Source organism: Rattus norvegicus, chromosome 1, assembly GCF_036323735.1.
Source record: "Rattus norvegicus strain BN/NHsdMcwi chromosome 1, GRCr8, whole genome shotgun sequence".
NCBI lineage: Eukaryota > Metazoa > Chordata > Mammalia > Rodentia > Muridae > Rattus > Rattus norvegicus.
The window spans coordinates 120,307,892-120,596,249 of NC_086019.1; the positions used below are offsets into that span (position 1 = coordinate 120,307,892).

At 36.8% G+C, this 288,358-nt stretch overlaps 2 protein-coding genes, 2 non-coding genes and 1 pseudogene across 5 annotated transcripts; all 5 read right to left on the reverse strand.

Moving 5' to 3' along the window:
- Positions 1-2,536: 2,536 nt before the first annotated feature.
- Snord64 (small nucleolar RNA, C/D box 64) lies at positions 2,537-2,603 on the reverse strand. Its single transcript, XR_005500206.1, has one exon. It is a non-coding gene; the product is annotated as a small nucleolar RNA SNORD64 (small nucleolar RNA).
- A 4,330-nt stretch (positions 2,604-6,933) lies between these two features.
- Snord107 (small nucleolar RNA, C/D box 107) lies at positions 6,934-7,005 on the reverse strand. Its single transcript, XR_005500217.1, has one exon. It is a non-coding gene; the product is annotated as a small nucleolar RNA SNORD107 (small nucleolar RNA).
- Positions 7,006-8,954: 1,949 nt separating this feature from the next.
- Positions 8,955-31,028, reverse strand: Snrpn (small nuclear ribonucleoprotein polypeptide N). Its single transcript, NM_031117.2, has 10 exons — positions 30,819-31,028; positions 25,758-25,853; positions 22,090-22,238; positions 14,442-14,585; positions 13,325-13,476; positions 12,705-12,816; positions 11,733-11,885; positions 10,683-10,821; positions 9,218-9,343; positions 8,955-9,118 (listed from the first exon to the last, which is right to left on the reverse strand). The coding sequence occupies exons 4-10, from the start codon at positions 14,442-14,444 to the stop codon at positions 9,081-9,083; spliced, it is 723 nt and encodes a 240-aa protein (NP_112379.1). The 5' UTR covers positions 14,445-14,585; positions 22,090-22,238; positions 25,758-25,853; positions 30,819-31,028; the 3' UTR covers positions 8,955-9,080.
- Snurf (SNRPN upstream open reading frame) lies at positions 8,955-31,262 on the reverse strand. 2 transcript variants are annotated; one of them, NM_001270712.1, is made up of 11 exons: positions 31,164-31,262; positions 25,758-25,853; positions 22,090-22,238; positions 15,899-16,033; positions 14,442-14,585; positions 13,325-13,476; positions 12,705-12,816; positions 11,733-11,885; positions 10,683-10,821; positions 9,218-9,343; positions 8,955-9,118 (listed from the first exon to the last, which is right to left on the reverse strand). In NM_001270712.1, the coding sequence occupies exons 1-3, from the start codon at positions 31,175-31,177 to the stop codon at positions 22,133-22,135; spliced, it is 216 nt and encodes a 71-aa protein (NP_001257641.1). In that variant the 5' UTR covers positions 31,178-31,262; the 3' UTR covers positions 8,955-9,118; positions 9,218-9,343; positions 10,683-10,821; positions 11,733-11,885; positions 12,705-12,816; positions 13,325-13,476; positions 14,442-14,585; positions 15,899-16,033; positions 22,090-22,132. The 2 variants fall into 2 exon arrangements, with proteins under 2 accessions (NP_001257641.1, NP_570094.1); NM_130738.2 differs by lacking the exon at positions 15,899-16,033.
- Rhog-ps3 (ras homolog family member G, pseudogene 3) lies at positions 22,201-164,322 on the reverse strand (annotated as a pseudogene).
- Positions 164,323-288,358: the final 124,036 nt, after the last annotated feature.

Below are 288,358 nucleotides of genomic sequence, written 5' to 3' on the forward strand. Positions count from 1 at the left end.
ACACACAATGAGAATTACATAGAAGTTAAGTCTTATTTACCAACAAAAGTAACCTTGTCTTTTTGTACAGAACACATTTGATCCAGAAATATTATCAGTCAAATGTTTTAACACACCTATCTATAAACACAATATGCTAACAAAGTCACTGCATACAGTTGAAACATTATATTGAGGCTTAGTAGAACATATTTTACCACTCAAAAGCATTCATCATAAATTTTAAATAAAATATATTTAGAACATATTATCAGAAATTCTGTCTATGGGCAAAAGTAGCTGTGGAATGGAACAAAGGCCAAGTAAATCTCATCATGTAAACTAAATACCATGTTTTGATACTTCTGTTATTAAAAGACTCATTAAACAAAAAGAGTAATGCCATGTGGATACAGTAGTTGAAGGTAGCTTTGTTTCTACAATGATAGAAATCTTTTTTTTCCAGTTGTCAATATTTTTTCAGTTGTCAAATGTTGCTGGGTCATATTTAAAAAAAAAAAACTACAGGCAGAAAGGAGCTGAGTGTTAGACTGATAAATTGGGCATGACTAAATTAGCAAATCCAGAGTATGATTCAGCAATTCCAATTTAAAAAGTTTTCCCCTGCCTAGCAGTTCTTCCCCTATGCTCCCATCCCCACTAAGCTGTTCTCAATTAACCAATAACAGGAAAAATTGCTGTACCATAATACTTAAGAATTCATATACTATACTCTGTTGAAAACCAAAGTTCTAATCTATTCTCAGTATCCAATTCTAATTTAAATTAAGATTTTTTGTGATAAAAATATATTTGTATATAAAACAAGTGTGCAAATATAAGGTATGACCAGAAATTTGCATTTAAATGTTGTTATTTCTTTTAGATACGCATTAGTATATTAAGGTTGTGATGTGTTAACATTAGGTTCATCAACAAAATATTTAAGAACCTTTCATTGGAATAAAATCAGTTAATAGTTGTCACATATATCATCTTTTTCAAATGGTATAATCATAAATTCTCTTAATTTGCCATGAAACAATAATCTAGAAATTCCTGAATAAGCATTTTAGTAATTTAATTTATTGATCTAAAAATTTTATTATCTTCAAATATCCTGCAAAACATAATCCATCACTTTTCTTCACATGATTAAATAAACATGGCTCACTATTGGATATGTAGATCTATGATTCTCTGTATAACTGCAGATATCATAACACGATGTTTGTAATTCTACCATGCCAAAAAGTCTTCTCATATATATATATATATATATATATATATATATATATATATTAACATAATATTCTCTGACAAAAAATAACCATGAGTGTTATTATAAAGCACACTGTACAAAACTGCATAGTAGCAATGATAAAAGAAACCTGTTCCTTGAAAGGAAAGCCACATTAAGCAATAAGAGTATAATCTATACTACAGGGATTCTACTTTTATTTATTTTATTTCTTACTATCAAGAAAATGCCAAACCATAACACTGGAATTACTTCACCAATGTACTTAAAAATAATGACTCAATGACTCAAACATGAAAGTAACACTGACCTGTCTTCCATTAAAAAAAAATCACTTTAACAAGTGTATTATAGAAATTTCCCTTGTAATTAGTTATTTTATAAGAGCATTCAATGGAAAACACCTTAACAGAACACTGGTCAAAATCTTATTGATTTTACTAATTAACCAAAAAGTAAAATCAATAAAATTATCTTTCTAATTTGACTCTGAACTATATAAGATCTTATAATCATTTTACATATTATTCTAATAAGTTATTGTATATTTCAACTGAACTTATACCAATAAATTACCAGAACCTGTAGGTTTAGAGTTGTTTTAAAATCATATAGGAAACTAAATCTACCTGTTTTTTATTCATGTAGATATGCAAGTATTCAGAAGTAACTATGAAGGAATAGGATACTTAATAAATCACCACAGCAGTAGCTAATATACAATGCTCAGGGAACCTCACACTTCAGAAACAAAAATCAAACTGGTATGCAGATGATTTTCCATCCTAATACTGCCCAAGCAAGAGTTCAAACTTAGGAATAGTAAGTTATCTCACTGAAAAAAAATTAAACAATATTTACCACATATTTCTCATATCAGTATTGGCAATTACACAGCCACCACTCCATCAATGCTTTATGATAGTAAAGAAAGATTATCCTCTCTAATTGTCCTCAGCATGTGGGAAAATCATAAAATTCCTACCTTCAACAAAAAAAGGTCAATGCATATATTAGTAACAATACAGTCAAAATGACTAGGAACATGCTCAGGGAACTATCACACAGGGTACTTATTGGATAACTGGGAAGTACACTAGCTTCTGAGTTCTAATATAGAAAAGAAGGTGAAACTTATTGTATTAGAAACACAAAGGCACTTTACACATAACATGAAACACATTTAAAACTTGCTATATGTAAAGATCTACAGCTCCAGTCTCCTTGAGAAAATCTTGTATCATATTTTAAGAACTTAAGTTTTGTTACATAAGTCCTTAAACTGACACTTTGGCTAGACTTCAGAGTAATTATTTTGAGCGTCATTTCATTATGCTCAGTAAACACAGCTCATCATTAATCCAGCCAAGGTCCTCCGCCTCAAGGTATGTTTAAAAGCTGAAAAGAATGAACATGGTGTATGGTCACCTGTTATTGGTACAGTAGTTTGAGGGGCCTGTGATAGAAAAAAAAAAACCCTCAAGATTTAGGGCAGTACTTCTATGTCAGAGCTATTGATTCACATAAAATTCTGGGCCCAAATACAGCCTAAAATAATATCTCCTGGACTGGTTACGTATGCAGTTAGTTGTCCTGTTAGGTATACAGGGAACACTAGTGAATAAGTGAATGAATGGAATAGGTATGTGGTGAGCCTATAAAATGATCACTTACAACACCAAGACAGAAATATTGTAAACTGGATGCCAGTATGGATGAGTTACATGATGAGAACCAGTATCAAAATGCATACAAACAAACCAAACCAAAAAAAAAAAAAATCAACACGTGCCTGGTCACTTTGACACTAAGGAGAAAACAATACTCAATGACCTAGGTTTCAATCTTCAGCATAAAAATATTGTCAATGAAGATTAAAACAGACACAGAGGGAACACCCATTCAGAGCCTGCCCCACATGTGGCCCATACATATACAGCCATCCAATTAGACAAGATGGATGAAGCAAAGAAGTGCAGGCCGACAGGAGCCGGATGTAGATCGCTCCTGAGAGACACAGCCAGAATACAGCAAACACAGAGGCAAATGCCAACAGCAAACCACTGAACTGAGAATAGGACCCCCGTTGAAGGAATCAGAGAAAGAACTGGAAGAGCTTGAAGGGGCTCGAGACCCCATATGTACAACAATGCCAAGCAACCAGAGCTTCCAGGGACTAAGCCACTACCTAAAGACTATACATGGACTGACCCTGGACTCTGACCTCATAGGTAGCAATGAATATCCTAGTAAGAGCACCAGTGGAAGGGGAAGCGCTGGGTCCTGCTAAGACTGAACCCCCAGTGAACTAGATTGTTGGGGAGAAGGCAACAATGGGGGGGAGGATGGGGAGGGGAACACCCATAAAGAAGGGGGGGGTTGGGGATTTAGCTCAGTGGTAGAGCGCTTGCCTAGGAAGCGCAAGGCCCTGGGTTAGGTCCCCAGCTCCAAAAAAAAAAAAAAAAGAACCAAAAAAAAAAAAAGAAGGGGAGGGGGAGGGATTAGGGGGATATTTGCCCGGAAACCGGGAAAGGAAATAACACTGGAAATGTATATAAGAAATACTCAAGTTAATAAAAAAAAATATTGACAATGTAACAAAGCAAACACTCTACTCTGCAATTTTTCCCACCTTGAAAGTGATTCATTGTCCACCCTTATGTGTAACTGAATGTTTTGATGATCTTGTTCTAGGACAGACAGGCAAAGCTACAAACAGAAACCCTATCTGAGAAAAAAAAAAAAAACAAACAAACCTAAAAGAAAATCATCAAATATGACTGAGTTCACGAACTAGATGATTTTTCCACTGCTAGTACACTGAAACCATTGTCTGATGCAAGGTGACTGTAATTTAATGACTTGACCCTTTGTATTCTTCTCTAGGATAAGCTCTCTTTGGAATGACAACAGCATTTCTGTTTCTGACGTGGTGGTTTGGTAGTGAAGGTGACCAAACTCATTTGATTATCCCAAGGTTGGCATATATTCAAGAAACAAAAATCCTGGATCTGAGCCAAATAGCAACATGTGGCTTTTTCACTCCAATATCCTTCAGTGCATATTATTGAGTAGCTAAGCACTGATGAAGTATTTAAAGAAAAGAGTTTATTTATGTACAATTAAATGCTAAAAATGACTGAGCTTACTAATGCATATCAAGTAATGGTAAAATTCTAGACCTTTTGCAATTGTTTCCCAGGAAATGACAGAATATTAAGTTTCTAGAGGGAAGTTATCAATATTGTCCCTGTAATTAGAATACTCTACCAGTTTAGACAGAAAAATGATGAGTTCTCTTAATCCAAAAACCAATCTAAAGTAAGGTCTAATGTAAAGATTTCTTTTAGCAACGTTCCATGCCTTAGGAAAAGAATTCATTGTTATAAAACAGTGGAAAATGGATGCAGATGCTTAAGCAAGTTACACAGCAGACCATAAGCAAATAATGAAAATTGCTACACTAAACACTGATTTTCAATGTAGTATAATGCTATACAAAAATGTACTAATATCCACTCACAATTTCCAAAGTGATTAATCATTCCTTTTATTCTAATCAACTAAAGACTAATTGGCTGTTGTGTTAATGCTTCTGAAATTTGCGTTTAAATAATTGCTCATATACATTTCAAATAGATAGTACTTATATGAATTCTCTTGACACTTGTACTAAGTAATTAAGTGTATGACTAAAACAATGTATGCCTGAGCATAAGTTTCATATTACAATTGTCAAGTATAAGGGCATTCCTAAAATTCGCTGATAAAAAATCTTTACAAATGTTATTAAAAGGCAATGTATCTGATCACCTAACAGCTGTGATAGGATCATAACCTAATTAAGGTTTTTATGTCTAGTACTTGATTTATTCTGGAGTTCATAGATTCCTAAATTTTCTTTCTTTTGGTAGTTTGCTATAGTCTCATTATATGGCTTTGGCTGGCCTAGAGCTCATTATGTACATGTTTAACTAAAACTTTTAACAATCTTTTGTTGGCCTTTTGAGTGCAGTATCATAGGTTGTGTTCTAACATACCCAGATCAATGTAGAACTTCTAATTTCAACTATTATTTGAAATAATTATATGTAAAGCAATGTCACAAATATATCACATAAGTAGAAAAAGAGTATATTTCTTCTGAGTGGGTGAAGGTTGGCCTTCTCTGTCTTCAAAAGTGAGAGCTAGAAATTTGGAATAGTAGACAAGGTGAAAGCTAGGTGGGTATAGTAAGTTGTAGGCAATCCTAGCATTAGAGGGGATGTTGATATCAAGACATAAGGCTAACTAGGAAGCCAGACACAGACACCCAGCTCAATCTATTAAGTGGAGAATGATAAAACGTGATACCTTTGTGACCTTCAAAAGAATTCATGTACATTCATTTATACCACTACAATATGCACATGCATATATATAACACACACAAATGCATATATATGAAAAAAGAAAACCTTTTGGGGAATTATCAACACACCATCATTAACAGATATGGAGAGTGATGATTCCAATAAACTACAAAAATGACCTGAAACTTGAACATTTTCAAGATTTCAGAAGGGAAAGCCAAGTGCAGAAGTGATGTAAACAGCAAGCAAATCCACTCTTGAAACAAGGAGCTAAAGAAGAAATTTTAACTGTTATTTTTAAACCACAGATATCCCAAAAGCAAGAATCCATTACTCTACTTTTACTGTAACTGTTCTACAGATAAACATACATTTAATCCCAAGAACCGTTCTCCTTTTTGCTTCTTTACCTTAATTTCTTTACCTAAATTTCTTAAATTTACCTTAGCATGTGGCTCTATAACACTGTCTCATTGCTAATCTTATGGATTCTTGGGCAATAGAAGATGAATCCTAGTTCCCCCCTTTCTCTTTAAAGTAAAAAAGTACCACATTTCATCCTGCAGAAGACTCTTCATTCTAATAAAATTGATGGCATTTATGTTTTACATTTTTACAAAAGATAACTAAAATATTCCTACCAATACAATGTTAATGCCAATAATGTCAAGGTAAAAAAAAATCACAGCATAGACAGGAAATTATTTAAGAACTGTAAGAATGGCCAGCTAAATAATCAATGAGAATATAGGCACAGCTAACAATTAGTCATGAGTTTTTAGTATTCTATACTAGAATGTAAATAATACCTAACTTATTTTTTAAATAAAAAATTCTCACATAGTTAAGAACTGCTACACTCTAAAAGAACAGGTTCTTGACATACTCACCACATTCCATAATATACATACTCCATAAATATTACCCTTTTCTTCTGATTGATATAACTTACAAATATAGAAAGGTGCTTTTGATTCTTTTCATGAGTTGGAAATTCCATTTTATAGTTATCCATGTCAGCTGGTGCCTATGCCTTTTGTGATCCAAGGACATTTCATTTTTGCTTTCAACAAATATAAAAGGCAAAAAGACAAAATATTTATATAAAAGATATTAGATAAAGTAGAAAACTGTGCACTACATCTTCCCATTCTGAGGATGGAATGTTGTCATTTCAAATATGACTATTTGCTTTCCTTTAGTAATTGGGCCTGGAAAATATCAATCTCCTCATCACAGCACCCCATGTGCTGTTATTAGAAGTATGTACCAATATGCCCACCTAAGAAAATATTCTATTGTGAACAGTAAGCAATATAATATAGTGAGGCACATTGACTAGATTTCAGAGTCACTCTAAGCTCAATTTTTGAAATCATTGTGTTCAGACAAGGTCCCATGTCATCATAAATCTAGTCAAGGTCTCTGTAAAATGTTCTTCTTTTAAACAAAAGATTACATTACCTTTAAATTGCAGCTATTTGGATTTACAGCTTTATTATAATAGTACAGGATGGTAGTCATGGTAGCTAAGGCCATAAAACTTCACGACATTCATTAAAAATTTCTTTCTTCAGTCATAATCTAAATTGACAGCAGGACATCATGTTAGTCTAAAATAATATGAACAGATATAATTTATTTCAGAATTGGATACTGTTCTACAAAAAGCATGCTTTAATAGATTTTATAAAATTCACATACTGAAATGACATGTACAAAGAAAAATGAACAGTTTCTCTGAAAGGTAATAAAAGAACTAAGAAGCAATTTCAAATCTTTAACTCTATGAACCTGTTTAAATCAGTAGATAAGAGAAGCAAGTCTGTAAAATTAGACAAGTATTTCATTGAATATTATATAACTTTTCTAATTCCCTTTCACCCCCAATACCTTATTGTATATTAATAGCATATAGGAAACCAGTTTCAAATACATTAATACACAATCTGTCCAAAATTAGATTATAATTAAGGACTAAAATTTATAAAATGTGTATTTTTCAAGTAATCCTCAAAATTCTGATGTTGGGACAGTGTTTCATTTATCACACCCCGTTCTATAGAACTCACTTGAAACTGTACCATTAATCTCTTTGCCTCCATTTCCAAGATGCACCAATGCAGCACCAGTGCAACTGGTTTATACTTAATCAAACACCTTCATACATGCTGGGCATAAATAGCTGACATATGTCTAGGATGAAGTAGAGCATAACAGAAATTTATGAAATACTAGAACATAGCATATTGAAGCAGAAGGATGAGATTGACGTAATCTTCATCCACAAGAGAAATTTGAGGTGTACCTAGATTATGAGACCTTGTATTAAATTTCCCTTAAATGGAGACCATAGGATGTCTAAGTGGTTAAGAGATTTTTATGTGTTTAAGTTCTTCCATGGACATTTATAGATTGTCATGTTGATGCATAATTATAACCTATAAAATTCTTAAGAAACTATGTTTGTAATAGTCTAGAATACATAGTCCAGAATGGTAAATACACTAGCAAAATAATGTTTATCTTAAAACTCACCTCTGGCTTGCAGAAAAGGAAGGGTCACCTTTAGTTCAGAAATAAGACCATAGATTTTCTTCAAATGTGAAGTCAACCATTCACACCTAAATCTCAGAGCTTCCTGTTTATGAATCTCCAGAACATGGGGAGGGTTAAATAGCAACTCCTCCTAGACATGACAGAAGCTATGCAATACCATCAACAGACATACTAACATGGATACTGGAAATTTCACAAGGCCTCGTATAGATGAATTGCCACTGACTTCTGAGAATGAGCCTTCTTCAGGGAAAACATTTATAATTTAATACTAAGAAATGAGCCTAAACAAATGTACATACAAAAAACATAATAGAACGTGTACATGGTAAACATCTGTATTTGTGTATTCGTGCGTGCATGTACAGATATGAAACAAATGTGTATGTGCCTGTATGGGTGTATGTATGTTTGTCAACTTAATTGTAGAGCATGGTTGGAGGATTGGAAAATACCTTGTATTTCATGTTTTAATTCATGAGCTATGACACACCCGTGTCATAATTGATGTGACTTTAAATATTTGATTAAATATCTCTACACAGTGTTAACTGTGACATCTTTAAGTGACCAGAATGCCTTGTACATCTTAGTAAATCATTCCTGATTTTACTTATCTGTAAGGTCAGAAATCACGAAAACATTTCAACCATCTTATCCTTAGAAACTACCTTGAGAAACTTTATGTCGGTTTTTACTTAATATAAACTTAGTTTAGTAACCTTTAACAATAATTTCACCACCAAATCACAATAAGTTTCACTCTAACTTTAACAAAATCAGCAGACAAAGAAAAACCTCAATTCAATTGCGCTATGTATTTATTATCTATAGTTAATGCAGTAAGAGGGGTCAAAAGCTTGCAGGCGACACAATTTCACAAGAAGCATTGTAGGGAAAGAGAAGGGCTGAGATTTATCAACTGTATCTTAGGGTCTTGGTGGACGCATTCCTGGGGGAGGTGGGCCTAGAAAGAAAAAATTTAAAAAAAATTCCATTAATGTTAAAGGTATATTAATACTGCAGGACCTGGATGTCATTCCCAAGTTATAATATAACCACTAACCTCTAATTCCTGGAGGAGGGGGTCTCATTCCTGGAGGGGGCATGCCTATAGGTGTCCCTCGAGCAGGGGGAAGTCCAATTGGTGGGCCCATGGGTGGTCTCATTCCAGGTGGAGGAGCCATAATGCCTTAAAATTTGACAGAAATAAGTAAACACTTCATGTCAGCTCAGTAAATCTGTTACAATTTAGCACAAAACCGGGGTTAAAGAAATGAGCCAACAATGGTAATGAGAAATGAAGTATCTCATACTATAAACCAGAGTTCCACATTACACACTTAAAAATATGTAGACCAAGCATCACCCCTATGATCTACAAGGTGACATGGCTGAAAGAAGCACTGGTGTGATAGTGTCAAGGCTTGTGGGAGTAAGGGTTATCTGACTGAGTTTACATTCCTCTCCTATAGATGGAACCAAGCACAAACAGCTCCTTAGATGGCCAGAAATCTGAGACTAGATTGGCCACAAACCTAGGGAACAACAAAATATTATTGGTCTGCTTAAGGAATGCAGCACTAATGACATTCTGCATTATCTAGATCAGTGAGTTGTGAAACCATCATCAGAGAAGCTTGCTCCAATAGATGGAAACAAATACAGAGACCCACATGCAGAAAATGTGCACAGAAAATGACCTCCTTCAGAACTCTGCCCTAAGTCCTCATGGAACCCTACTGAAGAGGAGGAAAGAGATTATAAGAGTTAAGGATAAATGATACCAAGGAAAGAGGGCTGTCTAGCAAGAAGACTGGTAACATTTAGTATTATACCAAGCTTGTACTTGTCTAAGTAACATGGGGTGCCTGTACTGAAAGCTCTCCTATCAAAACACTTAAAGAGAAGTCCATGCCTATCAGTAGATGACAAAACTATATCTAAAGTATATTTGGAGTTTATCTCATAATCGTTTGAACACCTATTTTATCTTCTGCATTTCCTGTTTTGCTTTTATTGGTTTACTATGTGTGAGAGGGAATATATCTTAGTATACGTTTGCTTTTTTTTGGGGGGGGTCTTTATCTCATGTTTTATGATTGTTTTGGCCTATTCTGCTTTGCATTCTCTTTGATAGTAAAGAACGTGAATGGGGAAAACAGAAGGAAAAACCATCAAAATATATTTAGAAAAAATATTTTCACCAGGCAGTGGTGGTACACCCCTTTAATATCAGCACTCAGGCAGCAGACACAGACAGATTTACAAGAGTTTAAAGCCAAGCCTGGATAGTCAGGGCTACACAGAAAACCTGCCTCCATTAAAAAAAAAAAAAACCACCTGTTTTCAATTAATAATAATTTAATAAATAATTAAAATAGTCCCCAAATCACGAGTTAATAAATTCTCAGCAAGGCAATGCAATGATGCCTTATCTCATTTCAATCACAGTACTTAAGATTGTATTTCCTCAAGATTATAGAATCACTTAGAAACAAAATCATTGTTATTTATCATAAAGCCCTTACCTGGAGGTGGGGTTGCTCTGCCTACAGGTGGAGGTGGAGTTCCCCGTCCTGGCGGGTACTGGGTTGGGGCTCCTGCAATGCTAGCAGTAGCAGCAACAGCAGCAGCTGCAACAGTGCCTCTTCCCTGTGGGGTCATGACCTATGACGTTATGCCAAGAAGACAAATGGTGTTAGTCTTTTTCCAAAAAAGAAAATTAATACTAAATATGTTCTACTAAAAACATTATTGCTGAGTCTTGTACTTATCTTACTCTATTTCTTTTAAGCTAATGAACAATAAATCCAGAATCTTATGCATAATAAGCAAATATTCCTGCTGAGCTGCTGAGCCCACAGCCTGGAACTTTTGTTTTATGGGTTTATGTTTGCTGGTAGGTTGTTTCTTTTGTTGTTTGTTCTTTCCTCCAGACAATAGACACTGTGTCTAATATTCCTGACTATGCTAGATTTCCTTGAGATCTATCTCCCTCAGCCTTCAGAATGTTGACCACAAAGTCATGCACTACTACATCCAGTTTTATTCTCAGTTTTTGAATCTTAGCACGTTTAAATTTTCTAAGTGTGTGATTTTAATCTGGCATATATGACTGAATCTTTAATTGCATCAAGTCTTTTTTTTAATCTTAGCAACTATTAGTCTCTTCCATTTACACACTTGAGTATTAGATCTTTCTAGAACATGTACAACATAAACAGTATAATGATAGCTTTATGTTTCCACATTTCATCATTCCCATGCTCTATTTATATTTTCTCTTGGCTCCAGCTGTATATGTAGCAGAGGATGGCCTTGTTGGGCACCAGTGGGCGGAGAAGCCCTTGTTCCTGCCAAGGCTAGACACCCCACCCAGTGCAAAGGAATGTTGGGGAGTGGGGAAGGGGGTTGGTTGGGAAGAGGGAACATCTTCATAGAAAAAGGGGAGGGGAATGGTATAGGGGCATCTGGCCAGGAAATCGGGAAAGGGAATAGCATGTGAAATGTAAATAAAAAATATCCGGTAGAAAAATATTTCCTCATTAATAGAAAACCTTTCTTTTTTTGATTCATACCTGCTGGGATGGGCCTCCAACTCCTCGGACAGGGCCTGCTAATCCAGCAGGAGCTTGGGGAATAGGTACACCTGCTGGTACTCCTCTGCCAGCTGCTCTTCCAACACCAGGGCCACCTGCAGCACCAGCAAGTGGCACACGAGCAATGCCAGTCTAAAATGAAAATGTATAGCTTACCCAACAGAGTGAATTTGCTCAAAACTAATTTTATTGAAAGGTGAAATCTTAACAGTCCACATCTCCAATCACTTTATGATTAGAATAAGTGATGGTATAATACAACAAATTCTCTTCCTCAGCACCCTTCAGATTTTATATACCGACTGAGATCCTATAATCTTGCATAAACATAAATGAACCCCTTCTTCCCAATAAGAATTCATTTATACTTCTGTCCTTCACGGATCTTGTATTCACATTACCTTCTAATAGAAATAGCATGTTGTTACCAGAGTACAAACACTGCTTTGGTCAAATCAAAATACCTCCCCTTCCTTACTACACTAGAAAAAAGTAAAGTATACAAGTTTAAGGCTAAACATCAGTGTTCTTCCAAAAAGATATATGCAAATGTAAGTGGGTATCCAGTTTGTCCAATGATTGGTAAACTATATTATATGTTTGTTAATTATTGACAATTGCCCCTGAAACCTTGTGAGAACAGAATAGCATTAAGAAAAAAAATGAAGTCAATTCCTTACCACACCTTAGGTAGTATCCAGTATACAAGTAAAGAGGTGGAGTATCCAGTATACAAGTAAAGAGGTGGAATCATAAATAAATCCTTAATTCGTAAAGACACAGCTCAATCAATACTTTTATTAAGTACTAGGTATATTGTAGTATTCTTCTACTGTATACTGAGAAGATATTCAAATAACAAAGTATCCCACACATTATAGATCAACCATTTGAATATAAATTAAAAATGAAAGTCAAATACATGCAAGTCCTCTCCTATATCTTCCTTACATCTTTAGGAGGTGGACCCTCCACTGTCATGGAAACCAAGTTCTCTCCACGTAGCAAGACCAGACCCAAAACCCGTTTTTCTTCACGTTCTGGCTGTTTTGCATTCTTTGGCCTATAAATCAGAAGTAAATAAACATTAGTTAATTCATTAAGGTTTCATTTAAAACTCAATGCAACAATTCACATGTAAACAATGTTTTATTTGGCTATTTACTCTGAGGACTTAGTCATATAAAAATAGTAAAATTATTTTCCTTTGAATGCTTGCTAGATATTATAAAATATGCAAAATGATGTTCTTTTGCAAAATTTAGATACAGATTTCATGATGACTTATTCAAGTAGGCATAATTGAATCCTCAATTATAATAAAATTATAAGTGTACTAAAACCTATAACCAAATAATATTGACAAGAGATTTTTATTTTTGCCAGCATGATATGCATTTGATGCAATGTAATGATTTGACTGAATCCTGAAATAGGGCTAAGAGGTCAGATAGGAAAATTGACTCATTAAAGTGACTACATTCACTATAGTTACTCTATGTCATATTACTTCAGCTCAAATCTTCCCTCTAACTTCTCTCTCCCACATCCATGACCTAAAACAGCCTTACTTGATCTTCCTGAACTCATCACAATCACAGAGGATCAAATTCATATGCTTGTCAAAAGCCTTAAAGGTGCCAATGAAGATTCTTCCATCTTGCAGGATACATCTCATTCTATAGTCAATATGCTGGAGCATCTTGCTACTCTTACCCACAGTCTGCCAATTATAAAGGAATATCAATGGTAAGTGCATCTATATCCCATTTTTCCAACAGTAACTTATTCATTACCTACACTTGTATTAATGCTTCTCCAATAGTTTGTTTCATATGTTCTCTAATTACTAAAATATCAAATTGAATTAGGATCACTATAAATCTCTCTTCACTTCTCAGAACCTATTATCTCATCTAACACGGTTAAGAGAATTTAATACTAAATTGGGGACCTTCCAACCTAGTTACTCCTCAAGAGTTGCTATTTCAATGGTCAACCGGTCCTTCCACATTGTTACCTAAATTTCTAACAGAGCACCTCTTCCTCTGAATTATTTTTGTAAACAAAATATTTCCTCATTAAAAACTATGAATGCCAACTCAATGAACTAAAATTAGCACCCCAAAAGGCACACAGATCAATCAGGCCCACATCACTATTATTAAAATATTTTAAATTTGTAATCCATTACAAGACTGATGTGATGACCATGAGCCCCTATTCTTCTTGCCTCCACATCAAAATGCTGGTTTTAGGCATGGGTCATAATATTTAAATCTAAGAGTAGCTATCATCTTTTCTTTTTTAGTCTGAGGCCTTGACATTCAGAATCACATTAATCTATAGAACAATCTCTCTTTATCCAACAGTTCTTTCCCAGTAGACTGTGCTTGTGATCTGCAATTTGATGTAAGAGTCATCTATCTACAAGTTGGTCCCTTAAAAGATTTAGTCATTGAAAAAAAAAAAACCTGTAAGTCGTCCATTCCTTGGTACTCTTCCCGAAGATGTTTTTTGATCACCCTATACATGATCTTAATTGTTAAGCACTGAGCATTCATCGTTATGGATTGTTATTTCTAAAATTCTTTACTAAAAATCCTCCAAACATTGAGAAACTATGACGGCTATCAAAAAAGGTTTGGATATCAGCTCTCCAAACCTTTGCTTAAATGTACAACTTACCATGATTGCTGTTCCACAATAGCAGTTGTCAACACTAAAATTTCAAGATCCTTAATACTTGGAGAAGGGCAATAAATAAAGGTTTGATGCAGGCTATTAACACAGTGTAAGCTTGACCAAAGTTTCACAATCAGTGGATAGGTCCTGCAGAGGAAAACATAATACACTGTACTTCAATTCATGGCTTAAAATATTCAAACATTGTAACTTCGTAAATATACATGTTCTCTCTCGTGTCCAGTGATAATCTGTTTCAGTCCTCCATTTTAACAGTACTGTTACCACCAGATCTATGAAACCCACTGGACATGAGTATTGGGAAGATTCCTGGGTATATTTCTGGATGCATTTATAGGACAGATAGCAATGCTACCTTCCTTTCTGGCTAACATGAGATCACAGTTTATATTTTAAGCTCTAGAAATCCACGTGTCTAGGGAGCTTACAGATTTAACCTACAATTTTAATTTAACATGTTTTGCCTGCACACATATCTTTATATTATGCATGTGCCTGGTGCTTACGGTAAGAAGAAGGTATCAAACCCCTTAGAACTTAGAAGCTACAGCTAGATATGAGCCTCCATGAGTGCTGGAAACCAAAAGAGAGTCTTCTGCAGAACCCACTGAGACATCTCAAAACATTGCCAGGATTTTATATAAGTGCTTATAAAATTTGATCCTCTTGCTTGAAATGAAAGCACTTATACTGACCACCTTCCCATTAAATATTTATTTTTATAATAGTAAAAAAATTTAAAATACTATATATTTCCAAAACACCCACTTTTTTCACTTCCCAAAATTTATTACTATCTCATTTACTTCTTAGTTCAAAATGAACTTTTGCCCCCTCTTAAAACTATGATAGGTAGGTAGCCTTCCTCCACTAACCAATGAGTTTCATTGAACAACACAAGCTATAGCTGAAAATTGACAGATGGTTACAATAAAATATACATACATAATGCTGAGGAAGAATTCATTGGCTGTCTGCCAACAGTTTTACAGAAAGTTTGAGAACTTTTAAGTACTAAAAAAGTAAATACAACAAAGGACTAGGAATATTGCCTTTTGTTAAAGACTGCATGTTAAAGCATAAAATTTTCTCAAATATTTGATTATATTTATTTCAGCCTAGCATAGAATTTTCAATGCTTTTCCTGTGTGTTAGGATTACAAAGGCACTCTGCCCACACATTTAATCAGAAGTTAATCAGAAGTTTAAATGAGAATCTGAAGATGTGATAGTACAAATTCTTGATTTCTAGAGGAAAGGGTTTGCAAAGCCCAATCTGGCCTTAAATATACTCTCTATTTTACTTCCTTTCTCATACTGCTCTATTAAAATTCCAGCCTTGAAGAATATGTAATCTTTACATAATCCTTTGTAAATTGACTACAAGAAAAGTAAAGAAGTACTCATTTAAATTAAAGTCATGTCCTGCCTTGTCTTACCTTGTATCCCTATGACTCTGGATAGGTAAGACAAAGCCTTTCCACACACCACAAAAACCTTGTATAGTTTTATGCCTATGAGAACTTGGGAGAAGCAAGGCAGGATAGGATGATGCCTAGAAATTCAATGCTAGCCTGGAATACATAGGAAAACTTCAGGATATCGCCAAACAATACAAACAGAAAAGCTGCCACATAATATAGTTACATATATCAAGACCAGAATGCTTCATATTATGTTTTGGGGAATATGGAGAATATTTGTATGTACACAATCATCACATTTAAAATTTGTCACATTTTGCCTGGAGGTGAAGCATTGGGAGGATCTCTTAGGAGTTCTAGGCCACCTTGGTCTACAGAGCAAGTTTCAGGGCAGCCAAGGTTATACAGAAAAATCCTGTCTCAACAACAAATAAATAAGAAAAAGAAATCTGCCTGTCTGTCCTTGAATTGCTAGGATTAAAGGCATTTGCTACTATGCACAGCTATGTCAAACTAGCAAAAGTACCTTTCTTACTCTATGTTTATGTAGCCCTTATTCTATGATAAATACTCTTAATTCTTCCTATAACCTTCTCTTTCTATCTTCTCAAGTGTCACAAGTAATTCAACTAATAAATCTGTTTTCACAAACAAAGGCTAGCAAGCAGTCCTTCAATGTGACAATTATCTCTTTGGCGTTTTGTTTTGTTTTGTTCTTAAGACAGGGTTTCTCTACATACTCCCGACTGTTTTAAAACACAAAGAAGTCAACCAGGCTGGCCTCAGAGATCTGAGTGCCTCTGACTTCCTTGTGCTGCCATTAATGGAAAGCATCACATCAAGCTCAATGTGACCTTGCTATTTCCTATCATGAACCAGCCATTGTTATTCAAATGAAGTCAAACTCATGCATGTGTGTGAAAGGAATATCTTTAATCTAAATTAAAGTTATTAAAAAATTATTAGCTGGACAGAGGTGGCACACACCATATTCTTAGCACTCAGGTGGCAGACATATTTGAATTTAAGACCATCCTCGTCTTCCAAAATGCATTCAAAGAGATGGTGAAGAAAAGAAATTTACTCAATGTGGTGACATTGGAGAATCAATAAAACAGACCCAGCACTCTGAAATCTGTCTGTTTTTGGGATAAAGACATGGCATTTTATGATAAGTGAATAATTAAGATAAGGCACACGATATGCAGACCAAAGAAGAGGTGGTCTATTTGATAATTTTCTTAGTTCTAATTCTACAAGTTGGTCCAAACAAATCCTTGCTTTAAGAGAATGGACTGGTTTTTAGACAATGACTGATCCTGTTTTAGGTTACAACTTTTTTTTCACGGCTAATTATCTTCATATGGGAGATGGTCGTGCTCATTTCTTCTGTTTTCAGAATCCAGGAACTGGGTGAGTGGCTTATTTTTGTCCTTTTAATGTTCCTTGAGTAATTCATATGATTGCCTAAATGGCACACAAGTATCTCAGAAAAGGACAGAGACAAAAATAAAGAGATGACAGAAACTTACATTAAATGTCTCATCACCCCAAATGAAAAGCAAATTCTCTTTAACAAAACCATTTTCTAGATATTTGTTATAATAATGTACACATTTTTAACAAATTGGTTAATTTGAATTTGTTGCTTTAAAAAAAAATCTTCAGATCTGTTAGCACATTTTACCTGTGTTTCAGATATGATTTTCTTTGTTTTCTTAAAATATAGTTTTTTATTGAGGGAAAAAACAATTTTACAATGAAAGCTAATCTAAATAGAGAAAATCTCAAAGCAACCTCAATACATGAGAACCAATACAGGGCTGCCCAGTGTCTCCATTCTTATTTCATAAATTAAGATAGTAAAACAGAAATAAGGAGGAAACAAAGGAGAAATAGACAAAGACAAAAAAAATAATGATAACTTTATAAATGTAATGCTGTAGACTATACTCCAATGTTCCCAGCAAAAACCATTTCTAGATAACTTTTAGGAGCCAAAGCCAATATATAAATGACTTTAGCCCTCTGTGCCATTAACAACCACACTAAGAAATCTGGAAAGCTGATTGAAAATTGCCTCAAAAGTAAAAGAGATAGCTACCTAACCATCAGCTGGAGAGATTCACAGCAACCAAATAGTGACTCACAACCATCTGGAGTGTGTTCTGATGCTCTGTTCTGATGTACCTGAAGACAGGTACAATGTAGTCAAATAATATAAATAAACCTCAAGAAAGAAAGAAAGAAAAAAAGGAAGAAAGAAAAAGACAGGGGGTGGGGAGGAGAGGACAGGACAGGAAGGAGAATGAAAGACCCTACAATAATCTGAACCATGTTGTAGTTGGTTCATAACATACAACATTATATATATGCTCAGAGGCTAGTGACAACATCTGATATACATTCCAGTTCCAGGATACCCAACCACCTTTTCTGGTATGTGAGCACTAAATACATATAGTATGAATTCAAACATGCAGGTAAAACACTCACATACATTTAAAAACAGAGAGCAACATAGTTATTAATAGGCTTTAGATATCAACCCAGTTCTCAAAAGAAACATAAATAGCTATAAAAACTTTTAAAGTGTTTAGCAGTGCTGAAAAGATGGCTCAGAAGTTAACAGCTTTGGATGCTCTTCCAGAGGTCCTGAGTTCAATTCCCAGCAATCCCATGATAGCTCACAACTATCAATGAGAGCTGGTGTCCTCTTTTGACCTGCATGTATATACATTTGCATATGCATATACACACATATATAAGTGCAGACAGAACACTTTATACATAGTAAATATTTAAAGGTGGGGGGTAGCAATCAGGGAAATGAAAATTAAAACCACCTGGAATACATTATGTTTCTGTCACAATTGCTAAAGGAACAGAACTGACAAACACTATGTAGGGAAGGTTTATTCAGTACTGTCAGACTACATGCTACAGAAGACATACAAAATAGGATTGAATTTCCTTTTAAAACTATATACAGAACTGAAACGATAGCTTAGTGGGTAAGAACACTGACTGATCTCCCAAAGGTCCTGAGTCCAATTCCCAGCAACTACTTGGTGACTCACAACCATCTGTAATGGGATCATATGCCCTCTTCTGGTCTGTCTGAAAACAGCTACAGTATACTCACATAAAATAAATAACTATCTCTAAAACTCTATACAAGTCTATAAATCTTACTGACCTAGTTACTCCACTCTAGGACATATATATGTATACTGTACCCTACTACACCCATTGTTTAACCATGTTCATTTCTCGTGATTTCTATTCAGCTGTAAAGAAAATAAAATCATGAAATGCACAGGGAAATAGAATTGCAAAGAATTGCAAAACATAAGTAGCACTCTGGTAATGCAGAAAATAAATCAAACAAATAATGCATTTCACAAATCTAAATAGTTTCTCTACAGAAAAGGACAGTTAATGGAATGCACAGATAGATCTCAGATTTGGAGAATACCTTTGCTTGTTATATCTGGCAGAAGAAAACTATCTAGAATATATAAAGAACTCCAGAGACGTTAAATCGGTAAAATAAATGGTTTGAAGAGATTTCTCAGTAGTCTTAAAGGACATTTTGGGGTCACAGCACCCAAATGATGGCTCACAACATTCTATCACTACAGTCTTAAAGAAATCTCATCACCAAACTTTCAAAACATATACATTATGTGAAAGAAAATTTATTTGTAGTTCCATGCTTTCCAAACCCATAATGTATAAAACAAAATAAACACTGTCAGGTATGAAATATCTCCCTTGAGGTGGGTGGTACAGTGTGGTGTAGACTACACCCTCCATTGTATAATATGTACTGATGTAAACTATTATATTAGTGTATATTATACATTTTACATTTCCAACCAGAACCTGATAACAAGAACCTATTCCTTAAAATAGCCACATAATTTATTTGCATAGAGCAAAAATATCTAACTGAATTTTTCCAGAAGCTTCCTAACTGATGGCTAGGTTTCAGTGTCAGAAGGTGCTTTACAGAATGCTGGAAGAACTCCATTCTATCTTGTTGAGAGCCCTGTGACCTACAATAACAATCACCCTGTTAGGATTTGACCATTGGTGTAAGGATGGCATGGATGTTATAGCAGTAGCCAACAGCTTTCTAATTTAACTATATATTTTAATAGTTTAGTTCTTTTATTAGCTTTTTGAGACAACAGTCTCTCTATATATCACTGACTGGTCTGAATATCATAATTTGGGCTGGCTGGCCTGTGATTTCCATAAATCTACATGCCTCTGCCTCCTGATTGGTGATATTAAAGGCCACCGTGCCCAGCTTAATTGATACAATTTTAAAAACTGAAAACAGGAAGAGATTTGGCTCTATTTTATGAGATGTTACTATGATTTTGCAAAGGACCCTAATTCAGTTCCCCCTAAAACAAAGGAGCTTATCCCTGTCTACACCTCCCCTTCCAGGGGATTGTGATACCCTCTCAGGCCACTGAAGATTCCTGTAAAAATACATAATGTTTATTTTTAATTACTGTTTTTCTTATGTATACTGTATACTATACCCTGTACTATCTTCAGACACACCAGAAGAAGGCATCAGATGTCATTATAGATGGTTGTGAGCCACCATGTGGTTACTGGGAATTGAACTCAGGACCTCTGGAAGAGTAGTCAGTGCTCTTAACCACTGCTCTCCAGTCCCATGTTTATTTTTTTTTAAGTAATAAAATAGATGAAGTTAAGGCATGCTATACCTGGTACTCAAACATGGCTAAGAACCAGTAGCTGAGAAAAATACAGGCACTACAGTGGAAGCTACTACTATTACTGTTAAACTGACATAAAACGACTGCCCTCGAAAACCATTACACCCATATATTAGTTCATTTCTCACCTTGTATCAGAAGCTTCCCTCTGCAATGGATGGTGCTTTATAGAGACTTGCAATTGACCAAAGTGCAGAAAGTGAAGTGGAAGGCTCAATCATAAATTATATCACTCCACTACCACCCATGTCAAAAAGTCATCACAGAATGGATAGAAAAGTCATGAACTGGCATTAGAGAACTTCTGGGAAATAATGTCTTCTTGAATGGTAAAATTAGTATACTTATGAGCTATCATAATTATAAGTAAACATGCATTTGATACCTGCCCAAAACTTAGCCAATCAACAGTCCAACATGGATGGATGGCTTATGAGACTTTCTCCTTACATTAAATTACAGCCAGGCAAGGTCATATAATGAGATCCTGCCTGAATAAATACATTAAGCCTGTAAAAAAAATAAGCCTAGTATGGTAGTATACACATATAATTTAAATTTTTAAGTCATTGAAGCAGAAAAACAGGCCTTCTTGGTCAAAGTGAAAAACAGAGTCTCATTTTGCAGTACTTTGTACCTCACTAAATGAACTCAAACTGCTGCTGCTGCTGCTGAGAACACGTTGGGAACGAGTGACACCTATATCCAGAGCCCAGTATTTTTAAATGACAAGTAAACACGTTAACTTTATTTCACACTATGTCCAAGAAATCCTTGGACTGTGTGAGTACTGTATGCCCATCGTAGATAGACATACAGTTGAAACATAATATTTCTAAATTAAATAAATTGGCTTAAAAGAAAATGATCTGCAAAAGAAAATGCATTTCATTGTAAGAGAGAATCTAAATAAAGGAAATTTAAATCAATTAAGATTGCAACATCATTAGACGATATTTTATTACATGATATACTGATTCAAGAGAAATAATCACGGTGAAATTCTTTCTCTAGAATTTTATGACTACTGCATCATAGTTAAAATGACCATTTCAGTATATTCATAAATTGAACACTTTCTTGAGAGTAATAAAAGCTAATAAAATACTGTGTAAAATATTAAGAGGAATAAAGAATCTCACAAGAATTATATAAATTCTCTAATAAATGAATGTTTTATAGGATAGAAAAAACCAAGCAATGAAAAAGAATATTAAATTTTCTTAATGAATTCTAAAATAAGATATAGAAACATGACATGAGGGCAGATACATTAAGATCTTAATTATATTAATTTCAGTGTTATTTAATATGCAGATTTTACAAAATTTCTGTATGTCTCATGTTGGGTTATATATTTTTTAATACCTAATTGTATCACTTAAGTTCCAGATACCTTATTCTTTTTTTTTTACTTTTGTTTATTTTGGAATTAATTCTAACCTGTTTTTGTTGACTTCCACCACCTTGAAGTTCCAATACTGCTTTAACCACCTCTTGGTGTCTCAGCTAAGAACGCCTGTCTCAGTTCTGCCTGGAAATCCACCACAGGAATTTGCTGTTGCTGAGAACGCCTTGGGTACAAGTGACACCTACAGCAAGAGCACAATATTTTTAAATAGTGAAAGGCATCTGTCTACGTAGATAGCAATAAGCAGGAAAATATAGGCATCTTTACTCTAAAAGAGACTCCTTTAAAAAGTCTAACATAGTTTAAAATATTTTCATTTAGGTATGAACATATCATTCAACAATTAACTTGGTATAGGGATTTCTGCCAACAAGAATGAATAAATAACTACTAGATATTTGTTCAGTATGGTGATATATCCTACTACTTAAAAAGCCAAGAGTCCTCATATAGAAGGTACCAAAAGTACTCATTTCTCAATTAAATTATGTAAAACAATAATTTCAAACATGTGATGGGCAAGGGATTTGTTTAAATGGTTTACAAATTATTAATGAGGATATTTCTCCCAGAAATTACCTAAACCATTTACACCCAAGAGGAAGAAAAGCAAATGGAAAATTTGACCATTTCCCCTACTCATTTTTCTTTCTCCATCCTACCATGTAGTACGAATATATAATGTAGATATTTGAGAACAATTTTTGTCTTCCTTGATATTAAAGTGCTAAGCTCAGTCATATATATCTGTAATTCCAATATGAAGAAAGGATAGACAAATAGCCTGGCACAAGTTCATGGCAATTTAAGTTTACTATATAGAGTTACAAACTATATTAAACTAGACAATAAGACCCTATCTACTGGGGGCTCGTAGCTATTAATACCAGCATGTAGGAGGCAGATTCAGGCAGATCTCTATGAGTTCAAGGATAGAGATTATTTTTATCTTATATATAGTGCTAGTTTCAAGACAGAGCTTTATGGAGAAACCCTGTCAGGAACACCCCACCCGCAAGGAAAAGAGGAGAAAAAAAATAAAAAGATCAAAAAAGAAAAAAAAAAGCTGTATCAAAAAAGCATTATCAAAATGAGCAGGCATTAAATGGCATAAATTACTAATCCCAGCACCTAGAATGTAGAAACAATAAAATTAGTAAAAGGCTAGCTACTACTGCCACAAGAACCTTTTTTTCTTTTATAAAATTTACTTATTTTATATATGTTAGTACAATGTCGCTCTCTTTAGATACACCAGAAGAGGGTATCAGATCCCATTATAGATGGGAGCCTCATATGTTTGCTTCACATTGAGCTCTGGACCTTTGGTAGAGCTGTCAATGCTCTTAACCACTGAACCATCTCTCCAGTTCATGAACCTTTTTACAAGGTGTCTGTGTATACATAAGTGCACACACACACACACACACACACACACACACACACACACACCGAGAGAGAGAGAGAGAGAGAGAGAGAGAGAGAGAGAGAGAGAGAGAGAATTATAATAAAATAATGATGTATAGACAGCTGGTTTGCAGTTAACAAGTGTTGCTCTTAGGAAGAATGTTCAATTCCTAATATCCACCAAGTAGCTTAAAACCTTCTGGGAAATGTTAACTCAAGTCCCAAGAGACCCAAATGCCCTCTTCTGGTCTTGAATAGTAGGTAAGTATGTGGTGCAGACATATATGCAGGAAAACCATAAATATATATAAAATAAAATAAACCTTTCAAAAAATATGTCCATATATCTGATACCTTAAAACAGCTAAGCTCAGTGCAACAAGAGATTTTGAGTCATGTATGTCATTGCTCTATACAATAAAATTTTAGCAAAACACAAGAGCCATTTCCTATCACATAACTAAGTATTCAGAAGGCAGAGGTAATTGGATTGCCATAAATTTGAAGTCAATCTGGGTCTACAGAGTGAACTGTAAGAGCCAGCGCCACCTGGTGAAACCTCCAAGAGACAGTAAATAAAATCAGAGGGGAGAAATGAACAAAAATGCAAAAAGATTTGTATTCTAGTAGCACATAACCTATAGTTGTGAAAAAGCCAAAGCAAAATTGCTGTGATTTCAAGTTCAAGTCCCATCCATCTAATACCCAGCTCTTCAAAACAAACAACAACAAAGAAAAAAAAAAACAACAAAGAAAACCTGAGGGATCCTTCCCCATTAGCAAGATGGTTATTGAAAGTTTACATACTATATAAAGCTTCTGGGAGTCAAGATTTTATTTTCTCCTATTTTTAGAAATCATTCTTAGCCAGTTATAGTGGTACTTGCCTTTAATAGCAGAAGCAGAAGGCTATCAGTGAGTCTGAGTCCAGCCTGGTCTATATAGTAAGTTCTAGGATAGACAGAGCTATATAGTAAAACCCTGTACCAAAAAATCATTTTAATCATGTCCTTTAATTAATTTTATTTTGCAGATTGATTTGAAAAGGAACACACACACACACCCCTATCTATAATATTTTGCCATCTTTAGTCTATTCAACTATTTTAATCCTGTGTGGCACAAACTGTTCCCTATTGTCTACAATTTTGGGGTGAAAAGTCCTTTAGTATAAAGGATGTGAAATGAATAGCAATATATGGCTGTACTGTCTGCCCCCAAATGCAAAAACAAATGCCACGTTGTTGAATAAGAAATAACTATTCTTATAGCACTCAAATACTACATTCTATAAAATAAAATCAATATAGAGATACACCAACGTGAGAAGGTAATAAAGGTATACTGAGAAACAAAACCTCATTTCTCCCCTTATATACCCTCAAAAACACAAATGTGAATGCCATTAATAAGTCCTGAAAGGAGAACAATTTGAGATTATCTCTATGGAAAAAAGAAGAATGAGCTGATAATAGTTGAGACTCAATAAATTCAGAGTTTATACATCAATGATCAGTATATTTTAGAGTTATTTAAGATAAAGATCAGGATTCATTTGTGTGTGCATATGTATATTGAAAGAATTGATGAAAATACTTATAAAATTTTAGCTAAGATATATGATACAATGAATCTAAATATAGTTTGTCATGGTAGTGCACACATGTAATACCAGCACTTCGGATGTGGAGAAGGTTCAAGAGTCAAGAGCATACTTTGGTTTGTGACACAATCAGGTCAGTATAGATTTCCATCTCAAAATAATAAGCTTCCTTACAAAGAACAAATGTGTGCATTAATGTCTCACCAGTGCAGAAAAAGCATTTATTATGAATGGGAAATGAATAGCATAACTTAGATATTCATACTATAAATATGTAATTCTAATGGTACAAATCCCTTACACATTAAAAAAACAAAAATAGAACACTTCCATTAAGTGTATGTATGAAGCTCTAAGTTTAATTCAAACATCACAAAAAATGGGAAAGGTGAAGGAAGCAACATTCGTGTGATTGAAATGTCAGGAAAAAGTCACCATGTTATACTGAATGCAAATGTAAGGAACCAGGTGTGTTGGTGCATGGTTTTAATTCCTGCACTCCTAAGGTGGAGGCAGGTAAATATCACTTCAACCAGGCATGGCTAAAATGGTAAAAGCTAACTGATGTTAAAACAATACAACTAAGGATTTAGTTATTTTGTTACATCTTCCCTATTAGGTCAATTAATTCAATTAATGTCATTCTAATCTCTTTTCTGTTATTTGCTTCTTAACTCAGAAGTCACATACTCTTGGTTGCTCAGTGAGGCTGTCCTTCTACGTTTGACCTGGACCTCAATCTCTGGCACGTGCTGTTCAGTAGTTCTTCTCAAGTGTAAACGATCCCTGAATGAGAAAAACAATAACAAATGCATTAGCTTATAAAAATTATTTAAATGAATTATGAGAATTAGGAATGGTACTCAGAGCTCTTGCCTAGGAAGCAGGAAGTCCTGGGCTCCATTCTCAGATCTGTATAAATTAGAGGTTGTAGTACATACCATTAATCTCAGCCCTGATGAGATATAGGCAGGGTACCCTAAATTAAAATTTTAAGGATACTCTGCTACCTACCAAATTGGGAATCATACGAGGCTAAAAGAGTCCTTATATTGAAACATAAGTATAGAATTGAAAAATGGTTCAGTAGGTGATGCATTACCAGCTGTAAATACTAACCAGACAACTGTAGAGTGATCCCTGGACCCTTGAACATGTAGGTGGAGGGAACCTACTCCACAGAATTATGTTTACTTCTATGTCTGTCATACATGCATGTTTCCTCTTACTACCACAAACACACAGTAAAGACAAAATAAAAGCTTGAAGGAAGAAATAAGGGCTTCACTTAGAATCTTTTTTCTTTAGTATAGTGGATATTAAAAGGCATTTGTAATCTAATTAAAAATGAAAAATTATGACAAATTGTGCCTTAATTTCTAGTATTTTAAGGTAAAAGCAGGAACAAAGGCAAAAAATAGGCAGATTCTGCTATGTTCAAATCCAGTCTGTTCTACAAATACAAGTTCTAAATCAGTCAGTGATCAAAATAAGATACAATTAAAATATTAGAGTATTTTATGCTTAAAACATATTAGGATCTGGAGCTAGAGAGGTGGCTCAGCAGTTAAGGGCAATTGTCTGTCCTGAGTTCAATTCCCAGGAATCAGAAGGTGACTCATAGTCTCCTGTGTATACTGCAGTCTGATGCAGTCTTCTGGTATGCAGGTATACATGTAAATAGAGCATGTTAATAGAGCATACATATTAAACATTTAAAAATATTAGAATCTGTGATTTAAGAATAATTTAGTTAGGGAAGAGCATTACATTAGAAAAATCTGGATCAAGATCAGAAAATGAAGTAAAATTATTTCCAACTATATTCTCAAAAATATTTATGTAGATGTAACATACACATACCTGAATATACATATAAAATATACACCAATTCTCTACCAAAAAAAGGCAAGATCACTCCAAACTATTTTGGAAAATATTTTTAGATTGTAATTCATATATGTAGAAGACTAATGAAAGCATAAAATCAAATTGGAAAATTATTAACTAAACATATCCATATGCACATGTAGCTACCTTGAAGATTAACAAAGAAATAAGAGGGCTGCTTAAACAAAAATGCTATAAACAGGCTGGGAAAATGTACCACCATGTTAAGATCTGGGAACACCTCACAAAATGGCCGTTCTTTCAAACTGAAGATAGAGTAAGAAGGGCCTCTGGGTAGCCATGTTAGGAACTGCAGAAACCATTCATAATACTGAAATTACAAAAACCAATGCAGAAAAGACATATGAAAGGTCTTTGGCAAGTCAGATTATCAAAAGCAGAATCTAAATGCCAATTTTCTACCTATCTGTAAAACTAGATTTATTAGCAGTTAACAGTTGTTTATAGAATCTTACCTGTTCTAAAAATACCTGACCTGTGTGTGTGTGTGTGTTTGTGTGTGTGTGTGTGTGTGTGTGTGTGTATACACACGTAGGCACTTACTTATAAATCCCTTTCAGCAAAAATGCTCTCTAAAACCTGAAGGATGTATATCAGCTCATACCACACAGCAAGTTCAAGGTCAAAATTGGCTCTGTGCCAAGGCCTGCTTCAAAATCCCAAATTCCAGGTTTGCTAACCCAAGGACTAGCAATCATAGATTTGCTAAGTTGAAATGGGGAGACTTATTTCAAGACTAGTTTGAGCTACACAGTTTTATTAACAAAATCTTGCCTGAAAACAGCAAGGAATCACTCATAAATTCTCTTACAAGTCATTAGACAAGTAACATTGAGTATAGTAATAAATATAGCAGATTAACTTCAAAAACTGCATTTTAAGTGCAAGTTTTAAAAATGAAGATACATTCATGAAGAGGAAGGAATAAAGGCTATCTAAATGGTAATATTTAGTAGAATGGAATAGTGACCAAATTCAGTCACTTTAATGTAAAGGTCTGTAAACAGACCAAGTAAAATAACACATTTAATAACAATAAAGTTCCCTTAATTAAAATTTGTTCCTCTAAAGTGAAGAATACTCACCATGTTCCCACTCAGAATGTGCTATAGCAATAATCACAAGAGCAAGACGTCAGATGAGACAGCATTTTGAAACTAGCCTGAGTTACACTGAGATCCTTCCTTAAAACACTAACAAAATATTATTTGAAACATCATGTTACTAGAGTCTAAAGACTAAATTATATTATACACAGTAGTTTAAAGGTATGTTTTTGAAATCCGGCAACTGCAATGTGAAGATTACAAGTTTAAGGTTAACCTAGTCTAGATCAGACTGTCATGTCAGAAAGACACAATCTTCCGAAGCAAAATTTTCTAGAATTTGCCATTTTTTTACGATGACAACCATAAACACTACCTACCCGTAGTGAAGAAAAACAAGATTTCTTTTTAAAAGTCAAGCACAAAAAAAAAAAATTCATGAAAAAATTTCAAAGTATAAAATCCACCCAGATGTGTCACACCTGTGGTTTCAAGGACTGGAAAAGGGAAGAAGTGAAAGTGAAGTGGATCATCAACTCTAGTGACAGCGGGATACATACCATATCTAACATTAAGATGAATTACGTCAGAATCCAGTTTTACATTTTTAAGTGTGTTTGATAAAGAAATATAACATGCTGTCATTTTGTTCATTATGCTTTCAAATTTAGTTTCTATTTCAAAACTGTAAAAAAAATAAACACTATTCATTCTTAGAGCATGCACTACCCTGTTTTTAATTTGCCTTCCCTTTAAGAAATTACAATCTATATTTTTAGCTGCTACAGGGAGTTTAATTTTTTTAAGATAAGCATTAAAATATAAATATAAATTTCCTACCTGATAGGTAATGCTATGTTAAGCATCACCAATAATATTAGGTCCAGACCTGGCTATATTGTTCTAAATTCTCGCCCATCTATTCTACTACTAAAAACCACAGGTTCAGGTTGTACATACCTCTAAGCTCTATATCCCTTATCTCGCCACCCCATCTTCCAATAAATTCCCCCCTCCCACACATACCTTCCATTATAAAAGGTCATGGAAGATAGGACTAAATCTGTGAAAAGGAGCCTGCGCCAACAAGTCTCCATTTTCTGCCCACTCCCTACTGCGACACTGCAGGAAAGGAGATAGGCAGCTATAGCACCAGGTTAAGGAAATGGTTCTCATCCCCTTGATGCTGATACTGCACAATCCCTCTGCTAATTCCCTTCTTTTAGAGGTAGGTGTCACCTCTAATGCATCTGTTTCCTGTAGGGAACAAACCAGTCTTCCATAGTCTTAATTCTGAAGGTCCTTAAGAGAGGGTGTGGCTGAATTTCCAACACTGCAGAACTGACAAGTGCTGGTCCCTCCTTCGATTTGTTGCATAATGGGGAGGGGTCTACTGCCCCCCCCATACACCATGCAGCGCCTGCGCACTTCAGTACCTCTGCAGCAGCGGCCATCTTTACAGATCCTCACAAAGGCGTTTGACATAAGACATGACCCCTTGATAATACCAAGAAGACATTAAATGGTAAAATTCAGGAAGCCATGAAAAATAAAATAAAAAAGACACATTGTCTTATTACCTCTACTCCGTGCGTGGGTAAAAGCAAGGACTGCATAGATTTCATATACTACCCCACCGCTGGGAGAGGTGGGTTGACAGTGACAAAATAAACAAGAAAATGGAACACTGAGGCTTTCAGCCCTATCTTGCAAGCAGTAGACAATTCTACAAAAGGAAACAACACGACACAATACAAGAAAGGATAGCAAGGAAGAAAATCCTTAAACTGAGGACAGGCCATACCACGGGTTCTGTTCTCATCAACTTGCCACCTCCCACAATACTGGTACATTCCACATATCTACCTCTCCAGACCCCACCCTGGAACAGCCCTGAAGCTGACTGCCACTGCACTGCAGAGCTAAAAGACACACCCTACTGCGTCGGTTCTACCAGACTTTTTACAGTAATTAAACCTATCCACTCTCAGAGCTCCAAGAACCCAAACCACTGTGATTCAGAAACACTCTGGCCACCTGCAACCTGGACATAATACCATCATTTCTCTGAGTTGCAAGTATCCTCTTGCCGCACAGCCGCATGACCTTGAAGTGGTTACCGAGGTATCAGAGTAAATCACCCACTAGCCTCAGGCGGAGATCTCCTTCCGCCAAAACAGCCGTGCCACCACTACAAGGCTCTGACAACAGCTTTGAAGCCAAATGAAGCGACTGAGCTCCCACAACACCACCCACTCAGCCAAAAGGCCGCAACCGCAGAGCTCCCTAACCATGAGCACAGAGGCCGCGGCAATACAGACCAGGGAAACAGCTTCCATCCCCCTCACCCCTTGCACATAGGCCATCGCAACAGAGTTCCCACCCATCCCACCTCCCGCGGAAGCCTACAGGTTGCGGCAACAGAGTCCACAAGCCCTATAGCCAGGCTGCGCCAGTGGAGTTCCCATCCCCCACGTAGCCCACAGGCTGCGACAACGGAGTTCCCATCCCCCAGAGCACACAGGTGGCGGCAACAGAGTTCACATGCCCCATATCCAGGCCGGCCGCGGCATCTGATTTCTCATGCCTGGCAGCCCATAGGCTGCAGCAACAGTGCTCCCACCCCACTCCCCCAGAGCATACAGGCTGCGGCAGCAGTGTTCCCACGCCCCATCCCAACAGGCTGCAGCAACAGAGCTCCCACCCCCCCCCCACTCCTGCGGCCCACAAGCTGCGGCAACAGAGCTCCGGCATCCTGAAGCCCAAAGGCCATTCAGTAACCGTTCCAAAATACCTGAATCTACAGGTCGCGGCAATACAGCTCGAACATCCAAAGATTCCACCGGCCGATACAAAAGAGCTCTCGGATCCCGGAGCCCAGAGGCTGCGGCAACATAGCTCCTACATCCTGGATTTCACAATCAACAACCTCAGACCACCATAATAAAGGCAACGTGTTACACGCAGATGCCGCACTAATATACCCAAGGAGTCGGTCAGACGGCTCCAAAGGATTTCTCTCTGATTCTAAAGAATAAAAGTATCTGGATCATCGAAAACCCCAAAACCCCAAATCTAGAATATTTTGATCAAATAGGGAGCACTTCCAATACTAGAAGAAGCCAAGTGCCCAGCTGACCTTCCTCGCTCCATTGCGTTGCAAAATCTCTCCTCAGAACCAACCGTCTGGCATCTCCAGCACCCTCTACTCTCTGCGCTAGACTTGCCGCAATGGCTCAGGTTTTTCGTGCTGCTCCCTACGCATGCGTCCAAGGCAAGGGCTGCACATGCGCACATTTTTGCCGCAATGCAGGGGTCCATGTCACTCTCTGACTGCAATGTCCTGTCAAAAGTCAGCTATCTGATCTTCAGAGTTCCTACTAAGGAAATTTGAGCAAGTATTTAAAAAAAAAAATAATAGCTGTCAATCTGGGCTAATGGATACAATTACCTATTTCTGAATATATTTTTAAAAAATTAAAAATAGTTCCCAAGAAGTTGTAAGCATCACTGATCTAAACATGATTTTCAAATACAAAGATTTTTCTATATGGGAGGGGGAGATTTTAAAATACACAGATTTTTCTATATGGGAAGGGAAAAAAAAGGTTTGATCTCCAATATTAAAAAAAAATGTGGTTTCTAAGCTATATCATGCTTCATACTGTGCCAAAAATAATGATTTTCGAAAGAAAAAAGCATATTAAACATGAGACCCAGCCAAATTGTCAGATGCTTAAATTTCTGTACAGAAGTTTATCCTGACTCCTAATTCTACATTTATTTGATGTAGTGATATTTGTATTTTCTTTCTCTGCATTAGAACATATTATTAGGAAGACAAATATTTCTCCCAAATCATGGTGCAATTAAATTTTAATAGAAATTACATTCCATTAGGAAGCTTCAGCTTCTTTTGTTGTTGGTTTTGGAGAGAGTTTATCTGTGTAGTTCTGGCTCTCCAAGAATTTTCATTTTTAACAAACTGGTGATGAACTCAAGATGAACCTACCTCTGCCCAGTTCTGTAATTAAAGGGGTAAACCAACAACAACTGAGCTCTATATAATATATATAAATATATTTATGATATATATATTATATATACTTATAAAATATATGTCTCATATATATGAGAAATTCCCTGCCTACTAACTTTTCTTACATTTAAACTGTTATCAATAATGAATAACTGGTGGGGGTGGAAAATAGACACAATTTACTAACAAATATATGACCTCATAGTAATGCAACCTAGTAATTCCAGGTCTAAGGAAGCTTCTGTAGCAGGATTTTTGCATACTCAAGGCCAACTTGGGTTCAATGTGTGACACTGTCTCAAAAAAACATTATTTAGATTGTGAATACATATACATGCATTTGTTTCTGTAACTTTTGACTTATTAATTTCCTGTTTGCCCACATAAATGCACTGTTGAGATCTTAACCTCAATATGCAGGAATTTGTAGATCAGGAAAACAAAATGACAAGTACAGAAAACTAAGGAAGCTAAATTTGCATACGGTTTAGCATACCTTTACAGCTTCTTATTGACTGAGTCCAAGAACTGTTAATTAGGTATTCTAACGGGTGTTGAGGTTCTCGACTTCCATCCTCCCCCCTACAGAGCTGTCACCAGTTCCCAAACATCCTATATTCAAATTCAATGAAGATACCATCTGTACATTAACCTGGAATTTTGAAAACAGGTGAAGAAATGTATTACCTATAAATAAGAAATAGATGTTGTTGTCAGTCCTCAAGGAAATGCAAATGCAAATCACGGTGGGAGACTACTTAGGGACAAAATAAAAAGACAATAGAGTAGGGCTAGGAATGTAGGAATGTAGATCAGATCTCTTGGGGGTGAATTTTGTTGTTGCTTTTCTGAGGCTTGCTCTTAATCTGCCCCAGGTGTGCATGGAAATTCCTCTGCAGCACTAGCTGGCTTAAAACTCTGAATAAGTTTTCTACCCTGACATTACAACTGTGAATCACCATGCCAGGTTTTGTCCTTTTGTTTTTTGGTTTTTTTTTTCTTTTGTTTTTTGGCAGGATGGAGCAGTTGCAGTGGGGGTGGAGGAGGGCACTGTGTTGTTTTCCCAAGTTGGGGACATTTTGAAACAGGATCTTTCCTGGTTGGGTAGGAAACTACCTTGTAGGAATTATGTGGTGCTAGAAATCAGACCAAGGCTACACTTTGCAAGTCTGGGTTTCATAATAAAATATTCCTGTTGTTTTTGACACTGTTTTATTTTTGTTGTAGTTGTTGGTTTGTTTTGTTTGGTTTTTTATTTATTTATTTATTTTTGTATCTTAGTCTCACTATGTCCTTCTCACTGACCTGGAACTTGATAATGTAGACTAGGCTGCCTCAAAACCACTACTGTGCTTCCTAATACATCCAGTTTATAAAACCAGTTGATAGTATGTAGACTTCGTAGGAACTGAAAATACAACAGCTGTCTTGACAACTAGTGAATATGTTACATTGAATTTATTAAAATTAGTGAATTGGTATTGCTTAATATATGGCATATTAGATTAGAAGCAGCATAGTTCAAAAAATAAGTGGCAATCAGCATCATTATAGTTAAAATTTTATTAAAACCATTAATAGTAATATACTGAAATAAATGAAATGTATAAATCACTGAAATGCTTGAATTGGATTGAATTTATATGGCTTAAAATATGTACATTTGTCCCATACAAATTAGGGATTTGTTTTCCTGAAATTAAAAGCAAACAAGCAGTCCCTACTTTTCGAAATTGTTATCTAACATGCATCAAATTCATGCAATCAATTCATGAAAGACTCAAGAAGAAAAAAGCATAAGTAAACAAGAATGGACTCTGCTTCCCAAGTGCTATTATTTAAGGTCTGTGCCACCATGCCTGTTTCTTCCGTTTCCTTACTGAAATCCATAAACTGATCTTCCCTGCCTCCATAAATTTTATTTGTTTTAGCTTTAAAATAATTTTTTAAAAATTCTGCTGTATTATTTCTTCATGGTCTCCTCACCTTTTCAAAACATTTTTTAAACTTACTTTTGACATCAATACTCTCATGTAATTTCATGTAATTTCAGCCACAATTTTTTTGGATGATAGGTGTCGCTGTTGTTACAGTGTCAAAAGATTTCCCAAATGACAAAGAGGTTTTTCTTTCTTTCTTTTTCTTTTTTTTTCTTTTTGTTTTTCGTTTTTTTTTTTTTGTTTTTACTGTTTTGAGATTATAATAGAAAATTACCATTTAGCTTTCCATTTCCTCCTTCTAAGACCTCCTGTGTACTCCCTGCTCTCTTTCAAATTCAAGACCTGTTTTTCTTTAAATGTTGTTTTGAAATTCAAGGATCCTAATTGTGGAGCTCTTTTGTCTCCTTCCTAGAGTGAAGTTTGATGACCTGATACAGCATTTTCCTGTTAGTTAAAAAGGGATTTTTACCCAGATAACATTTTCTGTGGTGGGTCTGTCTCTCTGTCTCTGTCTGTCTCTGTCTCTCTGTCTCTGTCTCTGTCTCTCTCTCTCTAACACACACACACAAACACACACACACACACACACACACACGCACACGCACGCACATTTACTTTATTACTTTATAAGTGTGTGCATTAGGGGATGAGGGGCATGCCTGGTGTTCTCAGAGGCTAGATGAGAGTGTCAAATGCTCTGAAACTGGAGTTATAGACAATTGACCTTCCATGCATGTGGGTGCTGTAAATTGAACCTACATTATCTGAAAAAAAAATTGTCACTATTTTTAAGCACTCAACCACTACCCCAGGCTTTCCACCCCCTTTTTTTTAGTTGAACAAATTGGTTTCTAACAATATACTCTGATCATATATTGTTCCCTTCCCCCAATTCCTTTCAGATTCTCCCTTACTTCATGCCATTCTACTCTCTCTCTCTCTCTCTCTCTCTCTCTCTCTCTCTCCCCCCCCCAGTCAAAAGTAAAATCATAAAAATATCAAGATCATAATCAAAGTATCCAAGCAAAGACCAGTCAGACAAACAAATGTCCAAATAAAACAATATGAGAAAAATCATCCATAAAACTACCAACAATTATGTTTTCTGTTACCCACCTATTCCTAGCCATGGGGCCTAGCCTGAACTGTTAAGATATACACAGACTACCCAGGTTCAAGCCTGATGGGCTTTCAGTGCTTAGACAGTGTAATGCACAGTGGCTCCCACCTATAACCCGGAAGCTATTTGCAAGTGGCATCCACTTGCAAAGGGAAATAGGTTTCTCCTTTGCCAATAATGCCTATGGTCACTTTTTTGTACTGTAGACTTTCTGCTTTTTCACATCCTATTTTTCTTTCCTTGTACATAATCAGTGAAAATGAAGAAAGTAAGTTAGTCGTGATAAAATGTTCTACAGTTTAAAATGTTAATATGAATAAAGAAAATAATTATGATTCATTATACAGCCAGGGACCTTAAAGTTAGCCAGGATAGGAAACTAAGATAATTAGTGAAAGTTCTGCCTCAGAATTGCTTTTGTCTGAGATTTATTGTTTGTGTTGTGGCTCCTGCAGTTGCTGAACTGCTGTTTTGTTGTTGCTATTATGAGACTGGCAGTTACTATGTAGCTCAGGCTTGTCTGGAGTTTAGTATATAGACCAAGATGACCTTTAGAGATTCACCCATCCTTACAAATGATGGGATTAAAGGTGTGTACTACCAGGCTCCCAAGGTGAGGACTTTGAGATATCCACCCATGGAATGAGAGAATGAATTAAAGTTTGGCAGGTGATTATATGTGGATATGTTTATTCTGAGTGCTGTGGAAATGAAGAAAATATATGTTATAGAATGTATTTCTCTTTGATACATGTGAGAACATGGTCAAAAGATGATGTATGGGGGACAATGTCTTGGGAAAATCTGAGAGAAGCTCTAGATAAAAAGACTGGCCCAAGTGGACAAATTGCCCCAGGAAAATGTTACCATAAAGCCAAATGCTGTACTAGTGAACTTCTGAAAGATTTTAAAGGCCAGACAGCAACTTACAGAAAATATGAGTGCTAAATAATTCACATGCTAAAGATTAACTTTAAGGCTGGGTGTGGCAATATGTGCCTTTAATCCCAGGTACTAAGACCAGAGGCTGATACTTATGATTTTTTAGCATAGCCTGGTCTATGTAGTGTGTTCCAGGTCAGCAAGGACTTCATAATGAGATCCTTTAAAGGTGTTGCTGTTGTTGCTGTTGTTGTTGTTGTTGTTGTTGTTGTTGTTGTTTTTGTTGTTGTTGTTAATTTTTAAAAGTCATGCATGGTGGATCTCTTCATGTTTGAGGCCAGCCTGATCTACTGAGTTCCAAGAAAGCCATGGCTATTAAACAGAGAAAGTCTATGTCAAAAACAAAAACAGAATCATCAAACTTCTTTTTAGCCAGGCCCTGGTGTCTCATGCCTTTAATCCCAGCACTTAGGACGCAGATACCATTGCACTCTGAGTTTCAGGCCAGCATGGTCTACAGAGAAAGTCTGTCTCTGGAAAAAAAAATAGAAAAACAAAAAGAAAAACAAAAGCAAAATACGCCCTACCAACATTTTAAAATGATTAAGTTTATCTTATGGGTAAACAATTATCTCCCACAGAGTGTTGTGTACCTTTCTCTCCTGAACCAAGATAAACTGGGGGAGATATTATTTTCCCAGCCCTATGATTTTCAGCCATCTGTGTGTAGTTTGTTCTATGGAACAGCAGGGTCATGCTACTACTTTGGAGCATATGAACATGAGAAATCTGGAACTTGCTTCATTAGCTATGCCTACTATATGAAGTCCAGGGACAGTAAGATGGTAGATGATGTGATTGGAGCCCAGCCCTATGCTTCTACTGCCAAGTGCCTGAACATTAGCTCCCTGATCTTCAGCATCCTCATGCTCATTATCTGCATCATAATTTTCTCAACCACCTCTGTGGTAGTCTTTCTGTCGTTTTCACAAAGAATGCCACATTCTGGATTCTAGCTGCCCTGTGTTCCACAGTCCACATCTGGCCTTTCCCCGAGGCTAAGGCCTTGACCCTTTATGCTATGTGTATGCAAATGTTACCTTCGCATATCTGTCCACAGTGGATTCAATAAAGTGCACTTGGTGGCAAAAAAGAAAAAGAAAAAGAAAAGCACTAGAATGTTTTAAGTGCAGCTTAATAGGGCATAGTAGTAGGAGCAGGGAAGACAGTGGTACTAAGTGTGACTTGAACATTGGAGACCTGGATCAAGGGGTTTCAGAGAATAATACATGCTATAGAGGTTGTTCATGTGATAATTTGGGCTGGTGGCTGATTTCTTCCTTTCTACTCTCCCTCACATGGACACACACACACACACACACACACACACACACACACTCCCTGGCCCTACCCTATGTTGAAGTATAATGGATAAACAACTTAGAACATGCAAAATGGAACGTCCTTTGGTATAGGACAATTTCAGAACAACCTAATATTTTGCTTGTGTTGCTTGGTGGTTGGTGGCCAGTATTACATAGATTTCTTTTGAAAAAGAGTAAGCTGAACAAGGAAAAGAAATATAAAATATTTGGTTTGAGGAGAAAAGGAGCATCAGAAAATAGTTTAAAGAAGAGGCTAAAGCAAAATGGAACAAAAAGAGATTGATGACCTCCGGGCAAGGCCCTGCCCAGCTAAACTTCCAACTTGTGAAATGGAATTTAAAAACAGCTTTGGTTCAGATGTGGCAGTACATAACTTTTACCCCAGAACTCAGAAGACAGAGATTGGTGGACTTCTAAGTTCAAGGTCAGAATGTCCTGGAGATCAAGATGTAGGATAGCCAAACTTAGACAATAAGGAAAGTATAAAAAATGGAAAGTTGGTGAAGATGTAATTAAAGTAGGGAGCCACATTCTGGACCAGAAATCAGCAGTACTTCAATGCTTTGGTTAAATACAGGGTTCCAGAAATTAGTAAGACTCCAGACCTTAGCATAGCTTGTTGAAAATATCATCCATGCTATAAAACTCAGCAAGTAGACAGCACCTGCCAACACTAAAGCAAGTCATAATCTATCAAAACCTGTATAGTTCTGGTAAAGTCTCATAATGTACTAACCTTGCTTTTAGATTCTGTAGTTCTACTCCTGGCTAGATTTCCTTGTTAACTGAAGTCTGACAACTCTGAACACAGTTTCTATGCTTAAAAGCTTACACTGAGGAAGGCTCAGAGCTACATTGGGATCTTGAATTCCCCATGTAGTTGCTTGCTAGCTAATAAAGATTTTCTACCAGTTTAAACCCATGTACAAGCAGTCTTCTCTGGTGAAAACCCCACAACATTTCTGGAGGTCCCACCAAACTCTCAGAGATCAGTCCTCAAGACACTGGGGGTCTCAGAATCACTTGGAGCAAGGAAAAGTCTTTTGGTCAAGGGAATTCTAGGAGGTGCAGAGACTGAGATGTTCCAGCTCCATGGGGCTCTGCTTGATCAAATACTGCCTAATTCCTTAGAGGTGTCTAATACTTCTAAATTAGTACGTCATAGGGTCTGTTACCTCTAGATGTAAGTCTGGTCAGGGCACCTTCTGGTTGGACAGACAGGAAAGTTCAGACAGGAATGAGGATCTGGTGCGCAGGATCCATATAAACATTACTAGATCATTCTATCTGCTCAGGTGTATGAATGTGTGGTAGTCACTCCCGGTTGTCCTTTTATGTCTGTGTGTTTTTGACAGTTCTTTTTCACCCTATTAACCAGTGGCTCCCTTTGGTGTAAAAAACCTCTGGCATAAAATCTTTGTCTTATATTGAATCCTTTTGCAACACCCCCACCCCCACATGTTGCCCAGAGAAACCTAAAAAAAAAAAAAAAAAAAAGCTCTATTTGTCTACTCCTCGAGCAGGAGCACTCAATTATTTAGTTGCTTGAATCCTGCTCACAGGGTTGGCCCCTGTATGGAGGAGGGGAAAAGCCAGGTATTTCATCCAGGGCCCCTTGTCCTCTAAACAGAATGCACACAGGATAGGGAAAATAGTTTCCCCAGATGAGCATTCCCTCTACACCAGTCATTATGCTCTAATCAGCCACAGAGAAGGGAAAAATTACTGGGGGCTAAGTTTGAAGGAAAACAGAAAGTTCCACCCCTTTTCTCTTTTATGATTGTTGTCACTCTTAATCAGTGATCCATAAAACGCAGCACTTTCTAAAGAAAAGGAACCAAGCTGCCCCTGGGATGGGCAGCCAGACAACACAGCCTAGACAAAAGGGACTTTCCCTTATATACCAGCCTGGCTAAGGAGACTTTATCTAAATCTCAGTGGTACTTTTTAGAAAGACAGCTGAAAAACAGGACACCCAATTGTCCTAGATTCTATAAAAATGTTATAAAATATAAAAAAATGAATTAGCAGACCCCAGTTGTTGGAAGTAGCTCAAAGGGTGTATAACAACAGACACAATAAAATTGGGACAAAACCTTTGGCAAGAACTGAAATGTACTGTCGCTTTTTCTGAGGAGACTCAGTTAGACTTATAGATAACAAGAAAAGTTTTGGTGTCTCATTCTCTGTTTGATAAAAACATCCCCTCCCAAGGACTTGACCAACACCAAGCTCTTAGAATGGTCCAACTAATCAGGTTTTTCTCCCTCCATTCAGAGAGAACAATACATACTGTCTCTGGAATCAAAAGGGAAAATTGCAGTTCATATTGCTTGGATCAAAGAATCAGGCATCCTGATACCTTGCTAGTCACCGAGAAATATACTTTTCCTGCCTGTGAAGAAATGTAAGACACCTGATTGTCATGAAATGGATTATTTCAAACACACACACACATACACACACACACATGAGCACACACAATGATGCATGCTGTCTTGGACCTGAAAGATGTGTTTTTCAACTCTCATTGACAGAGGTAAGTCAAATCATCTTTGATTATAAAAGGAACTTACCTAGACCAGGTTGCTCGAGGATTTAAAGTCATTAAATACAGACTTTCTGGCCTTCCATCAGAGGTTTCCTGGAAAATAGATCACTGAGGGGATTGCTGCAAGAGTTACAGATCTCATAGTACATAAAGTAGGCTAAGAAAGCCCAGCGTTTTTATAGAACACAATTTATTTTTGGCTACCAGCTTAAGAGAGTAAAAAGGAGCTTGTCTCAATGTAGCATTGATGCCATTCTTCAGATCCCAACTCCAAACACTAAGAGACTAGTTTGAGAGTTTGAGATTTGAGAGCCAGGTACAGCCTCTGAATTGCTGCCTCCAAGTACCAGAGTTTAAGGAAATAGCAAGGCATTATACATTATATATTATACATTAGCACAGTGGAACAGAGCACTAAGCCTCGAATTTGAACTGAGAATAAAGAAAAGACAAAAGGATTTTAATTCAAACTTTGGGGCTTGGAAATACCTTGTATATAACCTTGAAAGGATTGGACCCTGTAGCCACAGGAGGGCCCCACCTGTCTAAGAGCTGTGAAAACTCCAGCAATTTTAATAAAAGAAAACAACGAAGTTCTGAGTAAAGCTCTTACACTCACAGCACCCTCCTGTGAAAAATATCAGAATGTTGGCTGTCAAATGACTGTGAGACTCAGTACTAGGCTCATCCTTGAGTCTGGTTTGAGAAACACCCCATTATCAATCCCAATATCGTCTTTCCTTATGACTAACCCATATGTCCTCATTCATGACTCTCACAAGATAAAAGGCAAAACTGTTATAGTTACTTCAACTGAAATGATTTGGGCTCAAGTTAAGCAACTCATGTGGAGTTCACAAAACTTTCTGAGTTGCTCACACCAAGGTATCTTAAATAGAGAGTGAACCGCTAACATAGGATGTCTCAGTCAGATTCTAGTTCATACTCAAGTGGATTCAAAACAAAAAGCTCTTATGCAGGAAGGGGTCCAAATGATAGACCAACATTCCCATAAACTCTGGAAAATACTGACTTCATCAAGATCCAGCTTACTGAGGAAAGACAAAAGTGTTTGCTACATTTTATAGATACCTTTTCTTAATGGGTAGAACTATTCCTTATCTGGACTGAAACTGCTCAAATAGTAGCTAAGAAGCTCCTCCAGGAACTAATCTCATTATTTAGCGTCCGTCTAGTAATGGGCTTTTATAGTCTAAACTTCTTGATTAATAGCTAGGTCTTAGACATAGAATGAAAATTCTATTTTCCATATAGGCCTCAGAGTTCTGGCCAGATTTAAGAAAAAGAAAAAAGATGTTAAAAGAAACATTAATAAACCACTCATTGGAGACCACCAAAGGATGGATAGGCCTCCTTTTGTTTTGCTTCTGCCCACTGTACCCATATACAGAGAAATTTACCCTTCTATGAAATTACGTTGGGAGATCTTCACTACTGCTTCCTATGCTCAGAGACCAGCAATTGGCAGAACTCTCTAACCATTAATTTCTTAAGTCACTACAGGCAGACTGGAGAGATGGCTCAGTAGTTAAGAGCACTGACTGTTCTTTCAGAGGTTCTGAGTTCAATTCCCAGCAACCACATGGTGGCTCACAACCATCTGTAAGCCAACACCTTCTTCTGATATGTGTGAAGACAGCAACAGTATACTTATATAAACAAAGTAAATGTAAAAACCAAACAAACAAACAAACAACAACAACAACAACAACAACAACAAAAAACAGTCACTACAGGTACTACAGCCATTAATAAAGACTTTGTCTATCAGAGAGAGCCAGCTTACCTCTGAGAATCTGCCATCAGTTTCCCCCTGTCCAGTCTAGTAATATTGACTGTGTCATTTAGGTAGCCAAAGATGCAAAGAAATCAACTTTAAAAGATTCCTTACAGTGTTTCTCTCCATTCCTATTATTGTGAAAATAGCTGTCATTAAACATTGATCCACCTTACCCAAGTCAAGGAAACAGAAGCCACAGATGCTACTGCCAAATAAACTGTTTCTAGACTACAGACTCATTGAAAATAAGGTCTCACTGGTCTTCAGGTGTTTTCATTCTCTGCTCCTCTACCTCCTCTTGAAACATATGTTTTGTATGAATAGAGATTTGGAACATGGGAATTTCCATTACAAAAATTGGATTTATAAAATTGACCCTTCCTAAAGAAACTTCTTTAAATGATTCTGTTTTTGGAAAACAGAAAACAAACAACATGGAATCAGACAATATGCCACAGAAAGGGTCACTGGGAATGGAGTTAAACATTCCTACCCAATAAATAAGTGAGGAGTGCTGGTTATGCTGAGATACCCTGCCCCTGTACTACATGAATGTGAGAACTAACCAGATTTGAGTCTATTGACCAATGAAAGTCAGTGTGACTAGAGACAGCCTAAAGTAATGTTAAAGGACTTATAAGTAACAAGAAACTTGTGTAATATATAAAACCTTTTAGTCTAGGCACTTCCCTTCTTCTGATTACTGCTATTCTGCTTTTGGGTTAATTCATATGGACAACCACAGTATTACTGAGCTTCTGATACTAACTACTCTGTGTATACGTACTAATGGTTTGACTAAATAAATTCATTAGCCAGCATCTAGGAGTATTAAAATTTTAGTTTTTGAATTAAAACAATAGTTAAAAATCCCCTGTCAGAGGTAATTCTACAAAATTGGACAAACTTAGAAATCTCAAGAGATAAAAGAAAGATTAGATGAACAGTGGAACTCTGCATTTTACACTAAAAGAAAATGAGTCTTGACTTGTTCACTAAGACCAGTGAGTAATATAACAGAGATTCAGACCTTAATTGGCCCCCAGAACATAGCACAACTGATTTCATGAAGAAAGTAACAATCAGTGTGTAAACTCAGCATGTAGACAGCACCTGCCAGAATGAAAGCAAAGACATAATTCATTAAATTTGTATAGTTTTGGCAAAGTCTCAAAATGCATTAACTTTGCTTTCTAGCTTTTGTAGTTCATGCCTCTGGCTAAATGTTTTTGTTAATTGAAATATGTCAACCCAGATCATGCTTTTTTTCTGCTTAAAATTCACCACAGGAAATATTCAGGTTAACACTGGGTTCTCCAAATCTCAGTATAGTCCATAGCTGACTAACAAAGACTTTTACTGGGTTCAACCCATCCCTAAGTAGCTTCTCCTGGTGAATACTGCTCAACAGGCCATGTGGTTCTGGCTTTAGAGTCAAGGATATTGGAAAGATCTTAGAAAAACATTCTTCACACCTATGCAAAGCCACTGAGGTCATGAATGTGTCTGGAGAGTATGTGCATATAGGCCTAAAGTGGATATTTTTTGAAGCTGTGAAGCCTTGATTGCCTTAGAGACCTTAAAAATTTTAACATGCCAGAGCCAAGAGATACCTGCCAAGAAAAGGTGCTCACAGGCTGTGAAAACAGCCAAACAGAGAAGAGCATGTATCTGTCAACAAAGCTAAAAGAGTTGCAGATATGAAAAGCACATTGGCATTGAACATGGAGATGCAGAGTTTGGAGTTTGCCTACCTTCTTTTCAGCCTTGTTTTGGTCCAATATTTCTTCATAATGCTTACTTTCCTCCCTTTTGGAATAGTAATGTATATCATGTGGCATTGTATATGGGAAGTGTTTAATCTGCTTTTTTATGCTAATGAGATGGTGTGCTTGTTTATTTTTACATATAAAATTAAATTAAATCTTAATGGAATATTTGAAACTATGGGATTCTGACATCCTTAATACTTTTCAGTGTTGATCTCACACTTCAATCGAAAGTATTAAATGTAAAAGTATTGGTTCCATTTCAAAAATTTTTGAAAATTCTATTCTGACTTGATGTCAATTTTTTTTAATTTTTAAAGTGATTCCCCCTTTATTTATTTATTTATTTATTTATTTATTTACATTTCAAATGTTGCTCCCCTTCCCATTCCCCCTTCCACAAGGGGGGATGATAGAGGGGTGAGGCAGGAATGGGTAATCTGCTTTTCTTTCTTTCTTTTTTTTTTTGGAGACAGGAGGTTTTATTGATGCTGATGGGGGTAGGAAAGGCCCCCAGGAGCATGGGGCCTGAGTCATTCAGCAGGTGCATCAATCCTGGGCACATGGGGCAGGTTAGGGCACATTTTTCTTCTGAGGATTCTGTGGCTCCTCCCTTGGGAGAAGGAGAGAACATTTTTGAGAGCCTACTTCAAGAACTAAGACAGAGAGAGGTTAGAGCCCCTATCTTGAGGAGGCATCACATCAGGCAGCAACAACTTTGTGGAAAGCTGGATGAACTGCTCAGTAGCAGGAAATGGAGGGGAGCACTGGGTTAGCCTCTTAGAAAGATCAACCTGGTTAAGGTGAACTCATGGAATACTTGGTATTCCCAAGCAGAGTAGGGTGGGGCCCAAAGCCCCTTTCCCTGTGTACCTCCTTAAGGAATAAAAGGCATTCAGGGAGTTCCCAGCAGAGGGTGCCAGAATTAGTCCTTAAGGCACAGCTGGGGGCAGACAAGGTGCCAAGGCACAAATGGTGGAGGGACAAGGGATAGCCCCCAAGCTGAGGCCCAGGGTGACAAGAGGATGCAGGACTGCCCATGCTTTATTGGTGTTGGGTTGAGCACTGCCCGGACATCCTCAGCAAACACCTCCTGCTGCAATGCTGAGCACTGGAGGTAGCGCACAGCATGAATCTGCTTGGCCAGTGCCTGTCCCTGCTGTGGTGTGATGGGTGCTTGGCCCTGCTCCTTGAGGCGCCGTAGGGTATCAGACTGGGCTGTCAGGTCCTTCTTGGTGCCAACCAGGAGGGTGGGCACATCAGGCAATTGGTGACACACCTCTGGGTGCCATTTGTGCCTCACGTTCTCATAGGAGGGTGGACTGGCGATGGAGAAACAGATGAAGAAGATGTTGGACTGAGGATAGGAAAGGGTGTGGTCAAACTCCTTCTGGCCGGCAGTGTCTCACAGGTTTAGGTTTATGGTGTGCCCATCAACCGCACTGTGGGCGCTGTAATTGTTGAACACAGTGGGGATGTATTCCTTGGGGAAGGTATTAGTTGTATAGCAGATGAGAAGGCACATCTTTCCTATGGCCCCATCGCCCACCACCACACACTTGATGCTCTGCATTGTGTGGTAAAGTCACTACCTTGGAGGCAGTGTCTCCTCCCTCTTCTGGACTCCACTGGAATTAGTGACCTGGTGCCCTCCTTGTGGAGGAGAGCCGGGGGCAGCTATGGGCTCCATAATCTGCTTTTCTAACTCTGATTTTACAGGGCCTTTCGGTTAAGAGATTGCTATGAGTCTCAAAGGAAATTTTGAACTTTTAAATATTGTTTGATAAACAATGTGAAATCTTGAAGTTGTATAGAATGCAGTTTTGTATTATGACATGGTTCTGATCCTGCGGGGACTAAGGAGTTTAATGTGTTGGTTTGAATGAAATGACCTCCTAGGGTCACAGGGAGTGGCACTATTAGAAGGTGTGACCCTGTTAGAGTATGTCTGGCTCTCTTAGAGGACTTGTGTCCCTGGCAGTGGGCTTTGATGTTTCATAAGCTCAGGCCATGCCTAGTGTCACTTTTTTCCTGTCGCCTGCCAATCTGGATATAAAACTCTCAGCTACCTTTCCAGCACTATGTTTCTCTAGGTGTCGCCATGCTTCCTGCCATGTGGATAACAGACTAAATCTATGAAGCTAACCCTCATTAACTGCTTTCCTTTATAAGAGTTGCCATGGTCTTGGTGTCCATCCCCTGTAATAGAAAACCAATTAACATACATATACATGAACAACCAAATACTATTCAGCTGCAAAAAAAAATGACATTTATAGGTTAATATATAAAAAGGGAAATTAAAATATGGGGTGAGTAATAATCCCCCAAAAGACAAATGTTTTATATAATGTATAAAACATATATATACATATATTATCATACATTTAAATAGTGTGTTTATATGTGTATGCATGTGGTATGTGGTATGTGGTATGTGGTGTGTGTGTGTGTGTGTGTGTGTGTGTGTGTGTGTGTGTAGGCTTCAGTGAAAATTTAAAAACTAGAAAGGCAAACTTATGAAACCAGAGAATGATATGACTTCCGTGGTAATGGACTGGCAGGGTTATTAATATGAAAATGGCCAACATACCCAAAGCAACTAACAAATTCTATATACTCGTTAGTAATATCCTTCACAAAAATTGGAAAATAGTAATCAGAATCTCAAGCAGAAACACAAAGGACTTACTATAGCAAAAAAAAAATCCTGAATAATATATGAGCAGGAAGTATCTACCATCCTATATTTCAAGTTATACTACAGAGCTTAGGTTAAAAAAATGGTACTGACATAAGACACCTATCAATGGAATAAAATTGAGGATTCACATATAAGCTCACACTAACACAACCATGTTATTGTTTAAAAATATGAAAAAAATCAATAAATGATGCTCAGGGTCATATACAAGGATGAGTCTGGATTCTTACCTCTAACCCTACACAGACTTAACTGCAAATGAAATGAGGACTGCAACTTAAGACCCAGTGTCCTGAATCTGATACAGTAGAACGTATGTGATGTACTTGAACTCACTGACACAGGAATTGACATTCTTAACAGATGCTGGGGACAACATACAATGACAGGTACTGCCAGCAGTAGGCTGGAATGGAAACATCTCAGAAGCCCATGGCAGCTCCCTGTAAAGTAGGGTGGTGTCTGGGACCATGAGAAGCAGGAGACACATCCCTCCAGGGGACCTGCCATCTGAAATAAGAGGCTGCCTGCAGTAGGCCAGGATGGAGACATCTCAGTAGCCCGCAGCAGCTCTTTGTATAAACTGGTTGTTCCCATTTCTCCTAACCTTAGCCCTGGACAACGGTTATATAGATTTCATTTGTGTGTGACTGCCTTTCAGTTGGCCTTGGTGTGCATAATTATTCTATTATATCTGACTTTCCTACTTCTTTCTCCTTTTGCTCTGGTGAATTCTGTGAAACTAGATGTTCCTTGCTGTTATGATTCTTAAACAATTGGAAATTGAGGTTTAGAGGCACAGCATTACACAGCCCTAATGGCCCAGGTACATGCTGTGTGTTCTTATCTTGGAAACAATGTAATAACTGCACAATAGTAGTTCCAGATTAATGCTTGACTTTCAAAGAAAATTTAAAGAAATTATTATAAAATGAATTAGAGCCAACATTGGGACCTTAAGAAAGGAAAAATTTAATGAAGTTAGGAAATAAGTTTTATATAACACTTGAGAGTGGTTCCTGAATAAGAATGTGTAGAATATATAAAATTATATACTAGTAAAACTAAGTCAAAATGCTGGGACTCTTATGAGAGTCATTGTGTGCAAGGAACAGAAAGCTAGCAGAATCACTGAGTTAAGGGTTAACTTGATTCTTTCTGGCCACTGTCTGGCAGCTTTGCTCGTGTCATTTATCATTAGAGCTTCACAGAAAAAATGCAAGTAGCTGACTTCGTAGCTTTGAGTTCTGAAGTATAATAAGTTAAAAGTTAAAGTTTAAATGATTATAAGTTTGTAATTATTATTATTTTGGCCTCAGGCCTGGGAATAGGGGAAGCTTGGAACTTTGGGGAACAATTGTAATCCTTAGTTCTTTGTGGGATGTGGTTATTCTTCTGAATTTGATTTGGCAATGATTATACAGTGTCTTTTTTCTACCTGCTTTTGGATTATAAATAAAAGACTGGGGCAAGAGAAAGGCTAGCAAGCTTGAGAAGAATATGTGAAGAATGAATGAGAGAGAACATGTGAAGAGTGAATGAGAGCGAGCATGTGGGAGCGAACATGAGAGAATGAGAAGAGAATGTGAAGAGTAAGTAAAGATAGAATGTGAGGTGTGTATGAAGATTGTGCATGTGAGTGAAATTAGAGTGCATGTGGTGTGTGTGAGATATGTGTGAGGTGTGTATCAACAGTGTGTATGAGAATGAAAGGGTAATGAACAGAGGTGTGCATAAGTGTTGCAGTTTGAGAAAAGAAAAATGCAATAAAAAATTCAGAGTGCTCAAGAGAATGCAGAATGTGTGTAGCCTCAAGCTGTGAGAGACAGAGAGAGAGAGAGAGAGAGAGAGAGAGAGAGAGAGAGAGAGTGAGTTTAAGCCTTGAAATTTCCTGTCAGTTTGTACCCAAATGTAGTCTGTGTATATTTATTATACACCTTCCAGATATCCCTGCTTCCAGTTGAGAACTCTGATCCTGTTTTGAGGCTGGACCCTGGCAAACAGAAAGCTCTACAAGTAATAAATGTAACTTCATAAAGCTGAAAAGTTTTTGTACAGCAAAGGACACCATCATTAAATTGAAGGAATAGCATTTAGTTTGGAAAAAAATCTCTTTCACGTATATGTTTAATAGAGAAATTTTGGAATATACAAATTATTTCTAAAATGTAATATTATGAAAAGCAATCTACTTCAAGAGGGTCTTGAGTATATAAGTATATACATATATTCACTCAGTAACAACTAATCGTGAAAGAGGCCATTGATTTGAATGAGTTCATGGAGGTAGGAAAATTAGAGGGATTGGAAGGAGGGAAGAAAATAGAGAAATATAAGTTATAATCTCAAAAATATAGAATTTTCAAAATGGGCCAGCAAACAAAATATAAAATTCTGAAAAGAGGAAACACAAATGGCTGAGAAGTATTATAAATACATTCAACATGTTTACTTCTCATGAATGAAAATTAAAAACATTTAGAGATATAATCTTATACCAATGAGAATAGCTAAGATAAATATACAAATTAAACCAATGCTGTCACAGAAACATGGAAAGAGGAACTCTGGTAGGAGTGCAAACTGATATAAGTACTATGGAAATCAGTGTTTAGGTTATGAAATAAACTAAGAATATGTTTACCACATTATCTAACTATAGCATTCTTGGTCACATACCAAAAAGAACCCATATCAAACTACTAGCATACCTGCACATCCATATTCACTGGTTTTATATTTACAGTACCTGTGAAATGAAAATAGCTTAGATGTCTATCATTCAAGTAATAGATAATAAACATTTATTATAAATTTACATAATATAAACTCATTATTAAACTCATGAGAAATTGAAAATATGAAATTCATGGGTAAACAACAGAGCTAAAAACAATTATTCTGAAGTAGGTAACAGAGACCCAGAAAAATAAAGAAAAGCTTTGTATATTTTATCTTATTTGTAGGTGTATGTTTTTAATTTTCTGAGATGTATGTTTCATTTTGAAAATCCATCAGTACTGTAATTAGTAAAGGGAAATGGAATTAAATAGAGGAATGATATTGCAATGTAGTTGGGCCATCTTTGGTAATGCTCGGCACCAAATTCTCTATACCCTTAACTCTAACGTTTTAATGGCAGAATTTTTATAATAGTGGTGCCTGGCCAGGATCTTACTCCATAGAATAGGCTGGCTTCACAGATTTCCCTCTGTTTCTCTTTTCTACCACTGAGAATAAGTTTACACACTGAGAAAGAAATGAGGGAAATGACATTCTTCAAAACAGTCCCAAATAACATAAAATACCTCGGTGTGAATCTAACATAGCAAGTGAAAGATCTGTATGAAAAGAATTTCAAGTCTCTGAAGAAAGAAATTGAAGATCTCAGAAGATAGAAAGACCTTCCATAATCATGGATTGGCAGGATTGATATAGTAAAAATGGCCATCTTTCCAAAAGCAATCTACAGATTCAATGCAATCCCCATCAAAATCCCATCTCAATTCTTTATAGAGTTAGAAAGATCAATTTACAAATTCATTTGGAATAACAAAAAACCCAGGACAGCAAAAACTATCCTCAAAAATAAAAGAACTTGTGGAGGAATCACCATCCCTGACATCAAGTAGTATTACAGAGCAATAGTGATTAAAAAAAAAAAACTGTATGATATTGGTACAGAGACAAGCAGGTAGATCAATGGAATAGAATTGAAAATCCAGAAATAAACCCACACACCTGTGGTCACTTCATCTTTGATAAAGGGGCTAAAGCCATCAGTGGAAAAGAGGTAGAATTTTAGATAAATGGTGCTGATTCACCTGAAAGTCAGCATGTAGAAGAATGCAAATCAATCCATTCTTATCTCCCTGTACAAAGCTTAAGTCCAAGTGGATCAAGGACCACCACATAAAACCAGATACATTGAAACTAATAGAAGAAAAAGTGCGGAAGAATCCTGAACACTTGAGCACTGGGGAAAATTTCCTGAACAAAACACCAATGGCTTATGCTCAAGGATCTCAAATGGGACTTAATAAAACAGCAAACCTTCTGTAAGGCAAAGGACACTGTCATTAGGACAAAATGGCAACCAATAGATTGAGAAAAGAACTTTGCCAGTCCTACATCTGATAGACGGTTAATATCATATGTGTGTGTGTGTGTGTGTGTGTGTGTGTGTGTGTGTGTGTGTGTGAGTGTCTGTGTGTGTGTATATATATATATATATATATATATATATATATATATATATATATATCAAGAAGTTAGACTCCAGAGAGTCAAATAACCCTATTAAAAATGGACCTCAGCACTACACAAAGAATTCTGAGCTAAGGAATATTGAATGGCTGAGAAGTACCTAAAGAAATGTTCAACATCCTTAGTCATCAGGGAAATGCAAATCAAAGCAACCTTGAGATTCCACATCACACCAGTCAGAATGGATAAGATCAAAAACTCAAGTCACAACAGATGCTTTCTAAGATGTGGAGAAAGAGTAACACTACTCCATTGTTGGTGGGATTTCAAGCTGGTACGACCACTCTGGAAATTAGTCTGGAGGTTCCTCAGAAAATTGGACATTGGACTACTTGAGGACCCAGCTATACCACTCCTGGTCATATACCCAAATGATGCTCTAACATATAACAGAGACACATGCTCCACTGTGTTCATACCAGCCTTATTTATAATAGCCAGAAGCTAGAAAGAACCCAGATGCCATTTAACAGAGGAGCGGATACAGAAAATGTGGTACATCTACATAATGGAATATTACTCAGCTATCAAAAACAATGACTTCATGAAATTCATAGGCAATGAATGGAACTAGAAAATATCATCCTGCGTGAGGTAACCCAATAACAAAAATACACACATGTCATTTACTCACTGATTAGTAATATTAGCCCAAATCTCAAATTACCCAAAATACAATCCACAGACCACATGAAGCTCAAGGATGACCAAAGTGAAGATGCTTCAGTCTTTATTAAAATGGGGAACAAAAATATTCATAGAAGGAGATAGGGAGACAAAATATGGAGCAGAGTCTGAAGGAATGGCAATTCAGAGCCTGTCTCACCTGGGAAACCAGCCTATGTACACACACACACACACACACACACACACACACACACATACACACACACACACACAGAGGGGGGGAGAGAGAGAGAGAGAGAGAGAGAGAGAGAGAGAGAGAGAGAGAGAAAGAGAGAGAGAGAGAGCGCCAACAATCCTATACAATGTTGCTGAGGCCAAGAAGTGCATGCTGACAGGAGCCTGATATAGTTGTCTCTTGAGAGACTCAGCCAGGGCATGACAAATACAGAAGTGAATGCTAGCAGCAAACCATTGAACTGAGAACAGGGTCCCATTTGGAGGAGTTAGAGAAAGGACTGAAAAAGCTGAAGGTGTTTACAACCCCATAAGAAAAACAATACCAACCAACCAGAGCTCCCAGGGACTAAACCACTACACAAAGAGTACAAATGAACAGACCCATTTCTCCAGCTGCATATGTCACAGAGGATGGCCTTGTTGGTCATCCATAGGAGGAGAAGCCCTTGTTTCTGAGGCTAGATCACCCTATGGAGGGGAATGTCAGGGCTGGGTGGCAGGAATGTGGGTGTTTAGGGATGAGGAAAACCCTTATAGAAGGAGGGGGATGAAAAATGGGATACGAGACTTATGGACAGGAAACAGCAAGGGGGAATAACAGTTGAAATTTAAATAATAAATATCCAATTAAAAAACTGCAAAGGATCATGTTATTTTCTATTTACCTGCAATTACACACAAACCATATAAATATATATATATATATGTACATGCATATATATTATATATACAAATACACACATAATACACATATACATTCATGTGTATCCATACATATAAAGAAAAATAATTTGTACTGACTTTACAGGAAGAAATAAGAGTGATGGGTGGTGGCACAGAGAAGCTAGGACAATACACAGCACAACTGATACCCATTTTGATCTGATTCTCTAGATTCAGGAATTTAGATGCATCATTCCTTTGCTTCACAAGTGTGAGATTTCTATTAAGATCCTCATGTTTTATCAGAGCACAGGGTTCCACTATTGTCTCCAAACCCAATGATTCAAAGGAAGAAGCCACTAGTCCTTAAGCATGAGAAGATCTGATGCCTTAAGAGAGTGACTTAGCAAATGAGTGGATCATGATTATAAATAGTAAATCTTAGATTATATACTACACTGCAGAGAGTGTGTGTGTAAAAGAGAGAAATGGAAGTGAGGGAGGGGATGAAAGGAAGAGCAAGAGAAAGAATGGGGAGAGAGGAAGAGAGATTACAAATTGGAATGAAAGTGTTAAAGAGATTACAGGGTTCAAAAGGGCTTCACTGAAGGCAGAGAACCTGCCATAGATGATGTAAGCAGAAGCCCAACATGGGGATCAGAAAGAAGCTGTATAAACTTCAATGAAGACATAAAGCTTCTCCAAGGTGTAAAGGTACCCAATTTAAATTTGGACAGTCAGTTTTAAGCGAGTTATATGTAACAGTCAGTAGAAACTATTAAGTTTGGAGTTCAGGGAACAGAAGTAGGCTAGTTAGTTGTTTGATTTAACTCAAACTATGGTCATCTGTGCAGAGGGAACCTCAATTGAGAAAATGACTCATCAGATTTACCTGTAGGCAAGTCTGTGGTAGTATTTTCTTGATGGATGATTTATGTGGGAGGATTCAGGCCACTTTTTTTTTTTTTTGCCTTCCCTAGGCATTTCTACCTACATTCTCTTAGAAAGCAGGTTGAGAAGCTATGATGAGGAAGTCAATAACCAGAGTTTCTCTGCACTAGGTCCTGCTTTCAACTTCCTATCTTGAGTGTATCAAAGATGAACCATAATGAGAAAGTACAAACCCAATAAACTCTTTCCTCCCCAAGTTGTTTTTTGTCAGTGTGTTATCAAAACAACAGTAAGCTAACTAATAATATGGCATAAATCCTTCGTTGTGGCAAATTTCCTGGTGATTGTTTGTGGTGAGTCACTTTGTGATCGATGAGTGTGCTTGCCATACCACAATCCTGGGTTACTCCTGCTAGAGTCGTAGATGCTCAGGTATGAGGGTAGTTTTGGTGTTTTCAGACCTGAATTTTCAGATCTTTGTAGTATGCCTTTCATGTGCTCTTGATTTACCTTTATAAATCTGATGCTGGTGTGTGTGTGTGTGTGTGTGTGTGTGTGTGTGTGTGTGTGTGTGTGTGTGTGTGTTTGTGTGTGTGTGTGTGTGTGAATAAGAAGACACGAATGAGAAAGAAAATAAAGGAGGGTCATGTGGGAGGTTTCAGAGGGAGAATTGGTGAGAGAAATAATTATAATCGCCAAAATATAAGAGAAAAATAAATTTTATAAGGAGAGTTTCTAAGACAGAGGTCAACAAGATGCCTTAACAGGGAAGACTGGCTCCATAGACCTGACACACTGAATTCACTCCCCAAAACACGTATGAACATAGACTGGAAGAATGAAATTCACAAAGTTACTCTATGGCCTCTACATATGTACAGAAGCATACAAACATCCATTCACACACAAACTGCAAACGTACATATACAATAATAAGAACAATAATATTAAAATTCAGAGAGTGTTTCTAGTAAATCTAATCACCAAAACATACATGAAATTGAAAGAGAAGAATATGTTTTTGCAAAGTTACTCCCTGGCATCTACATGTTTGCAAAAGTATGTACACCATTCGTCTACACACAAACTCCACATATACATATGCAATAATAATAATAGTGAAATTCAAACAGTGTTTCAAAAGGAATAAATATTGATTAATTTTCTGAATGAATATTGGATTTTATGAATTTGGTTGTTTTATATCACTTGTTTTAAAAGCATTAATGATTATTTCTATTAATAAAGAGTACAGGATCAGGGGAGATAGATCATTCAATGAAGTTCTTTCCTGACAAGCATGCAGACCTTGAGTTTGATTCCACAGAACCCATGAGAAATAGGTGGAGACAACATGTACCTGTAATTCCAGAAATGAAAAGGAGAGACACCAGGATCTTGGAATTTACTGGCTAGTCTAGCCAAATTAGCAAGTTCTGAGTTCAGTGAAAGAATCTGGCTCAAAACTAGATGGTATAAGTAGGAATGGGCAGAAAGTCAGGGAGAGGGAGAAACAAGGAGAGGAAGAGGGAAATGAAGAAGGAGAGAGATTAGAAATTAAGAGCACTTGCTGCTTCACCAAACAATTAGAATTCAGACCCCAGCTTATACATCTCATACCAAGTGGTTCACGTACATTTATACCTTCTGTTCTGGGTCCAAAGACTTCCTTATGGTCACTCTGAGCATGATAGACATGTCTACATGGACACAAACATGAATAAAATAAAGTAAAATATATAGATTAAATGCTTAACTTTGGGCCAAGCCTATGTAACTTGAACAGTTCATTTTGAACTGAATGATATTGAAACCACAAACACTTGACCTTCAGTTCATAAATATATGTATACACATAGCAGTTCTATGTTGTTGAATAATCCCATTACATAACAGAGATCATGCTGGGATAGGCCTGGAAGACACAAAAATGTAAAAGAAAAGTTGCAAAAGGGATCATTATTCTATGTGTCCTTTGAATTAACAATACCTAGGTCTTCCTAAATTACTCTTAATCAGAGGTCTGTGGAAGACTCATGATTCTATCATAGCTGGTTATACTCTGTATGCAGGATCATGCAGAAGTGAACAACTGAAGCACTGGTTACTCCTTCTAGGGATTCTGGAAGGAGAGTTGGATAGAAATTGTAAATTTCCACTGCTTTGTTGTTTCAGTGTATGCATGGTATTTACAAGTGACAAAGTGTGTATGTGGCGGCGGGGAAGCCTAGGAGAACTTGTGGAAATAAACTATTCTTCTCTTTGAGGGAATTATTTTAATTTCTCAAAATTGACAAAAACTAGGATAACAACTGAGCCAACACAGAGTCCCAGAATTAGATTATAAATGAAGCACAAATAACTGAGCACTGACAATGTACCTGATTAAGAAAAAATAATTAATAGCTCCAAAAAAAAAAAAAAAAACAGGTTAGTGGAGGTGGTAGACTAAATAGGGGTCCTGCAAATAGAGGCTAATGAAGAAAACTGTGTATCTTAGTCAGAGTTTCTATTTCTGTAGTAAACATGACCAAAAGCAAGTCAGGGAGAAAAGGGTTGGTTTTGCTTACAATTCCACATCAGGGCTTCATCAAAGGAAGTCATGGCAGGAACTACAGCAGGGCAGAAGTCTGGAGGCAGGAGCTGATGAGTAGAGTGTATCAGAGTTCTCATAACATGTTTACTCCTCATTGCTTTCTCAGTCCACTTTCATATGAAATCCAGGACCACATTCCAGTGAAATCAACATTCGAGATAGGCCGGACCTTCTCACATCAATCACTAATTAAGAAAATTGCTTTGTAGCCTTGCCCACAGCCAGATCTTATGAGGAATTTGCCCAATTTGTATTTCTTTCTCTCAGATGATTTTAATCTGTGTTAAGTTTACATCAAGTTAGCCAGCATAATGCTGAAATGTGTGTTGTATCTCTCCACAGAAGAGAAACTTATGTCAATTTCAAGAACGGGAAGCAAAACCTATGGAGAAAATTATTGTGAGAGAACACATTCATAATGTTTCCCTTAATTAGTAAAATATTCTGTGGTTAAGAAGCTCCAAGGGGAATAGCTATCTGTTTAAAACAGCAGTTTATAATCTTAAAACTCATGAAAGGTAGTTCCTTGTGTTCCTTGAAAGTCATATATACTGTGAAAAGGAAATATGACCTAAGTCTTTGTAATTGGAAACCAGTGAGATTGCTCAGAGGTTAACATGCTCCAAAATCTAACTACGTAAATCTGCATGGTAAAAATAAAGAACTGAGTTTTCCCAAGACCAGGTATGTCCTCTCTCCTCTCCTCTCCTCTCCTCTCCTCTCCTCTCCTCTCCTCTCCTCTCCTCTCCTCTCCTCTCCTCTCCTCTCCTCTCCTCTCCTCTCCCCTCCCCTCCCCTCCCCTCCCCTCCCCTCCCCTCTCCTCTCCTCTCCTCTTCTTTTTTCCTCTTAAGCTCTCTCTATTATTTATTAGTTGCATTTCCATTGCTGTGAACCAAAAAAGCAACTTATTAGAAAAGTATTTATTATGGGCTTGTGATTCCAGATAAGATCTGTGAAGGAGAAGAGGTAGCAGGAAGCAGGTGCCTTATGCTGCTGCTTATAAAATTCACTTCAAACGATAGGCAGGAAGCAGAGAGTGCTAACTTAAAATGACATGAGTTTTGTGAAAGGTCAGAAACTATCCAATGGAATATACTTTGTTCAACAGTGCGCACATTCCCTAATCTTCCCCAAATAACCATCAAATCAGGGTCAAATATTTCAATACTTGAGATTAATAGGGGACATCTTATTCAAACTACCAGTTTCCACTTTTTGGCTCTCATAGTCACAAAATCTCATCATAATGGAAAATATGGTCGATTCAACGTCAAAATTCTTTGTAAGTTCGGTGGTGTTGGTGCACAAATTTAATCACAGTACTTAAGATTCAGAAACAGGCAGATATCTGTGTTTGATGCCTGCCTGATCTGTAGCACATGTTCTAGGGCAGCCAGAACTACATAAGAAAAGTCTGTTTTGAAAAACATACTAGCTTACAGACTCCATCTATGTCCTGGAGCTAAAGCTGAGCCACAGCTCTCCGTACACAAATTCTGAAAGAGAGAGCTGGTCTCCCAATTAATCCATAATAATTCTATGCATCTGTGTATAATAGCTGATCGCATAAAAGAATTGTACTGACCAGAAATATAAACATTCAATGAAGATTGATAATGTTGCACAATAATTAAGAAATATGAATAAAAATACTTTTTCAGTTTGGTATTTTCATCTTTCCTTTTTAGTACTGCTAATAAAATTGAGTGGTGTAACAATCAACTTGATATACAAAACAGGCATGTAGCAAACACCCTCCTTTTTAGAATAGGGATTGAAGAGTAAGTAGATATATGTTTTATCCTTATAGGTATACTGGATCTCTGTATCATAGTCTCTATCTTAGCATGTATATAACAGACTGTATAGTATGGTAATAGAATTTTCCAGTTTTCAGAACACATTTTTTTGAAAGAGGAAGATACAAATAACTCTTATTTTTAGGACACACTCCAGTGCTGAGATTAAAGACATGTAGTACTACATCTGCCTGGATGCTCAATATTTTCTTTTCTTCTGTTTTTTAAAGGATATTTTTGTAACTATGGCTGTCTTGGAAGTCGCTCTGTAGACATTAATGTCCTTAAGCTCAGAGGTCTGTCTGACTCTCATATGCTGAGATTAAAAGCTTGTGCCACCACTGCCTGGCAGGGTAGATGATCAACTCTTAATTTCTGTCTAAATTAAGGAGAGAGGAAGTCACACTTTGTTACTTATGTAAGAATGCACACAAAGGTTTGCTGTCATCAAAGCTCACATCCTAGATGCTAGGGCTCTAGCTGTGACTAACATGTGGAAAATTAATTATGTGTGACAATTTAGAAGCCTCTGACATTTCTTCATTAGAAAATGTGATCCTGAGGATAATTTTGGGGCTTTTGGATTATCAGACACGTAATGAGAAAAAATTAACCACTCAATCCATGCTATTTTTTCTTCTTTAAACAGTGTTTCTGGGATCGAAGGTTTTGGTTGCTTACTATAGGTTAAGTAGAAATGCAGTGACTTTGTGAATGTCTAAATTAGTGAGATGAGCATTGTGAACATGGATTTAACTCTATTCCTAAAGGAATGAAAACTAAAAAGACACATGCATCCAACTGCCAATGTATATGGGACAGGAAGAAAGTTAAAGATAAGGAACAAATGTGGAGTGGCTCTTTGAGATACGAATCTTCAGTAATTGATGGAACAATGTTTATAGAATCTATTTCAACAACGATCTACATATCTATCTATGTATCTGTCTTTCTGTCGGTCTATCTATTATTTTCATTGTACATACACAGAAGTAGGGGCAAGTTTCTGATACTTGTGAATTGTGCAAGCAATCATTTTAAGTCTACCTGGTTGTTACACGTGTACTAAGGACTGAATCCTGTGCTTATCTCTACTCATTTAAAGCAGGTACACTTTTGAGAAGCTTCACCACCAAACTGTCATAGATATATTCAATATTTCTCCTTGTCTTTTGCCTACCCTTCTCTCCATATAATAATAAAACTTGGGTCAAAGGAGAGTAAAGGGAAGAAAATTGAAATTGATGATAAGGGAACATGGGGAAAGATTTTCCTAAATTTATTTTCAAAGTGACCCTTGGAAATTGTAACGATTTACATACAATTGGCCCAGGGAGTGGCACTATTAGGAGGTGTGGCCTTGTTGGAGGAAGTGTGTTCTCCTAGCTGCCTGAGGATTCTCAGACTGTTCCTGGCTTCTTTCCGATGAAGATGTACAACTCAGCTCCCACTGCAGCAAGCCTGCCTGAATGCTGCCATGTTCCCGCCTTGACTGAATTACTGAAGCTGTAAGCCAGCCCAAACTAAATGCTGTCCTTTATAACACTTGCCCTGGTCATGGTGTCTGTTCACAGCAATAAGACCCTAATTAAGACCACAGTATTCATACACTCAAAGGTAAACCTGAGAATGATAGAATATAGCCATTTTGCTTTAGCAAAAGAGAAATAGTAAGTGATTTTTTTTTAATCTCGTCATAAAGTGAAGAACACGTGGTCTTCTGAGACAAGAGAAAGGCTTTGTGTTTACATTCCAGCACTAACAGGGGATTTAAAATTCTAAAGAAACTCTTTCATTTCTTTCCTCATCTAAAAGACAACTACATTTGTAAAAACCAAAGCAGACATTTTCTCTTTCCAAATTCATTTTCACATAAATGTTTTCTTTTTCTGATTATTTCATATAAATCTAATATTTTGACATCATTCCATGCTTCTCTCTTCACTCTCCTACTCCTCCAATACTGTCTACTCACCTCTAATCACTTCTATAATTATTGTTACGCATACACACACAAACACACACACAGAGAGAGAGAGAGAGAGAGACAGAGACAGAGACAGACACAGAGACAGAGAGAGAGAGAGAGAGAGAGAGAGAGAGAGAGAGAGAGAGAGAGAGAGAGGAAATGATATAAAGTCTCAAATAGTAGTAGAAAGATGGCATAGGAAGTGCAGGTGCTTGCCTCTAAAATCTGCTTCTAAAATCTTGCTTCTGTGATCTGAGTTTAATACCCAGATGCCACATAGTAGGAGGAGATGATCAGGTGTTTCAACGTATTTCTAAACTCCATTCATTCTTTATTTCAAGCATGCTACACATCAACACAGAGATATGAAAAATGAATAAACAAATGTGAGAAAAATTTAAAACATAGCTCAAATGAGGAAAAACAGTAATAATCATTGGTACTCAAAGAAGAAATGATTCCATCTTGTTACTTATTCAGGCAGTATTTAAATCCTTTAGACAAGTGAGTAATATATAAAAATTGCTTAGTAAAACAACATATAATACAATAATACATGCAGAATATTTAACTTTTAAGGTAGCAATAACTGTTGATGGTAATATAACTGACTGCTTTTTCAGTGTCAATACAGGATTTTTCCCATTTATCAACTTATTTATTCACTTTACACCCAGATTACTATCACCCTTCACAGTGTCCCCTCACATAGCCCTTCCCCTTATCTCCCTCTTGCATCTTTCTTTCCCCTCTGAGAAGGGGCAGGCTCCCCTGGATACCAACACTCCCTGGTATATCAAGCCTCTGCAAGACTAGGCACAAATAAGGTACTGAGGCCAAATAAGGCATCCCAGATAGAGGAACAGGATTCACAGTCAGGCAACAAAGTCAGGAACAGCTCATGCTTCAGTTGTTGGGTGGCTCACAATACATGATTTTTAAAAATAATACAAAAGTCCTCTGTGAGTATGTCATGTGTATCTGTTCTAATGGCTGGCTGGAAGTTACATCCTTCAAGCATCCATTACACAAAAGTGTAAGCCTGCATATCACAGAAGACTGCATAGATATGGACATGATCACACAAAATTTAAAGATTTTTTTCCTTTTCTTTTTCTTTTTCTTTTTTTTTTTTTGGTTTTTCAGGACAATGTGTTTTATTGCTGTGAAGTGAGACCACTACCACCACAACTCTTATAAGGGAAAACATTTAATTAAGGCAGGAATACAGCTTCACAGGTTTAGTTCATTATGGTCATGGTGGGAAACTTGGCAGCATGCAGGCAGATATGTTGATAGAAATTGAGCTGACATTTCTACATCTTGATCTGCAGGCAGCAGAAGGAGACTCTGTGGAACTTGATCATAGGAGACTTCAATGCCTGTTCCCACAGTGACACACTTCTTCAAAGAAAACCACACCTTCTAATAATGCCACTCTCTGTGGGCCAATCATGTATTCAATCCATTACACAGGATTTTTTCCTGTAGCCTTGACTGTCCTGCATCTACTTCTGTAGACCAAACTGGCCTTGAACTCATAGAGATCCTCCTGTTTTGTCTCCTGAGAGATGACATTAAAGGCATGCACTACTACTGGCAGACATTTTGTAGTATATTAAATCATGGAAAAGATTATCACTTTAAAATGATAATAATGAAAATTAATACCATTTAAGGGTGATCAGTTTCACGACTGCACAAAAGAACATATTGTTGAGGCAGAATATGGTGGATAGGAATGGCTCTCATAGACTCATGTATTTGAATGCTTGTTCCATAGTGAATTGCATTATTAGTAGGTATGACCTTGTTGAACTGGGTATGACCTCGTTGAAGTTTATGTGTTACCATGAGGGCAGGCTTTCAGGACTCAGCCACTTTACTTCCTCCTGCTTGTGTATCACAGTATTGAATCCACAGCTCCTTCTCACTTCCATATCTGCCTGCATGCCACCATACTTTTTGCCATGACAATAATGGTGTAAATGTATGAACAGTAAACAAGCTCCAATTAAATATTTCTTTTTTAAGTGTTGTCATAGTCATCGTGTCCCTTTACTACCAAGAACAGCAGAAACAGTAGACTGGATCCAGCTGGAGGCTAGACACCCCATCTAAGAGAAAAGTTGTAACTAGGGTTGTGGGGTATTCTGTGACAGATCTGAGCATGTTTTGTGGAGGATTGTGGAAGGACTTCGGAGATTTGGGATACAAAAACCTTTGAGCATTAAGAATTCAAAGGGAAGTTCTTGAGGAGCTTGAAAGACAAGAATGTTAAAGGCAGTGTGGAAGAGTGTAACACAACAGTTTGCCATTTTGAACTGAGACTCTGTCATTCTGGTCAACTGAGGATAAAAGAATCAACCATGACTAAGGAGAGACCGGCAACTCTGAAGTGAAACACTTGTCTTACTGGGGCAATTGATATTGGTTAGCTGCAACTAAGAAATTATATGTGATCGATGAAGAAGAGAACAGCATCATTTCCTGAAATCACAGAGAACCTGTATTTCAGAGATCGTCAAGTTGCACCACGTCTCGTCAGCTGGACTTGGTAACCTGTAGAAACACCCTGGGAGTACTGGTTCTGAAGACATGAAACAAGACTTGGAGACACGGAGAGAACCTGTGACTTGGCACTCTCAGACACCAGGAGATTGGTAAAGGTGAATATTCAGTCACGCTTGAAGCGTAGGACCGAAGGGATCATGCATAGAAGTTTGACATGAGGAAGAAAGCCTAGAAAGACATTGGTGAAAGTGCAGCTCAGTGCCAGCAAAGGATGCCTGCAGTTTTGGAACTACCTGTATGTACCATGGGAAAACCACTAAGAACAGTAGCAACTGCGGAATGGATTCAGCTCAAGCCTAGGAGATAAAGTATGTGCTACAGAGGGCAGAGTTGTAGAATTGACACAGGCTTATTGGATGAGTTCAGAAGATCCTCAGTAGATACCAAACACAGGGTGGTTGCGAGTTGATTTTGCTTTGATTTGATTGTGACTATGCCTTGATTTCCATTTTTTAAAGTGAGAAAGTATCTTACTGGAGCCCACAACTGAGATTTTAAATTTTAAAAGACTTTGGATTTTAAAAGGGATTTTTAAAAGTCACTGAAATTTTAATGTGGTCAAATTGATAAAGCACGTTAAAGCTTGAATTTGTGGGACTTCTAAAATTATTTATTTTTTTTTAATATGAGATCTTAGGGATGAAAAAAATGAATAATAATGGCTTGATAGCAATGTGCTTGTGAGTCAAGTGAACAAGGGGTTAGTTGTACCTCCTGGTTTTGTGTATCAATTTGACACAAAATCATTATAAGAGAATCATTCTCAGTGGAGTAAGTGACTCCATGGGACTTAGCTAAAAGATATTTCCTTAATTAGTAATTAGTGAGGAAGGGCCAAGAATATTCTGATTAGTACCTTCCCAGAGGGTTTTATAGGCAAGCAGGCTGAGCTAGTTGGAAACAGTCCTCCTCCACGGCCCTGTATCAGCTCTGCTTCCAACTTCTCGCTTTGTAGCAACTTCCTTCAGTGATGAAGAGCAATGTGGAAGTGTAAGTTAAATTTAACCCCTTTCTCTCCAGTTTGCATGTTGGCCATGGCGTTTTTGTTGTAGCAATAGAAAGCCTAAGATACAGAGATAAAAATTTATGAAGGAGGTCCAATTAGAATAACACTGGCATATAGGGAAATCTCTACGTTCAAGTTTCCTTATGGGCTTTGTTTTTATATTACCTTCCATTTTCAGATTGGACTCTTGTTCAAAGACCATGCATATAAGTAGAGAATACATAGTAGCTATGAAAACACAGAATAAGTTGTAAGCAGTTTAATACACTTAAGTACGTTTATAAATAATGTTTTCCTTCAAAAGATAGGAAGATTCACAACAATATGTAAACTAGGTGATAATAATAATGATGACGATAAAGGTAATTATGATTTTACTGAGAAAAATCTTTAAATCAGGATAGTGCAAGCCATCAACACTGATTGATAATTAAATGATCCTTCAAAACACAGAAAAAACTCTCAAAACGAAGAACCTAGGTCTGTTCACATTAAAGTAAAAATGCAATTATGTATATACAAAATGTTTTTTTTTTTCATCCAGTCTATGTCATGTCCACAATTATGTGATGATTTGTTTATGGATGACTGACCATGAGTGTGATAGTTTGCATATATTTGGCCCAGGAAGTGGCACCATTTGTAGATGTGGCCTTGTTGGAGTCAGTGAGTCACTGTGGGCATGGACTTTAAGCCTAGCTGCCTGGAAGTGAGTATTCTGCTAGCAGCCTTCAGATGAAGATGTAGAACTCTCTTTTCCTCCGTTCCTCCTGGACTATGCCTGCCTGGACACTGCCATGTTCCTGCCTTGTTGATAATGACCTGAACTTCTAAACCTGTAAGCCAGTCCCAATTAAATGCTGTCCTTATAAGATTTGCCTTGGTCATGGTGTCTGTTTACAGCAGTAAAACCATAACTAAGACAAATACCCTATAAAATATCCAAGTTTCTGTGTTTAACAGTATCTGTTCTTGTTTCAAAGAGTATGGATATGGGTCCCAATACCAAGACTATGGTTTACAACAATTGGTAACTCTCATTACAGGGATTAAACAACCTCTCCTGAATTCAATGGGCACTAGTCCTGCATGTAGTATATGAACATATGTGTAGTCAAGAAAATTATATATATAAAACAAAAAATATAAATCTAAAAATAATTTAGAAAAAAGTATTTGGGTTAAATATTCTGTGTGCTAATTTTTGAACAGTAGATATCTTTTGTCCTTTGTCTAATACACAATGGGAGTATTTCCTACCCATGTTTGATAAATGCTCTTCAGGATCCATTGCCATGAATGTGCAGTTTAATATTCTTGTTCAACTTTTAATGGTGGAGTTCTACTTAATTTTTACAGTTGTATGGTTATTATAATAATTGTGTTCAGATAGAAATATGAGTACAAACATATATATTTGAAATAAACTCAACATTTCAAAAAAGCAAAATCATAGCACTCAGAAATATACATAATTATATCTGGCATATATAATTATAATAGATATAAAGACAATATCTATGAAAAGACAGCAGCAGAAATCTAATGTAAGTAATGCATTGTCTTTCCAATAGCAGCAATCATAGTCACAAGGGAGAATTTCCTTGAAAATTTCATTCCCCTTCTTCCTTTCTGTCAGCATTATATTAGGCTTGTTTTAAAGAGATAGGATAGTTAATATGAATAAAAGTATACAAGTTTCTTGAACATGATAGATCAAATAATTGGAGTAGCACTATTTAATGATTTGTCTATGAGTTTCTTTTCTTTCTCCAAGATTGTCACTGTTCTAGCACTTTCATCCCAAACTGTAATTTGAGGTAAAATAAAAATACTTAACATATACATGGCTATAGGAATTAGTTTGAACTACATAATCTACCATGAGTTGACATTGAGGATAGATTTGCAAGATTTAGGATTAACTTGTTTTTTCAAAGCTTACATTGGCAAAGAAGACTTTAATAAGATGCCTTCAGACCATCTCAGACTACGGCATCCATATTTAAATTGGCAATGTGTTTCCTCTCCAGCTAGTGAAGACTAGTGCCTCAGAATGCTTGAACTACTTACTAAATGGCCCTTTGCAACTTAAAAAAATGGTGAACTGCTAATTAAAAATTTGTATTGCACTTTTCTATGAAAAGGAGAAATGAGTCCAAAACACTGAGTGCAACGGAGGGCAAAGTTTATCGAATAATTGTGACAGGGTATATTAAGTCAGGATATATAACTGCCACCTCAATACTTGTTTGAAAATGAAGTGTGGAAAATTCTTTGTTGTACAAAATATTTAACCCCAAGCCTAGGGTTTCTACCTAGCCTTTGGTAATTGAGTTACCCCCTATCCTGAAACACACACACACACACACACACACACACACACACACACACACACCACTCACAGCCTTTATATTTACAATAAGACATAATCAGCACAAGAGCTGGGCAGATACCTAGCCCCCATGATATTAGAATCTACTTTCCTATGATAATCCTGAATTTATATTGTTTTATCTGGGTGGTTCTTAGCTCTTACTAGGCAGACCTCTTGACCATGATCTGTTGACTACTAATCCATGGCCACTTCTCCTTCTTTCTCTACTGCACCTTCATTCCTGTTTTGAATGCTAGAGCTGGATCAATTACCTCAGGCAAAATTGGTCACTATCTAGAAAAAAAACCTGGTTACAATTGCTAATGTTTCTGAGCTTGAGAAAATTGTATGCCCAGAGGAACATGGGGCCATGTTATTTTCTGATGACTCCTCTGCAGCCAAGTCCAGTCTGTGAACCAGGATTGTGATGTACTTTTTGTTGACAGTATTTCCAAGAGGAGTACAACACTGCAATGGGACTTTAGTGAAGGTGTGTGTGTGTGGGGGGGTACTGAAAAGAAGAGGAAGTACTTAGTTATTCATCTTTAAAGTTGGTTGTCAACATTCTGTGGAAACAAACACCTTCCCAACTTTTCTGTGTTCTAAACCCAATCGGGAGAAACATCTAGGAGTAAGATTCTAAAATAATTTTAACAGCTAAATGTAATATCTACCATAAAGAACCCTGTCAAGATGTAGTCATGGGGGGCTGGAGAGATGGCTCAGCAGTTAAGAGCACTGACTGCTCTTCCAGAGGTCCTGAGTTCAATTCCCAGCAATCACATGGTGGCTCACAACCATCTGGGATCTGATGTACTCTTCTCGTGTGTCTGACAGCTATGGTGTACTCATATAAAAATAAATAAATCTTTAAAAAAATAAATAGTCATGGGTGGAAGAATAATGTGATATATAAAATACAACACCTTAATTTTCAATGAAACTTACTTGTTTTGATATTTTGATATAAGTTTAGGACTTTAATAATTTCTGAACGAACTCTGCAATATTAGCATCACTTCAAGGCTGTTCCTTGCAAATTGCTGAAACACTGTGTCAAAAAAGAAAAAGATTCAAAAGTAAAGTGACATTCCTCCATCATTAGTAGCAGTGCAAACTTTTATATCACTTTGGAAATCAACTTTGCAGTTTCTCAGAAAACTGGGGATAGTTATACCTCAAGAATCAGCTGTATACATAGGCATATACCTAGAAAATGCTCCAACATCCCACAAAGACCCTTACTCAACTCTGCTCATAGCAGCTTTATTCATACTAGCCAGAACGAGAAACAACCTCGATGTCCCTCAGTGGGATGGTGGGCTGTGAAAAGTAGCCTTATTCCTATTGAAGATAGGTCAAATCCCAAGGCACCCTAAGGACAGTGGGAGCATTTCCAGTCGCCCAGGAGATCAGGCCCCACTCATGGAGCTACAACCTCCAAAGACCCCTGTGAAAAAGTTTGAGACAGATAAGTCACATAGGGCAATACCGCAAGGCCTTCTTCCACAGGTGAGGATGTGACCACAGTCATGTAGGCTCAAGACAGATCAGTCACATAGATGCAGGATCATGCCCCCAAATAGGTAGATGAAGTATTCCCAAGCTCTCAGGCCAAAACAATAGACATTACCTGCTGCCAGACCCTGACCCATCCTGAAACTGAACTTAAGAATCCTATCCACAAGGATTAAAAGCTTGCATACTCCATAGTCTGAGAGCTTCGGTCATAAGAGCTGGAACATCAATGCTTGGGGAAGGTATGTTCTTCCAAAACTGCACCAGAAACTCCCGTGCACCACTTGCCTGCTAGTCACTCCCCAGCTGCCTTAACTGGCCTGAGCAACTGAAGCTGCAGAGGCAAAAATGGAGGCAGAGCAGAACCAGCAGCAGGGCAGCAGAAACAGTCTCCCCACCAAACTTGTCTCAGTTCTCTCCCCTTCCTCTGAACCTATGCACCTAGCTGGACTAGAAATCTTCATGGAAAGCCCCCAGCATTAAGGCCAATATCCCTCAACTGAAGATTGGATAAAGAAAATGTGTAACATATACAAAATGGAATACTAGCCACCTACTAAAAACAAAGATATCATGAATTTTGCAGGCAAATGAATGGAATTTGACATTATCATCCTGAGTGTGGTAACCCAGTCCCAAAAGGGCATGAATGATAAGTACTCACTTAATGTGGATATTAGCCATTAAATACAGAGCCCATGTTACACTGCATAGACCCAAAGAAGCTAAACAAGAAGGAAGTCCCAAACAAGGAAGCTTGAGTCTCACTTAGAAGGGGGGATAAAGTAATCAGAAAAGGCAAATTCAGAGAGGGAATTTAGAATCAGCAAGAATCGGGAGGGTAATGGGGTTTTACAATCAGGTGTTGGGAAGGTCAGGAGAGATGCCTAGATGGCCATGAAAATTAATGGAAATCTGCAACTGACCGATATGAAGAGGTAGACGTGGGATGAGTGAGGTGCCCAAGAATCAATGGGGATGACCTTTGCTGTGACTCACAACACTGAAGAGACCAGGCAATGACCCCAGTGGAGCAACAGAGACACCATCCCACCCATAAAACATTCAACCCAAAAATTTTCTGATCTACAAGAAATGTAGGCATGGGGGATGAAGCAAAGACTGAGGGAATGGCCAATCAAAAATAGGGGCCAACTTGTGACCAATCCCATGGGCAAGCACCAATCCCTGACACTATTAATAATACTCTGTAATGCTTGCAGACAGGAGAATGTCCAGTGAGAGGCTCCACCAAGCACCTGTCTCAAACAAGTACAGAAACCCACAGCCAAAGAATGTGTGCACCTTGGGGACCCTTATGGAAGAATTGGAGGAAGGATTGCGATCCCTGAAAGGGATAAGAACTCAGAAGGAAGATTAAGAGGTCAACTAACCTGAATCCTTGCGGCTCTTTGAGTCTGAACAATCAACCATTACATATACCAGGTGGACCTAGGCCTCATCACACATATTCAGCAGATGTGCAGCTTGGTTGTCATGTGGTTCCCACACAACTGGATCCTTGGCTGAATCCAAAGCTGTTTCCTGTATGTAGGATATATTCTTCTAGTTGGACTGACTTTTCTGCCCTCAGTGGGAAAGAAAGCAGCTAGCCTTTCAGAGACTTGAAATGCGAGGGTGGTGGAATATCTTGGCAGCCCCACCTGCACAGAGGAGGAGAGGAAGAATTGGGGAAGTGTTGTTGGAGGGGTACTGACTTGGGAGGGGGACAGTGAGCAGAATGTAAAGGGAAGAAGTAAAATATAAAATTAATTTCAAAAGTTAAAAATGATTTTCACATATATATGTTCTAGTTAGAATAAATATATGAGTCAAGAAACTAATAACATCATGGGTCTGTATTTCAGGGGAGGGGAGTGTTTAAAAAACAGTGGTATAAATATTAAGGGAAACTAGTGACAGACTTAATGTCTTAGTTAGGGTTTTACTTCAGTGAACAGAAAACATGACCAAGGCAACTCTTATAAGGATGACTGTTAAGACAGAGATGCAGCTCCCAGACAGGGTCAAGTAAGTACTGGTGACAGGTGCAAGTCGGGGCTGGAATGTCACCCTTGAGAAGAAAATGTTTTTCTTTCTTGGCCTGAAACTATTTTCTGCTGTATCCTGTTTCTGTGGAAGTGGTTCTCATGGTCTTTTGGTAATGGCGAGTATATTTTGACAATAAGAAGAGGCGTGATTTGTTATGAGAATATTTTGAGAAGAAACCTTTGTACATTCATATTTCTTTGTTTAGCCTTGCCTCAGTTGTTCCTGGTATCATGGGAATAATGATCTTATGGTATCTTACCAAAATGGAAATTGTGGTAATGCATATTCATATCTATATAAGGATTAATAAAGCTTGCAACTGCATGCCATCGGTTCTGCCCTTGCTCTGTGTCCTGGTGCTTTGCGACCACACCTAGGGCCCCGAACAGAATAGACCTTGACAGATGACATTCAATTGGGGCTGCCTTCCAGCTTCAGAGGTTCAGCCAATTATCTTCAAGGTGGAAGCATGGCAGTGTCTAGGCAGACATGGGGCTGCAAGAGTTGAGAGTTCACTCTATTCTGAATGGAGCTAGTAGAAGATTAGATTCCATATAGCTAAGATGTGGTTATTAAAGCACACACACACAGTGACACACTTACTCCAACAAAGCTATATCTCCTTATGGTGCAAACCCTGGGCCAAACATATATAAACGGTCACACTGAATTAAATAGTGATGGTAGTGGAAGCTGAGATTTGAGGAGTGAATATGAGGAGGATAAATATCCCGAAAGTCATCTTGAAAAAGGCATATGGAAGCAAACTTGTGTAAGAGAGGCTTCCCTGCACAAATATACATATAAACATTTTTCAAATAGGATGAACTTATAATAAGAATGATTTCTCCACTGGACACTATAGTCTAACAAGTCCATAGTCCAGTGCCTGTATTGCATTGTCTTCTTTGAATTTACTATTCAGAGACTTCCCATACAGTTCAGTCCATTACAACCCTTCTTGGTTACCATACAGAATTTGAAAGTAAGACCCTATTGCTGAAGTCAACACATGGTTAAGTCAAAGAGCAGAGATAAATTTATGTAGCTATAAGCTTGATTCTGCTGTGGATCTTAGTGGATAGCTTTCTTAGTACCAGAAAGCTACAGGTATGGAGTAGGCTACTGCTGGAGAAATATAATCACTGCTTTTGTCAAGCTTGGAAATACTTCCTGCCAATGAATTCTAACTGATAAAATGATGAACTGCCTATCATGAGAATAGCCAACATTTTTAATTGGATTGTGTCCCAAAATGAAACCTATATTTGGCACTGCACCTAAACAGGGCCTTCATACTACTTTTAGATCTACCCCTATTACTGTGCTAAGTCATCTTAATTTAAATCAACCCATAATAACTAATAATTATACCTATAAATCAGTATACCCATGAAAAATATTCAGAGACTAGAAAATCACACATACACATGTATAAATGAGTAGGCATAGTTTATTGTTTAAATGAGAAGGCAGTGATTGTTGTTTTTATTATATAAGTTAATATATGCAATTGTCATATTCCTCACATATAGTATTTTCTGTGTAAAACTATGTGGCATAATAATAATGATATACAGAAAATAGTTGATAGATTCCATAAACCTATGTGGATGGTTCTTTCAATGGATTCATGATCATTAAATAATTAAAACAATGCATAGAGAAAAAGTACCATCATGATATACAGCAATGTCTCTTGTGAGCTTACCTGGGGGAAGGATAAGAGCAAAGGCAATGCAAATAATGTATCATGATTGCAAATTGCTAGCACCAATATACTATGTAAATGCTATGATGTTTCCCTTGACCCTTTGTGGGAATTCCTAATAGAGCTCACATTGTTGAAATGCATAAAATCATATGGAATACAAGTAATATTGGAATTAACAAATTTGTTGTACTGCAGTATCTTTATGTGGCATTAAACATTGTCTTAATCCTCTGACAGTGCTCTGCAATAGTAAATATAAGTGGTATAAAAGTTTTTAACAACTCTAAAATAGAACAATTATGATCTTAGGTGTTATATAAATTTCAGTTTAATCTATGAGTTATATTCTTACTAGAGATCAGTCTTAGAAAGTAAATGTTCCAAATTTGAATTTTATAAACAATGCTTTATTAACCACTTGTGATATATGGGTGATTTTGGAAGCAGGCTTATAGTATGAAAAATAATTTCTCTAAGGAAAATAAAACTGTGAGAGATCTAAGGTTGAAAAAGTAAGAGGACTACTTCGAAAAGCAGTCCTGTTTCTAAATAAAAATTAAATTTCCAAGAATATCTATGAGCTTGTGAGATTCAGGAAATCTTATGAGAATATTTGCAATACTTATTCCATCCTCATGTGTTTTCTAAAAAAATTAAAAAGTATTATTTTATATTTGGCCATTGACACCCCTATGAATCTTTGACCTTGACTGTTTTATAAGTCTTGTCAAAAATATGATCAAGAATTCCTAGTGAAACTTTATGACTGAAAAGGATGATTGTTTAGAATTCCAGGGATGGGCAGAAGTTGGAAGACTTCTGATCACACACCTGTTTGCAATTATTCGTGGACAATGTTTATTTCCCTAAATACCCTCTCTGATTTTGCAACCAAAATATTTTAGAGCTGTTTTGAAACAAGAATTTCTTATTTCAGTTCATATATGAAGTCAATGAAAGAAGTTCCACACTGAAACCTGATGATTTCCCAGGCAGTGGGAAACCTATGTTTTACCTTTTTTTTTTTTTAACATACGTATGATACCTAATTCCATTTCTTTGTGGTGAACTTGATGCTTTTCTCTAAAAAAAATAACATTCAGTAAGAATGAATAGAGAATCATTACAAAAATCCAAGGGCAGAAAGTGACCAAAACTTTAGTCAAATTAAACAAAAAATATATTGCAAAACCTGAAGGTATCATAAAGAAGTGAAAAGCATTAACCCTAACCTGCAAGAATTAAGAATTGTGGCTTAAGGCATATATATATCTATATATCTATGTCTATCTATCTATCTATCTATCTATCTATCTATCTATCTATCTCTATCTATCTATCTATCTATCTATTTATATATCTATCTATCTATCTATATATCATATGTATAAAGTTGTAAGAGAGGAACACTTTAGAATAAACACTTTAGAATCAGGATTGTTTTTATTCTAAAAAAAACCCATTAGCTACCAATGTTTAATAAATAATTGAGAGCAAAAATCTTTAACATGGAAAGGAAGCTAGATAGATGTTATTTAATTGTGAGAGGTTGAAGGCTTTTTAATGTAACCATCTTATAAGGAGGCTTCAGTGCTTGCTTAACAAGGAACTGATTTGTCCAGTATGAGGTGAGAAAAAAAACCTTGGGAGAAATAAACTATTCTCATGGGGAATTCTCAGGCATACATACATTCAGAGGCAAACAGGATCCACCTTTTGGGCTGAATGCTTTTATATCATACAAGCATCTCCACATAGTACACAGCAGGTTTTCTGTCCTTACTGGAAAGAAGTATATTTCTTAGCGGTGATCTGAGAGTACTAATGGACATAACTGTGGGAAGAATCTGCATCTAGGGCCGTGAAGATTACTGCGACCTCCTTGGATTCTGAGGAAAATAACATGGTCATTCTCACATGGAAAGAATTTTTTTAAGTGATATGTCACTAATCTTTTAATTAATGATTTTATTCGTTTACATTTCAAATGATATCACCTTTACCTGTTATCCCTCCACAATGCCTCGTCCCATTCCTCCCTCTCTCCATCCCATTTGACTCTGTGAGTGTGCTTCTCCACCCATTTATCCACTCCTGCCTCACCACTCTAGCATTATCCTGTGGTGGGGCATCAAGCCTTTACAGTAACATGGGCCTCCCCTCCTGTTGATGTCAGATAAGGCCACCCTCTGCTATAAGTTAAGACATAGAGATACAGCTCCGAGGCAGGGTCAAGTAAGGACTGGTGACAGGTGCAAGTAGGGGCTGGAATGCCGCCCTTGAGAAGAAAATATTTTTCTCACTTGGCCTTAAACTATGTTCTGCTGTGTCCGGTTTCTGAGAAAGCGGCTCTCACGCTCTCTTGGTAATGGCGTGATACATTGATAACACTTTGATAATAAGAAGAGACGTGATTTGTTATGAGAATATTTTGAGGAGAAACCTTTGTTTATTCGTATTTCTTTGTTTAGTCTTGCCTCAGTTGTTCCTGATATCATGAGAATAATGATCTTATGTTATCTTGCCAAAATGGAAATTGTGGTAATGCATATTCATATCTATGTAAGGATTAATAAAGCTTGCAACTGCCTGCAGTTGCTTCTGCCTTTGCTCTGCAACACCTGTGTCCTGGTGGTTTGCAACCATACCCAGAGCACCCAATGCACTAGATGTTGACAAATAGCAACCGAATAGGGACCCTGATGGTGATTTAGGACGGCTGGATAAGGTAAGTATAATTTATTACAGGGAAATGGGACAAGGTAAATCTCCTTATCTTGCTATGCTTAAGCATCTTTTAAAAGTGCAGGAAATTAATATCTCTCAGTATGATTTAGAAATGTGTTTAGAGACAGCAAGAGAATATAATCCTTGGTTCCCTGACGAGATTTCCATAGATTCTGATATCTGGGTTAAAGTTAAAGTTAACATGGAAAAGGCTGTCAGGCAGGGAAAAGGGTTCCAATTCATTTCTGGTCTATTTGGGCTGCTATTTTTACTGTGTTCAAGGCCATGAATAGAGAAAGGGTGATAAGCAATATAGAACAAGAAGCTACAGCTTCATTAGGACAAAAGCGAAGTTAAAAGTTTCACCATCTACACCACTACCTAAACCAGTGTTTTTTCTACATTGTTTCGTGAGGATGACATGTTAACGATAAGATTCAAATGTTGGTGATGGTGAATTACCTGCTTTTTCTTTTCCTATAATTAGGCCAGCACTGGTTCAAGGTGCGGGCCAACCAGCTTATTATGAAGGAATTTCTGTTAATGATATTGGTCGGTTGAAAAAAGCAGTAACTTTATATGAACCACATATTAAGTTTTTATCTGTACTAAAATTAACATTGGAAAGAACAGTGGTAGAAGAGGAAGCTAGAGGATAACTGCTGAAAATGCTTGCTTTTGAAAATGCTAATGAGGACTATAAGATAGCATTATTACCTATAAAGGAGATTGGAAATTAATGCTTATATAAAGACATGCAAGTATATCTTTTTTGAAAATGGAAAAATACATTTTTGACACGTATTGATTCAGATAGAGTTATTAAATTATATATTTTAAATACTTTTAAATATTATACAGGCATTTTAGCTCAAGATGAGTTGCCTTTAGAATGGATATATACTAAACATAAATTTACTAAAACATTAACAACTTATGAGGAACAAATTACTTTAATTATTCAACAAGGCAGACAAAGACTTGTTACACTGTCGGGATATGATTGTGCTGATATTGTTTTTCCACTAAGTAAAGATAAAGTTGAATATTTAAGGTGGATGTCTGAAGTTTTTCAATTAGCCATGATTTCTTACATTGGAAATACTGAATTTCATTTTCCCCATAGTACATTGTGGGATTGCTTTAGAAAACAAAAATTTGTGATAAATACACTAATTTCTGTTGGTCCATTGCATCTGCCCTTACTGTGTTTACTGATGACTCTAAAACCAAGAGTGCTTATTGGACCAAAGATAAATTTTGGGTACAAGAATTTTCTTTTGGGTCAGTACAACAATATGAATTATTAGCGGTAATTAATGTACTGCAGGATTTTACTCATGGTGTAAATATTATAGCTGATTCAGCTTATGTTGTAGGAGTAGTACAGAATATTGTGACTGCTGTTGTTTCTACATCTAAGCCTATATTAAATATGTTATTTTCACATATTAAAGGACTAATGTTATTATGAAACTCTAGAATATTTATTATAAATATTAGATCACATTCAAAACTGCAAAAATTTAACATTTGGCTATCATATGGTAGATCAATTAGTGGCATTTGCTACCCTAGAAGAACATAGTCATAATTATGCAGGATATTTACATATTAAATATAATATTCCCTATTCTCAAGTCAAATAAATTATTGCTAATTGTCCTATTTTAAGCCTTTACATTCAAGATGTATTCCGTCTGGCACTAATCCCAGGGGAATGCAATATAATAAATTGTGGCAAATGGATGTAACCCATTTTTCTGAGTTTGATTGCCTTTCATAAACACATGTAAGCATAGATTTTCAAAATTTGTATGGGGAACGCCATTGCCTGGAGAATGCACTGCTCATGTTTTATAGCATCTATTGGAAACTTTGGCTGTTATGGGACTACCCTCTAATATTAAAACTGATAATGGACCAACATATATTTCTTATAAATTAGAGCAGTTTTGTCAACAATATCCTATTGTACATATTACTGGTATAGAATACAATTCACAAGGACAAGTTTTTGTTGAAAGAGTTTACCAAACCCTGAAACAACAATTTATAAAATTAAAAAGGAGGAAAAGAGATGACGTTACACAGCCAGAATGGAGTTTACAGACTAATCCCAGTGCAGTATTGGCACGAGCATAATTTGTTATTAATTTTCTTAATTTACCACAAGGTGAAGTTTTATCAAGTGCAGATAGACATTTGACATTTTATTGAACTTCCCCCTGAAGGCATTGAACAGCCAGTATGGATAAAACTGTCCAAGATGCTGAATGGCAGGAAGAGACATTACTGTATTTAGGTAGGGGATAGAGTTTTGTCTATTTATTGTCTATTTATTTGTCTATATATTGTCTCCCATATATTTATTTGGGAGACAATTCTGGTTACCCGGGAGATGTATCCAAGCACAGACTGATAAAAACTGTGCCCTACTCCACAGGAATACAATTAAACCAGCTTTATTTTCTCCTGATGGAAGTCTTTCAGAGATAAGGAGGTGTCCTTCATTACTGAAGCCATGACGACAAAGAAGGATACGTGCAGTGACAACCTCATTACCTACGTGGGGTCAGGTGAAGCGTTTAACCACTGAAGGACAAAACATGTCTTGTATGGGAAAGTCCTTTACTGCTAAGCATTTACTTTTAGCAATGTGTGCTTTACTCACAGTATCTTCTGCTGAGGCCAATGTAAGTTATTGGGCTTGTATTCCTAATCCACCTTTATTTGAACCTGTTACTTTTGGTGGGGGGACAGATGTGGTATTATACACCACTCCAAACATTTTATCATCTCCTTGGAATAATTTTACTTATTTGAATAAGCATGATAGATCTTTGTATAATTTTTACTTATGCTGGCTGAATGATTCCTGTATGTTTAGGACAGAGACCATGACTTCAAATGGGCTATCACAGTTGGCTATTACAAGGAATAAATGTTACAGTCTCCAGGACTCCCTTGCAGTGATTGACTTGCTTGGTCTATAAACAAAAATTGGAATAGCATAACATTTGTTCGTGAGTCAGTATATCTTATTTGTGATCAATTTACTTATATAGGCTTAAAATATCGCCCATTCATTTGTAAAAATTGCCTTGGCACGTTTGGAAAAATTATTCAAGATAAATGGATAAATTTGGGTCCTCATGGTCAATTTATTAATACATGTTCAGAATGGACTGTTACCACTTGTGATTTGTCTAATGTTACCAGGACGAGCAGAGAGGAGAATAATACCTTAATGGATATTTGCTGATGGAATGAGGAGATGGCGGCCTTGCTGATAATGGACTGGCCTCTATGGAAGATCCTACTGCGTTTCAAACTCATTTGTGGAAAACTGCTGCTGCATTAAAAGAAGTTGTGCTTGATAATGGAAGCTTTTCTGGGACTGCTCAAATGGCCTTTCAATATAATTTTACCACACTGAAGAAAGAAAAAGTTACTACTTGTATTCCTATGCCATATTTGTTTTCAATAGGTAGATTTAATTTTACTAATGGATTTGCTTTTATTAAGCAAGCATTTGTATTCATGTATTAATTCCTCTATTCAGTTTAATATGAATCAAGATTCTATTAGAATTATTCAAGAAAAATTATATGTATGGATGCCTGTTTATTTGGGACGTCATTGGTCTCAAGATCCTCATAATCATGTGATTATTGAATTTTTTAATAATCTACTGAAGAGAAGTAAAAGAATAATTGGAGTCATTGTAGCTACTATTCTAAGCGTTTCCAGCATAGCATTAAAAACATCTATTCAGACAAAGCATTTTTTTGAAGATTGACATAAAGATTCACATGAGTTATGAATAGAACAATCTAAAATTGATACTAGATTTTAACATCAAGTAGAAGTTTTAAAGCAAACAGTAGAATGGTTGGGTCAAAAGCTGTTATCTATTGAAAAATATGTGGATTTAAGATGTGATTGGAATTGTACTAATTTTTGCGTTATATATGTATAATGATGCAGAACATGATTGGAAGTTAGTTCAAGTCTATTTAGAAGGTAATGATAGTACTACAAAAGTAATTAATGCCTTGAAATATGATGTTCAAACGTTTTTTAGTAAACAGCTAGAAGATACTACCCCTGAAGTAATAGCTAAATATTCGGCTGATCAATTGACAGGATCAGATCCCAAGGCTTGGTTTCAAAGTATTTTCCATAGCTTGGGAGGGGCTAGTTTCATCATAATATTATGTACATTATGTATTGTTGCTTTATTTTTACATGATTAAACCCCTACAAGGACATTTAGTAATGCTATGGAAAGTGTTACTTTTAAAACAAAAGAAGAAAGAAGGAAATGTTAAGACATAGAGATACAGCTCCCAGGCAGGGTCAAGTAAGGAATGGTGACAGGTGCAAGTAGGGGCTGGAATGCCGCCCTTGAGAAAAAAATATTTTCCTCACTTGGCCTTAAACTATGTTATGCTTTGGTCTGTTTCTGTGGAAGTGGTTCTCATTCTCTCTTGGTAATGGTGAATATATTTTGATAATCAGAAGAGGGGTGATTTGTTATGTGAATAATTTGAGAAGAAACCTTTGTTTAGTAGTATTTGTTTAGTCTTGCCTCGGTTGTTGCTGATATCTTGGGAATAACAATCTTGCCAAAATGGAAATTGTAGTAATGCATATTCATATCTATATAAGGATTAATAAAGTTTGCAACTGCGTGCAGTTGCTTCTGCTTTTGCTTTGCAGCCTCTGTGCCCTGGTGGTTTGCAACTGTACTCAGGGCCCCCAACACACATGTATCTAAACCCCTGGATAACTCCAGGTATACTCCTTCGTTGGTGGTTTCGTCTCTGGTAGCTCTGGGTGCTCTGTTTCGTTGATATTGTTCTTCCTACAGTGTTTCAATCCCCTTCAGCTCGTTAAGTTCTTCTCATAGCTCTTCCATTGGGGATCTAAGGCTCAGTCTGATGATTGGCTGTATCTGCATCTATTTTGGTTATGTGCTGGTAGAACTACTAAGGGAACAGCCATACCATGCTCCTGTCTATAAGTGCTTCTTGGCATCAGCAGTAGTGTTAGGATTTGGTATTTGCAGACTGAATGGATCCCTACATAAGGCAGTCTCTGGATGACCTTTCCTTAAGTTTCTGTTCCATTTTTTTGCTCCTGTCCTTCCTTTAGGCAGGAACATTATTGGATTAAAAATTTTGAGATGGATGTGTGGTACCATCCCTTAACTAGGGGTTTTGCCTATTTACTGGAGGTGGTATCTATATGTTCTATCTCCCCTTTGTTGGGTATTTCTGCTACGATCCCGGGACCCTCTTGCTTCCCTGGGTTCTGGTAAATTTTACTGGCTACACCCAGTCCAGCATTACCCACTGCTAGTTATTTCTATTTAGTGTCCTGCCCTTTTGTACTTCTCTTCTATCCCTTCCAATACCTAATCCTGTCCCATTGTTTTCCCTCTCCCTCTCCCCTTCCTTCCAGGTCCCTCCCTTCCTCTGTCTCCTGTGATTATTTTGTTACCTTTTCTATGTATTATTGAAACATCCACATTTTTGTCTTCCTTCTTCTTAACCCAGGTGCTGCTCAAATTTGTGACCATAAACAAGTGATTAAATAATGTAAATATGGTACGTTTACACAATGAAATATAACCCACTTGTAGAAATAATGAAATCATACAACCCCTGCTTAAATGGATCAAACTAAAAAAAAGTCATCCTGAGTGAGAAAAGTCATGGTGAGTGAGGTACTCAGAACGCCAAAGAGAAATATAGTATGTGACAACTTAAAACTGCTTATTAGGCTTTAAACCTTACAAATGCACATAAGAATCCTTAAATCCTCAGAGGTAAGATATAGAGTGAGAAACCAGAAAGGACTGAAGTTTTTCCTAAGTAAGTAAAAATATAATTAAATCTGGATGCTTTTGGGGTTATGTTGTTGTGCAATGGGATTATTAAATGGAGAAATGGGCTGGGGATTTAGCTCAGTGGTAGAGCGCTTACCTAGGAAGCACAAGGCCCTGGGTTCGGTCCCCAGCTCCGAAAAAAAGAACCAAAAAAAAAAAAAAAAAAAAAAAAGAAGCATGGACAAATGGAGAAATGGAAGAAGGTAGGCTAAGGGTCAGCAGAATCTATGGACCTTCTGAAGAATGCTATAGAAAAATACCTCAGTAGAAGCTCCTTAATATATAATATGTAAATGAATATTCTTAAAATGCATCACCAAATAATGGGGAGAGTACAACCTAATTGAATTCTCTCACAACCAACCCCCGCCTCCCCCAGGGCCATGTATGAGTTATATCTAACTGAGTTTTGATGACTGAGACTTCACAGAAACTCTCAAACCACTTACATTCCTGTCCCCATTATTGGTTGCTTTATATAAACTGATGGCCAATTCATAATCATGAGACAACACTTACCTACCTCGTGAACACGAAGATGTTAAGTTGGTGACTGACTGGAGTATTCACCATTCTAGATAGTGTTCATAGATTGGAAAATTTATTCATACTTCCCGAGGAGAATAGTAAAGATGAACTTAGCTGAAATTTTTCAATTTACAATTGTGGTCTCTCTATAGTGCACATGGGTGCAATATTGGTATAAATGTGATGAGAGTCAGTAAAAATTATTTGATTGGATTCAATGCCCAGTACATGAGGCACATTTATGACATTGCTCATGTGCCCAAGAAAAGGGAAGTAAGTAGACTGTGGACCGAAGGACATACCAATCACCAGATATCCTGCAAAAGCAATGTAGCAATTTAAAGAATCCTAATGGCATTCTGTTATTCTCTTTTATACATATATTTCTCAGCCATGATCAGAGAAATTACTATCTGTTATAGAAGGGTACAAAGACAGAGACACATACATGAACAATGTATAGAGAACTAGAGATATTTAACAACTCAGTCATAAATGATAATTCTTTATCAATACTCTCCCTTCACCTCTCATGAATCTTTGTGTTGGGAGAAATCTCAGAGCCAGTGGGGATGAAAAGAATGTAGCCAAGGAAACAATGTCCTCCAAATGTAACAGACCTGACAGATGAATTTATATAGATCATGAAAACGTGCATATGGTTTGTATAGAGTAAAGTGAATTGGCTTCCACTACTGAGACAAAGAATTAAACATGATCACCCATCTCTAACCAAGAAGCTATGTCCAATAAACAAATGTTTGTAGTGGAGAAATTAGTTTAATACAGTAGAGACTCACTGGTTATAGAAACCACATTCATGGATGGTTTTATTCAAAGTAGTAGACAGCCAAATCATATGAACTCAATGGTATTGTGGCAATAATTTTTGATTCATAATACTTTGTCTCTCAACATAAAAACAAATATCGTTGAACAGAAGAGAGTGTGGGAAAGAGCCTCAGTTTGCCCTGGTGGATTTCATGGTAAGATCATGTTGGATACACACCCTACACATTGTTTGCTAGACATAGAGAACTCAACCATGAGCAATCCAGGAAAGCTGGTGGTTACCTTTCATAATGCTAGGAAACACTAGTCAGGATACATAGAGGAAAAAAAAAAACAACGGTTTTCTCACCATTAATAAGCCTTATATGCTCTAATAATGACCTGCCTGGTAAAGTGCACTAACATTGCACTTGTGCAAAGAATATTTTGTGCTAAACTAACCACATTATTAATTAGAATGCATGTCACTTTCACAGGAGAGAATTCAGGTATGGTACTACAAACTTCATCAACAAACTTGACTAGGGAATGTAAAGACCCTAGCAGAGAACACACTAACATTGTTTTTTCCAATGTCCATTTTGTCAAGTCCCCTTTTAAATATTTCTGTTATGTCCATAGGTATGTGTTGCTGATTAGTTCAGTAGATAATTATCTTATTAGTAATGGTATTGCTTGCAGAAAGATAAATAACTCTGTGTTGGTTTGCATATGTTTCGCCCAGGGAGTGGCAGTTAGAGGGTGTGGCCTTGTTGGAGGAAGTGTGTCACTGTAGAGTTGAGCTTGGAGACCAGCCCCTAGCTACCTCAGGATGCCCAGTTTGTTCCTGGCTTGATTCCTTCCTTCTGGTGAAGATGTAGAATTTAGCAATTCCTATACCATGCCTGCCTGGATGCTGATATTCTGCTATGCTCCCGCCTGAACCTCTGAACCTGTAAGCCAACCCCAGCTAAATGTTGTTCTGTATAAAACTTACATTGGTCATGATGCTTGTTCACAGCAATAAGACCCTAAGACAAACTACAAAAGCACCATGAATAAGCAATCATCAGTACTCAGACACTGTTGGGAATTCTGAAGTTCCCCATACTAGGTTAAAGCTCAAGGGCTGGAAGAAATGCTATGGAATATCTCTATAAATGGCCTGGCTCTTGTAAACATGGCCTCCTACAGTTAGAGTTACATGTGTGCCCCTCATGAGATTAAACACACATTCAAATAAGGAAGAAGGAGGGCTTCTCAATATTCCAACCCTACCTGCACACATTCTTATTGACATAGATGGGTACTAGGGTAGCAAGTGTCCTGTTTCCTTATATATGTGGTCACTGGTAAGGATAAACAGAATGTGTTTCAGAATAAGAAAAGAAGATGCAACAATCTCAGAGCCAGCATCATGCTAAATGGAGAGAAACTCAAAATATTTTCATTAAAATCAGAAACAAGGTGAGGAAGTTTATTCTTCCTGTATTATTCAGTTCAGTATCAGGAGACTACTTTGAATATGATATGATTTTATATATAAGAGATCCTAATTATGGCAGCAAAAATCTGATAATGCTGATAATTATTTTCAGCAAAGTAGCAGTATAAACAAATTAATAAAAATTCATGTCCTGAAATAAATATTTTGAGGAACAAATCATAGAAACAGTATCTTTTATAAAATATATATTATATAACATTACATAAAACGTTGTTATACATAATGCACAAGTGGCTGTTATATAAAAAATTACACATGTACATATGTAATCACCAATAATATCCTTCACACAAATTAAAAAACAGCATTGTAAAATTATGTGGAATCAAAAAATACAACCTGTAGAATAAACCTGAATAATAATGTTCCACAGTTATAGGCATGGCAGATTTCAAATTATAATATAACCCAGGTGAATTAACAAAACTGTAATGAATGGTGTCACTCTGTTATTTCTGTATTAATTAACATTTCTTTAGGAGTAACAATCTTAACAAACCCTCAGACTGCTGTTGGCTTCGATCAACATAGGCTTGCACTTTAGAAATACTTTAAAAATCTTAAACCCAAACAATACTTTGAAATAAAAAAAAACAAAATATAATGAGTAAAAGAATAGGACATGACTCTGAGGAAGTCTGTGTCTCAAAGCCTGTTATTAGTCTGTAATGTTACCTCTGTACATATCTTAGAGCAATCAGCTTAGTGTTTTTATGGCATGCTTGAGTGTGTTAACAAGTGGGTCTCTTATTCTTGTGTTCATTCCTTTTCCTTCTGTTGGGTAACCTTATCCACCCTCAGTATAATGTTATTATATTTAATTTTGTTAATGTTTGGTTGTTATCTCTTGAGTGTTCTTTTCCTAGTGAGAGGCAGAAAGGGAACATATCTGGAGTAAAAGAGAGATGAGGTGAATCTGGGAAGATTGAAAATAAGGAAAACTGTGATAATGATATAAATAAAAAAATTAAGAATGGATATGGAAAAACTGGGACAAAATCAATTTTCACTAAAAAATAAAGCATTTTATGGTGAAAAGCAAAATACAATTCTACTCCCAGCATCTTTAAAAGCTGGGAAAATGTGCAGGCCTGTGGGATCTCTTACCCTTCCTTCTCACTTGTACGTGAGAGAATGACCTCAGATGAAAGACCATACTGGATTATCCTGCTAAATTGTGCTCCTTTGTATTGAATAAGTGACATGGCAGGTCCTCACCAGGCATTTTCTAACCCTAGGTCTGAAGCACTCCAGCAGAAGCTTGCACAGGGCACAGACCAGGACTACAGCTCTCAGAGACAAAACTGTCCACCAGGAGCACTGAGTGTGCAAAGATTGACAACACCTCCTGCATCTCAGTCCTCATAACCATAGCAATCTTGGGCTGCATTTGAAAGACCTTTAGATGTCACATGGAACATGTCTCATGTTTAACCTTTTAAGAACTTGTCCATCATCAACCAACCACCCCGAATGAGGCACGTCTACATTCATCTTGAAGAGATTTTTACCATCTTGCCTGCCATTCTGCTATGTTTGCAAGGCCAGCAGCAGGCTGGAGGTATATGTTGCAAAATCTGCAGCAATTGAATGCTGACCTATTTGCCTGCTGTATCTGGTTTTTAGTTAGAAGTTTTGATTGTGTTATGCATTTGGTTTTCTTCATTTATGTTTGAAGTTTTGTTATATATTTGTTAACTTGTTTTTTTTTAATCTGCTACATTTCTAAGGCTATGTACATTGAAATCATTGACTCTCCACTTTAGGTTGTTGTTGAATAAATTAATTTTTGCCTATAAATAAAAATGTGACCTCTAACCCTTCACTCACAAAAAAAAAAGACCAGAAAATATACAAACAAACATATACCCTTCTGGACTTAACTGATGGAGGATAGATAAACTCTCCCCCAAAGTCCCCAAAACAAAAACAAACCTGCATTCTATTTTCTATATAAGATTCATCCATATCAGGGTGTCAAACCAAAGTATAGATTACATATCTAAAGAAATTTGTTTCCAATCGAACATTTTATTATTGAATCTGGGCAAGATTTAAAAATAAAATATATTAAAATATAGCTCATACATAAAGGCATGGAAGTATTGTCACAACATTCAAACTAGATCACAGATGAAAACGGTTTATTTTTCTGTACCAGTCTATACACTGTTGTGAGTAGGTCTGTAAGTGTTTGTGTGGGTGTGGGTGTGTATGTATATATGTGGAAGATACACCATGTTTCCACATGTTTGCAGTTCACACACCTGAATTCTGCTCACTTCTCTTTCTTTAAGCAATTTTGGAAACCCCTTTCTTTTATTTTAACTATCATTAACATCAAAACCCAGTCTTACCTAATGCTCTTACCATTCAGAAACTATGTGCTTTCCCTCTGATGATAATCTGTATGTTAACTCGCAAGTGTTTTTATCCCTTCATATCTTTCAGTCTATGGAAGATACCAAGATACCACTTTAACTTCATTATAGATGTCATTTTTATGCAAAATCCATATAACTACTTAAATGTTCTTTCTTTCCTGATGGCCACTACTCCCACACACCAATAATCCACATTACTGTCAGCTCTTTGAAATGCTAATATTAACCCTGTAAGAGAACTGAGCTAAAGTGACAAGGCAGTTTGACTACTCAAGGGGAGGGGCACTGCAGCAAACACAACACAAGACAGGACAAAGGAAGCCAGGTCCTGATCTGATAGCTTTTCTGATCTGACTGTTCAAAGAATTGAGATCTATAGAATAATATTCTATCACAACAAATTTGCAATATATAGTGTGAAAAAAATCATGTCTATGAAACAAATTATGGGGATATGAGGGAGCTGACCTTGTTTGCTGCATTGCCTTGCTGACCATTCCTAGGGTGGATGCGACAGGCTTCTTTGGCTGCCTCTTCTCTGAGCAGGACCTGCTGCACTGACTTGACTAATCACACTCCCAACCCCCAGTCTGTGCTAGTGAGCTGGCATAACCCTGCATCACGCATGCGTGCATGGTTGCCAGGCTGCAGAGATTCAAAATCTTCTCTAAAGCTAATGTACAAGGCAGTCAGCCATGAGATTTAAGCTGTCCTATTGCTAATATGACAGAGGAGGGTCTTCATAAACCCCCATATAAATTGGTCAGGGATAAATTCAAGATGCTTTCTGGGCAATGGTGACTACAGGTTACTGAATTATATTCACCATTAGATCTGTATAGAAAGGAAAGAGTGACTAGGAAAAATGTAATAAAATTAGGAAATTCACAAAAGCACTAGATACTTGTAATATCAGAAGAAATCACTAAGGAATAAAATGGGCTACTTCAACAACATTCTGCATTAGTCAGGTTTTCCTTGATCAGGTGAATTTTTTAAATTTCCTAGGTGTTCATGTAAATAAAGCACTTACAATTAACATAATATTTGCTGTATAATAAAATCAATGGTTTGTCATTCAATGATAATTTTTTCTTCTGTTTTAAAAATTGTTGCTATGAGATACTTCCTCGTTTTTTTTTTTCAGATAAGGTCTTGTTAGATTTAGCTGGACTGGAAACAAAGTTGTATACCAAGCTGGTGTTTAACTCACAAATTTATGAGCTTCTAACTTGTAAGTGCTACAAGTAGGCTCATATGCCACCACAGTTAACTAGATTTTATTCATGTTATTTATTTGTGTGGTGTTTGTATATATATATATGTATTTCTCTATCACTGAGACTCTGGCACTCTGTTCTCAAAGCCTGACCCTGTGTGTCTGTGTGTATCTGTGTGTGTGTGTGTGTGTGTTTGTGCATATATGTAGGGGCTTGTAGGTATATATTGCCAGATATGCAGATATATGTAGATTTGAGACTCCGGAGATGAGTTCTGGGATATAATTTTTCAGAACAGTATTAGTTTGTACAATCAGAAGCATCAGTCAGGCTTTTCTGTGAAACTTTAAGTCTTGGTGATTTTGATCCATAATGAATATGCAAAAGGAGTACAAAAATGTATAAAGGCTCCTAATTTTAAACATTCAATTATTTTCCAATAAATATAAATATGGTATTGACTTAGTAATATTGTTTTCTGCAAGACAATGTCTACACAGGAAAGGGAAATGCATAAGGAATTACTAAATGTGGTTTAATTTGGACAGTCTGCATTGTGTTCTATAAAGTCATGGAAGGAAAACATTTGCAAAAATAAAAAGCTGACTTTGAATGCATATGGAAATACTCAGCTTCCTATCCCATAGCAGTAGTTCCATAACGTATCTCTGCATGGCTAAATTTGCTTCAATAAAGTACTGAGCAGCTAAGCATGGCAATATATCAATTCATGCCTTACTGAAAGAAAGGGTTGACCACCTTTAAACAGTCTGTGCTACTGCAGTTCAGTCCCTCTGAACCTTCTGCCAATGCTGAAGGAGTTTAATGCTGAAAAGAATGTTTTGCAAGATCCTTGAATTTTAAAGATAACTTGCAATACTGATTCCTATAAGGAAAAAAGCCTGTGAAATTACAATCCTGTAGTGGATTTATTTTAAAATTGTCAGAGGATACCTGATATCAAGTACTCAATAAGTTATATTGATTTATTACTTATAAAGACAATACTTGCATTAATAGCTTGCGTTTTCTGGCTAGTAAGATGCTGCATAGAATAAACTGGATTTAAACATACAGTCTTCCATCTTTATCTGCCACCTAGCAGGTCAAATATAATGGTTTTGATGTAAAGGATATCCTGTTTTCTGTATTTTATACAATAAACATAAATTTCAATCTCTCCTGAGAGACACATACAGAGCATGTCAAATGCAGAGGTGAATGCTAGCAGCAGACCACTGAACATAGAACAGGATTCCCATTGGGTGAATGAGAGGAAGGATTGAAAGAGCTGTAGGGGCTTGCAACCCCATAAGAACATCAGTGCCAATCAACCAGAGCTTCCAAGGACTAAACCACTACTCAAAGACTATATATAGACTGACCCAGGGCACCAACTGCATATGTAGCAGAGAATAGTCTTGTTGGGGCACCAGTGGAAGGGTAAATCCTTGGTCCTGCCAAGGTTGGACCCCTAGTACAGAGCAATGTCTGAAGGGGGTGTTTAGGGGGATAGATGTGGGAGAGACACCCTAATGGGGAGGGGCAGGGGAGAGGGGACTTATGGACAGGAAAATGGGAAAGGGAATAACATTTGAAATGTAAATAAAGAAATATATCTAATGAAAAAAAGAATAATATAGGGTTTTCTAAACAAGAATATAAATTCAAAATTTTTTGCATCTATACATATACTGCCTGTCAAATTGTTATTAGGTCACTAAAAATATATAAAAATTCCTGTGTTATAAAATAAATAATGTTTTTATCATACAAGTACATAGTAATTGAGGATATATGTGTAAAAAGATCAACCTATGGACATTGGGTTTTAGAGTTCTTGGAACGTAGAGTTCTTCACTAACCAATGTGTTAGTCAAAAGGCCCAAGCTAAGGATCCTCAACCTGATCCTGTACAGGAGGACAGATGTGTCTACCTCAATTAAAGTAATTAAACTAAGCCTGCTGAAGGATAAGAGAGGATTGCCTCTCATGTGATTCTACATATCACCAAGTTGACATAAATAAAGAATAACCATCTCAATAGTATCTAAGAATAAAAACTTGTTTGAGCTCTATGCTGTTCTACAGATAATTACCATGTTTTCATAATATGTGATTGGATCCTAATTCTAGCATTGAGACTGTTATTTGGGAAATTTATGAAATGTCCTTTTACTGTTTATAGTATCTATGAAATGAAGATGATTTGTACAGGCCCAATTCGATGGTACATAACATGCAGTTTTTTTCTTAACATGTAGTTAGAAGAATAGTAAAAGTGAGGGATTAGTCGACCTTAAAATTAATCCACAGTATATAGGATACACTATCTGGGAATATAACTAATACTGTACTTGCTTTTTTTGTCATTTATCTTGACAGATGTATATTTTGTATCTGTTCAGTTTTCAAAACCCCTCCTTCCACAGTATAGAATTCTAATTTACATGTGTTAATCATTTTACTCATGTGTCTTTAGCTTTTCATTGTCTCTGATTAGTGGAGTCCTCATTTTCTCCTCCTCCTCCTTTTCTTTCTTTGTCTCCTCCTCCTTTTCTTCCTCTGTCTCCTCCTCCTTTACTCTTTTATTTACATATTGCTTTTGTTCATACCCTTGTTAATTTTTGGAACTTGTGAGACAGTGTCACATTCTACAGAGAAGGTTGGTCTCAAATTTGAAGTAAACATTTTGGTCCTACCTCTTGAATGATATGATTAAAATTTTACATCATTATATCTTTAATGCTTTTAATTTCATATGTAACTGTGAATTTGACTTTGATCATTAATTACTTTTAGAATTTTTTTTTGTGAAAAAGACGGTCATGTTGGCACATGCTCTTATATCTAACGACTTAGAGGTATAGTCAGAGTCTGCCCTGAGTTTACTTACAGCCAGTATTACATTTTAGAATTTGTTTGTAACAACAACAAACATGTATTAATAAAAAAATTGTAGTAGCAAAAGATTATTTCTTCCCTTTCTGTTTCTTGAGTTGTAAGAAGCAGGTTGCTGAATAAGTAGCTTATATCTCAAACCAAAGAGCTGAAGCAGAGAGAGCTAATTAAAATATCTTGAGTTTTTTAAAAGATAGAAAACCATTCCTAGGGATATCTTTGTTCAGTAATAATTGGGAGTCAAATATGTGAAAATTAGAAACCAACAGTGGACATATCACTCAAACTACTGCATTCTACTCCTTGTTACCACAGTCTCAAAAACAATTGATAATGAAAATGTATACTACACAAATTTAAAAGATTCCATTAATTTTCACAGCATGAACATTGTTTAAAAGCTTAAAGTGTCTTCTTAGCCTCAAGTCAATACTTTCAATGTTCCCCCAGTAAAATCAAAAGCAAGTTACATATTTCTAGCATACAATGACATAAAATACATATTACTTTTCCTCTGAAATGAACTCGGGCTGTCCTGAGAAATGCTTAGGATGAGCTCGAGCATCATATTTTTCTGATCCACATCCAGGGTCCTGTTGTTCCTCATGTGTAAAATATAACTGCATTTGTGATGAAGCCAAATTCAAATCTGTTTATGTTAGGCAACTATGATACCAAACGTTCAATATCAAGCATATAAGTTCTGGGTAATTGCAAGCTGCACAGCATTTCCATTTCCAAGTCTTGCACAATCCAAAGAAAAGTGGGGTTCTTTAAAAGTATACTTTCTTATCTCAAGGGAGAAGAAGCATGCAACAATGCAAACAGAGCACAATGGTGTTAATAAGTTAACATCCTAATAATGGTGATCGATTTAATATTTTCTGGTATTTTCAAATGGTCTCGGTAACTTCTCCAACTGGGTCCTTTGCTGCATATGTACAGCTGCTCTTCTAGGTTCTGGCTCTCTCCACACCATGGATACTACTGAAATTGCTGGGAATCCTATGCTACTTGCATCCTCCAAAAAGTGGGTTACCTTTCAGCCACTGGGCTGCACTTTAACCTGTAGACTCATCTGGCATGTTTCAGGAGACCCATCCCTCCTACACAGTGACAAGCCTTAACTGCTGACAATGATGTCTCGATGCCTTCATAACAGTACCACTAGGTTGAATCTAGTTTCTAGTGAGTAACAGAGATATGAGTTCATCATTTTTGGAACACACTTTCTGCATGTTGAACTTGAGGCATGACTTTCCAGAATATTCACGTCTAAGATGCTGGTCTCTTATTTATCACAACTGATTGATTGTTTAGACTCAGGTGGCCAGGATTGATTACTCATCCAAACTATGGTTCCCTCACTTTTTTGGCTCTGGTATTGAAATTTCCTCCAGTACATTCAAGAAGCAGGGAAATTGGGGAGGTTTCTGGCTAAAAGACTGAATGTAAAATACAATGTATTCCTCTTAATTTCTTTTTTATATTCAGTGTGATGAAAGAGAAATAAGGAGAGAAAGAGAGGGGTGAGGAGAGATATTAAACAAGATAAATCTCAAGGATAAGTAGATTTTGAAAATGTTAGTCATAGAGGAAATAAATCATTTGAGAAGACATTTCTCACAAGGCATCCAAAACATGATGAAGAGAAAGTAAAATCAAGAACGAAAAACATATGAAATCTGATGGCAATAGAGTTTTTGCTTTTATTAACTGATGGTTTCCTCGCCAAGTCTTGATAACGTGTAACTTTTTATGCTAACCTATAGTGTTCGGTTGACACATCCTTATGTAATCTCTCTCTCTCTCTCTCTCTCTCTCTCTCTCTGCCTCTGTATAACAGAATGGAAGGAGTGTGGATCATGGTGAGAGGAGAGATATTGTGGAGAGTTGTGTGGAATTGATGGAGGTAAATGAGTTGCAACGAATGAGAGAAGAATAAACAAAGGAATAATGATAGAAAATCTTAAATGTAAGACAAAAAATTGAATATAACTAATACTGAAGAACAAGAATTAAAAGTTTGTCTTAAGGCCACACTTTATGTAAGTATACGTGAAAGGAAAAAGACACTTTAGGAATATAATTATGATGGCTTGAGAGATGCTCAGTCATTAAGAGCACTTACTGCGCTTCGAGAAGTCCTGAGTTTAAATCCCAGCAACAAGCTGATGGCTCACAAACATCTGTAATGGGATCTGATAGACTCTCTGGTATGTCTGAAGACAACTACAGTGAACTGATATATAAATAAATGTTTTTTTAAAAAGAAATAGTGTTCTGTTTATCCTAGGAAAGGCCAATCTCCTCAGCTCTTTCAAAGAAGAGTTTAACATCAACCAACAAGGTAAGGGTTCTACTTAAGTGGTGGTTTACTCTGCTACACCCATCTTGTAGGACCTCAAAAACTGTTTGTAAATACATAAGGGTCTTAATTATGAATTCTAGATCAATATCACCAATGCTCCCTGTCACAGAATGTCATATTAAAAGCACCCAAACACATGTTCAGGGTTTTTATTGTGCTTATAGCACATTTTGGCAATTTCCATAAGGGTCAGGAGGTTAATATTTTAATAACAGCATTTCTGGGATACTCTGAAGGAAATACACACGGGGAGAGAACTACTTGATGAAAAGTATGGCTAAGTTATCTATTTTGTGCAGGATGTCTTAAGATTATCTATATCTATCTTGACTCTGCTATTTTACCTTGACTGGCTGGCTGTTGCTAATGAGGGTGGATTTCTGTAGGATGTTTGCTCAGGTGGACTTTGTGATCTTCTTCCTAGAGTTGGAGTTTAGCCCCTAATCTCTCAGAAAATGGGGTTTCTTCAAAAACAGATTTGATTGGGCTTTCAACAGGTTGATGATTTTGATTAGAAATCATTTTAAGAGTGGTTAAAGTGTGGCTAATTGAAGGAGGAAATACTTTATTCCACGTGCAAAACAAATCTATGGTAAAATACTCCAGTCCTCATGCAGACTTCTGAGCAATACCCACATGCAGATGCAAACAGGAACTACCTGTTAACTCAACTGGTTCTGATCATTCAGAACAAACTTCCTTGCCATCCTCCAACCCAGAGATTTTTTCTCTGCCCTAATTAAAAATAGCACATTTCCCTGGTCAGTTCAGAAGTGGTAATTACCATCACTGAAGGAGGTACCTGCAATTACTGGTGCTAAAAGTACAGCACCATCCTTGGTGGTTGAAGAAGTTAAATGTGGCAATTCTCATAGTGAAGGGTTTTTTTTAAATGAGCAGCTTCAACATTTCAACTAATAAAGTCACTGTTTTAATATAAATTTTAATGTATGAGGAAGAAAATGCACCTATGCAGAATGAAGTATACATATCATATACACAATGGTCTAATAAATCAATTTAACTTTTTTTATAATTTCACTTTTAAATCTGTGTTTTGAATGTGCTCATGGCAAATAGTTCTCTCCATCCATTTTTAAAGTCAGTCACCCTCAGAGGATTCTCATTAATTTTGAATTCTCATTTATCTATTATGTTAAGTTGTATATAATGTGATATGCTACCGAACAGTGTCCTCCATTATTCTTCCTGTATCTCTGAAGGATAACATACCTCCTATGGCCCCTGTACCAATCAGGTATAGGATATGACTTTGAGATGACTGTTAAATCCTTTAAGAACAGCACAGTCATTTCATATTCTTGGGTCCCTCTGCTTTGTCCTAAGAACTTTTGTAAATGTTTCCATCAATCTTTCTGTTCTGTCAAAATCTTTATGACACTGTGAGTACAGAGGTAATCACTACTTCAAGTATCACTTGGCTTGTGGCTTAAAGGGTAAGAATGAAATTGGTGTCTGAGATCTAGAAAGGCCAAATAGAGTTTTTCCCCTGAGAATATATGTTTAATGGCAATTTAATTTGCTGTAGGCTCATTGATTTACTTGTAACATATAATTTACCCTATCAAAAATCTGCACATCCTGCCAAGGCTGGACCCTCCACTGTAAGGTGATGTCAGTGCCTGGAGATTGGAAAGGTGTAGTTGGAGTATGAAACAATCTTATATAAGAATTTGGAAGGGCACGGGATATGGGGCTCATCGATGTGAAAAAAGAAAAGTGAATAACATTTGAAATGTAAATAAAAATATCCTATTAAAACATTGCCGATGAGACTTAGAGCTTTATAATTTCTCATCCTTGACTTATGAACTCGATGTTACTAAAATTTATTGGCAAAGTTGTATTCATTATGTGGCTGGCCACTTTTATGATGGTTAAAGCACAAAATTGTGTGTATTTACACACACACACACACACACACACACACACACATATCCCCCAACAGAGAGTGAAATTGCTCAATGTCTTCCTCTGAAATATGTCTCAAATGTTTTAGGTGCCTTATTATCTCTGGTCTCTTTCTGCATACTAATCCTTACATTGTTCTCTGTATCTCTAATTTCCATGCATTTACCCCAATATCACTCTTGTATACCAATAAAAATCTCTTCCTCCTATGACCCATAATTGATCATTCAAATGCTTGATTCATTGAAAGGAAAGTTCAATGTTCCTACTAATCTGGAATATGCATATTCAAAGCATATTATGATTTTATCTTTCACGAATAAGTATGGCCATGATCAATGAAATAAATGACCACACATGGTAGAAAGGTTGAGGAGTAGTAAGAATCCTTATCCTCTACTAGTGGAAATATACAGTTGTATTTCCTTTTGGAAATCAGTGTGATTTTGCCTTTGAACCCTGGGAATATTACACTGCAGATTAAAAAGAAAAGACCCTATATCCTGTATAGAGGCACTTACTTCCCATTCATGGCTGCTATATTCAAATCAGTAAGAAAGAGGATACAGCCTAGCTGTCCAGAAATGGGGAAATGGTTAATGAAAATATGGTACAATACAAAATGGATTATTACTCAGCTGTTAAAAAGCAATAGTACTCATAGTTAAGGAAGGAGAAAAAAACTCACGAGTTACCAGTACCTCAAAACACTTATCAGACTATGCCTAAAGCCTTGATTGTTCTACACACACTGATGATGCCCCTTTTCCAGAAAAGGACCCTACATTTCTGTTGAACATAGAGAAGAAAAGCAGGTACCTGACTAAAGATTTTACATACTGAATAGTGTTTGTGGTACTGAAAAGAATTCTGCATGGTACCTGAGGGGGTATTTAAACCAATTCAACTGTATATTATTTAATCTACCCCTGTCAGCTGCTTACATCATACATTGCTACAATAGTTCCACTTCCCTGGGAAAAAGCTACTACTACATGATGAACTAAGATCTACTCACTGAGACAGAAAACATTTCTGTCCTTGTTCCCATGGCAAAATACCTTAGAATACTGCGAATAGCTTGTACCATTGCCTACTTACAATGTGTATCAATAAATGTATTTCTAATAACATTGTTATACTCATAGTGACATGTATTACTGCACCTTCATCATAGAAGCTAGCATATACTTTAAATGGGGCCAGATACAGAGACCCATATCTGGATAGTGTGCAGCGTGAAAGACCTTTGGACCCTTCTGTCCATAAATCAATATTGCCATCCAAGCTCCTCCTTTATGATTGAGCAAACCTTGTAGAAGTCATTGTAAAAAGATACTAAGGCCAGTGATGCTGGGAGGAATGCCAGCAAGGCAACAATACATTTCAGACATAGTAGGGCTGATGCACATATGAACACATACAGAAAGTAACAACATGCACAGGATCTGCTTAGGTCAGTCCATACACTGAGAGCAGGAATGGCATGTGATTTTCCACTCTTCAACAAGTAGCTATCTTCATTTGACAAATTCTCCAAATGGAAAAATTAGGGTATCTCAGTAGTACCTTACTGAGTACGGAATCCACATGCTAGATGAGTTCTTACTCCGTGCCACAGACAGACAAAATATGTGACTCAATATTTTTTGAGTTATTGCTTTTTGATTCATAATGTATTGTATTTTTTAAACATACTGGCAATTTATCATGTAGTATGAATTCCAGTTTGTATTTTAATTTGTGTGTATGTGTGGGCATATTTCTCTCTGTATCTTTGTGCTTCTTGTGAGTTCTTTTTTATTACATTTGTTGTTGGTTTGTTTTATTGTGGTAAGTTTTTTTTATTTGCTTGTATGCTTTCTAAGGAGAGAGAGATCGAGAACATGAGGGTTGGTTGATTTGGGATGTGGCAAGATTGATTTAGGGGCATATAGGGTAAGACAAATGAGAATATATTGTATGAAAAATGCTATTTTCAAAAATTAGTGATTAAAAACAAATATAGATGTCATGTTCTTTCATCTTAAGACATTAAAATTAAATTTACCTATTGATGTAGATTGCATTCTTTTCATTGGTCAGAGGAAAGTATATGGAAATCAATTCTCTACTTTTGCATGAAGCTTCCTTTATGGACCTGTGGTGTTTTCTAGATTTTTGGCCAAGGGAATGGCACTATTAGAAGGTATGGCCCTACTTGAGTAGGGATGGACTTGGAATAGGTGTGTCACTGTGGGTGTAGGCTTTAAAACCTTTATCCTAGTTGCCTGGAAACCAGTATACTGCTAGCAAGCTTCAGATGAAAATGTAGAACTCTCAGCACCTGCTGCACTATGGTTGCCTGGACAATGCCATGTTCTAGCCTTGATGATAATAGACTGATCCTCTGAACCTGAAGCAAGCTCCAGTTACAGGTTGTCCTTATGGGAGTTTCCTTGGTGATGGTGTCTGTTCACTGCAGTAAAATCCTAAGGCATAATTTGTTCTGCCGAACTGGGGTTTTGCTGTGATAGAACTAATGATTTTGTTGGGAAAAATGTGGATTCGGGGAACTTTGAAATTGGAAAGTGGTAGACAGTTTAAATGGGGCTTAATGAGGAGGCATCTTGGAATGATTATGGAAGACTTTCTTGCTGAGAATAATTTCAACTGTGCGATCATGGCCCACGAGTTGTCAGAGAAGAATTTCAGTATATGGCATAGAAATTGTTTTGTGGTATTTTGGGGCAGAATGTGGATGCTTTTTGCCCTGTCTGAAGAATCTACCTGAGGTTAAAGTAAAGAGATTCATATTAATTAAATTGACAATGGAAGTCTCAAAAAGAAAAGAGAGACTGTGTTCTCAAGTTCAGCCTCATGAAGGGTGTTTTGAACAAGGGATGCAAATTTAGAGAGGAAAAAAATCAAAATATATGGTTTTAGCATTAAAGGGGCATCAGAAAATAAAATGGAACTGGATTCTATGTTCAACAATAATAAATTGAACTAAGAGAGTGGTGACCTTGGGGCAAGATCCGCCCCACCGCCCCCAGCAAATTTAGGTCCAGGCTTGGGAGAACATGCCTTAAATCCCATCAGATAAAGCCAAACAGATCACTAAATTCTAGGCCAGTCTGGAACAAAACAGGTTCTAGCTGAAGAAAAGGTTAAATCCAGACAAGTTGGTATAAGCCTTTAATTCCTGCATTGCAGGGGACAGAGCCATACAGATCTCTATGTTTAAGGTAAAGATACAGAGCAAGATCTAAGACAGCCAAGCTTAAGCAGTGAAGGAGATGCAAAGGAGGAAGCTATTGACAATGTAATAGAACACAAGGGCAAAGTCCAGCTCCTGCCAGCTGCAGAACTCAGCAGCTTTGGCCATGAAACACTGGCTTTATAGGCAAGAGGATAAGGGAACTTCTGGGACAATAGTTGATGGTTAGCTGGAGCGAAGACCTTACTGTTGATTAAGAAGACAAAGCATCACTGAGTTCAAAACTTCTAGCAACTATTTTCTGAGAGCATAAAGAAACTGCGTTCCAGAAATAGCCATGTCCGTCCCTCATGCTGTAACTGTACTTGATAATGTGTAAGAGTCACCGAAGTGGTACTTGTTTTGAAGACAAGAGAGGTCATGAAGAACATGTAAGTTTCAGCACTGTGAGAGGCCATGGAAGGCCATTGGTGAAGGTGCAGCCTCACTTGCAATTGTTAACCCAGGACTGCAGGGGTCATGTAAATGGTTTTGGCTTGGCACCATGAAGAGAGCCTATGAGAGTCTATAGGTGAATCCTAGTTGCAGTAGAAGACAGCAGGGTTTTGTAGATGAAAGTACCATGAGATGGCCACCATGAAAAGCAGCAGGAGTGGAGTAGAGGCATCTGAAGCCTAAAAGACAAGGTATGTGCTACAATGGACAGAGCTGGAGAAGTGAACCAAACCCTTGGAGTAGCCCAGAAGATTATGAGTGGATCTTAGATATAGAAACAAGAAGCTGTTACATTGAACATGATTGGAAACCCCAAAATGTTTCAGATGCCAGAGCCATGGATTATCTGCTGAGGAAAGGAAAGGAAAGGAAAGGGAAGGAAAGGAAAGGAAAGGAAAGGAAAAGAAAGGAAAGGAAAGGAAAGGAAAGGAAAGGGAGAAGAATCAACCCAGGAAGTTTGTTGCGGTAAACAAAGATGCAAAAGGATTTGCAAATCTGAAATACTTTGGCATCCGCCATGGACATGCAAAATTAGGAGTTTGCCTTATTGGTTTCCTGTCTTGCTTTGGGGATTACAGTTAAGTGATTGCATGACTCTCAGAAGAGACTTTGAAATTTGGACTTTTAACACTATTGAAACTGCTATAGACTACAGAGTGTTTTACAGTGAAGCAGGCACGGAAACAAAGGTCATCAAGAGACTGCCCAACCTTGCAGCCACCAAATTCAGTCACTATTGGTCATGCCAAGAAGTGCTTGCTAACATGATCCTGCTCTGGATGACTTTTGAGAGCCTCTTCCAGACCCTTACAGATGCAGATGCGATGCTTGAAGCCAATCATTGGACTGAGCATGAAGATACCAATGGAGTAGTTAGAGAAAGGACTGAAGCAGCCAAAGGGGTTTGCAACTTCATAGGAAGAACAATAATATCAACCAACCAGAGCACCATAGCTCCCAGGGACTAAACAACCAGACAAAGTGAACAAATAGACGGAAGCATGGCTCCAGCTTAATATGTAGCAGAGGATAGCCTTGTATGGTATCAATAGGAGGAGAAGCCCTGGATCCTGTGAAGACTTGTTTCCTCAGTACTGGGGAATGCCAGGCTGTTGAGGTGGGAGTGAATTAGTTGGAGTGAGAGCACCTTCACTGAAGAAGGAGGAGGCAAGAGAAGGGAAAGGAGGGGGGAGGAGATATCATTTGACGTGTAAATATGTAAAATATCCAGTAAAATAAATCAACTAATAAAAAACTAAAAATAAATTTGGACACAATTTATTTCACATTATGTTATGTTTAGGTATGGTCCCCACAGACTCATTCATATGTGTGAACAAGCCCCTGGGGGCCAGGGAGTAGAATGTGATGGTTTGGTTTGTCTATGTTTGGAACACGGAGAGGCACTATAAGAAGGTGTGGTCCTGTTGGAAATGGTGTGTCCCTGTGGGTGTGGACCTTAACTTCCTCATCCTAGTTGCCTGTAAACTAATATTACGCTAGAAGCCTTCAGATGAAGATGTAGAAATATCAGCTCCTCCTGCACTATACCTGCCTGGATGCTGCCATGTTCCTGCCTTAGTGATTATTGACTGAACTTCTGAACCTATAAGCCAGGCCCAACTTTATGTTGCCCTTTTAAGAGTTGCCTTGATCACATCAGGCACTAAGACTGGAACACTAAGAGAGGAACCTTGGTTATTTGTTTTGAAAAGTTAATTTCCTCTTCTCTACCCTCTCACTTGTTCCTCAAATTTACTTTTCACTGAATCACTAGGGATTTGTTTCAGGAAGTGTAACACACAGGGAATGCATGCTACTTTTTTTTTCTTTTTTCTTTTTTTCGGAGCTGGGGACTGAACCCAGGGCCTTGCGCTTGCTAGGCAAGCGCTCTACCACTGAGCTAAATCCCCAATATGCATGCTACTTTTATCTACACCTGTATATCTTAGTGGTTTTGAAAATCTTAATAATCATAAGATTTGTTTTGTACTGTCCTTTCGCTCAGTCCTATAACATGAAGGGATTGCAATTATTTATCTTATGTCTCAAATAAATATTTTTTCCTTAGTCTAATTCTCCCCTGACTTAATATCTTTTCTTTTGTTGTTTTTGGGTAAAGAGTCCAAAGCTGCAGTTTTATATTGACTAGTGTAATCAAGGGGCCTCACACACTGGTTCATCCCTGTCTACGTGGAATTACAAATAAGAATTAACATTGTAACTTCCATCTACTCTTTATTGGTTTCAAAAGTCATGTTTTAAAGTAATTAAAATAATGAAATCCACAGGTAAATAAATGGAACTAGTAACCATTATACTGAATGATGAAACACAGTTCCTAAAAGATAAATATGATATGTATTTGCTTATATGTGGAAAATAGCTACTAAGTCAATGATAAACAAACTCAAATGTGCAAAACCAGATTGGCTGTAGAGTAAGGGACATATAGGAGTGACCGATAGGTCTCCTGACGAAATTGAAATTAAATCAATTGATATGGATGGTCATAATGGGGAATGGAAGTGGAATAACAAGTAGTGAATTTGAAGAAGTGATTAGAGGAGTAAAAATGGGTATAGAGAGATAAAATTAAGGGCCTTTTGAGGATTAGCATGGAAATAAACAGTAGACCCTTCATTAAATATATGCATATATGAATCCAATTTAAATGACAGTGCCAAATAATATGAAAGTCAGAGCTACAATTGAAAAATTCTGTTACTAAATGTGATTTCCATTAAAAAAAAAGGCTTACACAAACAAAACTCATGAAAGAATGAGAAGTTGAGCTCATATCTACGTAGAGCCCACCTCTACCTTCTACCCATGCTCTATGATCTTTGGCTTAAGAATGTACTCTACACACTACTGAATAAAAAATACACACCAAGTAAGCCACAAGTATTGATCTATAATTGTATATCCTGTCTGCATGATATGGTACTGGAATGGTGAAACAAAGCATGTGTCAGTAGCCAATAAATACCTAATTTGAATTAAGAGCCATTTCTTGAGTTAGGAACAAGTACAGAGACATACAATGTTACACATTGTACAGAGTAAAAGTTCTTGGGATGCTCTGCCCTAAAGTTAATGACCCCAGCAAATCCATCCTTTCAGTGATGAGGTAACCCTGAAGAAGAAGAGGTAAAACATGTGTAATAGCCAGAGCACATGGGGAACTACAAGATAACAAGGCTATCTAAAACAATATAATATGAAGTCATACGAACTCTTAGAGTGTCTCCACTTGGTCCTCTGCATAAATACTATGTCTTCCATTTAAGCATTACTGTTGAGTGTTTGAGTGAGTGTGTCTCTTCCTCTTGTGCTTTTCTATCTTGGACTCTTTTTCTTCTGCTCATTTGCTCTGTCCATTTCAATTTAATTTGCATTTGCTTTATCTTACTACAATTTAGTATTTTCATTTTAATTTATTTGTAAACCTTAGACAATTTTATAACAATAGCTTTGCATGTGGGAAGGGACTGGAACTAGTGGAGGGAGAACAACTGTAATTAGATTATATCAATTTTTCATAAAATTATCTAACATTAAGTCCTTTTCCCTCAAATAATTTTAATACTCATGCTCTTTTTTTCCCAATAAGAATGTGAGTGCGTGGAGATTTTCTCCATTCTTATAATTCTAGCACATGATCCAGTAGGTCACACAGACTTCAGATGTTGCCAGTTTTGTCTACACAGTAACTGATGAAACAGACAAACACACAAACAATCCAATCCAAAATAAAAACTAACAATTTTTATCCAGAAATAAGTAAAAGAAACAAACAAAATATTTATTGGTAGATTTAGGATGCAAGTTAAGGAATATAGAAAGAACATCTTCGAAAACATTATGAAGACACTTTACTTGAGGTTGTAATGGAAGTAAGTGCAATTATTAATAAATCAAAGAAACTCACTTTGAATGATTAAATTGCCGTATAATGACTTCATCTTAGTTATTGATGGTATTCACCACATCAAAATTAACTAATAATTTTAAAAATTTTAAATCTATTTTGATATCCAGTATTGAAATATACTGTGATAATATTTTCATTATTATACTCAAAATGTAAGTACAAGCAAATTGGGAATTGTAGGGAGCCGTATTTGATTTGGGCCTGACCACTTTGTAACTGTATAACTCAAGGTGGCTATGTGACTCTGGGCTGTATGGACACAGATGCTCACCCCTAAGATGGCTGCTGTAAGATTATGAGATTGTTGGACAAAAGCGTCTCCCAGGAAGATTCAGGGAACAATCACAGGATGTTTCAGCCTGAGCAAAGCTAGTGTCCTGCCCTGTGCAGATTCCAGAGAAGGGCTCAACCTTTTCAAAGAATATGTCCCTGGAAGACTGTTGCCTCTTTGTATAAGGAGGATATCTTGCAGTTTAGTGATTTGCCTTATATCCTTGGGCACTTCTCAGTACTCCCCCACCCTAAGCTTCCATTCCTGCCTCAGAGCTTTAAATGCTGTACATTCCTCTCAGTAAACGAGACATTGACAACAGAACTTTGCTTGGTCTCCTTCTTTTCTCCCCCCATTGACCCTTAGGTAGCGCCTCTTCGGGACCATGAATAACTGGACCTGCTGGGCGAGTCAGGGAATGGTAAACTGATATGTTCTTAGAGTGTCATAATATGAATTTAGACTTAACAGAATAAAGAAATTTGATACATATAGGCACATATTTTTTGATTTATACATACATATTACTAGAAAAGAAAAAGAGATCTGCACCCAGAGCTGGAGTTTTCCACAACACTCAGACCCAAAACCTTCCTTCAGAGATCTGGTCTGCCATTGGTCACCCTCATAAGCTTAGAGCCCACATGAGTGACACAACTTTCTCTCCATTGAATAATCTGCTGAGAGTACACCATGTTGGGAGCTGTAGGGTGTCATAGGTTAGGATCCATCTAGTCTACATCTGTGCCCAGAGATGGGGATGTCCCACTGCTCTCAGAAACAAAACCTGTCCTGAGAGAACTGGTCACCAAGGAGAACTCTTACTCTTAAGATGACAGGCTGATTGGCTCTCAGGCTCACAGGCTGACATCCCCACAGAATGGACAAATTCCAGTCAGAGACAGCAAGACCACTTAAAATCAGAGATAACCAGATGGCAAGAGGGAAGGACAAGAAACAAAGCAACAGAAACCAAGACTACTTGGCAACATCAGAACCCAGTTCTCCCACAACAGCAAATACTGTATATCCCAACACACCAGAAAAGCAAGAATTGGATTTCAAATCACGTCTCATAATGATGATAGAGCACTTTAAGGATGGCATAAATAAATCCCTAAAGAAATACAGGACAACACAGGAAAAGAAGTAGAGGCTCTTAAAGAGAAAACACCAAAATTCCTTAAATAATTATAGGAAAACACAACCAAACAGGTGAAGGTATTAAAAAGCCTGTTCCCATAGTGACACACTTCTTCAAACCAAGTCACACTTTCTAACACTGCAATTCTCTGTGGGCCAATCATGCATTGAAAACACTACACAGGATTGTTACATGTACCCTTGGCAGTCCGGCATCTACTTCTGACAGCAAACTGGCCCTTAGCTCATAAAGGTCCTCCTGCTTTGTCTCCTGAGAGCTGACATTAAAGGCATGTACTACCACTGTCAAACACTTTTTATTTTATGAAGGCACAGAAAAGATTATCACTTTAAAATGCTAATAATGAAAATGTATACCATTTAAGAGTGATCAGTTTCAGGGCTGCAGAAAGGAATATCTTGTGGAGGCAGAGTATGGTGGATAGGAATGGCTCTCATAGATTCATATATTTGAAAGCTTGTTCTGTAGAGAATTGCATTATTAGTAGGTATGACCTTGTTGGAGTGAATATGGCCTTGTTGAAGTTAATATGTTACTGTGGGGTAAGTTTAAGGACTAAGCCACCTCACTTTCTCATGCTTGTGTATCATGTTGTTGAACTCACAGCTTCTTCTCACTTCCATATCTGCCTGCATGCCAACATTCTTTCTGCCATGTCAATAATGGTGTAAATGTATGAACAGTAAACCAGGCCAAATTCAACATTTTCTTTTATATGTGTTTCCATAGTCACTGTGTCTCTTTACCAACAAGAACATCAGGAATATCGGAGTGAATCTAGCTGGAGGTTCAAAACCCCAACTAAGAGAGAAGTTGTTACCAGGATTTTAGGGTATTCTGTGACAGCACTAACCATTTTTTGAGGAAGATTGTGGAAGATCTTTGGAGATTTGATATTCAAAAGCCTTTGAGTTTTCAGACCTCAATGAGAAGTTTTGGGAAGCTTGAAAGACAAGAATGTCACTGGCAGCATGGAAGAGAGAGTCTAGCTTGTGAACTTTCAGAGTGAGAATTTAAAGATTCCATTACAACAGTTTGCCATTTTGATCTGAGTCTATCATTTTCTTCAGCTGATGATAAAGCATCAGCCAGGATTAATGAGAGCCAAGCAACACTGAATTGAAACTGTTGTATCACTCAGGCAATTTATTTTGGTTAGTTGCAGCTAAGAAATTATCGGTGATTGATGAAGAGGGGAACAGCATCATTTCCTGAAAGCACAGAGAAACTGTGATGCAGTGGTCACCAAATTTGCACCATGTCTTGTCAGCTGGACTTTGTAACCTGTAGAGACACCCTGGAAGTACTGGTTCTGAAGACATGAAACAAGACTTGGAGACATGTAGAGCACCTGTAACTTGACACTGTGAGACACTAGGAGATTGGTAAAAGTGAATACTCAGTCACACTGAAGGCTAGGATTGACATGGTCATGCAAAGAAGGTTGACATGAAGAAGAAACCCTATGAGACATTGGTGAAAGTGTAGCTCAGTGCCAACAAAGGATGCCTGCAGTTTTGAAACTACCTGAATATACCATGGGAAAGCCAGTAAGAAAAGTAGCAACCGTGGAAAGAATCCATCTCAGTTCTAGCAGATAAAGTATGTGCTACACAGAACAGAGTTGTAGAAGTGACACGGGTCTATTGGATGATTTCAGAAGATCCTCAGCAGATACCAGTCACTGGGTTGTTCCAATCTGATTTTGCTATGATTTGACTGTGACTATGCCCCGATTTTTACATTTTGAAGTAAGAAAGTATCTTACTGGAGCCCACAACTGAGATTTTTAATTTTAAAAGGCTTTTGATTTTAAAACAGATTTTTAAATGGTACTGATATTTTAATGTGTTTGAATGTATAGAGCATATTAAAGCTCAAATTTGTGGGACATCTAAAATTATTTATGTTTTTTTAATGTGAGATCTTAGGGATGAATGAGAAAGGAATAATTGTGACTTAATAGAGATGTACTTGTGGTTTAAGTAAACAAATGGATAGTTGTACAACCTGTCTTTGTGTATCAATTTGAGACAAAATCATCAAAGGAGAAGCAGTTTAAGTGGAAAGAATGCCTCCCTGAGAGGTAGCTATAAGTTATTTCCACAATAAGTGATTAGTGAGGAATGACCAAGAATATTCTGATTGGTACCCACCAGAGACGGTTTTTGTGGGTTTTATAGGCAAGCAGGCTAAATGGTTGGAAGCAGTCCTCCTCCATGGCCTGGCATCTGCCCTGCTTCCTACTTTTTACTCTGTAGTGTCTTCCTTTGGTGATGAAGAGCAGTGTGGAAGTGTAAGCTAAATAATGCCCTTTCTCTCCCATTTGAGTTTGGCCAGGCCATTTTTTTTGTAGCAATAGGAACCCGAAGACATAAAGATGAAAACTGATGGAGGACGTCCAAGTAGAGTAACAATGGCATATAGAAAAAATCTCTACGTTCAAGTTTCCCTGTGGGCTTTGGTATTATATTACTTTCCACTTTCAGATTAGACTCTTGTTCAAAGACTTTGCATATACATAGAGAATGTATAGTATCTATAAAATTACAAAAAAAGATGTGAAGAGTTTAATACCCTTAAGTATGTCAATAAATAACGTGTTCCCTAAAGGGGTAGGAAGATTCAACAAAAAGATGTTAACCAGCTGATAAGAATAATCATGATGGTAAAGGTAATGATGATTTTACTGAGAAAAGCTTTAAATCAGGATGATGCTAACCATCAGTTCTGATTGATAAATCAAGAATCCTTTAAAACGGAGGTAAAACCCTGTCAAAGCAGATGGAACTAGTTCTTATCACATTAAATTAAAAAGGCAATTACATGTACACAAAAATGTTTCCTTCATCAAGTTGATGTCTTGTCCACAATTATGTGATAATTCTTTTCTGGATGATTGACCATTAGCATGGTAATGTGCATTTACTTGTCCAAGTGAATGGCACTATTTGGAGGTGTGGCCTTGTTGGGGTAGGTGAGTCACTGTGAGCATGGGCTTTAAGCCTATCTGCCTGGAAGTGAATATTCTGCTAGCAGGCTTTGGATGAAGGTGAAGACCTCTCAGTTCCCCCTTTCCTCCTGCATTATGCCCGCCTGAACACTGCCATGTTCCTTCCTTGACGAGTATGGACTAAACCTCTAAATCTGTAAGCCAGCTCCAATCAAATGCTGTCCTTATAAGGGTTGTTTTGGTCATGGTGTCTGTTTACAGCAGATAAAACCTAACTAAGACAAATATACTATAAAAGACCCATGTTTCAGTGGTTAAAAGCATTTGGGTTTTTCTGTTTGTTTGTTTGTTTGTTTCTCAAAGAGTATGGATTTCGGTCCCAGTACTCAGATTATGGTTTACAACAGTTTGTAACTTTAATTACAGGGATTATACAACTTCTCCTGAATTCAATGGGCCCTAGTCCCACATGTAATACAAAAACATGTATAGCTAAGACAATTATATATATATATATATATATATATATATATATATATATATAATAAACCATATACATTTGGAAATAATTTAGAAATTATTGTTTGGATGAAAAATTCGGTTTGTTTATTTCTTTACCAGTAGATATCTTGTCTTTCTCTAACACACAATGAGAGTATTCCCTACCTGTGTTTGATAAATGCTCTCCAGGATCCATTTCCGTGAAGGTGCAGTTTAATTATCTTGTTCTGCATTTAAGGGTAGAGTTCTAATTAATTTTTATAGTTTTATAGTTATTATAATAACTGTTAACTGTGGAGATGTATATATATATATATATATGCATATCATGACAAACATATAAATAAACTCAATATTTTAAAAAAGAAAAATCATAGGACTCAGAAACATGCATAATTATATACAGCAATATAAGTATATCTATAACAAAACAGCACCATAAATCTAATCTTCGCAATATATTGTATTTCTGATGGTAGCAATCATAGTCACAAGGTTGGGTTTCCTTGTAAATTTCATTCCCCTTCTCCGTTTTTTCTGTCAGAATTATTTTAGGCTTTTTTTAATGAGATAGGATAGTTAATATGAATAAAAGTGTAAGAGTTTATTGAACATGATAGGTCAAATAATCAGAGTAGCAATATTTACTGATTTGTGTAAGAATTTCTTTTCTTTCTCCAAAATTTTCAAATATTGTTCAAGCACTTTCATCCTAAACTGTAAATTTGAGACAAAATAAAAATACTTTACAAATACATGGATTTAAGAATTAGTTTGGGACTATATAATCTACCAGTAGTTAACACTGAGGATATATTTGCAAGGTTCAGGATTAACTTGTCTCTTGAAAGCTTACATTGGTAAATAACACTTTAATAAGATGCCTTCAGGCCATGTCAGAATACTGCATCTATATTTCAATTATCACTGTCTTCCTGCTCCAGCTAGTGAAGACTAGTGACCTTGAATGCTGTAAGTATTTACTAAATGGCCCATTGAAATGGACAAATATATTGATTTGTTAATTATACATTTGTATCATACTTTTCTATGAAAAGGAGAAGTAAATGCAGAACACTGAGTTCAATGGATATGACAAAGTTTAAGGAATAATTGTTGCATAAGTGTCAGAGAAATTATAAAGTAATAGAATATATTAAGTCAGGATATAAAGCTGCCACTACAGGACTTGTTTGAAAATGAAGTGGGGAAATTTCTTTGTTGTAGAAATTATTGAAACCGCAGCCCAGGGTTTCTACCCAAACTTTGGTAACTGAGTTAGCTTCGTACCCCTGGAAAATTACCCACAACTCACACATAGTCTTTATTTTTTCAATAAGTCTTAATTAGCACAAGGGATAGGCAGATATTTCACCCCATCATATTAGATTCCACTTTCCTATTGATAACCCTGAATATGCACTGTTTTATCTGGGTGCTTCTTAGCTTAGGCAGCTCTCATGACCATGCTCTCTTGACTCTTAACCCATGGCTGATTCTCACTTCTCCTCTCCTGCACCTTCACTCCTGTTTTTAATGCTAGAGCTGAATTGCGTCCCTCAGGCAAAATTGGAAAGACAAGGAGAAGAATTGGGGAAAGCATGTATACTCAGGAATTCCTTCTTATCATAAAGGTATGATACTAAATACGTACATTCACATATTTGTGACTTTCCACAATGTCAGAATGTATTGAATGGCAACAAATTTAATGGTTGTTATCTGTTTTTTTAAGGGATTTTTCTGAATAGACCCAATTTCACTCAATAACAGGCAAATTACATAGACAAATACTTTGCCTTAGACTTTATTTATTTTTTTAAGATTATGTATTATTGTTTTCTATATGTATGTCTGTGAAGCACTTATGCACAGAGCCTGAAGATATCAGAAGAATTCTTCAGATTATCTGGGAAATTTTTAAACAGTCACGTGTATTCTGGGAATTGAATAGATGTATTAGGTAAGATCACTCAGTGATCTTAAATACTGAGTCTTCACTGAGGGCACAAGACAGGTTTTTACATTGTCTATCTTAATTACTAGTATTAACCTTCTGCCTCCGTGTGGTCTGCTTTGATCAAAATAAACTCTTTAAAACTTTTATCACCTTCAGATTGTAGTGGAAACAAAATATCTGTGTCAAGAAGTGGAGGGTTGAGTACAATATGCTAGAGATGGATGATATTTAAACTTAGATTGGAGAAGTAATTTCATCATCTGATGAAACAAATATGTAAAAGTGACTACATGGACCATGCCAAACAAGTCTTAGCTCTAGGTGAAAATTATTGACAATATGAAGAAAAACTTCGTATAAAGACAGAAATGTCAAAATGAATTACCAATAATTTTCACACAATATAGTGAGGAATACTAAATCTTTTTCCTTGTCCATAAGCTGTGTTATAATTTAAAGAGAATATAAATGTATGTTACAGTAAATAAATTTAGATTCTGAGTTATTAGCCCAAATTATGTAGAGACATTTCCTTTCCCAGGCTCCACTATTCCATTCCTGTCTCTTATGTTCGTCTAATACTTGAAACATGACATGATACTTTCACATCTCTTGAACACCAGTTTCATAATTTCCAGTGACAAGGAATGTTCAAGTAAAAGATTATTGGCCTCTAATTTGAACTTTTTATGTGATATTGGGAATCAGAGAATATTATTCATTGCTGGAAAAAGAAGATTTAACGGAAAGTGAAGCTATTACTTAAAAAATAGTGCTTTAAATTATTGAAATAAGAGAGGTGTTTACTTATAAATAGTTTAACAAACTTTTCCAAGGCTCTGGAGTTTTATCCACACAAAAATAGAAAAAAAGAAAAAAAAAACAAACAAAACCAACCAAACAAACAAAATCATATATCCTGATAATGACATACTTTCAATCCTTAGTCAAATTTCATTTAGGATTATTAACTTTTTTAATGATATCTTTACTTTCTACATAATATCATTTTTAATGAAATAATTTTTCAGTGAACAAAGTACCCACCGGCCTCTACACAAATGTATGTTTCTTATCCTTCCCTGTTTTAAAGAGCAAAAGTCTCTTTTGTACTTAGTAATTTTCCATCCACTGCTACTTTACTATAAACAAAGTTTTAGCCACAAACAAAAATCCCAGTAACTTAAGATGTCCTCCCATTCAACAACTATGGTCATATTCCACAAGAATATTGTGTAATTTAAAAAAAATAAGACACAGATACTCAAAATAAATGAGACTACACTCGTGTGTGTGTGTGTGTGTGTGTGTGTGTGTGTCTGTGTGTGTGTGTGTGTATAATTGTATGAAAAATAGCATGATAATTTATGAAGAACTATGTGGTAATTATGTAGTAACAAGTAACTAATGTAAAATTTTGTATCTCACTTTTTTGTCAGACACATAATGGTAGAAATAGTACAGAATGCTAGAATTAAAGGCAAAAATTAGTTTCAGACATCCATATTGTATTTAAGGAATGATATCTAAATTGATTTTTTTTAAAAAAATACTAACTTTCATACCAATAGAAAATGCAAATATATTCTTTGATTTAAAAAAGCCAAATTGAAATATTAGACAGCTTTTGCAATCAGAGACTTAATGCTAAACTTTTTGTTTCCTTATGTATGAAAGCAGAACTTTTGAAGGACAGGCATGTAAAAGTATATTTAAAGAATGTAGCCCCCGTTGAAGGAATCAGAGAAAGAACTGGAAGAGCTTGAAGGAGCTCGAGACCCCATATGTACAACAATGCCAAGCAACCAGAGCTTCCAGGGACTAAGCCACTACCTAAAGACTATACATGGACTGACGCTGGACTCTGACCTCATAGTTAGCAATGAATATCCTAGTAAGAGCACCAGTGGAAGGGGAAGCCCTGGGTCCTGCTAAGACTGAACCCCCAGTGAACTAGACTATGGGGGGAGGGGGACAAGAGGGGGAGGGTTGGGAGGGGAACACCCATAAGGAAGGGGAGGGGGGAGGGGGATGTTTGCCCGGAAACCGGGAAAGGGAATAACACTTGAAATGTATATAAGAAATACTCAAGTTAATAATAAAAAAAATAAAATAAAATAAAATGAAAAAAAAGAAAAAAAAAGAATGTAGCCCTAATATAAAGAGATGTGTTTTTAAAAATCTGTATCATTGTAAATTCATTATTTAAAAAACAGTTCCTAAAGTTGGAAGTGAAGCAGGTGACAGAGCCTGAGACTGGTCACCCTCTACAAAAAGAAAAGCAGGCCAGAGTTGTAAATGTTTTTCAGCTTGAGAAAATTGTATGCTGAGATGAACATTGCGCTATCTTATTTCCTAATGTTTCCTCTGCAGTCAAGTCCAGTCTGTGACCCAGGATTGTGAGGTTCTTTTTGTTGCCAGTATTGCCAAGAGGAGTTCAACACTGCAATGGGCTTTTAGTGAAGGTGGGCAGGGATTTGCAAAGGATAGTATATACTCAGTTACTCATCTCTAATGTTGGTTGTTGACATTCTGTGTAAATAAACACCCTTCCAATTTTGCTGTGTTCTAAATTCATGCCTCAAAATCATTTGGGAGTAAGATTCTAAAATAATTTTAACACCTAAAATAATATCTACCATAAAAACACTGTCAAGAATTAGTCATGGGTGGAGGAATAATGTATATGAAATATAACACAACAATTTTCAATGAAGCTTACTTGTTTTGATATTTTAAGTTTAGGAGTTTGATAATATCTATGACTTTAACTGTTGCAATGTTGGCACCACTTCAAGGCTATTCTCTGCAAATTGCTGAAACAATGTGTTAATAAAAAGATTCAAAAGTGCAAGTGACACTCCCCTGTCACTGGTTGGAGTGTAAACTTTTATATCATGTTGGAAATTATTTTGGCAGTTGTTCAGAAACCTGGGGATAACTCTACCTCAAGAATCAGCTACATACCCAGTGATATGCCTAGAAAATGCTCCAACATTCCACAGAGACACTTGCTCAACTCTGTTCACAGCAGCTTTATTCACACTAGCCAGAAACTAGAAACATCCTAGATGTCCCTCTGTTGAATGGTGGGCTGTGAAACGTAGCCAGATTACTGTTCAATATCCGTCAGATCCCCAGGGACCATAAGAGACAGTGGGAACATTCCCAGTCTCCCAGGAGATAAGGACCCTTTCATATAGCTACAGCCCCCACATCCCCTTGCAGACAATTTTGAGACACAACAGTCACATAAGGCAATGCCCTAACCCCTCATCCACAGGTACGGATGGGACAACACACAGTCACGTAGGCTCAAGACAGATCAGTCACATAGATGCAGGATCATGGCCCCAAATATGTAGATGCTGTATTCCCAAGCTCTCAGGTCAAAGCAATAGAAATTACCTGCTCTCAGACCCTGACCCACCCTGCAATATATTTAAGATTCCTATCCAGAAGGATTAAAGGTGTGCAGGAATTACTCCATAGTCTGAGTGCTTTCATAGGAGCTATAACACTGTCATGCAGGGAAGAGATCGTTCCCTAAAATTGCACCAGAAGATTCAGTGTACCCCTTGCCACCTACTCACACTCAGACTGACTTAGCTGGCTTGAGCAACTAGTGACAGACTAAGTGTCTTATTTAGGGTTTGACTTCTGTGAATAGAAAACTTGACCATGTCAATTCTGATAAGGATGACATTGAAATGGGGCTGGCTTACAGGTTCATAGATTTAGTCGTTTATCTTCAATGTAGGAGCATGTTAGTGTCCGGGCAGACATGGGGAGGCAAGAGTTGAAAGTTACATCTCTATTATGAAGGCAGCCAGCAGAAGATTGTAAGCCAGATACCTAAGACGAAGAGTATTAAAGCCCACACCAACAGTGACACACCTACTCCAACATTTCCTGACAGTGTCACTATGTAACCCAAGCATATACAATCACTCTGAATTAAGTGGTCATGGTAGTGCAAGGTGAGATTTGAGGAGTGAATAAGAGAAAGGATAAATATCCCTAAAGATATTTTGAAAAAGGTGTACGGAAGCAAACATCTGTAAGAGAGGCTTCACTGCATAAATGTACATATAAATATTTAAATAGGGTTAACTTGTAGTGAGACAATGATTTCTCCACTTGACACTATAACCTAACAAATACATACTTCAGTCCCAGTATTGAGTTGTCTAATTTGACTTTACTTTCCAGAGATTTCCCATTCAGTTCAGGCAATTACAAACCTTTTTGGTTTCCAGACAGAATTTGAAAGTAAGACTCCATTGCTGAAGTCAAAACATGGTTCAGTCAAAAAACAGATAAAATTTTACCTAGTATTGATTGATCTATAAGCTTGATTCTACTGTGAATCTTAGTGGATAGCTTTCTTAGTACTAGAATGTATGAAGCAGGCTACTGCAAGAGAAATGTAATCAGCACTTTGTTGAAGCTTAGAAACACTTCATTCCAATGGAATCCCTCTGATACAATGATATACTGCCTATCAGGAGATTAACCAACATTTTAAATTCGAATTGTGTCCCAAAATGAAATCTATAATCAGCACTGTCTTAAGGAGTAGGATCCTGCACCTAAACATGGCCTTCATACTACTGGCACATCTACCACTATTACTATACTAAGTCATCTTCATTTAAATCAACCCATAATAACTTATAATCATTCCTATATATTAGTGTACCCATGAAAAATATTCAGAGAATAGAAAATCATGCATAAACATGTATAAAGGAGTAGGCGTAGTTTATTATTTAAATGGGAAGGCAGTGATTCTTGTTTATATTATATAAGTTAATGTATGTAATTTTCGTATTTAGTATATGTAGTTGTTTCTGTGTCAAACTTTGTGGTATAATAATGATATCATCTATTAAGTTGATAGATTCCATAAACCTACGTGGATGGGCCTTTCCATGAATTTATGATCATTTAATAATTAAAACAATGAATACAGAAGAAAATACCATCATGATATACATAAATATCATTTGTGAGCTTATGGGGGAAGTATAAAAGCAAAGGCAATGTGAATAATGCATCATGATTGTAAATTGCTAGCGCCAATATACCATGTAAATTCTATAATGTTTCCCTTGACCCTTTGTGAGCATTCCTAATAGAGTTCATAGGCACATCCAGATCATGTCCAAGACAGAGGTTAATGCTAACAGCAAACCACACTACTGAGAATAGGACCCACTTGGGGCTGAAGGGGCTTGCAACCCTATAAGAACAACAATGCCAACAAATCAGAGCTTCCAATGACTAAACCACTATGGAAAGACTATACGTGGACTGACTCTGGGCTCCAACTGCGTATGTAGGAGAGAATAAACTTGTTGGGGCACCAGGGGAAGAGGAAGCCTTTGATTCTGTGAAGGATGGAATCCAAGTGCAGGGGATATGGGGTGCCAGTAAGGGGGATGGATGGACAGAATACCCGTATGTGGGAGGGGAAGGGATTGGGGTTTATGGAGGAGAAACCGGGAAAGGGAATAACATTTGAAATGTAAGTAAAGAAATACCTCTAATTAAAAATTAAAAAAGAAAGCAAGTAGTATTGGAATTAATCAATTTGTTGTACTGCAATATTTTTTATGTGGCAGTAAATATTCTCTTAATCCCCTGAGAGTGCTGTGCAATAGTAAATATATGTAGAAACAAATTTTTTAACAACTCTAAAATAAGAAAATTTTGATCTTAGGTGCTATGTATGTTTCAGTTTAATCTATGAGTTACATCCTAACTACAGAGTAATCTTAGGAACTAAATTCGCCAAATTTGAATTTTATGAAAGGTGCTTTATCATCCGCTTGTGATATGTGGGTGATTGTGGAGGCAGGTTTATACTATGGAGAATCATTTTTCTAAGGAAAATTAAACTGAGACAAAACTAAGGATGAAAAAGAAGAGGACAACTTCAAAAATCAGTCCTGTAGCTAAATAAAAATTAAGTTTCCATAAATGTTTATACGCTTGTGAGATTCAGAAAAACTTTTGCAATGCTCATTTCCTGTGTTTTCTAAATATTTAAGAAGTATTATTTTGAATAAGTAGGGAGAGAGTGGGCAGCCTTGTGTAGTCCCTGATTTTAGTAGGGGGAGAATGGGGAGGGGAACACCCAGATAGAAGGGGAGGGGGAGGGGTTACGGGGATGTTGGCCTAGAATCCTGGAAAGGGAATTACAATTGAAATGTAAATAAGAAATACCAGTAAATAGGTATATAGATGTATAGATGGCGTATATAGGAAGTTGTAAGAGAGGAAATAAATATTTTAGAATCAGCATTATTTTTATTCTATAAAAGAAAACATGAGTTACCAATGTTGAACCCCCAGTGAACTAGACTGTTGGGGGGAGAGCGGCAATGGGGGGAGGGTGGGGAGGGGAACACCCATATGGAAGGGGATTGGGGAGGGGGATGTTTGCCCGGAAACCGGGAAAGGGAATAACACTCGAAATGTATATAAGAAATACTCAAGTTAATAAAAAAATAAATAAATAAAGTTACTGGTATGCCAAAAAAAAAAAAAAAAAAAAAAAAAAAGAAAGAAAGAAAACTGCACAGCAAAAATCTTTAACATGGAAAGGCAAACAATGCAAATAAATTGTAAATGTGAGATAGAGGTTGAAGCCTTTCTAATGTAATCATCATATAAGGAGGCTTCAGTTGTTGCTTTAACATGGAAATGATTTGTCCAGTATGCAGGTGAGGAATAAACCTTGGGAGAAATAAACTATCCTCTTGAGGAACTCTGATGCAGACATTCATTCAGAGGCAAACAAAATCCACTTTTTGGGCTGAATGTTTTTATATCATACAGTGAATCTACACACAGTACAGAGCCAATTTTCTGGCCGTACTGAAAACAAGTCTATTTCTTAGCAGTTATCTGAGAGTAGTAACAGACATAACTGTGAGAATCTGCATCTCCGGCTGGCTGTCAAGAGCACTGCCACATGCTTGAATTCTGAGGAAAATAACATGGTCATTCTCACATGGAAATAATGTTTTTTAAAGTGATTTGTCACCATTATTTAATTAATGATTTTGTTTACATTTCAAATGATATCACCTTTACTTTTTATCCATTCACAATGCCCCAACTAATTAACCCCTCTCTCCATCCCATTTGACTCTGTGAGAGTAGTTCTCCACCCATTTATCCACTCCTGCCTCACCGCCCTAACACCATCCTATGTTGGGGCATCAAGCCTTCAGAGTACCAAGGCCCTTCCCTCCTGTTGATGTCAGATGAGGCCACCCTCTGCCACATATGTATCTAGAGCCCTGCAAAACTCCAGTTATCCTGCTTGGTTGGTGGTTTAGTCTCTGGTAGCTCTGGGTGTTCTGTTTAGTTGATATTGTTCTTGCTATGCTGCTTCAGTCCCCTTTAGCTCCTTTGGTCCTTCTAGGAGCTTTTCCATTGGGGTGTTTAAGGCTCAGTCTGATGATTGGCTGTATCTACATCTATTTTGGTTATGTGCTGGTAGAACACCTCAGGGAAAAACCATACCATGTTCCTGTCTACAAGTGCTTCTGGGCATCAGCAGTAGTATTGGGGTTTGATATCTGTGGACAGAATGGATCCCTACATAGCACAGTCTATGGATGACCTTTCCTTCACTTTCTGTTCCATTTTTTGTCCCTGTCTTTCATTTTGGCAGGAACATTTCTGGATTAAAAATTTTGAGATAGGTGTGTAGTCCCATCCCTCAACTTGGGGTTCTGCCTATTTACTGCAGGTGGTATCTACAGATTCTATCTCCCCTTTGTTTGGTATTTCTGCTATTGTCATCCCTCTTGGGTCCCAGGAGCCTCTTGCTTCCCTGGGTTCTGGGAATTTTAGTGACTACCACCAGTTCCTCATTCCTCACTTCTAGTTACTTTTATTCAGTGACCTGACCATCTGTACTTTACTTCTATCAGTTCCAAAACCTAATCCTGTTGTATCTTTTTCCTTCTCCCTCCTCCCTTCCTTTCAGTTCCCTCCCTTCCTCTATCTCCTGTGATTATTTTGTTCCCTTTTCAATGTAGTATTGAAACATCCACATTTTTGTCTTCCTTCCTCTTAACCCAGGTATTGCTCAACTTTGTGACCATAAACAAGTGATTAAATAATGAAAATATGGTACGTTTACACAATGAAATGTAACTCGCTTGTAGAATAATGGAATCATGCAACCCCTGCTTAAGTGGTTCGAACTAAAAAAAGTCATCCTGAGTGAGAAAAGTCATGGTGAGTGAGGTACTCAGAACGCCGAAGAGAAATATAGTATGTGGCAATTTAAAACTGCTTGTTAGGCTTTAAATCTTACAAATGCACATAAGAATCCTTAAATCCTCAGAGGTAAGATATAGAGTGAGAAACTAGAAAGGACTGAAGTTTTTCCTAAGTAAGTAAAAATATAATTAAATCTGGATGCTTTTGGGCTTATGTTGTTGTGGAATGGGATTATTAAATTGAGAAATGGAAGAAGGTAGACTAAGGGAGAGCAGAATCTATGGACTTTCTGAAGAATGTTATAGAAAAATACCTCAGTAGAAGCTCCTTAATATATTATATGCAAATGAATATTCTTAAAATGCATCACCAAATAATTGGGAGAGTACAATCATATTGCCTTCTCCCACAACCAATCCACCCCCGTCCCCAGTGTCACGTATGAGTTATATCTAACTGAGTTTTAATGACTGAGACTTCACAGAAACTCTCAAACAACTTACATTACTGCCCACACTATTGTCCACTTTACATAAACTGATGGCAAAGTCATATTGATGAGATAACACTTACCTACCTCCTGAACATGAAGATGTTAAGCTCATGACCGGATGGAGTATTCACTCTTCTTCAAAGTGTTCATGAATTGGAAAGTTTATTCATAATTCCTGAGGAGAATAGTAAAGAAGTACTTAGCTGAAATCCTTCAATTTACAATGGTGGGCTCCGTACAGTTTACGTGTTTCAGTATTGGTACAAATGCAATAAGCGTTAGTAACAATTATTGGTTGGATTCAATGCTCAGTCCATGAGGTTCATTCATGACATTGCTCATGTGCCCAAGAAAAGAGAAGTAAGTAAATTGTGGACCAAGGGACATACCCAACACCAGTTTTTTCTGGAAAAGCAATGTAGCGATTTAATGAATCCTAATGATGTTCTGTTATTCCCTTTAATAAGTATATTGCTCAACCATGGTCACAGAAGCTACTATTTGTTATAGATGTTATAGATGGGAATAAACACAGAGACACATATCTTAACAATGTGTAAAGAGTAAGAGAGATTCGATACCTCAGTCATAAATGAAAATAATCTTCATCAATATTCTCCTTTCACCTCTCATGAATATTTGTGTTGGGAGAAATCTCAGAGCCAGTGCGAATGGAAAGAAAGTAAACAAGGAAACACTGTCTTCCAAATTTAAGAGACCTGACAGATGAAACCATATAGATCATGAAAACATGCATATGGTTTGCATACAATAAATTGAAATGCCTCCCTACTGAGACAAAGAATTAAACATGACCTCCCATCTCCATCCAAGAAGTTATGTCCAATATACAAGTGCTCCTGAAGGAGAAATTAGTTTAATGTGGTGGAGACTCTCTGATTATAGACACCACATTCATGGAAGATTTTCTTCAAAGCAGTACACAGTCAAATCATATGAACTTAATGGTATTTTGACAATAATTTTTGATTCATAATGCTTTGTCTCTAGACATCAAAACAGATATCATTGAACAGAAAAGAATGTAGGAAAGAGCCTCAGTTAGTCTCAACTGATTTCATGGTAAGATCATGTGTTAATGACACTATATACTTTGTTTCCTGGACATAGAGAACTCAACCTTGAACCATCCAAGAAAGCTATCCCTGGTGGTTATCATTCATAATGATAAAAAACACTAAAAAAATAAAACAGAGAAAAAGACAATGATTTTCTCATCCATTAATTAGCCTTATATGTTATAATAATGATCTGCCTGGTACAGTTCATGAACATTGAAATTGTGAAAAAACATTTTGTGCTTAGCTAACCACATTATTAGTTAGAATGGATGTCACGTCCACAGGAGAGAATTCAGGAGTGGTAGTACAAACTTTGTCAAAAAACTTGGCTAGGGAATTTAAAGACCTTAGCAGAGAACACACTAACATTGTTTTTTCCAATGTCCATTTTGTCAAGTCCCCTTTTAAATATTTCTGTTATGTCTGTAGGTATGTGTTGACGATTATTTCAGTAGATAATTATCTTAATACTAATGGTATTCTTTGCACAAAAATAAATAACTCTGTGATGGTTTGGGAACATTTCGCCCAGGGAGTGGCACTGTTAGAAGGGGTGGCCTTGTTAGAGGAAGTGTGTCACTATTTAGGTGGGCTTGGAGACCATCCCCCTAGCAACTTGTGGATGCTCAGTTTGTTCCTGGTTTCCTTTAGTTGAAGATGTAGTACTCAGCACCCCCTATACCATGCCAGCCTGGATGCTGCTATCTGCTATGCTCGTGCATGAACCTCAGAACCAGTAAGCCAACCCCAATTAAATGTTGTTCTTTATAAAACTTACACTGCTCATGGTGTCTGTTCACAGCAATAAGCCCCTTATACAGACTACAAAAAGCACTGTGAATAAGCAACTGAAAGTACTCAGACACAGTTGGGAATTCTAAAGTTCCCCATACTAGGTTAAAGCTCATGGACTGGAAGAAATGCTGTGGAATATCTCTATAAGTGGCCTTGTTACTGAAAACATGGCCTCCTGCAATTATGGTTACATGTGTGTCCTTCACAAGATTATGCACACATGCAAATAAGGAAGAAGGAGGGTGTCTCCATATTCCAACCCCACCTGCACACATTCTTATCGATATAGATGGCTTCTAGTTTAGCATGTGTTCTGTTTCCTTATAAATGTGGTCACTATTAAGAATAAACAGAACATATTTCAGAATAATAAAACAAGATACAACAAACTCAGAGCCAGCATGATGCTGAAAGGAGAGAAACTCAAAAATTTTCATTAAAATCAGAAACCCAACAAGGAAGTTTTTTCTTCTTGTCTTATTCAGTACAGTATTAGGAGATCACTTGAATAGGGTATGCTTTTATGTATAAAAGTTACTAAATGTGACAGCAGAAACTTGATAATTATTTTCAACATTGTAGCAGTATGATCCAGTTAGTACAAAATCATGTCCTGAAATAAATATTTTGAGGAACAAATCATAGGAACAATATCTTTTATAAAATATATATTATATAACATTACATATAACATTGTTATAGGTAATGCATGACAGACAAAATAGTATGTATGTATATGTATAAACACCAATCATATCCTTCACAGAAATTAAAAAAGAGCGTGGTAAAATTATGTGGAATCAAAAAAGACTCCCTTTATAATAAACCTGAATAATAAACAATATTTCATAGGTATCAGCATCGCAGATTTCAAATTATACTATAACACAGGGGAAGTAGCAAAACGGTAACGATTGGTGCCACTCTGTTATTTCTGTCTTCATTAACACCTCTTTAGGAGCAACAAACTTAGCAAACCCTCACACTGCTGTTGGCTTGGATCAACATAGGCTTGTTATTTAGAAACACTTTAAAAACCTTAAACCCAAAAAACATTTTTCAAATAAAAAAACAAAATACCACGAGTTAAAGGAAAGTATATTCCTTTGAGGACCACTATGTCTTAAAGACTCTTATTAGTCTGCACTGGTACCTCAGTACACTCAGCTTACTGTTTTAATGGCATTCTTGAGTGCGTTAACAACTGGGAATCTGATTCTTGTTTCTGCTCCTTTTCCTTCTGTTTTATTGCTTTGTCCACCCCCAATATTATGTTCTTTGTTTATCTTATTATATTTTTTTTGGAGACAGAAAGGGAAGAGATCTGGAAGCAAAGAAAGGTGAGGTGAAACTGGGAAGAGTTAAAAAAAAGGAAAACTGTGGTCACGATTTAAATAGAAAAATTAAGAATGGAAATGAAAAACTAGGACAATAAATTTTCCTTAAAAATACACCATTTTATAATGAAAACCAAAAACAATTGCAAAAAGACAAGAAAATAAACAAACAAACAGAAACAAAAGAAAAGACATGCTTTTGTGGGTTTAACTGATGGAGCATGGATAAAATCCCCCCCCACAAACTCCCCAAAAAAACACATCTGCATTTTTTTGCTTATTTATAAAATTCATCCAAATCAAGGAATAAAATCAAAGTATAGATCATATATCTAAAGGTATTTCTTTCCAATCCAACTCTTTATTCTTGAATCTGGGAAAAATTTAAAAATAAAAACATATTAACAAATGCCACATACTAAACACGGACGTATTGTCATAACATTCAAATTAGATCACCTATGAGATCACAGAAGAAAACGGTTTAGTATTTTGTAGTACTCTATACACTGTATGTAAGTATGTGTGTAAGTGAATGGCTGTGGGTGTGTATGTATATATGTGGAAGATACATCACATTTCCACATGTTTGCAGTTCACACACCTGTACTCTGCTAACTACTATTTCTTAACACAATTTTGCAAACCCCTTTCATGTATTATAACTACCATAACATAAAAACTAATTCTTATCTGATGCTCTAACCATTCAGAAACTAAGAGATGCAAATCATCCAGGATCTGCTGTGTGCTTTCCCTCTGAAGATAATCTGTATGTTAACTCTCAAGTGTTTTAATTCCTTCATATCTTTCAGTCTGTGAGAGATACCAAGATACCATTTTAACTTCACTATGGATATTATTCTATGCAACATACATATACCAAATTAAATGTTCTTTTTCTTTCCTGACTGCCATTACTCCCACACACCAATAATCCACATTATTGTCAGCTATTTGAAATGCTAGTATTCGCCCTGTAAGAGAAGTGAGCTAAATTGAAAAGGCAGTTTGCCTGCTCAAGGGGAGGGGCACTGCAGCAAACACAACACAAGACAGGAAATAGGAAGGCAGGTCCTGATCTGATAGCTTTCTGATCTGACTGTTCAAAGTCAAAGAAATGAGTTCTATAGAAAAATCTTCTATCAAAACAAATTTGCCATATTTAGTGTGAAAAAAGTCATGTCTATGAAACAAATTATGGGGATATGAGGGAGCTGACCTTGTTTGCTGCATTGCCTTGCGGACCATTCTTAGGGTGGATGAGACAGGAGACACTGGCTGCCTCTTCTCTGAGCAGTTCCTGCTGCACTGACTTGTCTAATCACACTCCCAACCCCCAGTCTGTGCTAGTGAGCTAGCATAACCCTGCATCACGCATGCGTGCACGGTCGCCAGGCTGCAGAGATCAAAATCTTTTCTAAAGCTAATGTCAAGGCAGGCAGCCATGAGCTTTAAGCTGTCCTATTGCTAATATGACACAGGAGGCTTCATAAACCCCTGCATAAATTGGTCAGGGATAAATTCAAGGTGATTTCTGGCAATGGTGACTACATGATACTGAATTATATTCACATTTAGATCTGTATACAAAGCAAAGAAAGAGTGACTAGGAAAATGTAATAAAATTACGGAATGTACAAAAACACCAGATGCTTATAATATCAGGAGAAATCACTAGGGAATAAAATATGCTACTTTAACAACATTCTGTATTAGTCAGGTTTTACTTGATCAGGAGGATTTTTAAAATATCCTATGTGTTCATGTAAATGAATCACTTAAAATTAACATAATATCTGTTATATCATAAAAAGCATTGGTTTGTCATTCAGTGATTTTTTTTCTGTTTTAAAAATTATTGCTGTGAGATATTTAATTGTTTTTTTGATAGGGTCTTACTTCTTAGATTTAGCTCGACTGAAAATAAATTTGAAGACCAGGCTGGTATTTAACTGAGAAACTTATGATCTTCTAACTTGTAAGTGCTACAAGTAATCTCATATGCCACTACAATTTTTTAGATTTTATTAATGTTATTTATTTGTGTGGTGTTTGTGTATATATATATATATATATCATACATATACATACATATATATGAATATATGTATGTATTTCTCTATAACTGAGACTTTGTCTGTTATAAAAGCCTGACCCCGTATGTCTGTCTGTCTTTCTGTCTCTTCTCTCTCTCTCTCTGTCTCTTTGTCTGTCTCTCTCTGTCTCTGTCTCTCTGTCTCTGTCTCTCTCTCCATCTCTCTCTTTGTGTTTGTGTGTGTGTTTGTGTGTATATATATATATGTAGAGGTATGTAGTTATGTATCTCGAGATCTTCACATATATATATATACTTGAGGCTCCTAACATGAGTTCTGGGATATAATTTTTCAGAATAGTATTAGATTTTACAAACAGAAGCATCAGTCAGGCTCCTCTCTGAAACTTTAAGCCTTGGTGATTTTGATGCAAAATGAATATGCAAAGGGAGTACAAATGAAAATGTAGACAGATTCCTAATTTTACAAATTCAAGTATTTTCCAATAAATATAAATATGATATTGACTCAGTAATATTCTTTTCTGCAAGAGAATGTCTACAAGGGAAAGGGAAATGCATAAGGAGCTACTAAATGTGATTTGAATTTGGACAGTCTGCATTTTGGTCTATAGAGTCATGGAAGGAAAACATTTGTAAAAATGAAAAGCTGACTTTGAATGAATATGGAAATACTCAGCTTCTTATCCCATAGTAGTAGTTCTATAAGGTATGTCTGCGTGGCTAAATTTGCTTCAATACAGGACTGAGCAGTTAATCATGTCAATATATCACTTCATGACTTACCAAAAGCAAGGGGTGACCACCCTTAAACAGGCTGTGCTACTGCATTTCAGTCCCTCTGAACCTTCTGCCAATGCTGAAGGAGTTTAAAGCTTGCTGAAAAGAAAGTTCTGCAAGATCCTTGAGTTTTAAAGTTACCTTGCAAATACTGATTCATATTAGGAAAAAAGCCTATGAAATTACAATCCTGTAGTGGATTTTTATTATACTTGTCCGAGGATACCCGGTATCAAGTACACAATAACTTATATTGATTTATTATCCATAAATACAATATTTGTATCAATAGATTTTTTTCTGGCTAGTAATAATCTGCGTAGAATGAATTCGATTTAAACCTACAGTGTTCCATATTTATCTGCCACCTAGCATGTTAAATACAACGGGTTTGATATAAAGGATTTCCTGCCTTCCAGATTTTATACAATAAACACCAATGTCAATCTCTCCTGTGAGACACATACAGAGCATGTCAAATGCAGGGGTGAATTCTAGCAGCAAACCACTGAACATTAAACAGGACCTCCTTTGGAGGAATGTGAGGAAGGACTGAAAGAGCTGAAGAGGCTTGCAACCCCATAAGAATATCAATGCCAATCATCGAGAGCTTCCAGGGAAAAAACCACTACCCAAAGACTATACATGGAGTGACCCAGCACTCTACCTGCATATGTAGTCGAGAATAGCAAAAGTGGAAAGGGGAGCCCTTGGTCTTGCCAAGTTTGAACTCTTGGTACAGAGCAATGTCTGAAGGGGGAGGTTATGGGGATAGATGTGGGGAGAACACCAATAATGGGGAGGGGAAGGGTATAGGGAACTTATGTACAGGAAACTGAGAAAGGGAATAACATTTGAAATGTAAATAAAGAAATATATCTAGTGAAAAGAGAATAATATTGGGTTTTCTAAACAAGAAAATGCATCCAATAATTTTCCGTCTATACATATACTGTGTGTCAAAGTGTGATTAGGTCACTAAAAATATGTAAAGAAATTCCTTTGTTTTAAAATGATGTTTTTATCATATAAGGACCTAGTAATTGAGGATATACATGTAAATAGATCAATCTATGGACACTGGGTTGCAGTGTTCTTGGAATGTAGAGTTCTTCACTAGCCAATGTGTTAGTGAAAAGTCCCGCGCTAAGGTCCTCAACTTGAACCCAAGGACAGGTTCACCTATGTCAATTAAATTAATTACATTAACCCTGCTGAAGGATGAGTGAGGCTTGCCTCTCACATGGTTCTACATATCACCAAGTTGGCAGATAGAATTGCCATTTCAATAGTATCTAAGAATAAAAACCTGTATGAGATCTAAACTATGCTATGAAATTCTACAGATAATAACCATGCTTTCATAATATGTGCTTGGATCCTAATTCTGGCATTGAGACTGTTGCTTGGGAAGTTTTCGAAATGTCTGTTTACTGTTTATAGTGTCTGTGAAATGAAGAAGATTTGTACAGGTCCACTTCAATGGATACTTAACATGCAGTTTTCCTAACATGCAGTTAGAAGAGTAGTAAAAGTGTTGGATTAGTAGAACTTAAAATTAATATAAGGTATATAAGATACACTATCTGTGAATATAATGAATTCTGTACTTTCTGTTGTTGTCATTTGAATTGTCAGATGTATATTTTGTATCTGCTTAGTTTTCAAAACCCCTCCTTCCACAGCATAGATTTCTAATTTCGAAGTGTTATTCATTTTACTCATGTTTCTCTAATTAGTGGATTCCTCATTTTTCCTCCTCCTCCTCTTCCTCCTTTTTCTCCTCCTCCTTTTCTCTTTTACTTAATTTTGACTGATGTTCAAACCCTTTTAATTTTTGGAACTTGTGAGACAATTTTGCATTCTGTAGAGTAGGTTGGCCTAAAATTTCATTTGAAATTTGAATTTGACTGTGGTCATTAATTACTTTTAGATTTTTTTTTTTTTTGGGAAAAGACCACTAATGTTGGCACATGCCCTTATATCTAACAACATAGAGGTGTAGCCAGAGTGTACACTGAGTTTACTTACAGCCAGTATTACATTTTAGAATTTTTTTGTAACAACCCCAAAAATATGTTAATAAAATTAAAATTGTGGTTGTAAAAGATTATTTCTTCTCTTTGGTATCTTGAGTGGTAAGCCGCAGGTTGCTGAATAGACAGCTTATATCTAAAACCACAGAGCAGAAGCAGAGAGAGCTAATTAAAATATCTTGAGTTTTTTAAAAGATAGAAAACCATTCCTAGGGATATCTTTGTCCAGTAATAATTGGGAGTCAAATATGTGAAAATTAGAAACCAACAGTGGACATATCATTCAAACTACTGCATTCTACTCCCTGTTACCACAGTCTCACAAACAATTCATAATAAAAATGTATAGTATACAAATTTAAAAGACTCCATTAATTTTCACAGCATGAACATTGTTTAAAAGCTTAAAGTGTCTTCTGAGACTCAAGTCAATACTTTCAATGCTCCCTCAGTAAGGTCAAAAGCAAGTCACATATTTCTAGCATACATTAAATAAAATACACATTACTTTTCCTCTGAAATGAACTCAGGCTATCCTGAGAAATGCTTAGGATGACCTCAAGCATCATATTTTTCTGCTCCACATCCAGGGTGCTGTTGTTCCTCGTGTGTAAAATATAACCGCATTTGTGATAAATTCAAATTCAAATCTGTTTATGTTAGGCAAGTATACTACCAAACATTGATACCAAGCATATATGTCTGTGAATTTTCAAGCTGCACAGCATTTCCATTTCCAAGTCTTTCACAATCCAAGTTCATCATAAGACTGCAAGTATCATTTGGAAAAAGGTTCCTTTAAAAGTATACTTTCTTACCTCAAGAGAGAAGAAAACGATGATATAAACAGAGAAAAATCAAACCATAATGGTGTTAATGAATTAACATCTTAATAATGGTGATCCATTTAATATTTTCTGGTATTATTGAAGGTCTGGGTAACTTCTCTAGCTCTGCCCTTTGCTGCATATGTGCAGCTGCTCTTCTAGGTTATGGCTCTCTCCACACCATGAATGCTACTGAAATTACTGGTCATCCTATGCTACTTGCATCCACCAAAATGTGGGATGCCTTTCACCAACTGGGCTGCACTTTTACCTGTAGACTCATCTAGCATGTTTCAGGAGACTCATCCCTCCTAGAGAGTGACAAGCCTTAGCTGCTCACTCTCATGTCTTGAAGCCTTCATAACAGTGCCCCTAGGTTGAATCTAGTTCCAAGTGAGTAACAGAGTTATAGTTTATCATTTTTGCAACACAATTTCTGCATGCTGAACCTGAGGCATGACTTTCCAGAATATTCACGTCTATGATGCTAGTCTCTTTTTTATCACAACTGATTGATTGTTTAGACTCACGTGGCCAGGACTTATTATTCATCCAAAGTATGGTTTCTTCACTTTGTTTGCTCTGGTATTGAAATTTCTTCTTTGGAATTTCCTACAGTACATTCAAGAAACAGGGAAATTGTGGAGGATTCTGGCTAAAAGACTGAGTGTTAAATACAGTGTGCTCCTCTTAATTTCTTTTTTTATTTAGTGTGATGAAACAGAAATAAGGAGAGAAAGAGAGGGGAGGAGGAGAGATATTAAACAAGATAAACCTCAAGGATAAGTAGATTTTGAAAATGTTAGCCAATAGAGGATATAAATCATTTGAGAAGACATTTCTCACAAGGCATCCAAAACATGATGAAGAGAAAGTAAATTCAAGAACGAGACACGTATGAAATCTGATGGCAGCAGAAATTCTGCTTTTATTTACTAATGTTTGTTAGTATGCTGAATAAAAATACTATTCAATAAAATCTCAGAATTTTCAAATTGCTTGTCACCAGGTATACAGTATGGTCATGAAAAAATAAAACAAAAGAAAACAAAGCAAATACTTCATGCTGTTGTTCTGGACAGAGAAAGATGGTCAAATGAATTGAATTATGATTGCCTTGGAATCACAGTACATCAAATTCAGTGCATTACTAATGGGACATCTATTGAATCCTCTCCTCAGCCAACCAGTGGTATTCTTCTGCAGAAGAAATTCACCTGCATCATGAATTCCAGAATATACAGTAAATGAGTATATATTAATAAAACATCGGTCTCTTATTTATTATCCTTTTGAATAGTATTATTTCTTTAAAACACAGCATGCCACCTGTTACCCATGTTCCTCTTTACAAGAATTCTGAAACACCAGACATTTTATTCACCATTATAAAACTCCTCATGAGTGAAACCTATATACCTTGTATGTATGAGGTTAAAAGGATTCTTTCCCTAGAATATAAGCAAGGATTGTTTGTCAGAAAATATTGCCAAAAACAATCCCCATCAAAATTCCTACTCAATTCTTCATAGAATTAGCAAGAAGAGTTTGCAAGTTCAATTGGAATAACACATAACCCAGGATAGTGAAAATTATCCTTAACAATAAAAAAAAGAACTTCTTTTGGAAATCACCATCCCTCACCTCAGGCAGTATTACAGAGTAATACTGATAATAACTGTATGATACTGGTATAGAGACAGGCAGGTAGTTCGATGGAATAGTATTGAAGACTCAGAAATGAACCCACTCACCTATGTTCACATGATCTTTGATAAAGGAGCTAAAACCATCCAGTGTACAAAAGATAGCATTTTCATAAAAATTGTGCTGGTTCAAAGGAAGTCCCCATGTAGAAGAATGCAAATTGTTGCAGTCATATCACACTGTACAAAGCTTAAGTCCAAGTGGATTAAGGACGTCCACATCAAACCGGATACACTCAATCTAATTGAAGAGAAAGTGGATAAGATCCTCGGACATACAGGCACCAGGGAAATTTTCCTGAACCAAATACCAATGGCTTTTGTCTAAGATCAAGAATGGAAAAATGGGACCTCGTAAAACTGCAAAGCTTCTGTAAAGCAAAGGACACTGTCATTAGGACGAAATGGCAACCAACACATTGGGAATAGTTCTTTACCAATCCTACCTCTGATAGAGGGTTAATATTCAAATTATACAAAGAACTCAAGAAGCTAGACACCAGAGCACCAAATAATCCTATTAAAATGAGGTACAGAGATAAACAAAGAATTCTCAATTGAGGAGTATAAATTGATGAGAAGTACTTAAAGAAATGCTCAAAGTCTTAGTAATCAGGAAACAGCAAATCAAAACAACCCTGAGATTCCACCTCACACCAGTCAAAATAGCTAAGATCAAAATCTCAGATGACAACAGATGCTGGCAGGGATGTGGAGAATCGGGAATACTCCTCTATTGTTTGTGGATTGCTACTGGTATAAGTACACTTGAAATCAGTCTGCAGCTTACTCAGAAAATGGGACATTGCACTACCTGAGGACCCAGCTATACCTTTCTTGGGGATATATTCAAAAGATACCCCAACATGTAACAAAGACACATGCTCCACTATGTTCATAGAAGAGTTATTTTTAATAGTCAGAAGCTGGAAATAAGACAGATGCACTTCAACAGAAGAATGGATACAGAAAATGTGGTACATCTACAAAATGGAGTTCTACTCCACTACGAAAACCAATGACGTCATAATGTTCATAGGCAAATGGATAGAACTAGAAAATATCGTCCTGAGTGAGGTAACCCAATCACAAAACTTAGTACATGTTATGCATTCACTGATCAGTGGATATTAGCCTAAAAGCTTGAACTACCCAAGTTACAATCCACAAACCAAATGAATCTAAAGAAGGAAGACCAAAGTGTGGTTTTTTCAGTTCTTCTTAAAATTGGGAACAAATATATATATAGGAGGAGATAGAGAGATAAAGTTTGGCTATTCAGAACCTGCCACACCTGGGGATCCATTCCACATACATAAAGCTATCAAACGCAGACAATATTGTGAATGCCAAGAATTGCATGCTGAAAGGAGCCTGACATAGCTGTTTCCTGTGATGCTCTGCCAGAGCTTGCCAAATTCAGAGGCAAATGCTCACAGCCAACCATTGAACTGAGATTAGGGTCTGCATTGTAGGGATTGGAGAAAGGATTGAAGGAGCTGAAGGGGTTTTCAATCCCATATCAACCCAGCAGAACTCCAGGGCCTAAACCATCATCCAAAATGTACACATCGAAAAACCCCATAGGTCCAGCTGCATATGTAGCTGGGATGGACTTGTAGGGCACCAATGGGTGTAAAAGTCCTTCATCCTGCCACAGGTGGACACTCAGTATCTGAGAATGTCAGGGTGTGGAGGTGTGAATGGGTGAGTTGTTTGGTCACCAAACACCTTCTTAGAAGGTGGAAGGGCAAGAGGATATGGCTTAGATGGGTTATGAATGGGAATGTGGGAAATGGACAAATATTTGAATTGTAAATAAAAGTATCCAAAAAAAAGCTGCAAGGTGAAAAAAGTATTTTATTGTTTGCTGCAGTATATTAGTGTTTGAATAGTTTTCTATGGAGCACATGTCTAAAGAGGATAGGAGAGTGAGTCTTCATCTCCACTTGCATCACAGATCATCACAAGCAGACATATAGATTATGTTAATTGAACAGAGTTTATCTGTATGAGTAGTTAATAGTTTTAACAGTTGACAAATCCTTTGGAAAGAAGGGAGGTATTTTAATAAAAATGGGAAAAAGTAATATTAAAGTGGCCTGTTTAAAACGTGAGGTAAAAATTTGGAATGCTGCTATCATATTCAGAGCATTTTGCTGACTAAGGTATTGTGTTCACAGGTTGAGGATTGACTGCAAGAACCTATAGAGATATGTAATATTTCTACCTAGATAAAAGTACTTTATTTATCACATGACAAGAGTTTATGTATGTCCTACAATTTTTGGTTCCATGAGGAAATTACAGAAATTGAAAAGAATGACATAGTATTCGTACATAAATGTAAGAATGAATTACAGAATATTTCTCAACATTTTTCAACATCCCATGTTATGAGGACTAGGACTTAGTCCTTTCCAATGGACCTACCAGTTGCCTGGCTCTTAAGACTTGTTATAGATCTCAGAATCCTCTGTCATTAATTCAGTGAAATGGAATTTTTAATCAATTTTACATTTAATTTTATTTTACTATGATGAGTTAGGGCAAAACTTGTGTTTGACTATCGAATTCATGAAAAATATTAGGGTTGTTTATTGGAAAGTGGAGATATGTTTGAAAAGAGAAGATCTTCTTTCGGAAAGACCTGAAAAACTTGAATTATTGGAATGACACTGTAAAACACAAGTAGACCATTTTACAAACATGTACAATGCTCTGGAGACAGATCCCTGAAAACATAAGGGGAAACAGTCCTATCAGAAAGAAGAACAAGCAGGTACAACAACATAAAACACTTGTATGTCCAAGAAATGATATTAATTCCTTCCTCAGTCACTATTTATCTAGTGTACAGAATCTTTCATTTACAACATCTGTGTACTTTCACACATGATTAGATTTTAATTAGAACCACTTTTCCATAAGCATATCTATGTCTGCATATCTCTTTGTGTTTTTCATCCCTCATCTTTTCAAGACGATGTCTTATCACTCACATCTTTCTTGACCTACTCTTCCTCAGTACTTAATCGTTTTCCCTCCACTGGTCCTTCACTGCTTCTTCAGGTATAAATGAATTGTCAAGATCCTATGATATACTCTGATACAACAAACATGTCTTCACAAGAAGACTATGTTGAAGTTTCTTTTGACATCAAAACAAACCGCTTTACTGACAGCATAAATAGAGTAATGATTGTTACAAAATAGAAAAAAGGTTCATAAGGTATTGGAGACCACCCGCCCCCATACCCTGTAATTGACATAGTATTTGATGACAAAGTACGTAGCACTGAAACAAATATTTCTCATATAGCGTTGTCTTGTACTTCTGCGCTTAATAATATATTGGAAGATGTATTAACAAACTTCAGAATTTAAAGCATGTCCTGTTTTGACGTCCACATTCCATTTAAAGAATCGCATCTAAATTTAGGTTTAATAAAAAAAAGCCTAAGAATTTGCTGACAATTCCATGAAAAATTTTTCATTTCAAAGCTATGTTTACTGAATCGTGACTTCTCTCATCCCTGAATTAATGCTGAATTCTTCACTTTCTTATTAAAGAAGCAAATATTTTGACCGCATTTCAAGATAAAAAAAGAAAAAAAGGGAGACTTGTATTATAAGTAATAATGGCAAAGTCATGATTCAATCAACGAAATCCTGAATGTGACAAAAAGAAAAGCAAAGCACCTTCACGTGTTCTAAAACCACAGGAATTTAATGAAGTGGGTGTCAGTTCTGAACTTTACTCCAGGGGAAGTTGAAAACGGAAAGGAACTCTGGTCCTTGTAGTTTCACCATATTTTCTCTTGCCAGAGTCCAGAACCTGACTTGGAAGGGCAACAGTCTATGGAGTGCTTTTTTGACTTATTTCCTGTAGACAGTCTACTCACTGGATCAGTTTGCTGGAATAGGATATTAGTTAGTGTTGATGGTACTGGAAAGAAAAGTACTTTCTCAGCTTTAATATGGTTTTATACCAGCCAATATCGTCTAGACAGCATCTTTTATGAATTACTGTGCTTCTAAATTCACTTTTCACAATAGCTTAGGAATGAGATTTAAAACTAATTGTTAACAAGGAAACATACCATCCATCCTAATGTATGCTTTCAATTACTTCTCCAGAAGAAATTAAATCGCTGATGGTTTTCTCGCCTAGTCTTGATAACCGGTTTTATTTCTAAGCTTATGATAATTTTTATGCTAACCTACAATGTTCAGTTGACACATCCTTATGTAAACTCTCTCTCTCTCTCTCTCTCTCTCTCTCTCCCTCTCTCTCTCCCTCTCCCTCTCTCTCTCTTTCTCTCTCTTTCTCTCTGCCTCTGTATAACAGAATGGAAGAAGTGTGGATCATGGTGAGAGGAGAGATATTGCGGAGAGTTGTGTGGAATTGGAGGAGGTAAATGTGTTGTAATGAATGAGAGAAGAATAAACGGAAGAATAATGATAGAAAATCTTAACAGGCAGGAAATAGAAATTGAATATAACTAATACTGAAGAACAAGAATTAAAATTTTGGCTTAAGGCCACAGTCTATGTGTGTATACATGAAAGGAAAAAAACGAATTAGGATTAGAATTATGGGGGCTGGAGAAATGGCTCAGTCGTTAAGAGCACTTACTGCGCTTTGAGAAGTCCTGAGTTTAAATCACAGCAGCAAGCTGATGGCTCACAAACATCTGTAATGGGATCTGATAGACTCTCTGGTGTGTCTGAAGACAACTACAGTGAACTTATTATATATAAATAAATGTTTTTAAAAAAGAAATAGTGTTCTGTTTATCCTAGGAAAGGCCAATCTCCTCAGCTCTTTCAAAGAAGAGTATAACATCAACCAACAAGGTAAGGGGTTCTATTTAAGTGGTGGTTTACTCTGCTACACCCATGTTTTAGGACCTCAAAAACTGTTTGTAAATACATAAGGGTCTTAATTATGAATTCTAGATCAATATCACCAATGGTCCATGTCACAGAATGTCAATTAAAAGCACCCAACCACATGTTCAATGTTTTTATTGTGTTTATAGCAAATTTTGGAAATTTCCATAAGGCTCAGCAGCTTAATATTTTAACAACAGCATTTCTGGTATAGTCTGCAGGAACTGCACAGGGGGAGAGAACTACCCGATGAACAGAATGGTTAAGTTATCTATTTTCTGCAGGATGTCTTAAGACATCTATATGTATCACGATTCTGCTGTTTTACCTTAGTGGCTGGCTGTTGCTAATGAGGATGGATTTCTGTAGGATGTTTGCTTAGGTGAACTTTGTGATCTTCTTCCTAGAATTGGAGTTTAGCCCCTAGTCTCTCAGAAAATGGGCTTTCGTCAAAAACAGATTTGATTGGGCTTTCAACAGGTTGATGATTTTGATTAGAAATCATTTTATGAGTGGTTAAAGAGTGGTTAATTTAAGGAGGAATACTTTTATTCCACATGCAAAACAAATTTATGGTAAATTTGTCCAGTCCTCATGCAGACTTCTGAGTACTACACACATGCAGATGCAAACAGGAACTACCTGTTAACTCAAGTACTTCTGATCATTCAGAACAAACTTCCTTGCCATCCTCCTCCACAGAGATTTTTGCTCTCCCCTAATTGAAAATAGCACATCTCCTGGGTCAGTCCAGAAGTGGTAATTACCATCACTGAAGGAGGTACCTGCAATTACTGGTGCCAGAAGTACAGCCCCATCCATGGTGGCTGAAGAAGTTAAACATGGCAATTCTCACAGTGAAGGGGTATTTTAAAGAATGACCAGCTTCGGGGTTGGGGATTTAGCTCAGTGGTAGAGCGCTTGCCTAGCTAGCACAAGGCCCTGGGTTCGGTCACCAGCTCCGAAATAAAAGAAAAAAAAAAGAATGACCAGGTTCAATATTTTAACTAATAAAGCCATCATTTTAATATAAACTTTAATAAAACTGAAATGAAAATTATGTGGAAGAAAATGCACCTATACAGAATGAAGTATACATATCATATACATAATGGTCTAATAAATCAATTTCCATTTTTTTATAATTTCACTTTTAATTCTGTGTTTTGAATGTGCTCATGGCAAATATTTCATCCATTTTTAAAGTCAGTCAGCCTCATAGCATTCACGTTGATTTTGAATTCCCATTAATCTTTTATGTTAATTTGCACATAATGTAATATGCTACTGAACAGTGTCCTGCAGTATTAGTGTTCTAACTCTGAAGTAGAGCATACCTCAGATGGCCCCTGTAACAGTCAAATATAGGATATTGCTTTGAGATGACTGTTAAATGCTTTAAAGACAGCACTGTCATTTCATATTCTTGGGTCCCTCTGCTTTGTACTCAGAACTTTTGCAAATGTTTACATCAATCTTTTTGTTCTGTCCAAAGATTTATGACACTATGAGCATAGAGGTAATCACTACTTCAAGCATCATGTGGCTTGTGGCTTTAAGGGAAAGAATGAAATTGATGTCTGAGATCTAGGAGGGCCAAATAGAGTTTTTCTCCTGAGATTATATGTTTAATGGCAATTTAATTTGCTGTTGGCTCGTTGATTTCCCTGTAACATATAATTTACCCTCTCAGAAATCTGCACATCTTGCCAAGGCTGGACCCATCCAGTGTAGGCAAATGTCAGTGCCGGGAGATGGGAAGGGGGTAGTTGGATTGTGAAACAACCTTATATAAAAAGGTGGAAGGGCAGGGGATATGGGTCTTATGGTTTGGAAAGCAGGAGAGTGAATAACATTTGAAATGAAAATAAAACTATCCAATTAAAAAAATCGCCCATGAAACTTAGAACTTTATAATTTTCCCTACCTTACTTATGAACTAGATGTTTCTAAAATTAATTGGCCAAGTTGTATTCATTATGTGACTGTGCTCTTTTATGATGGTTAAAGCACAAAATTGTGTGTATTTACACACAAAATACACACACTCACTCACACAAATGTACACATAAACACACACACACACACACACACACACACACATACACAAACACACACACACCAACACAGAGTGAAATTGGTTAAGGTCGTCCTCTGAAGTATGACTTAAAGGTTTTAGGTGACTTATTTCCTGTGGTTACTTTCTGTATATTAATCCTTACATCGTTCTCTGTATCTCTAATTTCTATGCATTTACCCTCATATCCCTTTTTTGTACAAATAAAAATCTCTTCCTCTTATGACCCATAATTGACCATTCAAATGCTTGAGTTATTAAAAGAACAGTTCAACGTTCCTACTAATCAGGAATATGTATATTCAAACCCTACTATGATTTTATCATTCACAAATAAGAATGGCCAAAATCAATGAAATAAATGACCGCACTTTGTAGAAAGTGTGAAGAGTAATAAGAATCATTATACACTAATAGTGGCAATATACAGTTGTATTTCCTTTTGGAAATCAGTGTGATTTGGCCTTTGAACCCTGGGAATATTACACCGCAGATTAAAAAGAAAAGACCCTATATTCTGTATAGAGGAACTTACTTCTCATTGATGGCTGCTATATTCAATTCAGTAAGAAAGAGGATACAGCCTAGCTGTCCAGAAATGGGGAAATGGTTAATGAAAATATGGTACAATACAAAATGGATTATTACTCAGCTGATAAAAAGCAATAGTACTCATAGTTAAGGAAGGAGAAAAAAAACTCATCCTGAGTTACCAGTACCTCAAAACACATATCAGACTATGCCTAAGGCCTTGATCATTCTATACACACTGAGGATGGCCCTTTTCCGGAAAAGGACCCTACATTTCTGTTGAACATAGAGAAGAAAAGCAGGTACCTAACTAAAGCTTTTACATACTGAATAGTGTTTGTGGTACTGAAAAGAATTCTGCCTGGCACCTGAGGGGGCATTTAAACCAACTCAACTGTATATTATTTAATCTACCCTGTCAGCTGCTTACATCATACATTGCTACAATAGTTCCACTTCCCTGGAAAAAAGCTACTACTACATGATGAACTAAGATCTACTCACTGAGACAGAAAACATTTCTGTCCTTGTTCCCATGGCAAAATACCTTAGAATATTGCGAATAGCTTGTACCATTGCCTACTTACAATGTGTATCAATAAATGTATTTCTAATAACATTGTTATACTCATAGTGACATGTATTACTGCACCTTCATCATAGAAGCTAACATACACTTTAAATGGGGCCAGATACAGAGACCCATATCTGGATAGTATGCAGTGTGAAAGACCTTGGGCCATTCTGTCCATAAATCAATATTGCCATCCAAGCTCCTCCTTCATGATTGAGCAAACCTTGTAGAAGCCATTGTAAAAAGATACTAAGGCCAGTGATGCTGGGAGGAATGCCAGCAAGGCAACATACATTTCAGACATAGTAGGGCTGATGCACATATGAACACATACAGAAAGTAACAACATGCACAGGATCTGCATAGGTCAGTCCATACACTGAGAGCAGGAATGGCATGTGATTCCCCACTCTTCAACAAGTAGCTATTTCATATACATTTACAAATAATTTAGAAAATATTGTTTGGATGAAAAATTCTGTTTGTTTGTTTCTTCACCGGTAGATATCTTGTCTTTCTCTAACACACAATGAAAGTATTCCCTATCTGTGTTTGATAAATGCTCTCCAGGATCCATTTCCATGAATGTGCAGTTTAATATTATTGTTCTGCATTTAAGGGTAGAGTTTTAATTAATTTTTATAGTTGTATAGTTATTATAATAACTGTTACCTGTGGGTATATATATATATATATATATACATACATATATATATATCATGACAAACATATAATTAAACTCAATATTTCAAAAAATTAAAATCATAGGACTCAGAAATATACAAAATTATATACAGCAATATAAGCATATCTATTAAAAGACAGCACCAAAAATCTAATCTTGGCAATATACTGTCCTTTTGATGGCAGCAATCATAGGCACAAGGGAAAGTTTCCTTGAAAATTTCATTCCCCTTCTCAGTTTTTTTCTGTCAGAATTATTTTAGTCTTCTTTTAAGGAGATAGGATAGTTAATATGAATAAAAGTATAAGAGTTTCTTGAACTTGATAGGTCAAATAATCAGAGTAGCAATATTTACTAATTTGTGTATGAATATCTTTTCTTTCTCCAAAATTCTCAAATATTGTTCGAGCACTTTCATCTTAAACTGTAAATTTGAGACAAATAAAAATACTTAATAAATACATAGCTTGAAGAATTAGTTTGGGACTATATAATCTACCAGTAGTTAACACTGAGGATATATTTGCAAGGTTCAGGATTAACTTGTCTCTTGAAAGCTTACATTGGTAAATAACACTTTAATGAGATGCCTTCAGACCATGTCAGAATACTGCATCTATATTTCAAATATCACTGTCTTCCTGCTCCAGCTAGTGAAGACTAGTGTCCTTGAATGCTCTAAGTATTTACTAAATGGCCCATTGAAATGGATAAATATATTGATTTGTTAATTATACATTTGTATCATACTTTTCTATGAAAAGGAGAAGTAAATGCAAAACACTGAGTTCAATGGATATGACAAAGATCAGGAAAAAATGTGGCATTACTGTCAGAGAAATCTTAAAGTAGTAGGCCATATTAAATCAGGATATAAAGCTGCCACCTCAGCACTTGATTGAAAATGAAGTGGGGAAATTTCTTTGTTGTAGAAATTATTGAAACCCCAGCCCAGGGTTTCTACCCAACCTTTGGTAACAGAGTTAGTTCCCTACCCCCAAAAAATACCCACAATTCACACACAGTATTTATTTTTACAATAAGCCGTAATTAGCACAAGGGTTGGGCAGATATCTATCCCTATCATATTAGAATCTACTTTCCTATTGATAACCCTGAATATGTTTTATCTGGGTGGTTCTTAGCTCTTACTAGGCTGCTCTCATGACCATGCTCTCTTGACTCTTTACCCATGGGTGCTCCTCCCTTATCCTCTCCTGCAACTTCACTCCTGTTTTCAATGCTAGAGGTCAATTATTTCCTTAGGCAAAATTGGAAAGACAAGGAGAAGAATAGGGGAAGGCATGTATACTCAGGAATTCCTTTTTATCATAAATATATGATACTAAATATGTACATTCACATATTTGTGACTTTCCACAATGTAAGAATTTATTGAATGGCAACAAATTTAATGGTTGTTTTCAGGTTTTTTAAGGGATTTTTCTGAATAGACCCAAGTTCACTCAATAACAGGCAAATTACATAGACAAATACTTTGCCTTAGATTATATTTATTTTTTTAAGATTATGTATTATTGTTTTCTATATGTATGTCTGTGAAGCACTTATGCACAGAGCCTGAAGATATCAGAATAATTCTTCAGATTGTCTGGTACATTTTTTAAACAGTCACGTGTGTTCTTGGAATTGAATAGATATATTAAGTAAGATCACTCAGTGCACTTAAATACTGAGTCTTCACTGAGGACACAAGACAGGTTTTTACATTGTCAGTCTTAATTACTAATATTATCCTTCCTTCTCAGTGTGGTATGTTTTGATCAAGATAAACACTTTAAAACCTTTATGTCCTTCAGAGTATAGTGGAAATTAATTATCTGTGTCAAAAATGGAGGGTTGAGTACAGTATGCTATAGATATGATATTTAATCTTAGAGTGGAGAAGTAATTCCATCATCTGATGAAACAAATGTATAAACCGTGGCTACATGGAACATGCCAAACAAGTCTTAACTCTAGGTGAAAATCACTCTAGGTGTTCTAAATCATGCCTAAAAATCATCTAGGAGTAAGATTCTACAATAATTTTAACAGATAAAGATGATATCTACCACAAAGAGAACTGTTAAGAATTAGTCATGGGTGGAGGAATAATGTGGTATATAAAATATAACACAAAAATTTCAATGAAGCTTTCTTATTTTGATATTTTAAGTTTAGGAATTTAATAATTTCTATGACTTTAACAGTTGCAATGTTGGCACCACTTCAAGGCTATTCTCTGCAAATTGCTGAAACAATGTGTTAATAAAAAGATTCAAAAGTGCAAGTGACACTCCTCTGTCTCCACTGGTAGGAGTGTAAACTTTTATATCATGATGGAAATTATGTTGGCAGTTGTTCAGAAACTTGGGGATAACTCTACCTCAAAAATCAGCTACATACCCAGTGATATGCCTAGAAAATGCTCCAACATTCCACAGAGACACTTGCTCAACTCTGTTCACAGCAGCTTTATTCACACTAGCTAGAAACTAGAAACATCCTAGATGTCCGTCTGTTGGGTGGTGGGCTGTGAAACGTAGCCAGATTACTGTTCAATATCCGTCAGATCCCCAGGGACCATAAGAGACAGTTGGAACATTCCCAGTCTCGCAGAAGATCAGGACACTTTCATGTAGCTACAGCCCCCACACCCCCTTGCAGACAATTTTGAGACACATCAGTCACATAAGGCAATGCCCTAACCCCTTATCCACAGGTGCGGATGGGACCACAGTCATGTAGGCTCAAGACAGATCAGTCACATAGATGCAGGATCATGGCCCCAAATATGTAGATGCTGTATTCCCAAGCTCTCAGGTCAAAGCAATAGAAATTACCTGCTCTTAGACCCTGACCCACCCTGCAATATATTTAAGATTCCTATCCAGAAGGATTAAAGGTGTGCAGGAATTACTCCATAGTCTGAGAGCTTTCATAGGAGCTGTAACACTGTCATGCAGGGAAGAGATCGTTCCCTAAAATTGCACCAGAAGATTCAGTGTACCCCTTGCCACCTACTCACACTCAGACTGACTTAGCTGGCTTGAGCAACCGAAGCTGCAGCGGCAAAACTGGAGGGCGAGCAGCAGCAGCAGCATGGCAGCAGAAGCAACCTCCCACGACTTGTCTGAGTTTTCTCCACTTCCTCTGAACCTGTGTATCTAGCTGGACCAGAGATATCTGTGGAAAGGCTCAAGCATGAAGGCCAATATCGCTCAAATAAAGAATGGATAAAGAAAATGTGTAACATATACAAAATGGAATATTAGCCATCTACTAAAAACAAAGACATCATGAATTTTGTAATCAAATGAATGGAATTTGACAATATCAGGCTCAGTGAGGTAACCCAGGCCCAAATTGACAGGAATGAGAAATACTCTCTTAGAAGTGGATATTAGCAATTAAATACATATTCCATGTTACAAACCATAGACCCAAAGAAACTAAACAAGAATGAAGGCCCAAACAGGAAGCTTGAATCTCACTTAGATAGGGGGTAAAATAAATAGAAAAGGCAAATTCAGGGAGGGAACCAAAAATCAGGGTAAATGGGAATGGGATTCAGGACCAGATGTTGGGAAGGTCAGGAGAAGACCATGAAAATGAATGGAAATCTGCAACTGACAGGTAGGAGGAGGTACACATGGAATGAGTGATTTCCCAAGATTCAACACGGGTGACATTAGATGTGAGTCACAACACCGATGAAACCAGGAAAAGACCCCAGTAGAGCAATAGAGAAAAAAACAAACCTACAAAATTTTCAACCCCAAATTTATCTGATCTATAAGAAAAGAAGGTACTGGGAAGGAAACAATAATAGGGCCAACTTGTGACCAATCCCATGGGCAAGCACCAGTCACTAACACTATTAATTATACTCTGTAATACTTGCAGACAGGACAATGTCCTGTGAGAGACTCCACCAAGCAGCTGTCTCAGACAAGTACAGTAACCCACAGCCAAAGACTGGATGGAGCTTAGGGAGTCTTATGAAAGAATAGGAGGAAGGATTTCAAGCACTGACAGGATAAGAACTAAAGTCAAAGATGAATAGTGTCAACTATTCTGCACCCTTGCTTTTGTTGGAGTCTAAACTAAAAACTATAACATAAACCATGTGGACCTAGGCCTCATTGCACATTGCAGCTTGGTTGTCATGAGGGTCCCAAAAAAATGGATTCTGGGAGAGATCCAAAGCTCTCTCCTCTGTGTCAGACATGTTCTTCTACTTGGACTGCCTTTTGTACCTTCAGTGGGAGAGGAAGCACCTATCTTTGCTGAGACTTGAATTGCCTTGGTGGCAGGATGCCTAAGCAGCCCCCTCTTGCTGAAATATTTATTCAAGTTTGAACAAATATGTAAGTCAGGAAACTAATACTATGTGTCTCTGTTTCATGGGAGGTGAGTGTTTACAAACCATGTTCTATAAAATATTAAGGGAAACTAGTGACAGACTAAGTGTCTTACTTAGGGTTTTACTTCTGTGAATAGAAATCTTGACCAAGCCAATTCTTAAAAGGATGACATTGAAATGGGGCTGGCTTACAGGTTCATAGATTTAGTCGTTTATCTTCAATGTAGGAGCATGTTAGTGTCTGGGCAGACATGGGGAGGCAAGAGTTGAAAGTTACATCTCTATTATGAAGGCAGCCAGCAGAAGATTGTAAGCCAGATAGCTAAGACGAAGAGTATTAAAGCCCACACCAACAGTGACACACCTACTCCAACATTTCCTGACAGTGTCACTATGTAACCTAAGCATATACAATCACTCTGAATTAAGTGGTCATGGTAGTGCAAGCTGAGATTTGAGGAGTGAATAAGACAAAGGATAAATATCCCTAAAGATATTTTGAAAAAGGTGTACGGAAGCAAACATCTGTAAGAGAGGCTTCACTGCATAAATGTACATATAAATATTTAAATAGGGTTAACTTGTAGTGAGACAATGATTTCTCCACTTGACACTATAACCTAACAAATACATACTTCAGTCCCAGTATTGAGTTGTCTAATTTGACTTTACTTTCCAGAGATTTCCCATTCAGTTCAGGCAATTACAAACCTTTTTGGTTTCCAGACAGAATTTGAAAGTAAGACTCTATTGCTGAAGTCAAAACATGGTTCAGTCAAAAAACAGATAAAATTTTACCTAGTATCGATTGATCTATAAGCTTGATTCTACTGTGAATCTTAGTGGATAGCTTTCTTAGTACTAGAATGTATGAAGCAGGCTACTGCAAGAGAAATGTAATCAGCACTTTGTTGAAGCTTAGAAACACTTCATTCCAATGGAATCCCTCTGATACAATGATATACTGCCTATCAGGAGATTAACCAACATTTTAAATCCGAATTGTGTCCCAAAATGAAATCTATAATCAGCACTGTCTTAAGGAGTAGGATCCTGCACCTAAACATGGCCTTCATACTACTGGCACATCTACCACTATTACTATACTAAGTCATCTTCATTTAAATCAACCCATAATAACTTATAATCATTCCTATATATTAGTGTACCCATGAAAAATATTCAGAGAATAGAAAATCATGCATAAACATGTATAAAGGAGTAGGCATAGTTTATTATTTAAATGGGAAGGCAGTGATTCTTGTTCATATTATATAAGTTAATGTATGTAATTTTCGTATTTAGTATATGTAGTTGTTTCTGTGTCAAACTTTGTGGTATAATAATGATATCATCTATTAAGTTGATAGATTCCATAAACCTACGTGGATGGGCCTTTCCATGAATTTATGATCATTTAATAATTAAAACAATGAATACAGAAGAAAATACCATCATGATATACATAAATATCATTTGTGAGCTTATGGGGGAAGTATAAAAGCAAAGGCAATGTGAATAATGCATCATGATTGTAAATTGCTAGCGCCAATATACCATGTAAATTCTATAATGTTTCCCTTGACCCTTTGTGAGCATTCCTAATAGAGTTCATAGGCACATCCAGATCATGTCCAAGACAGAGGTTAATGCTAACAGCAAACCACACTACTGAGAATAGGACCCACTTGGGACTGAAGGGGCTTGCAACCCTATAAGAACAACAATGCCAACAAATCAGAGCTTCCAATGACTAAACCACTATGGAAAGACTATACGTGGACTGACTCTGGGCTCCAACTGCGTATGTAGGAGAGAATAAACTTGTTGGGGCACCAGGGGAAGAGGAAGCCTTTGATTCTGTGAAGGATGGAATCCAAGTGCAGGGGATATGGGGTGCCAGTAAGGGGGATGGATGGACAGAATACCCGTATGTGGGAGGGGAAGGGATTGGGGTTTATGGAGGAGAAACCGGGAAAGGGAATAACATTTGAAATGTAAGTAAAGAAATACCTCTAATTAAAAATTAAAAAAGAAAGCAAGTAGTATTGGAATTAATCAATTTGTTGTACTGCAATATTTTTTATGTGGCAGTAAATATTCTCTTAATCCCCTGAGAGTGCTGTGCAATAGTAAATATATGTAGAAACAAATTTTTTAACAACTCTAAAATAAGAAAATTTTGATCTTAGGTGCTATGTATGTTTCAGTTTAATCTATGAGTTACATCCTAACTACAGAGTAATCTTAGGAACTAAATTCGCCAAATTTGAATTTTATGAAAGGTGCTTTATCATCCGCTTGTGATATGTGGGTGATTGTGGAGGCAGGTTTATACTATGGAGAATCATTTTTCTAAGGAAAATTAAACTGAGACAAAACTAAGGATGAAAAAGAAGAGGACAACTTCAAAAATCAGTCCTGTAGCTAAATAAAAAATTAGTTTCCATAAATGTTTATACGCTTGTGAGATTCAGAAAAACTTTTGCAATGCTCATTTCCTGTGTTTTCTAAATATTTTAGAAGTATTATTTTGAATAAGTAGGGAGAGAGTGGGCAGCCTTGTGTAGTCCCTGATTTTAGTAGGGGGAGAATGGGGAGGGGAACACCCAGATAGAAGGGGAGAGGGAGGGGTTACGGGGATGTTGGCCTAGAATCCTGGAAAGGGAATTACAATTGAAATGTAAATAAGAAATACCAGTAAATAGGTATATAGATGTATAGATGGCGTATGTATGAAGTTGTAAGAGAGGAAATAAATACTTTAGAATCAGCATTATTTTTATTCTAAAAGAAAACATGAGTTACCAATGTTGAACCCCCAGTGAACTAGAGTGTTGGGGGGAGGGCGGCAATGGGGGGAGGGTGGGGAGGGAACACCCATATGGAAGGGGATGGGGGAGGGGGATGTTTGCCCGGAAACCGGGAAAGGGAATAACACTCGAAAAGTATATAAGAAATACTCAAGTTAATAAAAAAAAAATAAATAAATAAAGTTACTGGTATGCCAAAAAAAAAAAAAAAAAGAAAGAAAACTGCACAGCAAAAATCTTTAACATGGAAAGGCAAACAATGCAGATAAATTTAAAATGTGAGATAGAGGTTGAAGCCTTTCTAATGTAATCATCATATAAGGAGGCTTCAGTTGTTGCTTTAACGTGGACCTGATTTGTCCAGTATGCAGGTGAGGAATAAACCTTGGGAGAAATAAACTATCCTCTTGAGGAACTCTGATGCAGACATTCATTCAGAGGCAAAGAAAATCCACTTTCCGGGCTGAATGTTTTTATATCATACAGTGAATCTACACACAGTACAGAGCCAATTTTCTGGCCGTACTGAAAACAAGTCTATTTCTTAGCAGTTATCTGAGAGTAGTAACAGACATAACTGTGAGAATCTACATCTCCGGCTGGCTGTCAAGAGCACTGCCACAAGCTTGGATTCTGAGGAAAATAACATGGTTATTCTCACATGGAAATAATGTTTTTTAAAGTGATTTGTCACCATTATTTAATTAATGATTTTGTTTACATTTCAAATGATATCACCTTTACCTTTTATCCATTCACAATGCCCCAACTAATTAACCCCTCTCTCCATCCCATTTGACTCTGTGAGAGTAGTTCTCCACCCATTTATCCACTCCTGCCTCACCGCCCTAACATCATCCTATGTTGGGGCATCAAGCCTTCAGAGTACCAAGGCCCTTCCCTCCTGCTGATGTCAGATGAGGCCACCCTCTGCCACATATGTATCTAGACCCCTGCAAAACTCCAGTTATCCTGCTTGGTTGGTGGTTTAGTCTCTGGTAGCTCTGGGTGTTCTGTTTAGTTGATATTGTTCTTGCTATGCTGCTTCAGTCCCCTTTAGCTCCTTTGGTCCTTCTAGGAGCTTTTCCATTGGGGTGTTTAAGGCTCAGTCTGATGATTGGCTGTATCTACATCTATTTTGGTTATGTGCTGGTAGAACACCTCAGGGAAAAACCATACCATGTTCCTGTCTACAAGTGCTTCTGGGCATCAGCAGTAGTATTGGGGTTTGATATCTGTGGACAGAATGGATCCCTACATAGCACAGTCTATGGATGACCTTTCCTTCACTTTCTTTTCGATTTTTTGTCCCTGTCTTTCATTTTGGCAGGAACATTTCTGGATTAAAAATTTTGAGATAGGTTTGTAGTCCCATCCCTCAACTAGGGATTCTGCCTATTTACTGCAGGTGGTATCTACAGGTTCTATCTCCCCTTTGTTGGGTATTTCTGCTATTGTCATCCCTCTTGGGTCCCAGGAGCCTCTTGCTTCCCTGGGTTCTGGGAATTTTAGTGACTACCACCAGTTCCTCATTCCTCACTTCTAGTTACTTTTATTCAGTGTCCTGATATTCTGTACTTCACTTCTAACCACTCCAATACCTAATCTGGTTGCATCTATTTCCCTCTCCCTCCTCCCTTCCTTTCAGTTCCCTCCCTTCCTCTATCTCCTGTGATTATTTTGTTCCCTTTTCAATGTAGTATTGAAACATCCACATTTTTGTCTTCCTTCCTCTTATCCCAGATATTGCTCAACTTTGTGACCATAAACAAGTGATTAAATAATGAAAATATGGTACGTTTACATGATGAAATGTAACTCACTTGTAAAATAATGGAATCATGCAACCCCTGCTTAAGTGGTTCGAACTAAAAAAAGTCATCCTGAGTGAGAAAAGTCACGGTGAGTGAGGTACTCAGAACGCCGAAGAGAAATATAGTATGTGGCAATTTAAAACTGCTTGTTAGGCTTTAAATCTTACAAATGCACATAAGAATCCTTAAATCCTCAGAGGTAAGTTATAGAGTGAGAAACTAGAAAGGACTGAAGTTTTTCCTAAGTAAGTAAAAATATAATTAAATCTGGATGCTTTTGGGCTTATGTTGTTGTGGAATGGGATTATTAAATTGAGAAATGAAAGAAGGTAGACTAAGGGACAGCAGAATCTATGGACTTTCTGAAGAATGCTAGAGAAAAATACCTCAGTAGAAGCTCCTTAATATATTATATGCAAATGAATATTCTTAAAATGCATCACCAAATAATTGGGAGAGTACAACCATATTGCCTTCTCCCACAACCAATCCAACCCCGTCCCCAGTGTCACGTATGAGTTATATCTAACTGAGTTTTAATGACTGAGACTTCACAGAAACTCTCAAACAACTTACATTACTGCCCACACTATTGTCCACTTTACATAAACTGATGGCAAAGTCATATTGATGAGATAACACTTACCTACCTCCTGAACATGAAGATGTTAAGCTCATGACCGGATGGAGTATTCACTCTTCTTGAAAGTGTTCATGAATTGGCAAGTTTATTCATACTTCCTGAGGAGAATAGTAAAGAAGAACTTAGCTGAAATCCTTCAATTTACAATGGTGGGCTCCGTACAGTGTACGTGTTTCAATATTGGTACAAATGCAATAAGCGTTAGTAACAATTATTGGTTGGATTCAATGCTCAGTCCATGAGGTTCATTCATGACATTGCTCATGTGCCCAAGAAAAGAGAAGTAAGTAAATTGTGGACCAAGGGACATACCCAACACCAGTTTTTTCTGGAAAAGCAATGTAGCGATTTAATGAATCCTAATGATGTTCTGTTATTCCCTTTAATAAGTATATTGCTCAACCATGGTCACAGAAGCTACTATTTGTTATAGATGTTATAGATGGGAACAAACAGAGAGACACATATCTGAACAATGTGTAAAGAGTAAGAGAGATTCGATACCTCAGTCATAAATGAAAATAATCTTCATCAATATTCTCCTTTCACCTCTCATGAATATTTGTGTTGGGAGAAATCTCAGAGCCAGTGCGAATGGAAAGAAAGTGAACAAGGAAACACTGTCTTCCAAATTTAAGAGACCTGACAGATGAAACCATATAGATCATGAAAACATGCATATGGTTTGCATACAATAAATTGAAATGCATCCCTACTGAGACAAAGAATTAAACATGACCTCCCATCTCCATCCAAGAAGGTATGTCCAATATACAAGTGCTCCTGAAGGAGAAATTAGTTTAATGTGGTGGAGACTCTCTGATTATAGACACCACATTCATGGAAGATTTTCTTCAAAGCAGTACACAGTCAAATCATATGAACTTAATGGTATTTTGACAATAATTTTTGATTCATAATGCTTTGTCTCTAGACATCAAAACAGATATCATTGAACAGAAAAGAATGTAGGAAAGAGCCTCAGTTAGTCTCACCTGATTTCATGGTAAGATCATGTGTTAATGACACTATATACTTTGTTTCCTGGACATAGAGAACTCAACCTTGAACCATCCAAGAAAGCTATCCCTGGTGGTTATCATTCATAATGATAAAAAACAATAAAAAAAAACAGAAAAAAAGACAATGATTTTCTCATCCATTAATTAGCCTTATATGTTATAATAATGATTTGCCTGGTACAATTCACGAACATTGAAATTGTGAAAAGAACATTTTGTGCTTAGCTAACCACATTATTAGTTAGAATGGATGTCACTTCCACAGGAGAGAATTCAGGAGTGGTAGTACAAAGTTTGTCAAAAAACTTGGCTAGGGAATTTAAAGACCTTAGCAGAGAACACACTAACATTGTTTTTTCCAATGTCCATTTTGTCAAGTCCCCTTTTAAATATTTCTGTTATGTCTGTAGGTATGTGTTGATGATTATTTCAGTAGATAATTATCTTAATACTAATGGTATTCTTTGCACAAAAATAAATAACTCTGTGATGGTTTGGGAACATTTCGCCCAGGGAGTGGCACTGTTAGAAGGGGTGGCCTTGTTAGAGGAAGTGTGTCACTGTTTAGGTGGTCTTGGAAACCATCCCCCTAGCAACTTGTGGATGCTCAGTTTGTTCCTGGTTTCCTTTAGTTGAAGATGTAGAACTCAGCACCCCCTATACCATGCCAGCCTGGATGCTGCTATCTGCTATGCTCGTGCATGAACCTCAGAACCAGTAAGCCAACCCCAATTAAATGTTGTTCTTTATAAAACTTACACTGCTCATGGTGTCTGTTCACAGCAATAAGCCCCTTATACAGACTACAAAAAGCACTGTGAATAAGCAACTGAAAGTACTCAGACACAGTTGGGAATTCTAAAGTTCCCCATACTAGGTTAAAGCTCATGGACTGGAAGAAATGCTGTGGAATATCTCTATAAGTGGCCTTGTTACTGTAAACATGGCCTCCTGATTTTATGGTTACATGTGTGTCCTTCACAAGATTATGCACACATGCAGATAAGGAAGAAGGAGGGTGTCTCCATATTCCAACCCCACCTGCACACATTCTTATTGATATAGATGGGTTCTCGTTTAGCAAGTGTTCTGTTTCCTTAGAAATGTGGTCACTATTAAAAATAAACAGAACATATTTCAGAATAATAAAACAAGATACAACAATCTCAGAGCCAGCATGATCCTGAAAGGAGAGAAACTCAAAATATTTTCATTAAAATCAGAAACCCAACAAGGAAGTTTTTTCTTCTTGTCTTATTCAGTACAGTATTAGGAGATTACTTGAATAGGGTATGCTTTTATGTATAAAAGTTACTAAATATGACAGCAGAAACTTGATAATTTTTTTCAAGATTGTAGCAGTATGAACCAGTTAGTACAAAATCATGTCCTGAAATAAATATTTTGAGGAACAAATCATAGGAACAATATCTTTTATAAAATATATATTATATAACATTACATATAACATTGTTATAGGTAATACATGACATATAAAATATTACATATGCATATGTATAAACACCAATCATATCCTTCACAGAAATTAAAAAACAGTGTTGTAATATTATGTGGAATCAAAAAAGACTCCCTTTAGAATAAACCTGAATAATAAAAAAATGATCCATAGGTATCAGCATGACAGATTTCAATTTACACTATAACACAGGGGAAGTAGCATAACGGTAACGATTGGTGCCACTCTGTTATTTCTGTCTTCATTAACACCTCTTTAGGAGCAACAAACTTAGCAAACCCTCACACTGCTGTTGGCTTGGATCAACATAGGCTTGTTATTTAGAAACACTTTAAAAACCTTAAACCCAAAAAACATTTTTCAAATAAAAAAACAAAATACCACGAGTTAAAGGAAAGTATGTTTCTCTGAGGACCACTATGTCTTAAAGACTCTTATTAGTCTGCACTTTTACCTCGGTACACTCAGCTTACTGTTTTAATGGCATTCTTGAGTGCGTTAACAACTGGGAATCTGATTCTTGTTTCTGCTCCTTTTCCTTCTGTTTTATTGCTTTGTCCACCCCCAATATTATGTTCTTTGTTTATCTTATTATATTTTTTTTGGAGACAGAAAGGGAAGAGATCTGGAAGCAAAGAAAGGGGAGGTGAAACTGGGAAGAGTTAAAAAAAAGGAGAACTGTGGTCACGATTTAAACAGAAAAATTAAGAATGGAAATGAAAAACTAGGACAATAAATTTTCCTTAAAAATACACCATTTTATAATGAAAACCAAAAGCAATTGCAAAAAGACAAGAAAACATACAAACAAACAGAAACAAAAGAAAAGACATGCTTTTGTGGGTTTAACTGATGGAGCATGGAAAAAATCCCCCCCCAATCTCCCCAAAAAAAACACATCTGCATTTTTTTGCTTATTTATAAAATTCATCCAAATCAAGGAATAAAATCAAAGTATAGATTATATATCTAAAGATATTTCTTTCCAATCCAACACTTTATTCTTGAATCTGGGCAAAATTTAAAAATAAAAACATATTAACAAATGCCACATACTAAACACGGACTTATTGTCATAACATTCAAATTAGATCACCTATGAGATCACAGAAGAAAACGGTTTAGTACTTTGTAGTACTCTATACACTGTATGTAAGTATGTGTGTGAGTGATTGGCTGTGGGTGTGTATGTATATATGTGGAAGATACATCACATTTCCACATGTTTGCAGTTCACACACCTGTACTCTGCTAACTACTATTTCTTAACACAATTTTGCAAACCCCTTTCATGTATTATAACTACCATAACATAAAAACTAATTCTTATCTGATGCTCTAACCATTCAGAAACTAAGAGATGCAAGTCATCCAGGATCTGCTGTGTGCTTTCCCTCTGAAGATAATCTGTATGTTAACTCTCAAGTGTTTTAATTCCTTCATATCTTTCAGTCTGTGAGAGATACCAAGATACCATTTTAACTTCACTATGGATATTATTCTATGCAACATACATATACCAAATTAAATGTTCTTTTTCTTTCCTGACTGCCATTACTCCCACACACCAATAATCCACATTATTGTCAGCTATTTGAAATGCTAGTATTCACCCTGTAAGAGAAGTGAGCTAAATTGAAAAGGCAGTTTGCCTGCTCAAGGGGAGGGGCACTGCAGCAAACACAACACAAGACAGAAATAGGAAGGCAGGTCCTGATCTGATAGCTTTCTGATCTGACTGTTCAAAGTCAAAGAAATGAGTTCTATAGAAAAATCTTCTATCAAAACAAATTTGCCATATTTAGTGTGAAAAAAGTCATGTCTATGAAACAAATTATGGGGATATGAGGGAGCTGACCTTGTTTGCTGCATTGCCTTGCGGACCATTCTTAGGGTGGATGAGACAGGAGACACTGGCTGCCTCTTCTCTGAGCAGGTCCTGCTGCACTGACTTGTCTAATCACACTCCCAACCCCCAGTCTGTGCTAGTGAGCTAGCATAACCCTGCATCACGCATGCGTGCACGGTCGCCAGGCTGCAGAGATCAAAATCTTTTCTAAAGCTAATGTCAAGGCAGGCAGCCATGAGCTTTAAGCTGTCCTATTGCTAATATGACACAGGAGGCTTCATAAACCCCTGCATAAATTGGTCAGGGATAAATTCAAGGTGATTTCTGGCAATGGTGACTACATGATACTGAATTATATTCACATTTAGATCTGTATACAAAGGAAAGAAAGAGTGACTAGGAAAATGTAATAAAATTACGGAATGTACAAAAACACTAGATGCTTATAATATCAGGAGAAATCACTAGGGAATAAAATATGCTACTTTAACAACATTCTGTATTAGTCAGGTTTTACTTGATCAGGTGGATTTTTAAAATATCCTATGTGTTCATGTAAATGAATCACTTAAAATTAACATAATATCTGTTATATCATAAAAAGCATTGGTTTGTCATTCAGTGATTTTTTTTCTGTTTTAAAAATTATTGCTGTGAGATACTTAATTGTTTGTTTTTTAGATAGGGTCTTACTTCTTAGATTTAGCTCGACTGAAAATAAATTTGAAGACCAGGCTGGTATTTAACTGAGAAACTTAGGATCTTATAACTTGAAAGTGCTACAAGTAATCTCATATGCCACTACAATTATTTAGATTTTATTAATGTTATTTATTTGTGTGGTGTTTGTGTATATATATATATATCATACATATATACATATGTATATGAATATATGTATGTATTTCTCTATAACTGAGACGTTGTCTGTTATAAAAGCCTGACCCCGTATGTCTGTCTGTCTGTCTGTCTCTTCTCTCTCTCTCTCTGTCTCTTTGTCTGTCTCTCTCTGTCTCTGTCTCTCTGTCTCTCTCTCTATCTCTTTCTCTCTTTGTGTTTGTGTGTGTGTGTGTGTGTATGTAGAGGTATGTAGTTATGTATCTCGAGATCTTCAGATATATATATATATATATATATATATATATATATATATATATATATACTTGAGGCTCCTAACATGAGTTCTGTGATATAATTTTTCAGAATAGTATTAGATTTTACAAACAGAAGCATCAGTCAGGCTCTTCTGTGAAACTTTATGCCTTGGTGATTTTGATCCAAAATGAATATGCAAAGGGAGTACAAACGAAAATGTAGACAGACTCCTAATTTTAAAAATTCAAGTATTTTCCAATAAATATAAATATGATATTGACTTAGTAATATTCTTTTCTTCAAGACAATGTCTACAAGGGAAAGGGAAATGCATAAGGAACTACTAAATGTGATTTGAATTTGGACAGTCTGCATTGTGGTCTATAGAGTCGTGGAAGGAAAACATTTGTAAAAATGAAAAGCTGACTTTGATTGAATATGGAAATACTCAGCTTCTTATCCCATAGTAGTAGTTCTATAAGGTATGTCTGAGTGGCTAAATTTGCTTCAATACAGGACTGAGCAGATAATTATGTCAATATATCACTTCATGACTTACCAAAAGCAAGGGGTGACCACCCTTAAACAGGCTGTGCTATTGCAGTTCAATCCCTCTGAACCTTCTGCCAGTGCTGAAGGAGTTTAAAGCTTGCTGAAAAGAAAGTTCTGCAAGATCCTCGAGTTTTAAAGTTACCTTGCAAATACTGATTCATATTAGGAAAAAAGCCTATGAAATTACAATCCTGTAGTGGATTTTTATTTTGCTTGTCAGAGGATACCCGGTATCAAGTACACAATAACTTATATTGATTTATTATCCATAAATACAATATTTGTATCAATAGATTTTTTTCTGGCTAGTAATAATCTGCATAGAATGAATTCGATTTAAACCTACAGTGTTCCATATTTATCTGCCACCGAGAAAGTTAAATACAATGGGTTTTAGTATAAAGGATTTCCTGCCTTCCAGATTTCATACAATACACACCAATGTCAATCTCTCCTGTGAGTCACATACAGAGCATGTCAAATGCAGGGGTGAATGCAAGCAGCAAACCACTGAACATTAAACAGGACCTCCTTTGGAGGAATGTGAGGAAGGATTGAAAGAGCTGAAGGGGCTTGCAATCCCATAAGAATACCAATGCCAATCATCCAGAGCTTCCAGGGAAAAAACCACTACCCAAAGACTATACATGGAGTGACCCAGCACTCTACCTGCATATGTAGTCGAGAATAGCACCAGTGGAAAGGGGAGCCCTTGGTCTTGCCAAGTTTGAACTCTTGGTACAGAGCAATGTCTGAAGGGGGAGGTTATGGGGATAGATGTGGGGAGAACACCAATAATGGGGAGGGGAAGGGTATAGGGAACTTATGTACAGGAAACTGAGAAAGGGAATAACATTTGAAATGTAAATAAAGAAATATATCTAGCGAAAAAGAGAATAATATTGGGTTTTCTAAACAAGAAAATGCATCCAATAATTTTCCGTCTATACATATACTGCATGTCAAAGTGTGATTAGGTAACTAAAATATGTAAAGAAATTCCTTTGTTTTAAAATAGTGTTTTTATCATATAAGGACCTAGTAATTGAGGATATACATGTAAAAAGATCAATCTATGGACACTGGGTTGCAGAGTTCTTGGACCGTAGAGTTCTTCACTAGCCAATGTGTTAGTGAAACGTCCCGCGCTAAGGGTCCTCAACCTGAACCCAAGGACAGGTTCACCTATGTCAATTAAATTAATTAAATTAACCCTGCTGAAGGATGAGTGAGGCTTGCCTCTCACATGGTTCTACATATCACCAAGTTGGCAGATAGAATTGCCATTTCAATAGTATCTAAGTATAAAATCCTGTATGAGATCTAAACTATGCTATGAAATTCTACAGATAATAACCATGCTTTCATAATATGTGGTTGGATCCTAATTCTGGCTTTGAGACTGTTGCTTGAGAAGTTTTCGAAATGTCTGTTTACTGTTTATAGTGTCTGTGAAATGAAGAAGATTTGTACAGGTCCACTTCAATGGATACTTAACATGCAGTTTTCCTAACATGCAGTTAGAAGAGTAGTAAAAGTGTTGGATTAGTAGAACTTAAAATTAATATAAGGTATATAAGATACACTATCTGTGAATATAATGAATTCTGTACTTTCTGTTGTTGTCATTTGAATTGTCAGATGTATATTTTGTATCTGCTTAGTTTTCAAAACCCCTCCTTCCACAGCATAGATTTCTAATTTCGAAGTGTTATTCATTTTACTCATGTTTCTCTAATTAGTGGATTCCTCATTTTTCCTCCTCCTCCTCTTCCTCCTTTTTCTCCTCCTCCTTTTCTCTTTTACTTAATTTTGACTGATGTTCAAACCCTTTTAATTTTTGGAACTTGTGAGACAATTTTGCATTCTGTAGAGTAGGTTGGCCTAAAATTTCATTTGAAATTTGAATTTGACTGTGGTCATTAATTACTTTTAGATTTTTTTTTTTGGGAAAAGACCACTAATGTTGGCACATGCCCTTATATCTAACAACATAGAGGTGTAGCCAGAGAGTGTACACTGAGTTTACTTACAGCCAGTATTACATTTTAGAATTTTTTTGTAACAACCCCAAAAATATATTAATAAAATTAAAATTGTGGTTGTAAAAGATTATTTCTTCTCTTTGGTATCTTGAGTGGTAAGCCGCAGGTTGCTGAATAGACAGCTTATATCAAAAACCACGGAGCAGAAGCAGAGAGAGCTAATTAAAATATCTTGAGTTTTTTAAAAGATAGAAAACCATTCCTAGGGATATCTTTGTCCAGTAATAATTGGGAGTCAAATATGTGAAAATTAGAAACCAACAGTGGACATATCATTCAAACTACTGCATTCTACTCCCTGTTACCACAGTCTCACAAACAATTCATAATAAAAATGTATAGTATACAAATTTAAAAGACTCCATTAATTTTCACAGCATGAACATTGTTTAAAAGCTTAAAGTGTCTTCTGAGACTCAAGTCAATACTTTCAATGCTCCCTCAGTAAAGTCAAAAGCAAGTCACATATTTCTAGCATACATTAAATAAAATACACATTACTTTTCCTCTGAAATGAACTCAGGCTGTCCTGAGAAATGCTTAGGATGACCTCAAGCATCATATTTTTCTGCTCCACATCCAGGGTGCTGTTGTTCCTCGTGTGTAAAATATAACCGCATGTGATAAATTCAAATTCAAATCTGTTTATGTTAGGCAAGTATACTACCAAACATTGATACCAAGCATATATGTCTGTGAATTTTCAAGCTGCACAGCATTTCCATTTCCAAGTCTTTCACAATCCAAGTTCATCATAAGACTGCAAGTATCATTTGGAAAAAGGTTCCTTTAAAAGTATACTTTCTTACCTCAAGAGAGAAGAAAACGATGATATAAACAGAGAAAAATCAAACCATAATGGTGTTAATGAATTAACATCTTAATAATGGTGATCCATTTAATATTTTCTGGTATTATTGAAGGTCTGGGTAACTTCTCTAGCTCTGCCCTTTGCTGCATATGTGCAGCTGTTCTTCTAGGTTATGGCTCTCTCCACACCATGAATGCTACTGAAATTACTGGTCATCCTATGCTACTTGCATCCACCAAAATGTGGGATGCCTTTCACCAACTGGGCTGCACTTTTACCTGTAGACTCATCTAGCATGTTTCAGGAGACTCATCCCTCCTAGAGAGTGACAAGCCTTAGCTGCTCACTCTCATGTCTTGAAGCCTTCATAACAGTGCCCCTAGGTTGAATCTAGTTCCAAGTGAGTAACAGAGTTATAGTTCATCATTTTTGCAATACAATTTCTGCATGCTGAACCTGAGGCATGACTTTCCAGAATATTCACGTCTATGATGCTAGTCTCTTTTTTATCACAACTGATTGATTGTTTAGACTCAGGTGGCCAGGACTTATTATTCATCCAAAGTATGGTTTCTTCACTTTGTTTGCTCTGGTATTGAAATTTCTTCTTTGAAATTTCCTACAGTACATTCAAGAAACAGGGAAATTGTGGAGGATTCTGGCTAAAAGACTGAGTGTTAAATACAGTGTGCTCCTATTAATTTCTTTTTTTTTATTTAGTGTGATGAAACAGAAATAAGGAGAGAAAGAGAGGGGAGGAGGAGAGATATTAAACAAAAAAACCTCAAGGATAAGTAGATTTTGAAAATGTTAGCCAATAGAGGATATAAATCATTTGAGAAGACATTTCTCACAAGGCATCCAAAACACGATGAAGAGAAAGTAAATTCAAGAACGAGACACGTATGAAATCTGATGGCAGCAGAAATTCTGCTTTTATTTACTAATGTTTGTTAGCATGCTGGATAAAAATACTATTCAATAAAATCTCAGAATTTTCACATTGCTTGTCACCAGGTATACAGTATGGTCATGAAAAAATAAAACAAAAGAAAACAAAGCAAATACTTCATGCTGTTGTTCTGGACAGAGAAAGATGGTCAAACGAAATGAATTATGAAATGCCTTGGAATCACAGTACATCAAATTCAGTGCATTACTAATGGGACATCTATTGAATCCTCTCCTCAGCCAACCAGTGGTATTCTTCTGCAGAAGAAATTCAACCTGCATCATGAATTCCAGAATATACAGTAAATGAGTATATATTAATAAAACATCAGTCTCTTATTTATAATCCTTTTGAATAGTATTATTTCTTTAAAACACAGTATGATACCTGTTCCCCATGTTCCTCTTTACAAGAATTCTGAAACTCCAGACATTTTATTCACCATTAGAAAACTCCTCATGAGTGAAACCTATATACCTTGTATGTATGAAGTTAAAAGGATTCTTTCCCTAGAATATAAGCAAGGATTGTTTGTCAGGAAATATTGCCAAAAACAATCCCCATCAAAATTCCTACTCAATTCTTCATAGAATTAGCAAGAAGAGTTTGCAAGTTCAATTGGAATAACACATAACCCAGGATAGTGAAAATTATCCTTAACAATAAAAAAAAAAAGAACTTCTTTTGGAAATCACCATCCCTCACCTCAGGCAGTATTACAGAGTAATACTGATAGTAACTGTATGATACTGGTATAGAGACAGGCAGGTAGTTCGATGGAATAGTATTGAAGACTCAGAAATGAACCCACTCACCTGTGTTCACATGATCTTTGACAAAGGAGCTAAAACCATCCAGTGTACAAAAGATAGCATTTTCATCAAACTTGTGCTGGTTCAAAGGAAGTCCCCATGTAGAAGAATGCAAATTGTTGCAGTCATATCACACTGTACAAAGCTTAAGTCCAAGTAGATTAAGTACCTCCACATCAAACCGGATACACTCAATGTAATTGAAGAGAAAGTAGATAAGATCCTCGGACATACAGGCACCAGGGAAATTTTCCTGAACCAAATACCAATGGCTTTTGTCTAAGATCAAGAATGGAAAAATGGGACCTCGTAAAACTGCAAAGCTTCTGTAAAACAAAGGACACTGTCATTAGGACGAGATGGCAACCAACACATTGGGAATAGTTCTTTACCAATCCTACATCTGATAGAGGGTTAATATTCAAATTATGAAAAGAACTCAAGAAGCTAGACTCCAGAGCACCAAATAATCCTATTAAAATGGGGTACAGAGATAAACAAAGAATTCTCAATTGAGGAGTATAGAATTGATGAGAAGTACATAAAGAAATGCTCAAAGTCCTTAGTAATCAGGGAACAGCAAATCAAAACAACCCTGAGATTCCACCTCACACCAGTCAAAATAGCTAAGATCAAAATCTCAGATGACAACAGATGCTGGCAGGGATGTGGAGAATCGGGAATACTCCTCCATTGTTTGTGGATTGCTACTGGTATAAGTACACTTGAAATCAGTCTGCAGCTTACTCAGAAAATTGGACATTGCACTACCTGAGGACCCAGCTATACCTTTCTTGGGGATATATTCAAAAGATACCCCAACATGGAACAAAGACACATGCTCCACTATGTTCATAGAAGAGTTATTTTTAATAGTTAGAAGCTGGAAATAAGACAGATGCACTTCAACAGAAGAATGGATACAGAAAATGTGGTACATCTACAAAATGGAGTTCTACTCCAATACGAAAACCAATGACGTCATAATGTTCATAGGCAAATGGATAGAACTAGAAAATATCGTCCTACGTGAGGTAACCCAATCACAAAACTTAGTACATGTTATGCATTCACTGATCAGTGGATATTAGCCTAAAAGCTTGAAGTACCCAAGATACAATCCACAAACCAAATGAATCTAAAGAAGGAAGACCGAAGTGTGGTTGTTTCAGTTCTTCTTAAAATTGGGAACAAATATATATATATATATATATATATATATATATATATATATATATATATATATATGGAGATAGGGAGATAAAGTTTGGCTATTCAGAACCTGCCACACATGGGGATCCATTCCACATACATAAAGCTATCAAATGCAGACAATATTGTGAATGCCAAGAATTGCATGCTGAAAGGAGCCTGACATAACTGTTTCCTGTGATGCTCTGCCAGAGCTTGCCAAATTCAGAGGAAAATGCTCACAGCCAACCATTGAACTGAGATTGGGGTCTGCATTGTAGGGATTGGAGAAAGGATTGAAGGAGCTGAAGGGGTTTTCAATCCTATATCAACCCAGCAGAACTCCAGGGCCTAAACCATCATCCAAAATGTACACATCGAAAAACCCCATAGGTCCAGCTGCATATGTAGCTGGGATGGACTTGTAGGGCAACAATGGGTGTAAAAGTCCTTCATCCTGCCACAGGTGGACACTCAGTATCTGAGAATGTCAGGGTGTGGAGGTGTGAATGGGTGAGTTGTTTGGTCACCGAACACCTTCTTAGAACGTGGAAGGGCAAGAAGATATGGCTTAGATGGGTTATGAATGGGAATGTGGGAAATGGACTAATATTTGAATTGTAAATAAAAGTATCCAAAAAAAAGCTGCAAGGTGAAAAAAGTATTTTATTGTTTGCTGCAGTATATTAGTGTTTGAATAGTTTTCTATGGAGCACATGTCTAAAGAGGATAGGAGAGTGAGTCTTCATCTCCACTTGCATCACAGATCATCACAAGCAGACATATAGATTATGTTAATTGAACAGAGTTTATCTGTATGAGTAGTTAATAGTTTTAACAGTTGACAAATCCTTTGGAAAGAAGGGAGGTATTTTAATAAAAATGGGAAAAAGTAATATTAAAGTGGCCTGTTTAAAACGTGAGGTAAAAATTTGGAATGCTGCTATCATATTCAGAGCATTTTGCTGACTAAGGTATTGTGTTCACAGGTTGAGGATTGACTGCAAGAACCTATAGAGATATGTAATATTTCTACCTAGATAAAAGTACTTTATTTATCACATGACAAGAGTTTATGTATGTCCTACAATTTTTGGTTCCATGAGGAAATTACAGAAATTGAAAAGAATGACATAGTATTCGTACATAAATGTAAGAATGAATTACAGAATATTTCTCAACATTTTTCAACATCCCATGTTATGAGGACTAGGACTTAGTCCTTTCCAATGGACCTACCAGTTGCCTGGCTCTTAAGACTTGTTATAGATCTCAGAATCCTCTGTCATTAATTCAGTGAAATGGAATTTTTAATCAATTTTACATTTAATTTTATTTTACTATGATGAGTTAGGGCAAAACTTGTGTTTGACTATCGAATTCATGAAAAATATTAGGGTTGTTTATTGGAAAGTGGAGATATGTTTGAAAAGAGAAGATCTTCTTTCGGAAAGACCTGAAAAACTTGAATTATTGGAATGACACTGTAAAACACAAGTAGACCATTTTACAAACATGTACAATGCTCTGGAGACAGATCCCTGAAAACATAAGGGGAAACAGTCCTATCAGAAAGAAGAACAAGCAGGTACAACAACATAAAACACTTGTATGTCCAAGAAATGATATTAATTCCTTCCTCAGTCACTATTTATCTAGTGTACAGAATCTTTCATTTACAACATCTGTGTACTTTCACACATGATTAGATTTTAATTAGAACCACTTTTCCATAAGCATATCTATGTCTGCATATCTCTTTGTGTTTTTCATCCCTCATCTTTTCAAGACGATGTCTTATCACTCACATCTTTCTTGACCTACTCTTCCTCAGTACTTAATCGTTTTCCCTCCACTGGTCCTTCACTGCTTCTTCAGGTATAAATGAATTGTCAAGATCCTATGATATACTCTGATACAACAAACATGTCTTCACAAGAAGACTATGTTGAAGTTTCTTTTGACATCAAAACAAACCGCTTTACTGACAGCATAAATAGAGTAATGATTGTTACAAAATAGAAAAAAGGTTCGTAAGGTATTGGAGACCACCCGTCCCCATACCCTGTAATTGACATAGTATTTGATGACAAAGTACGTAGCACAGAAACAAATATTTCTCATATAGCGTTGTCTTGTACTTCTGCGCTTAATAATATATTGGAAGATGTATTAACGAACTTCAGAATTTAAAGCATGTCCTGTTTTGACGTCACATTCCATTTAAAGTATCACATCTAAATTTAGGTTTAATAAAAAAAAGCCTAAGAATTTGCTGACAATTCCATGAAAAATTTTTCATTTCAAAGCTATGTTTACTGAATCGTGACTTCTCTCATCCCTGAATTAATGCTGAATTCTTCACTTTCTTATTAAAGAAGCAAATATTTTGACCGCATTTCAAGATAAAAAAAGAAAAAAAGGGAGACTTGTATTATAAGTAATAATGGCAAAGTCATGATTCAATCAACGAAATCCTGAATGTGACAAAAAGAAAAGCAAAGCACCTTCACGTGTTCTAAAACCACAGGAATTTAATGAAGTGGGTGTCAGTTCTAAACTTTACTCCAGGGGAAGTTGAAAACGGAAAGGAACTCTGGTCCTTGTAGTTTCACCATATTTTCTCTTGCCAGAGTCCAGAACCTGACTTGGAAGGGCAACAGTCTATGGAGTGCTTTTTTGACTTATTTCCTGTAGACAGTCTACTCACTGGATCAGTTTGCTGGAATAGGATATTAGTTAGTGTTGATGGTACTGGAAAGAAAAGGACTTTCTCAGCTTTAATATGGTTTTATACCAGCCAATATCGTCTAGACAGCATCTTTTATGAATTACTGTGCTTCTAAATTCACTTTTCACAATAGCTTAGGAATGAGATTTAAAACTAATTGTTAACAAGGAAACATACCATCCATCCTAATGTACGCTTTCAATTACTTCTCCAGAAGAAATTAAATCGCTGATGGTTTTCTCGCCCAGTCTTGATAACCGGTTTTATTTCTAAGCTTATGATAATTTTTATGCTAACCTACAATGTTCAGTTGACACATCCTTATGTATACTCACTCTCTCTCTCTCTCTCTCTCTCTCTCTCTCTCTCCCTCGCTCTCTCTTTCTCTCTGCCTCTGTATAACAGAATGGAAGAAGTGTGGATCATGGTGAGAGGAGAGATATTGCAGAGAGTTGTGTGGAATTGGAGGAGGGAAATGAGTTGTAATGAATGAGAGAAGAATAAACGGAAAAATAATGATAGAAAATCTTAAAAGGCAGGAAATAGAAATTGAATATAACTAATACTGAAGAACAAGAATTAAAATTTTGGCTTAAGGCCACAGTCTATGTGTGTATACATGAAAGGAAAAAAACGAATTAGGATTAGAATTATGGGGGCTGGAGAAATGGCTCAGTCGTTAAAAGCACTTACTGCGCTTTGAGAAGTCCTGAGTTTAAATCACAGCAACAAGCTGATGGCTCACAAACATCTGTAATGGGATCTGATAGAATCTCTGATGTGTCTGAAGACAACTACAGTGAACTTATTATATATAAATAAATGTTTTTAAAAAAGAAATAGTGTTCTGTTTATCCTAGGAAAGGCCAATCTCCTCAGCTCTTTCAAAGAAGAGTATAACATCAACCAACAAGGTAAGGGGTTCTATTTAAGTGGTGGTTTACTCTGCTACACCCATGTTTTAGGACCTCAAAAACTGTTTGTAAATACATAAGGGTCTTAATTATGAATTCTAGATCAATATCACCAATGGTCCATGTCACAGAATGTCAATTAAAAGCACCCAACCACATGTTCAATGTTTTTATTGTGTTTATAGCAAATTTTGGAAATTTCCATAAGGCTCAGCAGCTTAATATTTTAACAACAGCATTTCTGGTATAGTCTGCAGGAACTGCACAGGGGGAGAGAACTACCCGATGAACAGAATGGTTAAGTTATCTATTTTCTGCAGGATGTCTTAAGACATCTATATGTATCACGATTCTGCTGTTTTACCTTAGTGGCTGGCTGTTGCTAATGAGGATGGATTTCTGTAGGATGTTTGCTTAGGTGAACTTTGTGATCTTCTTCTTTGTGAATTGGAGTTTAGCCCCTAGTCTCTCAGGAAATGGGGTTTCATCAAAAAAAGATTTGATTGGGCTTTCAACAGGTTGATGATTTTGATTAGAAATCATTTTATGAGTGGTTAAAGAGTGGTTAATTTAAGGAGGAATACTTTTATTCCACATGCAAAACAAATTTATGGTAAATTTGTCCAGTCCTCATGCAGACTTCTGAGTACTACATACATGCAGGTGCAAACAGGAACTACCTGTTAACTCAAGTACTTCTGATCATTCAGAATGAACTTCCTTGCCATCCTCCTCCACAGAGATTTTTGCTCTCCCCTAATTGAAAATAGCACATCTCCTGGGTCAGTCCAGAAGTGGTAATTACCATCACTGAAGGAGGTACCTGCAATTACTGGTGCCAGAAGTACAGCCCCATCCATGGTGGCTGAAGAAGTTAACATGGCAATTCTCACAGTGAAGGGGTATTTTAAAGAATGACCAGCTTCGGGGTTGGGGATTTAGCTCAGTGGTAGAGCGCTTGCCTAGCTAGCACAAGGCCTTGGGTTCGGTCCCCAGCTCCGAAATAAAAGAAAAAAAAAGAATGACCAGGTTCAACATTTTAACTAATAAAGCCATCATTTTAATATAAACTTTAATAAAACTAAAATGAAAATTATGTGGAAGAAAATGCACCTATACAGAATGAAGTATACATATCATATACATAATGGTCGAATAAATCAATTTCCCTTTTTTTATAATTTCACTTTTAATTCTGTGTTTTGAATGTGCTCATGGCAAATATTTCATCCATTTTTAAAGTCAGTCAGCCTCACAGGATTCACGTTGATTTTGAATTCCCATTAATCATTTAAGTTAATTTGCACATAATGTAATATGCTACTGAACAGTGTCCTGCAGTATTAGTGTTCTAACTCTGAAGGAGAGCATACCTCAGATGGCCCCTGTAACAGTCAAATATAGGATATTGCTTTGAGATGACTGTTAAATGCTTTAAAGACAGCACTGTCATTTCATATTCTTGGGTCCCTCTGCTTTGTACTCAGAACTTTTGTAAATGTTTACATCAATCTTTTCGTTCTGTCCAAAGATTTATGACACTATGAGCACAGAGGTAATCACTACTTCAAGCATCACGTGGCTTGTGGCTTTAAGGGAATGAATGAAATTGGTGTCTGAGATATAGGAGGGCCAAATAGAGTTTTTCTCCTGAGATTATATGTTTAATGGCAATTTAATTTGCTGTCGGCTCGTTGATTTCTCTGTAACATATAATTTACCCTCTCAGAAATCTGCACATCTTGCCAAGGCTGGACCCATCCAGTGTAGGCAAATGTCTGTGCCGGGAGATGGGAAGGGGGTAGTTGGATTGTGAAACAACCTTATATAAAAAGGTGGAAGGGCAGGGGATATGGGTCTTATGGTTTGGAAAGCAGGAGAGTGAATAACATTTGAAATGAAAATAAAACTATCCAATTAAAAAAATCGCCCATGAAACTTAGAACTTTATAATTTTCCCTACCTTACTTATGAACTAGATGTTTCTAAAATTAATTGGCCAAGTTGTATTCATTATGTGACTGTGCTCTTTTATGACAGTTAAAGCACAAAATTGTGTGTATTTACACACAAAGTACACACACTCACTCACAAAAATGTACACATACAAACACACACACACACACACAAACACACACACACCAACACAGAGTGAAATTGGTTAAGGTCTTCCTCTGAAGTATGTCTTAAAGGTTTTAGGTGCCTTATTTCCTGTGGTTTCTTTCTGTATATTAATCCTTACATCGTTCTCTGTATCTCTAATTTCTATGCATTTACCCTAATATCCCTTTTTTATACAAATAAAAATCTCTTCCTCTTATGACCCATAATTGACCATTCAAATGCTTGAGTTATTAAAAGAACAGTTCAACGTTCCTACTAATCAGGAATATGTATATTCAAACCATATTATGATTTTATCATTCACAAACAAGAATGGCCAAAATCAATGAAATAAATGACCGCACATTGTAGAAAGTGTGAAGAGTAATAAGAATCATTATACACTAATAGTGGCAATATACAGTTGTATTTCCTTTTGGAAATCAGTGTGATTTTGCCTTTTAACCCTGGGAATATTACACTGCAGATTAAAAAGAAAAGACCCTATATTCTGTATAGAGGAACTTACTTCCCATTGATGGCTGCTATATTCAAATCAGAAAGAAAGAGGATACAGCCTAGCTGTCCAGAAATGGGGAAATGGTTAATGAAAATATGGTACAATACAAAATGGATTATTACTCAGCTGATAAAAAGCAATAGTACTCATAGTTAAGGAAGGAGAAAAAAAACTCATCCTGAGTTACCAGTACCTCAAAACACATATCAGACTATGCCTAAGGCCTTGATCATTCTATACACACTGAGGATGCCCCTTTTCCGGAAAAGGACCCTACATTTCTGTTGAACATAGAGAAGAAAAGCACGTACCTAACTAAAGCTTTTACATACTGAATAGTGTTTGTGGTACTGAAAAGAATTCTGCCTGGCACCTGAGGGGGCATTTAAACCAACTCAACTGTATATTATTTAATCTACCCTGTCAGCTGCTTACATCATACATTGCTACAATAGTTCCAATTCCCTGGGAAAAAGCTACTACTACATGATGAACTAAGATCTACTCACTGAGATAGAAAACATTTTTGTCCTTTTTCCCATGGCAAAATACCTTAGAATATTGCGAATAGCTTGTACCATTGCCTACTTACAATGTGTATCAATAAATGTATTTCTAATAACATTGTTATACTCATAGTGACATGTATTACTGCACCTTCATCATAGAAGCTAACATACACTTTAAATGGGGCCAGATACAGAGACCCATATCTGGATAGTGTGCAGTGTGAAAGACCTTGGGCCGTTCTGTCCATAAATCAATATTGCCATCCAAGCTCCTCCTTCATGATTGAGCAAACCTTGTAGAAGTCATTGTAAAAAGATACTAAGGCCAGTGATGCCGGGAGGAATGCCAGCAAGGAAACATACATTTCAGACATAGTAGGGCTGATGCACATATGAACACATACAGAAAGTAACAACATGCACAGGATCTGCATAGGTCAGTCCATACACTGAGAGCAGGAATGGCATGTGATTTCCCACTCTTCAACAAGTAGCTATTTCATATACATTTACAAATAATTTAGAAAATATTGTTTGGATGAAAAATTTTGATTGTTTGTTTCTTCACCAGTAGATATCTTGTCTTTCTCTAACACACAATGAAAGTATTCCCTATCTGTGTTTGATAAATGCTCTCCAGGATCCATTTCCATGAATGTGCAGTTTATTATTATTGTTCTGCATTTAAGGGTAGAGTTTTAATTAATTTTTATAGTTGTATAGTTATTATAATAACTGTTACCTGTGTGTATATATATATATATATACATACATATATATATATCATGACAAACATATAATTAAACTCAATATTTCAAAAAATTAAAATCATAGGACTCAGAAATATACAAAATTATATACAGCAATATAAGCATATCTATTAAAAGACAGCACCAAAAATCTAATCTTGGCAATATACTGTCCTTTTGATGGCAGCAATCATAGGCACAAGGGAAAGTTTCCTTGAAAATTTCATTCCCCTTCTCAGTTTTTTTCTGTCAGAATTATTTTAGTCTTCTTTTAAGGAGATAGGATAGTTAATATGAATAAAAGTATAAGAGTTTCTTGAACTTGATAGGTCAAATAATCAGAGTAGCAATATTTACTAATTTGTGTATGAATATCTTTTCTTTCTCCAAAATTCTCAAATATTGTTCGAGCACTTTCATCTTAAACTGTAAATTTGAGACAAATAAAAATACTTAATAAATACATAGCTTGAAGAATTAGTTTGGGACTATATAATCTACCAGTAGTTAACACTGAGGATATATTTGCAAGGTTCAGGATTAACTTGTCTCTTGAAAGCTTACATTGGTAAATAACACTTTAATGAGATGCCTTCAGACCATGTCAGAATACTGCATCTATATTTCAAATATCACTGTCTTCCTGCTCCAGCTAGTGAAGACTAGTGTCCTTGAATGCTCTAAGTATTTACTAAATGGCCCATTGAAATGGATAAATATATTGATTTGTTAATTATACATTTGTATCATACTTTTCTATGAAAAGGAGAAGTAAATGCAAAACACTGAGTTCAATGGATATGACAAAGATCAGGAAAAAATGTGGCATTACTGTCAGAGAAATCATAAAGTAGTAGGCCATATTAAATCAGGATATAAAGCTGCCACCTCAGCACTTGATTGAAAATGAAGTGGGGAAATTTCTTTGTTGTAGAAATTATTGAAACCCCAGCCCAGGGTTTCTACCCAACCTTTGGTAACAGAGTTAGTTCCCTACCCCCAAAAAATACCCACAATTCACACACAGTATTTATTTTTACAATAAGCCGTAATTAGCACAAGGGTTGGGCAGATATCTATCCCTATCATATTAGAATCTACTTTCCTATTGATAACCCTGAATATGTTTTATCTGGGTGGTTCTTAGCTCTTACTAGGCTGCTCTCATGACCATGCTCTCTTGACTCTTTACCCATGGGTGCTCCTCCCTTATCCTCTCCTGCAACTTCACTCCTGTTTTCAATGCTAGAGGTCAATTATTTCCTTAGGCAAAATTGGAAAGACAAGGAGAAGAATAGGGGAAGGCATGTATACTCAGGAATTCCTTTTTATCATAAATATATGATACTAAATATGTACATTCACATATTTGTGACTTTCCACAATGTAAGAATTTATTGAATGGCAACAAATTTAATGGTTGTTATCTGTTTTTTTAAGGGATTTTTCTGAATAGACCCAATTTCACTCAATAACAGGCAAATTACATAGACAAATACTTTGCCTTAGACTTTATTTATTTTTTTAAGATTATGTATTATTGTTTTCTATATGTATGTCTGTGAAGCACTTATGCACAGAGCCTGAAGATATCAGAATAATTCTTCAGATTGTCTGGTACATTTTTTAAACAGTCACGTGTGTTCTTGGAATTGAATAGATATATTAAGTAAGATCACTCAGTGCACTTAAATACTGAGTCTTCACTGAGGACACAAGACAGGTTTTTACATTGTCAGTCTTAATTACTAATATTATCCTTCCTTCTCAGTGTGGTATGTTTTGATCAAGATAAACACTTTAAAACCTTTATGTCCTTCAGAGTATAGTGGAAATTAATTATCTGTGTCAAAAATGGAGGGTTGAGTACAGTATGCTATAGATATGATATTTAATCTTAGAGTGGAGAAGTAATTCCATCATCTGATGAAACAAATGTATAAACCGTGGCTACATGGAACATGCCAAACAAGTCTTAACTCTAGGTGAAAATTACTGACAATATAAAGAAAAACTTCTTATAAAGATAGAAATATCAGAATCAATTTGTGAAAAGTTTCACACAATACAGTGAGGAATTTTAAATCTTTTTCCTTGTCCATAATCTGTCTTATAACTTAAAGAGAATATAAATGTAAGAAATGTAAGACCCCCGGAGTGGGGAGACCCTCACTCAAGTCTCGAGATGATGTGATCCTCCAAGAACTCACTTGACACCATCCTTGCTGTAATAAACATGAGGTTTATTGATAGGAACCAGTGCACTGGGGTCGAGACTCCATGGAGGGGGAGTGGAGTTCGACCCCCAGTAACTAAGACAAGGGGAATTTAAAGGAAGAAACCTCAACCCCAGCGGGTAGGGAGGGCATCATTGGAAAATGTCAAGAATACCAGTGAAAAATCACAAGGAGGAGCTTCCTGTTTCTCAAGATTGTTTACTTTATGGTCCATCAGTTCGTGGGAGAAGCTTCAGGCTTCTCAAGATTGTTCTCTAAGGGCCTTATCTTAAGTCCTTTTATCTAATTCCTGGGAGAGCAGGCTCAAGAAATGTGACTTTTACCTACAGGTAGAGGGCAGGGTCTGGAATTTGAGGTATTTGGGGCTTTTTTAAACTTCTGACTTCTTAGCTGCATTTTTTTATTCTTTCATTCCCTACTTCTTCTAGTGGCTAGTTCTAATCATAGAACTAATTTTTTGTATCTTTATAATATTGGCTTTCTTGTCCTCCTAAAGCATGATACTGTTGGCATAACATCAAAATCTGAACAGTACTCACTCTTTCTCTAATGAAGGTAATTAGTTTCTTTAACACACATGGACCTATAATCAGAAGCAGAAGCAAAACTAAGAAGGGTTCCATAAGGGAAGATATCAGAATAGTCCCTCAAGTATATCTACTAAACCAGCTTTCGAACCATCCCTGATGCGCTTCTCTGTCTCTCTGTCTTTTGTCTAACCTTTCTCTAAGTTTATTCATGGAGTCTTTAATTACTCCTGAATGGTCTACATAGAAGCAACATTCTTTCAGTGTAGCACACAGACTCCTTCTTTAAGGAATATCAGGTCTAATCTTCTACTATTCTGAAGGACTACCTCTGAGAGGGAGGTTAGGTATTCTTGGAGGTCAGCTAAAAAGTCTTTTTCACTTTTTTTTATATCTGAGTCAATGGAAGTTTTGAATTCTCCATAATCCTTGTGTTGCAGGGCAATATCAGATGTCCTTGTAGTTGCCCTTGCACCTAAGATAGCCCTAAGTAATTCTCAACTCTCTTTTGTGTCTTACTAATTCTTTAGCATCAGGATTCCAATCTGGACACTATCTGAACCTATACACCAAGGTCATGACTGTCTTTTAGAACTTCTAAACTTATACAGATTGTGATCCCTGAGGCACAGTCCCAAGAAATGTTAGGAGTACTAACATATGCAATGTTACATCATTTGCAATAGAAATCAAGCCTATCCCCACACCTATCCCGATGGAACCCAGGGCAAACATGAAATTCTTGTTTCTAAAGTACACTCCTCAAGTGAGCATTATAGCAACCTCACAGTCACGTCTCTGATGTATCCACTTATCTGATGTGCAAGTCTAGGGAGCTTTTTGAAGATCTGAGTGTCCCTCTAGGTCCCAGCTCTCAGCCCCAACAGCTAGTATGCTGCTGGTGAGGGCTGAGACTTGATGGCTGTCAGGGTGGTCAGCAGCACCAGGTACAGTCCTTTCAGGTGAGACTCGAATGTCTGGGCTCTGTATCGTTGTATGTAACTGCAGTCTCTGACCTGGAACTGATGAGATGTCTCGGGGGTCCCCAGGGCATAGGCTGCTGCCAGCTGTGAGCAGATTTCTTTCTGTATCACCTGTAAGTCTTGCAGCCTGACATACAAATCATTATTACTATGACATGTTGGTTCAGTAACATCATCTAATACAGTCAGAGGAGCTGAGGCCTCATATAAGACTCAAAGGGGGTTAGGCTGAATCTGAAGGGATATTTCTTGCTCTGAAGAGAGCAAGAGGGAAGGAGTGCCACCCAGTCTGCGCCAGTCTCCATGGTCAATTTGGTCAGGGTCTCTTTTAGAGTTTTATTTATTTCCTCTACCTGTCCTGAACTTTGAGGTCTGTAAATACAACGTAATTTCCAATCAACCTCTAAATACTTGGCCACACCCTGGCTTACCTTGGCAACGAAAGTAGGGCCATTGTCTGACCTGATTACCTTGGGCACTCCAGACCTGGGGAAGATTTCTTCCAGTATCTTCTTCATGACTGCCGAGGCTGTCTCTTGCTTGGTGAGGAAAGCTTCTATCTATTCCTGGAAAGGTATCTACAAGCACTAGGAGATACTTGTGATCATATTTTTTCTGCTTTTATCTCAGTGAAGTTCACTTCGACTTTTCAATAACTCTCAAGGTCTCTTTTCCCTGTTTGCTTGCTAAGCATTCACTTACTGACATACCTTATATTTTTTTTACTGCCTCTCTGGCTAGAATCTTAAAGTCTATTACATACACCTTAAGTATTTGGACAAGCTTCTTATCTAAGTGAGTCCATTTCAGTATTTGGCAAAGTGAGATTTTTGTTTGTTCTCTGAGGAATATAGTTTTCCCTCAAGTGTGCTATTGTCTTTTTTTTCATTTAAGCAATTTGGGCCTTTTCTTCTGTTGTACATTCTAAGTGAGGCCATCCCTTAGTCCAATACCAGTTCCCAGGGGCTGTCTATTGCAGGCCTGTAACCAGGATAGGTTCCTGCATAGCCATTTCCCGAGCCACTTTATCTGCTTTGTTACTGCCCCATGCCACTGAATCTCTTCCTTCCTGATGTCCTGGGCAATGAATAATACTCACAGTTGCTGGCTTCATCAGGGCATCCAAGAGATGGCAAAGACATCTGCTGCGCTGATGTGCTGGGGTTTGGGGTTCAGCCATTCCAGATGACATTGTATTGTCCACCACAGCAGCACCCAGTTATCTCTGACCTTCATGAAGAGAACTGCTCCCGTGTGTGGACAAGGTAGCCTCGGCTTTCAGCAGGGGTCAATCAGCCAGTTGCAGTGGTCTTTCCTCCACCCATGGGCTTCTGCCAGTGCTTGACACTCATGTTGCAGTGGCTCCAGGTCAGGATTGGGCAAAAGGTGACCAGATTGTCCCCAACCAGTGGAGAATCTAGTCCATGGCAGCTGACTAGTGGTCCCATCTTTTGGTACGTTCTATTCAAAGGCAAAACATGAGCCACTTTATCACAGTTTAAGTCCTGGACTGGGTGATAATTTTCAGTGCCCGGCTAGCAGGAACGGTGTGTTCCAGGCAGAACCGCACTAAGCCACACATCTCCAGCATCAGGTACTGGTGTACTGAGACAGGTCTTAAGCTCCACATACACAGTCTGAAGATATGCATACACATGGCCTCACCCAGCCATTTCAGCCCACGCAAGCCATTTTGGAGAGCAAATTTCTCATGAGCAAGGGATAGGGCAGCCAGCAGAAGATTGTAAGCCAGATAGCTAAGATGAAGAGTATTAAAGCCCACACCAACAGTGACACACCTACTCCAACATTTCCTGATAGTGTCACTACATAAGCCAAGCATATACAATCACACTGAATTAAATGGTCATGGTAGTGCAAGCTGAGATTTGAAAAGTGAATATGAGAAAGGGATATGTTCCCTAACGATATTTTAAAAAAGGTGTACAGAAGCAAACATCTGTAAGAGAGGCTTCACTGCACAAATATACATATAAATATTATCCAAATAGTGTTAACTTGTAGTAAGACAATGATTTCTCCACTGGACACTATAACCTAAAAAATACATAGTTCAGTCCCATTATTGAATTGTCTAATTTGAATTTACTTTCCAGAAATTTCCCATTCAGTTCAGGCAATTGCAAACATTCTTAGTTTCCAGACAGAATTTGAAAGTAAGACCCTATTGCTGAAGTCAAAACATGGTTCAGTCAAAAAACAGATAAAATTTTATCTAGTATTGATTGATCTATAAGCTTGATTCTACTGTGTATCTTAGTGGATAGCTTTCTTAGTACTAGAATATATGAAGCAGGCTACTGCAAGAGAAATGTAATCAGCACTTTGTTCAAGCTTAGAAACACTTCATTCCAATGGGTTCCATCTGATACAATGATATACTGCCTACCAGGAGATTAACCAACATTTTAAATTCGAATTGTGTTCCAAAATGAAATCTATAATCAGCACTGTCTTAAGGAGTAGGATCCTGCACCTAAACATGGCCTTCATGCAACTGGCACACTTACCAGTATTACTATGCTAAGTCATCTTCATTTAAATCAACCCATAATAACTTATAATCATACCTATGTATTAGTGTACCCATGAAAAATATTCAGAGAATAGAAAATCATGCATAAACATGTATAAAGGAGTAGGCATAGTTTATTATTTAAATGGGAAGGCAGTGATTCTTGTTTATATTATATAAGTTAATGTATGCAATTTTTGTATTTAGCATATGTAATAGTTTCTGGGTAAAACTTTGTGGCATAATAATGATATACACTCATAGATGATAGATTCCATAAACCTACATGGACGGGCCTTTCCATTAATTCATGATCATTACATAATTAAAACAATGCACACAGAGGAAAATACAATCATGATATACATAAATATCATTTGTGAGCTTATGGGGGAAGGATAACAGCAAAGGCAATGCGAATAATGCATCATGATTGCAAATTTCTAGCACCAATATACTATGTAAATTCTATAATGTTAACCTTGACTCTTTGTGAGCATTCCTAATAGAGTTCATAGGCACATCCAGATCATGTCCAAGACAGAGGTTAATGCTAACAGCAAACCACACTACTGAGAATAGGACCCACTTGGGGCTGAAGGGGCTTGCAACCCTATAAGAACAACAATGCCAACAAACCAGAGTTTCCAGTGACTAAACCACTACGGAAAGACTATACATGGACTGACTCTGGGCTCCAACTGCATATGTAGGAAAGAATAAACTTGTTGGGGCACCAGGGGAAGAGGAAGCCCTTGATTCTGCGAAGGATGGACTCCAAGTGCAGGGGATATGGGGTGCCAGTAAGGGGCATGGATGGGCGGAATACCCGTATGGGGGAGGGGAAGGGATTGGGGTTTATGGAGAAGAAACCGGGAAAGGGAATAACATTTGAAATGTAAGTAAAGAAATACCTCTAATAAAAAATTAAAAAAGAAAGCAAGTAGTATTGGAATTAATCAATTTGTTGTACTGCAGTATTTTTTTATGTGGTAGTAAATATTCTCTTAATCCCCTGAGAGTTCTGTGCAATAGTAAATATAGGTAGAATCAATTTTTTTAACAACTCTAACATAAGAAAATATTGATCTTAGGTGTTATGTAAATTTCAGTTTAACCTATGAGTTTTATCCTTACTAGAGAGCAATCTTAGGAACTAAATTCTCCAAATTTGAATATTATAAAAAATGCTTTATCATCCACTTGTGATAAAATTAAGTTTCCGTAAATGTTTATAAGCTTGTGGTATTCAGAAAAACTCTTGCAATACTTATTTCATGTGTTTCCTAAACATTTAAGAAGTATTATTTTGAATAAGTAGGGAGAGAGTGGGCAGCCTTGTCTAGTCCCTGATTTTAGTAGGGGAAGAATGGGGAGGGGAACACCCAGATAGAAGGGGAGGGGGAGGGGTTACTGGGATCTTGGCCTGGAATCCTGGAAAGAGAATAACAACTGAAATGTAAATAAGAAATACCAGTATTTAGATATATAGATGTATAGATGACATATATAGGAAGTTGTAAGAAGGAAATAAATACTTTAGAATCAGCATTATTTTTATTCTATAAAAGAAAACATGAGTTACCAATGTTGAACCCCCAGTGAACTAGACTGTTGGGGGGAGGGCGGCAATGGGGGGAGGGTGGGGAGGGAACACCCATATGGAAGGGGATGGGGGAGGGGCATGTTTGCCCAGAAACCGGGAAAGGGAATAACACTCGAAATGTATATAAGAAATACTCAAGTTAATAAAAAAAATAAATAAATAAAGTTACTGGTATGCCAAAAAAAAAAAAAAAAAAAAAGAAAAGAAAACTGCACAGCAAAAATCTTTAACATGGAAAGGCAAACAATGCAGATAAATTGTAAATGTGAGATAGAGGTTGAAGCCTTTCTAATGTAATCATCATATAAGGAGGCTTCAGTTGTTGCTTTAACATGGAAATGATTTGTCCAGTATGCAGGTGAGGAATAAACCTTGGGAGAAATAAACTCTCCTCTTGAGGAACTCTGATGCAGACATTCATTCAGAGGCAAACAAAATCCACTTTTTGGGCTGAATGTTTTTATATCATACAGTGAATCTACACACAGTACAGAGCCAATTTTCTGGCCGTACTGAAAACAAGTCTATTTCTTAGCAGTTATCTGAGAGTAGTAACAGACATAACTGTGAGAATCTGCATCTCCGGCTGGCTGTCAAGAGCACTGCCACATGCTTGGATTCTGAGGAAAATAACATGGTCATTCTCACATGGAAATAATGTTTTTTAAAGTGATTTGTCACCGTTATTTAATTAATGATTTTGTTTACATTTCAAATGATATCACCTTTACTTTTTATCCATTCACAATGCCCCAACTAATTAACCCCTCTCTCCATACCATTTGACTCTGTGAGAGTAGTTCTCTACCCATTTATCCACTCCTGCCTCACCACCCTAACATCATCCTATGTTGGGGCATCAAGCCTTCAGAGTACCAAGGCCCTTCCCTCCTGTTGATGTCAGATGAGGCCACCCTCTGCCACATATGTATCTAGACCCCTGCAAAACTCCAGTTATCCTGCTTGGTTGGTGGTTAAGTCTCTGGTAGCTCTGGGTGTTCTGTTTAGTTGATATTGTTCTTGCTATGCTGCTTCAATCCCCTTTAGCTCCTTTGGTCTTTCTAGGAGCTTTTCCATTGGGGTGTTTAAGGCTCAGTCTGATGAATGGCTGTATCTACATCTATTTTGGTTATGTGCTGGTAGAACACCTCAGGGAAAAACCATACCATGTTCCTGTCTACAAGTGCTTCTGGGCATCAGCAGTAGTATTGGGGTTTGATATCTGTGGACAGAATGGATCCCTACATAGCACAGTCTATGGATGACCTTTCCTTCACTTTCTGTTCCATTTTTTGTCCCTGTCTTTCACTTTGGCAGGAACATTTCTGGATTAAAAATTTTGAGATAGGTTTGTAGTCCCATCCCTCAACTAGGGATTGTGCCGATTTACTGCAGGTGGTATCTACAGATTCTATCTCCCTTTTGTTGGGTATTTCTGCTATTGTCATCCCTCTTGGGTCCCAGGAGCCTCTTGCTTCCCTGGGTTCTGGGAATTTTAGTGACTACCACCAGTTCCTCATTCCCCACTGCTAGTTACATTTATTCAGTGTCCTGATATTCTGTACTTCACTTCTAACCACTCCAATACCTAATCTGGTTGCATCTATTTCCCTCTCCCTCCTCCCTTCCTTTCAGTTCCCTCCCTTCCTCTATCTCCTGTGATTATTTTGTTCCCTTTTCAATGTAGTATTGAAACATCCACATTTTTGTGCTCCTTCTTCTTAACCCAGGTATTGCTCAACTTTGTGACCATAATCAAGTGATTAAATAATGAAAATGTGGTACGTTTACACAATGAAATGTAACTCACGTGTAGAAATAATATAATCATACAACACCTGCTTAAGCGGATCGAACTAGAAAAAGTCATCCTGAGTGAGAAAAGTCATGGTGAGTGGCATACTCAGAACGCTAAAGAGAAATATCTTATGAGACAACTTAAAACTTCTTGTTAGTCTTTAAACCTTACAAATGCACATGAGAATCCTTAAATCCTCAGAGGTAAGATATAGAGTGAGGAACTAGAAAGACTGAAGTTTTTCTTTAGTAAGTAAAAATATAATTAAATCTGGATGCTTTTGGGCTTATGTTGTTGTGCAGTGGGATTATTAAATGGAGAAATGGAAGAAGGTAGACTAAGGGTCAGCAGAATCTGTGGACCTTCTGAAGAATGCTAGAGAAAAATACCTCAGTAGAAACTCCTTAATATATAATATGTAAATGAATATTCTTAAAATGCATCACCAAATAATGGCGAGAGTACAACTTAGTTGACTTCTCTCACAACCAACATCCCCCCCAGTGCCATGTATGGGTTATATCGAACTAGTTTTAATGACTGAGACTTCACAGAAACTCACAAACAACTTACATTACTGCCCACATTATTGGCCACTTTACATAAACTGACGGCAAAGTCATATTGATGAGATAACACTTACCTAGCTCCTGAACATGAAGTCGTTAAGCTCATTACTGGCTGGAGTGCTCACTGTTCTTGATAGTGTTCATGGATTGGAAAGTTTATTCATAATTCCTGAGGAGAATAGTAAAGATGAACTTAGCTGACATCCTTCAATTTACAGTGGTGGGCTCTGTACAGTGTACATGTTTCAATGTTGGTAAAAATGTAATAAGTGTTAGTAACAATTATTGGTTGGATTCAATTCCCAGTCCATGAGGTTCATTCATGACATTGCTCATGTGCCCAAGAAAAGGGAAGTAAGTAACCTGTGGACCAAGGGACATACCCAACACCAGTTTCTCTGGAAAAGCAATGTAGCGATTTAATGAATCCTAATGACGTTCTGTTATTCCCTTTAATAAGTATATTGCTCAACTATGGTCACAGAAGCTACTATTTGTTATAGATGGGAACAAAGGCAGAGACACAAATCTGAACAATGTGTAAAGGGTAAGAGAGATTCGATACCTCAGTCATAAATGAAAATAATCTTTATTAATATTCTCCCTTTACCTCTCATGTATCCTTGTGTTGGGAGAAATCTCAGAGCCATTGCGAATGGAAAGAAAATAAACAAGGAAACTCTGTTTTCCAAATTTAAGAGACCTGACAGATGAAATCATATAGATCATGAAAACATGCATATGGTTTGCATACAATAAATTGAAATGGGGGTTGGGGATTTAGCTCAGTGGTAGAGCGCTTGCCTAGGAAGCGCAAGGCCCTGGGTTAGATCCCCAGCTCCAAAAAAAAAAAAAAAAGAACCAAAAAAAAATTGAAATGGCTCCCTACTGAGACAAAGAATTTAACATGACCTCCCATCTCCATCCAAGAAGGTATGTCCAATATAGAAATGCTCCTAAAGGAGAAATTATTTTAATGCGGTGGAGACTCTCTGATTATAGACACCACATTCATGGAATGTTTTCTTCAAAGCAGTAGATAGCCAAATCATATGAAATCAATGGTATTTTGACAATAATTTTTGATTCATAATGCTTTGTCTCTAGACATCAAAACACATATCATTGAACAGAAGAGAATGTAGCAAAGAGCCTCAGTTATTTTCACCTGATTTCATGGTAAGATCATGTTTTAATGTCACTATACACTTTGTTTCCTGGACATAGAGAACTCAACCTTGAGCTATCCAGGAAAGCTATCCCTGGTGGTTATCATTCATAATGATAAAAAACAATAAAAAAATAAAACATAGAAAAAAAGACAATGATTTTCTCATCCATTAATAAGTCTTATATGTTATAATAATGATCTGCCTGGTACAATGCACGAACATTGAAATTGTGAAAAGAAGATTTTGTGCTTAACTAACCACATTATTTGTTAGATGGATGTCACTTCCACAGGAGAGAGTTCTGGAGTTGTAGTACACTCTTTGTAAAAAAAACTTGGCTAGGGAATTTAAAGACCTTAGCAGAGAACACACTGACATTGTTTTTCCAATGTCCATTTTGTCAAGTCCCCTTTTAAATATTTCTGTTATGTCCGTAGATATGTGTTGCTGATTAATTCAGTAGATAATTATCTTAATACTAATGGTATTGTTTGCACAAAAATAAATAACTCTGTGATGGTGTGGGAACGTTTCACCCAGGGAGTGGCTTTGTTGGAAGGGGTGGCCTTGTTAGAGGAAGTGTGTCACTGCTTAGGTGGGCTTCGAGACCATCCCCCTAGCAACTTGTGGATGCTCAGTTTGTTCCTGGTTTCCTTTAGTTGAAGATGTAGAACTCAGCCCCCCCATACCAGGCCAGCCTGGATGCTGCTATTCTGCTATGCTCCTGCATGAACCTCAGAACCAGTAAGCCAGCCCCAATTAAATGTTGTTCTTTATAAAACTTACATTGCTCATGGTGTCTGTTCACAGCAATAAGCCCCTTATACAGACTACAGAAAGCACTGTGAATAAGCAACTGAAAGTACCCAGACACAGTTGGGAATTCTAAAGTTCCCCATACTAGGTTAAAGCTCATGGACTGGAAGAAATGCTGTGGAATATCTCTATAAGTGGCCTTGTTACTGTAAACATGGCCTCCTGCAGTTATGGTTACATGTGTGTCCTTCACAAGATTATGCACACATGCAAATAAAGAAGAAGGAGGGCGTCTCCATATTCCAACCCCACCTGCACACATTCTTATTGATATAGATGGGTTCTAGTTTAGCAAGTGTTCTGTTTCCTTAGAAATGTGGTCACTATTAAGAATAAACAGAACATATTTCAGAATTATAAAACAAGATACAACAAACCCAGAGCCAGCATCATGTTGAAAGGAGAGAAACTCAAAATATTTTCATTAAAATCAGAAACCCAACAAGGAAGTTTTTTCTTCTTGTCTTATTCAGTACAGTATTAGGAGATCACTTGAATAGTGTATGCTTTTATGTATAAAAGTTACTAAATGTGACAGCAGAAACCTGATATTTATTTTCAGCATCGTTGTAGTATAAACCAGTTAGTACAAAATCATGTCCTGAAATAAATATTTTGAGGAACAAATCATAGGAACAATATCTTTTATAAAATATATATTATATAACATTACATATAACATTGTTATAGGTAATGCATGACAGACAAAATAGTATGTATGTATATGTATAAACACCAATCATATCCTTCACAGAAATTAAAAAAGAGCGTGGTAAAATTATGTGGAATCAAAAAAGACTCCCTTTAGAATAAACCTGAATAATAAACAATATTTCGTAGGTATCAGCATCGCAGATTTCAAATTATACTATAACACAGGGGAAGTAGCAAAACGGTAACGATTGGTGCCACTCTGTTATTTCTGTCTTCATTAACACCTCTTTAGGAGCAACAAACTTAGCAAACCCTCACACTGCTGTTTGCTTGGATCAACATAGGCTTGTGTTTTAGAAACACTTTAAAAACTAAACCCAAAAAACATTTTTCGAATAAAAAACAAAATACCACGAGTTAAAGAAAAGTATATTCCTCTGGGGACCACTATGTCTTAAAGACTCTTATTAGTCTGCACTTTTACCTCGGTACACTCAGCTTACTGTTTTAATGGCATTCTTGAGTGCGTTAACAACTGGGAATCTGATTCTTGTTTCTGCTCCTTTTCCTTCTGTTTTATTGCTTTGTCCATCCCCAATATTATGTTCTTTGTTTATCTTATTATATTTTATTTTGGAGACAGGAAGGGAACAGATCTGGAAGAAAAGAGAAGTGAGGTGAAACTAAGAAGAGTTAAAAAAAAGGAAATATAGAAAAATTAAGAATGGAAATGAAAAACTAGGACAACAAATTTTCCTTAAAAAATACACCATTTTATAATGAAAATCAAAAACAATTGCAAAAAGACAACAAAACATACAAACAAATAGAAACAAAAGAAAAGACTTGCTTTTGTGAATTAAACTGATGGAGCAGGTATAAAATCCCCCCCCAACCTCACAAAAAACAAAAACACATATGCATTCTATTTTGCATATTTTATAAAATTCATCCAAATGAAAGAATCAAATCAAAGTATAGATTACATATCTAAAGATATTTCTTTCCAATCCAACACTTTATTCTTGAATCTGGGAAAAATTTAAAAATAAAAACATATTAACAAATGCCACATACATAAAGACACGGAAGTATTGTCATAACATTCAAACTAGATCACCTATGAGATCACAGAAGAAAACGGTTTAGTATTCTGTAGTACTCTATACACTGTATGTAAGTATGTGTGTAAGTGAATGGCTGTGGGTGTGTATGTATATATGTGGAAGATACACCACATTTCCACATGTTTGCAGTTCACACACCTGAACGCTGTTAACTAATATTTCTTAACACAATTTTGCAAAGCCCTTTCATGTATTATAATTATCATAACATAAAAACTCATTCTTATTTGATGCTCTAACAATTCAGAAATTAAGAGGTGCAAACCATCCAGGATCTGCTGTGTGCTTTCCCTCTGAAGATAATCTGTATGTTAACTCTCAAGTGTTTTTATCCCTTCATATCTTTCAGTCTATGGCAGATACCAAGATATTATTTTAACCTCACTATGGATATTATTTTATGCAACATACCTATACCAAATTAAATGTTCTTTTTCTTTCCTGACTGCCATTACTCCCACACACCAATAATCCACATTATTGTCAGCTATTTGAAATGCTAATATTCACCCTGTACAAGAAGTGAGCTAAACTGACAAGGCAGTTTGCTTGCTCAACGGGAGGGGCACTGCAGCAAACACTGCACAAGACAGGACAAAGGAAGGCAGGTCCTGATCTGATAGCTTTCTGATCTTACTGTTCAGAGTCAAAGAATTGAGATTTGTAGACAAATTTTTATCCCAACAAATTTGCATTATTTAGTGTGAAAAAAGTCATGTCTATGAAACATATAATGGGGATATGAGGGAGCTGACCTTGTTTGCTGCATTGCTTTGCGGACCATTTTTAGGGTGGATGAGACAGGCATCTTTGGCTGCCTCTTCTCTGAGCAGGACCTGCTGCACTGACTTGACTAATCACACTCCCAACCCCCAGTCTGTGTTAGTGAGCTAGCATAACCCTGCATCACGCATGCGTGCATGGTCGCCAGGCTGCAGAGATTCAAAATCTTCTATAAAGCTAATGTACAAGGCAGGCAGCCATGAGCTTTAAGCTGTTCTATTGCTAATATGACAGAGGAGGGTCTTCATAAACCCCTGTATATATTGGTCAGGGATAAATTCAAGGTGATTTCTGGGCAATGGTGATCACATGTTATTGAATTATATTCACATTTATATCTGTATACAAGGGAAAGAAAGAGTGACTAGGAAAATGTAATAAAATTAGGGAATGTACAAAAGCACTAGATACTTGCAATATCAGGAGATATCACTAGGGTATAAAATATGCTACTTTAGCAACATTCTGGATTCGTCAGGTTTTACTTGATCAGGTAGATTTTTAAAAATTTCCTATGTGTTCATGTAAATGAAGTACTTACCATTAATGTAATATTTGCTGTATAATAAAAGCATTGGTTTGTCATTCAGTGATGATTTTTCCTTCTGTTTTAAAAACTGTTGCTATGAGATACTTAGTTGTTTGATTTTTAGATAGTCTCTTACTTGTTACATTTAGCTGGACTGGGAACAAACATGTCGACCAGACTGTCTTTTAACTCAGAAATTTATGAGCCTCTAAGTTTTAAGTGCTACAAGTAAACTCATATGGTACCATAGTTAGCTAGATTTTATTAATGTTATTTATGTGGGGTGTGTGTGTGCGTATGCATGTGTGTGTGTGAACATGTGCCTGTGTGTGTGCGTGTGCGTGTGTGTGTATGTATATATATATATATTTTTTTCTATGTCTCTGTCACTGAGACTCTGTCTCTTCTTTCTTGTAACTGACCCTAAGTGTCTGTGTGTATGTCTCTGTGTGCATGTGTTGTGTGTGTGTGTTTATGTTTGTGTGTGTGTGTGCGTGTGTTTTTGTGCATATATGTAGAGTTATGCAGGTATATATCTCGAGATCTGAAGATATATGTAGATTTGAGACTCCTGACAAGAGTTCTGGGATATAACTTTTAGAACAGTATTAGTTTGTACAAAGAGAAGCATCACTCAGGCTCTTATGTGTAACTTTAAGCTTTGGTGATTTTGATCCCTGAAAAACATGCAAAAGAAGTACAAACAAAAATGTAGAAAGGCTCCTAATTTTAACCACTCAATTATTTCCCAATAAATATAAATATGATATTGACTTAGTAATATTCGTTTCTGCATGACAATGTCTACACCGGAAAGGGAAATGCATAAGGATTTACTAAATGTGATTTGATTGGACAGTCTGCATTGTGCTTTATAAAGTCATGGAAGGAAAACATTTGCAAATATAAAAAGCTGACTTTGAATTCATATGGAAATACTCAGCTTCCTATACCATAGCAGTAGTTCCATAAGGTATCTCTGTGTGGATAAATTTGCTTCAATATAGGACTGAGTAGATAAGCATGTCAATATATCAATTCATGTCTTACTGAAAGAAAGGGGTGACCATCCTTAAACAGGCTGTGCTACCTCAGGTCAGTCCCTCTGAACCTTCTGCCAATGCTGAAGTTGTTTAAAGCTTGCTGAAAAGAAAGTTCTGTAAGATCCTTGAATTTTAAAGATACCTTGAACATACTGATTCCTATTTGGAAAAAAGCCTGTGAAATTACAATCCTGTAGTGGATTTTTATTAAACTTGTAAGAGGATACCTGGTATCAAGTACTCAGTAAATTATATTGATTTATTATTTATAAAGACAGTATTTTCATCAATAGCTTTTATTTTTTTCCTGACTAGTAAGATGCTGCATAAAATAAACTGGATTTAAACGTACAGTGTTCCACCTTTTTTTTTTTTTTTTTTGTAGCTGAGGACCGAACCCAGGGCCTTGTGCTTGCTAGGCAAGCACTCTACCATTGAGCTAAATCCCCAACCCACAGTCTTCCATCTTTATCTGCCACCTAGTAGGTCAAATATAACAGTTTTGATATAAAGGATATCCTGTCTTCCAGGTTTTATATAATAAACACAAATGTCAATCTCTTCTGAGAGACACATCCAGAGCATGTCCAATACAGAGGTCAATACTAGCACCAAACCCCTGAACTGAAAACAGGACCTCCTTTGGGGGAATGAGAGGAAGGGTTGATAGAGCTAAAGGGGCTTTCAACCCCATAAGAATATCAATGCCAACCAACCAGAGCTTCCATGGACTAATCCACTACCCAAAGACTATACATGGACTGACCCTGGGCTCCAACTTCAGGTATAGCAGAGAATAGCTTTGTTGGGGCACCAATGGAAGGGGAATCCCTTGGTCCTGCCAAGGTTGGACCTCCAGTATAGGGCAATGTTGGAAGGGGGCGGTGAGGGGGTATATTAGCGGGGTATATAAGCAGGTGGGTGAGTGGAGAGGGGACTTATGGACAGGAAAACGGGAAAGGGAATAACATTTGAAATGTAAAGAAAGAAATATTTTCCAAGAAAATAAGAATAATATACCAGTTTTTAAACAAGAAATTGAATCCAAAATTTTTTGCAGGTATACATACACTGTGTGTCAAAGTATGATTAGGACCCTAAAAATACCTAAAGAAATTACTGTGTTTTAAAATAAATAGTATTTTTTTATCATTCAGGTACTTAGTAAATGTGGCTATACATGTAAAAAGATCAGTCTATGGACACTGGGTGGTAGAGTTCTTGGATTGTAGAGTTCTTCACTAAACAATTTGTTAGTGACGAGGCCAGTACTAAGGATCCTCAACCTGATGCTACACACAGAGACAGGTTTCCTACCTCAATTAAATTAATTAACTTAACCTTGCTCAAGGATGACAGATGCTTGCCTCTCAGGTGATTCTAGATATCATCAAGTTGACAGAGTGAACGAATAACCATCTCAACAGTATCAAAAAATAAAACCTTGTATGAAATCTAAATGATGCTATGATATTCTATGGATAATAACTGTGCTTTCATAATATGTGGTTGGATCCTAATACTAGCATTGAGACTCTTATTTGGGAAATTTATGAAACATCTTTGTACTGCTAATAACTGTAAAGATGAGGACTTGTACAGGCTCAATTCACTGGATACTTAACATGCAGTTAGAAGAGTAATAGCTGTGTGGGATTAATAGACCTTATAATTAATGCACAGGATATAGGATACAATATCTGGGAACATAAGAATTCTTTACTTATACTTTTTGTCATTTGTCTTGACGAATGTACATTTTGTATATGCTCAGTTTTCAAGACCCCTCCTTCCACAGCATAGAATTCTAATTTCCATGTATTAATCATTTTATGTATGTTTCTTGAGCTTTTCATTGTCTCTGATTAGTGGAGCCCTCCTTTTCTCCTCCTCCTCCTTTTCCTCCTCTGTCTCCTCCTTAATTTCTCTTTTACTTAATTTTTGATTTTGTTAATACACTTTTTAACTTTTGGAACTTGTGAGATAATTTTGCATTCTGTAGAGGAGGTTGGCCTAAAATTTCATTTGAAATTGTGAATTTGACTTTGGTCTTTAATTACTTTAAAAAAATTTTTTTTGTGAAAATACTTCATGTTGTCACATGCCCTTATATCTAACAACTTAGAGGAATAGGCAGAGAGTTCATACTGAGTTTACTTACAGCCAGTATAACATTTTAGAATTTTTTTCTAACAAAACAGACATATATTAATAAAAGTAAAATTGAAGTAGCAAAGGATTACTTCTTCTATTTCTGTATCTTGAGTAGTAAGCAGCAACTTGCTGTATAGACAGCTTATAACTCAAACCACAGAAAGGAAGCAGAGAGAGCTAATTAAAATATCTTGAGTTTTTTTTAAAGATAGAAATCTATTCCTAGGGATATCTTTGTCCAGTAATAATTGGTAGTCAAATATGTGAAAATTAGAAAGCAACAGTGGAAATATCATTAAATTACTTCTTTCTACTCCTTGTCACCACAGTTTCACAAATTATTCATAATTAAAATGTATACTATACAAATTTAAAGGACTGCATTAATTTTCATAGAATGAACATTGTTTAGAAGTTTAAAGTGTCTTCTGACCCTCAAGTCAATACTTTCAATGTTGTCCTTGTATAATCAAAAGCAATGTACATATTTCTAGCATACAATAACATAAAATACATATTACGTTTCCTCTGATATGAACTCAGGCTGTCCTGAAAAATGCTTAGGAGGACTTTGAGCTTCATATTTTTCTGCTCTACATCCAAGACGCTGTTGCTCCTTGTGTGTAAAATATAACTGCATTTGTGACAAAGGTCAAATTCAAATCTGTTTATGTTAGGCATTACACTACCAAATGTTGAATATCAAGCATAAATGTCCAGGAATTTGCAAGCTGCACAGCATTTCCATTTCTAGTCGTTCACAATCCAAATTCTCTATAAAACTCCAAAGTCTCATTTTGAAAAGGGGCTCCTTTAAAAGTATACTTTCTTACCTCAAGGGTGAAGAAGCAAGCAACAATGTGACTAGAGCAAAATCAAACCGCAGTGGTGTTAATAAAGTAACATCCTAATTATGGTGATCCATTTACTATTTTCTGTAAATTTTAAAGGGTCTGTATAATTTCTCTAGCTCTGCCCTTTGCTGCATATGTGCAAATGCTCTTGTAGGCTATGGCCTTCTCCACACCATGGATGCTACTGAAATTGCTGGTTATCCTATGCTACTTGCATCTTCCAAAAAGTGGGTTACCTTTCAGCAACTGTGATCGACTTTAACCTGCAGAATCATTTAGCATATTTCAGGAGACCCACATCTTCTACACAGTGACAAGTCTCAGATGCTGACCATGATGTCTCAATGCCCTCATAAACAGTGCCACTAGGTTGAATCTAGTTCCTAGTGAGTAACAGGAACTAGATTTTTGAAACACAATCCTGCATTCTGACCCTGAGGCATGATTCTCCAGAAAATTCATGTCTATGCTGGTCTCTTATTTATCACAACTGATTGACTTTTTAGACTCAGATGACCAGGATTTATGACCCATCCAAGGTAGGGTTTTCTTCACTTTGTTGGCTCTGGTATTCAAATTTCTGCATTGAAATTTCCTCCAGTACATTCAACAAACAGGGAAATTTTGGTTGATTCTGGCTAAAAGGCTGAATATAAAATACAATGTGCCCCTCTCAATTTTTTTGTTTTATATTGATTGTGATGAAACAGAAATAAGGAGAGAGAAGAGAGAGAGAGAGAGAGAGAGAGAGAGAGACAGAGACAGAGACAGAGAGGAGAGAAGAGATTGGAGAGAGGAGAGAGGAGAGAGGAGAGAGGAGAGATATTAAACAAGACAAGGATCATTAGATTTTGAAAATGTTAGCCAATAGAGGAAATAAATCATTTGAGAAAACATTTCTTACATTTCATCCAAAATTTGATGAGAAGAAATTTGAAGAGAAAGTAGAATCAAGAGACACCTATGAAATCTGATGGCAATATAATTTTTGCTTTTATTAACTAATATTTTAGCATGTTGTATGAATATTCTATGCAAAATAATCTCAGAATTTTCACACATCTCCTCACCAGATATACAGTATGGTCATGAAAAAATAAAGTAGAAGAAAACAAAGCAAAACTATAAATCCTTTGTGCTGTTTTTCTAGACACAGCAAGATGGTCAAATGCATTGAATCATACTTGCCTTGGAATCACAGCTCATCAAAGTCAGTGCATTAATAATTGGACATGTATTGAATCCTCTGCTCAACCAACCAATAGAATTATTCTACAAAAGAAATCCAACCTGCATCATGAAATCCAGAATATACACTAAATGAGTATATATTAATAAAACACAAATCTCTAATTTATGATCCTTTTCAACAGTATTTTATTTCCTTAAAACCCAGTATCATACCTGTTCCCTATGTACCTCTTTACAAGAATTCAGAAACACCAGTCATGTTATATAGCATTATAAAACTCCTCATGAGTGAAACTTATATACTTCATATGTATGGGATTAAAAGAATTTTTTTACTAGAATGTAAGCAAGGATTGTTTGTCAGGGAATATTGCCAAAAGCAATCCCCATCAAAATTCGAGCTCAATTCTTCATTGATTTAGAAAGAGCAATTTGCAAGTCCATTTGAAATAACAAATATGCCAGAATAGTAAAAAATATCCTTAACAATAAAAGCACTTCTTGCTGAAATCCCTGTCCCCAACCTCAGGCAGTATTGCAGAGTAATACTGATAAATACTGTATATTACTGGTATAGAGACAGGTAGGTAATTCAATGGAATAGTATTGAAGACTCAGAAATGAACTCACTCACTTATTTTCACTTGATCTTTGACAAAGGAGCTTAAACCATCCAGTGGATAAATGATAGCATTTTCACCAAATTTTCCTGATTCAATAGGAGGTCCTCATGTAGGAGAATGTACATTTTTGCATTCTTATAACACTATCCAAACCTTAAGCCCATGTGGGTCAAGGACCTCCATATCAAACCACATACACTCAAACTAATAGAAGAAAAAGTGGTTAAGATCCTTGAACATATTGGCACTGGGGAAATTTTCCTAAACAAAACACCAATAGCTTATGCGCTAACATCAAGGAATGCAAAAATGGGACCTCATAAAATTGCATAGCTTCTGTAAGGCAAAGGACACTGTCATTAGGAGAAAATGGCTACCAAAAGATTGGGAAAAGATCTTTACAAATCCTACATCTGACAGAGGGCTAATATCCAAAATATACAAAGAACTAAAGAAGATAGACTCCAGAAAGCCAAATAATCGTCTGAAAAACAGGGAACAGAAGACAATAGAGGAAAATGCATAGTGCCATCTGGGCCCCCTGTGCAGAGGTACCCTGGAGAATGAGGGGCAGGCCCTTCTTGTTGCTGCCCTCACAGAGAGCTGAAACCTAGCCCTGAGGAGTGAGTTCAGGCCCGAGACCAGAGGTAAGAGCAACTTTTCTGTTCCAAGTCACCTGCCTGGTGGACTCAGGACACACAAAGGCAAAATTCCTCTGAGACCAGATACTTCCAGTTTCTAGCTGGCACCTGAACCTCACTGATTCTTGCCCACAGCAACCTCCTCTCAAACCCCATGGGTGAGAGAGCACATCACCCAATAGTGTGGACACTCCTGAGACTCCAGGGCAGGACAGACTACCACTCCTGCCCACATTTGCCCACCTCCACGGCCCACGAGGAAACTATATATGGCCTCTGGGAACTGGAAGATAGGGGCACTCAAGCTGCAGGAGCCCTGTTGTCCAGACTGTGCCCAGATGTGAAGGGACCTGGTCAAACAGTTCCCTGCACCAAAATTCTATGGGAGGGAGAGTTAGACCTTCAGAGGGGCAGACATGCCTGGGAAACCAGAGGAAACTACTCTCTGCCCACATTTCTGATTCTAGAGGAAACCACCTAGTGTCATCATGGCCCCCTGTGCACAGGGACCCAGAAGTAGGGGAAGGCCCTTCTGGTTGCCACCCTCAGGGAGAGCTGAAACTGAGCCCTGAGGAGAAATTTCAGGCCTGAGACCAGAGGTAAAACCAACTTTTCTGCTCCTAGTTACCTGCCTGGTGAACACAGGACACCCACCCACAGGAACAACAGAAAGCCAATAGACAGGAAGACTACACACCTGAAAGAACAACACTCTATTCCCATAACTGGCTGAAAGAAAACAGGAAAACAGGTCTACAGCACTCCTGACACACAGGCCTATAGTATGTTCATGTCACTGCTAGAAATAGCAGAACAAGGTAAAGCCAGGGACAACCTGATGTTGAGAGGCAAGAACAAGAAACCAAGCAACAGAAACCAAGACTATATCGCATCATTGGAGCCCAATTCTCTCGCCAAAGCAAACACTGAATATCCACAAGAAAAGCAAGATCTAGATTTAAAACCACATTTGATCAAGATGATGGAGGACTTCAAGAAAGACATAAAGAATTCCCTTAGAAAAATGCAGGAAAACACAAGTGAACAAGTAGAAGCCCTTAGAGAGAAAACACAAAAATCCCTGAAAGAATTCCAGGAAAACACAATCAAGCGGGTGAAGGAATTGAAAATGGAAATAGAAACAATAAAGAAAGCACATAGGGAGACAATCCTGGATATAGAAAACCAAAGGAAGAGACAAGGAACCAGAGATACAAGCACCACCAACAGAATACAAGAGGTAGAAGAGAGAATCTCACGAGCAGAAGATTCCATAGAAATCATCGACACAACTGTCAAAGATAATGTAAAATGGAAAAAGCTACTGGCCCAAAACATACAGGAAATCCAGGACACAATGAGAAGATCAAACCTAAGCATAATAGGTATAGAAGAGAGAGAAGACTCCCACCTCAAAACACCAGTTAATATCACAAAACAATAGAAGAAAACTTCCCTAACCTAAAGAAAGAGATGCCCATAAACATACAAGAAGCCTACAGAACTCCAAATAGATTGGACCAGAAAAGAAACTCTTCCCATCACATAATAGCCAAAACACCACATGCACAAAAAAAGAAAGAATACTAAAAGCAGTAAGGGAAAAAGGTCAAGTAACATATAAAGACAGACCTATAAGAATTACACCAGACTTCACACCAGAGACTATGAAAGCCAGAAGATCCTGGACAGATGTCATACAGACCCTAAGAGAACACAAATGCCAGCCCAGGTTACTGTATCCAGCAAAACTCTCATTAACATAGATGGAGAAACCAAGATATTCCATGACAAAACCAAATTTACACAATATCTTTCTGCAAATCCAGCCCTACAAAGGTTAATAATTGGTAAAGTCCAATACAAGGAGGCAAGCTACACCCTAGAAAAAAACAAGAATCTAATCATTTAGTACCAAATAAAAGAGAAGAGAAGCACACAAACATAATCTCACGTCCAAATACGAAGGAAGCAACAAACACTATTCCAAAATATCTCTCAACATCAATGGCCTCAACTCCCCAATAAAAAGACGTAGATTAACAAACTGGAAACGCAGTCTGCTGCCTACAGGAAACACACCTCAGAGACAAAGAAAGAAACTACCTCAGAGTAAAAGGCTGGAAAACAGCTTTCAAAGCAAATGGTCCAAAGAAGCAAAGTGTAGTAGCCATTCTAATATCGAATAAAATTGATTGTCAACCAAAAGTCATCAAAAAAGATAAGGAAGGACATTTTATATCCATCAAAGGAAAAATTCCATTTTTAATTCCTTCAGCTGTTTGATTGTGTTTCCTGTCATTCTTTCAGGGATTTTTATGTTTCCTTTCTAAAGGCTTCTGCTTGTTTATTGTTTTTTTCTTGAATTTCTCTAAGGGAGTTCTTTATGTCTTTCTTAAAGTCCTCTATCATCATGATCAAATGTGATTTTAAATCTAGATCTTGCTTTTCTGCTTTGTTTGGATATTCAGTGTTTGCTTTGGTGGGATAATTGGGCTCCAGTGATGCCATGACGTCTTGGTTTCTGTTGCTTGGTTTCCTGTGCTTGCTTGCTGCCATCACATTGTCTCTGGTGTTACCTCGCTCTGCTATTTCTGACAGTGGTTAGACTGTCCTATAGGCCTGTGTGTCATTAGTGCTGTAGACCTGTTCTTCCTCAGTCAGTTATGGGAACAGAGTGTTTTGCTTTCAGGCGTGTAGCTGTTCCTGTCCACTGGTGTTCAGGTGCTCCTGTGGGCATGTGTCCCAAGTCCACCAGGCAGGTCACCTGGAGCAGAAAAGGTGGTCTTACCTCTGGTCTCAGGCCCAGAGTCGCTCCTCAGAGCTGGGTGTCAGCTCTCCCTGAGGGCACAGGGGGCCCAGAAGGCACCAGGCGCTTTCCCCCAGAGTCAGAAGTGTGGGCAGAGAGTAGTCTCTTCTGGCTTCCCAGGCTCCTCTGCCCCTCTGAAAGTCTAGCTCTCCCTCCCACGGGATTTGAGTGCAGGACCGGGTCCCTTGAGATCCAGATGGTATCTGGACCTCAGCATTGAGTGCCCCCATCTTCCTGTTCCCAGAGGCCCCATACAGCACCCCCTTGGGACAGGAATGTGGGCAAGGGGGGTAGCACTGGCGGTTCCACCAGCCCTGCAGTCTCAGGAGTGCCCACCTGTCTCAGCGCGGAGCTCTCTCTCCCAAGAGACCTGGTAGTAGGGAGCTGTGGGCTGGGATCAGAGAGGCTCGTACTCCAGCTAGAAACCAGAAGTGCCCAGTCCCGTAGGAACCCTGCCACTGTATGTCCTGAATCCAACAGAGAGGGCACCCAGAGCAGAAAAGCTGGTCCCACTTCTGGTCTCAGGCCTGGAGTCCCTCTTCAGAGCTGGGTGTCAGCTCTCCATGAGGGTTGCAACCAGAAGCACTTTTTGACTCATAATGTACTGTATCTTTAAACATACTGGTAATTTTTCATGTAGTATGAATTCCAGTTTGTATTTTAATTTGTGGGTATGTGTGGGCATATGTCTCTCTTTATCTTTGTGCTTCTTGTGAATTTTTTTCATTCCTTTTGTTGTTGATTTTGTTTTGTTTTGGTTAGTTTTTTTTTTTATTTGCCTATTTGCTTTCTAAGGAGAGAAAGATTGAGAACATGAGTATTAGGTGGTTCAGAACGGGGCAAGATGTAAAAAAATTCTTTTTTAAAATTAGTGATTAAAAAACAAAGATACATGCCATGTTCATTCATCTTAAGACATTAAAATTTAATTAACCTACTAATGTAGATTGCATTCTTTTCATTGGTCAGAGGAAAACATGTGGAAGTCAATTCTCTACTTTTGCATGATGCTTCTTGTATGGAACTGTGGTGGTTTCTATATGTTTGGCCAAAGGAATGGCACTATTAGAAGATATGGCACTGTTGAAGTAGGAATGGACTTGGAGTAGGTATGTCACTGTGGATGTGGGCTTTAAAACTTTCATTTTATTTGCCTGGAAAGCAGTATACTGCTAGGAAGCTTTAGATTAAGATGTAGACCTCCAGCACCTGCTGTATCATGGCTGTACAGACACTGCCATGTTCTAGCCTCGATGATAATAGACTGATCCTCTGAACCTGAAGCCAGCACCAATTACACATTGTTTTATAAGAGTTGCCTTGGTCATGGTGATGGTTCACAGCAGTAAAATGCTAATTAAGACAGAATCTGGGTTCTTCTCCCTTTTCCTCTCCTGTACCTTCATGCCTGTTTTCAATGCTAAACCTGAATTACTTTCCTCAGGCAAATTCGGAAAGACAGGGAGAAGTGGCGAAGGCATGTATACCCAGGAATTCCTTTTTAAATTGAAGATATGATACTAAATATATACATTCACATATTTATGACTTTCCACAGTGTCAGAATTTATTGAATGGCAACAAACTTAATGTTTGTCATCAGTTTTTTTAAGAGATTTTTCTAAGTAGACCCAATTTCACTCAATAACTGGTAAATTACATAGACAAATACTTTGCCTTGGATTTTATTAATTTTTTAAGATTATGTATTTTTGTTTGTCTATATGTAGGTCTGAGAAGTACTTATGCACAGAGCCTGAAGATATCAGAAGAATTCTTCAGATTATCTAGGAAAACTTTAAACAGTCATGTCTATTCTGGGAATTGAATAGATATATTAAGTAAGATCACTCAGTGCTTTTAAATACTGAGTCATAATTGAGGGCACAAGACAGGTTTTTACATTGTCAGTCTTAATTACTAGTATTATACTTCCATCTCAGTGTGGTCTGTTTTGACCAAGATAAACACTTTAAAACCTTTATCACCTGCAGAGTGTAGTGGACACTAAATATCTGTGTCAAGAAGTGGAGGGTTGAGTACAATATGCTAGAGATATATGATATTTAATCTTAGATTAGAGAAGTAATTTCATCATCTGATGAAACAAATGTATAAAAGTGGCTACATGAACCATGCCAAACAAGTCTTAGCTCTAGGTAAAAATTATTGACAGTATAAAGAAAAACTTTGTATAAAAACAGATATGTCAAAATGAATTATCAACAATTTTCACATAATATAGTGTGGAAGTCTAAACCTCTTTCCTGTCCACAAGCTGTTTTATAATTTATAGAGATTGTAAATGTAAGTTACAATAAATAAATATAGATTCTCAGCTATTAGCCCAAGGTACATAGAGTGGGACATTTCCTTTCCCAGGCTCCATAATTCCATCTCTGTCTCTTACGTTTGTCTAATAATTGAAACTTAGCATGATACTTTCACATCTCTAGAACACCAGTTTCATAATTTCCAGTGACAGGGAATGTTCAAGTAAAAAATTATTGACCTCTAATTTCAATTTTTTATGTGATATTGGGAAAAAGAGAATATTATCCATTGTTGGAAAAAGAAGATTTAAGTGGAAAGTGAAGTTATTACTTAGAAAATAATGTCTCAAATTATTGGAATAAGAGTGGTGCTTACTAGTAGATAGCTTAGCAAACTTGTCCAAAGCTCTGGACTTTTATCCATGCAAGTATGGAAACAAGAAAAATAAGATAATCAAACAAAATTATATATTCTGTTTTGGACATACTTTCAATACTTAGTCAAATTTCATTTGGGATTATTAACATTTTTATGATATCTGTCCTTTTTCACATAAAATCATATTTAACAAAATAATTTTTCAGTGAACAAAGCACCCAACGGCCTCTACACAAATGTATGTTTCTTATCCCTCCCTGTTTAAAAAAAAATGTCTCTCTCATACTTAATAATTTTCCATCCATTGTTACTTTATTATAAACAAAGTTTTAGCTATAAACAAAATCCCAATAACCTATGATGTCCTCACATACAACATCTATGGGCAGTTTTCAGAAAAGTATTGTGTAATTTTTTTAAAAAATATAAGACACAGATGCTCAAAGGAAATGCGACTACACTCACATGTGTGTGTGTGTTTGTGTGTTTGTATGAAAAATACCATGATACTTTAAGAAGAACTATGTGGTAATTATGTAGTAACAAATACCTTATGTAAAATTGGTCTCTCACTTTTTGCTAGACAAATAATGGTAGAAATAGTACAGAATGCTAGAACTAAAAGCAAAAATTTGTTTCAGACGTCCATACTGTATTTAAGGAATAATATCTAAATTAATTTTTTTTTAAAATTACCTTTCTCACCAATAGAGAAAATGAAAATACATTTTTTGATTAAAAAAAGGCAAACTGACATATTAGACAGCTTTTACAATCAGAGAATTAATGCTGAACTTTTTCTTTCCTTGTGTATGAAAACAGAACTTTTGTAGGACAGGGATCTAAAAGTATATTTAAAGAATGCAACCTTAATATAAAGAGATGTATCTTAAAAAACCCGTATCACTGTCAATTCATTATTTAGAAAATTAGTTCCTAAACTTGGAAGTGAAGCAACAAACATCACTAGATCCAGAGAACTGGAGCTGGTCACCATCTACAAAAGAAAAATAGGCTAGAGTTACAAATGTTTTCAGCTTGAGGAAGTTGTATGCTGAGATGAACATTGTGCCATGTTATTTTCTGATTCCTCTTCTGCAGCCAAGTCCAGTCTGTGAACAAGGATTGTGATGTACTTTTTTTGCCAGTATTGCCAAGAGGAGTACAACACTGTAATGGGATTTTAGTGAAGTTGGGGAGGTACTGAAAAGGAGAGTATATACTCAGTTACTCATCTTTAATGTTGGTTGTCAACATTCCGTTTAAACACCTTTCCAATTTGTCTGTTTTCTAAGCCCATGCCTCAAACTCATCTAGGAGTCAGATTCAAAAGCTAAAGATAATATGTACCATAAAGAACCCTGTCAAGAATTAGTCATGTGTGGCAAAATAATGTATATAAAATATAACACCACAATTTTCAATGAAAATAGTTTTGATATTTTAAGTTTTGGACTTTAATATGTTCTATGACTTTAACATTTGCAATGTTGGCACCACTTCAATGCTATTCTCTGCAAATTGCTGAAACACTGATTCAAACAAGAAAAAGGTTCAAAATTACTAATGACACTCCTCTGTCACTGGTGGGAGTACAAATTTTTATATCACATTGGAAATTAATTTGGCAGTTTTTTCAGAAAACTGGGGATAGGTCTACCTCAAGAATCAGCTGTAAACCTAGTCATATGCCTAGAAAATGCTCCAACATTCCACAGAGCCTCTTGATCAACTCTGCTCATAGTAGCTTTATTCATACTAGCCAGAAACTAGAAACAACCTAGATGTCCCTCCGTTGGGTGGTGGGCTGAAAAAGGTAGCCTTATTACTGTTCAAGATAGGTCCAATTCCCAGGGACCATAAGAGACAGCAGGAACATTTCCAGTCTCCCTGGAGATCAGATCCCTCTCATGTAGCTACAACCCCCACATCCTCCTGCAGAGAAGTTTGAAACAGATAAGTCACATAGGGAAATGCCTCAAGACCCTCATCCACAGGTGAGGATGTGACCACAGTTTATGTAGGCTTAAGACAGATCACATAGACGCAGGATCATGCCCCCAAATATGAACATGAAATATTCCCAAGCTCTCAGACCCTGACTCATACCGGAAGTATATTTAAGAATCCTATCCAGAAGGATTAAAGGTGTGCAGGAATTAATCCAAAGCCTGAGAGCTTTCATAAGATCACTGTAACACTGTCATTTGGGGAAGAGATTTTTCTCCTGAAATTGCACCAGGACCTACCGTGTACCCCTGGCCAGCTAGTCACTTTCCATCTGGCTTAGGTGGCCTGAGCAACCACAGCTGCAGGGGCAGATGGAGGCAGAACAGCACCAGCAATGGGGCAGCAGAAGTCCCCCCCCCAACTTTCCTGAGTTTTCTCTCCTTCCTCTGAACCTGTGTACCTAGCTGAACCAGAGATCTCTGTGGAAAACCTCAAGCATGAAGGCCAATATTTCTCTACTGAAGAATGGATAAAGAAAACGTGTAACATATACAGAATGGAATACTAGCCATCTATTAAAAACAAAGACATCATGAATTTTGCAGGCAGATGATTGGAATTTGACAATATCAGGCTGAGTGAGGTAACCTAGTCCTAAATGGACAGGAATGATAAGTACTCACTTATAAATGGATATTAGTCATTAAATACAGATTCCATGTTATGCTCCATAAAGCCAAAGAACCTAAACAAGAAAGAAGGCCCAAACAAGGAACCTTGAATGTCATTTAAAAGAGGGGATAAAATAATCAGAAAAGCAAATTCAAAGAGGGAACTGAGAATGAGGGTAAATGGGGAGGGGAATGCAGGTTCAGAATCAGACATTGGGAAGTTCAAGAGAGATGCCTAGATGGCCATGAAAATGAATGGAAATCTGCAACTGACAGGTAGGAGGAGATAGACTTGGGATGAGTGTGGTACCCAAGAATCAACTGTGATGACCTTAGCTGTGACTCACAACACCAATGAGACCAGGAAATGACCCCAGTGGAGCAGTAAAGACACCAAGAAACCTAAAAAAATTTCAACCCCAAATTTATCTTATCTACAAGAAATGTAGGCACTGGGAAGGAAGCAAAGACATAGAGAAGGGCCAATCAATAAGAAGGCCAACTTGTGACCAATCCCATGGGCAAGCACCAGTCACTAACACTATTAATTTTACTCTGTAATGCTTGCAGACAGGACCATGTCCTGTGACAGGCTCCACCAAGCAGCTGTCTCAGACAAATACAGTAACCCAGAGCCAAAGAATGGATGGAGCTTAGGGACTCTTATGGAAGAATGGGAGGAAGGATTTATAGCACTGACGAGAAAAGAACTAAAAAGGAAGATGAATAGGGTCAACTAATCTGGAACCTTTCTTCTCTTGGAGTCTGAACCACCAACCATAACATAACCATGTGGACCTAGGCCTCATTGCACATATGCAGCAGATGGGCAGCTTGGTTGTCAGGTGAGAATCAAAAAACTGGATACTGGGAGAGATACAAAGCTCTTTCCTCTGTGTAGGACATGCTCTTCTACTTGGACTTTCTTTTCTTCCCTCAGTGGAAGAGGAAGCACCTATCTTTCCTGAGACTTAAATTGCCAGGGTGGCAGGATGCCTAAGCAGCCCACACTTGCTCAAAGGAAGAGAGGAAGAATAGGGTGAGGGCTGTGGGAGGGGTGGTGACTATGGATGGGGGACAGTGAGCAGAATGATAGGGGAAGAAATAAAATATAAATTAAATTTTAAGAAGTTAAAAAATGAAAAAAATAAAAAAGGAAGTTAAAAATGAATTTCACATATATATGTTCTAGTTATAATAAATATATAAGTCAGGAAATAATAACATGGGTCTGTATGTCATGGGAGGGGAGTGTTTAAAAAACAATGTTATAAATATTAAAGGAAACTAGTGACAGACTAAGTGTCTTAGTTATGGTTTTACTTCTGTGAACAGAAAACCAAACCAAGGCAACTCTTGTAAGGATGATATTGAATTGGGGCAGGCTTACAAGTTCATAGATCTAGTCGATTTTCTTCGTTGTAGGAGCATGGCAGTGTCTAGCCAGACATGGGGCTGCAAGAGTTGCAAGTTCCATCTCTATTCTGAAGGGAGCCAGCAGAAGATTGTAACCCAGATATCTAAGATGAGGGTATTAAAGTCCACACCCACAGTGACACACCTACTCCAACAAAGTTACATTATCTGATAGTGTCATGCCCTAAGTCAACCATATACAAACAATCACACTGAATTAAATGGCAATGGTAGTAGAAACTGAGATTTGAAGAGGGAATATTAGGAAGGATAATTATCCCTAAAGTTATTTTGAAAATGGCATATGGAAGCAAACATTTATAAGAGGAGGTTAACTGTACAAATATACATACACATATTTTTCAAATAGGATTATCTAGTAGTAAGAAAATGATTTCTTCACTGGACACTGTAGCCTAACAAATACATAGTGCAGAGCCAATACTGGGTTGTCTACTTTGAAGTTACTTTTCAGAGACTTTCCATACAGTTCAGACCATTACAGCAACTCCTATACCATGCCTGCCTGGATGGTGCTATTCTGCTATGCTCCCACCTGAACCTCTGAACCAGTAACCCATCCCCAATTAAATGTTCTTCTTTATAAAACTTACATTGGTCATGGTGTCTGTTCACAGCAATAAGACCCTAAGACAAATTACAAAAATAACTACGAATAAGCAACTGTCAGTACTCATACCCAGTTGGGAATACTAAAATTCTCCATACTAGGTCAAAGCTCAAGACCTGGAAGAAATTCTACTTAATATCTCTATAAATGGCCTGGCTACTGTAAACATGGCCTCCTATAATTAGGGTTACATGTGTGCCCCTCACAAGATTAAGCACAAGTTCAAGTAAGGAAGAAGGAGGGCTTCTCAATATTCCAACCCTACCTGTACACATTCTTATTGACATAGGTGTGTACTAGGGTGGCAGTGTTCTGGTTCCTTTGAAATGTGGTCACTGGTAAGGATAAACAGAACATATTTCAGAAAAATAAAACAAGATACAAGAAACTCAGAACCAGCATCATGCTGAGTGGAAAGAAACTCAAAGATATTTTCATTAAAATCAGAAAAAAGACAAGAAAGTTGATTCTTTCTGTCTTATTCAGTACAGTATTAGGAGAATAATTTGAATAGGATATGATTTTATGTATATAATTTCCTAAATGTGCCAGCAGAAACATGATAATGCTGATAATTATTTTCAGCAAAGTAGCAGTATAAACAAATCAATACAGGATCATGTCCTGAAATAAATATTTTGAGGAACAAATCATAGGAACAAAAAATTTATAAAACATATATTATATAACATCACATATAACATTGTTATATATAATGCATAACAGCATGTTATATAAAATATTACATGTGTATATGTGTAATCACCAATCATTATCCTTCACACAAATTAAAAAAACAGTTTTGTAAAATTACATGGAATCAAAAAAAGACTCCCTGTAGAATAAAACTGAACAATAAACAAGGTTTCGTAGGTATCGGCATGGCAGATTTCAAATTGTACTATAACATAGGTAAAGTAACAAAAACTATAATGAATGGTGCTACTCTGTTATTTCTGTATTAATTAACACCTCTGTAAGAGCAACAGCCTTAGTAAACCCTCAGCTGCTGTTGATTTGGATCAACATAGGCTTGTGTTTAAGAAACACTTTAAAAATCTAAAACCCCAAAAACATTTTCAAATAAAAAACAAAATACAATTGGTAAAATAAAAGTGCATTCATTCCTCTGAGGAAATCTATGTCTTCATGCCTATTATTAGTCTGCACTGTTACCACAATACATATCTTATAACATTTGGGTTAGTGTTTTTACATCATTTTGAGTGTGTTAACAACTGGGTCTCTAATTCTTGTATCTGCTCCTTTTCCTTCTGTTAGGTTGCTTTGTCCACCCTCAATATTATGTTCTTTGTTTATCTTATTATATTATATTTCGGAAAGAGAAAGGGAACAGATCTGGAAGAAAAGAGAGGAGAGGTGAAACTGGGAAGATTAAAAATAAAAGGAAAACTGTGATCACCATTTAAATAGAAAAATTAAGAATGGAAATGAAAACTAAGACAATAAATTTACACTAAAAAATACACCATTTTATAATGAAAAGCAAAAACAATTCCAAAAAGACAAGAAATCATACAAACAAACAGAAACAAAAGAAAAGACATGCTTTTGTGGATTTAATTGATGGAGGATGGATAAAATCGACCCGGCAAAAACAAAAACACATCTGCATTCTATTTTGCATATCTCATAAAATGTATTCAAATCAAGGAATCAAATCCAAGTATAGATTATATATCTAAAGTAATTTCTTTCCAATCCAACATTTTATTGTTGAATCTGGGCAAAATTTAAAAATAAAAACATATTAACAAATAACACGTACATAAAGACATGGAAGTATTGCCATGACATTCAAACTAGATCACCTTATGAGATCACAGAATAAAATGGTTTATTATTCTGTACTACTCTATACACTGTATGTGAGTATGTGTGCAGGTGTTTGTGTGGCTGTGGGTGTGCATGTATATCTGTAGAAGATACACCACGTTTCCACATGTTTGCAGTATACACACTTACTCTGCTTACTACTCTTTCTTAAAGCAATTTTGGAAATCCCTTTCTTTTATTATAACTATCATAACATCAAAACACATTCTTAACTAAAGCTCTAATCATTCAGAAACTAAGAAGTGCAAACCAGCATTATCTCTTGTGTGCTTTCCCTCTGAAGATAATCTGTATGTTAACTCTCAAGTGTTTCTATCCCTTCATATCTTTCAGTCTATGGCAGATACCAAGATACCATTTTAACTTCACTATGGATGTTATTTTTATGCAACATACACATACCAACTTAAATGTTCTTTTTCTTTCCTGACTGCCATTCCTCCCACACACCAATAATTCACATTACTATCAGCCCTTTGAAATGCTAATAGTCACCCTGTAAGGGAACTGAGTTAAAGTGACAGGGCAGTTTGACTGCTCAAGGGGAGGAGCACTGCAGCAAACACAGCAGAAGACAGGACAAAGGAAGGCAGGTCCTGATCTGATAGGTTTCTGATCTGACTGTTCAGAGTCAAAGAATTGAGATCTATAGAAAAATCTATCACAACAAATTTGCAATATTTACTGTGAAAAAGTCATGTCTATAAACAAGTTATGGGGATATGAGGGAGCTGACCTTGTTTGCTGCATTGCCTTGCTGACCATTCTTAGGGTGGATGAGACAGGAGACACTGGCTGCCTCTTCTCTGAGCAGGACCTGCTGCACTGACTTGACTAATGACACTCCCAACCCCCAGTCTGTGCTAGTGAGCTAGCATAACCCTGTATCACGCATGTGTGCCTGGTTGCCAGGGTGCAGAGATTGAAAACCTTCTCTAAAGCAAATGACACGAGACAGGCAGCCATGAGCTTTAAGCTGTCCTATTGCTAATATGACAGAGGAGGGTCTTAATAAACCCCTGTATAAATTGGTCAGGGATGGTGACTTCTGGGCAATGGTGACTACATGATACTGAATTATAATCACATTTATATCTGTATACAATGAAAGAAAGAGTGACTACAAAAATGTAATAAAACTAGGGAATGTACAAAAGCACTAGATACTTGTAATATTGGGAGAAATCACTAAGGAATACAATATGCTACTTTAACAACATTCTGCAAGTAAATGATGCACTTATGATTAACATAATATTTGCTGTATAATATAAGCATTGGTTTGACATTCAGTGATGAGTTTTTCTTCTGTTTTAAAAATTGTTTCTATGAGATACTTACTTGATTGTTTTTTAAGATAGGGTCTTACTTGTTAGAATTAGCTGGACTGGAAACAAACTTGTAGACCAGGCTGTCTTTTAACTCAGAAATTTATTAGCTTCTAACTTGTAAATGCTACAATAAAATCATACGCCAGCACAGTTAGACAAATTTTATTATTCATGTGCTGTGTGTGTGTGTGCGTGTATGTGTGTGTGTTTTCTTCTACTTATATGGAGAGGTACATAGGTATGTATCACGGGATCTGCAGATACATATAGTTTTGAGATTCCTGACATGAGTAATGGGAAATAATTTTTCAGGACAGTACTAGTTTGTACAAGCAGAAGCATCACTTATGCTCTTCTGTGCAACTTTAAGACTTGGTGATTTTGATCCCTAATGAATATGCAATAGAAGTATAAACAAAAATGTAGAAAGGTTCCTAATTTTCAACATTCAACTACTTTCCAATAAATATAAATATGATGTTGACTTAGTAATATTTTTTTCTGCAAGACAATGTCTACACAGGAAATGGATGTGCATAAATAATTATTAAATGTGATTTGAATTTGGACAATCTCCACTGTGTTTTATAAAGTCATGGAGCAAGGCCCTGGGTTCGGTCCCCAGCACCGAAAAAAAGAAAAAAAAAGTCATGGAAGAAAAACATTTGCAAATATAAAAATGTGACTTTGAATGAATATTAAAATATTCAGCTTCCTATCCCATAGCAGTAGTTCCATAAGGTATTTCTATGTGGCTAAATTTGCTTCAATATAGTAATAAGCAGATAAACATGACAATATATCGATTTATATTTTACTGAAAGAAAGGTGGGGACCACCCTTAAACAGGCTGTGCTATTTCAGATCAGTCCTTCTGAACATTTGTTCTGTTAGAGTAACACTGGCATATAGGAAAATCTGTATATTCAAATTTCCTTGTGTGCTTTGGTGTTATATTACTTTCCATTTTCAGATATGACTCTTGTTTAAAGACTGTTCACATAAGTAGAGAACATACAGTAGGTATAAAAATACAATTTAAGATGTGAGGAGTTTAATGCCCTTAAGTATGTCAATAAATAATGATGTTCTCCCAAGAGAGGTAGGAAGATTCAACAAAAAGTTGTTAAGCAACTGATAATAATAATCATGATGGTAAAGGTAATGATGATTTTGCTAAGAAAAGCTTAGATCAGGATGGTATATAAAATCAAATCTGATTGATTATTCAAGAATCCTTCAAAACACAGGAAAAAAACTCTCAAAACAGATAGAACTAGGTCTAATCACATTAAAGTAAAAATGCAATTATGTATACACAAAAATCAAGGCGATGCCAAGTCCACAATTATGTTATAATTTTTTTCTGGATGACTGACCATGATAGGGGTTTTGCATTTACTTGGCCAAGTGAATAGCACTATTTGGAGTTGTGTCCTTTTTGGAGTAGTTGAGTCAGTCTGGGCCTCATTTAAGCCTAGCTGCCTGAAAGTGAGTATTCTGCTAGCAGCCTTCAGATGAAGATGTAGAGCTCTCAATTCCTCCTTTCCTCCTGCAGAATGCCTGCCTGGACACTGCCATGTTCCTGCCTTGATGAGTAGGGACTGAACCTCTAAACCTGTAAGCCAGCCCCAATCAAATGCTGTCCTTATAAGAGTTACTTTGGTCATGGTGTCTGTTTATAGCAGATAAAACCTAACGAAGATAAATATACTATAAAAGACCCATGTTTCAGTGGTTAAAAGCATTTGTTTTGTTTGTTTGTTTGCTTTATTTTGTTGTTGTTATTTTGTTTGCAAAGAGTAGGGATTTGGTACCAGTACTCAGGTTATGGTTTAAAATAGATTGTAACTTTAATTATAGGTTTAATAATAAACAACCTCTCCTGAATTCAATGGGCACTACTCCTGCATATAGTACATTAACATGTGTATCCAAGACAATTACATATATAAAATAAACTATATAAATTTAAAAATAATTTAGAAAAAATTGTTTGGATGAAATATTCTGTCTGTTTCTTTCTTCAGTGATGGATATCTTGTCCTTTCTCTAACACACAATGAGAGTATTCCCTAATTTTGTTTGATAAATGCTCTCCAGGAGACATTGCCATTAATGTGCAGTTTAATATTCTAGAATTAATTCTAATTAATTTTTACAGTTGTATATTTATTATAATAATTGTGATCATACATATATATATATATATATGACAAACATATGTGATATAAACTCAATATTTCAATAAAGCAAAATTATAGGACTCAGAAATATACATGATGATATATGGCAATATAGCATATCTGTGAGAATACAGCCCCAAAAATCTAATGTTGGCAATGTATTGTCTTTCCAATGGGAGCAATCATAGTCACAAAGGAGAGTTTCCTTGAAAATTTCATTCTCCTTCTCCTTTCCTGTCAACATTCTTTTAGACTTCTTTTAAAGAGATAGGATAGTTAGTATGAATAAAAGTATAAGAGTTTCTTGAACATGATAGGTCAAATAATCAGAGTAGCAATATTTACTGATTTGTGTATGAATTTCTTTTCTTTCTCTAAGATTCTCAAATATTTTTTGAGTACTTTCATCCTAAACTGTAAATTTGAGATAAAATAAAAATACTTAACAAATACATAGATTTAAGAATTAGTTTGTGACTATATAATCTACCACTAGTTAACACTGAGGATATATTTGCAAGATTTAGGACTAACTTGTCTCTTCAAAACTGACATTGGTAAATAAGACTTTAATAAGATGCCTTCAGACCATCTCAGACAACTGCATCCATATTTAAATTGGCACTGTCTTCGTGTTCCAGCTAGTAAAGACTAGTGGCCCAGAATGCTTGAAGTACTTACCATATGGACCTTCGTAACTGATAAATATAGTGAATTGTTAATTATATATTTGTATCATACTTTTTTATTAAAAGGAGAAATAAATGCAAAACACTGAGTGCAATGGATGTGGCAAAGTTTAAGGAATATTTGTGGCATCAGTGTCAGAGAAATTATAAAGTGATAGACTATACTAAGTCAGGATATAGAGCTGCCCCCTCAGCACTTGTTTCAAAATGAAGTAGGGAAAGTTCTTTTTTATAGAAATTATTGAAACCCCAGCCCAGGGTTTCTACTCAACCTTTACTAATTGAGTTAGCTCCCTACCCCCCAAAAACTACCCACAACTCTCATACAGTCTTCATATTTCAGTAAGTCTTAATCAGCACAGGAGACGGGCAGAAATCTAGTCGCAATGATATTAGAATCTACTTTCCTAATGAAAACCCTGAATATGCACTGTTTTATCTGTGTGGTGCTTAATTAGCTCTTACTAGGCAGCCCCAATGACCATGCTGTCTTGACTTTTAACCCATGACTGTTTCTCCCTTTTCCTCTCCTGCACCTTCATTCGTATTTTCAATGCCAGAGCTGTATTATTTCCTCAGGCAAAATTGGAAAGATTGGTAGAATTGGGGAAGGCATGTATAATCAGGAATTCCTTTTTATCATAATGCTATGATAATAAATATATACATTCACATATTTGTGACTTTCCACAATATCAGAATTTATTGAATGGCAACAAATTTAATGATTGTCATCAGTTTTTTTAAGGGATATTTTTAAGTAGACCCAATTTCACCCAATAACAGGCAAATTATATAGACAAATACTATGTCTGTGAAGCACTTATGCACAGAGCCTGAAGATATCAGAATAATTCGTCAGATTGTCTGGTACATTTTTTAAACAGTCATGTGTGTTCTTGGAATTGAATAGATATATTAAGTAAGATCACTCAGTGCACTTAAATACTGAGTCTTCACTGAGGGCACAAGACATGTTTTTACATTGTCAGTCTTAATTACTAATATTATCCTTCCATCTCAGTGTGGTCTGTTTTGACCAAGATAAACACTTTAAAACCTTTATCACCTGCAGAGTGTAGTGGACACTAAATATCTGTGTCAAGAAGTGGAGGGTTGAGTACAATATGCTAGAGATGTATGATATTTAATCTTAGATTGGAGAAGTAATTTCATCATCTGATGAAACAAATATGTAAAGGTGGCTACATGAACCATGCCAAGCAAGTCTTAGCTCTAGGAGAAAATTACTGACAATATAAAGAAAAACTTCTCATAATGACAGAAATGTCAAAATGAATTACTGGCAAATTTCAGACAACATGGTGAGGAATTCTAAACCTATTTCCTTGTCCAATAAGCTGTGTTATAATTTATAGAGAATATAAATGTGAGTTACAGTAAATAAATATAGATACTGAGCCCAACTTATGTAGTGAGGGATGTTTTCCTTTCCCAGGCTCTGTAATCCCATCCCTGTCTCTTATGTTTGTCTAATAATTGAAACTTAGCATTATTCTTTCACATCTCTAGAGTACCAGTTTCACAATTTCCAGTGACAGGGAATGTTCAGGTAAATAATTATTGACCTCTAATTTCAATTTTTTAGATGATATTGAGAATCAGATAATATTATTCATTATTGGTAAAAGAAGATTTAAGTGGAATGAGAGGCTGTTAGTGAAAAAATAGTGCCTTAAATCATTGAAATAAGAGTGGTGCTTACTAGTAGATAGTTTAGGAAACTTGTCCAAAGTTCTGGAGTTTGATCCATACAAGTATAGAAGCAAGAAAAATAAACAACAAACAAACTACATTATATATACTGATTATGACGTACTTTCACTCTTTAATCAAATTTCATTCTGGATTATTCACTCTTTTCATGATATCTGTATTTTTCACATAGAATCATATTTAACAAAATAATTTTTCAGTGAACAAGCACCCACCGGCCTCTACAAAAGTATGTTTCTTATCCCTCCCTGTTTTAAAGAGCAAAAGTCTCTCTTGTACTTAATAAATTTCCACCCACTGTTTCTTCACTATAAAGAAAGATTTTGCTATAAACAAAGTCCCAATAACCTGTTATGTCTTCACATACAACATCTATCGACAGATTTCACAAGAGTATTGTCCATATTTTTGAAAAAATATAACACACAGATGCTCAAAGTAAATGCTCACCTGTGTGTGTGTGTGTGTGTGTGTGTGTGTATGTGTGCGTGTGTGTGTGTGCGCGTGTATGAAAAATAGCAGGATACTTTAAGAAATTCTATAGTAACAAATATCTTCTATAAAATTTTGTCACTCACTTTTTTGTTAGACACATATTGGTAGAAATAGTACAGAATGCTAGAACTAAAAGCAAAAAATTGTTTCAGACATTCATATCTTATTTAAGAAATAATATCTAAATTGATTTTTTTTAAAAAGTATCTTTCACACCAATAGCGAAAGTGCAAATATTTCCTTTGACAAATAAAAGCCAAATTGACATATTAGACAGCTTTTGCAATCTGAGAATTAATGCTGTACTTTTTCCCCTTATTTATAAAAGCAGAACTTTTGTAGGACAGGCATGTAAAAGCATATTTAAAGAATGCAACCCTAGTATAAAGAGATGCATCTTTAAAAATCTGTATCATTGTAAACTGATTATTTTTAAATATCAATTCTTAAACATGAAAGTGAAGCAACAAAACATGATTAGGTCCAAAGAGCCTGAGACTGGTCAATATCTACAAAAAGAAAAACAGGCTAGAGTTGCAAATATTTTTCAGCTTGAGGAAATTGTATGCTCAGATGAACATTGCGCCATGATATTTCCTCTGGAGCCAACTCTAGTCTGTGTACCAGGATTGTGATGTAGTTTTTGTGGCCCATATTGCCAAGAGGAGTACAACACTGCAATGGGGATTTAGTGAAGGGGGTGGTTACTGAAAAGGAGAGTATGTACCCAGTTACTCATCTTTAATGTTGATTTTCAACATTCCATGGAAACAAACACCTTTCCAATCTTGCTGTGTTCTAAATCTATGCCTAAAAATCATCTAGGAGTAAGATTCTACAATAATTTTAACAGATAAAGATGGTATCTACCACAAAGAGCCCTGTCAAGAATTAGTCATGGGTGGAGGATTAATGTGGTATATAAAATATAACACCAAATTTTCAATGAAGCTTTCGTGTTTTGATATTTTAAGTACAGGACTTTAATAATTTCTATGACTTTAACAGTGGCAATGTTGGCACCACTTCAAGGCTATTCTCTGCAAATTTCTGAAACAATGTGTTAAAGACAAAGATTTAAAAGTACAAGTGACACTCCCCTGTCGTTGGTGAGAGTGTAAACTTTTATATCACGTTGGAAATTAATTCTACCTCAAGAATCAGCTACATACCTAGGCATATACCTTGAAAATGCTCCAACATTCTACAGAGACACTTGCTCAACTCTGCTCATAGCAGCTTTATTCATACTAGCCAGAAACTAGAAATAACCTAGATGTTCCTCTGTTGGGCAGGCTGTTAAAGGTAGCCTGATTCCTGTTGAAGATAAGTCAAATCCCCTGGGACCTTAAGAGACAGTGGGAGCATTCCCAGTCTCCCAGGATATCAGGCCCTTTACATGTTGCTACAAACCTACACATAACCTCTGTAGAGAAGTTTGAGACAGATCAGTCACATAGGTAAATGCCCCAAGCCCCTCCTCCACAGGTGAAGATGTGACCAGAGTTCATTTATGCTCAAGACAGATCAGTCTCACAGATGCAGGATCACCCCCCCAAATATGTAGATGAGGTATTCCCAAGCTCTCAGGCCAAACCAATAAGAAGTACCTGCTGTCAGACCCTGACCCACTCTGGAAGTGTATTTAAAAATCCTATCGAGAAGGATTATAGGTGTGCAGCAATTACACCATAGTTTGAGAGCTTTCATAAGAGCTGTAACACTGTCACTTGGGGAAGAGATCTTTCTCCTGAAATTGCACCAGAAGCTCCTGTGTACCCCTTGCCCTCTTGCCAGCTAGTCCCTCTCCTGCTGGCTCAGCTGGCCTGAGCAACCAAGGTAGCAGAAGCAGAAATGGAGGCAGAGCAGGACCAGCAGCAGAGTAGCAGAAGCAGTCCCCCTCCAACCACTTGACTTCTTTCTCTCCCTTTCCTCTGAACCTGGGCACATGAGTAGACCAGAGATCTCTGTGTAAAGCCTCCATCATGAAGGCCAATATCTGTCACCTGAATGGATAAAGAAAATGTGTTGTATACACAAAATGGAATACTATCTATCTATTTTTAAAAAGTCATCATGAATTTTGCAGGCAAATGAATGGGATTTGTCAATATCATCCTGAGAGAGGTAACCCAGTCCCAAATGGATAGAAATGATAAATATGCACTTATCAGTGGATATTAGCCATTAAATACAAATTCCATTTTACACTGGGTAGACCCAAACAAAGAACCTTGAATCTCACTTAGGACAGGGGAATATAATCAGAAAAAGAAAATTCAGGGAGGGAATTGAGAATCAGAGAAGATGTGGAGGTGAATGGGGGTTCAGGATCAGATGTTGGGAAGTTCAGGAGAGATGTCTAGATGGCCATGATATTGAATGGAAATCTGCAACTGTCAGGTAGGAGGAGGTAAAAATAGGATGAGTTAGGTGCCCAAAAAATAAATGGTGATGGCCTTAGCTGTGACTCCCAACACTGATTAGAACAGGAAATGAGCCCAGTGGAACAATAGAGACACCAATAAACCCACAAAACTTTCAGCCACAAATTTATCTGATCTACAAGAAATGTAGGCACTGGGAAGGAAGCAAAGACATAGAGAAGGGCCAATCAATAATAGGGCCAACTTGTGACCCATCCCATGGGCAAGCACCAATCACTGACACTACTAATTATACTCTATAATGCTTGCAGACAGGACCATGTCTTGTAAGAGGCTCCACCAAGCAGCTGTCTCAGACAAATACAGTAACCCAGAGCCAAAGAATGGATGGAGCTTAGGGACTCTTATGGAAGAATAGGAGGAAGGATTTAGAGCACTGACAGGATAAGAACTAAAAAGGAAGACAAAGAGGGTCAACAAATCTTGCCCTTGCTTCTCTTTGAGTCTGAACCATCAACCATAACATAACCATGTGGACCTAGGCCTCATTGCACAAATGCAGCTGATGTGCAGCTTGGTTGTCAGGTGAGTCCCAAAAAACTGGATCCTGGAATAGATCGAAGATCTTTCCTGTGTGTAGGATATGTTCTTCTACTTGGACTGCCTTTTTTGCCCTCAGTGGTAGACAAAGCACCTATCTTGTCAAGGAGTTGAATTGCCATTGTGGCAGGATGCCTAGGTATCCCCCACCTGCTCAGAGGAGGAGAGGGAAAATGGGGGAAGAATTTTGGGAGGGGTGGTTACTATGGATGGGGAAAATGATTTTCACATATATATGTTCTAGTTGGAATAAATATATAAGTCAGGAAATGATAACATGGGTCTGTATTTCATGAGAGGGGAGTATTTAAAAGACGATGTTATAAATATTAAGGGAAACTAGTGACAGATTAAGTGTCTTAATTAGGGTTGTACTTCTGTGAACTGAAAACATGTCCAAGGCAACTCTAATAAGAATGACAGGGGTTGGGGATTTAACTCAGTGGTAGAGCGCTTGCCTAGTAAGCACAAGGCCCTGGGCTCGATTCTCAGCTCCGAAAAAAAGAAAAAAAAAAGAATGACATTGAATTGGGGCTGGTTTACAAGTTCAGAGAATTAGTCGATTATCTTCAAGGTAGAAGCATGGCAGTGTCCATGCAGACATGGGGCTGCAAGAGTTGTGAGTTCTACCTCTATTCTGAAGGCAGCCAGCAGAAGATTGTAACCCAGAAAGCTAAGATGAGGGTATTAAAGCCCACACCAACAGTGACACACCTATTCCAACGAAGTTACAATTCCAGATCGTGCAGTTCCCTAAGCCAAGCATATACAATCACATTGAATTAAATGGTGATGGTAGTCGAAGCTGAGATTTGAGCAGTGAATATGAGAAAGGATAAATATCCCTAAATTTATTTTTAAAAAGACATATGGAAGCAAACATTGGTAATAGAGGCCTCACTGCATAAATATACATATATACTTTTTCAAATAGGATTAATTATTAATAAGACGATGATTTCTCCACTGGACACTGTAGCCTAAAAAATACATAGTCCAGAGCCAATACTGGATTGTCTACTTTGAATTTACTTTTCAGAGATTTCCCATATAGTTCAGCCCATAACAAACCTTCTTGGTTACCATACAGAATTTGAAAGTAAGATCCTATAGCTGAAGTCAGCACATGGTTAAGTCGAAGAACAGATATAAATTTATTTATCATTGATTCACCTATAAACTTGATTCTACTGTCTATCTTAGTGGAGAGCTTTCTTAGTATCAGAAATATGAAGTAGCCTACTGGAAAAGAAATGTAATCACCACTTTTTTCAAGCTTGGAAATACTTCCTGCCAATGAAGTTCAATTTATACAATGATGAGAATAACCAACAATTTTAATTGGAATTGTGTCACAAAATGAAATCTACATTCATTACTGTTTTCAGGAGTAGGATCCTGCACCTAAAAAGGGCCTTTATACTACTTGTACAGCTACCACTACTACTGTGCTAAGTCATATTAATTTAAATCAAACCATAATAGCTAATAATCATACCTATATATTTATGCACCTATGAAAAATATTCAGATACTAGAAAATCACATATACACGTCTATAAATGAATAGGCATAGTTTATTGTTTAATTGGGAAGGCAGTGATTCTTGTTTATATTTATACAAGTTAATGTATGCAATTTTCATATTTAGCACATGCAGTATTTTTTGTGTAAAACTATGTGGCATAATAATAATGATATATACGTAATAGTTGATAGATTCCATAAAGCTATGTGGATTCCTCTTTTCATGGATTCATGATCATTAAATATTTAAAATAATGCACACAGAATAAAATACCATCCTGATATACATAAGTACCTTTTGTGAGCTTACATGGGGGAAGGATAACAGTAAAGGCAATGTGAGTAATGCATCATGATTCCAAATTACTAGCACCAATATATTATGTAAATTTTCTGATGTTTCCCTTGACTCTTTGTGGGCATTCCTTGAAAAAATTAGAGCTCACATTGTTGAAATGCTGAAGATAATATAGAAAACAAGTAATATTGGAATTAATCTGTTGTACTCCAGTTTATGTGACAGTAAACATTCTCTTAATCCTCAGTGCTCTGCAATAGTAAATATAGGTAGAGTCAAAAATTTTAACAAGTCTAAAATAGGACAATTTTGATCTTAGGTGTTATATGAATTCCAGTTTAATCTGTGAGTTACATTCTTAGTAGATAGCAGTCTCAGGAACTAAATGCTCCAAACTTGAATTTTGTAAACAATGCTTTAATCATCCACTTGTGATATATTGGTGATTTTGTAAGCAGGTTTATAGTATGGAGAATCATTTCTCTAAGGAAAATAAAACTGCGAGAGAATTAAGGTTGAAAAAGTAAGAGGACTACTTTGAAAAGCACTCCTGTAGCTAAATAAAAGTTAAATTTCAGAAAAAAGCTATGAGCTTGTGAGATTCAGAAAAACTTATGAGTGTATTTGCAATACTTATTTCATCCTCATGTGTTTTTTAAAAATTTAAAAAGTATTATTTTATGTTGTGGTTTGCCCTGGATTTATCTGTATTTTGATGCTAATTCCATTGCCCCAAGGACAGCTGCCTAGTCATGTGCTCAGGATTCAGGTGACTTCACCGGAACCTTCTCGAGATTTAAATTGTAAATTATAGGTGAGGGAAGGAACAGGATAGAAGGAGGCCTGTCATTGGATGAGAAGGAAGGATGGGTGGGAGAAGAGTTTGAAGACAGAGGAGGAGACAGAAATGGAAAGGGGAAGAGAGGAGGGAGAGGGAGAGAATCCATGGCAGGTGACTTTAAGATCCTGCTCTGTATATTTACAAGTTGTTATTAATATTCTTTTTTTTTTTGGTTCTTTTTTTCGGAGCTGGGGACCGAACCCAGGGCCTTGCGCTTCCTAGGTAAGCGCTCTACCACTGAGCTAAATCCCCAGCCCCAATATTCTTTTTTTAAATATTAAGTTCTTTTTTTCATCTTTATTGAATTGGGTATTTTTATTTACATTGCAAATGTTATTCCCTTTCCCAGGTTCCAGGCCAACATCCCCCAACCCATCCCCCTCCCCTTCTATATGGGTGTTCCATTCCCCATCTTTCCCCCATCACCGCCCTCCCAACACAAATTCCATTCACTGGGGGTCCAGCCTTGGCTGGACCAAGGGCTTCTGCTTCCCACTGGTGCTCTTACATTATTAGTGTTCTTAAGGAATGGATGGTACTGGGCTTTGTATGTTTAGGTGGGCAATTATATCTTGCCAATTTGGTCAAAGGTTATTGTGTTTTGTGGTCTTTCATGTGAAGATTTAAGTGTAATGGAGTGTGGGGAAGCTAGTCTAGGCCACCACAGAGATAGGATGTGTTTCTGTCATGGATACCTCTTGGGAACTAGATAGTTAGAGAGATTGCAGCCAGGCTCAGAGAGAGGCCTTCGGCAGTGTGATAGGGGATGGAGCACAGCAGGTGAGACACTTTGCTGACTGAGAATTAAGATATCCAACATGAATATCTTGGAGCACCATGGTGCCGCACCTAGCAGGTATATAAGACAACCCTACATTTTTAATTTTTTTTTATTTTTACAACAACAATTTTATTCTTGACTACTGAGACCCCTGTGAAACTTTAACTTTGAATGCTCTATAAGTCTTGCCAAAAATATGTTGAAGAATTCTTAGTTAAATTTGTGACAGAAAAGGATAATTGGTTAGAACTACAGGTATGGGCAGAAGTTGGAAGACAAACCTATTAGCAATTATTCATGAATAATATTTATTCCCTTAAATACCCTCTCTGATTTAGCAACCAAAATATTTTAGAGGTGTTTTGAAACAAGAATTTCTTATTTCAGTTCATATATGAAGTCAATGAAAGAAGTTGAACACTGGGACTTGGTGATTTGCCAAGCAAAGGGAAAACTATATTTTGCATATATATATATATATACATATATATATATATATATATATATATATATATATATATATGACATTTGAGTAGTAAGAATGAATAGAGAATCATTACAAAAATCCAAGGATAGGAAGTGACTAAAACTTTAGTCAAATTAAACAAAAAAAAATATTACAAAACCTGAAGATAACATAAAAGAAGTGTAAAGCATTGACATTAAACTGCAGGAATTCAGAGTTGTGGTTTAAGGCATATATATATTTGTAAGAGGGGAAATAAATACTTTAGAATCAGGATTATTTTTATTCTAAAAAACATAAACTACCAATGTTTAGTAGATATGTGCAGAGAAAAAATCTTTAACATGGAAAGGCAAGCTACACAGATAATTTTTAAATGTGAGTTAGAGGTTGAAGCCTTTTTAATGTAATCATCCTATAAGGAGGCTTCAGTTATTGCTTTACCAAGGAACTGATTTGTCCAGTATGCAGGTGAGGAAATAAACCTTGGGAGAAATAAACTATTCTCATGAGGAACTCTGATGCAGACATGCATTCAGGGACAAACAGGATTCACCTTTTGGGCTGAATGTTCTTATATCATGCATTGCATCTCCACATAGTACAGAGCCGATTTTCTGGTCTTACTGAAAACAAATACATTTCTTGGCCCTGATCTTAGAGTCGTAATGGACATAACTGTGGAAAGAATCTACATGTAGGGCTATCAAGAGCACTGCCATCTCCTTGGATACTGAGGGAAAATAACATGGTCATTCTCACATTGAAAAAAATGTTTTTAAGTGATTTGTCACTCTTTTTACTTAATAATTTTATTCATTTACATTTCACCTTTACCTATTATCCCTCCATAATGCCCCATCCTATCCCCCCTCTCCTCATCCCCTTTCCTTCTTTCTGTGAGGGTGGTTCTCCAACAATTTATCCACTCCTGCCTCACCACTCTAGCATCATCCTGTGATGGGTCATAAAGCATCCACAGTACCAAGGGCTACCCCTCCTAATGAGGTCAGATAAGGCCTTCCTCTGCCATACATGTATCTAGAGACATGGATAACTTCATGTATACTCTTTGGCTGGTTGTTTAGTCTTTGGTAGCTCTGTGTGTTCTGTTTAGTTGACACTGTTCTTCATATGATGTTTCAATTCCCTCCAGCTCCTTCAGTTTTTTCCCCTAGCTCTTCGATTGGGGTCTCTAAGCCTCCGGCTGATGATTGACTGTATGTGCATGTATTTTGGTTAGATACTGTTAGAACTGCTCAGGGAACAGACATGTCATGCTTCTGTCAGCAAGTTCTTCTTGGCATCAGCATTAGAATAGAGGTTTGGTATCTGCAGATGGAATGGATCATAAGATAAGGCTGTCTCTGGATAAACTTTCCTTAACATTCTCTTCCATTTTTGTCCCTGTCTTTCCTTTTGGCATTAACATTTCTGAATTAAAAATTATGAGATGGGTGAGTGATCATCCCTCACCTAGGGATTGTGCCTATTGACTGGAGTGGCTTCTAGAGGTTCTACCTCCCCTTTGTTGGATATTTCTGTTAAGTCATCCCTGTTGATTCCTGGGAGCCTTTTGCTTTCCTGGGGTCTGGGAACTTTTAGTGGCTACCTCTAGTTCCTCATTCCCTAATGTGAGTTATTTCTGTTTGGTTTCCTGAACTTCTGTACTTTTCTTCTATCCCTTCGAATACCTAATTTTGTCCCATCTTTTCCCCTCTCCCTAGTCTCTTCCTTCCAGGCCCTACTCTTCCTCTATCACCTGTGATTATTTTGTTCCATTTTCTTTGTAAGATTGAAGCATCCACATTTTTGTCTCCCTTATTCTTAACCCAGATATCACTCAACATTGTATCAAAAAACAACTGAATAAATAATGAAAACATGGTCCATTTACACACTGAAATGAATCTCACTTGTTGAAATAATGAAATCATGGAATGCTTACTTAAGTGGATAGAACTAGATAAATTCTATCTGAGTGAGAAAAGTCTTCTTGAACGAGGTACTCATAACCCTACAGAAAAATTTAGTATGTGATAAGTTAAAACTGCTTGTTAGGCTCTAAACTTTAAAAATGCATGTAAGAATCCTTAAATCCTCAGACATATAATATAGAGTGAGGAACTGGAAAGGATGAAAGGTTTTCCTGAATAAGAATAATATAATTAAATCTGGAGACATTTGGTGTTATGTGATAGTGTAATGGGAATATTAAATGGAGAAATGGGGGAAAGTCGGTTAAGGGACAACATAATCTGTGGATCATCTGAAGAATGTTATAGAAAAGTACTACAGTATAGTACTATAATATATATTAAGTATCCCTTAATATATAATATGCAAATGAAATATTCTTAAAATGCATCACCAAATAATGGGGAGAGTACAACCTAATTGACATCTCTCACAAACAAAACCCTCTCCAGTGTCATGTATGTGTTATATTTAATTAAGTTTTGATGACTAAGACTTCACACAAACTCTCAAACAACTTACATTACTACCCACACTTTTGGTTGCTTTACCTAAACTGATGGCCAAGTCATATTCATGAGACAACACTTACCTACCTCCTGAACATGAAGATGTTAAGCTGGTGACTGAGTGGAGTATTCAAGGTTCTGCAGGAATTGGAAAGTGTATTCATACTTCCTGAGGAAAACAGTAAAGATGAACATAGCTGAAATCTTTCAATTTATGGTGGCGGGCTCTTTACAATGTGCATGGGTGCAATAGTGGAACAAATGTGATGAGAGTAAGTGACGGTCATTTGATTGGACTCCCAGTCCATGCGGAATATTCCTTTCATTGATCATGTACTCCAAGAAAAGGGAAGTAAGTAGACTGTGGACCAAGGGACATATGAAACACCATTTTTTCTGCAAAAACAATGTAGCAATTTAAAGAATCCTAATGACATTCTGTTATTCCCTTTTATAAGTACATTGCTCAGCCACAATCAGAGTAGCTACTATCTACTATAGATGGGAACAAAAGTAGAGACACATACCTCAACAATTGAGTAAGAGAGTAAGAGAGATTTGATCAGTCATAAATGAAAATTCTCTATCAATACTCTCCATTCACCTCTCATGAATCATTTTGTTTGGAGAAATCTAAGAGCCATTGGGAATGGAAAGAACCTAACCAAGGAAACAACGACTTCCAGATGTAAACGGACTTGACTAACTCACAGAAGAACTCATATAGATCATAAAAACATGCATATGGTTTCCATAGAGTAAAATAAAATGACTTCCACTATTGAGACATAGAACCAAACATGAATTTCCATCTCTAACCAAGAAGCTATGTCCAATATACAATTGCTCCTAAAGGAGAAATTATTTTAAAATGGTGGAATCTCACTGGTTATAGAAACCACATTCATGGAAGGTTTTATTCAAAGCAGTAGACAGCCAAATCATATGAACTCAATAGGATTTTGACAATATTTTTTATTCATAATGCTGGGTCTCTCAACATAAAAACAGATATCATTGAACAGAAGAGAACGTGGGAAAGAGCCGCAGTTTGCCCCATTGGATTTCATGGTAAGATCATGTTGTATAAATACCATATACTTTGTTTGCTGGATATAGAGAACTCAAACCTTGAGCTATACAGGAAAGTTTCTCTGGTGGTTATCTTTCATAATGTTAGAAAACACCAGTCAGGTTACATAGAGAAAAAAATATAATGTTTTTCTCATTCATTAATAAGCCTTATATGCTATAATAATGACCTGCCTGGTAAAATTCACTAACTTTGCAATTGTGCAAAGAATATTTTGTGCTTAACCAAACACATTGTTAATTAGAATGGATGCCACTTCCACAGGTGAGAATTCAGGAATGATACTACAATCTTTGTCAACAAACTTGGCTAGGAAATTTAAAAGCCCTAGCTGAGAACACACTAACATTTTTCAAATCTTCATTTTGTCAAATTCACTATTAAATATTTCTGTTTTGTCCTCAGGTATGTGTTGTCAATTATTTCGGTAGATAATTGTTGTATTACTAATGGTATAGTTTGCACGAAGATAAATAACTCCGTGATGGTTTGCATATGTTTCACCCAGGAAGTGGCATTATTAGAAGGTGTGGCTATGTTGGAGGAAGTGTGTTATTGTTGAGTTTGGCTTGCAGACCATTCCACTATCTGCCTGAGGATGCTCAGTTTGTTCCTGACTTCCTTCAGTTGAAGATGTAGAATTCAACTCCTCCTGTACCATGCAGCCTGAATGCTGCTATTCTGCTATGCTCCTGCCTGAACCTCTGAACCTGTAAGACAGCCACAATTAAATGTTGTTCTTTATGAATCTTACATTGGTCATGGAGTCTGTTCACAGCAATAAGACCCTAAGACAAATTACAAAAAAGCACTGTGAATAAGCAATAGTCAGTACTCAGACCCAGTTGGGAATTCTAAAATTCTCCATACTAGGTAAAAGCTCAAGGACTGGAAGAAATACTACGGAATTTCTCTATAAATGTCCTGCTCTTGTAAACATGGCCTCCTACAGTTAGAGTTACATGTGTGCCCATCACAAGATTAAGCACACATTCAAATAAGGAAGAAGGAGGTCTTCTCAGTATTTCAACCCTACCTGCACACATACTTATTGACTGAGTTGGGTACTATTGTAGCATGCTTCCTGTTTCCTTAGTAATGTGGTCACTGGTAAGGATAAGCAGAACATATTTAAGAATAATAAAACACGATACAAGAAACTAATGGTCAACATCATGCTAAATGTGGAGAAACTCAACATATTTTCATTAAAATAAGAAATGAGACAAAGAAGTGTATTGGTCTTGTCTTAATCAGTACAGTATTAGGAGATTACTTTGAATAGGATATAATTTTATGTATAAAAGTTCCTAAATGTGACAGCAGAAACCTGATAATGTTGATAATTATTTTCAGCAAAGTAAAAGTATGAACAAATTAATAAAAAATCATCTCCTGCTTGGTTAATTTCTATTCTTTTTTAAAATATGAATGGAGTTTGTTCAACGTAATCTTTCTCAGCTTGTTGTTGGTATCTAGAGAGGCTATTGATTTTTTTATGTTAATTTTGTTCGTCATTTCTAGAAGTTTTCTTGTGAATTGTTCTGGAGTTTCTTATGTATGACATATAACCTGTAAATAGGAGCAATTTGATTTTTTTTCCTATTTGTGTCTCTTTAATATCCAACTTCAAGTGATATTCTGGCCTAAGTTCCTAGGCTGTATATTGTCTTTTTGTGTTCACCCCCTGGGCTTTATTAAAGATGGGTTCACATAAAAAAAATCATCTCCTGAAATAACAAATATTTTGAAGAACAATCATAGAAACAATTTCTTTTATAAAATAAATATTATATCACTTATAACATTGTTATATATAATATGTAACAGCATGCTATATAAAATATTACACATGGACATGTATATAATATCACCAATAATATACTTCACAGAAATATACTTCATACAAAACAGAGTTGTAAAGTTATATGGATTCAAAAACGACACTCTGTAGAATAAAGCTGAATAAAATAAACAAAGTTCCATAGGTATAGGCATGGCCAATTTCAGATTATTCTATAACCTAGGTGCAGTAGCAAAACTGTAAGGAATGGTGCCATTCTGTTATTTCTGTATTAACACCTCTTTAGGAGCAAGAAACTTAGCAAACCCACACAGTGCTGTTGGCTTGGATCAACATAGGCTCTCATTTTAGAAATACTTAAAAAATATTAAACCCAAACAACATTTTGAAATAAAAAAAAATACAGCGAGTAAAGAAAAGTACATTTCTCTGAGGACCACTGTGTCTCAAAGCCAAATACTAGGCTACACTGATTCCTCAGGATATATCTTAGAGCAATCAGCTTAGCGTTTTTACGGCATTCTTGAGGGTGTTAGCAAGTGGGTCTCTGATTCTTGTATTTGCTTCTTTTCCTTCTGTTGGGTTGTCTTGTCCACCCTCAATATTATGTTCTTTGTTTATCTTATATTTTATTTGGTAATGTTTGGTTGTTATCTCTTGAGTATTCTTTTCCTAGTGAGAGACAGAAAGGAATAGACCTGGAAGAAAAGAGAGGTGAGGTGAAACTGGAAAGAGTATGAAAAAGGAAAACTTTGATCATGATATAAATAAAAAACCTAAGAATGGAAATGAAAAGCTGGGACAAAAATCAATTTTCACTAAAAAATATACCATTCTATGAAAAACAAAATACAATTCCAAAAAGACCAGAAAACATACAAACAAACAGAAACAAAATAAGACATGCTCTTGTGGATTTAGCTGATGGAGGATGGATAACCACCCTAAACTCCCAAAAACAAAAACAAATCTGCATTCTCTTTTGCATATTTTATAAAATAAATCTAAATCAGGGAATCAAAGCAAGCATAGATACATATCTAAAGAAATTTCTTTCCAATCCAACAGTTTATTTTTGAATCTGGGCAAGGTATAAAAATAAAAACATATTAACAAATAACACATACATAAAGACATGGAAGAATTGTCATAACATTCAAACTAGATCACCTTATGAGATCACAGAAAAAACGGTCACAAAATCACGGTTTATTTTTCTGTACAACTCTATAACTGAATGTATGTGTGTAAGTATTTGTGTTGGTGTGGGTGTGGGTGTATATGTATGTATGTGGAAGATAAACCATGTTTCCACCCTTTGCAGTTCACACACTTAAAATCTGCCCTACTCTTTCTTAAATCCATTTTGGAAAACCCTCTCTTTTAGTATAACTATCATTATGTCAAAAAGCATTGTTACCTGATGCTCTAACCATTCAGAAACTACGAGGTACAAACCACCATGATCTGTTGTGTGCTTTCCCTCTGATGATAATCTGCATGTTAAATCTCAAGTGTTTTTATCCAGTCATATCTTTCAGTCTATGGCAGAAACCAAGATGCCACTTTAAATTGCTTTATAGATATTAGTTTTATGCAACATCTGTTTACCAACTAAAATGTTCTTTTTCTTTCCTGACTTCCATTATTCCCACACACCAATAATTCACATTACTGTCAGCTCTTTGAAATGCTAATATTCACCTTGTAAGAGAACTGAGCTAAAATGACAAGGCAGTTTGACTGCTAAAGGGGAGGGGCACTGCAACAAACACAACACAAGACAGGACAAAGGAAGCCAGGTCCTGATCTGACAGTTCAGAGTCAAAGACTTGAGATCTATAGAATAATCTTCTATGCCAACAAATTTGCAGTATTTGTGTGAAAAAATCATGTCTATGAAACAAATTATGGGGCTATGAGGGAGCTGACCTTGTTTGCTGCATTGCCTTTCTGACCATTCCTAAGTGGATGAGACAGGCATCTTTGGCTGCCTCTTCTCTGAGCAGGTCCTGCTGCACTGACTGGACTAATCACCCTCCCAACCCCCATTCTGTGCTAGTGAGCTAGCATAACCCTGAATCACGCATGCATGCCTGGTTGCCAGGCTGCAGAGATTGAAAATCTTCTCTAAAGCTACTGAAACAAGGCAGGCAGCTGTGAGCTTTAAGCTGTCCTATTGCTAATATGACCGAGGAGGGTCTTCATAAACCCCTGTATGAATTGGTTAGGGATAAATTCAAGGTGATTTCTGGGCAATGATGACTACATGATATTGAAATATATTCCCCACTAGATCTGTATAGAAAGGAAGGAAAGAGTGATTAGGAAAAGTGTAATAAAATTAAAACATGTAGAAAAGCACTAGATATTTGTAATATCGGGAGAAATCCTTGAGGAATAAAATATGCTACTTTAATAATATTCTGCATTAATCAGGTTTTACTTGATTAGGTGGATTTTTAAAATGTCCTATGTGTTCATGTAAATGAAGCACTTACAATTGACATATTTGTTATATAATAAAAGCATTGGTTTATCATTCAGTGATGAGTTTTTCATCTGTTTTAAAAATTGTTGCTATGAGATATTACTTGTTTGTTTTTCAGATAGGGTCTTACTTGTTAGATTTAGCTGGACTGGAAATAAACTTGTAGACCAGGCTGGCTGTTAACTCAGAAATTTATGAGGTTCTAACTTGTAAGTGCTACAAGTAAACTCATATGCCACCACAGTTAGCTAGATTTTATTAATCTTATTTATGTGTACATATATATTTTCTTCTGTCTCTATATCTGAGACTTTGTCTCTCTGTTCTCAAAGCATGACACTGTCTGTCTGTGTGTATATCTCTCTCTGTGTGGGTGTGAGTGTGTTTGTGTGCATATATATGTATAGAGGCATGTAGGTATATATCTTCATATCTCCAGATACATGTAGTTTTGTGATTCCTTACATGAGTTCTGGGAAATAATTTTGCAGAGCAGTATTAATTTTACAAGAAGAAGCATCACTCAGGCTCTTCTATGCAACTTTAAGCCTTGGGGATTTTGATCCCTAATGAATATGCAAAGGAAGTACAAACAAAAATGTAGAAAGACTCGTATTTTTAAACATTCAATCATTTTCCAATAAGTATGAATATGATATTGAATTATTATTCTGAAGGAACTGCACATGGGAAAAGCACTACCTAAACAGGATGGGTAAGTTATCTATTCTCTGCAGGATGTCTTAAGATATCTATATGTATCTTGACTCTGCCATTTTACCCTGACTGGCTGGCTGTTGCTAAGAGGGGTAGATTTCTATAGGATGTTTGCTGAGGTAGACTTTGCAAACGCCAACTTCCTAGAGTTGGAGTTTAGCCCCTAATCTCTTAGAACATGTTTTTTTTTTTAAAAAAACAGATTTGCTTGGGCTTTCAATAGGTGATTTTGATGATTTTGATTAGAAATCATTTTAAGAGTGGTTAAAGAGTGGTTAATGGAAGGAGGAAAAAATTCATTCCACATTCAAAACAACTCTATGTTGAAATAGTCCAGTCCTCATGAAGACTTCTGAGCTCTACCTATATGCAGAAGCAAACAGGAACTCCATGCTGACTCAACTGATTCTGATCATTCAGAACAAACCCCCTTGCCATCCCCCTCACCAGAGATATTTGCTCTGCCATAATGAAAAATAGCACATTTCCTGGATCAATCCAGAAGTGCTAATTATCATCACTGAAGGAGGTACCTGCCATTACTGTTGCCAGAAGTACAGCCCTATCCATAGTGGCTGAAGAAGTTGAATGTGGGAATTCTCAAAATGAAGAGATATTTTAAAGAATTACCAGCTTCAACATTTCAACTAATAAAGCCTTCATTTAATATAAATTTTAATGAAACTAAAATGAAAAGTATGTGGAAGAAAATGCACCTGTACAGAATGAAATATATATATATATATATATATATATAATATACACAATGGTCTAATAAATCAACTTAACTTTTTTTCATAATTTTACTTTTAAATCTGTGTTTTAAATGTGCTCATGGCAAATAGTTCTCTGCATCCATTGTTAAAGTCAGTCACCCTCACAGGATTCTCAGTGATTTTGAATTCTCATTTATCTATTATGTTAATTTGCCTATAATGTGATATGCTATCGAACAGTGTCCTGCATTATTCTTCCTGTAGCAAAACATACCTCCGATGGCCCCTGTACCAATCAGATATAGGATATGGCTTTGAGATGACTGTTAAATCCTTTAAAGACAGCACTGTCATTTCATATTCTTGGGTCCCTCTGCTTTGTACTAAGAACTTTTGTAAATGTTTACATCACAATCTTTCTGTTCTGTCAAAAGCTTTATAACACTGTGAGCACAGAGGTAATCCCTACTTCAAGTATCACTTGGCTTGTGGTTTTAAGGGTAAGAATGAAATTGGTGTCTGAGATCTAGGAGGGCCAAATAGAATTTTTCCTCTGAGAATACATGTTTAACGGCAATTTAATTTGCTGTAGGCTCAATGATTTCCTTGTAACACACATAATTTACCCTATCAAAAATCTGCACATCCTGCCAAGGCTGAACCCCCCAGTGCAGGGGAATGTCAGTGCCAGGAGGTGGGAAGGGGATAGTTGGAGTGTGAAACAACCTTATAGGAAAAGGTGGATGGGGGAAGATATAGGGGGCTTATGGTTGGAAACCCAGGAAGGTGAATAACGTTTGAAATGTAGATAAAACAATCCAATTAAAAAAGTGTCCATGAAGCTTAGAGCTTTATAATTTCTCATCCCTGACTTACGAACTAGATGTTTCTAAAACTAATTGGCAAAGTTGAATTTATTATGTGGCTGGCGTCTTTTATAATTGATAAAGCACAAAATTGTTTGTATTTACACACAACACACACACACACACACACACACACACACACACACAAAGTCACACATACCAACAGAGTGTGAAATTGCTTAATGTCTTCCTCAAAGTATGTCTCAAAGGTTTTAGGTGCCTTATTTCCTCTGGTTCTTTTCTGTATACTAATTCTTACATTGTTCTGTATAACTTGAATTTCCATGCCTTTACCCTAATATCCTTTTTTGTATTCAAATAAAAATCTCTTCCTCTTATGACCCATAATTGAACTTTCAAATGCTTGTTTTATTGAAAGAAAAGTTCAACGTTCTTACCCATCAGGACCATGCATATTCAAAGCATATTAAGATTTTATCTTTCACGAATAAGTATGGCCAAGATCAATGAAATAAATGACCACACATGGTCGAAAGGGTGAAGAGTAATAAGAATGCTTATTTACTACTAGTGGAAATACACAGTTGTATTTACATTTGGAAATCAGTGTGATTTCGCCTTTGGAACCCTGGGAATATTACACCGCAAAGATTAAAAAAAAAGACTCTATATCCTTGTATAGAAGTACTTACCGCCCACTCATGGCTGCTATATTCATATCAGTAAGAAAGAGGATACAGCCTAGCTGTCTACAAATAGGGAAATAGGTAATGAAAATGTGGTACAATACACAGTGAAGTATTACTCAGCTGTTAAAAAGCAATAGAACTGACATTAAAGGAAGGAGAAAAAACTCATGCTGAGTTACCCAGTACCTCAACACATATATCAGACTATGCCTAAGGTCTTGATTGTTCTACACACACTGATGATGGCTCTACTGCAGAAGAGGACCGTGTGTGTGTGTGTGTGTGTGTGTGTGTGTGTGTGTGTGTGTGTATTTCTCTTTGTCTCTATCACTGAGACTCTGTCTCTCTGTTCTTGAAATCAGACCCTGTCTGTCCATGTGTATGTCTGTGTGTGTGTGTGTCTGTGTGTATGTTTGTTTGTGTGTGTGTGTGTGTGTGTGTGTGTGTATGTGTTTGTGCATATATGTAGGGGTATGTAGGTATATATCTCCAGATATGCAGGTACATATAGTTTTGAGATTCCTGGCATGAGTTCTGGGAAATAATTTTCAGAACAGTATTAATTTTTACAAATAGAAGCATCAGTCAGTCTCGTCTATACAACTTTAAGTCTTGGTGATTTTGATCCCTAATGAATATGCAAAAGTTTTCCAAGTAAAAACGTAGAAAGGCTTCTAATTTTAAACATTCAATTTTTTTCCAATAAATGATGGCATTATAATTTTTGCTTTTATTAACTAATTTTTGATTTCATGTTGAATAAAAATAATATTCAAAAAATCTCAGAATTTTCACACAGCTCCTCACCAGGTATACAGTAAGGTCATGAACAAATAAAACAAAACAAAACAAAGCAAAAATTTGTGCTGTTGTTCTGGACAGAGGAAAATGGTCAAATGCTTTGAATCATGTTTGCCTTGGAATCACAGTACATCAAATTCAGTACATTACTAATGGGACATCTGTTGAATCCTCTCCTCATCCAACCAATAGAATTCTTCTGTAGAAAAATTTCAACCTGCATCATGAAATCCAGAATATCAACTAAATGAGTATGTATTAATAAAATGAGAGTCTCTAATTTATTATCTTTTTCAACAGTATTTTATTTCTTTAAAACTCAGCATCAAAGCTGTTCCCCATGTATCTCTTTACAAAAATTCAGAAATACCAGACATGTTATACAGCATAATAAAACTCCTTCATGATTAAAATCAATATTCCTCAAACATATGAGTTTAAAAGGATTCTTTTACTAGAATGTAAGCAAGGATTTTTTGTCAAGGAATATTGCCAAAAGCATTCCCCATCAAAACTCCAACTCAATTCTTCATTGAGTTAGAAAGAGAAATTTGCAACTTCATTTGGAATAACAAATATACCAGGATAGTAAAAAGTATCCATAAAAGTAAAAGATCTTCTTGTAGAAATCACTGCCCCTGACTTCAGGCAATATGACAGAGTAAAACTGATAAAAACTCTATATTACTGGTATAGAGACAGGAAGGTATTACAATAGAAAATTATTGAAGTCTCAGAAATGAACCCACTCACTTATGTTCATTTGATCTTTGACAAATGAGCTAAAACCATCCAGTGGGAAAAAGACAGTATTTTCACAAAATTATGCTGGTGCAAAAGGAGGTCCTCATGTAGGAGAATGCAAATTGTTGCATTCTTATCACACCATACAAAGCTTAAGCACAAGTGGCTCAAGGACCTCCACATCAAACCAGATACACTCAAACTAATGGAAGAAAAAGTGGTTAAGATCCTCGGACAGATTGGCACCGGGGAAATTTTCCTGAACCAAATACCAATGACTTATGCTTTAAGGTCAAGAAGAGGAAAATGAGACCTCATAGAATTGCAAATCTTCTGTAAGGCAAAGGACACTGTTGTTAGGACAAAATGACAACCAACAGATTGGGAAAAGATCTTTACCAATCCTAGAACTGATAGAGGGCTAATATTCAAAATATATAAAGAACTCAAGAAGCTAGACTCCAGAGAGCCAAATAATCCTATTAAAAATGGTGTACAGAAATTAAACAAAGAATTCTCAACTGTGGAATATCGAATGGCTGAGAAGTACCTAAGGAAATGCTCAATGTCCTTAGTCATTAGGGAAAAGCAAATCAAAATAACCCTGAGATTCCATCTCACACCAATCAGAATGGGTAAGATCAAAAATTCAGGTGACAACAGATGCTGGTAATGATGGGGAGAAAGAGGAACACTCCTCCATTGTTGGTGGATGTTACAGGTATAACCACTCTGAAAATAAATCTGGAGTTTCCTCAGAAAATTGGACATTGCATTACCTGAGGACCCAGCTCTTCCTCTCCTGGCATATATCCAAATGATGCTCCAACGTATGACAAAGACACATGCTCCATTCTGTTCATAGAAGCCTTATTTATAATAGTCAGAAACTGTAAATAACCCAGGTGTCCTTCAACAGATGAATGGATACAGAAAATGTGGTACATCTACAAAATGTAGTTCTACTCAGCTATCAAAAAGAATGACTTCATAATGGTCATAGGCAAATGGATAGAACAAGAAAATATCATCCTCAATAAAGTAACCAAATCACAAAAATAAACACATGTTATGCACTCACTGATCAGGGGATATTAGCCTAAAATCTTGAATGACCCAAGATATAATCCACAGAACAAAAGAAGCTCAAGGAGAAGGAGGACCTAATTGTGAATGCCTCCGTTCTTCTTAAAAGGAGAAACAAAAGCATTCATAGGAGGAGATAGGGAGTTAATGTTTGGCCATTCAGAATCTGGCACACATGGGAATCCATCCCATATACATAAAGCTACCAAGCCAGACAATATTGCTAATGTCAAGAATTGCATGCTGAAAGGAGCCTGACATAGCTGACTGCTGAGATGCTCTGCCAGAGCTTGCCAAAATCAAAGGCAAATGCTCACAGCCAACCATTGAACTGACAGTGCGGTCTTCATTGGAGGCATTGAAGAATGGTTTGAAGGAGCTGAAGCAGTTTGCAACCCCAAAAGAACAACAATCCCAACCAACCATAACTCCCTGGGACTAAACCATCATCCAAAGAGTACACATCGTTAGACCCATAGGTCCAGATGCATATGTAGCAGGGATGGCCTTGCTGGGCACCTGTGGACATAGAAGCCCTTAGTCTTGCCATAACTGGACCCTCTGTGTATGGGAAAGTCAAGGTGGGGAGGTGAGAATGGGTGAGTGGCTTGGTCAGGGAACACCCTCATAGAAGAAAGGGGAGGGGTATTGTTTAGATGTGTTATGTGGATGGGAATCCAGCAAATGGGATAATATTTGAAATGAAAATAAAAAAATATCCATTAAAAAAGCTGTAGGGTGAAAAAATTTGCCAATTGCAAATACAGATATTTTAAAGAGTATTTTATTGTTTGCTACTCCATATTAGTGTTTGAATATTTTTCTATTGAGAACATATCTGGAGAGGACAGCAGAGTGAGTTTTCATCTTCTCCACTTGCATCAGAGATCATGGAAGCAGACATATAGGTTACTTTAATTGAACAGAGTTTCCCTGAATGATTAGTTAGTACTTTTAATGGCTGAGAATTCCCTTGGGGAAAAGGGAGGCATTTTAACAAAAATGGAAAATATTAATGTTAAAGTGGCCTCTTTAAAATGTGACTTAAATGTTTGGAAAGCTGCTATCATATTCAGAGGATATCAGAGACTATGCCATTGTGTCCAGAGGTTGAGGATTGATTGCAACAACCTAGAGATATGTAATAGTTCTTCATAGATAAGAGAATATTTTCTTTATTGTTTGACCACAGTTTATATAAGTATGTCCTACAATGGCTCCATGAGGAAATTATGGAAAGTGAAAAGAACGACATACTATTCAGACAGAAATGTTAGAATGAATTACAGAATATTTTCTCAACATTTTTCAACATCTCATGTTATGAGGACTAGGACATAATCCTTTCTCATGGATCTAGTACTTGCCTGGCTCTTTAAACTTGTTATAGATCTCAGCATCCCTCCCCATCTGTGTCAGTAATTCAGTGAAAGGGGATTTTCAACACTCTTACATTTAATTTTATTTCACTATGACAAGTTTTGGCAAAACTTATGTTTGATGATGGAATTCATGAAAAATGTTAGTGTTGCTTATTAAAGTGGAGATATGTTTGAAAAGGACACATCTTCTTTTGGAAAAAAAGAAAACCTTGAGTTATTGGATTGACACTGTTAAACACAAGTAGACCATTTTACAAACATGTACAAAGCTCTAGAGCTACCTCCCTGAAAGAATAATGGAACAGAGTCACAGCAGAAACAAGAACAAGCAGCATCAGCAACATAGAAACACTTATATGTCTAAAAATGACATTGTCATTGTTTCCTTCCTCAATCGAATTTAATCCAGGGTACAGAATCTTTTATTTAGGGTATATGTATATTTTCATATATGATTCTGTTTTAATAGAACTATTTTTCTATGACCATGAATTCACCTGTCTGTGTATCTGTTTGTGTTTTTCACTCCTCATCTTATCAAGATGATGTCTTCCTAAGTAATTAATCATTTCCCCCCATTGGTCCTTCACTAGTTCTTCAGGTATAAATGAATTGTCAAGATCCTATGGTACACTCTGTTATAACCAAAATGTCTTTACAAGAAGACTATGTTCAAGTTTCTTTTGCCATCATAACAAACTGCTTTACTGATAGCCTAAATAGAGTAATGAATATTAAAAGAAAAAAGCAAATTGTTGCTTAAGGTAACTCTGACCACGCCCCATACCCTGTAATTGACATAGTATTTGATAACAAAGTCTGTGTCCCTGAAACAAGTATCTCCTCTATAATGTAGTCTTGTGCTTCTGTGTTTATAAATATATTGGCAGATATATTAAAGAACTTCAGAACTTAAAAAATATCCTGTTTTAGTCGTCCACATTCCATTTAAAGAATCATATCTAAATTAAGTTTAATTTAAAAAAAGCCTAAGAATTTGTTGAAAATTCCATTAAAATTTGTCTTTTTAAAACTATGCTTAGTGAATCATGACTTCTGTAATCCCTGAATTAATGCTGAATATTTCACTTCATTATTTACAGAAGCAAATCTTTTGGCCGCATTTCAAAATTAACAACACCACCACCACCAACACCACCACCACCAACAACAACAAAGGAGAGACTAGTACTATCAGTAATATTTGTGAAGTTATGACTCAATCAACGAAATCCTGAATGTGACAAAAGGAAAAGCAAATCACCTTTAGGTTTTCTAAAACCACAGTAATTTAATGAAGGGGATGTTACTTCGAAGCTTTGCTCCAAGGTAAGCTAAAAACTGAAAGGAACTTTCGTCCTTGTAGTTTCACCACATTTTCTTTTGCCAGAGGCCGGACTAGAGTGGGAGGGGCAACACTTTGTGCAGTGCTTTTATTTCGTATTTCCTGTAGACAGTCTACTCACTGGATCAGTTCATTGGAATAGGATGTAAGTTATTGTTGAGGGTACTGAAAGGAAAATGACTTTCTCAGCTTTAATATATCTTTACACCAGTCAATATTGTCTAGACAACATCTTTTATGAATTACTGTGGTTTTAAATCTGCTCATCAGAATAGTTTAGGAATGAGATTTAAAAATAATTGTTAACTAGGAAACATACCATCCATCCTAATGCATGTTTTCAATTACTTCATCCACAAGAAATTAAATAGCTGATGGTTTCCTCGTCCAGCCTTAACTTAATACGCGGTTTTATTTCTACTCTTACTGTAACTTTTTATGCTAACCTACGGTGTTCAGTTGACACCTCTCTCTCTCTCTCTCTCTCTCTCTCTCTCTCTCTCTCTCTCTCTCTCATTCTCTCAAAAAGAAAATGGAAGAAGGTGTGGATCTGGGTGAAAGAAGAGATATTGGGTAGAGTTGTGTGTAATTGGTGGAAGGAAATGAGATGTAATGAATGACAGAAGAATAAACAGAAGAATAATGATAGAAAATCTTAAATGTTAGACAATATTAATTGAATATACCTCATACTAAAGAACAAGAATTAAAATTTTGGCTTAAGGCCACACTTTATGTAAGTATACGTGAAAGGAAAAAGATACTTTAGAAATAGAATTATGGGGCCTGGAAAGATGGCTCAGTCATTAAGAGCACTGACTCCTCTTCCAGAGGTCCTGAGTTCAAATCCTAGCAACTAGCTGGTAGCTCACAACCATATGTAATGGGATCTGATACCAACATTGGTGTGTCTGAAGACAATTAGTGTATTTATTATATAATAAATATTTTTTTTAAAAAAGAAATAGAATTCTGTTTATTCTAGGAAAGGCTGATCACCTCAGCTTCTGGTATAAAGTTACAAAGAAGAGTTTCACATTAAGAAGCAAGGTAAATTGATGTATTTAAGTGGTGGTTTACTGTGTTACACCCATGTTGCCAGACCTCAAGAGACTGTAAATACATAAGGGTCTTAATTATGAGCTCTAGATCAATGTCACCAATGCTCCCTGTCACAGTATGTCATATTAAAAGCCCCGAACAAGGTGTTCAGGGTTTTACTTGTGGTTATAGCAAATTTTGGTAATTTCCATAAGGGTCAGCAGGTTAATATTTTAATAATGGCATTTCTGGGATACTCTGCAGGAACTGCACACGGGCAAAGAACTACCTGATGAACATGATGGCTATCTATTCTCTGCAGGATGTCTTAAGATACCTATACATATCTTGACTCTGTTATTTTACCCTGATTTTCTGGCTGTTGCTAATGGGGGTACATTTCAATAGGATGCTTAGGTGAACTTTGTGATTTTCTTCCTAAAGCTGGAGTTTAGTCCCTAGTCTCTCAGAAAATGGGGTTTCTTCAAAAACAGATTTGCTTGGGCTTTCAATAGGTGATTTTGATGATTTTGATTAGAAATCATTTTAAGAGTGGGTAAAGAGTGGTTAATGGAAGAAGGAAAAAATTCATTCCACATTCAAAACAACTCTATGGTGAAATAGTCCAGTCCTCATGAAGACTTCTGAGCTCTACCTATATGCAGAAGCAAACAGGAACTCCATGCTGATTCAACTGATTCTGATCATTCAGACCAAACTCCCTTGCCATCCCTCTCCCAGTGATATTTGCTCTGCCATAATGAAAAATAGCACATTTCCTGGGTCAATCCAGAAGTGGTAATTACCATCACTGAAGGAGGTACCTGCAATTGTTGAGGCCAGAAGTACAGCCTGGTCCATGGTGGTTGAAGAAAGGAAATGTGGCAATTTTCACAGTGAACGGATATTTTAAATAATGATTAGCTTCAATACTTCAACTAATAAAACCATCATTTAATATACATTTTAATGAAACTAAAATGAAAAGTATGTGGAAGAAAATGTACCTATAAAGAATGAAGTATACATATCATATACATAGTGGTCCAATAAACTAATTTCACTGTTCTTATAGTTTCACTTTTAAATCTGTGTTTTGTATGTGTTCATGGTAAATATTTCTCTCCATCCATTATTAAAATCCCCTTTCTCCTCCCCTTTGCTCGGCTGGTGTTCGCTGCTGTTCGGCTTCTGCCTTCTCGGCCCGTGGCGCGTGCCCTCTGGACCCGGTGAGAGAGAGACCCAACCGCCTGGTCAGGTGGGCACTCCTGAGGCTGCAGAGCGGAAGAGACCACCAACACTGCTCACCCCTGCCCACATCCCTGGCCCAAGAGGAAGCTGTATAAGGCCTCTGGGCTCCCGTGGGGGAGGGCCCAGGAGCGGCAGGACCCCTGCCTGAGACACCGCCAGAACCTGAAAGAAACAGACCGGATAAACAGTTCTCTGCACCCAAATCCCGTGGGAGGGAGAGCTAAACCTTCAGAGAGGCAGACAAGCCTGGGAAACCAGAAGAGACTGCTCCCTGCACACACATCTCGGATGCCAGAGGAAAAAGCCAAAGACCATCTGGAACCCTGGTGCACTGAAGCTCCCGGAAGGGGCGGCACAGGTCTTCCTGGTTGCTGCCGCTGCAGAGAGCTTGTGGGCAGCACCCCACGAGCGAACTTGAGCCTCGGGACCACAGGTAAGACCAAATTTTCTGCTGCAAGAAAGCTGCCTGGTGAACTCAAGACACAGGCCGACAGGAACAGCTGAAGACCTATAGAGAGGAAAAACTACACGCCCGAAAGCAGAACACTCTGTCCCCATAACTGACTGAAAGAGAGGAAAACAGGTCTACAGCACTCCTGACACACAGGCTTATAGGACAGTCTAGCCACTGTCAGAAATAGCAGAACAAAGTAACACTAGAGATAATCTGATGGCGAGAGGCAAGCGCAGGAACACAAGCAACAGAAACCAAGACTACATGGCATCATCGGAGCCCAATTCTCCCACCAAAGCAAACACGGAATATCCAAACACACCAGAAAAGCAAGATCTAGTTTCAAAATCATTTTTGATCATGATGCTGGAGGACTTCAAGAAAGACGTGAAGAACTCCCTTAGAGAACAAGTAGAAGCCTACAGAGAGGAATCACAAAAATGCCTGAAAGAATCGCAAAAATCCCTGAAAGAATTCCAGGAAAACATAAATAAACAAGTAGAAGCCCATAGAGAGGAGACACAAAAATCCCTGAAAGAATTCCAGGAAAACATAAATAAACAAGTAGAAGCCCATAGAGAGGAGACACAAAAATCCCTGAAAGAATTCCAGGAAAACACAATCAACAGTTGAAGGAATTAAAAATGGAAATAGAAGCAATCAAGAAAGAACACATGGAAACATCCCTGGATATAGAAAACCAAAATAAGAGACAAGGAGCTGTAGATACAAGCTTCACCAACAGAATACAAGAGATGAAAGAGAGAATCTCAGGAGCAGAAGATTCCATAGAAATCATTGACTCAACTGTCAAAGATAATGTAAAGCGGAAAAAGCTACTGGTCCAAAACATACAGGAAATCCAGGACTCAATGAGAAGATCAAACCTAAGGATAATAGGTAGAGAAGAGAGTGAAGACTCCCAGCTCAAAGGACCAGTAAATATCTTCAACAAAATCATAGAAGAAAACTTCCCTAACCTAAAAAAAGAGATACCCATAGACATACAAGAAGCCTACAGAACTCCAAATAGATTGGACCAGAAAAGAAACACCTCCCGTCACATAATTGTCAAAACACCAAACGCACAAAATAAAGAAAGAATATTAAAAGCAGTAAGGGAAAAAGGTCAAGTAACATATAAAGGGAGACCTATTAGAATCACACCAGACTTTTCGGCAGAAACTATGAAGGCCAGAAGATCCTGGACTGATGTCATACAGACCCTAAGAGAACACAAATGCCAGCCCAGGTTACTGTATCCAGCAAAACTCTCAATTAACATTGATGGAGAAACCAAGATATTCCATGACAATACCAAATTTACACAATATCTTTCCACAAATCCAGCACTACAAAGGATAATAAATGGTAAAGCCCAACATAAGGAGGCAAGCTATACCATAGAAGAAGCAAGAAACTAATCGTCTTGGCAACAAAACAAAGAGAATGAAAGCACACAAACATAACCTCACATCCAAATATGAATATAAAGGGAAACAATAATCACTATTCCTTAATATCTCTCAATATCAATGGCCTCAACTCCCCAATAAAAAGACATAGATTAACAAACTGGATATGCAACGAGGAACCTGCATTCTGCTGCCTACAGGAAACACACCTCAGAGACAAAGACAGACACTACCTCAGAGTGAAAGGCTGGAAAACAAATTTCCAAGCAAATGGTCAGGAGAAGCAAGCTGGAGTAGCCATTCCAATATCAAATAAAATCAATTTCCAACTAAAAGTCATCAAAAAAAGATAAGGAAGGACACTTCATATTCATCAAAGGAAAAATCCAACAACATGAACTCTCAATCCTAAATATCTATGCCCCAAATACAAGGGCACCTACATACGTAATAGAAACCTTACTAAAGCTCAAAACACACATTGCACCTCACACAATAATAGTGGGAGATTTCAACACCCCACTCTCATCAATGGACAGATCATGGAAACAGAAATTAAACAGTGATGTCGACAGACTAAGACAAGTCATGAGCCAAATGGACTTAACGGATATTTATAGAACATTCTATCCTAAAGCAAAAGGATATACCTTCTTCTCAGCTCCTCATGGTACTTTCTCCAAAATTGACCATATAATTGGTCAAAAAACGGGCCTCAACAGGTACAGAAAGATAGAAATAATCCCATGCGTGCTATCAGACCACCATGGCCTAAAACTGGTCTTCAATAACAATAAGGGAAGAATGCCCACATATACGTGGAAATTGAACAATGCTCTACTCAATGATAAGTTGGTCAAGGAAGAAATAAAGAAAGAAATTAAAAACTTTTTAGAATTTAATGAAAATGAAGATACAACATACCCAAACTTATTGGACACAATGAAAGCTCTGCTAATAGGAAAACTCATAGCGCTGAGTGCCTGCAGAAAGAAACAGGAAAGAGCATTTGTCAGCAGCTTGACAGCACACCTAAAAGCTCTAGAACAAAAAGAAGCAAATACACCCAGGAGGAGTAGAAGGCAGGAAATAATCAAACTCAGAGCTGAAATCAACCAAGTAGAAACAAAAAGGACCATAGAAAGAATCAACAGAACCAAAAGTTGGTTCTTTGAGAAAATCAACAAGATAGATAAACCCTTAGCCAGACTAAGGAGAGGACACAGAGAGTGCGTCCAAATTAACAAAATCAGAAATGAAAAGGGAGACATAACTACAGATTCAGAGGAAATTCAAAAAATCATCAGATCTTACTATAAAAACCTATATTCAACAAAACTTGAACATCTTCAGGAAATGGACAATTTCCTAGACAGATACCAGGTATCGAAGTTAAATCAGGAACAGATAAACCAGTTAAACAACCCCATAACTCCTAAGGAAATAGAAGCAGTCATTAAAGGTCTCCCAACCAAAAAGAGCCCAGGTCCAGACGGGTTTAGTGCAGAATTCTATCAAACCTTCATAGAAGACCTCATACCAATATTATCCAAACTATTCCACAAAATTGAAACAGATGGAGCACTACCGAATTCCTTCTACGAAGCCACAATTACTCTTATACCTAAACCACACAAAGACACAACAAAGAAAGAGAACTTCAGACCAATTTCCCTTATGAATATCGATGCAAAAATACTCAATAAAATTCTGGCAAACCGAATTCAAGAGCACATCAAAACAATCATCCACCATGATCAAGTAGGCTTCATCCCAGGCATGCAGGGATGGTTTAATATACGGAAAACCATCAACGTGATCCATTATATAAACAAACTAAAAGAACAGAGCCACATGATCATTTCATTAGATGCTGAGAAAGCATTTGACAAAATTCAACACCCCTTCATGATAAAAGTCCTGGAAAGAATAGGAATTCAAGGCCCATACCTGAACATGGTAAAAGCCATATACAGCAAAGCAGTTGCTAACATTAAACTAAATGGAGAGAAACTTGAAGCAATCCCACTAAAATCAGGGACTAGACAAGGCTGCCCACTCTCTCCCTACTTATTCAATATAGTTCTTGAAGTTCTAGCCAGAGCAATCAGACAACAAAAGGAGATCAAGGGGATACAGATCGGAAAAGAAGAGGTCAAAGTATCACTATTTGCAGATGACATGATAGTATATTTAAGTGATCCCAAAAGTTCCACCAGAGAACTACTAAAGCTGATAAACAACTTCAGCAAAGTAGCTGGGTATAAAATGAACTCAAATAAATCAGTTGCCTTCCTATATACAAAAGAGAAATAAGCCGAGAAAGAAATTAGGGAAACGACACCCTTCATAATAGACCCAAATAATATAAAGTACCTCGGTGTGACTTTAACCAAGCAAGTAAAAGATCTGTACAATAAGAACTTCAAGACACTGAGGAAAGAAATTGAAGAAGACCTCAGAAGATGGAAAGATCTCCCATGCTCATGGATTGGCAGGATTAATATAGTAAAAATGGCCATTTTACCAAAAGCAATCTACAGATTCAATGCAATACCCATCAAAATACCAATCCAATTCTTCAAAGAGTTAGACAGAACAATTTGCAAATTCATCAGGAATAACAAAAAACCCAGGATAGCTAAAGCTATCCTCAACAATAAATGGACTTCAGGGGGAATCACTATCCCTGAACTCAAGCAGTATTACAGAGCAATAGTGATAAAAACTGCATGGTATTGGTACAGAGACAGACAGATAGACCAATGGAATAGAATTGAAGACCCAGAAATGAACCCACACACCTATGGTCACTTGATTTTTGACAAAGGAGCCAAAACCATCCAATGGAAAAAAGATAGCATTTTCAGCAAATGGTGCTGTTTCAACTGGAGGGCAACATGTAGAAGAATGCAGATCGATCCATGCTTATTACCCTGTACAAAGCTCAAGTCCAAGTGGATCAAGGACCTCCACATCAAACCAGACACACTCAAACTAATAGAAAAAAAACTAGGGAAGCATCTGGAACACATGGGCACTGGAAAAAGTTTCCTGAACAAAACACCAATGGCTTATGCTCTAAGATCAAGAATCGACAAATGGGATCTCATAAAACTGCAAAGCTTCTGTAAGGCAAAGGACACTGTGGTTTGGACAAAACAACAACCAACTGATTGGGAAAAGATCTTTACCAATCCTACAACAGATAGAGGCCTTATATCCTTAATATACAAAGAACTCAAGAAGTTAGACCGCAGGGAAACAAATAACCCTATTAAAAATGGGGTTCAGAGCTAAACAAAGAATTCACAGCTGAGGAATGCCGAATGGCTGAGAAACACCTAAAGAAATGTTCAACATCTTTAGTCATAAGGGAAATGCAAATCAAAACAACCCTGAGATTTCACCTCACACCAGTGAGAATGGCTAAGATCAAAAACTCATGTGACAGCAGATGCTGGCGAGGATGTGGATAAAGAGGAATACTCCTCCATTGTTGTTGGGATTGCAGACTGGTAAAACCATTCTGGAAATCAATCTGGAGGTTCCTCAGAAAATTGGACATTGAACTGCCTGAGGATCCAGCTATACCTCTCTTGGGCATATACCCAAAAGATGCCTCAACATATAAAAGAGACACTTGCTCCACTATGTTCATCGCAGCCTTATTTATAATAGCCAGAAGTTGGAAAGAACCCAGATGCCCTTCAACAGAGGAATGGATACAGAAAATGTGGTACATCTACACAATGGAATATTACTCAGCTATCAAAAACAATGAGTTTATGAAATTCGTAGGCAAATGGTTGGAACTGGAAAATATCATCCTGAGTGAGCTAACCCAATCACAGAAAGACATACATGGTATGCACTCATTGATAAGTGGCTATTAGCCCAAATGCTTGAATTACCCTAGATCCCTAGAACAAACGAAACTCAAGACGGATGATCAAAATGTGAATGCTTCACTCCTTCTTAAATGAGGAAAAAGAATACCCTTGGCAGGGAAGAGAGAGGCAAAGATTAAAACAGAGACTGAAGGAACACCCATTCAGAGCCTGCCCCACATGTGGCCCATACATATACAGCCACCCAATTAGACAAGATTGATGAAGCAAAGAAGTGCAGACCGACAGGAGCCGGATGTAGATCTCTCCTGAGAGACACAGCCAGAATACAGCAAATACAGAGGCGAATACTCAAGTTAATAAAAAAAAAGAAAAAAAAAGAACTTTGTTTCCATCAATCTTCCTGTTTTGTCAAATGTATTCGGCACTGTGAACACAGAGGTAATCACTACTTCAAGCAGCACATGCCTTGTGGCATATATATATATATATATATATATATATATATATATATATATTATTAACTTGAGTATTTCTTATATACATTTCAAGTGTTATTCCCTTTCCCGGTATCCGGGCAAACATCCCTCTCCCCCCTCCCCTTCCTTATGGGTGTTCCCCTCCCAACCCTCCCCCCATTGCCGCCCTCCCACCACCAGTCTAGTTCACTGGGGGTTCAGTCTTAGCAGGACCCAGGGCTTCCCCTTCCACTGGTGCTCTTACTAGGATATGCATTGCTACCTATGAGGTCAGAGTCCAGGGTCAGTCCATGTATAGTCTTTGGGTAGGGGCTTAGTCCCTGGAAGCTCTGGTTGCTTGGCATTGTTGTACATATGGAGTCTCGAGCCCCTTCAAGCTCTTCCAGTTCTTTCTTTTGTGGCTTTAAGGATAAGAATGGAATTGGTGTCTGAGATCTAGGAGGGCCAAATAGAGTTTTCCCCCTGAGAATATATTTCAATGGCAATTTATTTTGCTGTACGCTAGTTGATTTCCCTATAACTTATAATTTACCCTATAAACTCTGCCCATCCTGTGTAGGGGAATATCAGGGCAGGGGGATAGGAAGGGTGTGGTTGGGGAATAGAACACCCTTATAGAAGAATGTTAGGGGGATGGGATAGGGGGCTTATGGATGGGAAATGAGGAAAGGGAATAACGTTTGAAATGTAAATAAAGAATCCAATTTTAAAAAGTCTGCCCATGGAGATTAGAGCTTTATAGTTTCTCATCCCTGACTTATGAACTAGATGTTTCTTAACACATTGGCAAAGTTGTATTCATAATTTGGCTGTACTTTCTTATGATGAGTAAAGCAAAAAATTGTGTGTATTTACACACACACACACACACACAGACACACACACCTACAAAGAGTGAAATTGCATAATGTCTTCCTCTGAAGTATGCGTCAGAAGTTTTAGGTGCTTTATTTCCTCTGGTTCCTTTGTGTATACTAATCCTTACATTGTTCTCTGTATCTCTAATTTCCATGCCTTTACCCTAATATCCTTTTAGTATTCAAATAAAAATCTCTTCCTCTTATGACCCATAATTGATCATTCAAATGCTTGAGTTATTGAAAGAAAATTTCAATATTCAAGATTTTATCTTTCACAAAGAAGTACAGTCAAGATCAATGAAATAAATGACCACACATGCTAGAAAGGGTGAAGAGCAATAAGAATCCTTATCCTCTACTAGTGGATATGTACAGTTGTATTTCCTTTTGGAAATCAGTGTGATTTTTGCCTTTTGAACCCTGGGAATATTGTGCCCCAAGATTCAAAACAAGAGTCTACGTCCTAGTATAGAGGCACTTACTTCCCATTCATTGCTGTTTTATTCATATCAGTAAGAAAATGGATACAGCCTAGCTGTCCATGAATGGGGAAATGTTTAATGAAAACATAAAATACACAATGGAATATTATATTACAGTTAAAAATATAGAACTCATAGTAAAGGAAGGAGAAAAAAAAGTCATCCTTAGTTACGCAGTACCCCACAACACATCTCATACAATGCCTAAGCTCATGATTGTTCTACACACATTGATAATGGTCTATTGCAGAAGAGGACACCTATATTTCTGTTGAACATAGAGTAGAAAAACAGGTGCATAACTAAAGCCTTTACCTACTGTATTGTGTTTGTGGTACTGAAATATATTCTGCATGGTACCTTAGGGGACATTTAAACCAACTCAACTCTATACTATTTGATCTACCACAGTCAGCTGCCTACATTGTAAACTGCTGCAATAGTTGCAATTTCTTGGGAAACAAACTACTACTATATGATGATATATGGTCTACTCAGTGAGAGAGAACACATTTATGACATTATTCCTATGACAAAATACCTGAGAATTGGGCAAAAACATGTACCATTGCCTACTTACAATGTGTATCAACAAAAGTATTTCTAATAAGATTGGTATATGTATACCACAGTGTATTACTGTACCTTCATCCTAAAATCTAACATATACTGTAAATGGAGCCATATACAGAGACCCATAACTGGACAGTGTGCAGCGTGAAAGACCTTACACCATTCTGTTCACACATCAATATTGCCATCCAAACTCCTCCTTCATCGCTCAGCAAAATTTGTAGAAGGCATTGTAAAAATGATACTAGGCCAGTGATGCAGGAGGAATGCTAGCAAGGCAACAATACATTTCAGACTTAGTAGGGCTGATGCACATATAAACACATACAGAAAATAAAAAAAAAAAAAACACGCACATGGTCTGTTTAGGTCATCCCATACATTGAGAGCAGGAATGGTATATGATTTCCCACCCTTCAACAAGTAACTATCTCTTTCTGAAAAATTCTCCAAATGGAAAAGCTAGTGTACTCCATTAGAACCTTACTGCGTACTGAATCCCTATGCAAGATCAAGTCTTATTTCATGCAGGAGACAGACAACTCATGTGACTCAATATTTTTGTTATTGATTTTTGATTTGTAATATATTGTATTTTTAAATATACAGGTGATTTTTTCATGTACTATGAATTCCAGTTTGTATTTTAATTTGTGTGTATGTGTGGGCATATGTCTCTGTAACTCTGTGCTTCTTGTGAGTTTTTTTCTTATTCCTTTTGTTGTTGGTTTTGTTTATTTTGGTTAGTTTTTTTTTAATTTGCCTGTATACTTTCTATGGAGAGAGAGATTGAGATAATGAGGATTAAGTGATTCTGGAAGTGGAAAGAATCAGATATGAGCATATACAGTGGAATACAATTAGAATACATTGTGCGATAATTTCTTTTTTTCAAAAATTAGTAATTAAAAACAAACATAGATGTCATGTTCATCCATCTTAAGACAATAAAATTAAATTAACCTACTTGTAGTAGATTGAATTTTTTTCATTAGTCAGAGAGAAACATGTGGATGTCAATTCTCTACTTTTGCATGATGCTTCCTTTATGATACTGTAGTGGTTTCTATATGTTTGGCCCTGGAAGTGGCACTATTATAAGTCATGAATTTATTGGAGTAGGGATGATCTTGGAGTAGGTGTGCCACTGTGGGTGTGGGTTTTAAAACCTTCATCCTACTTTTCTGGAAACCAGAATTCTGCTAGCAGGCTTCAGATGAAGGTGTAGAACTCTTAGGACCTGCTGCACCATGGCTGCCTGGTCACTACCATGCTCTAGCCTTGACGATAATGGACTGAACCTCTGAACATGTAAGCCAGCTCCAATTACATGTTTTCCTTAATATACGGAAAACCATCAACGTGATCCATTATATAAACAAACTGAAAGAACAAAACCACATGATCATTTCATTAGATGCTGAAAAAGCATTTGAGAAAATTCAACACCCCTTCATGATAAAAGTCCTGGAAAGAATAGGAATTCAAGGCCCATACCTAAGCATAGTAAAAGCCATATACAGCAAACCAGTTGCTAACATTAAACTAAATGGAGAGAAACTTGAAGCAATCCCACTAAAATCAGGGACTAGACAAGGCTGCTCATTCTCTCCCTACTTATTCATTATAGTTCTTGAAGTCCTACCAAAGCAATCGGAAAACAAAAGGAGGTCAAGGGGATACAGATCGGAAAAGAAGAAGTCAAAATATCACTATTTGCAGATGATATGATAGTATATTTAAGTGATCTCAAACGTTCCACCAGAGAACTACTAAAGCTGATAAACAACTTCAGCAAAGTGGCTGGGTATAAAATGAACTCAAATAAATCAGTAGCCTTCCTCTACACAAAAGAGAAACAAGCCGAGAAAGAAATTAGGGAAACGACACCCTTCATAATAGACCCAAATAATATAAAGTACCTCGGTGTGACTTTAACCAAGCAAGTAAAAGACCTGTACAATAAGAACTTCAAGACTCTGAAGAAAGAAATTGAAGAAGACCTCAGAAGATGGAAAGATCTCCCATGCTCATGGATTGGCAGGATTAATATAGTAAAAATGGCCATTTCACCAAAAGCGATCTACGGATTCAATGTAATCCCCATCAAAATACCAATACAATTTTTCAAAGAGTTAGACAGAATAATTTGCAAATTCATCTGGAATAACTAAAAAACCCAGGAGATAAAACTATCCTCAACAATAAAAGGACTTCAGGGGGAATCACTATCCCTGAACTCAAGCAGTATTACAGAGCAATAGTGATAAAAACTGCATGGTATTGGTACAGAGACAGACAGATAGACCAATGGAATAGAATTGAAGACCCAGAAATGAACCCCACACCTATGGTCACTTGATTTTTGACAAAGGAGCCAAAACCATCCAATGGAAAAAAGATAGCATTTTCAGCAAATGGTGCTGGTTCAATTGGAGGTCAAGGTGTAGAAGAATGCAGATCGATCCATGCTTATCACCCTGTACAAAGCTTAAGTTCAAGTGGATCAAGGACCTCCACATCAAACCAGATACACTCAAACTAATAGAAGAAAAACTAGGGAAGCATCTGGAACACATGGGCACTGGAAAAAAATTTCCTGAACAAAACACCAATGGCTTATGCTCTATGATCAAGAATCGACAAATGGGATCTCATAAAACTGCAAAGCATCTGTAAGGCAAAGGACACTGTGGTTAGGACAAAACGGCAACCAACAGATTGGGAAAAGATCTTTACCAATCCTACAACAGATAGAGGCCTTATATCCAAAATATACAAAGAACTAAAGAAGTTAGACTGCAGGGAGACAAATAACCCTATTAAAAATGGGGTTCAGAGCTAAACAAAGAATTCACAGCTGAGGAATGCCGAATGGCTGAGAAACACCTAAAGAAATGTTCAACATCTTTAGTCATAAGGGAAATGCAAATCAAAACAACCTTGAGATTTCACCTCACACCAGTGAGAATGGCTAACATCAAAAACTCAGGTGACAGCAGATGCTGGCGAGGATGCGGAGAAAGAGGAACACTCCTCCATTGTTGGTGGGTTTGCAGACTGGTACAACCATTCTGGATATCAGTCTGGAGGTTCCTCAGAAAATTGGACATTGAACTGCCTGAGGATCCAGCTATACCTCTCTTGGGCGTATACCCAAAAGATGCCCCAACATATAAAAAAGACACGTGCTCCACTATGTTCATCGCAGCCTTATTCATAATAGCCAGAAGCTGGAAAGAACCCAGATGCCCTTCAACAGAGGAATGAATACAGAAAATGTTGTACATCTACACCATGGAATATTACTCAGCTATCAAAAACAATGACTTTATGAAATTCGTAGGCAAATGTTTGGAACAGGAAAATATCATCCTGAGTGAGGTAACCCAATCACAGAAAAACACATGGTATGCACTCATTGATAAGTGGCTATTAGCCCAAATGCTTGAATTACTACCAGAGATGCCTAGAACAAATGAAACTCAAGACAGATGATCAAAATGTGAATGCTTCACTCCTTCTTTTAAAGGGGAACAAGAATACCCTTGGCAGGGAATAGAGAGGCAAAGATTAAAACACAGGCAGAAGGAACACCCATTCAGAGCCTGCACCACATGTGGCCCATACATATACAGCCATCCAATTAAACAAGATGGATGAAGCAAAAAAGTGCAGGCCGACAGGAGCCAGATGTAGATCGCCCCCGAGAGACACAGCCAGAATACAGCAAACACAGAGGCGAATGCCAGCAGCAAACCACTAAACTGAGAATGGGACCCCCGTTGAAGGAATCAGAGAAAGAACTCGAAGAGCTTGAAGGAGCTCGAGACCCCTTATGAACAACAATGCCAAGCAACCAGAGCTTCCAGGGACTAAGCCACTACCTAAAGACTTTACATGGACTGACCCTGGACTCTGACCTCATAGGTAGTAATGAATATCCTAGTAAGAGCACCAGTGGAAGGGGAAGCCCTTGGTCTTGCTAAGACTGAACCCCCAGTGAACGTGATTGTTGGGGGGAGGGTGGTAATGGGGGGAGGATGGGGAGGGGAACACCCATAAAGAAGAGGAGGGGGAGGGATTAGGGGGATGTTTGCCTGGAAACCAGGAAAGGGAATGACACTCGAAATGTAAATAAGAAATACTCGAGTTAATAAAAAAAAAAAAAAAAGAGTTGCCTTGGTCATGGTGTATTTTTCACAGCAGTAAAACCCTAACTAAGACAGAACTTGGTACACAAGACTAGGGTTTTGCAGTCATAGGCCTAATGATTTTGTTTGGAAGAATATGGGTTTGGGGGAATTCGAAATTGGAAAGTGGTATAATGTTTAAATGGGGCTTAATGAGGCATTTTAGTAGGAATATGGAAGCCTTCCTTGCTGAGAGTAATTTCAACTGTGCCATCCTGGCCCAAGAGGTTTCAAAATATATGCTTTAAGTATTAAAGGGGGTCAGAAAATAAATGGAGTTGGATTCTGTGTTCAAGGATATTAAATTGAATTAAGAGAGTGGCCTTGTGGCAAGATCCCACCCAGCATATTTAGCACCAGGTGGGGGACAACATGACTTTATTCCCATGAGATTACTAAACAGATTACAAAATTCTAGGCCAGTGTGGGACAAAAGAGGTTCTGGCTGAAGAAAAGGGTAAATCCAGGCAATGTGGTACATGCCTTTATTTCCAGCATTACAGGAGACAGAGCCATGCAGATCTCTGAGTTTAAGGTAAAAGCACAGAGCAAGATCCAAGATAGCCAAGCTTAAACAGTGAAGGAGCTTGAAAAGAAGAAGCTAGTGATAATGTAATAGAACACAAGGGCAAAGTCTAGCTCCTGCCAGCAGCAGAACTCGATAGCTTTGGCCATGAGACTCTGGCTTTATATGCAGGAAGAGAAGAGAACTTCTTGGACAATAGATGATGGTTAACTTCAGCTTGGCTACTAGTGTTGAGTAAGAAGTCAGAGCATCACTGAGTTGAAAACTTCTATTTCTTCTAAGCATAAAGAGGCTGTGTTCCAGAAATATCCATATCTGTACCTTGTGCTGTAGCTGTACTTGGTAATGTGTAAGAGTCACCCAGATGGTACTGGTTTTGAAGACAAGAAGGGTCATGAAGAGCACCTGAGGTTCAGCACAGTGAGAGGCCATGGAAGGCCATTGGTGAAAGGGCAGCCTCAGTTGCAATTGATGGACCAGGACTGCAGGGATCATGCAAAAGAGTTTTGGCTTGGCATCCTGAAGAGTGCCTATGAGAGGATATTGTTGAAGCCTAATTGCAGCAGGAGACAGAAGTGTTTTGGAGATGCCAGTACCATGAGATGGTCACCACAAACAGCAGCAGCAATGAAGTAGAGGCATCTGGAGCCTAAAAGACAAGGTTGTGCTATAATGAACAGAGCTAGAGAAGTGGACCAAGCTCTTGTGGTCACCCAGAAGATCATGAGTGGATCTCGGACACTGAAATAAGTTGCTGTTACATTGAACTTTCCTTGGAAACCCCAAGATGTTTCAGATGCCAGAGCCATGGATTATCTGCTGAGGAAAGCTGTTGACAGGGAGAGGAATCAGTCCTGCAGAAAGAAGTTTGTTGCAGTCAACAAAGGTAAAAAAAAGGAGTTGCAGATCTGAACTAATTTGAGACCAGTCATTGCAATTCAGACTTTGGAGTTTGCACGACTCATTTCCTGTCTTGCTTTATTGATTACAGTTAAGTGGTTGGATGAATTTCAGAAAAGACATTAAAATTAGGACTTTTAACATTTTTGAAACAGCTATAGACTACAGAAAGTATTAAAGTGAAGCGTGGACTGAAGGAAAGGTTATCCAGAGTCTTCCCCATCTGAGGATTCATTCCATGTGCTGTCGCCAAATCCAGTCACTACTGCTGATGCCAAGAAGTGCTTGCTGACATGAGCCTGATATGGATGAGCCTGAGAAGTTCTGACAGACTCTTACTGATGTAGATGGGGATGCTTGCAGCTAACAATTGGACTGAGCATGGGAACCTCAATGGAGTAGTTAGAGAAAGGACTGAAGGCGCTGAAGGGGTTTGCAACCTTATAGAAAGAACAATAATATCAACCAACCAGAACATCATAACTCCCAGGGAATTAATCACCAGAAAAAACATACACATGGAAGGACCTATGGCTACAGCCATATATGTAGCAGAGGATGGCATTGTCTGGTATCAAAAGGAGGAGATTCCCTTGATTCTGTGAAGACATGTTTCCCCAGTATAGGGAAATGCCAGTGTGGTGAGGTCAGAGAGAATTAGTTGGAGTGAGGGCATCTTCACTGAAGCATGGCAAGGCAAGAGAGAGGAAAAGAGAGGGGGGAAAAGGGGATAACATTTGAAATGTAAATACATAAAATATCCAATAAAATAAATAAATTAATAAAAAACAAAAAACAAATTTGGACAAAATGTATTTTGCTTTATGCTATGTGTGGGTATAGCCTAAACATAAAAGAACTTCTGTGGGAATCATGATACCAACCTCAAGCTGTATTACAGAACAACAAGATAAAAGCTGTATGGTACTGACACAGAGACAGGCAGGTAGATCAATGAAATAGAATTGAAGACCCAGGAATGACTCTACACTCCTATGGTCACTTCACCTTGGACAAATAAGCTAAAACTGACAATGGGGAAAAGATAACATTTTCAACAAATGGTGCTGGTCCACCTGGAGGTAAACATGTAGAAGAAGTCAAATTGATCCGTTCTTACCTCCCTGTACAAATTTCAAGTCTAAGTTAATTAAGGACCTCCACAGAAAATACAGCACACACAAACTAATAGAAGAAAAAGAAGAAAAAGGGGAAAATGTCCTCAACAGAATACCAATGGCATATGCTCTAAGATCAAGAACCAACAAATGGGATCTCATAAAAGTGTAAAGCTTCTGTGAGGCAAATAACATTGTCAATGGGACAAAATGGCAACCAACAGATTGGTAAAATATCTTTACCATTCTATATTCAATAGAGGATTACTATTGAATATATACAAGAATTCAAGAAGCTCAACTCCAAAGAATCTAATAACCCTATTAACAAACGGGAGACAGAGTTAAACAAATAATCCCCACATGAGGAATATCAAATGGCCTCGAAGCACCTAAATAAATGTTCAAGATCCTTAGACATCAGGAAATTGCAAATCAAATCAACCCTGAGATTCCATCTCACATCAATCAGAAAGGCTAAGATAAAACCTTAGGTGACAAGTGATGCTGACAAGTATGTAGAGAAATAGGAACACTCCTCTATTGTTGGTGGGATAGCAAGCTGGTACAACCACTCTGGAAAGAAGTTTGTAGGTTCCTCAATAAATTGGACATAGTATTACCAGATGACCCAGCTAAACCTCTCCTGGTCATAAACGCAAATTATGCTCCAAAATATAAGAAGAACACAAGTTCCACTATGTTCATAGCAGCCTTATTTGTAGTAGTGAGAAGTTGGAAAGAACCCAGATGTCCTTCAACAAAGGAATGGGGTTGGAAGATGGAGGAAAGGGGATAACATTTGAAATGTAAATACATAAAATATCCAAGAAAAATAAGTTAAAAATAAAAAAAGGATAGATTATTTACTATAGCCAAATATGAATGACAGCAGATGGGAACAGAGATTTGGGGTGACTTCAATGCATGTTCCAACACTAAAGTGACTACACAGACTTGTATAGCCACATTATACAAAAAATAATATACTCATGTTTAACAAACATTTTTATGAGGGAAATCAATGGAAACTGTGAAAATACCTACCATATATTTTATATAACACTTCATAATAGTCTTAGTTTCCATGTTTCTTTTATTTAGCTAATGATCTGATAATAAATTCCAAAAGTTTTACCAGCTAATTGAAAGTAGGTTAAGTGAGACAGACTTCAATGACAAGTTAGTAATAAGGGTACTAAAGTCCAAGATACTTTGGTTCTAGATCTTTAGCATTCCAAATATCAACAATTGCAAACTTCTTACAAGTCACCCAATTTCTAAAACATTTAGGTGATTTTTTTCTTTTGTCAAGAGCTTTAGTTGAAAGTTCTCCCTGTTGAATAAAAGTCACATTTTGTACACTTAAAACTCAAATGTTGTTGTATGTCCCATGATTCTAGGCCAGTTTTCTTAGAAAGTGATAACATCAGTCAGCATTCAGTGTACAAAGTGTTGGAAAAGCCATTAAGCAAAAAGTTTCAGAATCATATCAATATTAATTACACTCCTGATCCAGGTTTGATATCATTCTCTTCTGCTGTACTTGACATTATATTTCTATGAAATGTAGAACAGGATTCTGATACATGAAGGGGTAACACTATAGACCATGATATGAATGACAGAAGAAACAATAGCATTTGAGAGAAGCAAATGTTCTATTGACCTACAGATTTCTCTGCTTGTGCCATCACATATTCTATCAACATTGAATATGTTACTTCTATTGTATTTACATTTCTTTATATTTTATGAAATACTGGAAGTGTAGAGAAAGCAAAATCATTCATCATTGTTTTAGGTTTAGTATTTTTCTTTTGGGTAGTTTATTTCATTATAAAATTTACCAAACATTATTCTTAAATAACAAAATTTTTGTAACTGTTATTTGTAACTAATATATTTATTGGACCCATTATTTTGTCTTAGTTAGCTTAAGTATAGAGAGGTTAGAGAATTGTTTTTGGGTCCAGAGATGGTTCCCTCAGGGAGCCAATCTGAACCAAGAGTGAAGTCAAGACTTGTACAAATCCTGAAAATCATCAGGAGTAGGACAGTATTCAATCTTACTGTGGGACTGAATGTCCTAAAGCACATAGACCTTATGCCCTAACCTCTATCACCCTTGAGGTAGTTACCTAGTCTGGTGGCCAAATTACTGCTCAAACTTCCTCTTTCACTATGAGGATGTAGAAGCACCTAGAATTGTTCGTTCAACTTAACCATTCCTTATAGTTTATCCACAACTAATGAGGTATATTCACATTACAATCATTTGTCTCCTATTCAAGTTTATATAACTCTTCTTACCCAAATATACAAGAGTTATTTCACTGAAAACTATCTATGGAGAAGGCCATTTATCCAACACTCATGCAGACCAAGTTCCTTTCTAAACATCCTGCCCCTGTTAAGCTTCATTCTTTCCTTTCCAGCTTGATAAACAAGGGAGCCTGGATTCCCCAAGGCAGAAGCAAACCCAGGCCAGTAGCTAGTTAAATTACAGAAGAGATAAGATAAGGATAAGTTATAATTTAAATTATCCTCTTGGGAGATATGGAGCCTGTAGTGGGTAATTCTAGTGTTCAGGCAGGAATATAATTGCAGGGACAAGGAGATCAACCCAAACACAAAACTTTCAACCCAAAATATATTCTATCTACATGAAATCAGGGACAAAGTGGAAGCAGATATCCAGTGAATGGCCAAACTTGAGACATATCCCATGGGCAAGCACCAGTCCCTGACACTATTAATAAAGACATTCTGCTCTGTTTGGAGATAGAAACCTAGGATGACACTCCTCTGAGAGCCTCCACACAGCATGAAACAGAAACGGATGCAGAGATCCACAGCCAAACATTGCTTGGTTTTCTAGGAATATTATGGAAGGGTTGTAGAAAGGATTGAGGGCAAAGAAGGTCATAGGAAATCCACAGAAACATGAACAGAATCAGATAACCTGGATACTGGTGTATCTAAGAGACTGAATCACCAAAAAACCAGCAAACATGGTCTGGACTTAGGCCCTCTGTATATATGTAGCAGATGTGGAGGTCAGTCCTCGGAAAACAAGACTGAGGGCTGTCCCTAAATCTCCTGACAGTTTGTGGAAGGCTTCATTTTTGCCCTCATTGGGACAGGATGTACTTAGCCCTTCATAGTCTTGCAGTGTCATGGTAGAGGGATATCCAGGGAGGCCTCCACCATCTCAGAAGATAAGAGGAAGGTGGTTAGGGGAAGGACTGTGTGAAGGGCAGACCAGAAGAGGGGTGAGCAAGTTTGACGTAAGATAAATAAATAAATAAATAAATAAATAAATGTGAAAAGATAAGTGAATTGATTAAGAACCAATAATCATGACATGCCATGTAATGCAGAGATTGAAAAGTGAGGGCTACTCAATTTCCCAATACAAGCCACTCCAATAAAGTGAAAACATACCATTTTTTGACTCCTTATTGCATTAAAACATAGATGTTTTCTGGGGAAAAAAAAGCAAAAGAAATGTCTTAAAAGCAAAGCTTATTCAATATCTTCCACAAATATTGGAATGAACAGACTCTTCCACACAGTTCCTTGTGAGAGCACAATCCCCATCCACAGTGCAACTTTCCATCTTACCCTGATAAAATATTGTAAGAAGTTTTTCCTGTTATTCTTAAAATAAAAAAGGTAAAATTTTTACTTGCATATTTATTTCCCATTGAGGACACTTGTGGAACTACATTACAGCCTATGGGCCTTTGAAAGTTAAAAAAAATATGTAATAAACTGTCAAATAAGTTAAATGACGTTCAAAAAACTTAAATTAGAACATATTGATCTTTGAAGTAAATAAATTAAGATACATCACAAAATTTTAAGGAAAGAATCCATATTTGCAGTTCTTGGAAATAATCCTGAAAAGTAATCACAAAAAGGCAGATATATAACTAGTGTATGTGGTACTTGACTTATGTGCATTTAATCATTTAATGAAATATTGTTAATGGAAATGGGCCAAGGAAATACACATGTGGCATGTAAAATACCACATGAAGCTCAAGAAGAAGGATGGCCAAAGGGTGGATGCTTCAGTCCTTCTTAATAAGGGAAACAAAAATATTCATAGGAGGAGATATGGAGACAATTTTGGAGCAGAGAGTGATGGAATGGCCATTTAGAGCCTGCCTGACCTGGGGATCCAGCCTATATACATATAGATACCAAACCCACAAAATATTGCTGATGCCTAGAAGTGCATGCTGACAGGAGCCTGATATAGCTCTCTCCTGAGAGACTCTGCCAGAGCATGAAAAATTCAGAGGCAAATACTTGCAGCCAACCGTTGAACTGAGAATGGGGTCCCCACTGCAGGAGTTAGAGAGAGGATTGAAGGACCTGAAGGGTTTGCAACCCGGTAAGAACAACAATACCTACCAAGCAGAGCTCCCAGGGAGTAATTCACCATCAGAAGAGTACATACGGACAGACTCATGTCTCCTGTTCCCTAAGTAGCAGAGGGTAGTCTTGTTTGGCACCAAAGGGTGGAGTAGCCCTTGGTCTTGCCACAGTTAGACCCCTCAGTTTAGGGGAATGTCAGGGCAAGGAGTTGAGAATGGGTGGCTTGGGGAACACCCTCAGAGGCAGTATGGGTTAGAGAGGTTGTGTCCAAGAAACCAGAAAAGCGATTAACATTTGAAATGTAAATTAAAAATATCCATGAAAAAATAAACGGATAAAATGCAAGTTTTGAAACGTTAGATTGTCGTTGTTTTTTGTGTATAAAGTCAACTCTTCATTGAATTGTGCCTTTTTTCTGGACTTTGAATTCTTATCCACTGGTCAAAAATGTATAACAGTACATATATAAATATATAATATATATAATATATAAATATGTATTTGGTACATTAATATGTGCCTATTATTCTGAATTTTTTCTCAACTTTACTCATTTAGTTTTCTGGAATTAGAGAACATAAGTTGAATTGTGTCTGTCAGTTTGACTGTATACAAGTTTATAGGTCATTTTTTTATTCCATGATTAATGTGAGAGGACCCAGCCTACTTTGTGTGGTCCTGAACTTGGTTAGGGGTTCCTGTTGTATATAAGGAATCATTCTGAAATATCCACAGTGATCAAACTGTTAAGCAGTGGCATGGCTTCAACTTAAGCCCCTCCCTTTATTTCCTGCCTTGAGTTAATGTCTTATCTTCACTCCATGATAGTGTGCGACTCCTGAACTAGAAAGTTTTATAACAAAATTAAAATGTTTCTTTTACTACAGTATTAAGTATTATTTGTGACAAATATGCAATCTAAATGTTAGACTTATAAGAAAACAAGATTACATAGATTGCTGTGTATACTTTCAGGGGAACAAAGTCTTATACCTGATGTAATGAGTCAGAGAGTGAAGACTATATTTCTTATTAAATACAAATTTCATTGAAAGACAAAGATTACTTCTGTAGGATTTATTGGTCATAGAAATCAGAAAAGCATGTAAAAATAATAGGCCAGTACAATTCTTTTCTGTTCCTCTTAAAAATATGATGACATTGTTGAAGGTATCACCTATCTCATTTGTTGGATAGAAAGGTATCAAGCTTGAGTTAACCAAGAAAATTGTTTCTGTTAGCTCTCTTTAATATTAATAGAAATTACTATTCAGGTTGCTAGCAAGAGAAAAGATGATGATTTTTATCTGTTGCAAGACATTCCAAGCTACAATAATGATATGTGAGGCAAAATGTACCAATGGTGAAATAGCGATGAGACAGTTTAGAGGACTAAGCAACCACTCTCTTTATTGCAGTTGAGACATTCTTCATAGGTTGAAGAATAAGTCCTGGAACTTCAAACATAGTTAAGACACCTGGTGAGGAAAGTTTTAGGTCCTAGTATAAAATCACTTGATGCTATTCTAAATGGTCACTTTCACACACATAAAAAGATATTTCCAATAATATTTAGCAGGTTTTGCTGTTCTTCATGTTTGTTAACACACAATTAATGTTGCATTTAGTGTGGGTCAATACATAAATGAAAAACCACTAAAAACTCCAAGTACAGTAAATGTGAACTCATCAATACTTCAGTCATATACCGGGGATCCATTAACATTGATGGCTGCTAGATAAACAAGTGTCACTTTTCCTTGGAAATGTGGCTAAAGGTAAAGACACAGAAAACATATTTTGAATTAAGAGAGACAATATATAACAAGGTCAGAGACAGAGTTGTATGTATGATGATACATATTAATGATAATATTATGGAATAAGACAAGTATGTTCATTCTTCCTTCCTACACACTACATTATTAGGAGTCTTAGTGCAAGAAAAAGAATGAAGGAGAAAAATTTAACAAAGATAATACAGTCAGCAGTTAATATATGTTCATTTGAAAATGATATGATTCTACATATGAAGTGTCCTTAATTTTCAACCAGAAACTTATTGATACTGATTCACCCCAGATGGGTGACCGATAAAGATTAGCACAAAAAAATTCAGCAGGTTTCCTATGCAACAAAAGTAATACTTAAGCGCAGGAACCCAAGCAACAGAAACCAAGACTACATGGCATCATCGGAGCCCAATTCTCCCACCAAAATAAACATGGAATATCCAAACACACCAGAAAAGAAAGATCTAGTTTCAAAATCATATTTGATCATGATGCTGGAGGACTTCAAGAAAGACGTGAAGAACTCCCTTAGAGAACAAGTAGAAGCCTACAGAGAGGAATCACAAAAATGCCTGAAAGAATCGCAAAAATCCCTGAAAGAATTCCAGGAAAACATAAATAAACAAGTAGAAGCCCATAGAGAGGAGACACAAAAATCCCTGAAAGAATTCCAGGAAAACATAAATAAACAAGTAGAAGCCCATAGAGAGGAGACACAAAAATCCCTGAAAGAATTCCAGGAAAACACAATCAAACAGTTGAAGGAATTAAAAATGGAAATAGAAGCAATCAAGAAAGAACACATGGAAACATCCCTGGATATAGAAAATCAAAAGAAGAGACAAGGAGCTGTAGATACAAGCTTCACCAACAGAATACAAGAGATGGAAGAGAGAATCTCGGGAGCAGAAGATTCCATAGAAATCATTGACTCAACTGTCAAAGATAATGTAAAGCAGAAAAAGCTACTGGTCCAAAACATACAGGAAATCCAGGACTCAATGAGAAGATCAAACATAAGGATAATAGGTATAGAAGAGAGTGAAGACTCCCAGCTCAAAGGACCAGTAAATATCTTCAACAAAATCATAGAAGAAAACTTCCCTAACCTAAAAAAAAGAGATACCCATAGGCATACAAGAAGCCTACAGAGCTCTAAATAGATTGGACCAGAAAAGAAACACCTCCCGTCACATAATAGTCAAAACACCAAACGCACAAAATAAAGAAAGAATATTAAAAGCAGTAAGGGAAAAAGGTCAAGTAACATATGAAGGCAGACCTATCAGAATCACACCAGACTTTTCGGCAGAAACTATGAAGGCCAGAAGATCCTGGACAGATGTCATACAGACCCTAAGAGAACACAAATGCCAGCCCAGGTTACTGTATCCTGCAAAACTCTCAATTAACATAGATGGAGAAACCAAGATATTCCATGACAAAACCAAATTTACACAATATCTTTCTACAAATCCAGCACTACAAAGGATAATAAATGGTAAAGCCCAACATTAGGAGGCAAGCTATACCCTAGAAGAAGCAAGCAACTAATCGTCTTGGCAACAAAACAAAGAGAAGAAAAGCACACAAACATAACCTCACATCCAAATATGAATATAACAGGAAGCAATAATCACTATTCCTTAATATCTCTCAACATCAATGGCCTCAACTCCCCAATAAAAAGACATAGATTAACAAACTGGATACGCAACGAGGACCCTGCGTTCTGCTGCCTACAGGAAACACACCTCAGAGACAAAGACAGACATTACCTCAGAGTGAAAGGCTGGAAAACAACTTTCCAAGCAAATGGTCAGAAGAAGCAAGCCGGAGTAGCCATTCTAATATCAAATAAAATCAATTTTTAATTAAAAGTCATCAAAAAAGATAAGGAAGGACACTTCATATTCATCAAAGGAAAAAACCACCAAGATGAACTCTCAATCCTAAATATCTATGCCCCAAATACAAGGGCACCTACATACGTAAAAGAAACCTTACTAAAGCTCAAAACACACATTGCACCTCACACAATAATAGTGGGAGATTTCAACACCCCACTCTCATCAATGGACAGATCATGGAAACAGAAATTAAACAGAGACGTAGACAGACTAAGAGAAGTCATGAGCCAAATGGACTTAACGGATATTTATAGAACATTCTATCCTAAAGCAAAAGGATATACCTTCTTCTCAGCTCCTCATGGTACTTTCTCCAGAATTGACCATATAGTTGGTCAAAAAACGGGCCTCAACAGGTACAGAAAGATAGAAATTATCCCATGCGTGCTATCAGACCACCACAGCCTAAAACTGGTATTCAATAACAATAAGGGAAGAATGCCCACTTATACGTGGAAATTGAACAATGCTCTACTCAATGATAACCTAGTCAAGGAAAAAAATAAAGAAAGAAATTAAAAACTTTTTAGAATTTAATGAAAATGAAGGTACAACATACCCAAACTTATGGGACACAATGAAAGCTGTGCTAAAAGGAAAACTCATAGCGCTGTCTGCCTGCAGAAAGAAACAGGAAAGAGCATATGTCAGCAGCTTGAGAGCACACCTACAAGCTCTAGAACAAAAAGAAGCAAATACACCCAGGAGGAGTAGAAGGCAGGAAATAATCAAACTCAGAGCTGAAATCAACCAAGTAGAAACAAAAAGGACCATAGAAAGAATCAACAGAACCAAAAGTAGGTTCTTTGAGAAAATCAACAAGATAGATAAACCCTTAGCCAGACTAACGAGAGGACACAGAGAGTGTGTCCAAATTAACAAAATCAGAAATGAAAAGGGAGACATAACTACAGATTCAGAGGAAATTCAAAAAATCATCAGATCTTACTATAAAAGCCTATAATCAACAAAACTTGAAAATCTGCAGGAAATGGACAATATCCTAGACAAATACCAGGTACCGAAGTTAAATCAGGAACAGATAAACCAGTTAAACAACCCCAAAACTCCTAAGGAAATAGAAGCAGTCATTAACGGTCTCCCAACCAAAAAGAGTCCAGGTCCAGATGGGTTCAGTGCAGAATTCTATCAAACCTTCATAGAAGACCTCAAACCAATATTATCCAAACTATTCCACAAAATTGAAACAGATGCATCACTCCCGAATTCCTTCTATGAAGCCACAATTACTCTTTTACGAAAACCACACAAAGACACAACAAAGAAAGAGAACTTCAGACCAATTTCCCTTACGAATATCGACACAAAAATACTCAATAAAATTCTGTCAAACCGAATCCAAGAGCACATCAAAACAATCATCCACCATGATCAAGTAGGCTTCATCCCAGGCATGCAGGGATGGTTTAATATACGGAAAACCATCAACGTGATCCATTATATAAACAAACTGAAAGAACAGAACCACATGATCATTTCATTAGATGCTGAGAAAGCATTTGACAAAATTCAACACCCCTTCATGATAAAAGTCCTGGAAAGAATAGGAATTCAAGGCCCATTCCTAAACATAGTAAAAGCCATACACAGCAAACCAGTTGCTAACATTAAACTAAATGGAGAGAAACTTGAAGCAATCCCACTAAAATCAGGGACTAGACAAGGCTGCTCACTCTCTCCCTACTTATTCAATATAGTTCTTGAAGTTCTAGCCAGAGCAATCAGACAACAAAAGGAGGTCAAAGGGATACAGATCGGAAAAGAAGAAGTCAAAATATCACTATTTGCAGATGACATGATAGTATATTTAAGTGATCCCAAAAGTTCCACCAGAGAACTACTAAAGCTGATAAACAACTTCAGCAAAGTGGCTGGGTATAAAATGAACTCAAATAAATCAGTAGCCTTCCTCTACAAAAAAGAGAAACAAGCCGAGAAAGAAATTAGGGAAACGACACCCTTCATAATAGACCCAAATAATATAAAGTACCTCGGTGTGACTTTAACCAAGCAAGTAAAAGATTTGTACAATAAGAACCTCAAGACTTTGAAGAAAGAAATTGAAGAAGACCTCAGATGATGGAAAGATCTCCCATGCTCATGGATTGGCAAGATTAATATAGTAAAAATGGCCATTTTACCAAAAGCGATCTACAGATTCAATGCAATCCCCATCAAAAACCAATCCAATTCTTCAAAGAGTTAGACAACAATTTGCAAATTCATCTGGAATAACAAAAAACCCAGGATAGCTAAAACTATCCTCAACAATAAAAAAACTTCAGGGGGAATCACTATCCCTGAACTCACGCAGTATTTCAGAGTAATAGTGATAAAAAACTGCATGGTATTGGTACAGAGACAGACAGATAGACAAATGGAATAGAATTGAAGACCCAGAAATGAACCCACACACCTATGGTCACTTTATTTTTGACAAAAGAGCCAAAACCATCCAGTGGAAAAAAGATAGCATTTTCAGCAAATGGTGCTGGTGCAACTGGAGTTCAACATGTAGAAGAATGCAGATCGATCCATGCTTATCACCCTGTACAAAGCTTAAGTCCAAGTGGATCAAGGACCTCCACATCAAACGTGATACACTCAAACTAATAGAAGAAAAACTAGGGAAGCATCTGGAACACATGGGCACTGGGAAAAATTTCCTGAACAAAACACCAATGGCTTATGCTCTAAGATCAAGAATTGACAAATGGGATCTCATAAAACTGCAAAGCTTCTGTAAGGCAAAGGACACTGTGGTTAGGACATTTCGGCAACCAACAGATTGGGAAAAGATCTTTACCAATCCTACAACAGATAGAGGCCTTATATACAAAATATACAAGAACTCAAGAAGTTAGACCGCAGGGAGACAAATAACCCTATTAAAAATGGGGTTCAGAGCTAAACAAAGAATTCACAGCTGAGGGATGCTGAATGGCTGAGAAACACCTAAAGAAATGTCCAACATCTTTAGTCATAAGGGAAATGCAAATCAAAACAACCCTGAGATTTCACCTCACACCAGTGAGAATGACTAAGATCAAAAACTCAGGTGACAGCAGATGCTGGCGAGGATGCGGAGAAAGAGGAACACTCCTCCATTGTTGGTGGGATTGCAGACTGGTACAACCATTCTGGAAATCAGTCTGGAGGTTCCTCAGAAAATTGGACATTGAAGTGCCTGAGGATCCAGCTATACCTCTCTTGGGCATATACCCAAAAGATGCCCCAACATATAAAAAAGACACGTGCTCCACTATGTTCATCGCAGCCTTATTTATAATAGCCAGAAGCTGGAAAGAACCCAGATGCCCTTCAACAGAGGAATGGATACAGAAAATGTGGTACATCTACACAATGGAATATTACTCAGCTATCAAAAACAACGGCTTTATGAAATTCGTAGGCAAATGGTTGGAACTGGAAAATATCATCCTGAGTGAGCTAACCCAATCACAGAAAGACATACATCGTATGATAAGTGGCTATTAGCCCAAATGCTTGAATTACCCTAGATGCGTAGAACAAATGAAACTCAAGATGGATGATCAAAATGTGAATGCTTCACTTCTTCTCTAAAAAGGGAACAAGAATACACTTGGTAGGGAAGAGAGAGTCAAAGATTAAAACAGAGACTGAAGGAACACACATTCAGAGCCTGCCCCACATGTGGCCCATACATATACAGCCACCCAATTAGACAAGATGGATGAAGCAAAGAAGTGCAGACCGACAGGAGCCTGATGTAGATCGCCCCTGAGAGACACAGCCAGAATACAGCAAATACAGAGGCGAATGCCAGCAGCAAACCACTGAACTGAGAATAGGACCCCCGTTGAAGGAATCAGATTAAGAACTGGAAGAGCTTGAAGGGGCTCGAGACCCCATATGTACAACAATGTCAAGCAACCAGAGCTTCCAGGGACTAAGCCACTACCTAAAGAATATACATGGACTGACCCTGGACTCTGACCTCATAGGTAGCAATGAATATCCTAGTAAGAGCACCAGTGGAAGGGGAAGCCCTGGGTCCTGCTAAGACTGAAACCCCAGTGAACTAGACTTTTGGGGAGAGGGCGGCAATGGGGGGGGGGTTGGGCGGGGAACACCCATAAGGAAAGGGAGGGCGGAGGGGGATGTTTGCCCGGAAACCAAAGAATTATTATTAAGTATTAAATAAATTCAAAAAAGAAAAGAAATACAAGGATATCCTGCAGTTGTTAAGATGGGTTCATGCTTCTAAGTGCTACAGTGCTAGCTGTCTTGTAGGCTCTATTATTTCCCTGAGATAATGATGTTTTCTATCTTCTGGGACCAGCAGTGGACAATTTTTTTATAGCCATGGGGAGATGGGAGGCTTTTAGCATGGACATGATTTGGTCTGAGTTAGGTATTGATACTCCTTCTGTTGTAAGTCGTCCATGCTCTTTTTAGATGGAATAAAGAGGCAGGCAGAAAAAAAAAAGTAATATTTAGTAAATCTTAAAAAAAAGCAACTGTCATTCACAAAGCAGGCAAGTACACACACATACACATATAAACAAAAAGCACACATTCAAAATCTAAATGGACAATTTAAATCTAATGGACAATTTAAGAGAATAGAAATGTTAAAGAAAGTTCAGAATAAAATGTCTCCATGGTTATCTAATAACAGAGTTATTACTTTACAAATCGTGTTCTTCTGAAAACAATTCAATCTTCCAATGTAATCGCCAAACAAAAATTTTCATACACAATTAAAAATGTAATTGTAATTTCATAAGGAAACAAGAAGTTTCACTTTGGCTAAAAACAAACAGAAAAGGAAAACAACAACAACAACAAAACCAAAATAAAAAACCCAGAATAGTATAACAGAATGAATTATCGAGATCCCAGATATCACATTGTGCTATACGGCTGAAGTGAAAAATCTACACAATAAGGCAGAAAAGATAGTAAATAAATCATTTGAATAGAAATGAGGACATACAGGTTGGGGATTTAGCTCAGTGGTAGAGTGCTTGCCTAGCAAGTGCAAGGCCCTGGGTTCGGTCCCCAGCTCCGAAAAAAAAAAGAAAAGAAAAGAAAAAAAGAAATGAGGACATACATATAATCCCACAGTGATATCTGATGGTTAATAAAATTTAAAAATTACAATAAACAGTTCTTATCAATCTTAACTGCTACAGATAGAAGAATAAAGTTAGAGCTTTATTGACTGCCCTCCAAATCTCCACCACAAATGGATCTAGGACTGTAACATAAGACCTGGTTTCTTGACCCAGAAATGAACCCACACACCTATGGTCACTTGAATTTTGACAAAGGAGCCAAAACCATCCAATGGAAAAAAGATAGCATTTTCAGCAAATGGTGCTGGTTCAACTGGAGGTCAACATGTAGAAGAATGCAGATTGATCCATGCTTATCACCCTGTACAAAGCTTAAGTCCAAGTGGATCAAGGACCTCCACATCAAACCTGATACACTCAAACTAATAGAAGAAAAACTAGGGAAGCATCTGGAACACATGGGCACTGGGAAAAATTTCCTGAACAAAACACCAATGGCTTATGCTTTAAGATCAAGAATCGACAAATGGGATCTCATAAAACTGCAAAGCTTCTGTAAGGCAAAGGACACCGTGGTTAGGACAAATCGGCAACCAACAGATTGGGAAAAGATCTTTACCAATCCTACAACAGATAGAGGCCTTATATCCAAAATATACAAAGAACTCAAGAAGTTAGACCGCAGGGAGACAAATAACCCTATTAAAAAATGGGGTTCAGAGCTAAACAAAGAATTCACAGCTGAGGAATGCCGAATGGCTGAGAAACACCTAAAGAAATGTTCAACATCTTTAGTCATAAGGGAAATGCAAATCAAAACAACCTTGAGATTTCACCTCACACCAGTGAGAATGGCTAACATCAAAAACTCAGGTGACAGCAGATGCTGGCGAGGATGCGGAGAAAGAGGAACACTCCTCCATTGTTGGTGGGATTGCAGACTGGTACAACCATTCTGGAAATCAGTCTGGAGGTTCCTCAGAAAATTGGACATTGAAGTGCCTGAGGATCGAGCTATACCTCTCTTGGGCATATACCCAAAAGATGCCCCAACATATAAAAAAGACACGTGCTCCACTATGTTCATCGCAGCCTTATTTATAATAGCCAGAAGCTGGAAAGAACCCAGATGCCCTTCAACAGAGGAATGGATACAGAAAATATGGTACATCTACACAATGGAATATTACTCAGCTATCAAAAACAACGGCATTATGAAATTCGTAGGCAAATGGTTGGAACTGGAAAATATCATCCTGAGTGAGCTAACCCAAACACAGAAAGACATGCATGGTATGCACTCACTGATAAGTGGCTATTAGCCCAAATGCTTGAATTACCCTAGATGCCTAGAACAAATGAAACTCAAGACAGATGATCAAAATGTGAATGCTTCACTCCTTCTCTAAAAGGGGAACAAGAATACCCTTGGCAGGGAAGAGAGAGGCAAAGATTAAAACAGAGACTGAAGGAACTCCCATTCAGAGCCTGCCCCACATGTGGCCCATACATATACAGCCACCCAATTAGACAAGATTGATGAAGCAAAGAAGTGCAGACTGACAGGAGCTGGATGTAGATCTCTCCTGAGAGACACAGCCAGAATACAGCAAATACAGAGGCGAATGCCAGCAGCAAACCACTAAACTGAGAAAAAGACCCCCGTTGAAGGAATCAGATTAAGAACTGGAAGAGCTTGAAGGGGCTCGAGACCCCATATGTACAACAATGCCAAGCAACCAGAGCTTCCAGGGACTAAGCCACTACCTAAAGACTATGCATGGACTGACCCTGGACTCTGACCTCATAGGTAGCAATGAATATCCTAGTAAGAGCACCATTGGAAGGGGAAGCCCTGTGTCCTGCTAAGACTGAACCCCCAGTGAACTAGACTGTTGGGGGGAGGGCGGCAATGGGGGGATGGTTGGGAGGGGAACACCCATAAGGAAGGGGAGGGGGGATGTTTGCCCGGAAACTAAAGAATTATTATTACGTATTAAATAAATTTAAAAAAAAAAAGAAAAAAAAAAAGAACTATTAGCCTAATCCAATCCGAGACAGATCTCTTTCCAACTGAGGTGGCTATTCATTAGCTCTAAGGAATCAAGATATTTCATAAGATCGGGAAGCAAGAGAATACAGGAAAAGAAAAAGAATGCACTGTAAAACTGTATAGATAAAGATGGGCACTTGGAGACCCTTTAAAAAAGCCAGCTCCAGTTTCAGTAAGATATTTGAACAGATGGATTATTTTTCAAAACTCAGTGGTACTAATGGAAACATATCTAGGTACATCATGGTTTATACCTCAGTACCTCGAAAGTAGAGGACGCTCTGTTGTCTATCACTTTACCTCACTAACTGAAAAGAGTGAAAGGTGAATTCTAAATCAATTACCAGAGCGAATAACTGAAATCAAGCCCTGGCAGCACCATGTAAAAAGAAAATAATATTTGGATGCTTTAGTGCTCAGTTAGTTAACTATTTGGTTTAATTATGTTTTAATGTGATTTCTAAGTTTTGCTGGTGGTTCTGTATGGATGTTTGTCTCTATTTCAGTTTTCACTGTGAAGAATTTAAGAATACAATCCAAAATGGAGATTTTTGACCTGAAGTTGTGTTAACAAATGAATGTTTACATTTATATTAATTGGTTGCCCCTATATCTCAATCCAGATAGGAAATCTCTTCTAAGACAAACATGGTTTTACTATTATTAATGAAAACAAATAGGTCTTAAAATAGTTATGTAAAACCAATATTTATACCATAAAAAAAAAGACCTGGTTTCTTGAATCTAAAACAAGAGAAAGTACATAGTAAATTTTAATTCATTAACATATGATAGGACTATTTAGCAGGACATTTGATCTCATAGGAATATGTTAAAATTAATAAATATATCTATAAAAATAAATTCATAAAATGTAAGTGGCATTTCAAGCATTTACTTCAAACCTATTCACTAATAAGAAAGACATGCTTGGAGGGAGATGTCTATAAAACCGAACAGTACATTAAACATGTATAAAAATCTCTAGAATGATTTTCAATTTCATATGGAATATAATATACCCAGATAGCCAAAACAGTTCTGAACAATAAGATAACTTTAGCAGAATCATAATTCCTGGCCTCAAGCTGTACTACAGAGCAATAGCTATAAAAACTACATGGTATTTATACAGAAAAAGATACATTGATCAATGTATTAGAATCAAAATCTCAGAAATAATATTTTATACCTATGGACATTTTTCAATAAGGAGACCAAAACCATATCAAAAAACGCATCTTCAACAAACAGTGATAGTATAAATAATGTCTATAGGTAGAAGAATGAAAATAGCTTGATATTTATCACTCTAAATAAAAATCAAATGCAAATAAATAGATACAGACTCTCAACAAAAAACAATATAGAGTAAAAATATGCTAGAATGCACTAATGCAGGCCACAGTTTCTTAAAAAGAACAGCAACGGCTCAAGCTCTAAGATCAACAATTGATGAATGGAACCTCATGAAACTGCAAAGCATCTGTAAGGCATAGAAGACTGTTAAATCTAAATGAAAGAATATAGATCAGGAAAGGATCTTTACCAACCCTCCATCTGATCAAGGGCTGATATCCCAAACTTATAAATAACTCGAGAAGTTAAACACAAAGGTCCCCAAACACCCAATTAAAATATAGGGAATAGAAAAAAGCAGAGAATTCTCAACAGAAGAATCTTGAATTGTCCAATATTTATTGCTGAAGTATGTGTTATCCTGAATATTGAGTTACTTAGGTATCCTGAATATCATGAATGATTTCTCAGAAAGTGAAAAAAGTGTGAGATGTAAAAATAAAAATATAAAGTTTTATTCTATATCTTTTGAGTCCTAAAAGAGATTGGTTAAAGAAGCTAATATATACAGCTATTACCAATCCTACAACTGATAGAGGGCTTATATCCAAAATATACAAAGAACTCAAGAAGTTAGACCGCAGGGAGACAAATAACCCTATTAAAAATGGGGTTCAGAGCTAAACAAAGAATTCACAGCTGAGGAATGCCGAATGGCTGAGAAACACCTAAAGAAATGTTCAACATCTTTAGTCATAAGGGAAATGCAAATCAAAACAACCTTGAGATTTCACCTCACACCAGTGAGAATGGCTAACATCAAAAACTCAGGTGACAGCAGATGCTGGCGAGGATGCGGAGAAAGAGGAACACTCCTCCATTGTTGGTGGGATTGCAGACTGGTACAACCATTCTGGAAATCAGTCTGGAGGTTCCTCAGAAAATTAGGGTTCATTACTTATGACCCCATGGGTGACAGAACTAACTCCAGGGATCAGCGTGGCAGGGAGCCACTCTGGAATGACTCATGGATTGCCTGAGTCTGAGAGTACTTTGCGGTGTAGTGTGTAGCTTTTGAGATAAATGTACCCCACAGTGCAGTGTGGTCCGATGAGTGCAGACACTAATGAATGTTAAAACGTTCTGGTTTTTATAATATTTACTCCAACAGGATGTAGGTGGGACAAATTCCGCGAGGTGTTTCTCTCTAACTGCCGTGGGATGATGCGTATCTTTGCTACATTGGCAGTCGTATGCTTCTTATGATGTGTGTGGTGCCACACAATTACATTTAAACCATTTGCAAATGGAATCACCTTAGGGATAATTCCCTTTTTAGACATTTCCCTACACATTATATGGAAATGTATTCCTCTGTAATGGATAGGGTCTATCTTGTAAGTGTGGAGAAATCCCTATACTTATTGATAGACATCATTCAATATCACCATCCACAAAAGTGATGCATATTGATAAGGATTACATGAAATCTGTGGCAACTGCTGAGTGGCCTTTTTCTAGGACAGTAAGACATACAGCTGTTCTTCAACTATATCTAGAAAGACTTGCTATGCCAGAGATGAGTTGCTCTGAGGAAAAAGGTGTAGTTATGATTTCAGCCTGTGATTTGGAAGAAATATGTAAAAATGAAGGGTGGGTCTATGATTGGCCTATTTTCCTTTCTTTGTTCCTTCACCTTTATACAGTGTCTTGCTTTGTAGCCCTGTGTCACATGGTATTATGTGTAACAATGTAGTTCATGTTTCCTTCAATGCAGAAAGATCCATCTGATTGTCTACTTCAAGCCTGGGCATAAAGGTGTATGCATCCTGATCAGAGCAATCGACATTTTTATACTTCTCAGTATACAAGAAAAATAGAATAAAAATTCTAAATTTACTAAAGACCACTCTTTTGATAGCAAAAATTTGCAACCATGAAAAGAACCATACAGGAAAGAGGTAAACATTAAGTTGGAAGTGAAATTATTTTTTGTCATTCAGGTTCAACAGTTACTGTAGATAAACTGACAATAGATGGCTCATAATACAGCCAGGCACCCCACTAATGAAACCATAGAAGAAGCTATAATAACTAGTGAATATTATATATCATATTTGCTTAAGCTGAGAAAGATTTCTACTTGTTATGTTTTGCATAGCTCTGAAACTGGAAGATTTGGGTGGTCTATATCTTTCAGTGTAAATGAATGTGACTTTTAAGTAAAGAAGATTCACCTGCTCATGCTACTTGATTAGATTAAAGGTAGGCTTCATCATAATACCCCAATGGAAGGGATTCTAAATAAAAATTTAAAAGTCTTTTAAATCTGCCCTTATGATACTATGTGCCTTGGGATTTAATGTAGGCACTCTGAGTGTTGCAGGAATTAGGAAACTAAGTGATATACAAATCTTCCTCTTTGAGACAAAAGCTGTAGGTGTGTAAATGAGTCTCTCCATTGTAAAGAATCATTATATCCTCTTGGTCATTGCAGTAGAAGATACCCAGGAGTATCAGGTATTACAACACATGACGGAGAATGGCATTAACATAATAACCCAGAATATAAAAAATAGTATTTCATGCCCCTATGAAATATTAAGAACACTAGTCAGTCAGTGGAGGAAGACTAGCATGGGACTTAACTTCATGAAATTCCTAAATAACCAGTAGGGCACCAGGGACTTGCCCAGTCAGACAGAATCCCTTTTAGTGTTTACTCCTGGACCAGTGTGAGAATTGAGTCCTGAATGTGTCAAAGAGTACCATTGACATTACAGGGCAAACTGGCAAAGACTATTTGTGTACTCAGTACTGAATAACTCAGTACATTGTTTTCTCAAGGATTAAAGATTGAATTACTGGGCCAGCACTTCTCTCCACAAGGTCATTTTAACCCCAAAGGAACATTTCTTTTATCCTTAATTTTCAAAACTTAAACAAACTGGTCTGTAGTAGCAAGCTTATTTCTATGACTAGCTGATGATAGTTTGTATTAATCAAGAAACAGATCATCAGTTATCACATGTTGTATTCAGCCAAACTGAATAATCTTTTTCTCTGTTCTTACAATACAATTATTTCTGCTTTATTCATATCCCTGTCTTTCATAATGAACACCAAATCCTGCAGCTATCTTCCTAGTTCAAATGATCCAAGAAATTCCAAACCTACCTTAAATGGTATGTAGTTTTTTTTTTCTTTGTCTTTTTCTTTGTTTAAGCGCAAACTAATTCCAAGGCTATTTTTGTCTTCCATATACAATTACATGCTTTCAACATATGAGAGGTCATTGTAATTTTTTTCTAATCTTTGTAGGACTAAGAATTCTACGAGCGATGGGACACAATCTACTTTTAATTTGAACTTTATTGTATCTTTCTGGCAACACAAATTAAACCATCTCTTTAAACTTTCTATACTGTAACTTTTTAAATCTATTTAAATCAAATCAGGAATTCTTTAAATTCATAAATTCATTTACACAATAAAGTTTTATGAAATTTCTTTTCACATTGATCTACAGAAATTTTATCCAATGTAGTCAGTTACCTACCAAGCGGCAATCACAGCAAAATACAGGCTTTGAAGTTCTTCCCAGTCCAATTACACCACACTAGGTATATGAGGAATACAACATGATAACAATGAGAATGCCCAGCAGCAGGAAGAAGTAATCCAGACATGATTGTGTTTGCCTTTCTAAGTTACACCCATTGCATTTGAGCAAACCATGGACTCTATCCAGGAAGCTCTCTTACCCATTGCATTTCTTCCCACATGACATCCACCATGCACACCTAGGGGAATGCCAAAACCTATATTTCTAACCTAATGGAAAGTTTTTAAGCCTCTGTAGCAGATGTTAAATTATCTACATGCCAAATAATGCAGAAGATAATACTAGAATATGTAGGACAGAGAGAAATTTGTGTAAGATACAGACCACCCTCAAAAAGAAAATATAACTTGCTGAAAACATGTTCTTTAAAGATTTTGTTTGTCCTATATATAAGTGATTATGTATGCTGGAATGTGCAGTGTTCATTTATTTCCTGTACCAAGTTAAACTGTGGGCCAATATTACTTACCTATCCCTTTGCCATTTCAGCATTTAGTTTGGTTAATGGAATGTCAAAGACCATATTATTATCCTAAAGAATGTAAGAGTGGTTGAACTGGATTGTCAGACAATACAGTCAAGAAGTAGTTCTGATAGATTGAAAAAAATGTTCTTCACACACTCTAGTATTTGAATACTTGGTTCCTAGGTGGTGGATTTGTTTGGTGTGCTTTTGGTGATGTAGCATTGATAGAAATAAATCACACTCTGTGGTTTTATGATTAGAAGTCTTGGGCTGAGTGTCTTTCTTCTCACTACTTATCATCTATTCTTTCTTCTGGTTGATTGTATTTAGATATTTGATCTTTTGGCATCCTTTATCAGTAAATTGAAATTTATCAACATAAAGACATAATAAATGTTTTAGAAAATGTAAATGCTAACAATGCTTCAAAAGTATCAAGTCATTACACACATATATTTTTAGGTGGACCTAACATATATGTATCATTTGTACATGAAAATATGTTCTCCTCTCCTCCTTTTTCTTTAAAGTAGGAGGCAAGAGACTTATGAAGGGGTTTCTGTCTGTGTCTGGGGCTGACCCAGTGCCATAGCTCTCTGTACCCAAATAACTTTGGGAGAGAGTAGTACTATCAGAAGTGCAGACATTCCTGAGCACAGGGTAGACTTCCAATTCTGTTCATACTACCTACTCCAACAAACTTACATTTCCTGATAGTGTCACTACCTAAGTGAAGCATATACAAATAATCACATTGAATTAAACGGTGACGGTTGTGGAAGCTAAGATTTGAGTAGTGGATATGAGGAACAATAAATAATCCTTAAAGTTATTTTGAAAAAGGCACATGAAGCAAACATCTGTAAGAGAGGTTTCACTACACAATTATACTATAAAATATTTCAAAGAGGATTAACTAATAATAAGACAATAATATCTTCACTGGACACTATAGCCTTAGAAATACATAGTCTAGTCCCAGTATTGGGTTGTCTATTTTGAATTTACATTCCAGAGAATTCCCGTTCAGTCCAGCCCATTACAAACCTTCTTAGTTACCATACAGAATTTGAAATTAAGACCCTATTCATGAAATCAGCCCATGGTCAAGTCAAAGAACAGAGATAAATTTATCTAGCATTGATTGACCTATAAGCCTGATTCTACTCTGTATCATAATGGATAGCTTTCTTAGTACCAGAACACATGAAGCATGCTACTGAAGGAGAAATGTAATCACCACTTTTTCAACCTTGGAAATACTTCCTGTCTATGAATTCCAACTGATACAATGATGAACTGCCTATCATGAGAGTAACCAATATTTTTTATTGAAATTGTGTCCCAAAATGAAATCTATTATCAACACTGTTTTTAGGAGTAGGATCCTGCACCTAAACAGGGACTTCATACTACTTGCGCACACACCACTATTTCTGTGCTAAGTCATCTTAATTTAAATCAACCCATAATAACTACTAACCATACCTATATATTAGTGTAACCATGAAAAATATTCAGAGACTAGAAAATCACACATACACATGTATAAATGAGTAGTCATAGTTTATTATTTAAATGGGAAGGCAGTGATTCTTGTTTATATTATATTAGTTAATGTATGCAATTTTCATATTTAGCATATTTAGTACTTTCTGTGTAAAACTCTGTGGCATAATAATTATGATATACACCTAATAGTTGATAGATTCCTTAAACCTCTGTGGACAACTCTTTTCATGGATTCATGATCATTAAATATTTACAACATTGCATACAGAAAAAGTACCATCATGATATACATAAATATTGTTTGTGAGCTTATATGCGGAAACGATAAGAGCAAAGGCAATGTGAGTAAAAAAATCATGATTCCAAATCGCTAGCACCAATTTACTATGTAAATTCTATGATGTTTCCTGTGACTCTATGTGTGCATTCTTAATAAAACTCACGTTTCAGAAGATAATATAGAAAATGAGTAATAGTGAATCAATCAACTTGTTGTACTGCAGTATCTTTATGAGGCAGTAAATATTCTCTTAATCCCCTCACAGTGCTGTGCAATAGTAAATATAGGTAGAATCAAAATTTTTAATAACTTTAAAATGGAAATATTTAGGTGTAATATAAGTTTCAGTTTACTCCACGAGTTGTATTCTTAGTAGGGAACAGTCTTAGGAACTAAATGCTCCAAATTTGAATATTATAAAAAAAAGTGCTTTATCATCCACTTGCGATATATGGTTGATTTTGGAAGCAGGTTTACAGTATGATGAATCATTTCTCTAAGGAAAATAAAACAGTTTGAGAACTAAGGTAGAAAAAGTAAGAGGACTACTTCAAAAAGCAGTCCTGTAGCTAAATAAAAATTAAATTTCAGACAATGTCTATGAACTTGTGAGATTCAGAAAAACTTACAATTATATTTGCAATAATTATTTCATCCTCATGTGTTTTTTAATAATTTAAAAAGTATTATTTTTTAGTTGCGTATGAGATCCCTATGAATCCTTGGCTTTGAATGCACTATAAGTCTTTTCAAAAACATGATTAAGAATTCCTAGTGAAGATTTGTGACTTCACTGGATGATTGGTTAGAACTCCTGGGATGGGCAGAAGTTAGAAGACTGCCAAAACCAAACCTATTAGCAATTATTCATGGACAATATTTATTTCCTTAATTACCCTCTCTGATTTTGGAACCAAAGTGTATGAGAGGTGTTTTGAAACAAGAATTTCTTAGTTCAGTTCATATATGAAGTCAATGAAAGACGTTCCACACTGGGACTTGCTGATTTCCCAGGTAACGGGAAACCTATGTTTACTCATGTCTTTACATATATATAATATCTAGTTCCATTTCTTTGTGGTGAACTTGATGCTTTTCTCTCTAAAAAATAACTTTTGAATAGCAAGAATGAATAGAGAATCATTACAAAAATCTAAGGACAGAAAGTGAATAAAACTTTAGTCAAATTAAACAAGAAATACATTACAAAATCTGAAGGTAATATAAAAGAAGTTAAAAGCATTAATACTAAACTGCAAGAATTCAGAATTGTGGCTTAAGGCATATATATATATATATATATATATATATATATATATATATATATGCATAAAGTTGTAAGAGGGGAAATATATACATTAGAATCAGAATTATTTTTATTCTAAAAAATAAACCACGAGCTACCAATGTTTAATATAGACCTGCAGAGCGAAAATCTTTAATATGGAAAGGCAAGCTCGACAGATAATTTTTAATTGTGAGTTAGAGTTTGAAGCCATTTTAAAGCACCCATCATATAAGGATGCTTCAGTCGTTGCTTTAACTAGGAACTGATTTGTTCAGTATGCAGGTAAGCATAAAACCTTGGGAGAAATAAAGTATTCTCATGAGGCACTCTGATGCATACATGCATTCAGAGGTGAACAAAATCCACCTTTTGGGTTGAATGTTTTTAATCATACAATGCATCTCCACATAGTACAAAGCCAGTTTTCTGGCTTTACTGTAAACAAATATATTTCTTAGCAGTGATCTCGGAGTAGTAATATACATAACTGTGAGAAGAATCTGCATCTAGGGCTGTCAAGAGCACTGCAACATCCTTGGATTCTGAGGAAAATAGCATGGTCGTTCTCACATGGAAAGAATGTTTTTTAAAGTGATTTGTCACGTTTTTTTTTAATTAATGATTTTACTTGTTTACATTTCCAATTATATCACCTTTAACTTCTATCCCTCCATAATGCCCCATCTCATTAACCCCTCTTCCCATCCCATTTGACTCTGTGAGAGTGCTTCTCCACCCATTTATCCACTCCTGCCTTACCACTCTACCCTCATCCTATGGTGGGACATCAAGCCTTCACAGTACTGAAAGCCTGAGCTCCGGTTAATGTCAGATGAGGTCACCCTCTGGTACACACATATCTAGACCCCTGAATAACTCCAGGTATGCTGCTTGGTTGGTGGTTTAGTCTCTGGTATTTCTGGGTGCTCTGTTTTGTTGATATTGTTCTTCCTAGGATGTTTGAATCCCCTTCAGCTTCTTCAGTCCTTTCCATAGCTCTTCCATTGGGGTCTTTAAGGCTCAGTCTGATGATTGGCTGTATCTGCATCTATTTTGGTTATGTGCTGTTAGAACTACTAAGGGAACAGCCATACCATGCTCCTGACTACAAGTGCTTCTTGGCATCAGCAGTAATGTTGTTGTCTGGTATTTGTAGACAGAATGAATCCCAATATTGGCCAGTCTCTGGATGACTTTTCTTTCAGTTTTTGTTTGATATTTTTGTCCCTCTCTTTCCTTTTGGCAGGAACATTTCTGGATTAAAAATTTTGAGAAGGGTGGGTGGCCTCATCCTTCAACTAAGGATTGTACCTATTTACTGGGGTGGTATCTACAGGTTCTATCTCCCCTTTGTTGGCTATTTCTGATACAGTCATCCCTGTGGGATCCTGGGAGCTTCTTGTTTCCCTGGGTTCTGGGAATTTTATTGACTACACCAAGTTGCTTGTTCCCCACTGCTAGTTATTTCTATTCAGTGTCCTAACATTCTGTACTTCTCTTCTATCCCTTCAAATACCTAATCCTGTCTCAACTTTTTCCATCTCCCTCCTCTCTTTCTTCCAGGTCCCTCCCTTCCTCTATCTCCTGTGATTATTTTCTTCCATTTTCTATGTAGGCTTGAAACATCCACATTTTTGTCTTCCTTCTTCATAACTCAGATATTGCACAATATTGTGTCCATAAATAACTGAAAAAATAATGAAAATATGGTTCATTTACACAATGAAATGCAACTTACTTGTAGAAATAATGAAATCATAGAATACTTGCTTAAGTGGATCGAACTAGAAAAAGTCATCCTGAGTGAGAAAAGTCATCCTGAGTGAGGTAGACTTTTCTGAGTAGAACCCCAAAGAAAAATTTAGTATGTGACCACTTAAAACTGCTTCTTAGGCTTTAAACTTTAAAAATGCATGTAAGGATACTTAAATGCTCAGGAGTAAGCTATAGAGTGAGGAACTAGAAAGGAACTAAGGTCTTCCTGAATAAGTAAAAATATAACTAAATTTGGAGACTTTTGTGGTTATGTAGTAGTGGAATGGGATTATTAAATGGAGAAATGGAAGAAGGTAGGCTAAGGGTCAGCAGAATCTATGGTTCTTCTGAAGAATATTATAGAAAAAATGCTACAGTTGAAGCTCCTTAATATATAATGTGTACTTGAATATTCTTAAAATGCATCACCAAATATTGGAGAGAGTACAACCTAATTGACTTCTATCACAACCATAATCCCCTCCAGTGCCATGTATGAGTTATATCTAACTGAGTTTTGATGACCGAGACTTCACAGAAACTCTCAAACCACTTACATTCCTGCCCACATTATTGGTTGCTTTACATAAACTGATGGTCAAGTCATATTCATGAGACAACACTTACCTACCTCCTGAACATGAAGACGTTAACGTGGTTACTGACTGGAGTATTCACCATTCTAGATAGTGCTCATGGATTTGGAAGTTTATTCATACATCCTGAGGAGAAAAGTAAAGATGTACTTACCTAAAATCCTTCAATTTACAATGCTGGACTCTCTACAATGTAAATCGGTGCAATAGTGGTACAAGTGTGATGAGAGAAAGTAACAATTGTTTGATTGGATTCAATGTCCAGTCCATGAGTCACATTACTGATGTTGCTCCTTTGCCCAAGAAAAAGGAAATAAGTAGACTGCTAACCAAGGGACATACTAAACACCAATTTTTCTGCAAAAGCAATGTAGCAATTAAAAGAATCCTAATGACATTCTGTTATTCATATATATATATATATATATATACATGTACATGTACATATACATATATTGCTCAGTCATGATCAGAGGAACTACTATCTGTTATAGATGGGAACAAAAGCAGAGACACATACCTGAACAATGTATAGAGGGTAAGACAGATTTGATAACTCAGACATAAATGAAAATTCTTGATCAATACTCTCACTTCTCCCCTCATGAATCTTTGTGTTGGGAGAAATCTAAGAGCCAGTGAGGATGGAAAGAATGTAACCAAGGAAACAATGTCTTACAAATGTATCAGACCTGACTAACTCACAGAGGAACTCATATAGATCATGAAAACATGCATATGGTTTGGCTAGAATAAAGTGAATTGGCTCCCAGTACTGAGACAAAGAACTAAACATGATCTCCTATCTCTAACCAAGAAGCTATGTCCAATATACAAATGATGCTAAAGGAGAAATTAGATTAATATGGTGGAGACTCGCTGGTTAAAGACACAACATTCATGGAAGCTCTTATTCAAAGCAGTAGAGAGGCAAATCATATAGTATTTTGACAATAGTTTTTGATTCATAATACTTTGTCTCTCAACATAGAAACAGATATCATTGAACAGAAGAGAACGTGGGAAAGAGACTCAGTTTGCCCTGGTGGGTTTCATGGTAAGATCATGTTGTATACACACCATACACTTTGTTTGCTGAACATAGAGAATTCATCCTTGAGCTATACAGGAAAGTTTTCCTGGGTTTATTTTTCTTAATAATGCTAGAAGACACTAGCCAGGTTACATAGAGAAAAAAAGACAACAGTTTTCTCATCCATTAATAAGCCTTATATGCTATAATAATCACCTCCCTGGTAAAATTCACTAACATTGCAATTGTGTAAAGAATATTTTGTGATTTACTAACCACATTATTAATTAGAATGGATGTGACTTCCACAGGAGAGAATTCAGGAATGGTACTACAAACTTCATCAACAAACTTGGTTAGGGAATTTAAAGCCCCTAGCAGAGAACACACTAACATTGTTTTTTCAAATGTCTATTTTGTCAAATACCCTTTTAAATATTTCTGTTATATCCTGAGGTACATGTTGCTGCTTATTTCAGTAGATAATTATCTTATTATTAATGGTATTTTTTGCACAAAGATAAATAACTCTGTGTTGGTTTGCATATGTTTTCCCCAGGGAGCGGCACTCTTAGAAGGTGTGGCCTTATTGGAGGAAGTGTGTCACTGTGGAGTTGGGCTTCGAGACCATCCCCCTAATTGAGTGAAGATATTCAGTTTGTTCTTGGGTTCCTTCCGCTGAAGATGTAGGACTCAGCTCCTCCTATACCATGCCTGCCTGGATGGTGTTATATGCTCCCACCTGAATTGCTGAACCTGTAAGCCAGCCCTGATTAAATGTTATTCTTTATAAAATTTACATTGGTCATGGTGTCTGTTCACAGCAATAAGACCCTAAGACAAACTACAAAAAGCACTTTGAAAAAGCAATAGTCAGCACTCACACACAGTTGGGAATTCTAAAATTCCTCATACTAGGTAAAAACTCAAGGACTGGAAGAAATGCTATGGAATATCTCTAAAAATGGTCTGGCTACTGTAGACATGGCCTCCTACAGTTAGAGTTACATGTGTGCCCCTCACAAGAATAATCAAACATTCAAATAAGGAAGAAGGAGAGCTTGTCAATATTCCAACCCTACATGCACATATTCTTTTGACATAGATTGATATTATGGTAGCATGTGTCCTGTTTCCTTAGAAATGTGGTCACTGGTAAGGATAAACAGAACATATTTCAGAATAATAAATAATGAAACAACAAACTCAGAACCAGTATCATGCTAAATGTAGAGAAACTCAAAATATTTACATTAAAACCAGATACAAGACAAGGAAGTTTATTCTTCCTGTCTTATTCAATACAGTTTTAGGGATTATTTTGAAGAGGATATGATTTTATGTACAAAAGTTCCTAAATACACCAGGAGAAACATGATCATGCTAATAATTATTTTCAGCAAAGTAGCAGCATAAATAAGTTAATAAAAATTATGTCCTCAAATAACAAATATTTTGAGGAACTAATCATAGAAATATATATTGTATAAAATATATTATATAACATATAACATTGTTATATATAATATGTAACAACATGTTAAATAACATATTACATATGTATTTGTGCATATTATCACCAATAATATCCTTCTAGCAAACTAAAAAACAGAGTAATAAAATTATATGGAATCAAAAAAGACTCCCTGTAGAATGAACCTGAATAATAAACAAAATTCTGCAGCTATTGGCATGGCATATTTCAAATTTTACTATAACATAGATCCAGTAACAAAACTGATACGAATGGTGCCACTCTGTTATTTCTGTATTAATTAACACTCTTTAGGAGCAACAAACTTAGCAAAACCTCACAGTGCAGTTGGCTTGAATCAACATAGGCCTGCATTTTAGAAACACTTTAAAAATCTTAAGAAATTGAAGAAGACCTCAGAAGATGGAAAGATCTCCCATGCTCATGGATTGGCAGGATTAATATAGTAAAAATTGCCATTTTACCAAAACCGATCTACAGATTCAATGCAATCCCCATCAAAATACTTAAACAATTCTTCAGAGAGTTAGACAGAACAATTTGCAAATTCTTCTGGAATAAAAAAAAAAAACCAGGATTTTCCCTTACAGAAGCTTTGCAGTTTTATGAGATCCCATTTGTCCATTCTTGGGGACTATAAAAGGACTTCAGGGGGAAATCACTATCCCTGAACTCAAGCAGTATTACATGGCAATAGTCATAAAAACTGCATGGTATTGGTACAGAGACAGAAAGATAGACCAGTGGAATAGAATTGAAGACCCAGAAATGAACCCACACACCTATGGTCACTTGATTTTCTACAAAAGAGCCAAAACCATGCAATGGAAAAAAGATAACATTTTCAGCAAATGGTGCTGGTTCAACTGGAGGTCAGCATGTAGAAGTATGCAAATCGATCCACACTTATTACCCTGTACAAAGCTTAAGTCCAAGTGGATCAAGGAGCTCCACATCAAACCAGATACACTAAAACTAATAGAAGAAAGGTGGGGAAGCATTTCGAACACATGGGCACTGGAGAAAATTTCCTGAACAAAACACCAATGGCCTATGCTCTAAGATCAAGAATGAACAAATGGGATCTCATAAAACTGCAAAGCTTCTGTAAGGGAAAGGACACTGTTGTTAGAACAAAACAGCAACCAACAGATTGGGAAAATATCTTTACCAATCCTACAACAGATAGAGGGCTTATATCCAAAATATACAAAGAACTCAAGAAGTTAGACCACAGGGAGACAAAAAACCCTATTTTTTTTATTATTAACTTGAGTATTTCTTACATACATTTCAAGTGTTATTCCTTTCCCGGTTTCTGGGCAAACATCCCCCTCCCCCATCCCCTTCCTTATGGGTGTTCCCCTTCCAACCCTCCCCCCATTGCCGCCCTCCCCCCATAGTCTAGTTCACTGGGGGTTCAGTCTTAGCAGGACCCAGGGCTTCCCCTTCCACTGGTGCTCTTACTAGGATATTCATTGCTACCTATGCGGTCAGAGTCCAGGGTCAGTCCATGTATAGTCTTTAGGTAGTGGCTTAGTCCCTGGAACCCTATTAAAAATGGGGTTCAGAACTAAAAAAAAGAGTTCACAGCTGAGGAATGCCGAATGGCTGAGAAACACCTGAAGAAATGTTCAACATCTTTAGTCATAAGGGAAATGCAAATCAAAACAACCCTGAGATTTAACCTCTCACCAGTGAGAATGGTTAAGATCAAAAACTCAGGTGACAGCAAATGCTGGTGAGGATGTGGAGAAAAAGGAACACTCCTCCATTGCTGTTGGGATTGCAGACTGGTACAAACATTCTGGAAATCAGTCTGGAAGTTCCTCAGAAAATTGGACATTGAACTACCTGAGGACTCAGCTATACTTCTCTTGGGCATATACACAAAAGATGCCCCAAAATATAACAAAGACACATGCTCCACTAGGTTCATAACAGCCTTATTTATAATAGCCAGAAGCTGGAAAGTACCCAGATGCCCTTCAACAGAGGAATGGATACAGAAAATGTGATACATCTACACAATGGAATACTACTCAGCTATCAAAAACAATGACTTCATGAAATTCTTAGGCAAATGGATGGAACTGGAAAATATCATCCTGAGTGAGGTAACAAGAAAAAAAAAACCACACACATGGTATGCACTCATTGATTAGTAGATATTAGACCAAATGCTTGAATTACCCCAGATGTAGAGAACACATGAAAATCAAGAATGATGACCAAAATGCGAATGCTTCACTCCTTCCTTAAAGGGGGAACATGAAAACCCTTGTCAGGGAATAGGGAGGCAAAGATTAGAACAGAGGCATAAGGAACACCCATTCAGAGCCTGCCCCACATGTGGCCCATACATATACAGCCACCCAATTAGACAAGATGGATGAAGCAAAGAAGTGCAGCCTAACAGTAACAGGATGTAGATCTCTCTCTCTATCACTGAGATTCTGTCTCTCTGTTCTCGAAGCCCGACCATGTGTTTCTGTATGTATGTCTCTGTGTGTCTGTGTTTGTGTTTGTGTGTGTGTGTGCATGTGTGTGCATATATGTAGGCATATGTAAGTATATATATCCAGATGTGCAGATACATGTAATTTTGAGATTCTTGACATGAGTTCCGGGAAGTAATTTTTCAGAACAGTATTAGTTCGTACAGGCAGGAGCATCACTGAGGCTCTTCTATGCATCATTAAGCCTTGGTGATTTTGATCCCTAAAGAATTTCCAAAATAAGTACACACAAAAATGTAGAAAGGCTCCTAACTTAAACAATCAATTATTTTCCAATAAATATAAATATGATGTTGACTTAGTAATATCTGTTTCTGCAAGATAATGTCTACATGGGAAAGGGAAATGCATAAGGTATTATTAAATGTGATTTGAATTTGTACAATCTTATTGTATTCTATAAAATCATTGAAGGAAAATATTTTCCAAAATAAAAATGTGACTTTGAGTGCATATGGAAATACGGAGCTTCCTATTCCATAGCAGTAGTTCCATAGGCTATCTCTGTGCGACTAAATTTGTTTCAATATAGGACTGCGCAGTTAAGTATGGCGATATATCAATTGATGCCTTACTGAAAGAAAGGGGTGACTACCCTTAAACAAGCTGTGCTACTGTAGATAATTCTCTCTGAAACTTCTGTCAATGCTGAAGGAGTTTAGAGCTTGCTGAAAAGAAAGGATCTGCAAGATCCTTGAATTTGAAAGATACCTTGCTGATTTCTATTAGGAAAAAAGCCTGTGAAGTTGCAATCCTGTAGTGTTTTTCTTTTTTTTTCTTTTTTTTTTTTTATCAAAATTGTCAGAGGATGCGTGGTCACAAGAAGTACTCAATAAGTTGTATTGATTTATTATTTATAAAGACAATATTTCCATCAATAGTTCTTTTTTTTTCTGGCCAGTAAGATGTTGCGTAGAATAAACTGGATTTAAACATACAGTCTTCCATCTTTATCTGCCACCTAGCAGGTCAAATATAATGGTTTTGATATAAAGGATATCCTGTCTTCCAGATTTTATACAATAAACACAAACATCAGTCTCTTTTGAGAGACACATCCAGAGCATGTTCAATACAGAGGTCAATGGTAGCAGCAAACCCCTGAACTGAGAACAGGACCTCCTTTGGGGAAATGAGAGGAAGGATTGAAAGAGCTTAAGGGGCTTGCAATCCCATAAGAATATAAATGCCAACCAACCAGAGCTCCCAGGGACTAAACCACTACCAAAGAGTCTATACATGGACTGACCCAGGGCTCCAACTGCATAGGTAGCAGAGAATAGCCTTGTTGGGGCACCAGTGGAAGGGGAAGCACTTGGTCCTGTCAAGGTTGGATCCCCAGTGCAGGGCAATGTCTGGAGGGGGCAGTATGGGGGTAAATGGGGGGGACACCAATAAGGGACATGGGGAGGGGAGAGAGGATGTATGGACAGGAAACCGGGAAAGGGAATAACATCTGTAATGTAAATAAAGAAATGTATTTAATGAAAAACAGAATAATATACTTTTTTAACATAAGAAAATGAATCCAAAATTTTTTGTATCTAAACATATACTGTGTGTCAAAGTGTGATTAGGACACTAAAAATACCTACAGAAATTACTGTGTTTTACAATAAATATTTTTTATCATACAAGTACTTAGTAATTGTGGATATACATGTAAAAAGATCAGTCTATGGACATTGGGTTGTAGAGTTCTTGGATTGCAGAGTTCTTCACTAACCTATTTGTCCATGAAAAGGCCAGTGCTAAGAAACCGCAACCTGATGCTACACACAGGGACAGGTTTCCTACTTTAATTAAATTAATTAACTTAACCCTGCTCAAGGATGATAGAGGATTGCTTCTCAGGTGATTCTAGATATCATCAAATTGACAGAGAGAAAAAATAACCATCTCAACAGTATCTAAGAACAAATGCTTGCATGAGATATAAACTATTCTATGATATTCTACGGATAGTAACTCTGCTTTCATAATATGTGGTAGGATCCTAATTCTAGCATTGAGATTACCTGGGAAATTTATGAAATGTCTCTGTACTGTTTATAATATCTGTGTAATGAAGAGGACTTGTACAGGTTCAATTCAATGGGTACTTATTATGCAGATACAAAAGTAGTAGCAGTGTGGGATGAGTAACCACGGGACATACGGCACACTACCTGGAAATATAAAGAATTCACTACTTATTGTTTTTGTCATTTGTCATGACAGATGTATATTTTGTATATGCTCAATTTTCAAAACCCATCCTTCGACAGCATAGAATTCTAATTTCCATGTGGTAATCGTTTTACTCATGTTTCTTGAGCTTTTCATTGTCTCTGATTAATGGAGTCCTTCTTTTCTCCTCCCCCTCCCTTTTTCCTCCTCCTCCTTTTCCTCCTCTGCCTCCTCTTCCTTTTCTCTTTTACATAATTTTTGCTTTTGTCCATCACTTTTTAATTATGAGAATTTGTGAAATAATGTCACATTCTGTAGAATAGGTTGGTCTCAAATTTGAAGTAAAGCTTTTGCTTCTCTCTCTTGGATGATATGATCAAAAATTTACATCATTATATCTTTAATGCTTTGAATTTCATTTGCACTTGCGATTTTGACCTTGATCATTAATTACTTTTAGATTTTTTTTTGGTAAAAAAGTCAAGTCATATTGGCACATGCCGTCATATCTAATGACTTAGAGGCGTAGCCAGAGAGTCCGCACTGAGTTTACTTTCAGCCAATATTTCATTTCAGAATTTGTTTGTAAGGAAAACAAGAATATATAAATAAAATTAAAACTGTAGTAGCAAAATATTATTTCTTTTCTTTCTGTATGTTGAGTGGTAAGCAGCAGGTTGCTGAATAGACAGCTTATATCTGAAACTACATAGAGGAAGAAGAGTGAGTTAATAAAAATATCTTGAACTTTTTTAAAAGATAGAAAGCCATCCCTAGAGATACCTTTGTCCAGTAACAATTGGGAGTCAAATATGTGAAAATTAGGAACCAAAAGTGGACATATCATTGAAACTATTGCATTCTATTCTTTGTCACCACAGTCTCACAAACAATTCATAATAAAAGTGTATAATATAGAAATTTAAAAGACTCCTTAATTTTCATAGAATGAACATTGTTTAAAAGTTTAATGTGTCTTCTGAGACCTATAAAATCAAAAGCACGTTACATATTTCCAGCATATAATGACATAAAACATATATTATTTTTCCTCAGAAAGGAACTCATACTGTCCTGAGTAATGCTTAGGATGACCTTGAGCATCATATTCTCTGCTATACATCCAGGGTGCTGTTGTTCCTTGTGTGTAAAATATAACTGCATTTGTGATGAAGTTCAAATTCAAGTTTGTTTATGTTAAGCAAGTATGATACCAAACATTGAATATCAAGTGTATCTGTCCAGTTATTTGAAAGTTGCACAGCATTTCCATTTCCAAGTCTTTCACCATCTAAATTCTGTATAAAACTCCAAAGTCTCACTTTCTAAAAGGGGGCTCCTTTAGAAGTATACTTTCTTACCTCAAGAGAGGAGAAGCAAGCAACAATGTGAACCGAGCAAAATCAAACAACAATGGTGTTACTAAATCAACGTCTTAATAATGGTAATTCCCTTAAGATTTTCTGGTATTATTAAAGGGTCTGGGTAACTTCTCTAGCTCGGCCCTTTGCTGCATAAGTGCTGCTGCTCTTCTAGGTTATGGCTCTGTCCACACCATGGATGCTACTGAAATTGCTGGTCATCCTATGGTACTTGCATCCCCCAAAATGTGGGCTACCTTTCAGCAACTGGACTGCACTTTAACCTGTAGATTCCTCTGGCATGTTTCAGGAGACCCATCCCTCCTACACACTGAAAAGCCTAACCATGATGTCTCAATGCCTTCATACCCAGTGCTACTTGGTTAAATCTAGTTCCTAGTGAGTAACAGAGTTATGACTTCATCATTTTTGGGACACAATTTCTGCATGCTGTCCCTGAGGCATGACTGTCCAGAATATTCACATCTATGATGCTGGTCTCTTATTTATCTTATTTATCACAACTGGGTGATTGTTTAGACTCAGAATGCCAGGTATAGTTTATTTTTTTCACTTTGTTGGATCTGGTATTGAAATTTCTAAATTAAAATTTCCTCCAGTACATTTAAGAAACAGGGAAATTGTGGGGGATTCTGGATAAAATACTGAAAATGAAATAAAATGTGATCCTCTTAATTTCTTTATCTATATTCAGTGTGATGAAACAGAAATGAGGACAGAGAGATAGAGAGAGAGAGAGAGAGAGAGAGAGAGAGAGAGAGAGAGAGAGAGAGAGAGAAAAGAGAGAGAGACTAGAGATATTAAACAAGATAAATTCGAGGGATGAGTAGATTTTGAAAATGTTAGCCAATAAAGGAAATAAATCATTTAAGAAGGTATTTCCCATGAAGCATCAAAAATATGAAGAAGAGAAAGTAGAATCAAGAAAGAGACACCTATGAAATCTGATGGTAATAGTTTTTGCTTTTATTAACTAATATTTGTTCACGTAGGATAAAAATATTATTCAAAAAATATCAGAATTTTCACACAGCTCCTCACCAGGTATACAGTATGGTCATAAAAAAAATAAAAAAAAGCAAAAGTATAAATCCTTCATGCTGTTGTTTGGGACAGAGGATGATGATCTAATGCACTGAATAATATTTGCTTTGGAATAACAGTACATCAAATTCAGTGTGTTATTAATGGGACATCTATTGAATCCTCTCCTCAGCCAAGCAATAGAATACTGTAGAAAATTTCAACCTCCATCATGAAATCCAAAATATACACTAAATAAGTATATATCAAGAAAACAAGAGGCTCTAATTTATTATCTTATTCAACAGTATTTTATTTCCTTAAAACCCAGCATCATGCCTGTTCCTCATGCATCTCTTTACAAGAATTCGGAAACACCAGACATGTTATACAGCATAATAAAACTCATGAGTCTCATGAGTGAATACTCTATACCTCATAAGTATGAGGTTAAAAGGATTCTTTTACTAGAATGTAAGCGAGGTTTTTTTTTTTTTGTTTTTTTTTGTTTTTTTTTGTCACGGAATATTGCCAAAAGCAATCCCCATCAAAAGTCCAATTCAATTCTTCATAGAGTTAGAAAGAAAAATTTGCAAGTCCATTTTGAACAACAAATATCCCAGGATATCACTATTAACCTTAACAATAACAGAACTTCTTTTGCAAATCATGGTGTTTGACCTCAGTCAGTATTACAGAGTAATATTGATAAAAACTTTATGTTACTGGGATGGAGACAGGCAGGTACTTCAGTGGAATAGCGCTGAAGACCCTGAAATGAACCCCCTCACCTAAGTTCACTTTATCTTTGACAAAAGAGCTAAAACTATCCAGTGGATAAAAGGTAGAATTTTCACCTTTGTGAAAATTGTGCTGATTCAACAGGAGGTCCTCATGTAGGAGAATGCAAATTTTTGCATTCTTACCACACTGTACAAAGTTTACATCCAAGTGGATCAAAGACTTCCAGATCAAACCAGATACACTCAAATTAATAGAAGAAAAAGTGGTTAAGATCCTCAAATACATTGACACTGGGGGAAATTTTCCTGAAGAAAGTACCAATTGCTTATGCTCTAGGATCAAGAATGGAAAAATGGGACCTCATAAAATTTCAAAGCTTCTGTAAGTTATAGGAAACTGTTGAAATTGCAAACAACAGATTAGGAAAGGATGTTTACCAATCCTACATTTGAGAGAGGGCTAGTATTCAAAATATACAAAGAACTCAAGAAGCTAGACTTCAGAAATCCAAAGAATTCTATTAAAAATGGGGTACAGAGCTAAACAAAGAATTCTCAACTGAGGAACTTCGAATGGCTAAAACACACCTAAAGAAATGTTCAACATCCTTATTCATCAGAGAAATGTAAATCAAAAGAACCCTGAGATTCCACCTCACACCTGTCAGAATGGGTAAGATCAAAAACTCAGGTGACAACAGATGCTGGTAATGATGGGGAGAAAGAGGAATACTCCTCCATTGTTGGTATATTGCTACTGGAAATAAGTCTGGAGGTTCCTCAGAAAATTGGACATTCTACTACCTAAGGACTCAGCTCTGCCTCTCCTGGGCATATACCCAAAAGATGTTCCAACATATGACAAATACACTTGCTCCACTATGTTCACAGAAGCCTTATTTATAATAGTCAGAAGCTGGAAATAACCCAGATGTGCTTCAAGAGCTGAAATGATACAGATAATGTGGCACACCTCCAAAATGGACTTCTACTCAGCTATCAAAAACAATGACTTCATAATGTTCATAGGCAAATGGATAGAACTAGAAAATATCATCCTGAGTGAGGTAACCCAATCTCAAAAATAAACGCATGCTGTGCACTCATTGATCAGTGGATATTAGCCCAAACTCTTGAACTACCCAAGATACAATCCATAAACCAAATGAAGCTCAAGAAGAAGGAGGACCAAAGTGTGGTTGTTTCAGTTCTTCTCAAAAGGAAAAATAAAGGTATTCATAGGAGGAGATAGGGAAATAATGTTTGGCCATTCAGAACCTGCCACACATGGGGATCCATTCCATATACATAAAGCTACCAAACCCAAGCAATATTGCTAGTGCCGAGAATTGCATGCTGAAAGGAGCCTGACATAGCTGTCTCCTGAGATGCTCTGCCAGAGATTGCCAAATTCAGAGGCAAATGCTCACAGCCAACCTTTGAACTGAGAGTGGGGTCTGCAGTGAGGCTTTGGAGAAAGGATTGAAGGAGCTGAAGGGGTTTTCACCCCCATAAGAATAGCAATGCCAATCAACCAGAACTCCCAGGCACTATACCATCATTCCGAAGAGTACAAGTGGATAGACCCATAGGTCCAGATGCATACAGAGCTGGGATGGCCTTGTTGGGTACCAGTGGGTGTAGAAGGCCTTGTCTCCTGCCACAGCTGGACCTCTTAGTGTCTGGGAATTTCAGGGTGGGGAGGTGATGGGTGAGTGGTTTTGTGGGGGAACACCCTCATAGAAGAAACGGGATGGGATATGGCTTAGATGAGTTATTTATGGGAATCCGGGAAAGGGGATAACATTTGAAATGTAAATAAAATATATCCAATAAAAAACAGCTGCAAAGTGAAAAAAATTTGCTAATTGCAAAAACGAATATTTTAAAAGAGTTTTTTTTTTTTTTACTACTGTGTATTTGTGTTTGAATATTTTTCTATGGAGGACGTGTCTATGGAGGACAGGAGACTGAGTCTTCAGCTCGTCTCCACTTGCATCACAAATCATTGGAAGCAGACATACAGGTTATGTTAATTGAACAGAGTTTGTCTGAATGAGTAGTTAGTACTTTTAACAGTTGTGAAATTTTTTGGAGGAAAAGGGAGGTATTTTAATAAAAATGGAAAATATTAATATTAAAGTGGCCTCCTTAAAATGTGAGTTAAATGTTTGGGAAGTTACTATCATGTTCAAAGGATATTGGAAATTAAGTCATTGTGTTCACAGGCTGAGGTTTGACTGAAAGAACATAGAGACATGTAATGTTTCTACATAGATAAGAGACAGTACTTTATCACATAACAAAAGTTTATATAACTATGTCCTACAATTTTTTCTCCATGAGGAAATTACAGAGAATGACATACTATTCAGACTGAAATGTTAGAATGAATTACAGAATATTTTCTCAACAGTTTTCAACATCCCATGTGATGAGGACTAGGACATAATCCTTTCCCATGGGTCTAGCATTCGCCTGGCTCTTTAAACTTGTTATAGATCTCAGCATCCCTCCACAACTGTGTCAGTAATTCAGCGAAAGGAAATTTCCAATCAATTTTACATTTACACTTATTATACTATGTTGAGTTTAGGTAAAACTTGTGTTTGTTGACAGAATTCATGAAAAATATTAGGGCTGTTTATTGGTAAGTAGAGATATGTTTGAAAATGGAAGGTCTTTTTGAGAAAAGAAAACCTTGAGTTATTGGATTGACACTGTTAAACACAAGTAGACCATTTTACAAACATGTACAAAGCTCTAGAGCTACCTCCCTGAAAGAATAATGGAACAGAGTCACAGCAGAAACAAGAACAAGCAGCATCAGCAACATAGAAACACTTATACGTCCTAGAAATTACTGTTTCATTCCTCATTCAAATTTCATCCAGTATACAGAATCTGTTATTTAGGATACATGTATATTTTCATATATGATTCTGTTTTAAAAAGAGGCATTTTTTTCTATGAGCAAAAATCCACATGTCTGCTTGTCTGTGTGTGTTTTTCATTCTTCATCTTTTCAAGATGATGTCTTATCACTCTGTTCTTTCTTGACCCTATCTTCCTCAGTACTTAATCATTGTCAATCCATTGGCCATTCACTAGTTCTTCAGGTATAAATGAATTGTCAAGATCCTATGCTGTATCTGATATAACCAAAATATTCACAAGAAGACTATATTGAAGGTTCTTTTGACATCATAACAAACCAGTTTAATGACAGCCTAAATAGAGTACTGAATATGAAATAAAAAAAGTAAAATTTGCTTAAGGTAACTGAGACCACGTCCCATATACTGTAATTGACACAATATTTGATGACAAAGTATGTGGTCCTGAAGCAATTATCTCCTTTATAACTTTGACTTGTACTTCTGTGCTTAGAAATATATTTGTATATATATTAAAGAAAAAACTTGAGAATTAAAGCACATCCTGTTTTAGACGTCCACATTCCATTGAAAGAATCACATCTAAATTTAAGCTTAAGAAAAAAGGCTAAGAATTTGCTGAAAATTCCATGAAAAAATTTCATTTTAAAACTATGCTTAGGGAGAGAGAGAGACCCAAACGCCTGGTCAGGTGGGCACTCCTGAGGCTGCAGAGTGGAAGAGACCACCAACACTGCTCACCCCTGCCCACATCCCTGGCCCAAGAGGAAACTGTATAAGGCCTCTGGGCTCCCGTGGGGGAGGGCCGAGGAGCGGCAGGACCCCTGCCTGAGACACCCCCGGAACTTGAAGGAAACAGACCGGATAAACAGTTCTCTGCACCCAAATCCCGTGGGAAGGAGAGCTAAACCTTCAGAGAGGCAGACAAGCCTGGGAAACCAGAAGAGACTGCTCTCTGCACACACATCTCGGACGCCAGAGGAAAAAGCCAAAGACCATCTGGAACCCTGGTGCACTGAAGCTCCCAGAAGGGGCGGCACAGGTCTTCCTGGTTGCTGCCGCTGCAGAGAACCCGTGGGCAGCACCCCACGAGCAAACTTGAGCCACGGGACCACAGGTAACACCAAATTTTCTGCTGCAAGAAAGCTGCCTGGTGAACTCAAGACACAGGCCCACAGGAACAGCTGAAGACCTGTAGAGAGGAAGAACTACACGCCCGAAAGCAGAACACTCTGTCAGCATAACTGACTGAAAGAGAGGAAAACACGTCTACAGCACTCCTGACACACAGGCTTATAGGACAGTCTAGCCACTGTCAGAAATAGCAGAACAAAGTAACACTAGAGATAATCTGATGGCGAGAGGCAAGCGCAGGAACCCAAGCAACAGAAACCAAGACTACATGGCATCATCGGAGCCCAATTCTCCCATCAAAACAAACATGGAATATCCAAACACACCAGAAAAGCAAGATCTAGTTTCAAAATCATTTTTGATCATGATGCTGGAGGACTTCAAGAAAGACGTGAAGAACTCCCTTAGAGAACAAGTAGAAGCCTAAGGAAAGGAATCGCAAAAATGCCTGAAAGAATTCCAGGAAAACATAAATAAACAAGTAGAAGCCCATAGAAAGGAGACACAAAAATCCCTGAAAGAATTCCAGGACAACATAAATAAACAAGTAGAAGCCCATAGAGAGGAGACACAAAAATCCCTGAAAGAATTCCAGGAAAACACAATCAAACAGTTGAAGGAATTAAAAATGGAAATAGAAGCAATCAAGAAAGAACACATGGAAACAACCCTGGATATAGAAAACCAAAATAAGAGACAAGGAGCTGTAGATACAAGCTTCACCAACAGAATACAAGAGATGGAAGAGAGAATCTCAGGAGCAGAAGATTCCATAGAAATCATTGACTCAACTGTCAAAGATAATGTAAAGCGGAAAAAGCTACTGGTCCAAAACATACAGGAAATCCAGGACTCAATGAGAAGATCAAACCTAAGAATAATAGGTATAGAAGAGAGTGAAGACTCCCAGCTCAAAGGACCAGTAAATATCTTCAACAAAATCATAGAAGAAAACTTCCCTAACCTAAAAAAAGAGATACCCATAGGCATACAAGAAGCCTACAGAACTCCAAATAGATTGGACCAGAAAAGAAACACCTCCCGTCACATAATTGTCAAAACACCAAACGCACAAAATAAAGAAAGAATATTAAAAGCAGTAAGGGAAAAAGGTCAAGTAACATATAAAGGCAGACCTATCAGAATCACACCAGACTTCTCTCCAGAAACTATGAAGGCCAGAAGATCCTGGACTGATGTCATACAGACCCTAAGAAAAAAAAAATGCCAGCCCAGGTTACTGTATCCAGCAAAACTCTCAATTAACATTGATGGAGAGACCAAGATATTCCATGACAAAACCAAATTTATACAATATCTTTCTACAAATCCAGCACTACAAAGGATGATAAATGGTAAAGCCCAACATAAGGAGGCAAGCTATACCCTAGAAGAAGCAAGAAACTAATCGTCTTGGCAACAAAACAAAGAGAATGAAAGCACACAAACATAACCTCACTTCCAAATATGAATATAACAGGAAGCAATAATCACTATTCCTTAATATCTCTCAACATCAATGGCCTCAACTCCCCAATAAAAAGACATAGATTAACAAACTGGATACGCAACGAGGACCCTGCATTCTGCTGCCTACAGGAAACACACCTCAGAGACAAAGACAGACACTACCTCAGAGTGAAAGGCTGGAAAACAACTTTACAAGCAAATGGTCAGAAGAAGCAAGCTGGAGTAGCCATTCTAATATCAAATAAAATCAATTTTCAACTAAAAGTCATCAAAAAAGATAAGGAAGGACACTTCATATTCATCAAACGAAAAATCCACCAAGATGAACTCTCAATCCTAAATATCTATGCCCAAATACAAGGGCACCTACATATGTAAAAGAAACCTTACTAAAGCTCAAAACACACATTGCACCTCACACAATAATAGTGGGAGATTTCAACACCCCACTCTCATCAATGGACAGATCATGGAAACAGAAAATAAACAGAGATGTAGACAGACTAAGAGAAGTCATGAGCCAAATGGACTTAACGGATATTTATAGAACATTCTATCCTAAAGCAAAAGGATATACCTTCTTTCAGCTCCTCATGGTACTTTCTCCAAAATTGACCATATAATTGGTCAAAAAACGGGCCTCAACAGGTACAGAAAAATAGAAATAATCCCGTGCGTGCTATCGGACCACCACGGCCTAAAACTGGTCTTCAATAACAATAAGGGAAAAATGCCCACATATACGTGGAAATTGAACAATGCTCTACTCAATGATAACCTGGTCAAGGAAGAAATAAAGAAAGGAATTAAAAACTTTTTAGAATTTAATGAAAATGAAGGTACAACATACCCAAACTTATGGGACACAATTAAAGCTGTGCTAAGAGGAAAACTCATAGCGCTGAGTGCCTGCAGAAAGAAACAGGAAAGAGCATATGTCAGCAGCTTGACAGCACACCTAAAAGCTCTAGAACAAAAAGAAGCAAATACACCCAGGAGGAGTAGAAGGCAGGAAATAATCAAACTCAGAGCTGAAATCAACCAAGTAGAAACAAAACGGACCATAGAAAGAATCAACAGAACCAAAAGTTGGTTCTTTGAGAAAATCAACAAGATAGATTAAACCCTTAGCCAGACTAACGAGAGGACACAGAGAGTGCGTCCAAATTAACAAAATCAGAAATGAAAAGGGAGACATAACTACAGATTCAGAGGAAATTCAAAAAATCATCAGATCTTACTATAAAAATCTATATTCAACAAAATTTGAAAATCTTCAGGAAATGGACAATTTCCTAGACAGATACCAGGTATCAAAGTTAAATCAGGAACAGATAAACCAGTTAAACAACCCCATAACTCCTAAGGAAATAGAAGCAGTCATTAAAGGTCTCCCAACCAAAAAGAGCCCAGGTCCAGACGGGTTTAGTGTAGAATTCTATCAAACCTTCATAGAAGACCTCATACCAATATTATCCAAACTATTCCACAAAATTGAAACAGATGGAGCCCTACCGAATTCCTTCTATGAAGCCACAATTACTCTTATACCTAAACCACACAAAGACGCAACAAAGAAAGAGAACTTCAGATCAATTTCCCTTATGAATATCGAAGCAAAAATTCTGGCAAAC

What these genes read in the sequence shown, in the direction of transcription:
- Snurf (NM_130738.2), bottom strand. An exon ending in GCCTCACTGAGCAACCAAGA is followed by an intron (nt 22,239 to 25,757) that starts GTATGTGACTTC and finishes CTCTTGCTGTAG; the next exon opens with GTGTCACTTGTACCCAAGGC.
- Snrpn (NM_031117.2), bottom strand. An exon ending in AGGGTCCACCTCCTAAAGAT is followed by an intron (nt 11,886 to 12,704) that starts GTAAGGAAGATA and finishes TTTTCATTTTAG; the next exon opens with ACTGGCATTGCTCGTGTGCC. An exon ending in CCCTCCTCCAGGAATTAGAG is followed by an intron (nt 9,119 to 9,217) that starts GTTAGTGGTTAT and finishes TTTTCTTTCTAG; the next exon opens with GCCCACCTCCCCCAGGAATG.